The sequence below is a fragment of the Oncorhynchus kisutch genome, linkage group LG13, assembly GCF_002021735.2.
Source record: "Oncorhynchus kisutch isolate 150728-3 linkage group LG13, Okis_V2, whole genome shotgun sequence".
NCBI classification, from domain to species: domain Eukaryota; kingdom Metazoa; phylum Chordata; class Actinopteri; order Salmoniformes; family Salmonidae; genus Oncorhynchus; species Oncorhynchus kisutch.
Window position 1 is genome coordinate 39422611 of NC_034186.2, and position 288358 is coordinate 39710968.

A 288358-nucleotide genomic window follows, 5' to 3' on the forward strand; every position below is an offset into this window, starting at 1 on the left:
ATGACAGTTTACAATCCAGGGTTACTCCAAGCAGTTTAGTCACCTCAACTTGCTACATTTCCACATTATTCATTACAAGTTTAGTGAATGATGTGTCCCAAATACAATGCTTTATGTTTTTTAAATATATAGGACTTACTTATTCCGTGCCACCCATTCTCAAACTAACTGCAGCTCTTTGTTAAGTGTTGCTGTCGTTTCAGTCGCTGTAGTAGCTGACGTCTATAGTGTTGAGTCATCTGCATACATAAACACACTAACATTACTCAAAGCCAGTGGCATGTTGTTAGTAAAGATAAACAAATGTGAAGGGCCTAGACAGCTGCTCTGGGGGATTCCTGATTCTACCTGGATTATGTTGGAGAGGCTTCCATTAAGAACACACTCTGTTTTCTGTTAGACAGGTAACCCTTTATACACAATATAGCAGGGGGTGTAAAAGCCATAACCTATACATTTTTCCAGCAGCAGACTATGATCGATAATGTCAAAAGCCGCACTAAAGTCTAACAAAACAGACCCCACAATCTTTTTATTATCATTTTCTCTCTGTCATTTGTGTATGTGTGGGCTTGTTGAATGTCTTTCCCTATAAGCGTGCTGAAAGTCTGTTGTCAATTTGTTTACTGTAAAATAGCATTGTATCTGGTCATTTTTTCCAAAAGTTAGTTAAGGGTTGTTAATAGGTTGATTGTTCGGCTATTTGAGCCAGTAAGGGGGATTTTACTATTCTTAGGTAGTGGAAAGACGTTTGCTTCCCTCCAAGCCTGGGGCACACACTTTCTAGTCGGCTTTAATTGAAAATATGGAAACTATGAGTGGAAATATCGTCTCAGTAATTTTCCATTCAAGTTGTCAGACCCCAGTGGATTGTCATAATTTTTTCACCTCTTCCACACTCACTTTACGGAATACTACATTAAAATTAGTCAGATATACTTAGATGTGTAGTGTCAGTGTTTGTTGCTGGCATGTCATGCCTAAGTTTGCTAATCTTGCCAATGAAAAAATTATTGAAGTAGTTGGCAATATCAGTGGCTTTTGTGATGAATGAGCCATGTTATTCAATGAATGATGGAGCTGAGTTTGTCTTTTTTCCCAAAATGTCATTTAAGGTGCTCCAAAGCTTTTTACTATCATTCTTTATATCATTTATCTTTGTTTCATAGTACAGTTTCTACTTCTTTTTATTCAGTTAAGTCAAATGATTTCTCAATTTGCAGTATGTGTTCCAATCAGTTGTGCTGCCAAACTTATTTGCCATACCTTTTGCCTCATCCCACACAACCATAAAACTTTTAAATTCCTCAGAAATCCAAGGGGATTTAAGTTTGTACAGTCATTTCCTTAATGGGTTCATGCTTATTAGTAACTGGAATAAGCAATTTCGGGAAATGTACAGTAAGCACATTTGTGTCTGTATTGACTGGTTGTAGGCCATACATTGATATTGGGAATCTCAGGAAATTAGTTGAATGTAAGGGATGTGTTTTCAAATGCCAACAATAGGTGGCGTTAGGAGTCTTTTGGGGCCAGAGCAAGTACCCTTGCCAATTGCCATAGTTCACAAATGTTAATCATTCAAGTGGAGATAAAGTGGAAAATGCACAGATTTAGGATAAGGTCTTTGATAATCTAGTTATGTGACGTGAGGACAATGCATGTGGATTATATTTTGGGATTTACTGTAGGGATGGCTTGTCTCGCTCCTACCCCGTGATAGATTATAGTGTAACAAGATTATACAAACACAATGAGCAGACTGATTATACCAGGTGTGTCTTCCCTAACAGCTCCTGCATGGCGGTGTGTGGCTGACATGTCCAGGAAAAGTATTGTTTACGTGTGTGTACGTCATCTACATTAGTAACGATCTGGGATTATCGAGGGTGTTGTCCACGCACTATAATAATGGTTTTAAAGTAGCAGAACAGAAGTCACAATAATCTCACACTGAATCACAGGAGGTTGGTGGCACCTTGATTGGGGAGGACAGGCTCATCATAATAATAATTGGGTGGGTGCTTGTATTTGTCCTATTTCACACATGTACAAGTATGTATTATACACATGTGTGACTTGGAAATGTTATTTTTTTGCATATCCCAACTCCCCCTGAGAGACGCTTGGACAGTAGGGTCACAGTCAGGGTCTGCCATTATCAACGGAGCAATTAGGGTTAAGTGCCTTGTTCAAGGGCACATCGACAGATGTTTCACCTTGTCGGCTCGGGATTCGAAACTAGCGTCTTTTAGACTACCTGCCGCCCTCATAGTAATGGCTGGAATGGAATGGTATTGAACTCATCAAACACAGTTTTTATTTTGGGGGGTAGATTAGCTTTAATATTGCTGATAGATTGTGGCTTCCGTCAATGTAATTGTCTGCATAATTTCCAATCCCCCATAAATATTTTTGGTAAATATATATAATGTGTATATATACAGATGAAGTCGGAAGTTTACATACACTTAGGTTGGAGTCATTAACACAAATATTTCAACCACTCCACAAATGTCTTGTTAACAAACTATAGTTTTGGCAAGTCGGTTAGGACATCTACTTTGTGCATGACACAAGTAATTTTTCCAACAATTGTTTACAGACAGATTATTTCACTTATAATTCACTGTATCACAATTCCAGTGGGTCAGAAGTTTACATACACTAAGTTGACTGTGCCTTTAAACAGCTTGGAATATTCCAGAAAGTGATGTCATGGCTTTAGCTTCTGTTAGGCTAATTGACATCATTTGAGTCAATTGGAGGTGTACCTGTGGATGTATTTCAAGGCCTACCTTCAAACTCAGTGCCTCTTTGCTTGACATCATGGGAAAATCAAAAGAAATCAGCCAAGACCTCAGAAAAACAATTGTAGATGACCACAAGTCTGGTTCATCCTTGGGAGTAATTTCTAAACACCTGAAGGTACCACATTCATCTGTACAAACAATAGTACGCAAGTATAAACACCATGGGACCACACAGCCGTCATACCGCTCAGGAAGGAGACGCGTTCTGTCTCCTAGAGATGAACGTACTTAGGTGCGAAAAGTGCAAATCAATCCCAGAACAACAGCAAAGGACCTTGTGAAGATGCTGGAGGAAACGGGTACAAAGTATCTATATCCACAGTAAAACGAGTCCTATATCCACATAACCTGAAAGGCCGCTCAGCAAGGAAGAAGCCACTGCTCCAAAACCGCCATATAAAAATCCAGGCTACGGTTTGCAACTGCACATGGGGACAAAGATCATATCTTTTGGAGAAACGTCCTCTGGTCTGATGAAACAAAAATAGAACTGTTTGGCCATAATGACCATTGTTATGTTTGGAGGAAAACGGGGGAGGCTTGCAAGCCGAAGAACACCATTCCAACCGTGAAGCACGGGGGTGGCAGCATCATGTTGTGGAGGTGCTTTGCTGCAGGAGGGACTGGTGCACGTCACAAAATAGATGGCATCATGAGGATGGAAAATTATTTGGATATATTGAAGCAACATCTCAAGACATCAGTCAGGAAGTTAAAGCTTGGTCGCAAATGGGTTTTCCAAATGGACAATGACCCCAAGCATACTTCCAAAGTTGTGGCAAAATGGCTTAAGGACAACAAAGTCAAGGAATTGGAGTGGCTGTCACAAAGCCCTGACCTCAATCCTATAGAAAGTTTGTAGGCAGAACTGAAAAAGTGTGCGTGAGCAAGGAGGCCTACACACCTGACACAGTTACACCAGCTCTGTCAGGAGGAATGGGCCAAAATTCACCCAACTTATTGTGGGAAGCTTGTGGAAGGCTACCTGAAACATTTGACCGAATTTAAACAATTTATAGGCAATGCTACCGAATACTAATTGAGTGTATGTAAACTTCTGACCCACTGGGAATGTGATGAAAGAAATAAAAGCTGAAATAAATCATTCTCTCTAGTATTATTCTGACATTTCACATTCTTAAAATAAAGTGGTGATCCTAACTGACCTAAGACAGGGAATTTTTTGTAGGATTAAATGTCAGGAATTGTGAAACTGAGTTTAAATGTATTTGACTAAGGTGTATATAAACTTCCGACTTCAACTGTATGTGTGTGTGTGTGTGTGTGTGTGTCTGTATGTATGTGTATATATATATGTATATATATATATATATTTGTTTCCGTGTGTTTGATATCCTTCCATTCCAGCAATTATTATGAGCCGTCCTCCCCTCAGCAGCCTCCTGTGCACTGAATGCATAGCAGGCCCTCGGACACGCTATCCCAATGCGTTTTTTCTGGTGATTGAGCCTATGGAGGTTTACAACACGAGACACACACCATATTTCTCTACAAGTGTGAGGGGGGAGGACACCAAACACTGGCGCCAGCCTACAAATCCTCCACTCACACCCCCCTCTCTCACTGACCTCCAATTATGTCATGCGAAAAAGCTGTGTCCCATTGAAAGGCTCTCTTAATCAAACCCAATTAATTCCGCTCCTTTCCCTTACTATCCCCACTGAGGAACGCGTCCTCCCAATCAGCCTGTTAACTCCAGCCCGGCCCCTTTAGAGGCACCGGAATAGGGAACAAAATAATAGATTATGCAATTAATTAGTCGTTAGAGACTTTGTTGTTGCTACTTACAAACTTATTGTATTAATTGACAATTGAGTGAGTGATTCATGGAGTAAGCCATTTTTATTTTTTGCGCTCTACTAATCTTGCTGGTCAGCCACCTTCGGGTTTCCCATCTTTATTTCATTGCAGTAGCTCTGACCTTTTAAATAAATGTTTTGTTTTGTGTTTGCAGAGCATAAGAGATGGAGAAAACTAGGGTGAAGGGAGAGGGGATCCAAAACACACAAAACAACTTTGTTATACTGTACCTCTCTGTTAAAGGCCCAGTGTAGTCAAAAATCTGATGTTCCTGTGTTTACTATATATTTCCACACAATGAGGTTGAAATAATACTGTGAAATTGTGAAAATTATGATAATGTCCTTTTAGTGTAAGAGCTGTTTGAAAAGACCACCTGAAATTTCGACCTGTTTTGGTGGAATGGAGTTTTGGCCTTCGATGGTTACATCACCAGGTGTTAAATTAGTTAATAGACCAATAAGAAAGAGAGTTCCAAACCTCTCTGCCAATAGCAGCTAATTTTCAGTTTTCCCCTCCCCACTCGGACCCCTCCCAGACAGCCCTAGCAAAATTCTTGCTTGAGAAATTGACATTTGCTAAGAAGCATTTTATGATGTTGTTGACAATTTTAATAAAAATAAAATACTTAATTGTTACCCAAAAATGATTTGATATTGAGAAACAAATGGCTGCATTGGACCTTTAACATATGATTGGACCTTTAACATATTTAACAAATAATCTCTAGCCGTCCTTTCATTGTCTCTGCTTATTGGACTACGGTTCCATTTCTTTGCTTGTTCACTGACAAATGAAACCCCTTCCCTGATAAAGGGAGGTAAAAATTATAACACTGTGTACTCTAGCATGAGAAGACAGTGGGATGCTCAGCTTCAATCTTCTTAGCAGCTGGCTGAGACTAGGGTCAAGGATTAATCTCAGGTTAGTGTGTCTTCATAGATGTAGGACTCTAAGCATTCGTGACATCTTTTTTTATTCATTGTTCATTGCGAAGCATGTGGACAAGATTTTTTTTTTTAAAGAAATCCAGATGTTTGAGGATTCTTTATGTACTGATTCAATGTAGAATTCACCATCAATATTGCAGACTGGAGAAAACCGTATCCTGGGAAAAAGACAGAATAATTTTGACAGACATTTTTGGATTTCCGATGTCAATATATAAGATACTAGACATTGATGACTACACTAGACTATTATCAAGAATCCATTAACTCATAAATGTTTTGTCGCCGACAATAAGAATGAAAACAATGTTTTTATGGGTTGCTGGGGGTCAATTTGTGAAGCATTCCCAACACTGTGTGTGGACAACATAGCATGCTGACTATAAATCACAAACACACTGTGTTGGCCCTGATTCAGAATGAGAATGGAATTGGAGGAGATGGTTGGATTTCGCACAGCGAGCCCAACAAAAGCTTCTATGTTGATCTGCTGCTCTTTTCCCATGCTTTTCTTTGTGCCACTCACTCCAGCGCAACGCATGCCTACCCCGGCCCCGGCCAAGATGTCCAGCAGTCAGTGTCTGCTCAGGCCCGGCCTGGCCCAGGCACTAATCCCTGAGCTGTCAGAGGACCCTGCTCTGAACTCATCCTGGCCCGCAGGAAAAGGCTCTAATTGGGGGATTTTCTACATCATTAACCCTGATGAGCAGCCATCCCACCCTCACTACTCCCACCCTGCTCTCGCTCTCTCTCTTGCTCTCTCTCTCTCTCGCTTCCACACTAACATTTTGTCTCTGTGTCTCTCTCTCTCTCTATTGCTAACACTCCCTCTCTCTTGTCCCCCCCCCCCCCCCCCCCCCACCCACCCACCTACCCCCTCATGATTAGAATGTCCATGTCCTCCCATGGCAATCCACACAGAGTGCTGTTTGTTTGGCTCTGGGAGAACACTGTTTAGATTGGATCTCCAATAACAATATAGCAGCACGTGTGCTTTACTGATGAGAGAAAATATTTTCTGAAGGTTAAAGGGTGATTGCTTAATTGTTTGTCTGCCAAAACCTTTTCCCCAACACAGTTTAGTTTATAATCTGTCATTAAATTACCTCCACACAAAAAAACACCAGGTAGTTACAAACACACACAGATCCAAAAATAATATTCAGATTAAAATCATGTTTTTGTTTTTACATTCCCCACACTGTTGTGTTCACTGTTCACGTTTTGGCCCCAGATGGCCCCTGGTGAGAGGTCCTCCCGGGCTTCCATCTGTCCGGGAGTGTGGTTCACATGCTGGAGAGGCAAGCGCGGCAGGTACAGCCCACTGTGAACATGTGCTGCAGCGGCAGCGCCCAGGGGCAATTAGCGAGCAGCGGGCCCTGTGGCCGGGCCCCCCCCCTGGGAGCCTGATTGATTGGAGCCTCATCTTCCTAACGGGCTGGCACCATGCCACCAGCCAGGGACCAGGGGAGAGGAGAGGAGGGGCTGGGACGAAGAGAGGCTACTTCTCCACTGTGTCAGATCCTATCTCTATCCCTCACATACTACAGTAGGCCTAATAATATACTTCAGATACCGTCCTATAGCCATCCATTTATATTCAGAGATTTACAGTAGATAGATATTCACAGTCAGTGGATTTATAGAGTAGATAGGATAAAGGAGACAGAAGACAACAATTCTATCAAACTATATTTGTTTATTTTTTAAAGTAGATATTAAAGTTTTCTAGAACAAGGACATCAACATTTCAGACAAAATAAAAGTAAACAGTAACCGAACTAGAACATATAACGAATAGGATGTCTATATGGGGATATAAAAAGTGTCCTGTATATTTTCAGATATAAACCTAAAATAAACTTCCCAAGTTTCTAGTGCATTTTTTAAATATTTTTTTAATATCTAAACTTTGGCTTAATCTTGGTCCCAGTATCACATGAGGAACAAACATTTCTAAACATATTGTTTAATGTTCAAACTAACCCTGTTTCTATGTTGGGTGTGAGGTCCTGAAAATACCTGACTAGAGTTAACAGCTAAAGAGTATGCACTGATAACATAAAAACTAGACAACTGCAATTCAATTAGAAAAAAAAAGAACAGCCCACGTAATTAGCAAATCAGCAATGTTGAGTGTGAGAGGTGAGCATAGAATCCCCATAATACATCAGTAAAACAACTGAATATTACTTTGTGTATTGACCAATGGGGGCTTTTACTGTCTATGACAAAGAAACATATTTATATCTGCAGTAACACAGAACTAATACTTTGTAAACTCCAGTCAAACAGTAAGTTGGATGAACTGACAATTCTGTGGAAACTTTTTTTAAACCGTTCTACTCTGTTACTCTGAACTAATCATATGTCCGGCAGCAGAGACATTTTCAGTTTCCTTTCAAAACAAATGCTACAACATTTCCACTTTTGTGTCATGGAATTTCTTTCCTCCATATTGTGATAGTCTACACACTATCACTGAAATAATAGTAATTAAATGTTACGCCTTGCACATTGCAATAGGATGAATAATATTTACCTGGTAAAAGTATTGTCAAAATCAAAACGCTAAATTATTTTACATCAGAAATGTTTAATCCTATGTAGCCCTTGATATGACACGTTAACAACGTGGTTGAAGATTGTCTTTTTTACCATACATAAACCATATGAAATATGCATATAGTCATTATCAAAACATTATGCCACAATGGACCCGTACACCCCATGTAGTATCTCTTCGACATATGCCAGAATAGACTATTCATGCTCTTTTTTCATTCCCGGGGTCTCGCTACAGAGGCCTATTTAGTGCAGTCTGTGACCGTTTTCCCCCTCGGACTTTAGACAAAGAAGATGGCTTGGATCAATTGTGCCGAACAAAGAGGAAACTATGTAGGGTGACACATCAGACCGTTCTCCTTCTGCTGCTCTGCACGTACACACAGTGACGGAAGGCCAAGCTGCCAACACGTTTTCTTCTCCAACAGCCACTGAGGCAAAAAAAAAAAAAAGTTACTTCAGTGGCCTCTTTCGCTCTGTCCCCCTGTCCTATTCCCACCCTTCCGTGTGAGAGGGAGGTCTCCTGGCTTCCCTTCTCACTGTAGGAGGCTTATGCCATAGATCACTCTTTTCGACTGACCCAAACATGTTTAGAAGCTCTCCAATAAAATTACTAAAACAGTTATTGCTTCCTCAGAGAATCAAGATGTCACACACTGAGGGTGCCATCAAATTCAGAGATTGGCTTTTTATATGTAGCACTCCTCAAGAACAATTCTCAAGAAAGAAGAGCCTTACATTGTTTGGCCTACCAGATCGTGAAAGAAGGTGTTGATATCAGTGTGTGTGCAGTCTATGGTGTGTATATCGACATGTGTGTTTGCAGTCTGGAGTTAGCCTCAGGGCAACCATCAATCTTCCTCAAGTCAATGACGACTAGGAGTAAATCACTTTCATAGATGTTAATTAGGTGTTAAAAGGTGTTCATGTCTTCTCAAATTAAATAGCATGACAGATTGTTTTACACATCCCGAGCTGAAAGCTCCCTGAAAGCCTGAGCCAGGATATCTCAACCATGACCCCACAACCCACGGTGTGGACAGAGGCTCTCCACTATAAGTGCAGTCGAGACAGACAGAAATGTAGTGTTTCCCCTTCATCCGAGGTGGCGGTGGTATCCTTCTTCTCCAGGTGTTGAAATAACCTGACCATCATAACTGGATGAATGATTCTGTGTTTCAGGGTCATAGACATAGCGATTCATACTGCCGCAACCTTCAACTACTATTATGGGAGACATGGCATGGCCATTCACAAATACTGAGAGAATTACTGGTTAATTGACCTGTAAAATTCATGATAAATTAGACAATTGGATTAATTAGGAAAATACACAAACCTTAATTTGCGGAGTTAAATGTGACCGTGTGTGAGCACTCTACAGAATGTATTTTATGAAAGGATTTGGAGGGGACATGAGTTGGTATATACTTATTATTAGATTCATGGTTAACAGCAAAGAACAAAAACATTAAAACTACTCTTGCAAAAAATAAAAGACTATTGAATAACAAAATTAACAAATGGACAGGCTGAGTGATCTGCATTACAAACTTAAAATACCCAATACTCTTTGGGATTTTCTGTGTCAAGTAGCTCAGTGGCTGGACAAGTTGTGGTCTGAGCTATATAGACATTGCATTGTGCTTTGTCACAAGCAAGAATGGTTATAGATCTTTAGCTAATGGCACAATTAGGCCTGGCCCAAAACCTGACTAGAGTGTACAGTGTTTGCATTTTTATAGAATTACTGAGAAGGAAGTATTTGTTGCCTTTTATATGAAATCCAAACTATTAGATAAGGATAAAAATCAAAAAGTTGCCATCAAGGGCAATTAGTGTCCAGTGGAATCCTTGTTCCAGTTGCTTCATAAAAGTTCATAAAAACAAAAAAGTATTCTATCATAACCTTGTTAATTTGAGCAGTCTTTGCAGTCTTTGCAGTCCTTTTGGAAAATGGATGTTTGTGTAGTTACCTTTGCAAGGCCTTTCTTGACATTCTGTGTCATAGGATCCAGATTAAAAACCTTTCTGAATAGTGGCACACAAAATATGCATCAACTTCCAATCCTTCACATCACTAGTATGGAAATCAAAAACGAGACCAAGAATCATTCTAGTGCTGACAAAGGGTAGAAATGTCACTGGTGTTGGAAATCTTAGAAATATCATCAGTCGTAACTGAGCATTTGTTGGTGCCATCACTGCAATCCTGTTGTGTGAAAAATGCCATTATCATGGCCCAAAACCCCAATCATGACTGGAAACAGTTTCAATAGCCCTCCTCAGACCATCACATGGGCTGCCAGGTTTTGTCCATGGACTGGATGTGTTCCTTGGCTTTCATCCTCAGTGCGGCGATGCTGGAGCTCCTCTGGTCCACGTCCTCCATTGGGTATTTGTCGGTGAAAGGACCGGAACACTGGTATGGGGGTGGTGCCATGGACTGCATCCCCTGGCCCATGGGTGGGCTGTTGAGGAAGCTGTGGCTGGGGTAGCCACCCTGCAGGCCCTGTCCTGGGCCCATGAAACCCGGGATGCTGTGGACTGGGGTGGCGCTGGACAGAGGGGAGGTCAGCCAGGGGTCCAGGGGGAGGGTGTTGCTCATGGGCCCCATGTTGCTGTGCATGGGTGGCCGGTTGAAGGAGAGCATGGGCGAGTCATGCAGCTTCATGGTGCTGGCGTCCATCTTCTCCTGGCGTCTCCATTTGGCTCTGCGGTTCTGGAACCACACCTAGAGGAAGGCAGAGGGTTTGGATTTATAGTCCAGAGTATTTACAGCACAGATCGTTCCAATTGGTACCAAATGGGTTTAGAATAGTGCTTTATCAAGCTACCTATTTTGGTTTCTTAGTATCCTCATAAATAAAGAATCATTGAATTGAATTGTTCCGAGACCTTCAGTGTTGTCCGTGTTTTGACCTGCTCTAAGAATTAGCCCCCTTTGCACTGCTGTCTTGCACAATTGTTGGGATGTCCCTAGAGAACCTGGGACCTGAGCCATTGTCAGCAAGGTTTGGACAGTGACACTTGTCTTAATTTAAAGTTTGGTACCTACTGGAGTCTCAGAGCACCTATGGGCATAATCTGCTGATGTGAGGCATGTTCAGGCCCTACAGTAAAACGTCATCCCTCAGCAGGTAAAGTCCATAATATCAATGCTTTAGCTGCATCCGTCTCTATTCAGGTAAACCATCTAAATAAATAATCATCAACTAATTGAACAGTGGTATTCTTGAATGGTTAGTATTTTGGATTTCTACATTTTGTTGGATTGGAAAAATAAGCAATTTGCCAATTGTAATGCACTCCAATCAATTGCCCTGGGCGCTTCGTGAACAACAGCTATAGTTGTATTGACCAATCTTAATCATTTCGACCTTCATCCATACCTACTGTGTCCTTTTGCCGTGCTTTAAGACTTTGCCCTTAGATTCTGCTATAAGACCTTGCCCTTTTTTCTGCACTATGCCCTGCTAAGACAACCTTCTTATGTCTGCCCTCAGACAACCAGAGACCTGAGCTTGTGTGGGCAGGACACAGCTTGCTTTGTTACTTGTCTGTATTTATAGTGTAACGCCTGCTGTGAGTGACCTTGAAGCTCCTGAGGATCTAGAAATCGGCCCAACAGTAAAGATGTCCTATCGTCACTCACCATTATCATCTAAAGATTCAGAGAAGGTATTTCTGACCCACTGAGGTTTTTCATTAGAAAACACAAGCCCTTTAACCATTTAACTCACCTGCTGATGTAAAAAGGGCTTTATAAATACATTTGATTGATGATTGATATTCAGCTTCAATCAATTTACCTGGGGGCTGAATTCACATTGGATCAAGGTTGCACCTGATCAGAGATGTTAGTATTTGAGTCCACTCCTAGTCACAATGATTGGCAAGAAAGTCAGAGGAGTTGACCAGGGCAGAGCACAGTACCAGTAAAAGTGGTGGTGGACAAACCTACCTGAACTCTGACTTCAGGCAGGTTAACCTTCATAGCCAGCTCCTCACGGCTGTACACGTCGGGGTAGTGAGACTTCTCGAAGGCACGCTCCAGCTCGTGCAGCTGGTACGTGGTAAAGGTGGTGCGGTTGCGTCGGTGCTTCTTCTTGGGCTGCTCTTCCTCGCAGGGCTCCGGACTTTTCCCTCCATTGCTATCCACACTCTTCCTCAGATCACCAATTTCCCCGTCACACTTGTCCGAGTACAGTCCTGAATCTGTAGAGCCCATAGCGAGAGAGGGAAGAGATTCACATTAGATGAAACCATCAACAAAGTGACTTGGACTCATTTTGATTTAACCAAACAAGCTTCTTTGGCTTTCTTTGCAAAGGTAAGTCGTTCATTCTCAAGCTTTGCGTAGTTAAGTATCGTTAGCTTGTGAGACAAATGTTGGTTTCAGGCTCTCCTATCATCAATAGCCATATGCTATGTCTAATCAACATGTCTGTCTTTGCTAGACAGGGATTCTTCACAATTAAAAGGCCAATGTGAATGAAAAATCATTGAAATGGGAAAAGAGGAAAAAGACAGTGAAGAAAGGTCTAGCTGTTGAAGAGTTAGGGGTTGACAAAAGCTGAAAACATGGAATATTCAAATGAGCTCCACATCCCCTTAGTAACTTGTTTGTTCTGAAAACGTCCCAGGACACATTTGACACCTGCAACAATAGGCTACTGTAGGCCAAATAAAACTGAAGTTGTGCCTTACTCTACGCATGTAGAAAGACATGTAGATTGTCCTCCTGCCTTGTAACGAAGCATACATGAGCAGCATACATGAACAGCATACACGGCGCTGACTCGCTAAGGCTTTCACTGCAGGTTTCCACTAATCCTCAGAGGGAAACAGATGCAGCCTGTTAATTCCTCTGATAGCTTCCATGTATTCTTAACTGTAATCTACGTAGGACCTTCATTTGTATCAGTCCCATAATCAGGAAAATACTGTAAACATTACAAGGGGAAGCCATAAAACGCTGTCAACGTGGTTGTTGAACTGGAATTATCAAAAGGGTAATCAAATTATATTGGGCACAAAGATGACCATCAGATCAGTTGTCTACGCTTCTGCCATCATAGCAGTGATCTGTGCACCAGTCCTGTACGGTATAATTCATTGTTGGTAAACACATTATCTATCGGGACACTTTATTGGGACAGCCTTTATTGACACATTTGAAATAACATTACTCTCTTGTCAATTCTGTAATTTGTCCCTCACATAAAAGTAATAGGTTGTCAGTTTGGGTTGGTATTGTGGGTGATATTCATGACCAGTTCCCAATGACCACATAACTGTATAGCACATGGAGAGATAGGGGCGGCAGGGTAGCCTAGTGGTTAGAGCGTTGGACTAGTAACCGGAAGGTTGCAAGTTCAAATCCCCGAGCTGACAAGGTACAAATCTGTCGTTCTGCCCCTGAACAGGCAGTTAACCCACTGTCATTGAAAATAAGAAGGTGTTCTTAACTGACTTACCTAGTTAAATAAAGGTCCAATTAAATAGGGACTCTTTGGGTGTTTCACTTTACAGCAGTGGTATTCAAACTTTTTCTTCAGAATTTCATTTTTCCCCCAATAATTTCTCGAGACCTCACCCCAACCAAGCACAATCTTAAAAATCTGTACATTTCAATTTTTACATCAACAAATAACCTTCAATTCATTACATTTTCATATTTGTTTATGTTTTTTCTTCAAATAATTTTTCTGAAAAACCTTTGTACATCGTCCCATACAATAATCTGTACTCTTTGTTAAATTATAAATAAATAAAATATTATTTAAATTTTGGCGACCAGGTCGCGACCCCAACTATGGATACCATTACTTTACAGTGTTTAGCAAAAACTTGATGAAAGAAACCTTATTGCACAATCACCAAACTAAATATGGCTAGCCCAACCCAGTTCAAACCCATGACGAGTAGGAACTAACAAACCCAAACCTTGCTAAATGGATCTTTATATCAAACCAGTGCTTGATAGAATCAGGACAGAAAGCCAAGAAAAACCTTCAATTCCCAGACAGGGGCAGCTAGGAGGATTTTGGGGTCCATTGATCTATCTCTCATTAACAGCCTACGACAATGCCCATAGTGGCACAATGGAGGGGTCAGGCTGGGTTCAGTGACCAGCTCCCTGCCTGTCGGCCTGTCGGAACCGCCCGTCTAAAGACCTTGTCATGTTTACAGTCCAGCAGAAAACCTCAATGTGGAGGGGACAAAGTGATGCGATGTAGTACTAAATGCCCATTCAGACGGAACAGGGATGACTAACAAGTCAGTTATGTGTTAAGGACATGTAAATTAGTGCTGAATATTAAGTGGAAACAAACAACAATTTAGCCATTGCTGTTGCACTGGTTGAACAGTGCTTATGATCATATTTTATAATAACCAACACTGTCATAAGACACTTCCAATTACGTTGAAATTTCATGACCAATGCTGGTTTGTGCTACGTGTTTCACTAAACCTTTTGTTTTTATGACCCCATAGATAGTAACCAGAATGTAAAAACTACCATAGATTAAAAAACGTCACATTTTATGCAGAGTTGAAATGTTAATGAAATGAAACTGCACCACTGTAAAATCTCATCTGTGTCCAAGAGAAGATTAGGGGAATTCCACAAGGGGATGGGATTTGGGATGAAACCCCCTCACCTTCTTGTTTTGTGATTTATCTCTCAATCTCAGCATGATTTCACAGTATTTACAAGGTACAGACACATGTCATCTACTGCCCCCCCCCCCCCCCCCCCCTAGAGATACAATATAATGTTCTATTTCATTCTGTGAGCTGTTGAGAAACGACCCGGACTCTCTGCAAGGCTACAACCAATGCAGCCATTGAGGTCATCGTCGCCTCAACGCATTGATGCAATGGAAATAATCAAGTCTTAATGACTTAAGTAAAGCTGCTAATCATTACATCACATAAAGACAAAGGGAAGTGTGCAAGTTCAGGCATCATAGACAGGATCCTCCGACACACTTTGTGGTCCACTTAAATTAAATGTTGGTATGAAAATTAGAATTAAATGAAAAATACACATTATCATGTATTTGTTTGGTGTCTTCCCCTGCCATCTAGATTCCATGTGATTGTGTGTGTTTTAATGCCACACTTTAAGTCTGTAATGTGCCTTATTGTATGACTGTGACAATAAAATGTCCCCCTTGGTAATCAACACAATACATTTAATACAATCAATCTTCTGTCTCCTTGACCTCATCTAAGCTGCTTCCTACATGCAGTATGTTCCTATCAAATGCAGCAAAGCTTGAAGTGAGAGGCTTGATTGATAACTTATGAACACCAGCGAAGCGCTAGTCGACGTGTCTAAATGTGTTTTGGCCTCAAACATATACTGTACATGTAGAGAGTGGGCTGGCCATAAATGCCCCGGAATCAGAACAGTGATTTATAGTATGCCCAGTGGAGTGTTTATCTCACACCTAAGAGACTCACCATGGTAGGACTGCTGCTCCGAGAGGTGCCCGTAGGGGTGTGCTGGGTCCTGCTTCCCAGGGTCTCCCAGGCCATCCACGCCCACTTTGTGAAGCCCTGGGCCCCCAGATGGGCTGAGCAGGGGGTCCTGGTCTTTGCTGAAGCCCAGGATGACATCAATGCTGTGGACGCGGCCCCCCATCGCCGCCCCCCCTCCTTTCACCATCTCGTGGAAGTTACTGGGTGAGAGGCAGCTGTCGTCCACCATGCTCATGGTATCCAGTGATAAATGCATTTGAACGTTTGGACGCTCTCTCTATCCTTTAGCGGGGGAAAGTAGACTTGGCTCGGCTTTGTGAAGGAACAGGTCCAAGGATGAGTTTTAAAGAGATGTCCTCCACAAGTTCTGTGCACCTGCAAAACAAAGTCACAGTCATCACATGATCAGAAGCCAGTCTTGAGTCTTTGCCATTTAGTACTGCCACATCAAAATTCTCAAACACTCTCATATACTACTAGTACTACCTACCACCACTATAACATACCATCAATAATTGTATTAACATAATCTATTCAATATCAACACAATATCAGCAAACATTTTGGGGGGCTAAATCAATCAATCAATCAAATGTATTTCTAAAGCCCTTTTTACGTCAGCCGATGTCACAATGTGCTATACAGCAATAGTTAAATGGTTTTATGGTATATGTGTTGTCTATCAGAACATGGATCTGTCACTGAGGTTTATCTTTTAATGAGCCATGATATAATTATAAAGCGGATGATAAAAGACAGAGCCTCTTTATTCTATTGCATAAACTCATTACCAAAAGCACATTGAGTGCAATGAAATTGATAGGCGTGATTGACTTTAGTGTATTATACAGCATTAACATAAAATCTATCTGTATTTGTATTTATTATGGATCACCATTAGCTGCTCCTGGGGCCAGCAAAAATGAAGGCATAATACATTAGAATAAAAATGTTAAACGTTAAAATAGATTTTAAAACAGATTTCACAATCCATGAAATGTGCCCTCAAGCCACTACTCTACTACAATACACAATACAGATGTACGTGTGTGTAGAGTGTGTATGGTATGTGAGTTGGTATGTGTGTGTTTGCTGTTCCATAAGGTGTATTTGTATCCGTTTTGTTTTATCTGGTTTTACTGCTGGCGTGAGTTACTTGATGTGGAATAGAGTTCCTTGTAGTCATGGTCCTTATGTAGTACTGTGTGCCTCCCAAAGTCTGTTCTGGACTTGGGGACTGTGAAGAGACCTCTGTGGCATGTCTTGTGGGGTATGCATGGGTGTCCAAGCTGTGTGCTTGTAGTTTAAACAGACATCTTGGTGCATTCAACATGTCAATACCTCTCACAAAAACAATTAGTGATGATGTCAATCTCTCCTCCACCTTGAGCCTTGCGAGATTGACATGCATATTATTAATGTTAGCTCTACGTGTACATTTAAGGGCCAGCCGTGCTGCCCTGTTCTGGGCCAGTTGTAATTTTCCCAAGTCCCTCTTTGTTGGACCTGACCACATGACTGGTCAGTAGTCCAGGTGTGACAAAACTAGGGCCTGTAGGACCTGCCTTGTTGATATTGTTGTTAATCAAAGACAAGTTGATAAATTGCTTTCTGAAATATCTTATTTACATAGCTATATTTAACACGTTTATAATGACATAGACAGGCCCACAGCTTGAAGTTTAGGGCAAAAGTTAAATTTGACATTTAAAAAAAACTTTGGAGCAAAATCTTGGTTAACATGAATTTATAAAATATTAACCATGAAATTGTAATACATAGCTTTATACAGTAGAGGTAAGAAACCCTTTACTGAATAAATATACATAAACTTAAAAGGACCAAATGTGAAATTAACAAAAAATAATTATGCCCTACATATTATACATTTGCATAGTTGTGTTGTATTGTACTCTGTTGCATTGTATTCTATGATATTCAATATAATATAGTTGAATGATATTCAAGAGCACATGTTTAAGCACTAGGCATATCATTATTGTATTAAAATATACAAAGTACAATGCATAGTCCTTAAAATGCAGAATCTTTGTATTTTATATTTAACTGATACTGTAATTCTATACTTTGTGGAAAACAAAAATGGTTTCCAATACTAACAACATTCTCACTTTCAGTGTCCATCTCCTCAGATTTAAATGTCATATAGACACATTATGTTAGACTAATACAACGTTAACCTTTCTTTTATAGTTGCCTAAATGTCACAAACATTTGCGGTGGTAATAGTAATAGCGGTTTGAACCTACCTTTGAAGAAATGACGTGCTGAGCGCATGAAGTTGAACTGTCAATATTCCACCTGTTTCCTCCAACACTTCACTTCAACTACTGAGGTAGTTCACGCCCCTTGTCCGGCTGCTGCACACCAAAGCCGCGCAAATCTCAAGCTCTGTCTATTTTACCTTGCATCCTCTCTAGCCTTTCTTCAAAAACAATGTGCATAATACGCTGAAAAACTCAACAAAACGTGTGTGCACAAAACAAGCTTGACAACTAATGTGGTTTTGTTGCAGGCTATAGTCTTTTCAAAGTGCAGAGAGAGAGTAGCCTAGTGCTGGTGAATGGAAATAAAATGAGCGGATTAAAGAGGTTATTAATTGGAATCCTTCCCCTTTAAGAATGATTGACAGTTGTTTTCTAGTCAAGTAATTGCAGTAAATGTAGCTTACATTCACCCCACAGGAGGAGGCTGGGGCTAATGAAGCCATGACAAGACTTTCTTTCAGAAATCTATTGTTTTAAAGACAAAGGTCTGACTGAAAGTTTTTACTAATCCCCTCATTATTCCAGAGAAAGACTACATAAAAACTCTGTTAGGGACAAGTTATACATGGTGCATGAGAATGGAGAACAGCGCGAAGACCTGAACTCATGTTGACACGTTTTTAAAAACATTTTGAAAAGCTTTAAATTTGGAGTAAATATTAATTTAACGTATTATAGAAAAAAAAGTTTTAATATTAAACTTAAATCAGAAGTCGAAGTAAATATCCAGCTACAACGTATTTCAAATGCATTTATGCAACATGAAAAGTGACAGATAATATCATTAGCAATATGTATTTCTAATCAGTTTGTTTGTTTGCATTAGAAAAACAGAAAAGCAAATGACAGTCATCAGCATGGAGCTTTTACTTTCTTGAGGCAATTAGTATTGCAAGTAGTAAATCAAGCAATGACCCATCACTAATGAGGGGAGTTAAACATGGGGGGAAACTAATGCAATTAAATGCAATTAACACTTAGAATCAAAATACACAGCCAGGGGACACAGTGTTAAAAAATATGCCTAACTTGGAGAGAGGTTAAAAACAATGAAATTAAAATGTACCTCAATTAACAAATAGTCATGTAAAAAATAATGTTTTAAAAATAATACACTGGATGTATTACATTAATACACTGGATGTGGTCATACTGAACTTGTAAAACGTCCAATTATACACATCTATAGCACACCTATGTAATGAGGCATAAAGTAACATGTTTACAACCTGTAGCTACAAAATGTATGATGGCTAGCGGACATAATATGTCCAATAAAGAAAATAAACAATTAGTGACCAGATCAATTCAAGAGGAGTGATCTCAGACCTGTTTAACAGCTCATTAAGGATTTAAACCGAATAGTGTCAATTGGCTTGGACTAATTGTTGCAAGTGTTCATTACATGATCATACCATGGTCAATCCACATATACTAAATCACTATGACACATAGAAACAATTAATGGAATTTTGTCACATAACAATATTTGAATCACTTTTCTGTGGTTTATTTTTAATAAATCACAGTGATAATGCATAAGGAATCAAAATTAAGATTAGCATATGACTAAAAAGGTTACAAGATACATGAAACAAAAACAATTACATTATTTACTAACATAATTAATATTGGCCCATCTATATTTTTTTGTCACATAAACATGTTCCTGTGTCGATGGAGTATTTGGGAGGATGCTGTTGTTTTAAGAGAGTATTTGCACCAGTTGGCCACTCTGAAACCTTGCCTGGGCTTGGAGAGGTGAGTGCCACAGAGATCAACCCTGCCTTTAATGAGATTAAGGACTTTTCCAGAGATTTCCGCTGACCTGTACGGAAGTCCAGAGAGAACATGTGAATTAAAACATTTTTTAAAATTGTTTTATCGATATGCCAAAATATATCTTTTTTGTGGTCACAACATATCAAAGTTGTTTTGTCGAGATCACATGATAATTTTCTCATGATCTGTCACATCCTGACCTTAGTTCCTTTTTTACGTCTCTATTTTAGTTTGGTCAGGGCGTGAGTTGGGGTGGGCATTCTATCTTTTGTGTTCTATGTTTTCTATTTCTATGTGTTTGGCCTGGTATGGTTCCCAATCAGAGGCAGCTGGCATCGTTGTCTCTGATTGAGAACCACACTTAGGTAGCCTGTTCCCACCTGGTGTTTGTGGGTAGTTGTTTTCTGTGTCTGTGTTTTCACCATACAGAACTGTTTCGATTTTCGTTGTTTCACGTTTGTTATTTTGTGTTCAGTTGTAATAAATTTAACATGGACACGTACTACGCTGCATATTGGTCTGATCCTTCCTATTCCTGTTCCTCAGATGAAGAAGATCGTTACATGATCATAACATAACGAACATTTTTTGTAGAGAGCACAAGATAAACTCTATAAATAGGAGTGGACGTATTGATGATACATTGACAGTATGGCTGAGGCGGCAGAGTCCATGGTGGATCAGCACATCCATTTTTATTTTGATTGTGGATTAACCCAGGCAGAAATTGTTTTATGTATGTCAGTTATAGATGGCATCCAGTGTTGGCTCCAATGAAATCCAATTTAAAGACGTGAAAGTGTGGTTGCGCAGCTAATTTAATTTAATTGAATGTGGAATGTTCAGTGAAAGAAGAGTTAACATTGAGGTCTCTGGTTGTAGACTACCAATGAAAGTTTACCAGACTACCAATAATAGTTTAATTTAATCTCTTTAATAGTTTTAAGAGGAATGTTGGCTTGTCAATAGCAACAAAAACAGTCACAAACAACAATTAAAAAGTAGAAAAATTGTCACGTTCTGACCTTTATTTCCTTTGTTTTGTCTTTATTTAGTATGGTCAGGGCGTGAGTTGGGGTGGGCAGTCTATGTTTGTTTTTCTATGTTTGGTTTCTGTTTCAGCCTAGTATGGTTCTCAATCAGAGGCAGGTGTCATTAGTTGTCTCTGATTGAGAATCATACTTAGGCAGCCTGGGTTTCACTGTTGGTTTGTGGGTGTTTGTTTCCGTGTGTGTGTTTGTCGCCACACGGTACTGTTTCTGTAGATTTCATGTTATTGTTTTTGTTCGAGTGTTCATTTGTCTTTATTAAAAACATTATGGACACTTACCATGCTGCATCTTGGTCCGATCCTTACTCCTCTTCAGACGAAGAGGAGATCTGCCATTACAGAAACACTGACCACAAAAGGACCAAGCGGCGTGGTAACGGGCAGCAGCAGTGAACACAAGACTCCTGGACTTGGGAGGAGATTATTGACGGTAGAGGACCAGGGGAATATCGCCGTCCCAAGGCAGAGCTGGAGGCAGCGAAGGCAGAGAGGCGCTGGTATGAGGAGGCAGCACGGCAGCGTGGCTGGAAGCCCGAGAGGCGGCCCCAAACATTTCTTGGGGGGGGGGGGACATGGGAATTGTGGTGAAGCCAGGTAGGAGACATGCGCCAACTTCCCGTGCTTACCAGAAAGAAAGAGGGACCGGGCAGGCACCGTGTTATGCGGTGGAGCGCATAGTCTACCCAGTGCGTGTGCATAGCCCGGTGCGGTACATTCCAGCTCCTCGTATCAGCCGGGCTAGAGTGGGCATCGAGCCAGGTGCCATGAAGCCGGCTTTACGCATTTGGTCTCCAGTGCGTCTCCTCGGGCCGGCGTACATGGCACCAGGCTCACGCATGGTGTCCCCGGTTCGCCAGCACAGCCCAGTGCGGGCTATTCCACCTCGCAGCACTGGCCTGGCTACCGGGAGCATTCAACCAGGTAAGGTTGGGCAGGCTCGGTGCTCAAGAGCTCCAGTGCGCCTGCACGGTCCGGTCTATTCAGTGCCACCTCCACGCACCAGCCCTCCGGTGGCAGCCCCCCTTCACCAGGCTGTCTCTCCCTCTTCTGCCTACAGGTGCTCCCGCCTGTCCAGCGCTGCCAGAGCCTTCCTCCTGTCCTGAGCTGCTAGAGTCTCCCGTCTGTCCTGAGCTGCCAGAATCTCCCGTCTGTCCTGAGCCGTCAGCCAGCCAGGAGCTGCCAGAGCCGTCAGCCAGCCAGGACCTCCCAGAGCCATCAGCCAGCCAGGACCTCCCAGAGCCATCAGCCAGCCAGGACCTGCCAGAGTCGACAGCCAGCCAGGAGCTGCCAGAGCCGTCAGCCAGCCAGGACCTCCCAGAGCCGTCAGCCAGCCAGGACCTCCCCGAGCCGTCAGCCAGCCAGGACCTGCCTGAGTCGACAGCCAGCCAGGAGCTGCCAGAGCCGTCAGCCAGCCAGGAGCTGCCAGAGCCGTCAGCCAGACAGGAGCTGCCTGAGCCGTCAGCCAGCCAGGAGCTGCCGGAGCAGTCAGCCAGCCAGGAGCTGCCGGAGCCGTCAGCCAGCCAGGAGCTGCCGGAGCCGCCCTGCACTCCGGAGCCGCCGGAGTCTCCCGCCTGTCCGGTGCCGCCGGAGTCTCCCGCCTGTCCGGTGCCGCCGGAGTCTCCCGCCTGTCCGGTGCCGCCGGAGTCTCCCGCCTGTCCGGTGCCGCCGGAGTCACCCGCCTGTCCGGCGCCGCCGGAGTCTCCCGCCTGTCCGGCGCTGCCGGAGTCTCTCGCCTGTCCGGCGCTGCCAGAATCTCCCGTCCATTCGGGACCCATTTCTAGGATCCCCAGTCCGAGGTAGGCGGCGAGGGTCGCAGTGTTTAGGAGGCCACGGAGACGGACAATGAGATGGAGAAAAACTGTGGTGAAGTGGGGTCCACGTCCCGCGCCAGAGCCGCCACTGCGGACAGACGCCCACCCAGACCCTCCCCTATAGGTTCAGGTTTTGCGGCCAGAGTCCGCACCTTTGCGGGGAGGGGGGGGGGGGGGGTACTGTCACGTTCTGACCTTTATTTCCTTTGTTTTGTCTTTATTTAGTATGGTCAGGGCGTGAGTTGGGGTCGGCAGTCTATGTATGTTTTTCTATGCTTGGATTCTGTTTCGGCCTAGTATGGTTCTCAGTCAGTGGCAGGTGTCGTTAGTTGTCTCTGATTGAGAATCATACTTAGGTAGACTGGGTTTCACTGTTGGTTTGTGGGTGTTTGTTTCCGTGTGTGTGTGTTTGTCGCCACAAGGTATTGTTTCGGTTTTTGCAGATTTCACGTTATCGTTTATTGTTTTTGTTCGAGTGTTCATTTGTCTTTATTAAAAACATTATGGACACTTACCATGCTGCATCTTGGTCCGATCCTTACTCCTCTTCAGACGAAGAGGAGATCTGCCGTTACAAAAATTAAATAAAACTAGTAAAACAGGTGAAGTGAATCACATTTTGAGATTTCTAAATGCTCCAGCATTTCATGTAGGCTACAGTTTATATTTCATTTCAGCCACAAATGGTGGGAAAAATGTCGTGGGGCAGAAGGACAGCTCCGTCATTCATCCACTCCTCAGTTTGCCATTGTTTGCCTTTAATTGCTGGAGCTTTGATACGAAGGCCCCGGCCTGTACACTAGCACATGGCTACTTACAACATATGTGCTCTAATCAAAGGTCTTAGATCTTTGTAGAGTTTTACTGCTGCTGGTGCACTATGACACTGCTGTCAATCTATCATCAATATATCCACCCCTATTTTTAAAGTTTATCTTGTGATCTCGACAAAATAACTTTTATCGTAATCTCGACCTAATGAGGGAATCATTTTTGTATTTATATGCTCTCTCTGGACTTCTGTAAAGCTAACATCAACACCATTTTCCCAGAAACCCTAGACCCACTCCAATTTGCATACCGCCCAAACAGATCCACAGATGATGCAATCTCTATTGCACTCCACACTGCCCTTTCCCACCTGGACAAAAGGAACACCTATGTGAGAATGCTGTTCATTGACTACAGCTCAGCGTTCAACACCATAGTACCCTCAAAGCTCATCACCAAGCTAAGGAACCTGGGACTACACACCTCCCTCTGCAACTGGATCCTGGACTTCCTGACAGGCCGCCCCCAGTTGGTGAGGGTAGGTAGCAACACATCTGCCACGCTGATCCTCAACACTGGAGCTCCCCAGGGGTGCGTGCTCAGTCCCCTCCTGTACTCCCTGTTCACCGACGACTGCATGGCCAGGCACGACTCCAACACCATCATTAAGTTTGCTGACGACACAACAGTGGTAGGCCTGATCACCGTCAACGACGAGACAGCCTATAGGGAGGAGGTCAGAGACCTGGCCGAGTGGTGCCAGAATAACAACGTATCCCTCAACGTAACCAAGACTAAGGAGATGATTGTGGACTACAGGAAAAGGAGCACCGAGCACGTCCTCATTCTCATCGACGGGGCTGTAGTGGAGCAGGTTCAGAGCTTCAAATTTCATCAACAACAAACTAGATTGGTTGAAACACACCAAGACAGTCGTGAAGAGGGCACGACAAAGCCTATTTCCCCTCAGGAAATAAAAAAATTTGGCATGGGTCCTGAGATCCACAAAAGGTTCTACAGCTGCAACATCGAGAGCATCCTGACCGGTTGCATCACTGCCTGGTACAGCAATTGCTCGGCCTCCGACCGCAAGGCACTTCAGAGGGTAGTGCGTACGGCCCAGTACATCACTGAGGCAAAGCTGCCTGCCATCCAGGACCTCTACACCAGGCGGTGTCAGAGGAAGGCCCTAAAAATTGTCAAAGACCCCAGCCACCCCAGTCATAGACTGTTCTCTCTACTACTGCATGGCAAGCGGTACCGGAGTGCCAAGTCTAGGACAAAAAGGCTTCTCAACAGTTTTTACGCCCAAGCCATAAGACTCCTGAAGAGGTAACCAGATGGTTACCCGGACTATTTGCATTGTGTGCCCCCCCAACCCCTCTTTTACGCTGCTGCTACTCTCTGTTTATCTTATATGCATAGTCACTTTAACTATACATTCATGTACATACTACCTTGGGCTATCTGCATTGTGTCCCACCACCCTCCAACCCCTCTTTTTACGCTTCTGCTAATCTCTGTTCATCATATATGAATAGTCACTTTAAAGATACCTACATGTACATACTACCTCAATAAGCCTGACTTACAGGTGTCTGTATATAGCCTTGCTACTCTTTTTTCAAATATCTTTTTACTATTGTTTTATTTCTTTACTTACCTTCACACACACATACCTTTTTTTTCGCACCATTGGTTAGAGCCTGTAAGTAAGCGTTTCACTGCAAGGTTGTATTCAGCGCACCTGTTGTATTCGGTGCACATGAAACTTTGATTTGATTTGAAGTCTAAAGATAAGTTTAAGATGCTTTGTAGATTAGTTTTAGGTTGCCTAACTTTAAAGGAATAAAAAGCTGTTCAGAAACAATGCTCCTGGCCAAATCAGTTGTTCTCTGTCTGCCATAATGTGACTAAATCAAATCAAATTTTATTTGTCACATCTTCCGAATAAAACAAGTGTAGACCTTACTGTGAATTGCTTACTTACAAGCCCTTAACCAACAACGCAGTTCAAGAAATAGAGTTAAGAAAAGATTTACTAATAAACTAAAGTTTTTAAAAAGTAATTAATCACAAGATAACACCATACATTTACATAACAATAATGAGGCTATTATACAGGGGGTACCGGTACCGAGTCATTGTGCGGGAGTACAGGTTAATCGAGGTAGTTTTTAAAGTGACTATGCATAGATAATAAACAGCGAGTAGCAGCAGTTTTAAAACAAAGGGGGGGGGGGGGTTCAATGTAAATAGTCCAGGTGGCCATTTGGTTAGTTCAGCAGTCTTATGGCTTGTCGATTGAAGCTGTTAAGGAGCCTTTTGGCGCTCTGGTACCGCTTGCCGTGCAATAGCAGAGAGGACAGTCTATGACTTGGGTGACTGGAGAGTCTTTGACAATTCTTTGGGCCTTCCTCTGACACCGCCTAGTATATAGGTCCTGGTTGTCAGGAAGCTTACCCTCAGATTTTATTTTATTTATTTTTATTTCACCTTTATTTAACCAGGTAGGCTAGTTGAGAACAAGTTCTCATTTGCAACTGCGACCTGGCCAAGATAAAGCAAAGCAGTGTGACACAGACAACAACACAGAGTTACACATGGAGTAACCAATAAACAAGCCAATAACACAAACAAGTCAATGACACAGTGGAGAAAATAAATATACAGTGTGTGTACAGTGTGTGTCTATATACAGTGTGTGCAAAAGGCATGAGGAGGTAGGCAATAAATAGGCCATAGGAGCGAATAATTACAATTTAGCAGATTAACACTGAAGTGAAAAATGAGCAGATGATGATGTGCAAGTAAAGATACTGGTGTGCAAAAGAGCAGAAAAGTAAATAAAATAAAAAGAGTATGGGGATGAGGTAGGTAGATTGGGTGGGCTATTTACAGATGGACTATGTACAGCTGCAGTGATCGGTTAGCTGCTCAGATAGTTGATGTTTAAAGTTGGTGAGGGAAATAAAAGTCTCCAACTTCAGCGATTTTTGCAATTCGTTCCAGTCACTGGCAGCAGAGAACTGCCGAGCAGTTGACATACCAGGCGGTAATGCAACCGGTCAGGATGCCCTCAATGTTGCAGCTGTAGAGCTTTTTGAGGATCTGGGGACCCATGCCAAATCTTTTCAGTCTCCTGAGGGGGAAAGGTGCTGTCGTGCCCTCTTCACAACTGTCTTCATGTGTTTGGACCATGATAGTTTGCTGGTGATGTGGACACCAAGGAACTTGAAACTCTCGACCCGCTCCACTTCAGCCCCGTCGATGTTAATGGGGGCCTGTTTGGCCCTCCTTTTCCTGTAGTCCACGATCAGACCCTTTTGTCTTGATCACATTGAGAGAGAGTTTGTGGTCCTGGCACCACACTGCCAGGTCTCTGACCTCCTCCATATAGGCTGTCTCATTGTTGTCGGTGTGTTGTTGCCTACCCTTACCACCTGGGGGTGGCCCGTCAGGAAGTCCAGGATCCAGTTACAGAGGGAGGTGTTTAGTCCAAGGGGCCTTAGCTTAGTGATGAGCTTTGTGGGCACTCTGGTATTGAAAGCTGAGCTGAAGTCAATGAACAGCATTCTCACATAGGTGTTCCTTTTGTCCAGTGTAGAGTGCGATTGACATTGAGTCATCTGTGGATCTGTTGGGGCGGTATGCTTATTGGAGTAGGTCTAGGGTTTCTGGCATGATGGTGTTGATGTGTGCCATGACCAGCCTTTCAAGCACTTCATGGCTACCGACGTGAATGCTACGGGGAGGTAATCATTTAGGCAGGTTACCTTCGCTATCTTGGGCACAGTGGTCTGTTTGAAACATGTAGGCATTAGAGACTCGGCCAGGGAGAGATTGAAAATGTCAGTGAAGACTCTTGCAAGTTGGTCCGCGCATGCTTTGAGTACACGTCCTGGTAATCTGTCTGGCCCCGTGGCTTTGTGAATGTTGACCTGTTTAAAGGTCTTGCTCACATCGGCTATGGAGAGCGTGATCACACAGTTGTCCGGAACAGCTGGTGCTCTCATGCGTGCCTCAGTGTTTCTTGCCTCAAAGAGAGCATAAAAGGCATTTAGGTCATCTGGTAGGCTCGGATCACTGGGCAGCTCGTGGCTGGGTTTCCCTTTGTAGTCCGTAATAGTTTTCAAGCCCCGCCACATCCGACGAGCATCAGAGCCGGTGTAGTAGGATTTTATCTTTGCCTGGTTGATTGTTCGTCTGAGGGCATAGCGGGATTTCTTATAAGCGTCCAGATTAGTGTCCCGCTCTTTGAAAGCTGAGCTCTAGCCTTTAGCTCGGTGCGGATGTTGCCTGTAATCCATGGCTTCTGGTTGGGAAATGTACGTACGTTCACTGTGGGGACGACGTCATCAATACATTTATTGACAAAGCTGGTGACTCAGGTATACTCCTCAATGCCATTGGATGAATCACAGAACATATTCCAGACTGTGCTAGCAAAACAGTCCTGTAGCGTAGCATCCGAGTCATCTGACCACTTCTGTATTGAGCAAGTCACTGGTACTTCCTGCTTTCGTTTTTGCTTGTAAACAGGAATCAGGAGGATAGAATTATGGTCAGATTTGCCAAATGGAGGATGAGGGAGAGCTTTGTATGCGTGTCTGTGCGTGGAGTAAAGGTGGTCTAGAGTTCTTTTGCCTCTGGTTGCACATGTGACATGCTGGTAGAAATTAGGTAAAACGGATTTAAGTTTGCCTGTATTAAAGTCCCCGGCCACTAGGAGTGCTGCTTCTGGATGAGCATTTTCTTGTTTGCTTATGGCCTTATACAACTCGTTAAGTGGGGACTACATGATTTCAAATTCTCAATTTAATGCAGCGTCACAGTCCAACATGAAGTTGAAAGGTAATTTGGTTGGGTTGTTTTTAACCTGTAGCTATTTAATATTTGACCTTCTTAGGTGAGTAATTACAATACCAAGTGTGCCAAACCCCAGTACACAGTTAGTTCAAGTAATTAATTGGTTGAGTCAGAGTAATGGTAAGTCACGACATAGCTTAATGAAATTAGTACAATTGTCTTACCTTGTCATAATCTACAACTAAGGACCTAATACTCCATTGTTTATGTTGATGTTGTCATATTTGCTTCAAATGAGTACCACCAAGTGCTATTTTTGTTTATTTGGGCAGTCTTACTCCATAGAGAGGAAAGGTAGGAGAGTTTTTGTTAAAAGAGTAATGGCCGGGACTTGAACATGTGCTGGCAGCAGCAAGTTTTCTAGGGGCAGCGGCCAAGACTGCTAGACTGACCCAGGCTACACCAAGTGCTATTTTCATGTGAAAAATGCCAGAATGCAACTAACGCACCTCATACAGAGTGGCTTTAAAACGTAGACCAAAAATTGAATTTTAACATGATCTGTGAGCAATGTTCCCTCTAAACTGCGCGTGCAGAGAAGCACGATATTGAATGTCACTCAACTTTCTAGAGTTTCTCCCCTTAGTTAACACTATCGAATCAATGTAATACTAGCCACTTTCATTGCAATATACCGAAACAAAATGAACTAAGCAAGTCTTAGTATGCAAAACTATCTACGTAGGAGATTTTGTTGTAGGCAGAAGGCATTGGAGTAGGATTCTATTGCATTGTACCTTTTGCACCTAATACATAGCTTAGGCCAAAAAGTGAATTTTAAGATGATCCTTGAGTCGTGTTTGCTAAATTGCCATATATGAATACATTCAGAGTATGAAAAAAAATATCCCACTGAGCAATGTCCGACGTCCATGGAAGTTGAAAAGTAGTTGAAATGTGGTCCGTCCGCCTTGGCCTGGACTTCAATGTCCACAGATGCCGTTTTTTAATCCGGACCAGACTTGATTTATCCCAAACATAGACATCTAGAATTGGTTCAGATTTAGTTCTTTTTCAGACCGGCCATGATTTCAATGTCCACAGCTATCCAGACCGGACTTGATTTGGTCCAAACATAGACGTCTATGATCAGTTCAGATTTGATCTGTTCCCGGATCGGACCAAATATGAACCAATCATAGATGTCTATGTTTCACATGTTTGGACAGCACAGCATTGCACAGCACAGTACAGCACAGCAGTGTACAGGACAGTAAAGAAAAATAGTTGGGTATACAGTAGTTTAGTACAGTACACTACTAAGTAGAGTACAGTACAATGGAGCATAGTAGAGTATCGTTCAGTACAGTACAGCACAATAGAGTACCGAAGTATACTAAACTAAACTCTGTCATGTATTGCACTGCACTCTAGTGTGCTTTACTGTACTGTGCTGTACTGTACTATGCTGTCTAACATAATGAGACATGTGGTCTTATTTTGCTCAAAGAAATAATACCCAGTGTGCTTTGCAAGTGTTCATTTTTACATTTACATTTTGGTAATTTAGCAGACGGCCTTATCCAGAGTGATTTACAGGCAGTGCATTCAACTAAGGTAGATAAACAACCATATAATTATATTATTTTATATTAATACAATTGCTCAGAGAAAGAGATTTGTTTAACAAGTAATACTATTTTTTTCTCAATCCATAGAGACGTGAAGGATAAGCTCGTCGGATGTTGATCTCTTCTCGGCTGGATTCTTATAAATAAACTAGTCAAAAGTTTAGTATTTGGTCCCATATTCCTAGCATGCAACAGAGATGCTTGACATATTCAACAGTGCAATGGTGTGTTAGACGGAGACGTAACCAGGGGACCTTTTTAAAGCAACACCGACAATCTCTACTTAGAAGAGATGAGAAAACAGTTACAGCATTATTATGCAACACCAGTGCAACAACAACAACAATGTTCAGTGCCCCGTTGAATATTTGCCAACCCAGGGCACTTACATTAGATTTGTGTGTTTATATTGTATCTTTGACCTTGAAGGACAAGCTAATCTGAGGATGAGATGACTAGAGAAACCAACAAGCTTCACCATCGTCCTGTTAATCTGAGGAGATGTGGTAATCAGAGACTGGGAGCTCACTCTTAATGTCTTAATGACGTCGTCAAGAAATTACCTATTAAACAAAGCAGATTGAATAGACAGCTGTCCTACGTTGCCTATCCAAATAGCCACAGTAAAGCATGGTTCTTCTAGGAACAGGCTTAGTATTCTTCAGAGACTTCTGCAGAGCTACAGATGGTGAATAGACTAGATGTTGGAAAACTGAGAATCACGTTGGAGGTCAAAATTTCACCTTCAACATTGGCTTTGTTACCGTAGAAATCTGACCATCTGCTTCATAATGCACAATAACCATTTTGCTGGATGATAATTGTAGTGGGGTGTGTTTGCAGTCTGCAGGCATAGTCATGAGAATGTGTTGGCCTGCTCTCTTCAGCAAGACCCTCATTCTGCAGAACATGATCATGATGCAGATTTCTGAGGGTTTACAAAAACCTGAAAGGTTGCAGGTCTGATCATAACTTGAGTATGTTGGTGTTTGATACGCAGCATACCTTGTTGAAGACAGCTTGTCCGTCGAAATGTTGGCTATACAATTATTGCATCTGAGCTCCTAGAGTGTGAGGCTCTCCTTTTCTTTTTCAGGTGTTTGATATAACCAGCTAGGATCTGGAATGGCCCACCAGCCATATGTGTCACCTCTTTGCATCTGTGGTTACAGGTGAGAGCGGCCTTGCCCTGTGAAACGTGACGCTAATGGCTAATGGACTTAGTGAAATGATACCTTCATTCTAGGAAGGAATCATCCTGTCGGTGAGAAGCTTTTCAGGAAACTCCTTGCAGAGGATGCTCATTGGGACTGCTGAACGCCACAGGGAAAGGCTCCTCACGTGTGGACAGGTATGGACATGCTGCAGACTGCAGGTACCTTTTCCTGGCAACGTCCAGAGGGTTGAGGCCAAGAGGATGATATTGAAATCCCTGGATCACCCGATAAGCACTTTACCCATTACCAGTAAACAAACATGGTGACAACGCTATTAAGTGCCATCTTAATCATGTTAAAGATATTGCTGAACATATTTATATTCTTCATGATCATATCCATAATATGATATGATGGATAGATCACAGTTACAGATTTGACTTCTTTGGGGTTTGGGGGCTCAGTTATCTTATCAGGTTAATACATTTTTGGCCCGTCCTCGCTTGTTTCCTCATTATCCTAATTGAGTACAAATTGGTTAAGAAGGAGCAGCGCAGATATCAAGCTGCTTAGTTTTATCAGATGACAATGTAAGTCTGCTTCATCCTATTAGAGACAAAGCAGCTAACGCTTAAACGCGCTGTGTCAGCTTACTGAGGAGATGGATGGGGGATGGAGAGCTGGGTTGGCAGTAAAGGGGGTGAAGGGGGTGTGAGGCCAGGGGAGGTGCACGTGATACTCCCTCCCTCTCCTCAGTATTGAACCATTTTAGCATTTCCCCGAAAACCCTCTGTTTCTAAGACTGTTTGGCTTGGCTTGTCCCTGAGCCTCATTCCCATCCAACTGACAGAACTACCAAGAACTAGGAAAACTCCCGAATTAAAAGGTCAGCCTAAGAACAGTAGTCAACTCCTTACTGTAAAGGCAATGGGATTGGGGATGCTTGGGATCCAGAGCAATTAAAGGGCAATCTGCAGTTCAAACAACAACAAAGCGGACACCCCACCAGAGTTTTGGTAAATAGCTGAGGGATGGGTCTGGAAAAATGGAATCACTTTGAAATTCATAGGCAGAGGTATGGAAGCAAAGACTGTGAGATAAAACATCTGTGAGATAAAAAATTATAGTTTTAACTATGTTTTCAGGCTATACAGTGTTTGTTTACAATTTCATTGTTTACAAAAAAAGGAGTAAAACAAGCTTATATTTTGGGTTCTGATTGGGTATGACAATAGAGCTAAGCTCACAAGGTACACTTCTGTACATTACTAAAAGTATATGGACACCTGCTTGTCGAACATCTCATTCCAAAATCATGGGCATTAATATTGAATTGGTACCCCCTTTACTGCTATAACAGCCTCCAATCTTCTGGGGAGGCTTTCCACTAGATGTTGGAACTGATATTGGGTGATTAGGCCTGGCTCGCAGTCAGTGTTCCAATTCATCCCAAAGATGTTCAAGGTTGAGGTCAGGGCTACGTGCAAGCCGGTCAAGTTCTTCCACACCAATCTCGACAAACCATTTCTGTATTGACCTCGCTTTGTGCACGTGGGCATTGTCATGCTGAAACAGCAAAGGGCCTTCCCCAAACTGTTGCTATGCATTGGGGCAGGTAGCGTTCTCCTGACTTCTGCCAAACCCAGATTCATCTGTCAGACTGCCAGATGGTGAATTGTGATTCATCAATCCAGAGAATGTGTTTCCACTGCTCCAGAGTCCAATGGCGGCAAGCATTACAAATTCAAATAAAATGTTGTCACATACACGTTTAACAGATATTATTGCGGGTGTAGCGAAATGCCTGTGAAGAAGAATTGCTTAGGAGCTAGATGCAGAGCTGCCCTATCTGTCTTGCATTATTTATTCATTTGTTATCGTTTTTTTTCATTGCGCATGGTGAACTTAGGGTTGTGTGCAGCTGCTGGGCCATGGAAATAAATTTTATGAAGCTCCCGACAAACATTTATTGTGCTGACGTTGCTTCCAGAGACAGTTTGGAACTCGGTAGTGAGTGTTGCAACTGAGGACAGATGACTTTTACATGCTACACGCTTTAGCACTCGGTGTTGCCATTCTGTGAGTTTGTGTCGGCTACCACTTCCCGGCTGACCCGTTGTTGCTCCTAGACAATTCCCTTTCACAATAACAGCACTTACAGTTGACCGGGGCAGCTCTAGCAGGGCAGACATTTGACAAACTGACTTTTTGGAAAGGTGGCATCCTATGATGGTGCCACGTCGAAAGTCACTGAGCTCTTCAGTACGGACCATTCTTTTGTATACATATTCTGTTTACTGTTCTCAGATTTTTCATTAACAGATTTGCGATGTGTATGAAAATGAGATTTTTTGCAATATTTTTGTATATTTGTGGTTGTGTGTGGTTGTCACCCCTTACTATCTTAAGGCACTTACTGTAAGTTGCTCTGGATAAGTGCATCTGCTAAATGACTAAAATGTAAAATGTAAATGTTTACAAACAGATCGCATATTGAGTTATATATCGAATTTGTTAAAAAAATACACTGCTTAAAAAAATAAAGGGAACACTAAAGTAACACATCCCAGATCTGAATGAATGAAATATTCTTATTAAATACTTTTTTCTTTACATAGTTGAATGTGCTGACAACAAAATCACACAAAAATCAAATTTATCAACCCATGGAGGTCTGGATTTGGAGTCACTCAAAATTAAAGTGGAAAACCACACTACAGGCTGATCCAACTTTGATGTAATGTCCTTAAAACAAGTCAAACATGATGTCCCAGATGCAGTAATGACGAACAAGTGATCTAACTAACAATTCCCAAAAAAACTACTGTCTTATACACAGTGTAAGGGGATAAAGAATATGTACATAAGGATATATGAATGAGTGATGGTACAGAGCAGCATAGGCAAGATACGGTAGATGATATCGAGTACAGTATATACATATGAGATGAGTATGTAAACCAAGTGGCATAGTTAAAGTGGCTAGTGATACATGTATTACATAAGGATGCAGTCGATGATATAGAGTACAGTATCTACGTATGCATATGAGATGAATAATGTAGGGTAAGTAACATTATATAAGGTAGCATTGTTTAAAGTGGCTAGTGATATATTTACATCATTTCCCATCAATTCCCATGATTAAAGTGGCTGGAGTAGAGTCAGTGGCATTGACAGTGTGTTGGCAGTAGCCACTCAATGTTAGTGGTGGCTGTTTAACAGTCTGATGGCCTTGAGATAGAAGCTGTTTTTCAGTCTCTCGGTCCCAGCTTTGATGCACCTGTACTGACCTCGCCTTCTGGATGACAGCGGGGTGAACAGGCAGTGGCTCGGGTGGTTGATGTCCTTGATGATCTTTATGGCCTTCCTGTAGCATCGGGTGGTGTAGGTGTCCTGGAGGGCAGGTAGTTTGCCCCCGGTGATGCGTTGTGCAGACCTCACTACCCTCTGGAGAGCCTTACGGTTGAGGGCGGTGCAGTTGCCATACCAGGCGGTGATACAGCCCGCCAGGATGCTCTCGATTGTGCATCTGTAGAAGTTTGTGAGTGCTTTTGGTGACAAGCCGAATTTCTTCAGCCTCCTGAGGTTGAAGAGGCGCTGCTGCGCCTTCTTCACGATGCTGTCTGTGTGAGTGGACCAATTCAGTTTGTCTGTGATGTGTATGCCGAGGAACTTAAAACTTGCTACCCTCTCCACTACTGTTCCATCGATGTGGATGGGGGGGTGTTCCCTCTGCTGTTTCCTGAAGTCCACAATCATCTCCTTAGTTTTGTTGACGTTGAGTGTGAGGTTATTTTCCTGACACCACACTCCGAGGGCCCTCACCTCCTCCCTGTAGGCCGTCTCGTCGTTGTTGGTAATCAAGCCTACCACTGTTGTGTCGTCCGCAAACTTGATGATTGAGTTGGAGGCGTGCGTGGCCACGCAGTCGTGGGTGAACAGGGAGTACAGGAGAGGGCTCAGAACGCACCCTTGTGGGGCCCCAGTGTTGAGGATCAGCGGGGAGGAGATGTTGTTGCCTACCCTCACCACCTGGGGGCGGCCCGTCAGGAAGTCCAGTACCCAGTTGCACAGGGCGGGGTCGAGACCCAGGGTCTCGAGCTTGATGACGAGCTTGGAGGGTACTATGGTGTTGAATGCCGAGCTGTAGTCGATGAACAGCATTCTCACATAGGTATTCCTCTTGTCCAGATGGGTTAGGGCAGTGTGCAGTGTGGTTGAGATTGCATCGTCTGTGGACCTATTTGGGCGGTAAGCAAATTGGAGTGGGTCAAGGGTGTCAGGTGGGGTGGAGGTGATATGGTCCTTGACTAGTCTCTCAAAGCACTTCATGATGACGGATGTGAGTGCTACGGGGCGGTAGTCGTTTAGCTCAGTTACCTTAGCTTTCTTGGGAACAGGAACAATGGTGGCCCTCTTGAAGCATGTGGGAACAGCAGACTGGTATAGGGATTGGTTGAATATGTCCGTAAACACACCGGCCAGCTGGTCTGCGCATGCTCTGAGGGCGCGGCTGGGGATGCCGTCTGGGCCTGCAGCCTTGCGAGGGTTAACACGTTTCAATGTCTTACTCACTTCGGCTGCAGTGAAGGAGAGACCGCATGTTTTCGTTGCAGGCCGTGTCAGTGGCACTGTATTGTCCTCAAAGCGGGCAAAAAAGTTTTTTTTTTTTTTCCTTGCGGAGGGAATAGCTGCGCTGTTTGTATTCAGTCATGTTACCAGACACCTTGCCCTGATTAAAAGCAGTGGTTCGCGCCTTCAGTTCCACACGAATGCTGCCATCAATCCACGGTTTCTGGTTGGGGAATGTTTTAATCGTTGCTATGGGAACGACATCTTCAACGCACGTTCTAATGAACTCGCACACCGAATCAGCGTATTCGTCAATGTTGTTGGCTGACGCAATACGAAACATCTCCCAGTCCACGTGATGGAAGCAGTCTTGGAGTGTGGAGTCAGCTTGGTCGGACCAGCGTTGGACAGACCTCAGCGTGGGAGCTTCTTGTTTTAGTTTCTGTCTGTAGGCAGGGATCAACAAAATGGAGTCGTGGTCAGCTTTTCCGAAAGGGGGGCGGGGCAGGGCCTTATATGCGTCGCGGAAGTTAGAGTAACAATGATCCAGGGTCTTTCCACCCCTGGTTGCGCAATCGATATGCTGATAAAATTTAGGGAGTCTTGTTTTCAGATTAGCCTTGTTAAAATCCCCAGCTACAATGAATGCAGCCTCCGGATAAATCGTTTCCAGTTTGCAGAGAGTTAAATAAAGTTCGTTCAGAGCCATCGATGTGTCTGCTTGGGGGGGGATATATACGGCTGTGATTATAATCGAAGAGAATTCTCTTGGTAGATAATGCGGTCTACATTTGATTGTGAGGAATTCTAAATCAGGTGAACAGAAGGATTTGAGTTCCTGTATGTTTCTTTCATCACACCATGTCACATTGGCCATAAGGCATACGCCCCCGCCCCTCTTCTTACCAGAAAGATGTTCGTTTCTGTCCGCGCTATGCGTGGAGAAACCCGCTGGCTGCACCGCTTCGGATTGCGTCTCTCCAGTGAGCCACGTTTCCGTGAAACAGAGAACGTTACAGTCTCTGATGTCCCTCTGGAATGCTACCCTTGCTCGGATTTCATCAACCTTGTTGTCAAGAGACTGGACATTGGCAAGAAGAATGCTAGGGAGTGGTGCACGATGTGCCCGTCTCCGGAGTCTGACCAGAAGACCGCTTCGTTTCCCTCTTTTTCTGAGTCGTTTCTTTGGGTCGCTGCATGGGAACCATCCCGTGGCGCTGGTTGTAAGGCAGAACACAGGATCCGCATCGCGAAAAACATATTCTTGGTCGTACTGGTGGTGAGTTGACGCTGATCTTATATTCAGTAGTTCTTCTCGGCTGTATGTGATGAAACCTAAGATGACCTGGGGTACTAGTGTAAGAAATAACACGTAAAAAAACAAAAAACTGCATAGTTTCCTAGGAACGCGAAGCGAGGCGGCCATCTCTGTCGGCGCCGGAAGTAGACTGGCTGGAGGATGTTGCAGGCAGCAGAACGTTCTCCATGGCGTCTCCAGAATGTCACGTCTGTCACATGTGCTCAGTGTGAACCTGCTTTCATCTGTGAAGAGCACAGGGCGCCAGTGGCGAATTTGCCAATCTTGGTGTTCTCTGGCAAATGCCAAACGTCCTGCACGGTGTTGGGCTGTAAGCACAACCCCCACCTGTGGACGTCGGGCCCTCATACCACCCTCATGGAGTCTGTTTCTCACCGTTTGAGCAGACACATGCACATTTGTGGCCTGCTGGAAGTCATTTTGCAGGGCTCTGGCAGTGCTCCTCCTGCTCCTCCTTGCACAAAGGCGGAGGTAGCGGTCCTGCTGCTGGGTTGTTGCCCTCCTACGGACTCCTCCACATCTCCTGAAGTACTGGCCTGTCTCCTGGTAGCGCTTCCATGCTCTGGACACTACGCTGACAGACACAGCAAACCTTCTTGCCACAGCTCGCATTGATGTGCCATCCTGGATGAGCTGCACTACCTGAGCCACTGGTGTGGGTTGTAGACTCTGTCTCATGCTACCACTAGAGTGAAAGCACCGCCAGCATTCAAAAGTGACCAAAACATCAGCCAGGAAGCATACGAACTGAGAAGTGGTCTGTGGTCACCACCTGCAGAACCACTCCTTTATTGGGGGTGTCTTGCTAATTGCCTATAATTTCCACATTTCCACATTTCAAATTCCATTTGCACAACAGCATGTGAAATGTATTTTAAATCAGTGTTGCTTCCTAAGTGGACAGTTTGATTTCACAGAAGTGTGATTGACTTGGAGTTACATTGTGTTGTTTAAGTGTTCCCTTTATTTTTTTGAGCAGTGTATATTGCAGGCACACGTGTTGTTGTGGAAATTCTTACACATGGACACTCGAAGTCAATCTTAAATTATTCATTGATTATTGTCAGCGCGCCGGAGAGGTTCCAACCAACTCAGTGCACCATAGCACACATGTCAATCAGAAGCTCTGCCTGGGCAAACGCAGCAGTTGTCTTATATACGGCTATACACAGACAGGTTATATTTGCATGATTTGGCATAATTAATTAATCATTACCGTTTTGTTTCCTTCATGTGACCGACCAATACTGTTTCATAACATGTGACAGACCAACAACTCACGAGGCTTCTCCTCTCTAAGCTGAAACTGAGATATCTTTAGTTTGTTTCTCAAAACGCGGTCGTTTGTTCTCAAAACACGGTCGTTCGTTCTCAAAACATGGTCTGGGCGTACTGCCACTGATAGGTGTGATTTGTACAGTCAGCCAGTTTTGACTGTATAAAGCCTAGCAGTACTACTGAGTGAGGTGGATATATAACATTTTGCAAAAAAACATGATTATTTGTCTCTCTGAATTTAAACTATCAAATGATTTTAAACAAATACATGTCTGTCATTGAACAGCCCCATGCCATGATTAGACAGTGAAAAAACACACCAATCTCTTTCATAATTTCTTCAAACAATAAAAGCTAATTTACCAACATTTCTGAAAATGGATATATAGCGTTTTGGAATAAAATTCTTCAAATGTTTTTGGACAGGGACTGCAAGTCCCTTGACCATTGGTCAAATTGGTCAAATTCCCTCAACCATTTCCTGTACATCATACGGGTGGGTAAGAACATAAGAACATTTAGGGTCCTACCCTAGATACTAATAGTGGTTCCAAATCAGCGGTGCGGAATGCAGAGCTCTTTCACCATGTTGCAACACTAACTGATAGAATCCATTTCTATTAGCATTGCTGCATTTTCTGAAAATGCTAGTGAGGAGATTTTGGAGGTTGCTAAATAATCAGCAAACAAATAAAACAATTGTTTGTAGGAAATTACAACAGCCTAGGGAAGTTGAAAACTAGCTAAAACTTCAAAAAATGAATTCACTTTAACACTGACCTTTTTAAAAATATTTACAAATCCATTTCACTTCTTCCTATTGGTCAATAGTGTGTAAGGAAAATGGATTGCCAATGTTAATGATCTAATTTAAGCAACTGATTATTTCAGTTGGGGGGCTGTACTGCAGCGCCAGCTGTGCCACCAGAGACTCTGGGTTCGCGCCCAGTCTCTGTCGTAACCGGCCACGACCGGGAGGTCCGTGGGGCGTTGCACAATTGGCCTAGCGTCGTCCGGGTTAGGGAGGGTTTGGCCGGTAGGGAAATCCTTGTCTCATCGTGCACCAGCGATTCCTGTGGCGGGCCGGGCGCAGTGCGCGCCAGGTGCACGGTGTTTCCTCCGACACATTGGTGCAGCTGGCTTCCGGGTTGGATGGCGCTTTTTTAAGAAGCAGTGCGGCTTGGTTGGGTTGTGTATCAGAGGACGCATGACTTTCAATCTTCGTCTCTCCCGAGCCCGTACGGGAGTTGTAGCGATGAGACAAGATAGTAGCTACTAAAAACAATTGGATACCACGAAATTGGTGAGAAAAAGGGGTAAAATAATATATATATATATATATATATATATATATATATATGCTTAAATTATTTTACCCCTTTTTCTATATATATATATATATAAATGCAACATGCAACAATTTCAACGACTTTACCGAGTTACAGTTTATACAAGGACAACAGTCAATTGGATCTATAGATTTCATATGACTGGGCAGGGGCGCAGCAATGGGTGGGCCTAGGATGGGCATAGGGCCACCCACTTGGGAGCAAGGCCCACCCACTGGGGAGCCAGGCCCAGCCAATCAGAATGAGTTTTTCCCCACAGACAGAAATACTCCTCCGTTTCATCGGCTGTCCTGGTGGCTGGTCTCGGACAATCCCGCAGGGTGAAAAATCTGGATGTGGAGGTCTTGGACTGTAGTGGTTACACATGGTCTGTGGTAGAGAAATCAACATTCAATTCTCTGACAACAGCTCTGGTGGACATTCCTACAGTCAGCATGCCAATTGCACGCTCCCTCAAAACTTGAGACATCTGTGGGATTGTGTTGTGTGACAAAACTGCACATTTTAGAGTGGCCTTTTATTGCCCCCAGCACAAGGCGCACCTGTGTAATGATCATGCTGCTTAATCAGCTTCTTGATATGCCACACCTGTCAGATGGATTATCTTGGCAAATGAGAAATGCTCACTAACAGGGACGTAAACAAATGTGACCAACATTTTAGAGAAATAAGCTTTTTGTGGATATGGGACCAACACTTTACATGTTGCATTTCTATTTCTATTCAGTATATAGTATGGTTGCATAGCAGGAGTCGATAAATACAAGATAAACACGTAACGGTTGCTTGTTGTCTGACCCATTTAACCTTCGCTGACATAGGATACCTCATCCGCCCATCCGTAAATTAAATTAAACTGGTCTAATGAGCAAGCAGTAAATATCTAGGCGTAGAAACATCCCCATGTTACTCCACAGATGGTTGTTTGTCAGTGTACAGTACTGTATCTAATGAAATCACAAATCTTTGTTGTCTGGTGTACAATTCCGCCTCCTTATAGATGTCATGGGCAGTAAGCAATTTCTTGTGGGAGGCTCATTGAAAATATGCAAAATATAATATATGCCATTTAGCTGACACTTTTAACCAAATTAGTAATGCGTGCAAACATTTTCATATGGGTGGCCCCCGCAGGGATCATACCCACAATCCTGGAATTGCAACCGCCATGCTCTACCAACTGGGCCATGCCATATTGTTTATAATAATGTCTTAATCACAACAATATAGACTGAGTGTTGACCTTGAGGACAGGGAGGTAAACAGTGCTGTGAAACATCCAGAGGCTAAATGCTACGTCACTATTGGGCATTAAGTCACATATCCACTTAAAGTGTATACTGTAAGTCAAGCACCACCTATCTAAATCCGGCTTGTCCCTTCATCGAACCATCAAAAATGGAGCATTCCATATTCTTTAATACCTGCAACATGGTGTAATACTACCGTAGCAGCTATTAACTCCCACTGATGCAGGTCTTATCCGCAAAAGGGTCAGTGAGTGCAAGCTTTTCCCCGCCTCCAAGCAGTGTCACGTCTGATTACATTAATCAATATTCAGTAAATACTTTGATTAGTTTATTGAATTAGATGTGTTACTTCTTGGCCAGAACAAAAAGCATGCACCCACGCCGGCCCTTTGTGGATATGGCCAGCGACCCTTTCCCTTCACGCTGCTGGAGTCAGGATGCTCTCTAGCGCCATGCAGAGGAAAGAGCCTATGGCTGTTTCCACCGCGACTGGAGCCTAAATGTATGGGGATAACAATCCGTCTTTAGCACTTAATCTAATACTCTTTAACTTCAGTAAGCATGGGCTGCCCTGGAAAAGACTGACGTACTTTGGCATTTAATCTGCTGCTTAGGTGCTTCACTTTGTCACTCAGGTGCCTCTTCCTCCTCCGGCTCCCAGACTGTCTGACCCTCCTTAATAGCTTCTGACCCCTCTTGACCCACACCCCCTTAATCTCTCCTGACTCTTTGTTTCCAGGCTTTGACCCTATCTATCAAACACTGGCCATTACCCTCTACTCACAAATCACCCAAATCAACAAGTACAGTAAGTAGCTAGCTCTTCAAGTCATTATCTATTTACTCATTGATACTAGTCTCCAAGTGTAGAGTGCTGTGTTGAGGCATTTGCCACAGTAGTACTATTGTAGGATCATGATTATCATCATAGGCTATAAGTAAGTCACTGCTGACCACATGACCTGACCAGAGAGAACTCTGGGCCTTGACGAAAGTCTACATACCACTTATGGAACTATTACCTTAAAGCCTTAAAGGGAGTCACTTATGAGAGGCCAAAAACACCAGCACTAATTATGCCTGTAGCGTTAACAGAATTAAACCAGTTATAGGGTGCTCCAGAAGCAGGCCATGTCATATTCCATTTTATTTTATTTTAATTTAACCTTTATTTAAGCAGGAAGTCCCAATGAGACCAACGTTGATTTTGCAAGGGAGCCCTTCCTATTTCAAGGAAGAGTGACACCTCTTATCTTCATGTAGATTTGAAAGCTGTCCTGTAATTACATATGTCAGTCAAAAGCAGTGAAATAATGTAGATATTTGAAGGACCTTGCTCAACTTTTTTGTCCACTGTCATGACCCATATATTTACATCTGTTGTGACATATTGCATTATTTTATGGCTTGTTATGACATCTACATAAGAGTGTAAAAAACGGCATTTATTCAAATGTGTTTTTTTCCTGCCAAGAAGTTTCCTTTTGTTTGAAAGTTTGTTTCTTAAGTTTTTTGCTATTGTTGTTGTTTACAGACATGTTTTTTTCCCATCATGTTTTAAATAACTTCTAGAAAATACACTTTGTGACACTATCAAAGAAGCATTATGACCATCATAATCATATAAGCCAGATAGACCTATCAGGTACATGCCCTTATGTCAGTCATGACTCACAAAGAGTGCGTCTTGTCCTGCCGCTGAAATCTGTTCCTACATTCATCCCAGATTAAAAAACATGAGCTCTGGCACGCCCAGAAAAAAATAGTTTGTGTGGAGGTGCTGACGGCGAATAAACTATAAACTATCAAAATGAAGAAAGTCGCACCCTCCATATATGAACTCCCAGTAATTTATTGGGTATTTACCAACGTTTCGGCATCACTGTGCCTTCTTCAGGGTAATCGCAGTCATCAGAAAGAGAGCATTGGGGTAAGAGTATGTCTGACATAAATGTGTGCTCAATTACAATGATAATATAACATGGTCAATTTCAGAAAAGATTATATAACATTACATAACATACTGTTGACAAGTAGGCTCATGTAAATGTTATAACTAGCATTAAAATAATGCAATATATGTTACAACAGGTCTGAACGTGTCATGACACTGTTATGACCAGTTATGTCAGCAGTTATGACATTGACAGGGTTATGACCGTACCATAACGTATTATGGCGCTGGGTGTCAAGTAAAGTGTTAGTGTTCAACTCATGAGAGCTGCTGGGGATGATATTACAGTCTTTTAGACACTTCAGTACATACACGTTTGCCCATACAGGACTCAAATACACAGCCCTTGAGTTGCAGAACAGATTTATGAGGCCATTACTGGGCCGCCGCAGTTCAATAAAATCTGATCTAGGATCACTCATAGGACAAATCTGCATGTCTTAGAACGCTAGTTCACCAAGGCTCAATCTCAATGTCATGACAACAAATCATGACCAAGAAGTGCACTAGAGAATAGAGGGTCCGTTATGATGGTGCTGGTCTGATCAGTTCCTTCTGGACCGGCTTTATGGCCCGAGATTACAGGACCCACTGGGGGGATTAGGCATGCAGGCCCAGATCAGTAAACACACACATACACAACGATCAAAATCACGGCAAGAGCACTCCATCTTTCTTAATCTCTCAAGGCATAATATAGGTCATAGGACGTGAGTTTTGGTCTTTAATAATAACATTCTTTGTGCAGTCGGTTTTTAGTGAATAATTTCTTTCTATCTGTGGGATTTTGCATATCGTTCCAAGAGTTTTAGAAAATGTGTAATGTGACAGCCTATTTAAAATGACCCTAATGTAAGATATATAAAAAAATATAAACATGACCTGTTGGAAAACCATATAACTACAGCATGTACCTCAACTGAGCATATTCAACATTAGTAGAAAGAATACACTTGTTGATGACTTTCACCTAAGTTATGAAAATAAAAATGTAACTTCCGAAAAGATTATTCGCAGAGGGATAGGGTTCTACCAATAACCATTTTCATCTGAAGAACGCTTTTTGGAAAAAGGGGGTTCTTTGTAAGGGAAAGGGTTCAACCTAAGAACCATAGGTTGATTCTTTAGAAGGCAAGATGGGTTCTACATAGAACTCTTGAATCTGAATAAGCTTTTAAAAAATTTAAATAGCGCCTCAGAGTATAAGCATTTAAACTCTACATACATGTACAGGGCCTTTGGAAAGTATTTAGACCCCTTGACTTTTTTCCACATTTTGTGACGTTGCAGCGTTATTCTAAAATTGATTAAATATATATTTTTGCAATCTACACACAACACCCATCGGATGACAAAGCAACAGCAGGTCTTTAGAATTGTTTGCATATTTAAAAAAAATAAAAAAATATGTAAATACCTTATTTACATAAGTATTCAGACCCTTTGCTATGAGACTCGAAATTGAGCTCAGGTGCATCCCGTTTCCATTGATCATCCTTGACATGTTTCTACAACTTGGAGTCCACCTGTGGTCAATTCAATTGATTAGACATGATTTGGAAAGGCACACATCTGTCTATTTAAGGCCCCACAGTTGACAATGCCTGTCAGAGCAAAAACCAAGCAAGGAGGTCGAAGGAATCGTTCGTAGAGCTCCGATACAGGATTGTATCAAGGCACAGATCTGGGGAAGGGTACCAAAAAGTGTCTTTAGAATTGAAGGTCCCTAGAAACACAGTAGCCTCCATCATTCTTAAAAGGAAGCAGTTTGGAACCACCAAGACTCTTCTTAGAGCTGGCCGCCCGGCCAATCTGAGCAATCGGTGAAGAAGGGCCTTGGTCAGGGAGGTGACCAAGAACCCGATGGTCACTCTGACAGAGCTCTAGAGTTCCTCTGTGGAGATGGGAGAACCTTCCAGAAGGACAACCATCTCTGCAGCACTCCACCAATCAGGCTTTTGTGGTAGAGTGGCCAGACATAAGCCACTCCTCAGTAAAAGGCACGACAGCCCGTTTGGAGTTTGCCAAAAGGCACCTAAAGACTCTTAGACCATGAGAAACAAGACTCTCTGGTCTGATATAACCAAGACTGAACTCTCTGGCCTGAATGCCAAGCTTCACATCTGGAGGAAACCTGGCACTATCCCTATGGTGAAGCATGGAGGTGGCAGCATCATGCTGTGGGGATGTTTTTCAACGGCAGTGACTGGGAGACTAGTTAGGATCGAGGGAAAGATGAACGGAGCAAAGTATAGAGATCCTTGATGAAAACCTGCTCCAGAGCGCTCAGGACCTCGGAAGCTGAACCTTCGCACCAGTCTAACAGGACAACGACCTTAAGCACAAAACCAATACAACGCAAGAGTGGCTTTGGGACAAGTCTCTGAATGTCCTTGAGTGGCCCAGCCAGAGCCCGGACTTGAACCCGATCGAACATCTCTGGAGAGACCTGAAAATAGCTGTGCAGTGACGCGCCCCAGCCAACCTGACAGGACTTAAGAGGATCTACAGAGAAGGATATGAGAAACTCCCCCACACACAGGTGTGCCAAGCTTGTAGCGTCATACCCAAGAAGACTCAATGCTGTAATCGTTGCTAAAGGTGCTTCAACAAAGTACTGAGTAAAGGGTCTGAATACTTATGTAAATGTGATCTTTTTTTAAATGCTAGATTAGCAAACATTTCTTAAAACCTCTTTTTGCTTTGTCATTATGGGGTTAATCTACACATTATTGTGTGTAGATTAATGAGGGGGGAAACGATTTCATCCATATTAGAATAAATCTGTAATGTAAAATGTGAAAAAGTGAAGGGGAATCCTTCCCGAAGGCACTGTATATTTGGCAATATCTGTACACAGTAAATTGGCCTATGTTACCTAATGTTGATTTCTCTGTGTAACATTTCTGGAGTTGATTCAGGAGTTAAATTATGTCTGTAAAGAGGTAAATTAACACTCTGTGGTGTAAAACCCAAGTGTTTGTGTTAAGAACCAGAAGTGAGTGTAATTGTAGAATTGTTACTCTGTGAAGAGTAAAACTCTAAAAACCACGCCCATCATGAACATATTTCTCAGCATACTCTACAGCAGGTGGATTTTTAGAATTGTTTGTTTCAATCTCTTTGTTTTTGCATGTACATTGATTGACTGATCCTATGTTACACAAAGATAAATGACATACATGTTTCTAAACAAATTTAATCTTGTTCCAGTTTAGATGGTTTAGGTTGTCAATCTTCCATACCATGGCAATCATTCTGAATGCAGGTTGAAGGTGATTCAAAATTCCAATTGTCAGAAATCTGGCTATATTCCAATAGGAATTACACATCACTTTGTAGGCCAGCATAATGTGACATGCAGGCCTGATATGGCCTGTAAATCAGGAGTTTAACTAGGCCCTCAAACAAAGGACTTATGATATATGTAACGTATTGTCATATTTAGAGTTATATTTTAAAGGCTAATAAGGCTGGTGGAACTGCAGAGGGTTCTAGGAAGAATCATTCATAAGGTTCTAGGTAGGGGTTCTAGAAGGAACCCTACATAGAGGGTCCCGTACCTGACAAACATGACTAACGTCAATCAGAAATAAGTAAGTTAAAGGCTGGCCTTGATCCCTTGTTTCATAATTGAATTGCTGTTCCTCCCTACCACTTGCGTGCACAGGGCCGGCTCCAGGCATAAACGGTCGCTTATGGCCCCCAGCCACTAGGGCCCCGAGTTACAGTAGTAGAATACACAAGGAGCCCAGGGCCCCTGACCTCCAGGGGGCCCCCATTGATTAGATAATTGCTACATTTTCTCTCCGCCCCATGGCAAAATCTATGCATAGTCCCTTTACCCCTACCTACATGTACACATTACCTCAATTTACCTCGACTAACCTGTACCCCCTCACATTGACTCTGTACCGGTAACCCCTCTATTTAGCCTCATTATTGTTATTTTAAATTCACTTTTAAAATGTACATTTTTCTCTCCCCCATCAAAAGGGTAGCCACAAAGCCCCCAAAAGGCCATAGCCAGCCCTGGCTGGGTAAGCAGTATTATTGTGTAACTGTGTCCAGCCTGTAGCATGTGTCCTCAGAGTGTAGCTAACTGATGTAAACAATGGCACTGGGGCAGGAAGCCTTCACTATCAACTGGCTCTCATCCTCATTAACAATCACACATGCCAGTAACCAAAGGCCAGGTGAGCTTTGATTGGGTTCACCTGGTACTTTTATAAAAGAAAAACACCTGGAAATCCAGTAGCTGACTCTCAGTTCACTCGGTGTTAACAATTCAGTTTCAAAATCCTACTGAAGTTGGAAGGGTATATCTTTCTGACCTATCACTACTCCGGAGCATCACCTCACGGTTAGCCCTCAGATCAACTTCCTCCTTCCATTTTGAGTTAACTGCATCACAGACAACAACAAAAAAAACGCACAGGATAATTGGCTAATGAGAGCCTAAAAGGAACTTGTTCATATTCAAATATCACATTACCTTTCATGCACTGAAGGAGAGCTCGCCCCAGTATCTCACTCAATTTGATTCAACAGAGCATGAGGAGGGGCAAAAAAATATTTCAGAGCAGCTTAGAGTGTCAAAAGAGCAGTTTCCATTTGAACTGTAAGCCTGGATTATAGGAGTCTGATAACTGTGTCTGCTTAATTAGTAGCCAATAATTATACCAATGCCACCCTGGTTGTGGCCTGCTGCTTCTATAAGGCTCATAGTAGGCATCCAGGGTTTTTTCTCCATGTTGGCCCAACACTACTTATGGCCCAGTCCAACAGTTCCAGCACAGGCTTGGTCAACATGATCTTTATTTCCCAGTCAACTTTAGGTTAAGCTCAGCCTTGGCCACAATTATCAACAGAGCAGTCCAAGAAAGGCCTGGCCAACGTAACTAATAATGACCCGGTTGACGACAAGTCAAACACCAACACGGTCTCATTAGAATGTCTAAATAGTAGCATTTAAACACGCTTTCAAAATAGATTTTTTTTTAAATGCTCCCGTATCCACTCTGACCTCCACTCTAACGCCAGACTTCTCCGGTCTTATTGGAAGAGCCATAACCAAATACTGTAATATGTTATTATAGTGACATGTGACTTATGCCATGTTCATACGATACTTGCGTGACTAACAAAATCAATGGAGGCCCCCTGGGGGTCGGAGTCTCCCTGGAGGTTAGGGCCCCTGGGGACGTGCCCAGTAGATGAGGTTTAGATAGCCGGCTAGACTTAATTACCTAAGAAATCTTATAAACTGTTAGTGAACATGGACTAATTGAGTGACTGTCAGTGACTGACACAAGAGAAAAACTGCTGATGCGCTACCAATTTTTGAAATTGAACCCATTCTACAGTAAATTGAGACTTAGATGTTTTGTTTTTGGTGGGGGGGCCCCCTAATGGCCGCGGGGCCCTACGCACAGCGTGTTGTCTGTGTATAGGAAGACTACCATAGTTAAACGTCAACATTCTAAAATATTTCTAATGAGATGGCTAACAAAACAAAGGATTTTTTATCGTAAACAAACTCCTACTTAATGTTGTTCTACAGTAGTGAGTTTGCAATAACTTGAGTGCATGAGAATGGGATCCAGTTGAATTTAAGTGGTTTCCAGTCATTTTAAATCTACTGCATGGTACCGGTAGTGGCCAGTACACTGTAGGGCTTCTCATTAAATCACAGACAATTCCTTCTTAAATTCACACAATTCCGTCTTCAATACCCGTCATCTTGAACCAGAAATAAGTAAAATGCCACCTAAATCTTTAAATAAGTTTAAATTATTCCTATTTATTTTTTCAGCATTTCTTGGAACATTTCAAAGCATCCATGAGAAGTTTTAGGGAAACAAAGCAAATCAACACACAGGCCCTATGGTGATGTGATGGGAGCGGATCAGGACCCAATCTGGGGTCCATCCCATGGGTGAAAGACAAATACCAGGCTTACAAAGACTTAAAACTAATGACATCTTTAATTTGGGTTGTAACGTGACAACAATAATAAAATAAAAATCTCTCCCCTCTCTAATCTGGGTTGAGTTAAATCATAGCTGCTTGAAGACAGAGGAACCTTGGTTGTTTTAGAGGTAAGTCCCTTATCTACATTATTACATTATTTTTTAAATATATTTTTTTGTAAACCCCAGATGCAGCATGTTTCTCTTCTTTGCAAATGTCCATTGTCCAAAATCCAACAATTTCTGTTCAAACCGAGCACCCCTTTGCTTTTAGGAACTGGATTTAATAAAGAAATTCCCTTTACACAGATAGATCAACTAAGACCTGCTGAGTCACTGGTTTTATGGGAGTATAGGTCTACTACATTTATGGCAAATGAACTGAAAATAAAATAGGATATTCCGTCCCAATCCCCTGTAGCTCCTCAGAGCTTGTACACAGACAAACTGCTGTCGGCTTTGTAATTCCTTACTAATATCAGCAATAACATTCAAGATTTCACATATTAAGCCCCTGAGTCGCAGGGCATATTGCTGGACAATTACAGTCTGAAACAAGCAGATACGGATGATCTGGGATTTAATCCCGGATCAGCATTTTCCCTCTTTCCATCTCGCTCTCCCTCTATCCTTTTCGCTCTCTGTCTCTTATGAAAGAAAAATAATGGCCCCATATTGGTAACACAAATAATGTGTTACTCAGGAAAGAGAATTGGGGTGTGGAGACATGACGAGTTGACTTGCTACCTCTAATAACACAGACAGAAATAAGTGTAAGGACTCCTCATTACAGTAGATCATTCCCTAAAAATACTATAAAAATCGATAACATGTTATGTCTTAGTATAATATCCTGCATCCTTCATCACACAAACTCAACATACGTTTAAATGATTTTGCCATAAAAACGATATGCTTTTTCTTTAAGCAAATCAAGATGCATGATTTTACACTGTAGCCATTTACAGGATGTGCGCACGCACAAAGCACCGCCGCCACGCGGTTCTACCGCGAACGCAGCAGCAGCAGAAGCAAACTCCTTCATCCGCTACTCTTTTGTCCGTGTGATGCTAGAATACAGAGAGTTTCCCGGGAAAGCTGTGAAGCGAGCGGTAACCACTTGGGTCCACCTGTCCCGGGTTACTGTCCCTGCTCTAGGCAGCTCAAAACAAGAGCCCAGTAGTTATTTGAATAGGATTATTAAATTGACTTCAGCAGCCAGGGCTGTTGTTTGGTCAGCTCTCTCTCCAGCTTCTCCTGTAGTTTCTGGAAGGAGGGCCTCTTCCTGGGCTCAGCCTCCCAGCAGCACCTCATGAGGGCGTAGACACTGGGGGGACACTCCTCTGGAGCCTCCATACGGTAACCCTGCTCCACAAGCTCCTTCACCTCCTTCAGAGACTGAGGAGGGAGACATAAAGGAGAAAGATAGAAAAAGATGGGACATGTGATAATGTCATCCCCTCTTAAAGGGCCTGTTAACTTTTTAGTGGACACAAAATGAATATCAAACACACAACATTGTGTCTACATACTGTATCTGTATGCTACAACGCCTGCATTAAACAAGTACAGTATGAGCCACTCATTCTAATTATATGGTTAAACCACCACTAAGCATGCTTTAAGTCAGTCTAGTTGATCCCCCGCTGGCTGCCCATAGCATGTCCTCATGTTCCCCCTGACCTGCCAGGTAAACAGGGATAGGGCTGCACAAGAACAACGGATTGACAGTGAGACTGTGTGTCACAGGAGAGTGCAAGTTCCATAATCTCTTCCCCCCTACATGTACAAACACACATACGCACTCATGAACACACAAGCTCTCTCACCCTCCTCACCCCACCCCTTCATTCTTCTTTTTGGCTGGCTGCCAACAGGAGCTGTTGCCGTAGAAACGCGGCCTACAAGCACTAATCCTGGTTTATCCCTGCCATTATTACCTGCTTAGTGCCATTGCTTTGATTCTCTGCTTTACATACCTGTGTGGGGAGTAACTGAGACTCCCTACAAACAGATAAAGCATGAATAAAGAGGATTTTAAGTATGACGTAAATAAATAATGTACCCTTCCATTTCTCTAGAGTTAACAAACTCTGCCGTGATGACAGGGCAGTTATCGGTGCTGCTTCACCAAGACTAGGGTGTTTTTCTTCAAATTAACACATATGGTGTCAATGAAAATGTAGTGCTAAAGAAACAGAGGTCTGGGACAGACTACAGTATATGACCGCATCAGAAACCATGGGACAGAAATATGGTTTAAACTTATTCACAGGTGTCCCCTACTGGTAAAACATCATAACTACAGGACCAGAGCCAAGCTTATGAATCCCCTCATTTCCCCCGACACCCATTCAGGAGAGATAAAATGAGTCCGGTGCAAATCCTTGTCCTGTGACGCACTTACACGGCCTTTAACCTCCGATGGAGTTTCCTTCGTTTCAATACCGTAAGTCTATCAGTGGATAAAGCACTGCTGACGTACGTGGATAATGGGTCATAAAGGCATACATGTAAAAAAATATATTAAAAAATAAACGTTTCCCATTGGGACCAACCATAATAGGTGAAACGCTTTGGTGTCAGGATGTCTATGGTGCACCAGGTAGTAAAAACTACTGGGTTGGCACTTTGTCACTGATCAGCGGTAAGATAAGGACACTGGACACTGTCGCAGGTATCCAGAGGACACCGTGGCTCTCCTCCCACAGGCTAAGACCTCTGGGACACCTGCTGCAACACTGGTGTCAGAACAGAGAACCTTGCAGCTTCCATGAATGACAGAGAGCTATGGCATGCCATCGTTCCGCGCATTACACCACCTTAAGAAAGTGAGCAACTGGGGTGGACTGCCTTGATTGATTTTTCGAAGGGAAAAAAAAAAAAAACTGTACAAATTTTTGTGGCATTGTGCTTCCACAGTGACTCATAACTCCACTGATCATTATGAACGGTGATGTAAAGTCAGGACTCACCATCTTGGGGTAGGGTTGTCGACCATAAGAGAACGTCTCCCAGAGGAGAACACCGTAGCTCCATACGTCTGACCGCGTGGAGAATTTCTGTAAGACAACCACACATAACCACAAAGGAAAATCAATGGCAGGTAGCAAAAATCACAACACCGATGGCTGACTGACATGAGAAGTATTGTCTAATAACGACATAGGCTAAAACCCTGACACCGGCCAACAATCGTACACGATTCACATGAATTATACATTCTTTAAGTCTGTGAATACACATACGTCTGTACTGCAAGCGTGATAAACGTTCGAGAGGTAAGCACCATCATACCTCTTTCTTCAGGGCTTCAGGGGCTGTCCATTTGACTGGTAGTTTAGCATTGTCTGAGGCCTTGCAGTCCAACTTGGTCAATCCAAAGTCACTGACCTTGGCCACGCCCTCGTTGGAGACCAGGATGTTACGGGCCGCTAGGTCTCTGTGGACCAACCTCTTAGACTCCAGGTACTCCATACCCTCACATACATCTCTGAACACACAACAACACACACAGTCTTATATACTGAAATAGACACAGATGTAAAGTTGGTAATGCGGCAGGGAGAGTACCAAGAAGAGCCATTCAACTGTATATGGGATGGGATCAGCTATGAATGACTGCTATGAATGACTGTTATGAATGACTGCTAAAGGGCAGTGTGACTGTAGTAATGTACAGTGTATAGAGTTCTATTTAACTCTATGATATGGCCTCACAGTGCAAAGCGCAGTAGCTGGTCAGTGTTGATGACATAACGGCCCCTTGTCCGGAGGAAGTTCACCAGATTACCCTGCAACGCACAAATAAAGAGAGGGTTGGAAAAGAGTTGTGTAATCTAAATTAGTCCCTAAGTGTGTGCTTGCTACAATTGTTTTGCATCAACAAGCTTTTAAGGCCGGTCTCCTGGACTGAGATTAAGTCTACTCCTAGTATATTTGTTAGTCTTGATTGACGGTGATGACAGATTGACTGCACTGAAGTCACGGCAGCAGTACCTTGGCCATAAGCTCTGTGACGATGTGCAGTCCATTATGTAGGATCACCCCCAACAACCGCACCAGATTCTTATGCTGCAGTTTCCTAGTGGCGAGTCAGACCAAAAACAATCAATTAAGGAAGGAATGAAGGGTGAGGAAGCAAGGAAGTAAGCAAGAAAAGGAAGGGAAAAGGGGACGAAGGAAAAAAAGACAGATAGAAATTCCTAAATTTAATTAATTAAGTTAATCAAGAAAACATGTCTCGTTACTCTCGACTCACGTCATAACAGTGGTCTCTTCTAAGAATGCCTGTGCTGTTACATCACATTTAATGTTCTTTACTGCCACCTTCTGGCCCATGTAGTCTCCTTCATACACCGCTAGGGGACAAAAGGATGAGACTGTCAATTAAACCTGTAACATCTAGAATCAGGGTTCAATTCAACGTTAGAATGGTTACCGGCTCATTAAAAAAATTCACAATAAGACATTGCAATCTCACCTCCAAACTCCCCCTCCCCGATACTCCCTCCCAAGGTCAGCTCCCTGATATCCAGCAGCCATCCCGCTGTGACACAGACAGAGACACCAGTCTAAAACAAGTAGCTTTTCATTCTTTATAACTCTCACTTCAAAAGAAAAGACGTGAGACACACCCTCCCACCCACAAAATAGCCTGTGGCCCCCACCCAGAAAGGCATAGATCTCTGAGCCTTGAGGAGGCCAACTCTGACACATCATGAGACTGTAAAGCCCAAGCACTTACTTTTAGACAGCTCCAACTCAGCTGACTTTGTGCCCTCCTTCTCTTTGGGCTTTAGAAGTTTGGTAACAATAGCTCCCTTGTGCTTGGAGTAGAACTGCAAAGATAGCCATTAGTGACAGCTTATATTAAAAACAGAGACTGAACTATACTGTCATTGACACTTTTGGAGAGAATAATGCTGTGTTAGAGAGCTAAACTTCAACACCTGCTCCATATCAACTGTGGCTAGTGCACTCTGTGGCTAGTGCACTCTGTGGCTTTGCAGTGAAACTAAAGAAGATTTGTGTCCTGACGACTGTTATGACGTGCCGTTTGAGCTAGATTTACTAAATATATCTGTCGCAAACTCATGAGGGTTGTTCATTTTTCTTTTTACTAAGTTTGTTGCCAAAACTCATAACACAAGTGTGTGTATGGGCCACATACAGTATACTGAATGTATGTACAGTATTTAATGTAAATTTTTCACTCTAAAACTAAACCAATTTAGTACTATCAAAACGAAAAAACAGAATGATGGTATGGTGAACTGTACACAAACATATTTTATTTTTAAATCCAATAGTCCTGCCCACAGCTGTGTGTGTGTCAGGGAGCAGCCGGATTCTCCCTTTATTTCCTCATAAGAGTTAGTCAGCGATATGGGTCTGGACTAAAGACATCTGTGCTCCACAGATAAGGGAGTGGTGAGGCATATTTAGCCTTTACAGTCACTCACGTGTCCAAACACCATTGTGGCTGTGCTTTCCAATAGCTCGGAAACTCACAGGCTCAATATAAACATTAAAAAGGTCTGCTGAGACTTAACTCTTTCTTGTAAACCGCAAACGACACTTCCTTTCAAATGGGTCACAGTTAGCCTTGGTGTGGTTCAAGTCAAATTCAGTGTGATCATTTTTCCATAGAGAGGCTCCCTGTTGTGACAATGAACATTAGCTCATCAGTATAAAACCGTAGGCAAGATATTTGTTAGGAAACCCTCAAATCAAATGTTATTTGTCACGTGTCGTAAACTACAGGTGTAGACTAACAGTGAAATGCTTACGTAGTGGTATTTTCCAACAATTCAGAGTTAAAGATAAAGTGACAGAAGGAATAAATACAAAATGAAAAACTAAAACAATTCAAAATAACATAGCTATAAACAGCGAGTACCAGTACCAAATCACATTTTATTTGTCACGTGCCGAGTCGATGTGCAGGGGTACGAGGTAATTGAGGTAGCTATAGGGGTAAAGTGAGTAGACAACAGGATATAATAGAATGAGCTGTAGCAGCAGAGTATGTGGTATGAAAATGTGTGCATGGCGCGTCAGCATGCAGGTCGTAGCAAATACCACCAGCATGTGGGCGTATGTAGTGTGTGTGTGTGTATGCGACGTGGTGTAAGTGTAATATGTGTGAGTTGAGTCCAGTGTGTGTGCATATGCAGGTAGTCATGGTAGCCATTTGATTAGCCATTTAGCAGTCTTGTTTAGCATTTGTATGGCTTAGAGATCGAATCGTACTACACCGGCTCTGAGGCTCGCCGGATGTGGCAGGGCTTGCAAACCATTAAAGATTGCAAATGAAAGCACAGCCGAGAGCTGCCCAGTGACACGAGCCTACCAGACAAGCTAAACCACTTCTATGCTCGCTTCAAGGTAAATAACACTGAAACATGCATGAGTGCACCAGCTGTTCCAGAAGACTGTGTGATCACACTCTCGGCTGTGTACTGCGAGCATGAGCTGACCAACTGGCAAGTGTCTTCACTGACATTTTCATCTCTCCCTGTCTGAGTCTGTAATAACAACATGTTTTAAGTAGACCATCATAGTCCCTGCGCCCAAGAACACTAAGGTTACCTGCCAAAATTACTACTGACCCGTCATGGCTCACATCAACACTGTTATCCCAGAAACCCTAGACCCACTCCAATTTGCATACCGCTCTAACAGATCTACAGATGATGCAATCTCTATTGCACTCCACACTGCCCTTTCCCACCTGGACAAAAGGAACACCTATGTGAGAATGCTATTCATTGACTACAGCTCAGCATTCGACTCCATAGTGCCCTTAAAGCACATCAATAAGCTAATGACCCTGGGACTAAACACCTCCCTCTGCAACTGGATCCTGGACTTCATGACGGGCTGCACCCAGGTGGTAAGGGTAGATAACAACACATCCGCCATGCTGATCCTCAACACAGGTGCCCCTTAGGGGTGCGTTCTCAGTCCCATCCTGTACACCCTATTCTCTCATGACTGCACAGCCAGGTACGACTCCAACACAATCACTAGGTTTTCCGATGACACAACAGTTGTAGGCCTGATCACCGACAATGACAAGACAGCTTATAGGGAGGAGGTCAGAGTCCTGGCCGTGTGGTGCCAGGACAACAACCTCTCCCTCAACGTGATCAAAACAAAGGAGATGATTGTGGACTACAGGAAAAAGAGGACCGAACACTCTCCCATTCTCATCGACGGGGCTGTAGTGTTCCTTGGTGTCCACATCACCAACAAACTAACATGGTCCAAGCACACCAAGATAGTCGTGAAGAGGGCACGACAAAACCTATTCCCCCTCAGGAGACGGAAAAGATTTGGCATGGGTCCTCAGATCCTCAAAAGGTTCTACAGCTGCACCATCGGGAGCATCCTGACTGGTTGCATCACTGCCTGGTATGGCAACTGCTTGGCCTCCGACTGCAAGGCACTACAGAGGGTAGTGTGTACGGCCCAGTATATCACTGGGGCCAAGCTTCCTGCCATCCAGGACCTCTATACCAGGCATTGTCAGAGGAAGGCCCTAAAAATTGTCAAAGACTCCAGCCACCCTAGTCATAGACTGTTCTCTCTGCTACCGCACGGCAAGCGGTACCGGAGTGCCAAGTCTAGATCCAAGAGACTTCTAAACAACTTCTACCCCCAAGCAATAAGACTCCTGAACATCTAATCAAATGGCTACCCAGACTATTTGCATTGCCCCCCCCCCCCTATACCGTTGCTACTCTCTGTTGTTATAATTTATGCATAGTCACTTTAATAACTTTACCTACATGTACATATTACCTCGACTAACCCCCACACATTGACTCTGTATCGGTAACCCCCTGTATATAGTCTCGCTATTGTTATTTTACTGCTGCTCTTTAATTACTTGTTACTTTTATTTCTTATTCGTATTTTTTTTAAACTGCATTGTTGGTTAGGGGCTCGTAAGTAAGCATTTCACTGTAAGGTCTGTTGTATTCGTCGCATGTGACTAATACAATTTGATTTGATTTGAGTAGAAACTTTTCAGGGTCCTGTTGGTTCCAGACTTGGTGCACTGGTACCGCTTGCCATGCGGTAGCAGAAAGAATAGTCTATGGCTTGGGTGTCTGGAGTCTGACACGTTTTTGCCCTCTTCACAACTGTGTGGGTGTGTATGGACCATGTTAAGTCCTTAGTGATGTGGACACCAAAGAACTTGACGCTCTCGACCCACTCCACTACAGGACCTTTGATGTGGATAAGGGTGTGCTCACCCCTCCGTTTCCTGTAGTCCACGATAAGCTCCTTTGTCTTGCTGACATTGAGGGAGAGGTTGTTGACCTGGCACCAGACTGCCAGGTCTCTGACCTCCTCCCTATAGGCTGCCTCATCTTTGCCTGTGATCAGTACTACCAATGTCGTGTCGTCAGCAAACTTTATGATGGTGTTGGAGTCATGCTCGGCCCCACAGCTGTGGATGAACAGAGAGTACAGGAGGGGACTAAGCAAATACCCCTGAGGGGCCCCAGTGTTGACGGTTAATGCGGCAGATGTTGTTGCCTACCCTCACCGCCTGGGGACGGCCCGTCAAGAAGTCAAGGATCCAGTTGCAAAGGGAGTCCCAGGGTCCTGAGCTTGGTGATGAGCTTGGAGGGAGGTATGGTGTTGAATGCTGAGCTGTAGTCAATTAACAACATTCTTACATAGGCATTCCTTTTGCCCAAGCGTGTACGGTCAGTGTGCGTCATCTGTGGATCTTTTGGGGTGGTATGAAATTTGGAGTGGGTCCAGGGTGTCTGGGATGATGGTGTTCATGTGAGCCATGACCAGAATTTTAAAGCATTTCATAGCTATAGATGTGAGTGTTCCTGAGCACGGGGACTATGGTGGTCTGCTTGAAACATATAGGTATTACAGAGTGGATCAGGGAGAGGTTGAAAATGTCAGTGAAGACACGTGCCATCTGTCAGCGCATGCGCCGAGTACGATCCAGGAATTCTGTCTGGCCCGTGGCCTCATGAATGTTAAGCTGTTTATTAAAGGTTCTGCACTGCGTACACATATCCCAACATGTTCAGCTAATTTTCTATATAAAAACTCCTGACCCTACCAATAAGGTCTGTCTTACAAAATAGATGTTTTTATCTCAATGAGACTAAACTTGATAAATAAAAGTTTAAATAAATGAAACAGATCTATCTCCTCCTCACCTCGATCATGTCTAAGAGGTTGTAGAAGTACTGGGTGTTGTCGATGGTCAGTTTGCTGTCCTGGTAGATGACTCGGTAGTGGATGACCTGGCTGGAGTAGCTGACGCAGAGCACGTAATCACCATGGTGGCGGATGGACTCCCGCACCAGGAACAGGCCATCCTCCACAGGCAGCAGCTTGGACACCGCCTCAGGACCTGAGATCTTCCCATGGAACCAGCTGGCATGGACCAACAAAGTTATTGGTCGGGATTAGATAGATATTCTATAAAGGGCCAGGAGTTGTCGCATGGTCAGGAAAACCACTTGGCCCTAGCTCACAGCTAACCAAACTGGACCAAATCTTCCATCTCAATAGTACTATAGTTGTATGCTATAAAGTAGGTGTATTGTAGTATAGGTCTATATATAGAAGGCCAGACGCATAGCCTTAAATTGACCTACGGCATGAGACTGAGACTAGGGTCGACGCAAATGGCCTCTCGTTCTCGCACGTTGGTGGCAGCGACGAGTCCTTCCTCTCCTGTGGTGTTGTGTCTGGCCTTGTAATGCCGTTTCCCCTAGAAAACAGCATCAGAATAGCAATCAGTAGAATCGTGCAAATAGCTTAATTTCATCTCAACTGTATTTATAGAGCCCCCACCAGAGTAGACAGTGCACAAAGAGCAGGGGAAAGTTTGGATTATTACATTTGAAAAGTACATTGTGAGCAACGAGGGCCCCTGAGCCCCTTTTCTGACCCCAGAATAACAACATAAGTTGTTATGTACCGTCCCCATTTCCACAATAGTGAGGATGTCTCCTTTGCGGTAGGCCAGTTCACCAGCTTTAGGTTTGCTGTGGTCACTCTTGGCAACACGTGTGCCGGACGCCCAACTCTTCTATAAGGGAGAGATAGAGAAGGCGACTTTGACATTTACAGCATCAGTTGCTCAGAAACTCAAAATAAAATTCAAGTTCAGGCATGGTGGTACATTAACCAGTTATTTCTCAGGAGGGAATGAGACACTATTACCTACAAACTGATAAACAAGCCATGCAGTGTCATGACAGAACTAATGATTTTATCTCCCAGTAACTGACCCGGGACATACAATTGATACATACCGTTGCCATCCTCAAGAATAAGTTTGCGATAGATGTAAATTCATCAGTAATGAGAACACCTGTTCAAGGAGAGCAAATTTCTTATGAGAAACACCATCTGGAAAACTGGTAACACAATTCTAGCAATAATAGTAGGCTAAATAAACAATATGTTAGAGTAACAGTAGCCTACCACTGCTCCCTTCCCAGTCATTAAAATATATACATTCCTAAAAAAATAAACCCTATTTGAAGGAGCAGTTCAATATAAGAAAATAAATAGGCAACAGCATTAAAACAGACCACTCAAGGTGGGACATCATATGGCAGTCAGATACCTGTGGCTCAGCAATGAAGCAAACTATAATATGGTCCAAAGAGACGTGATGAGTGGTCATAAGATGCAGGCATTTAGTGAGCTGTCGCAATGGACGTGTGAACTAAGACTATTTATTTCCTGATAATGAGAACTCAAGTGAAGCTATAACATTGAGCTGAAACTGTTACTTACCTATGGGAACAAGCTAAATGTGTTCACAATGTAGATCAGCATTAGGATTCGATCTGTCATATTTCTCATTGCAGTTTCGATTTGTGGAATGAGTGCGGAAGCCAGTGACCAATTGCACCGGCGCGTCGCATTACAGGCTATATAGTAACAAAGAGAATCGAGGTAGAAATGGATGCGTAATTCTTCCTTCGTGCGGTTAAAAGTTCCAACGACAAGCACATAATGTTAAGATAATGGCCATAACGCCAACCCAGGGATGTCGCCAGTGGGGCTATGATATATAAACAGGTATATTACGAGTGTCTGATTGGGATGTTGTGACCTGTAACACCTGAGTAAAGGATTATGCTTGAACTTTACCAAACTCTCCGACGTGAGTTATTCACATTAAAACATGGTGTCAGCGAAAATAACCCAAAGTCAAGCGCCACGGAAAATAGGATAAGGTATGTGGACAATGTAATCGCTGTCGGATAAACACAAATAAGTGGAACAAATGAGCGAGTACGAAGAGCCTGCAATGTCTCTCAGTCAAATTCCGGTGGCTAGCGCCATGGACATGAACGGCGATTTGTACCAAAACGGGTTGCTTTTCCGTGATCAGTGGGAGAATTATTAAAATGCAACAGGTTTATATATATTTTTTAAAGACCCGCATGTGAGAGTGGCAACACTGCTCAGTGTTATTGGAAGAGAGTGCCATATGCTTCAGCGTCACCTAGATCGGGGGAAGAGGATATAAACAATTATAAGAAAATACTTTACGTTTTACAAAGACATTTTAGTAGTAATGTGATTAATGAAAGATTCATTTTTAACATGTGAACAAACTCAAGCAGAGACGTCTGGTCAATATATTGTGAGGTTGCGTCAATTGTCGGATTCTTGTGATTTCGGGTCAATGAGAGACGAAACGATCAGAGACAGACTTGTGATTGGCTGTAAAGATAACGGAGTAAATAAAGTATGCTGCGCGAACCACAACGCTGAATAAAAAGGCATAGATATATGCAGAGCAAACGAACAGACGCAGATCCAATTAAAAAATATGAACACTGTCCCTGAACAGGCAGCAGAATCAGTCACTTATGCCACTCAGAACAAATACAGAGACCATGTCGACAGAAAATGGAAACAGGATTCATCGGACAGTGGTCTAAGGAGAAAAATATTAAAGAAGTGTGCAGGTACTGTGGATCAACACACGCAAGAGCCAAATGCCCACCATATGGGTTTATATGCAAATTCTTTGGAGAAAAAAAAAACATTTAGCAAAAGTGTGCAGACAAAGTAAGCCTGCTAGAACAGGATACATGCTGTGATCAAAATTATGCTGAAGAAGCAGACATACTATACATGAGATGTTAATTCTGTTCAAAGTGGCAAAGATAAATGGTTTACAAACTTTAAAGCTTACCCCATTGATATGTGATAATTTGGATTATGATCCAAGTAGCACTATCAAATGCCAGCTAGACAGTGGCTCAACTGTCAATATACTCAGCGACAGAGACTTTATGCAAGTAATGCAGGATGGAGATACAAAGCCACAACCAAGCAAGGCTAAGGCAGTAGGGGAGTGAGCCAATCAGGATGGGGAAACATGTACTCATGTTCCAAGTGGTGAAAAACCTTGCAAAAGCCTCTCCTTTCAGCAGAAATATGTGAAAAACTTAAGTTGCTACAGTTCAACCACCAGCATGCCATTCATCATGTCAATACTAAAAACAAAAGGTCCCACCAGACTCGAACACCTCAGAGGCAATATTGAAACAGTTTGAGGACGTTTTTGAAGGGCTTCGCCTGGTGGTGGATGAGTCTGTTAGATCAGTTCAACAGCTTCCCCTCTGAATCCCCATTCCACGGAAGGAAAAGATACTAAAGGCTGTTGAGTCAATCGAGGAACAGGGTGTCATTACGAAGGTCACCAAACCTACTAAGTGGATAAGCAACATGGTTGTGGTGGAAAAGCCTGGCAAAATAAAAACATTGACACCCACGGAGCAAGGATATGGCCGACTTAAAAAGGAGTGCCTAGCCATGGTGTTCGCCTGTGACCGTTTTGATCAATACCTTCATGGTAGGAACTTCATCACGGTGCACACTGATCACAAGCTGCTTGAGGTTATCTTCAAAAAACCTCTTCTGTCTATGCCGAAGCGACTTCAAAAGGATGACGCTAAAGCTTCAGCGTTATCAACCACAGGTAGTATACAAGAAAGGAAGACACGGGATGCTAGCAAAGCTCATTCAGCAGAGGACAAGACTTCTCCAATGCTTCAGTCTTTTATCCTAAGAGGCTGGCCGGACACAAGAAAGAGTACGCCCATCCTGGTGACGGACTACTGGACATACAGAGATGAACTCACAATGCAGGAAGAGGTTGTCTACAAAAGCGACAGGGTGGTAGTGCCAGAAACTCTACGCCCAATGATTCTCTCTCGTATCCATTCAGGGCACTCAGGGGTCAAAGCCAGTCTCAGGAAAGCCAGAGAATCAGTATTCTGGACCAATATGACCCAAGAAATGAAACATCTTGTGGCTGTGTGCAGCATATGTAATGCTAATCTACCTAAGCAGCAAAAGGAAACGCTGCAGCCACATGACAACCAACACGTCTAAAGTGGGAATGGATCTGCTCACAGTAAAGAATGTTCCTTTTCTGATTTATAGTGAACTACTATTCAGATTTTTGGGAGGTGGAGAAAGTGATTTGACACAACAGTCGGTTGCATCATCGACTGTTGTAAGCAGCAGTTTAGCAGGTATGGCATACCTGACAGTGGTGTAGTTACAGATAATGTGTCCCAGTTCACGAGTCAAGACTTTGCTTTGTTTGCAAAAGCCTGGGGAATTCCATCATGTGACCTCTTCACCATACCACAGTCAGAGTAATGGTAGGTCAGAGTCAGCAGTGAAAATAGCAGACAAAGGCAATGCAGGCACAAGCCATTTTGGCGTGGAGAAATGCTCCCGCAGAGGGCTTCGGCAGCAGTCCTGTACAGCACCTAATGTCTAGATGCACCCACTCTTTGTTGCCAACAACTCCCAAGCTCCTCGCACCAAAGGTCTTTGGGGATGTTCAGGCACACAAAGTGCACGTCAGGACAAGTCAAAACATTACTATGACCAGCATGCAAAAAATCTGCCTGTAATAAAACAAGGCCAAACCGTCAGAATGCTCCTGTCACCTCACACCAGGGATGCCACTTGGGAGGACATACGCCCAGTTCAGGAGAGCATAGGACACAGGAGGGACAAATGGGAAGATCCTCTGGATGGTGTGGGCAGGACACATAATGAGGAGATGGGGAAGACCCCACCAGGGCAGTTATCTCTGCCGACCGTGCCTACACAATTTCAGGAGGCTGTGGGAGAGGACCTGAGGATCCCAGAGGTGCCCAATATGCTACCAGTGCGACGCACTAGGACAAGGGCTAATGTAAGACTGCCCCTGCGGTATGGGCACTGTGGACAACAATTTTTTATTTAAAAAAATTAAGTGTTTAATGTAAATAGGTATTTTCACTGTGGTATTAAATTGGTATGAAGTGTTCGAGCTAACTCAAAATTAAAAGAAAGATGTTAAGATAATGGTTATAATGCCAACCCAGAGATGGCACTAATGGGGCACCTATCTAGGATATATAAACAGGTGCATTATGAGTGTCTGATTAGGATGTTGTAACATGTTATACATGAATAAAAGATCATGCTTGAATTTGACCAAACTCAACGACGTGAGTTATTCACATTAAAACAAAGGTTGTGTGTTGTACAATAACCTCTCTAGGCTAGGGGGTGGTATTTTCACATCCGGATGAAAAGCGTGCCCAAAGTAAACTACCTGCTACTCAGGCCCAGAAGATAGGATATGCATATTATTATGCTAGGATATGCATATTATTAGTAGATTTGGACAACACTGAAGTTTCTAAAACTGTTTGAATGATGTCTGTGTGTATAACATAACTTATTTGACAGGCGAAACCCCAAGGACAAACCAACCAGGATTTTCTTTTTTTTTAGGTCACTCTCTTTTCAATGGGTTTTCTATGGGGATCTAGATTTCTAAAGCACTTGCTTGCAGTTCCTATCGCTTCTACTGGATGTCAGTCTTTAGAAATTGGTTGATGTTTTTCCTTTGAGAAATGAAGTAGGGCTGTTCAGAACGAGGGTCGAGTGAAGTGTACTGTTGTGTTTGGGGCACGTGACCTGAACTCGCTCCACTTTGTTTTTATCCGCTATTGGACGCAGTTTATCCGTCTTAAATTGTATCGATTATTTATGTAAAAAAATACCTAAAGTTCTATTAGGAAAGTTGTTTGAAATGTTTGGACAAAGATTACAGGTAACTTAGATATTTTGTAGTTATGTTGAGCGAGTTGGAACCGGTGTTTTTATGGATCAATCGCGCCAAATAAATGGACATTTTGGAGATAGATTAATTCCGTCGTTCTAACAAAACAACCATTTGTGATGTTTATGGGACATATTGGAGTGCCAACAAAAGATCTTCAAAGGTAAGGCATGAATTACATCGTTATTTCTGAGTTTTGTATCGCGCCTGGAGGGATAAAATATGATTGTCTGTGTTTGATGGGGTGTTATCCTCAAATAGTATGGTTTGTTTTTGCCGTAAAGCCTTTTTGAAATCTGACACAGCGGCTGGATTAACAAGCAGTTTCTTTAAACTTGTATCTTTCATCAATGTTTATGAGTATTTCTGTCATTTGATTTGGCTCTGCAATTTCACTGGATGTTATTTGAGACAATGCATTACTGAACATAACGCGCCAATTTAAACTGAGGTTTTTGGACAGAGGGACTTTATTGAACAAAACAAACATTTGTGTAACATGGAGTCCTGGGAGTGCCACCAGATGAAGATCAAAAGGTTAGCGATTAATTTAATGAGCCTTCTCCTTAATTTTAGTGAGCCTTCTCCTTGGCTGGAAAATGTCTATGGTTGTTGTGGCTAGGCGCTCTCCTAACATAATCGCATGGTGTGCTTTCGCCGTAAAGCCTTTCTGAAATCGGACACTGTGGTTGGATTAACAAGAAGTTTCTTTAAAATGGTGTATAATACATATGTTTGAGGAATTTTATGAGATTTCTCTTCGAATTTGGCACCCTGCAATTTCACTGGCTGTTGTCCCACAAATCCCAGAGAGGTTAAGCAAATACGCATCTTCAAACACTAGGCAGCGCTTCAATGATTATTCACCTCCTTGCCTGGAAACCCAACATTGAATTGCAACATTTGAATCAGGAAAGTTTCCCCTGTCTCTACAAGCCAGAATGTTTAATCAAATTATATTTTAACGTACTTTAGCGGTTGGTCCTTTTGACAGTAGAAATGGGAGACAATATATCCACAGGAAAGTATTACATCAACTTTTCAAAGTGCTGGTAGTGCATTCAGATTCCCATCACCTGAAACATGTGCACGAGTTCAGCAAGTATGCATGTATTTTTATTTTGTGCACATGCTTAAAAAAAATCTGAACACACTATCAGCGCTTTGAAAAGTTGATGTAATTATACGTGTGGATATATTGGGTTCACATTCCTACCGCCAATATGTCCAACCGCATGAGCAACTGGTAAAGTACGTTAAAATAAATGTATTCAACATTCTGGCTTAGAGGTTGAGAGAACTTTCCTGATTCAAACACTCATTTCTGCCATACGGAATTCAACTTCAGTGTTCCAGGCAAATCATTACCCACTTTAGCCCATCTCATCTGATTGCTGCACCCTTTATAGTCAATATACCAGAGGGGTGTGATAGGATACAATTTCTACTTTGTGGAAGCCCTGACCATTTTTTCAGTGGCAATATGAATGGAAAAACATTTTACAAGGTGTGGAATGCAAGTTCTGTCAACAACAAAAATATTCACATAATCAGAAAAGTAGACCATGGGTTAAGTCTTTAATATTCATCCTTGGTATAAGGCGCCACTACAAAGAAATTAAAATATTACATTAACGTTAACTCTCCTTTCAACAATACAAATTCAATTGCAACATCCTCCAAAGATAACAAAAGTTAAAACGGTGCTGCGCAGATGCTCTCTGTAAATAAAATCAATGAAAAGCACAATCTGCTTCTTACAAAACCTTAATGCACAAAGATACAGGATGTGAATAAGATCTTCAAAATGTTGCATGATCCAGTTAAAAAATGTTTCCCCCTTTAGAACCTTCAGTCCACAGATATGACATTTCCTAGACAAAACAATGCAGGCACAAGGAAGAAAGTCTAAAGACTATTATCCCTGGATTATTTCAGTAGATATCCATACTTTAGTTCTCGCTCAAGACATTTTCCCCCAGTAACACAAAAGACAGATTGTTAATAGGCAAGTTTACACGATAAATATATGGCTGCATATAATATCAGTCATTTTATAAGTGCTTCATTCCCTCAGCATGCTAGACCTAGACTGTGCAACATACTGTATGAGCTATCAGTCAACTCCTCTTAGACAAAACATTTTCTATTACCCAGTGATTCCCTTAAGTGTTTTGTGGCACAAACAACTTGTACATAGATGTTTTTTTCTTTCAGGTGTCCTGACAAATGTGTAGGCCTCTTTATAGACTATACGGAGTGCTTTTCAAAGAGCAATGTTTTCAAAGTGTTTTTCTTTACATTACAGCTTTCGAATTTGAAATGTGTCATTGCCTGCAATTTAGGCACAATGAACTGTACATTCTTAAAACATACTTTAATTGACCCATGTCTTTGTATTTAAAACCTCCTGAATAACAGGGCTTCACCCCGGACCCATCAGCAAAACCCATCCTCATCTACAGAACTCATCTCAATTCATGCACCTAGATGAGAAACTCCTGCAGTCTTCGGTATATAATAAAACACTTGAACTAGCCTGTGCAGTATAGGATTAAAGCTAGTCTTCAATAAGAAAAGCAGGGGAAAAGCTAAAAGAGCTTTGTTACAATGTAGGTATCCATGTAAGAGTACTTACAGTACATAGAAGACAATGGTAAGTAACAGTGGTTCGTACAGGTACTGAAAATGGGAGGGCTTCAGTAGCTGAGTGGGCAAATATTCTGGAAATGGAATGATTCAATCATTTAGCCTGGTTCCAGATCAGTTTGTGCTTTAGCAAACTCCTGACGATCATTGACTCCTCTGACAATCGTTTTCATGCCATAAATACATGAAGAGGACTTTGACTGAAGCACATGCAGATCTGGGATCAGGCTATCAGTCATTAGCTCCTTAATGTCAGTCAGTGACGTTAAAGTCAATTTCCAGCACGATTTGAAGTACATCTACAGTATGTTACAGTACAGAATGCATGGGAGAGAATTATAGTAAATAATCTTTACCTTTCCCCTCCCGTTCTCTCCTCCCTCTAGGGGAGGCAGAAATGTTACGACTAAGTCAGTTATATTCATATAGATTTTGAGAATAAAAATAAACGTAAAGGCTGTGACATTCTGCCAGTATAGACTACTAACCTGCTCTAGCCTGGGTGCCAGTCCGTTTCTGCATTACTCCCCTATCATTCTTATGCCAACATTAGAAGCAGAACCAGGCGGGCGCCCAGGCTAACACTGCTCTGGGAGAGATCAAGCATCCACCTCTTCTGCATCCTCCTTCTTGTCTTTCTTTCCCTCCCCCTCTCCTTCTCCCGTCTCGCTCCCATCCCGTCTGCGCTTGCGGTTCCGAGCGCTGGCCTTGGATGCCGGCAGGGAGTCCATCCCCAGAACCTTGTGGATCTGACGGAACGCCAGCAGTCGCAGAGCATGCTGGAACCAGAGAAATGCGAGGAGAAGTGGATCAGTGGACTTCAAACACATTCCGTTCTCACACATATCAATGGGTGAAAATCAAACACGAATGGAGTGTAACCAGAGCTAGCACTTACTTATAACTAAGGGGTTAAGTTAGGTGGATCTGTACCCATATAGTTTAGCAATGATTTCTTTACAGAAATCTGTATTCAACATCTTCTGTATGCCGCCCCGTTTCCCAGTCTAAGGTGGTAGACTTCCAAAAGTTACTGTTGATTATGCCCAATCACATGGTGAGAGTGTGGTAGTGACAGTACCTGCGCGCTGGCAGTAATGTCTTCCCGGGCTTGCTTGGTCATGCTCCCCAGAGCATCGGTTTGGGCTTTCTCACAGGGGTCCAGCAGCCCAGGACCGTCTGAGAGAAGGAACACAAATCACTCAAACTGCTATATATAGACTACTGCTACATTATTTATATTGTTCCACTCACTGCTTACATACCACCGCTCTGAACAACTTCTGCTTCAAGAATGTAAAGTAACATTGCTAGCTATGTATACCGCTGACAAAGCACGCTGTACAGTTCAAAATGCAAGTTTCCCCTGAATGACCTGTAATATGCATTAGAGAACAAAGAGGGTCCAGGTCAAAACAACTGCAGTAAATGTGGAGTGAGCGCACCCTGGCTAACTAATACTAACAAATAATACTGTCAAACTCCCTCACCTGGCAGTAGGATGCCCGTGGCGATACACTCCAGGACCCTACGCATAGCTTCCCCTGGGCTGAGGGGCCCTGTGGCACTGCTGATGGCCTTCTCTACCAGCAGCTCCATAGCCTGAACACAGGGAGTTCACACATACCACATAAGACACAATTAAGAACTAACGTCAATTAGCTTCGTAAAAATAAAAATTAAATTAAAAAAGAAGCTGAACACAGACAGAACATCCTCACCCAGGCTGGCATCTTGCCCCAGGTCGGCACTCGCTGGCACAGATCACGTAACAGTCGAATGATGATCACACAGGACTGAAGACCGTTGGCACGAGCCTGTAGATACCACACACACACACACACACCTGTTACAGTGCACTGTTTTACCTAGGCCCTGTTTATGGACCATGTTTATGAAGATTCTGGGACTCAGTACTTAGGCGTTAGTCCCAGATCTGTTTGTGCGGTCTTGACAACTCCATTGCTGTCTTAGTCACGATCTGGGACTCGGGATACTTAGGAGTGAACAGGTTTGCCATTGTACATGTTCTCTTTACCTGGAACCACTTGGCATGTCTCAGAGCAGCTAGGTACTCCAGGCACTTCCTTTGGTTCAGAACGTCAGGAGGGTCTTTCTCAGGCACCCCTACAGTAGGAGAGGAACACACTGGCTCATTGATTACTGCTCTCACTCGTATGACTGTGTCCATCAGACCCACCTACAGTACTGTTTCACCCAGTTTCTCATGAGTTATGGGTAATAAGAGAGATAATGAAAGTCGGGAGGAAATATTAAGTGATTGCATTGGATGTGTTGAGTAACAAAATATGACAAACAGGGTAATTCAACTACTTTACCACTAATCCCTTCCATGGTAAGAAAATGTGCCAATAATGCATTCGATTTGGGAACTCAAGGAATTTTGATGTGGGACTTGTTAATGCATCCATTGCCATATCATGCTATTTATCAATAGACATATTGAAGTGAATAGACATATGGAATGTCAAATGGTAACTCCTTAGTCATTTAGAGCTGTAATTTCACAAGATAAGCTACAGTAGCACAATGGGGCTTTCCATGTTCCATGTGGCAAGAGTCATAGATGTTAGCGCCTCTGTTACAGGGGGGAATGCATGTACATACTGTATGTTTTGCCAAGGTCTGCTGATACAGGCGGACAAACTGATCAACAAACCCAAACAACAACTTAAGCAATGGGAAATATAAATTTTGAAACCTTTTCCAAGTACGGGTCTTTACAGTGATAGAAAAAAGGGGAGATCAGCTCACATAGATGAGGGAGTGTTTTGCATCTCACAATGGTTCTACGAGTAGGCCGCAATGCGACAGGGGTTTAACTGTATAGCAGACTAATCAATTCAACAATCTCGTCCCAACTTCAATAGAGACCATTGTGTGGGGATAGAATGACACTCCAACACCTTGTCAATCAATACTTTGATGATGCCGTTTCAGTTAACAGGGATGAGAGAGGTTTCATGGCACCTCTTAAAACCCCATTAGCAACTATTGACTAATTATTGATAAGATGATAAATTGACATTAGCCTAGATGGAGATTATTAGTAACAAAATTACATTTCAATTGATATAAAAAGTGATACAATTATTCCTGCATGTCATGTTAATGGAAGCACACTCATCCCTGGGCATTATCTTTGTATAGTTCATCACTTCCATTGTTTTTCTTGGTTTCCCCTGAGCATGTGTCCATAGACACACACACACATACAAATGGCATAGAAAGGTCGGAGAGCCCTGCTTTAGATTTCCATATCGGACAAAGTAAAGTGGAAAACAGAGGGACTACTGGTACTGGAAATAATGGATAAATTAAAACAAGAGACAAATGAATGGGCGAGTCAATTCACTTCATACCTTCGAGGGCCGGGAGGGGAGAAACAAAAGTGTTATTCTACGATATCTACCACATTTGGATGAAAGTCTATGGGCTTGGTTAAAAGTCCCATATTTATTTATTTATTTTTTCTTTTGAGTTTGAGCTTTGGAAGACACAGTGCATTTATTGGACTGAAAGCTTGGCTTCTCTAACCTTTCTCAGCCGCTTTGTCTCCTGCCTTTTCCTCCTTCTCAGGGGCAGGGTCCTCCCTCATCAGCGGCGAAGTTAGAGAGATGGTGACCTGCATTTTTGGCTCCTTGCTCGAAAAAATCACGATGTTGGCTTCCTCAGGGTGAGCCTGTACCTCATACTGATCTTCAGAAAATGTCTGCCGGTTAAAAGGACACTTTGGATTACTCACTACAGAGGGGGTATCTTTTTGGACTGGGGGGGGGGGGGGGGGGGGGGGTGTCGTTTGATGGGGCACTGGATTAATCTTAACTATGTATTTGGCGCTAGATATTCAAATAATTTCTCAATAGCTGCATTTAACTTTAAAGAAATGCCCATTTATATAATCTTGTGGAAGTGGACAAATGCTTAAGAGACAGTAATTCTATTAACAGTTTTTTTCTTTGGGGAGGGGGGGGGCTTCATGTAACCTTAGGGGAGTACATGTTTAAATATAGCCCCAGTCTCTGTAGGGTACAGGTGTCATGACTCATAACCAGGCAGTGGTACTAAAGATCAGTCAAAAGCACTTCTGATGAAAAACACTATTATACCAGAACTTCAGAGGAAGGAAATGCGACACACACCACAGTCTAATATGCATATATTTTTTTTATAAGACCTGGGTTCAAATAGTATTTGGTTTCTTTCAAATACTTTGGACATTAACTGAACCTGCTGGAGTGCCAGATGTGAAAATCCAGCAATCATTTTTGTTGACGATTCCATTGCGCCAGACAAGCTCATAACGTAAATCAGGCTAAAGCATTTGAAAGAAAACAAATACCATTTGAACGCAAGTCTTTTTGGTATAGGTCCTTTCCTTGACTGTTTCTTCTTGAATAGTCTTGATGCCCATCTGTAGGCTAAATGTTGTGACCACTGGTAAGGCACAGACTGGTATTGTGTCCCATCAGCACTAATCTTGGCGTCTCAGGCACCACAGATGCAAATACACGTTTCACTGTTCAGAGGATTGCAGGTTTAGGAACTGAGCTCTGCAATACAGACAGAGGGGAAACCGCTCTCCTTGAATCATTAATGATAGTGTTACCTTACAGTAAATTCCTTTTCTAGTGTTGGTGCAGCCCTGATGACAACTTCATGACATGAAGTCAAGAGCTGTGGTTTGTCATTTGATTATGAAAATCAGACTTCCTCTTTTGACCAAATATAGCATCAAAGATGATCGGGAAAAGTCCCCAACTGTTCCTTATAACAGTTGACGTGTTATTTTCTGGTGTATAATCCAACAGCATGTAGAAAAACTACACCATCTCATACACAGTGGATCCCAAAAGATATGATTCCACTTAAGGGAAGATGAGAATTATCTTACCGTCAGTTCTTTGGGCAACTGCTCAGCGATGTCTTTCAGTAGAGAGAGGGTGGGCTTCTTGGCAGCCAGCAGGATGAGCTCCACGTTCCTGTCCCCGTGGAGCAGCAGGCCCTTGGCCAGAATTCCAACCCTCATCACCCCCTTCAGCATACGGGCCGCCTGAGTGTCAGGTCTACACACCAGGGATCAGAGGTCAAGCAGGGATGGGTAAACAAAAATACACATCAGGCTACATGCTAAGGTTGAGCGATGTCAGGAATGATACATTGTCCTGTCCAAACATCGTTGATATACATTTGTATCGTCTACGCGTTGCTCAAAGAGGAGTCAATTGGCAGGAAGAAAGCAATATGAAAGAAACATTGCTAGGCATAAACAGTGTTAGACCTAGTTATTTTTTATCTAGTCTAGGCTGCATGATTTTCAAATTGGTAGGGCTATGATTCATATTAGCCTACCTTTTAAAAACGAATTGCAAGGGGGGATTTTCTGACGGCGAAGTTGATTTTGCCCAAACTTTAGTCAAGTAAAGCAGAAAAGTACCAGGTTTGTTTAAACTTCCTATTTGATTGGTTCAACTTGCAATGGTTTGTTCTCCCTCTCATTATTACTATATTATGTTTTCATGTAGGATATTCACAAACAAAATTGAGATGGAACACCGCTAGACCTATAGATTCATTTGATGGTAGGCCATTATGCTTATGCCAACAACTCACAAGATTTTAAAAACAATAAGCCAGATAACGGAGTGCCCACTGCAAAAGGCCCATGATCATCAGACGGAGTGTGGGGGGGGGGGGGGGGGGCTATGGCAAATAGGAAATGGGCCTTTTGGCATGTTGTCCTGCAGTGTGCTCACAGACTCCGGAGGAGCAGACAAACTCAAATATAAAAAAATGTTTGTGTGACATCACGATGGCTGTCAAACATCGTCGATAGACGATGCACTCCTGAAAGGTCCCCCCCAACCCTACTACATGCCGATGGCCCACACCAGGAGGGAACAGCATTACAGAACATTCCAATAGAAAGGTGTGCACTAGTACAGACCCATACAGCTCTTACCCTTTCTCGCCAGCATCAGCCTCTGTATCAGTCTTAGGAGCAACAGCGGGGGGCTCTTTCTCCAGCAGGGAGTCAGACACCAGTTTGAGGGCTCGCTCAGAGTGGGACACAATCCTCTGCACCGCCTGCAGCTCCTCCTCCACAGGGTAGACGGTGGAGTGTTTGGCCATGATGTGGCGGTCGTCTGGGGAGTCCGGCCGACGCACGGGCTGCTAAGGGGAAAAGAGAAGAGCTGAATAGAACCTGTTTCTCTCTACAACGAAACACATCTGGAAACTAACTGAAAAGCTAAATACATCAATCCTGGTTGCACCAGTTTTCCCTCAAGTGATCAAGTTCACGTAGACCGAACATTGATTGAATCATTGATTCTCACCAGTAGGGGTGGCACTGGCATGCCAGGCCGGCTCATGAGTGGAGGGGGGGGCATCCTGCATCTCTGCTCCCCCCAGTATAGCTGATCCTCCTCCATCCTCCTCCAGTACATGTCCTCCTCATAGCGCCTGGCAGAGGAGACAAATACAGCACAGGATTATTAAATATTCAGACTGGGTAGATTTTTCTGCTGAGTTACCAGTCTGATGCTGATCAGGAGTTATAAGACATCTTTGAGACTGTTGAAAGGTATTTGGCCAGATTATGCAGGGGGATTCAAGAGTTTTCAGCACTTAAGATGTTGGGTTTCAGAACTATATGGGTAGTGGACTCAGCAGCAGGGTTCCCCTGCTCTGCCTTCCTCTGAAATCATCTCTAAGAAAGAATAACTATAGGGAGAAGTTGCCCCTAAGCACTGCTCAGACCTTAAAAGATTTTGGCAATTAAGCCCTTTTTCAGTTGAACTCATCGATAAAATAAAAAACTATCTCTGCGTGCAGTTTAAAAGGCAGTTAAAGGTAGTTTCGCAAGCCATTGCTAACGAGCATTAGCGCAATGACTAAGTCTAATGACTAAGTCTATAAGTATAGCTACAAGTATGTCAATGACTGGAAGTCTACAGGTACAGCTGTACATGCTAGTTAGCAACTCCCTTCAAACTGCATGCAGAGAGAAAAAAATGGTATCCATCTCACTTTGGGTAAGTAGAAAAAGGCTTAATTGCCAAAACCTCTCACTATCTGTTTAACCCCAAATGGATGACACAAGGATTTTTGGGGCGAGTAAGCTTGATCCTAGATCTATGCCTAAGCAAGGGCTCTGACCTCATCTCTGTGTGCCAGCTGCTGTCTGGCTCTGACATCATCCCTGTGTGCCAGCTGCGGTCTGGCTCTCACCTCATCTCTGTGTGCCAGCTGCTGTCTGGCTCTGACCTCATCTCCAAGTGCCAGCGCTGCTCATCATCCCTCTGTCTCTTCAGCACAGCCTTCTGTTTCTGTTTCCTAAGTTTGCCCTCCTGCAGTTTCCTGGCCCGGTTACTGGGCTTGATCTCCACCGGCAGCTCTGGGTTCACCTTCTTCTACAGGAGGGGAATGAAGGGATAGTAACAATGTCAAGAGCTGTCATTCATACAGTAGCAGTCAACAATTTGGACACCTACTCATTACAGGGTTTTTCTTTATTTTTACAATTTTCTAAATTATAGAATTATAGTGAAGACAAAAACAATTAAATAACACATATGGAATCATGTAGTGTTAAACAAATCAAAATATTTTTTGAATTGAGATTCTTCAAAGTAGCCACCCTTTGTCTTGATGACAGCTTTGCACACTCTTGGAATTCATTTCAATTAACAGTTAAGCCTTCTTAAAAGTTCATTTGTGAAATTTCTTTCCTTCTTAATGCACTTGAGCCAATAAGTTGCGTTGTGACAAGGTAGGGGGGTATACAGAAGATGGTCTTTTACCAAATAGGGCTAAGTCCATATTATGGCAAGAACAGCTCAAATAAGCAAAGAGAAATGACAGCCCATTATTACTTTAAGACATGGTCAGTCAATATGGAAAATGTCAAGAATTTTGAAAGTTTCTTCAAGTACAATCGCAAAAACCAAGCGCTATGATGAAACTGTCATGAGGACCGCCACAGGAATGGAAGACCCAGTTACCTCTGCTGCAGCGGACAAGTTCATTAGCGTTACCAGCCTCAAATTGCAGCCCAAATAAATGCTTCAAGTAACAGACATCTCAACATCAATTGCTCAGAGACTACGTAGATCAGGCCTTCATGGTCAAATTGCTGCAAAGAAACCACTAAAGGACACCAATAAGAAGAAGACTTGCTTGGGCCAAGAAACACAAGTAATGGACATCAGACCGGTGGAAATCTGTACTTTGGTCTGAAGTCCAAATTGGAGATTTCTGGTTCCATCCACCGTGTCTTTGTGAGACATGGTGTGGGTGAACGGATGATCTCCGCATGCGTTTCCCACCGTAAAGCATGGAGGTGGTGGTGTTATGTTGTGGGGGTACTTTGCTGGTGACACTGTCTGTGATTTACTTAGAATTCAAGGCACACTTAACCAGCATGGCTACCAAAGCATTCTGCAGCAATACGCCATCCCATCTGGTTTGCGCTGAGTGGGACTATCATTTGTTTTTCAACAGGCCACCAAACTGTGTTAGGGCTATTCGACCAAGAAGGAGAATGATGGAGTGCTGCATCAGATGACCTGGCCTCCACAATCCCCTGACCTCAACCAAATTGAGATGGTTTGGTATGAGTCAGACAGCAGAGTAAAGGAAAAGCAGCCAACATGCGCTCAGCATATGTGGGAACTCCTTTAAGACTGTTGGAAAAGCATTCCAGGTGAAGCTGGTTGAGAGAATGCCATGTGTGCAAAGCTGTCATCAAGCCAAAGGGTGGCTATTTGAAGAATCTCAAATATAAAACATTTGTTTAACCCTTTTTTGGTTACTACATGATTCCATGTGTTGTTTCATAGTTTTGATGTCTTCAGTATTATTCTACAATGTAAAAAATAAAGAAAAAAACCTTGAATGAGTAGGTGCCCAAACTTGACTGGTACTGTACATTCACACACAACACCTAGTGAGTAGTAGGCTCTCAAACTGAGAAGTATGCATATAGCCGTCATGCAAATCAATTATAATTTGATGTAAATTACATAAGTCAACTGATGACCAAATGACAAGGGGGCTACAGGACATTGCAAGCAATTTCTACATCCTGCCTAAACAAAGTCTGCCATCTAGTGGTGATAGTTTTGCTGTGACTTGACATACACTTGTACAACAGGTCAAAGTGTTCAATGCTTACGTTACAGTCAATTCATTTTGCCAGTACAATAAGTACATTGTAGTACGTAGCGGTTAGCTCTAGAAACACCTTGCACAAATGTTTCGCTATATGATGCACTTTCTGACCTTGTACTGCAGCCGGTGCCTGCGTCCCTTTAGGTGCATGTCTTTAGCGTTGGGGTCATTGAAACTGCATTCACAGAGTTTACAGTGGAAGCGAATCACCTTCCCATCATCATTACGCACCTTCCCATCATCAAAATGGAAACTTGCATTAGAACATACCATAACCTTTGCATATTTTACAAATTATTAGTGAATCAAGAAAAACAACTCCTACCTCCTCCACATAGTCATGTCCCACAGGCTGGACGTCCCCCTGCCCCCCCACTCCTTCCCCGTCCTCATCGTCACTCGTGGTCTCGCTCTTAGAAGCGGTTGCTAACTGCTTGTCCTCATCCACCTTGGCTGATGGAGGGGTGGCCAGCTTGTTGGCTGTCAAGAGGAAGGCCAAATATTAGTACGGTGCAACTTAGAAGTGTAGTTTGAGTCCAGAATTACTGCTTCAATTATCCATCATTGGTTCAATCTGTCAGCACAGATATCATAGTCACAACTACTAAACACAGATTTCTTGGGAAGATTTACCAAGAAGGGTTATTTTGGGTGTGATTTGCTTCTTCACAGGTGCTGTGGCCTTGACTGCGTTTACGACCACCGGTTTGGGTGGCGCTACAGGGGCAGTTGACGTGACGACAATAGGGGTCGTCTTCCCAGCGGTCGACGTTGAGATAATCGGAGCATTGTTCACTAAAATGGGTTCAGTTGACGGTATAGGTTTTCCTAGTTTGGTGTGGAGCTTCACCACCTATACCGGGTTAAGGGAGAGAAATAACACAAACCATTGTGAGCTGGGATATCACATAAATACCTTATTAAAAGTGGTACACTAACGAAACACCAACATTTACAACTATCACAGAGCTGATCTAGACAAATTAACTAGCTAAACAGTGCTTCAATTAGCTAGCTAAACAGGGCTTCAATTAGCTAGCTAGCTGCCTGATGTTTATCTTCCTGTCAGTGCAGCTGTGCTACCTTCTGGTGCTTGGCCCCTCGGATATGGGCAGCGTACGCGTCTACGCCAGTGCAGGCAACGTCACATAGTTCACAGCGCAGCTGGGTCTGAATCCCCCGGGGCCCGTTGCTCCCCACCGCGCTGCCAGATTTCAGAGCAGCCTCCTTCTTCTTGTGCTTCTGGCCCTCGAGGTGTTCCCGGTACGTCTGCAGAGAAATCCATTCAACAGTTAATTCAACATCCCTAGAAAAACAAACCTGCAAAAAACATTGAATGTCAACCCTGGGTTTCTACAGTATGTCTCATCTTAGGCACATTACATGTTTAACTGTTCTGCCTGCGGCTATGGAACCCTGACCTGTTCACCAGACGTGCTACCTTGTCCCGGACCTGCTGTTTTTCGACTCGCTCTCTCTACCGCACCTGCTGTCTCTAACTCTGAACTGACATGTACTCCTGAGGTGCTGACCTGTTGCACCCTCTACAACCACTGTGATTAATATTATTTGACCCTGCTGGTCATCTATGAACGTTTGAATATCTTGGTCATGTTCTGTTATAATCTCCACCCGGCACAGCCAGAAGAGGACTGGCCACCCCTCAGACCCTGGTTCCCTTTCAGGGTTTTTCCTAGGTTCCAGCCTTTCTAGGGAGTTTTTCCTACCCACCGTGCTTCTACATCTACATTGCTTGCTGTTTGGGGTTTTAGGCTGGGTTTCTGTATGGCACTTTGTGACATCGGCTGATGTAAAAAGGGATTTATAAATACATTTGATTGATGTTAAAATACTGTACATTCAGTTGACTCTGTAGTCGTTACATCCGTTGCCAACAAATGACCTGTCCCTCTCATAACGCATCACCCAGACAGTTCACCACTACCTGCGGGCCAGCACAGCTGATCTTGCAGATGTCACAGTAGTGCAGCTGGGGCTGCTTGGGTGGCCCTTTGGGCTTCTGCAGCCTGTTCTGGTGGAACATGGGCTTCTTGTAGGCGTTGACTGTGGGAGCGGTCACCATGTTGCTGCCCGCGTTGCTCCAGGAAGAGCTGGTGAGCTGCTTGTGAGGCAGCTGCATGGACGGCTGGGGCTGCTGGGGTGGCGGCTGGGGAGCAGGCAATTGTGCAGGTTGGTAGTAGGAGGGGGTGGAAGTGTAGCCACTCGAGTCATAAGTAGAGTAGCTGATGCCTAAGGTGAGAGATGGAGAGTTGAGACGGGGCAGAAGGGGGGGGGGGGGGGGGGGGGGTCACACAGTAAAAACACATGCTGTGACAAATATGCAAGCTGTGCTTGCTTGAATTTCACAAGGGTTGATCCTGGCGCTAAATGTGGAGCTCTGGGAGTGTGGGAAGAAGCTCTCTCTCTTACCCGAGTAGGAGGTGGCAGCTGTGGAGTTGAAGGAGGAGCAAGGGGTGTAAGACGAGATGGGAGTTGGAGGCTGCTGAACACTGGTGGACACTGGGTAGATGTTATAGCTGGTGGACACTGAGCTAGCGGGGGCCAGAGGCTTTAAAGCTGTGACCTGCCTCTGTGGTGGAGGGGGCTGGCTGTACACCGTGCTGACTGGACTGTAGCCACTCTTCACACCTACAGGGAAGAAAAATAAATCATCATCACAGTGTTGTTAAACAGGCTTGGCTCCAGTTACACAACATTCAATACACAGGCTTTTGCAGTATACCAGCAGCCAAGTTCTTTTGCACAATAGTATGTTCTCATGAATAGTGTATAAAAAGATGTATTGTCACATTCAGAGAGAACCTTTCAAATGAATCGGTGGCTCTTGCATTGCAGTGTTATGATTGTCTGTGTGGGATTACGCATGGGAATGAGGTTGGCAATGACTCACCTGTCTGGTAGTAAGCTTCTGTTGGTGTCCGCTGGGCTGGAGCTATACTTGTCTGGTAGTACTGCTTAGTCTCATAACTAGTGACTGCAGGTGGGCGTCCGTAACTGTAGTTATCCTGAAAGGTTGTTTTACAGAGTAAAACATGCATAGCAAAAAAAAAGTGTATGCAAAACAGATTGTGACTTGAACATTCTAAAACTCTCCCCAGGTACTTGCATTTATATACAATAGCAAATAAATAAAACACGACGACAGCACGCAACGGGATGCTAAAGAAAGGAAATGGAACTGACCGTTTCGGTGTATACCGGTAGCTGGTACGCCTGTGGGGTGGTGGTAGGTTGGGGCGTAGGGTCCGGCTGCCGATAGCCATAATCTGGGGGGGCAGGGTGGGTCTGGTAGGCCGCCAGGTAGGGGGCAGAGGCCACGGGCCTGGCTGCTTGTGCAGGGGCAGGGGCATAGGAGGCGGTCACTGCATGGGCCACGGCAGGAGCCGGCTGAACACTGTAGCTGGCTGTGGTGGGGTGGGCAAAGGCCGGTGGAGGCTGAACGCTGTGGTGACAGAGACAAGATGGAGAAGTTGGAGTGAAGAATGAGGCACATTGTAAACAGAAAATGCTCTGTCAAGCCCATCTCTAAATGGTAAGTGTGTAGTCTGAGTACTGTACAACTAGGCTATTTCCTGTAGTCAACATATTTTTCTCGTCAAACACTGTTGCCTACCGAACATGAACATTTCATAATGTGGATTTAAAAACTTGTAGAAGAGTTCGAAGCTAGCATCTTCAATCAAAAGATAACATTTACAAACAGCATCAACTGTGGCTGTCTAGAGACAGGCCATCTATTAAATAGGATCATGCTTGATGCATTTACCTACAGCACACGCTGCCCTGATTTGTTGAGCCCCCTATTTACTGAGACACCAGTTTAAGTTAAACAATTACTCAAGGATGAGTCCTGAAAGAACTCATCACCTACAATACAGAAAATACTGCGCAGACTACGACACTCTACATGAAATCAATTTCCTGCAGAATATGCAATGCCAAAAGGATGACCTTGCAAACAAAGCAACAGCCTTATCATTAGCATGGATTGTGATGCTAACAGACAGCATTCCCAACACAGGTGTTCTAAAAATCATCTGTCAGCATTTTGTCTGGAATAACCCAGCTTTGTTTCATGTAGGAAAAGGACAAATGTAATGGATTATGTGGAGAATAAGCACCCAAATTAAAGCTGCAAAAATGTTTAGGCTGTTCCTCACACTGTAGTGTACTGGTACACAACTACACACAAGGCAGACAATGCAAAGGAACTTGACCAAAGAAAGCAATGTTTCTATAAAAGTAGAGTGCAATGACATCGACAGTCAGGTAGCATATGTAATGATCCCGATTTATGCACAAAAATAATTATACATTATTACTGTAATCAACATCAGCCACTGCTGCACCACTAGTTCAGAGGCATCAACTGAGACTGAAAGCTGTCACTCAAATCAATAAGAGGCCTACAGCAGATGCAGAATGAGCTGGCAACTAGTACCTCTAGGCTGCCATGTAAACATCTAGGAATAGTGTTAATGTATGGTGGTGACGGTTAAAAACTAAGTATTCTGACTGTAAAATAGGTTGGCAACATATTTCTAGGTTGCAGTTTGAGTTTGAAGCAGCAAAGGATCCACCCTCTGGAATGCAAGGGTTACTGATCTGGTTGGCTGATAATACATTTGACATCTTAGTCATTTAGCAGACGTTCTTATCCAGAGCGACTTGCAGTTGTGAGTGCATTCATTTCATAAAATGTTTTTCTAATTACTGGTCCTTGTGGGAATCGAGCCCACAACCATGACATTGCAAGCGGCATGCTCTACCAACTGAGCCACATGGAACATTAAAGCCAAAACTAATATTATTCATTGTCACGGCTGCCAGGTTCACTTGACATGACTCTCTCTGGATATTATAATGACAGTACACAGACACTGATATTAGGCAACAATTATTTATTTAGCAAGTAAAGTTAGCAAGAAGCTAGCTAACAAACTTGTCATTTTTCAAGGGGCAGCTCCTCCCCAAAAAAGCTTGACCGGATGCTAGTTAAGCAGGACGAATTTTGGAATGTTTACATTTTAATCATTTAGCAGACGCTCTTATCCAGAGCGACTTACAGTTAGTGCATTCATCTTAAGATACTGTAGCTAGGTGGGACAAACACGTATCACAGTTATAGTAAGTACATTATTCAGAAAAGTCATGGCTACGAGGGAAATTAGTCAAGTGTGAGTGCTAGTTCAAGAGAGGCTGCAGCATTCTGGATAAGTTGGTGGCACAAGCAGGAAGCCCAGCCAACAGAGAGTTACAGTAGTTTGGACGGTAGAGGAGAAGTGCCTGGATTATAGCAATGATAGGAGAGACCATGCGATGATATGACAGAGCTGAGTAACTTGGTGTATAGCAAGAAGAGGAGAGGGCCTAGAACCGAGCCCTGGGGAACACCAGTACTGAGTGGTGCAGACACAGATCCTCTCCACGTCACCAGGTAGGAGCGGCCTGCCAGGTAAAACGCAATCCAAGAGTGTGCAGAGCCCTGAGAGGGTAGAGAGGATGATCTGATGGTTCATGGTGTGGCAGTGGACAGATCTAGGACAGGGGTACTGAAGTACTATTTGAGAAGGCCCGGTCACAAATTTCCTAGGTGGCAAAGGTCTGGATGGATAATGTAATTTATCAGCGTAGTAACCCCCACCTCCCAACCCATGCGACCCCAAACTGTTCACACCCCTCTTGTTGGCGGAGAGAAGAGAGAAGATTGTAGTTTTAAAGCAAATTTCCCACAATTCTACACATTGAGGCAGAGATTTTAAGGGCCGTTTTAAAGCTAATTTCATGCAATTCAACACATTCTTCCATGTCTTGTGCGTTTATATGCTAACAGGGGAGAGTGTGTCAGCTTTGGCAGTGCGGAAAGCCTCCTTGACACAGAGAAGTCTTGGTTGAGTGACCCGTCTTGAAGCCTCACTGGTTAAGGCCAAGAAGATCATTCTGAGAGATATAGCGACAGAGTTGGTCAGAGACTGGTGGAAAAGAGTTGCCTAGGGTTAGAGCAAGAAGCTTGAAATGTATAATGGTAGAAAGTGGCTTTAGCAGCAGATAGAGAGGAAGGGAAGGTAGAGAGGAGGGAGTGAAAGGATGATAGGTCCTCTGGAAGTTTAGTTTCCTTCATTTTCACTCTGCTGCCCGCAGTCCTGTTCTGTGAGCTCGCAATGAGTCGCTCAGCTACAGAGCAAGAGGGGAGGGCCAAGCCGGCCAGGAGGAAAGGGGACAGTGCGAGTCATAGGATGTAGAAAGGGAGGATAGTAGGGTCGAAGAGGCAACTGTGTGTTCTATCCCAGTCTGCTCCTCTACATGTAGGCTTTACAGACGCTCCTCAACCGTTGGCTGCAAAATATTCGCCCAAAATGTGACTGCTAGTTTGAAGCTGAGGAGGGAGAAGGATTTAGCAGAAGGGAGAGATGATAGGATGGAAGAGGAGAGAGTAGTGGGAGAGAGAAAGCGAAGATTGCGATGGCGTATGACCATCTCGGTAGGGGCTGCGTGGCTATGGTTGGAAGAGAGGGAGACAGAAAAGGAAACAGTGATCAGAGACCTGGATGGGGTTTAAAGTGAGATTAGCAGGTGAGCAGCCTCCTAGAAAAGATGAGGTCAAGTGTATTGCCTGACCTGTGAGTGGGAGGGGATTGGGAAAGGGTGAGGTCAAAAGCGGCAAGGAGGGGAAAGAGAAAGTTGGAAAGAAATGCATTGAAGGCAGACGTCGGGAGGTTGAAGTCGCCCATTACGAAGAGTGGTGAGCCATCTAGAAATTAGCTTATCAAGGTGTCAAGCTCATTAAGGAACACTCTAAGGGCACCTGTTGGGCAATAGATGACAATGTTAAGCTTGAGTGGACAAGTGACAGTATGAAATTCAAATGAGGAGATGGACAGGTGAGTGAGGGAGGAGAAAATAGAAAATCGGCACTTAGGAAAAATGATCAGCCCTGTGCCACCACCGCGGCAACCAGATGCTCTCGGAGTACGGGATAAAATGTAGTCAGATGTAGAGCAGCTGGAGTAGCAGTGTTCTCTGGGGTGACTCATGTTTCTGTCAGGGCCAAAAAGTCTAGGGACTGAAGGGCAGCATAGGCTGAGCAGGGTACACTAAATTAGAAGGGTTGCAGCCAACGGTTGGGGAGCGTCTGTAAAGCCTACATGTAGAGGAGCAGACTGGGATAGAACACACATACGGTTGCTAAAATGACATTTGAAAATAACTAGGTGAGATACTCAAGTGAGAGAGGTGTGGAGCCTTCCGCTCTTTCCTTCCTCAAATAACTCAGTGGAGCCATTTTTGTTTCGGACCACAACAATCACAAATTGCCCTGCCCCTTAATCAAGGTCGATGTGTCAACAATCTGCAAGTTATGAGCAGTCAACAGTTCACACACCAAGTGGCTACTGGGAAGAAGGGCAGCACTAGCAAAAAGACAGTACTAGACAACAAATTAAGACAAACAATTATACTTCTCACTCCTGGAGAGATCAGGAGTCCTCTAGTTATATAAATATGTTAGAACAAAACAACCCTCTACATTTATAACAATGAATCATGTCGGCTCTATTCATAGGATCTCTATCTGCAACTGAACCGCCTAAAAATTTAGCATATTCGCCCAAAATGTGACTGCCAGTTTGAAGCTGACCAGGGGCATATTCATTACGCCGATTTTGTTGCAAAACGTTTCTTAAACGGAACGACACGGGGGGGGGGGGGGGGGGGGGGAAGACTATCTGAATTTGTCCAATAATAGAAACTTCAGTTTTCGTTGCAAAACGCAACTGTTTGGACTAATGATAATAATATAATGATAATACACCTCTGGACCTCAATTTAACTAATTCGTATGTCCCTACCGCTAGGGAAAAAAGCTAACTAGCTAGCCATTTTACTACACAGATATCAAGCTAGGTACAGTACGCTAGTTAATCATCTTTGCTAAACGATTGAGAGTTTGAGGTTTCATTACATTCCGAGTGCGAAGCTCTCCCTAGCCAGGCAAGAATGGAACCTGCTTTGATGCCTAACAGTAACGTTAGCTAGCTAACTAATCTGGCTAGCATATCCATTGCACTCCCAAGGCCTCGAGATAGCAATATCGCACCGGCAATGAGGCGTTTGGAGGCATACTCGTCGCAACAAGACCGGGCGGCGACTCGGGATGAGTGCATGCTACCCATAGCCAGAAGCTATGTAATTACCTGTACTGCGGACCGGCACCATGAGTGAACCCATAATAATTGCTTGCAGCCATCTTGGCATCTACTGTAACCGGACCACCAGACGGGATCCGCTATCTGTCACGTGTCCGTCAGGTACCATTCGCGCGCACGCTTGGATATTTAACCACATAGACGTCACAGGGGCTATAAAACTGAAGCATCCGTCCAATGTTTTTTCACCGCCAAATGTGGTAGTGAGAGGAGGTCTAGTAGTGGGAGATGATGGAGCTAGGTGAAACTGGGCAGACATTCTGCAAATGTTATCATTGATGAAACATCGGATCAAAAAATATATATATGTTCCCAAAACTAGAATATGTTACGAACACAGTAAAGTTTTATAAACTTCACGCTTTGCCAAAGTCGCGTTGCTTAGAATGAATGCAAGGCTGACCGAGTTTGTGCACACGCGCACTAAAGAGTAGGCGTTCCCTACCGGAAATATGAAAATATATGCTACCACGAGCCAATACGATCTCGCTAGCTCGTGCTTGGCTTTGCCCACCTCCTTGCTTGTTCTGCCCACTATGCTTCATTTGCTCACACTGTAAACGAGAGAGATTAACTATCTTGGGTTAGTTATAGACATCTATTGATTTAACTCTAGAGGTGCTGACACAATTTATATTTCTTCGTTTGAAACGATAGCTACAAAGTATCAATTTCAGTTCAAATCCATATAAGCCTAGGTATAGCCTACTGAACATTTATATTCTGTTTAAAAACTTTTCAAGCTGTGCAGAGTCCATCCCGACGCACCCGTCCTAGTGGAAAATGAAGCTAGTGGCAAATGAAGCGTGTATTATTGGTCAGACAAGTGCCACATATAAGCCCTTCTGGTGTGTCCCACTGGCATTGCATGGCCGCCTGCCACCGCCACTGCTGTCTAGGGCAGATTGCTCGATAGAGGGGAAGTCCACTCCTGCAGCTGGGCAGGAAAAGGGGAGAAAGGAGGACAGGAATGGGTGGAGCATAAGCAGCGGGTGAGAAATTTGTGGATGAAAGGGGGATATGATTGGTGGAGAACTGAAGTGCGCAAGGGAGGCTGAATAAGTTAGTGTCTGTGTATGGGTAGGGGGTGGGTGGGGTGGTGATGTGTTGAGTGTGGAGAGAGAGAGAGCGAGAGAGAGAGAGAGAGAGAGATGCTGTTGCCAGGAAACAGTGGGCATAGAGGACCATTCACAGCAGTTCATGGAGTAAAAACACAAAGGGAGACTTGATATGTAGGTGGTGTTTTTAGTATAAACAGGCAGATATGAACAGGACGGTTATCCCAGCATGGACTGGATTAAACCAACATGAGAAGAGAGGAAAGTACAGTATAACTACTGAAGAGGAATTGGCGCTGATGTACACGCTATTATGGGATGGAGAGATGAGAGATTCTCATCATTTAGAGATTTAGATTTAGAGTCTAGACAGAAATACATGGACAGAGTAGACAACCAGAAACAGTCATCATGATAACAACACTGATTCCTTCAAATTAAAAGGGTAGGGTGGAGCTCTAAAGGAGCCTGTCACTTCAGTCTTCAGGGCCAGTCTCTTTCACACCCTCCTTCCCCAACAGAAGTGGAGGGAGACAGGGGGGGAACAAAGCTGCCCCCTGTATTCAGACACCTGCTGCTGCTGCCTGACACGGGACGACGAGGGGGGCAACTCACTAGACCCATGCATTGACCCTGGTCTGAAGGATTTCAATTCCTAGCTGTCCAATCTCTACATCAGTGAATAAGGAGGGAGGGACAGCAGTGATTCAAGGGATCTTTCACTGCCCATGTGAGTACGCCTTTGCATTCTTCCTCTACTCTTTATTAGACTCCTCATACAGTGTGTGTGTGTGTGTGTGTGTGTGTGTGTGTGTGTGTGTGTGTGTGTGTGTGTGTGTGTGTGTGTGTGTGTGTGTAGTAAATGTATAGTAGCTCATGAATATGTTAACTCTTATATAAGATACACATCTATAGGATTAGATGACAAAGAAAGACTGTCGATTTCCATTGTATTCAGCTTTTGCATTTTCCTTGCACATGCAGACTGCAGATGTGATTGAAGTCTTTTGTCGAGTTTTCCCACACTGCTATTATTCCTCGTCATGGCAGCATCCTGAATACCTTCCTGCCTACAGATATAGCCTCCATTGGTATGCCCTCCAGAAATGTAGTACTGTCATTGGATTGTCAATGTATTAACTTATTAAAGTGTTAGGATGCAAAACAATCCATAGTGTTTGGAAAATGAAAGATGCAGGCAATTGATTACTTTCATTACCTCTCATGCTGGTGGGTTTTTCTTCTTCCCTCCATATTCATAACATTCCAGCCCTCTCTTCATTTGACAAATTATAGTTTGGATACTGTATCACTTCACTAGGCACACACAGTTGGGTTTATGCGTTTATTGGGTGTATGGTATGCAAATTGTTCTGATCACACAATAAGGCTCACAGTTGCATGCTCAATCAAAGTGACATGGAATACAAGCAGCTTCTCTTGTGGGTTATGGCTGGGGTCTTATAGTATGCTGCTTTTCCCTTCGGGATACAGTACACTGCTCTACACCCTCTCGGAGTGGATATGATGTAGCTGTACAGTATACATTCTGTATAGAGGTTGACCTTACATAACACTTCTTACAATGCATCTAACAGTATTGCCGGGCAACAACCTGATGGAAACAATCATGTGAACATTTTGATGTGTGTAGGACATTTCCTTGCAAATCATGTTCTGATTGCCTTATTTATTTTGCTGTGTCTATGTTAGGTGAATTCTCAAAGATACTATTGCCACTTATCCACACCCACAGGCAGGTAATGTACTTTCGGAGCCCTCCCTGAGTGTATCTGTTTTTATAATTATTTCCACAGCTGACCTGCCTGTTGATTTTCCACATGAGTGAAGAGGTACAAAGAGAGGAGTAATTTAGTTCAATTAAACACAATCAGTCCCATGCAGTGAACCATACACTGTATATTTTATACTGAGGTTGTATCTGACTTTGAATAATATTAGTGTCTCTTTCTTATTCAATATAGCCGATGATGGTAACGAAAACTGAAACACATTTCCCTCAAAAACAGAATGTGAGTGATTACAATACGGTGCACTGACTAACATGATGTCAACCCAGCTTGAGGAATCTGGAGCCAGGATTATTAAGCTGTAGAACTGTCTCTTTAAACTTGTGTCAGACAGGATAAACCAGAACACATCAAAAAGGTGGCAACTGCGCTGAGGATTAGTAGCTGATGAGGGGGGATTAAGAGTTGATTTCTCCTGGCCTCTTGGATTCCACCTACGAAATTCCTTAATTGTGACTGACTTTGAGGGAAGGAGCAAGGGGACCTCAGTCACATGCTCCTCTCATGCTACACATGGGGATAAACGCCTCGTGACCTGGATTCAGTTTCTCAAATGAAATGATAAATACTAATGAATTAAATAAAATACTAATAACCGTACCATTGTTCCTCTTGTATAAATGCATTTTCTGTTTTATAACGGAGGAATTCTCTGTGTTACACAAGACATGGGCTTATTGCCATTTGATCTTCATACCTGAGGATGGGATTGATTTGGTTTGAACCCGCTTATAGCCGGAGGCTATGATTTGATTATGCCAATGATAATGGTGATAGGGATAAATTGGATCTACATATCATTTCCAATGCTCAAAGCGCTCCCTTGTAACAGGAAGGAACTCACCCCATCTGTGATTGATTATTGTTGGTTGGTTAATTATGTATGGTCTGTCTATGTCTGTGTGCCCTAGGCTCCTCCCCTCCCTTCCATGGGATGGGCACCACAGAGGCGACACTACGAATGGATAACATGGAATGTAAAGATGAGTGGCAGGATGAAGACTTCCCCAGGTGGGTGTCAGACGACTTTGATGATGCTTTACTTTACAGGGTCCTTTAGTCCTGCAGAGTCCAATACTGTGTTAAAAGTATTGTAATAACTCACCATAACATTATACTGACAGCCGTAATCCATCAGTAAGTACACTATACAGCCTACAGTGTAACAACAAAGGTTACACTATTTGTTACATTGTACTTGCAAGAATAAGCACACAGTGATACACTTTAGAATGATACTCTGTGTGTTTTTTTCCATCACAACTGGTAGATGACAATACCTCATGCCCGCAGTGATGTTTGTTGTTGGACTATAATCTGCTCCAGTATAATTTGCTTGAGGATTTCCTAGTGAGCTAACCCTGTGCAGCTGGTGTAATTATAGCCTGGAATACCTAGCAGATACCCCATCTACTGAAATCAACCTCTGACATTGATTGCAATAGCCACATGACAATAATATGTGCCGTAAACATTCACAAACACTGGATCTATACAGAATTTAAACAAAAATTATAATTGTCCTCCAAGCACTGAAGAATTACAAAGAGGACTGGATTTAAGCAGGACTTTCCTCTTTATTGTCATTGCGAGACGCAGAGAGATCAGATAATTGCTCAGTATGAAATTAAAGGAGTGTGAAGAAGAAAGGCAAAGAGAGCATTCTGACAGCAAGGAGCCTCCTCCTGTCTCTCTCCATCTGAGGGAGCGGAGACAGGGAGCAGGTGCAGCTCTCTCCTTAAATGGTAGTGGGTAACGTCATGTGACGCAGCAGCCAGTCAACAACACAGCATCACCAGGAAAATGGTGGCAGATCAGCATTAAGGAAAAGGAGGAAGATAAAATAAGTATATGTATCATTAGGCTCTGAATGATGATGTGCCTGAGGCTCCCTATGATCGACTGAGAAAAGGGCATGCATAATATTCTAGGATCCTGTGCTGTAAAATCAAATAGTTGCCTGGACCGTCTTTGAATCCATCCTAATTTTTGATAAGGTAAGCAGGAGCTCTTGATATCTTAGCCCTCATCATCATATAGGAGAAGAATATGGCCTGACTGCTTGACATTTTGGATTATCATACCCTCTGTTAGACATAATTCCTATTTCATTTCTTTCTCATGGTGTCATTATTGTAGGAAACTGGTTATTTGAACAATGGAAGCTTGCCAGTGGTTATAGCAGTGGGACGCCTCAGGGATGCTAAATCGGACACCATGCAGTGTAACGGATGCCCTTGTCATTTGTTATTGCCAGTCATGTTGATTTGGCAACACTGTTATAGACTGTCTGTCCTCCCTGGGATGTTAGGTTGAAAGGATGGTTTAGTATTACGCAGCAGTGGAGCACAGTGGAGCTGTATACTTTATATTTCCCCAGTGCCTCTTGGTATTTGGTTGCTGTTGACATTTCCCCCCTGTATTATACCTTTCATTCTCCACCTCCTCCATGTCCTCCTCCTGGTTTCACGTTACAGGAAGTGACAAGGGAAATTACACCACGTGTTAAGGGGTAACCTAACGGTGTGTCTGCCTCCCCTGTACAGTGAATAAGGTTTGTTGACATACCACCGCCTCTACCTCCCTCCCCACATCGCACACCGTGGCAGGTCTATAATCTAAAGAGCTCCCTGGGGAGATGCTAATTACCACCTAGCCTCCTCTCTCTGTGCTCCCTTTGTGGTGCTGAGACAGATCACTGACAACCCCAATGACATGATCGTTGGCATGTGTTAATTTTGCACCAGCTGCAATGATGTGGTGATGTACTAGTGTGCTTCCAGGACTATTTGGGGTTTGGTTTATTTGAGTCAGGCTGGCTGGCTTTAGTGTTTGCTCATGTCATGCTATTGTGTGTGGCTGTGGCCCTGACAGAATGATGGGCTCTCTGTGTTGATTTTCAGACCACTTCCTGAGGACGGTGACATGGAGTCTTCCTGTGGTCTCACCGATGACCGAGCCTGTAAGTGTAATTGAAATAACACCTCACCTGTCTGGCATAAGATAGATGTTTTTGGTTTGGTAAAGTTAACACATTTGATATAGTATAAGCCACTTTAGCTTAATATACAGTATTACTTTCTAACAATGAGCCTCATCTCACATGCTACTTCCTGGACCCTGCACCTGTGAATTCAACTTGATGTCATGTGTGTACACTATTAGTAGCTAATAAGTCTCACCTCCTCTGTCACAGCTCCCCCCAACTCTCTGAATGTTAATGCAGTTGGAGGAGGCGGAAGTGGAGGAGGGTCCACCCATCGTAAGCGGCGTACATTAGTGGCCCCGGACATGAACCTGTCCCTGGACCACAGCGAGGGTTCCCTGCTGTCTGACGACTTCTTGGATACGCCCGACGACCTGGACATCAATGTGGACGACATCGAGACCCCAGACGACAACGACTCCCTGGAGTTCATCACCAACGGCAACGAGCTGGAATGGGAAGGTAGGTAGAGCTCATGCGGCGTGGAATAATGGAAGCTCTGGTGCCAGCCTGGTAGCCTGGGTGCCAGTCTGTGTGCTTTAGACAACTTGTTGTTTGGCAAGATGTACGTAGCTAGCGCAGACAACTCTGGCACCCACTCTGGCTCGATATAATGAACAAAAATATAAATGCAACATGTAAAGTGTTGGTCACATGTTTCATGAGCTGAAATAAAAGATCCCAGGAATGTTCTATTCACACAAAAAGCTTATTTTTTCAAAAATGTTGTGCACAAATTTGTTTAAATCCCTGTTAGTGAGCATTTCTCCTTTGACAAGATAATCCATCCACCTGACAGGTGTGGCATACCAAGAAGCGGATTAAACAGCATGATCAATACACAGGTGCACCTTGTGCTGGTGACAATAAAAGGCCACTCTAAAATGTGCAGTTTTGTCACACAACACATTTCCACAGATGTCTCAAGTTTTGAGGGTGTGTAATTGGCATGCTGACTGCAGGAATGTTCACCAGAGCTGTTGCCAGATTTAATGTTAATTTCTCTACTATAAGCCGCCTCCAACGTTGTTTTAGAGAATTTGGCAGTACGTCCAACCGGCCTCACAACTGCAGACCACGAGTAACCACACCAGCCCAGGACCTCCACACCCGGCTTCTTTATCTACGGGATCATCTGAGACCAGCCACCCAGACAGTTGATGAAACTGTGGGTTTGCAAACTGTTAGAAACCGTCTCAGGTAAGCTCACCTGCGTGCTCGTCATCCTCACCAGGGTCTTGACCTAACTGCAGTTCGGCGTCGTAACCGACTTCAGTGGCCAAAAGCTCACTTTCGATGGCCACTGGCACATTGGAGAAGTGTGCTCTTCACGGATGAATCCCAGTTTCAATGGTACCAGGCAGATGGCAGACAGTGTATATGGCGTTGTGTGGGCGAGCGGTTTGCTGATGTAAACGTTGTGAACCGAGTGCCCCATGGTGGCGGTGGGGTTATGGTATGGGCAGGCATAAGCTACGGACAACAAACACAATTGCATTTTATCGATGGCAATTTGAATGCACAGAGATACCGTGACAAGATCCTGAGACCCATTGTCGTGCCATTCATCCGTCCGCCATCACCTCATGTTTCAGCATGATAATGCACGCCCCCATGTCGCAAGGACCTGTATGCAATTCCTGGAAGCTGACAATGTCCCAGTTCTTCCTTGGCCTGCATACTCACCAGAATTGCCACCCATTGAGCATGATTGGGATGCTCTGGGTGGAGATGTACAACAGCGGGTTCCAGTTCCCGTCAATATCCAGCAACTTCGCACAGCCATCGAACAGGAGTGGGACAACAATCCACAGTCTGATCAACTCTATGCGAAAGAGATGTCACACTGCATGAGGCAAATGGTTGTCACACCCGATACTGACACACCAGATACACGACCCTACTTAAAAAAAAAAAGTACAGTCTCTGTGACCAACAGATGGATATCTGTATTTCCAGTCATGTGAAATCCATAGATTAGGGCCTAATGAGTTTATTTCAATTGACTGATTTCCTTAAATGAGCTGTGACTAAGTAAAATCTTTGAAATTGTTTATGCGTTTATATTTTTGTTCAGTGTAAATAGCTGCGTAGTAAAAAGTCCATGCTATCAGACTACAGCTGAACAGAACAGCAGCTAAAATACTGAAGAGACAAAGGTGGATGACATAAAACACATCCATTATGTCTCACTAATAGAAATACCTTTGTTTTTAACCCACTTCACATTACAGCATAAACACCTTCAAACTTTTCACTATGTACATCCAGATGACACGCCAGTGGCCAACGCCAAAGCGGGGCCTGGTGACGGAGAAGAGGAGGATGGTGCTGATGGGACGGGGGGAAACGGGCGCCTGTGGAGGACGGTGATCATTGGGGAGCAGGAGCACCGCATCGACATGCAGGTCATCAGGCCGTACCTCCGCGTCATCACCCATGGGGGTCAGTATCCAACCAAAAGCATCCAGCCAGAGCCATAGATACACTGTATACATAGTTAAACTAATTCAAATTGAATTGTCATAGAACCTTTGGTGCCAACATGGTGCCCATTCAATCTCAAACTGAGTTTACGTCGGTATATGTCTGTATCGTGATGGTTCTGCATCCAGGTAATTGACACCAACGGGATGAACTTACAAGCCATGTCAACTGTCGCTCTTCTCTCCCTCTGCAGGTTACTATGGCGAGGGTCTGAATGCCATCATAGTGTTCTCAGCCTGCTACCTGCCCGACAGCAGCTGTGCAGATTACCACTACATCATGGAGAACCTCTTCCTGTGAGTAACTGGATTTACAAATCGCAGAGATACTGATTTATGGCAAGAGGCACAAATGCCCAACTACAACAGAGTGATATTTAAAACTAAGTCATCACGCCTGGTATACTATCATTGAAATCAGAGAGATCATGTCATACATCAGGCAATAATTTTGTAGTGAAGATTTATGCTGCCAGAAAATGGGAACTAATTTCATTAGTGCTTGCCACGGTAGCAATAAAATAAACCTCAATATTTTTCCCTTCCTCATTGCCATCTCAGGTATGTGGTCAGCAGTCTAGAAATGCTGGTTGCTGAGGATTATTTGATCATCTACATGAATGGAGCCACACCACGGGGCAAGATGCCGGGCATAGGATGGCTGAAGAAATGCTATCAGATGATTGATAGGAGGTAAGACTATTTATATCGTATACACCACTGCATGGATAATGCAATCATTCATACTGTCAGCATAGGATGGATGTGCATAACACAAATGTTGACTGACTCTCAGGAGAAACTAATGGGGAGTAATTGAGCTTGTCACTGCTACTGGCAGTCAATGGGAAGTGAGGATTGACTCATACTACGGTAGGCTGCTTGATAGAGTCTTCCAGCACTATGAGATGAATGTATGTATGTATTGCCTTATTTCAACTATTTATTTCTGTTGTCCCTGAAGGCTGAGGAAGAACCTGAAGTCTCTGGTCATCGCCCACCCCACCTGGTTCATCCGCACTGTGCTGGCCATATCTAGGCCTTTTATCAGGTGACCACAGAACAACAACATCATGTTAAAGGGGTACTCCAGGATCTAAAACATAACACATTTGTAACATATAGTATGAATTGGATTCGTAATATATGTGAATCGCTATTTAAAAAGTATATATTTTATTTTTATATTTGTAACATATCATACGAAATGGATGATGTAGTACACAATTTGATGACTTAGTACACACAAAACTGGGACCACTTTTGGCTCATTAGCAGCACTTTCGAAACTTGTCTGAAATGATACAAACGTTTTTTCATAATACAGTTGTGCTACATATCGCCACTGTGATGGATAACTAATAGTTGTCCACATAAAACCAATATAACTGGTTGTTGTTTTTATCCTGTTCTTATTTGCAGTGTGAAGTTTATGAATAAGATCCAGTATGTGCATAGTCTGGATGAGCTGGCAGAGATAGTCCCCATGGAACATGTGCAGGTCCCGGAGTGTGTGGTGCAGTAAGTATCATCAACCACTATGGGGGGTAACTAAGCTGAAGACTCCCACCATCATTCACTGACCTGCAGTGATTTGCAGACTAATAAATGATGTAAACTTGCAAGCTAATAATTTCCCCCTCCGTGAATAGACACGGATGCCTGGTAGAGACTTTGAGGCAGTAAATAAATCATAGAAGAACACATTTGAATATCAAAACGTTTTCAAATGGGAATTTATGTTCATTTGGTTTGTCAGCCAAAAAAATAGATGTAAGATTGTATCTGTATTTCACTCTTGGAAAAGGACTTGGATCAGAAAAGGGATCTTAATCTTTTCTTTTTACAGATTTGAGGAGGAGAGGATCAGAGCTCGGAAAGAAAGGTAAAACACATTTACATATTTATTTTTTTGATCGAATTAACCAGGCATACATGCCATGCTCATACTCAATCAGGGGTGATCCATGCTGTATCCTCAGTCAATTCATTCATCAAACTTTTATTCAAGTGTTGTTTCCCTCTGCCTGTACAGGATGGAGCAGGAACAGCAGGAACAGCCAAACCCACAAGCGTCTTCTTCAGCCAAGGCAGAAAGGTAGGGAGTAGACAGTTACACTATAACGGCCTGTGTGTGATAGCCGGATATCTTAAAGCTCTCCAGGACCAGGGTTGGAGATAACCTATATATACAAAAGTATGTGGACACCCCTTCAAATGAGTGGATTTGGCTACAGGTGTTGCTGACAGGTGTATAAAATCAAGCACACAGCCATGCAATCCCCGTAGACAAACATTGGCAGTAGAATGGCCTTACCGAAGAGCTCAGTGACTTTCAACGTGGCACTGTCATGGGACAACACCTTTCCAACATGTCAGTTCATCAAACTCCTGCCCTGCTAGAGCTGCCCCATTCAACTACGTGCTGTTATTGTGAATGGGAAACGTCTAGGAGCAACAACGGCTCAGCCGCGAAGTAGTAGGCCACACAAGCTCACAGAATGGGAACGGGGAGTGCTGAAGCGTGTAGCGTGTAAAAATCATCTGTCCTCGGTTGCAACACTCACTACCGAGTTCCGAACGGCCTCTGGAAGCAACGTCAGCACAGTAGCTGTTTGTCTTCATGAAATGGCTTTCCATGGCACACACTAGCCTAAGATCACCATGTGCAATGCCAAGCGTCTGCTGGAGTGGTGTGAAGCTCGCCGCCATTGGACTCTGGAGCAGTGGAAATTCTCTGGAGTGATGAATCACGTTTCACCATCTGGCAGTCCGACAGACGAAAGCTACCTTCACAGAGGCATAGTGCCAACTGTTAAGTTTGGAGGGGGAAGAATAATGGTCTGGGGTTGCTAGGGCCCTTAGTTCCAGTGAAGGGAAATCTTAACGCTACAGCATACAATGACATTCTAGACGATTCTGTGCTTCCAACTTTGTGGCAACAGTTTGGGGAAGGCCCTTTCCTGTTTAAGTATGACAATGCCCCCGTGCACAAAGCGAGATCCGTACAGAAATTGTTTGTCGAGATTGTGTGGAAGAACTTAATCTCCTAATCTCAACCCCATTGAACACCTTTGGGGTGAATTGGCACACCGTGAGCACACTGTGAGCCTGGTATAGATCAAGCAGCCTAATTGGCCTAATCGCCCAACGTCAGTGCCCGACCTCACTAATGCGCTTGTGGCTGAATGGAAGTCCCTGCAGCAATGTTCCAACATCTAGTGGAAAGCCTTCCCAGAAGAGTAGAGGCTGTTATAGCAGAAAAGGGAGGACCAACACCATATGAATGCCCATGATTTTGGAATAAGACTTTCGACAAGCAGGTGTCCACATACTTTTGGTAATGTAGTGTACCTGGTATAGATCAAGCAGCAGTCAACATGGCAATTGTCGAGCACTATTACCTCTCAACAGCAGTATAGCAGGAAACAAAGTCACAGAGACATTTATTTATTCATAATTGTGTCATTTGCAGGCCCAAGTCAATGATCACAGGGCAAGGAATCTGAAAGGGACCTGCTCCTCTTTATTCATCTCATACCATGGTAAGGAAGGACACAACACTACTGCTCTTCTCACACTGACTACAAGGTGACACTGCACTCATAAATACAATGTACATACGTTATCCACTGGCAGCCTGTGGCAGGAGTCATGCCCATAGAGATCCTATTAAATGAGTTCTAAGATATCATTCTGTGGTCAGGCCATTTAACCACTTAAAACAGATGTTTAAACCACCAGCACCATTTGAATGTCTACTGTTACGTAATGTCCACCTGCTCAGTCATTTAAGAATCAGACCCAGCCAGTCCTCAGTGCTATTGTACAGGAATGCCCGGTCAAGTGCAGCCAGCCAGGCCTAATGGGTGAGCGTGTCAGGAATGTGTGTGTGTTTACTGTGTCATCAAGGGACTTTCAGGGGTCAAGAGGTCAGGCATGTCGCAGCCTCACTCATGTTACAATAAGGTCAGCTGCATTAAATGAACTGCTCTGTGAACCTGGTCTGCTGTTTTGAAAAGTGTATTCTTGTGGAAGTTTTTATATCATTAACCTGCTTCTTAATGACAGTGTCTTGTATCATCTGTGCAGTTGTTGAAAGAAGTTTGGAGCATGAAAACTGTGTTTATAAGAAGAAACATGAAGTCCAACAAGTCTAAGAATACTTCCTAATCTATAAATATCAAGCTGAAGATTTTTCCATCATGATATTAAACTCCCCAACACACTCCTCAGCGGTTCTTAGGTTGCCAACTGATTCCATCAGGACATTCCAAGGAATTGTCTGTTCTGGGGACTGTACAACTCCATGTTACATCATTTTACGACCGCTGAAAGTAGTTACTTTTAAACGCCGCCCCCAGTCACCCCCAGTATCCATTTCAAATATAGATGACACTGCGATACTTTTGCCTAAGTCAAGATATAAGAAAAAAGAACATGAATATTGTAGAAAATGTTCCACCGGACATAAATGGTGTAAGGTGTCAGTGGCAGGCAGGTAACCAGACCTTTTACAGTTTTGTGTTGGAGGCTCTTGCAGGGACAATGGTAGACTAGACTTGAGTATGTATTAACTACTGTATACAGACAGTGTTGGATGGTGTGTCCTAGGAGCTGCACCGAGGGCTCTGCCAGGCCTAGTTACTGAGAGGAAGATATGCCTTAGAGAAGAAGAAGGGAGGAGGAACAGAGAGTCAGGCAATGCCCCTTAGTGCTCAGCATTGGTGTGCTGTGGCATTATTTCACCCATTAGCGCTATGCTAGCCCTTGAACATTTAGATGTAGACTGGAATGCTTTGCGAGACATCGGATGCCTTCACCTTTGCTTCATTTTGGCCTCATAATTTGTCTGAGTACAGGCTTTATTTTTGATCAACTGTTTTGCATTAATAATTTGGATGTCATCATGTTTCATATATCCAGATTGGTCCGGGGATCATTCAGTGCCCAACTAACCAACCCATGTATCTTACATTCTGATGTGCCTCAGGATTCTTGTCTGTACATTAGTATGGGGGCCCACTGAAAGTAAGAACAAGAAATGTGCTGGTTTGACTGTAATGTCAAGAGGACTGCATTTCATTTAAGTTTTTCAGTCATTGATGTTGTGACTTAATGGTATCATTTCTGTATCATGCTGTGTTGTGGGTGCAGTCAAAGCATGCCAACATGTTGTCAGCATGTAATGTACCTTCATATGTCCTATTGGATTATGGACCAGTCGCCTAATGGTCAATCTTCTATTGGATACTTACCTACCGGGTGGTAGAGGGGAGGAAGTGTAAAACGAGTTTTTATTTTTGTAAAAATTACATACATACATGTATTGTAAGTGTTGTTTTGCACTATAGAATTTGATTGTCATTAAATTATGAGCATAACATCTAGATGTGTATATTTGGGGACAGGTTGCCTTCCTAATATGTAACTCAAGATGGATTTTTGTGTGCTCTTCTAATTTTTGTACAAGTATACTGTAGTACAATCAATATCATGCAATTGTATTTGTTGGTAACCTGTCAACCCGTCTAGACAAGTTTGATAATCAAAAATGTCTCTTTCTGAAGTGCCATCCAAATTCAAACGATACCTTGATAAATATAAAACATAACAGAAGTCATTTTCTGTGGACAGGTTTATGGATGGCGATGGGCTAGACTAGAGGTGATTGATATTCAATGGACAAAGTAAGAAAATGGCTTCCAAACATTTGTATACACATAATTGTAGTGTTACGTTAGAACATTGGACAGATTAATTTGCCTTTGATTTCTGGTAGAGAAATACCCATCCCATCAAAAGGTAGGCTTAAACGTGGCACAGAATTGCAGGAGTTTTTCTGCAGTCTCCCAAAGCTGCTGGAGAGAGAGTGCCGTTCGTTTTCTAAGGGATGTCAGCTCTTCTGAGTGCCTCTCCTTCTTTTCACCAAATTCTACACAGAAAACTATGATATGGAATGTACAATTCTAAATTGACTACTGGGATTCCCCCCCCCCCCCCCCCCCCAAATTGCTAGTAAACTGATTTTGTTGACACAAGTGTGTTTTGTTTTGGTAAAAGGTTCTACATGGAAAGCAGGAAAGCAACCCCTGAGCATCCAGAAATGTCTTTCAATCATATTTTGTCTTTAAAAGCACAATATGTTATTACACTGGAAGATTTGGAAGAGATCAGTAGGCAATTTGTCAGCTGGAATACTGTATGTAGCTTATTTTTCAAAACGACAAAGCTTGAAATGGGGTTGGGATATGTAGCTATGTAGTTTGGATGTTCTTTAGATTGTGATGTACATTCTTCCATGTAAATACAAAGAAATAAACTGTTCCACCCGACAATCTCTCTCTGCGGCCTGTATTCTTCCATTTCTAAATTTACCCACTGCTGTAAATTAATCCAAGATATATCATTCAGTCATTCAGAAATTCATTTTTCAGACATTCCGAATGTACGGATAGATTCAAGCTTTGACTTGAATCACACCTGATTTGTTGAGAAAAGGAACAGTTACATCTGCCTTACCATAGAAGTAAGTGTGTCCAGGTGTTCACTGAGTTGACTTAAAGCAACGCCGGACGTCCCTAAAAGGTGCTTGTTGTGGTTCAAAGGAACCTATTAATACACAGTCATGATACACACGTCCATGTACACTCTGACGCTTATCACGAGCCCCCCGGCTCTGTTAGAACAACTCTGACAGTTACATCAGCTCAGCTGTATTAGTGACAGAGGCAGCGCTGGTCACTGGTCAGTCACACATAGGATCTAAATTGAGAATGGCCTTCAGGAAATGAGACAAGTTTACAGACCTGGTTTCAAATACTATTGAGGGTTTTTCAATTACTTTCAAAGACATTTTGAAGTAGGCTTGGGCGGTATCCAGATTGTCATACCTTCATACCGACCTTGTTCATACAGATTACTGCATTCTTGGGAAAGAGCAAGAAAGGCATTCCACTGTACATGTGCACTTGACAATAAACTTGTGACCTTCTGGGATATTCAGTAATACCGGCACTGAACACAAGAGGCAATGTTTTCAATCCGAAGGTTAGCAATGCTATCAAGTACATGTCAAATCCCATAGTGAATGCTACTTAAATGATAATGAACGCACGCTAACATGTTATACAGTCTTTAACCCTCTCTAAAAAACACCACCACATTCCACTATTTAACGCTATGTAATCCTACTCCAGAACAACGACCAAACTGTTCTGCAGTACATCCTTGCAATCCCAAGTACTTCTCTGCCACTGCCACCACAACCTCTATTTTCTGTGACGACCATGGCTACAAATGCTAAAAATCCCACCTTACTGAAGCAGATATTCTTCCCATCACTCTCTCTTGGTCTCTGCCTATCCACAGGAATCCTCTCACTATCCCTCACCCTGTACCCATCTTCCTCAACCACTCTCTTCACGCTTAGGCATACAACACTCTGTGTACTACTCTAACTCCACATGCCTTTCTCTCACCGGACACCTCCGATCTCCCGCCCCGTGATCACCCCCACAGCTAACACACACAACTTTCTCCACCACTACTACGCATTCCTTCGTCTCATGCCCATAAACTTGACAACTAAAACGCCATAGTATTTCCAGAAAACAAAAGCTCTCACGGGATAACTTACACTTCCTAACTTGACCTTGTCGGGCACTTAATGCCACCCCTGTTATCATTCCTTTCAACGGCGCCCTCCTCAGGAGAGAAGAGCACGTCACATTTCTTGTCCCTAATAGCGTGAGTCTGAGCACCCACTGCCTCTGGACTGAAAAAAGACAATAAATCATCACTAATGCACTCTGAATTACTCTCACCAACTCAACATTCCCCAACCCCTTCTCCACCTGACCCGAACGAACACCACATATGGATCAGCCTAAATGCAAGGATTCATTCTCTCCACAAACCTCACCCCCACTGGTCTAGAATCATCCTTTTCCTCCTCGGGACGAGGCACGAACTCAGTGGTCCTCACAGCAGGTACTACATCCATACTCTAGTCAGGTTCCATCTCTAGAGCACGTATTACTCTTTTTGCACTGCCAACCCTCCTCACCACGCTGCTTCCCTCTACACTCAGCTCCTTTACGGCAGTCATCACCTGCCACCTCAATGACTTTACACTCACTCTCGTCACATTCACTTTCCTTCCAAAAGGAAAGTGAATGCTCTTCCAAAAGTTCTGTGCAATCCTCCATTCCATATTCCATCAAAACATATGCCACTTTTCTGCTTTTTTCCTTATCCGCCATCTTCTCCTTCACCAGATCTTCCAGAAGGCTTCTGCAATCCCCCACTCCATATTTATTCATAATATGTTCCACTTTCTTCCTTTTTTCCTTATCCGTCATCTTCCGAGCACCATGTTGATAGTGAATGTTTTAGGCATCAGAAAGCCCCTGGATTTCCATCCCACGTTGTTCTTTGTTTTCTCTACAGGAAGGGATAGCAATCTCTCCCGTCTTTCAATGTTGTATGCTTGTAAACAAACAACATGCGACTGGGGACTACCGGTAAGCTTAATAATGTATAATAATGTGACATGTGAAATTTAGAACGGGGGATCTACTTTATCTCCTAATGTATTGGACAAGTTGATGGCTGGTATTTACTTAAAAGGTAAGTACTAATATTAAAATGTATAAAAAAACTTCTAAAGTTTCAATGATACTGAAAAACCATCCAGTGGCTATTTTCAAATACTCCTGTATACTGCCCAAGCCTATTTTACATTTACATTACAGTTGTTTAGCAGACGCACTTATCCAGAGTGACTTACAGGAGCAATTACGTACATACCCCAAACAGAAGCCATGGATTACAGGCAACATCCTCACTGAGCTAAAGGGTAGAGCTGCCGCTTTCAAGGAGCGGGACTAGCTAATTATGCTCTATGCTCGTTTTGAGGCAAGCAACACTGAGGCATGCATAAGAGCATCAGCTGTTCCGGACAACTGTGTGATCACGCTCTCCGTAGCCGATGTGAGTAAGACCAGGTCAACATTCACAAGGCCGCTGGGCCAGACGGATTACCAGGACGTGTACTCTGAGCATGCGCTGACCAACTGGTAAGTGTCTTCACTGACATTTTCAACCCTGACTGAGTCTGTAATACCAACATGTTTCAAGCAGACCACCATAGTCCTTGTGCTCAAGAACACTAAGGTAACCTGCCTAAATGACAACCGACCCATAGCACTCACATCTGTAGCCATGAAATGCTTTGAAAGGCTGGTCATGGCTCACATCAACACTGTTATCCCAGAAACCCTAGACCCACTCCAATTTGCGTACCGCCCCAACAGATGACACAATCTCTATTGCACTCCACACTGCCCTTTCCCACCTGGACAAAAGGAACACCTATGTGAGAATGTTGTTCATTGACTACAGCTCAGCGTTCAACACCATAGTGCCCTCAAAGCTCATCACTACGCTAAGGACCCTGGGACTAAACACCTCCCTCTGCAACTGAATCCTGGACTCCTGACGGCCGCCCCCCAGGTGGTAAGGGTAGATAACAACACATCCGCCACACTGATCCTCAACACGGGGGGCCCTCAGGGGTGCGTGCTCATTCCCCTCCTGTACTCCCTGTTCACTCATGGCTGCACGGCCAGGCATTGGCGACTCCATTACCCACAATATTAGACGCAAAAATAATCATCCAGCGATCATACACTGTTACCATGGGGCAGGGCTACCGACATAAAGGCTAATCTGAAGATGGTACTGGCTAGGCTAAATCTGTAGAGTGTAGAAAGTATAGGGAGATTGTTATCCACGTCACTCTCCATGCCGTCCCACAGGACGTGCTACATTGTCGTGCTGCTACTCCAGTTTCAACTGTTCTGCTTGCGGCTATGGAACATTGACCTTTTCACAGGACGTGCTACATTGTCGTGCTGCTGCTCCAGTTTCAACTGTTCTGCTTGCGGCTATGGAACATTGACCTTTTCACAGGACGTGCTACCTTGTCGTGCTGCTGCTCCAGTTTCAACTGTTCTGCTTGCGGCTATGGAACATTGACCTTTTCACAGGACGTGCTACCTTGTCGTGCTGCTACTCCAGTTTCAACTGTTCTGCTTGCGGCTATGGAACATTGACCTTTTCACAGGACGTGCTACATTGTCGTGCTGCTGCTCCAGTTACAACTGTTCTGTTTGCTGCTATGGAACATTGACCTTTTCACAGGACGTGCTACCTTGTCGTGCTGCTGCTCCAGTTTCAACTGTTCTGCTTGCGGCTATGGAACCCTGACCTTTTCACAGGTTGTGCTACCTTGTCACCGAACCTTATGTTTTCAACGCTCTCTCTGTCTCTATGCCACACCTGCTGTCTTGCTCGGCTATGAAAAGCCAACTGACAAATACAATCTATTTTTTGGCTTAGTTGTGGTCAATTTGCAGTGTATACATTATTATAATTACGTTTCAGCCCCCCGGCAATCCACTCGTAAAATCATCATCAAACTAGTTGCCTACCCCTGGTTTAAGCTTTCAAAACCTAACCAACTTTGAGAGGTTCAGACTGACCCAACTTAGATTGCTTGTATTCATATTTTTGATCTTATTAATACTTTTTCAACTATAACGATTTAAAATCTGCACAGATTAACATGGGTTTGAATGCTCCATAAACCTAAATGGGAAATACATCATGTTTCAGTCAGGTCAATCACATCAAGATTATGATCAGTGATTAGTTCATTGACTATGACTGCCTTGAAAGAGGTCTTTATTCCAGTGAGATTGCTAAGGCGAACACCACCATGTTTAGTTTTGCTCAACCTAGTTCGAGGTATAGACACTGTCTCAATGGGGATAGCTGAGGTGACTACACTGAGTGTGCTAGTGGCAGTCTCCACTAACTGGCAGGCTGGATAACATCCTGCTGCCTGGCCTGCACCCTATCTCATTTTAGAGCAAGAGGAGTTAGAGCCTGGTCTATGTTGATAGATAAGATGAGAGCACCCCACCAGCTACGATGGAGTCCGTCACTCCTTAGGAGGCCAGGCTTGATCCTGTTTGTGGGTGAGTCCCAGAAAGAGGGTCAATTATCTACAAATTCTATATTTTGGGAGGGGGGGGAAACCAGCGATTGAGTTGTGAGACTGCTGTAGAGCTCATCACTCCCCCTAACTCGGAGGGCCCAGAGGCAATTACTCGATGCTGACACATCTTTCTAGCTGATTGACACGCTTGGTGACCTCTGACTGTTTCACCCTAACATCGTTGGTGCCAACGTGGATAACAATCTCCATATACTCTCTACACTCGCCAATTTTAGCCTAGCCAGTGCCATCTTCAGATTAGCCTTTACGTCGGTAGCCCTTCCCCCTGGTAAACAGTGTATGATCGCTGGGTGATTCTTTTTAAGTCTAATATTGCGGGTAATGCAGTCGCCAATGACAATGGTTTTCAATTTGTCAGAACTAATGGTGGGAGGCTACAGCGGCTCAGACCCCGTAACGGGTGGGGGAGAGATCGGAGAAGGCTTGGCATCTGACTGACACGTTGCTTAGTGGGGAGAACCGGTTGAACGATTCTGTCGACTGAATGAGCGACAGCATTTTTTCCCAGAAGCCTTGAGAAAAGTCCCTGGCTGCGGAGACACTGTGCGGAGGGGATTTAGACTGCTATCTATACTTACTGGTGGCACAGACGTTGTTTCATCCTTTCCTAGACTTAATTTATCCTTGCCTAACGATTGCATCTGAAGCTGTGCTGCAACACGGCTATCCACACTATAAGGACATTTTAAACTCATTTTTGTACAATTCCTGACATTTAATCCTAGTAAAAACTCCCTGTCTTAGGTCAGTTAGGATCACCACTTTATTTTAAAGAATGTGTAAATGTGTAAAGAATGTGTAATGTGTAATAAAATATAATAAATCATTTTCCAATTATGTTTTTAACAGCTCCGTGTATTGTCAAATTGAAAAGAAATTGGGATTGCCGCTCCCCCCGCGGTACGCCTTAAAAGATAGCAGTTTTGAAACTGCAGTAAAAGTGCAGTAACTGCAGTCGACTGTGGTATTTTGGACACAGTAATAGCAGAATAACTGTTATACTGCACTCTAACTGCAGTTACACTGCAAAATTACTGTAGTAAAGAAAACAGTGTTATTTTGGAACCAGTATTTACAGCATACTGCGGTTATACTGCACTCTTACAGCAATATGTTTTCGTAACGGCAGCACTACATACCTGCTACCGACCACAACCACACAACTACTGACCACTTCTGACCACAACTACTGACAACAACTACGACTCTAGTCTGCACTAGCTATGGTCCAGCTCTGTTCCTGGGCGTAGCTAGATTCTAGCTAGCTCTGGTTCACACTAGCTCTGGTCTGGACTAGCTGTGGTCTTGCTCTGGTCTGCACTAACAAGCTCGGGGCCAGGGTGTAGCTAATAGCTAGCTAGCTTTGGTCCACACTAGCATTGGTCTAGTGCTGATCTGCACTAGCTCTGACCCATGGCATAGGTTAGCTTTGTGTACCCATAGCAGGAAGTAAAAAGCAGGAAGTGTACTCTTCAATCTGTGCTGTGATTTGTTTAGTTAAATTGTGGGATTTGTTGAGCTTTCCCCTCCTCTGCATAAAGCTCGCCCCCTCCCCTGACTAAAGCATCACAATGCCAGGCAACCTTTGCGAGTGTACCCATGAGTTTACCAGTAAAATTGCCAGGTTTGAAATCACTACCAAAACACTTTCAGAATGTTAAATAGTACTGAATGCAGGTAAAACTAAGTATATGTTGTTCTCTAGAGCGCATAAAAATAAGTCTGATGATTTAAGCATATGTATTTTAGACGGTATCCATATTGATCATATCAGTGCTTACAAATATCTGGGCAGCTGTATAGATGAAAAGCTGTCTTTTAAAAAGCATATTGATGAATTCGTTATGAAGTTGAGAATAAAAAGTGGATTATTCTATAGAAATAGGTCTTGCCTCTCGCTAAATAGTAGAAAGCAGATTATTCACTCGATGTTCCTATTGGTCCTAGACTATGGCAACATCATCTATATGAACGCAGCTAACGCTTCATTAAAAACGTTAGCTGCAGTTTATCATAACGCACTGCGCTTTATTACGGCCGACAAGTTTAGTCAGTGATGCCAATTTAGCAATTTTGTTGACGAGCCAAACCCAATGAATATAGTTGGTCACGAATGTTTGATCTTGAACAGAACTTACAACATCAATCAACATGTCTCAATCAAAATATGATTTGACATTTGTTCAGGTACAGACTCCCACTCTTTTCTGTACTTCTGGCTGTACAGAAAAGAGTGGGAGTCTGTACCTGAACAAATGTCAAATCATATTTTTTGCCGAGATGGCCAGTCAATTTGACGTTATTGAGTGTTCTACGTAATGACGCAATGACATCACAATGTCACTTAGCAACTTTTAGCAACAAATCAACCTAGTAACTTACTCTGAAAATTAGTTGGCAACACTGAGTTTAGTACTCCTCACTGCATTCTCTACCAGAAAGTTGGTTGGCTGTATTTGATGTCACGTAGGTAGGTTGATACGCTGCTTTGTTTTCATTTATAAAACCCTTTTACAAAAAGTCCCACTTTACCTAACATCATTACTAAACTTTAGATTTAGGAATTACCACACCTGGTCTCAGGGATGGCTAACTGGAAATTCCTTTGGTCTCTACTGAGTTAGGTAAATCCGCTTTTAGTTTTCTTGCACCCTATTTGTGGAACAATCTTCAAAATGTTCTTAAATGTGATGTTTTGGTGCCTCTGGGGCAATTCAGAAAGCTGATTGAGGACCTTATTACTGATGAATGTGTTTGTTTTATATGACCATGTTTTTCGTTTTGCTTGCATTTTGTATTTATATTTTGGTGTGTGAATCTTGCAGCCTGCCAACCAACATATACACAATACACACACATCTAAGTAAAGGAATGGAAGTAAGAATATATAAATATATGAACAAGCAATGTCAGAGCAGCATAGACTAAGATACAGTAGAATATTATAGAATACAGTATATAGATATGAGATGAGTAATGCAAGATATATAAACATTGTTAAAGTGATTAGTGTTCCATTTATTAAAGTGGCCAGTAATTTCAAGTCTATTTCTATAGGCAGCAGCCTCTGTGTGCTAGTGATGGCTATTTAACAGTCTGATGGCTTTGAGATAGAAGCTGTTTTTCAGTCTCTCGGTCCCAGCATTGATGCACCTGTGCTGACCTCACCTTCTGGCTGATAGCGGGGTGAACGGGCAGTGGCTCAGGTGGTTGTTGTCCTGATCTTTCTGGCCTTCTTGTGACATCGGGTGATGTAGGTGTCCTGGAGGGCAGGTAGTTTACCCCTGGTGATGTGTTGGGCAGACCGCACCACCCTCTGGAGAGCCCTGCGGTTGCGGGCGGTGCAGTTGCTGTACCATGAGGTGATACAGCCCGACAGGATGCTCTCAATTGTGCATCTGTAAAAGTTTGTGAGGGTTTAGGTGCCAAGCCAAATTTCTTCAGCCTCCTGAGGTTGAAGAGACACTGTTGCGCCTTCTTCACCACACTGTCTGTGTGAGTGGACCATTTAAGTTTGTCTGTGATGTGTACGCTGAGGAACTTGAACCTTTCCACCTTCGCCACTGCGGTCCCGTCGATGTGGATGGGGGGGTGCACCCTCTGCTGTTTCCTGAAGTCCCTGATCATCTCCTTTGTTTTATTGACGTTGAGTGAGAGGTTATTTTCTCGGCACTACTACTGTTGTGACGTCTGCAAACTTGATGATTGAGTTGGAGGCGTGCTTGCCCATGCAGTCATGGGTGAACAGGGATTACAGGAGGGGGCTGAGTACGCACCCTTGTGGGGCCCCAGTATTGAGGATCAGTGAAGTGGAGGTGTCTGGAAGTCTAGGACCTCGAGCTTACTATGGTACTCTGTTGTTGAATGCTGAGCTATAGTCAATGAACAGCATTCTTACATAGGTATTCCTCTTGTCCAGATTAGATTGGGCAGTGTGATGGCGATTGCATCGTCTGTGGATCTATTGGAGCAGTAAGCAAATTGAAGTGGGTCTAGGGTGACATGTAAGGTAGGGGTGATATGATCCTTGATTAGTCTCAAGGCACTTCATATGATGACAGAAGTGAGTGTTACTGGGGCGATAGTCATTTAGTTCAGTTATCTTTGGTTTCTTGGGTACAGGAACAATGGTGGCCATCTTGAAGCATGTGGGGACAGCAGACTGGGATAGGGAGAGATTGAATATGTCCGTAAACACACCAGCCAGCTGGTCTGCGCATGCTCTGAGGACGCGGCTAGGGATGCCGAATGGGACGGCAGCCTTGCGAGGGTTAACACGCTTAAATGTCTTACTTACTTCGGCCACGGAGACGGAGACGGAGAGCCCACAATTCTTGGTAGCTGGCCGCATTGGTGGACCTGTACATTCCTCAAAGCCGGTGAAGAAGGTAGGTGAACCATATCATAACATTACACATCATTCACCATGTGTCCCCATGTATACAGAGACAGTATAATTCCACTGCAGTTACATGTGCTGGTGCCTCTCAGGCAGTATAAATTATTGACTGAGGACCTCTATGTAGTTGAATGTGATTGCTTTTTTAAAGTATGTTTATTTTGTTATTGTGTGCTGAATTATATTGTTTTATACACATATGTGTATGTTACATTATTCCGTTTTTATTGTAATGTATACAGAGCTCTCTTGCAAAATAGATTCCTAATCTCAATGTGACTCCCTGTTTAGATAAGGGTTAAATAAAAATGAATATGCAAATCTTTGAGAAACCCCGAGGTTGATTGGTGTCGTTGGGTGTTCTGGGACAGTGATTGGTCACTGTAACAATGACACAAATCTGAGCTCACGTCTGCGTGACGCAAGTCACAGTTGTCTACAAATTGAGGGCTCGCGCCTCTTTATCAATGAAATAGTAAAGACAGCTGGGCTCTGCCACGACACTGGAGAAAAAACACAGAAACTTGAGCTACTCCCTACCTCGTATTAGTTGGATTGTATTTGTTATTGATTGTGAGTGTCACTTCAGCTGGGACTAGGAGCAGAAGTTTCAAAAACCGACTCAAAATGAAATACGTTATAGGAATTGGCGGGTAAGTTCAGTTTTTATTTGTCGTTTGAAAATCGGTTGTATTATATAATGTATTTTTTGATTAGTAAAACATGTTTAATCAATTATTTAGTTGATAAACGTAACACCGGTATAAAAATCTAAACACATGCCATGTTATTTAGCTGGCTAACGCTTTACGTTGGTTGGCAAGGGGGTAAGCTACGTTAGTTACCTATCAACGTTGAATTTCTCGTCTAACATTTCAAGTTATTTATGCAAAATAAGAAACGGTAAGGATCCAGGGATAAAAAAAGTATAAATTACTAGGGCAATTTATTAACGCCATGTGCTGTAGGTAGTTAACTGGGGACTTGGTTTTAGCAAATCGCCTGCCACGTTTGTATGTTTTCGTAGTCGGGCGGGAGATTTAAAATTCCAGCGCGGACTTTCACATTGAACACATTGGAGGGAGTCTCAATTTCTAAATTTGCAAACGTGAGCGCCATTCTCCTTACTGGGAACTTGTATTATACATGTTTTAAGCATGGATATTGCTTTTTGCCAGCTATGTTTTACTATAATGTAAAAATTTTACTTGGATGAATGTCAGGCTAGCTAACGCTAAATGTAGGACTGGCAACGTTCCGAGTTGTTTTCAAAGCTTCTGAATAAATTCAGAGATCCACTTAGCAAACTTACCTAGCTAACGTTAGTTATACAACGTTTGATTGCAGACGTATTCAGAGTAGCTAACATTTGTTGACCTTGCTATTTTAGGTAGCCAGCTATGTGCCCTGTCCCGCCACAATGGTTAGGTTGCTAGCTACTACTACAATGCATACAATGCTGCCTGCTATTTGAGTAACTTACTGTAATAATGCCTGCAAGGTATGCGGATGAGTGGTGTATAGACCGCTTAAACTTTGAATACACGGACGCCTTGCTAAATCGCATGACATGTTTATCTATTTTCAGTGTGACTAATGGTGGGAAAACCACTTTGACGAATAGGCTGATCAAGTCACTACCTAACTGTTGTGTGGTGCATCAAGATGACTTTTTCAAGGTAAACTTGGTCTGCTAAAACGTCTCTATACAGTGTTGTATTTGCATGACCTTGTTAAGGGAAAATATCCCAAACACTCACACATTAACCAATAGCCATGATGCATGCCCTCTACAGGCACCTGGCCTTCCCTTTAGTAGATATGTGTAGTATGCTGTAAATGAACCTAGTTGTCTTTTCACACACGCCTTGCTTATTGCCACCTTAAAAATAAAAAAAGTTAACTGAATTGACCTGTACAGGATCAGAACTTGTGCTGAGTAGCTCACTGCTCTTGTGCTTTGTTTCCTGTTTTATCGATGTCTCTGGTTATATATGGATTCTCAATGCTCTTGTGCATGTTATACCTGCATGCTTCAGCTAGGTGTGCACATCTTGCAATGGGATTTGTCCTTATTCAGATCAGCCTGCGCTTGCAGCAATGTTTTATTGGTGTTATTTCAGAAACCTGACCAGATAGAAGTCGGGGAGGACGGCTTTAGACAGTGGGATGGTAAGCCTGGACTTCACTGTAGGAGACTCATAACTGATCATTGTACTTATTGTAACAAAGCATCCCTAAAAATGTCATATTTGATAGTACATGGATAAATATTAATACTACCCTAGAGCACAATTCCCATTAAACCAGACTAAATAAATTTTTTCATCCGGGTGTGTCCCTTTGCTAAACTTCTTCCCCCCTGCCTTTCTCTGTTCTATGCAGTGATCACAGCATTGGACATGGATGCCATGGTGAACACGATTCGAGGCTGGAGTGAGAACCCAGTGAAGTTTGCACACTCCCACGGTGTCAACGTGTCCCCTTCCACAGAGGTTGCCGACCCAGATCAGCAGATCCACATTCTGATTGTAGAGGGCTTCCTTCTGTACAACTACAAGTGAGTTTGTCTGCACCACTGCTAACTGGAAATGTACTAGTTAATGGGGGGGATGAGAGTAATCAGCTGGTTTGTGTGACATGTATTCAAATAGCTTGTCCCCTATTCCTATGACAACTAATGCTTGCATGCTCTCTCAGCTGGATTTGAAGAATTATGACAACAAATATTTGGGCGGGTGTCTGTTCAAGTGACGCGTCTGGGCAGTGTTGTCAGCTAGCTAGATTAAGTAAGAGGATGTCAACTGAATGGATGTGGTCTCCAGGAGTGTGCTATCTGTATTATGGTGCTCTGAGAACCTCAATTGTACATTGGTGGAGAGTTGAGGAGAACTAAAAGTTGTTCTGTCATGTTCCTCCTTCCCCAGACCCCTGATGGACGTGTATAACAAGTCCTACTACATCTCCATTCCATACGAAGAGTGCAAAAGGAGGAGAAGGTTGGAATGGGGGGGGGATCAGATCACTAATGTTCATATGTAGTTATAGTATGTCATTGTTCTGGCCAGATAAATAAACCTGTAATCTTTATTTTTAGTTGAAAGTTGTGCTAAATTCATAATTTTGTTTCCCTTTTATTTATTTAGTACAAGACAATACACCGTCCCTGATCCCCCGGGTCTGTTTGAAGGCCATGTGTGGCCCATGTACTTGAAGCACAGGAATGAGATGGTTGAGAGCGGTTTAGACATCGGTATATACACACTTTGCCTCTTCCATTTGTCAGTGAACGTTATTGGTTTTTGTAGGCATTTTGGCGCTAGTAGCTATGACTTCCCTTTGACAAATGTCCTGATCAAGGTTTACACTTTGCTATAGCATATCTGGATGGCTTGAAATCAGAAGAAGGGATCTACAGCCAGGTGTATGAGGACATCCAGAATACACTGTTGAATCGTTTATAGGTAAGAGGTGACACTGGTGTCTGACTTCTGTCTTGTGTTGCTGATAATGATAAATTGAGCATGGTGAGAACTTTACCTTTCTGTTTGTACAGCAGGAACTCCATCTCCAAACCTGTATAGACCTGTAAATAGCATCAAGACTGAAGAGACATTTTTTTTAAATTGAAGCATTTTTTCTTATTGTGTAAATTATATTGAAGGAATGTTAACTTATGTTTGACAGAATCATTTCTGTTTTGTTTTCTTATCTAATCTGTTAGTCCATTGCTTGTGTTAATCAAACCACTGCCTAGTTTCCGAGGGAGAGGGACAAACACTGACCATCTGTCAATGAAAATATTTTTTGTATGGAGGTCAATGCGAATTGCCAAATTTCTACATGAGGCTTATTTGATCAAATAGATGTTTAATGTTTACGTTTGTTACAAATGAACTGATATAAGTGGATTCACATGGCATTTTGATAACTGAGGTACAAATAATAATTCTTTATTGGAGTTGTGCCTCTGCCCTCATGGTCTAGAAGGGTCTCACCTGAACTGGCTGCTTGCCTTCCATATTTGAGGAAATGTATTTCCTTTGTTAGAATAGAGCAGTCACTTGACTATATTATGAATATATTACATCTTTGTTAGTATGTACTTGGCTTTGTTTTGGCAAGTAAATTGTTTAAAATGTGTTCAGATTTCTCAATGTTACTCCTGTGTCCTGTCTTTATTTACAGTTCTCTACTTAATTGTGGTACATGGGGTATGAGTAAATAAAGTTTACATACACCTTAGCCAAATACATTTAAACTCAGTTTTTCACAATTCCTGACATTTAATCCAAGTAGGAGTTCACTGTCTTATGTCAGTTAGGATCACCACTTTATTTTAAGAATGTGACATGTCAGAATAATAGTAGTGAATTGTTTCAACTTTTATTTTCATCACATTCCCAGTGGGTCAGAAGTTTACATACACTTATTTGGTAGAATTGCTTTTAGATTGTTTAACCTGGGTCAAATGTTTCAGGTAGCTTCCCACAATAAGTTGTGGAAATTTTGGTCCATTCCTCGTGATAAAGTTGGTGTAACTGAGTCAGGGTTGTAGGCCTCCTTGCTTGCACACATTTTCCGTTCTGCCTACAAATTTTCTATAGGGATGAGGTCAGGGCTTTGATGGCCACTTCAATATCTTGACTGTGTTGTCCTTCAGCCATTTTGCCACAACTTTGGAAGTATGCGTGGGGTCATTGTCCATTAGGAAGACTCATTTGCGACCAAGCTTTAACTTCCTGATAACGGTGGTCATTATGGCCAAACAGCTGAATTTTTGTTTCATCGGACCAGAGGACATTTCTCCAAGAAGTATGATCTTTGTCCCCATGTACAGGTGCAAACCGGAGGCACTGAGTTTGAAGGTAGGCCTTGATACATCCACAGGTACACCTTCAATTGACTCAAATGGTGTCAATTAGCCTATCAGAAGCTTCTAAAGCCATGATATTTTCTGTAATTCCAAGCTGTTTAAAAGCACAGTCAATTTAGTGTAAACTTCTGACCCACTGGAATTGTGATACGGTGAAATTGATCTCTTAACAATTGTTGGGAAAATTACTTGTGTCGTGCACAAAGTAATGTCCTAACTGACTTGCCAAAACTATAGTTAACAAGAAGTTTGGAGTGGTTGAAAAACTAGTTTTTTATAACTCCAACCGAAGTGTATGTAAACTTCTGACTAGATTCCTGGCAGTCTGTACACTCACAAGGATCCCCTCGCTGTTCTAGGGTTGAAACGTAAAGGAGTGTTGATCTGTTTTCTTTTGGTAATATACTAGTTGTGTAATGTTTGGCATGGTTAGGCTATTGAAGCAACATCACATCACAGACATTGTTGTTTGGTTTTAATAATTATGTCACTGCCTGACCGATGGTGCTCCTCTCTGTGAGTGTTGTGCCTTGTGTCTAGTCTTTCTCTTATCTGTTAAGGCCCCTTTGGAACAAATAATTGTGTTCATTTAAGGACTGATCTTAATTTATAGCTACTGAACTTGTCAACGATTATAACAGTCATTGCCATAACACAGTGAAGTTTCTCAGCAACTACTGGCAGCTAACATAGTGACTTTCCAGAGGTCTACCTGCAATGCTAGCTGTGACCTGTGCCCCATTGACCTTAAATAAATAAAACCTGTTGACAGGGGAAGGGCTGTGAGGAACCTGTAGGAGACTGATATAGTAACCAGCCGTTGACACACATCCAGTTAACGCAGCCAGCTAACCTTGTAATGGTTGCCCTCTGGAAGACAGGCCCTCAAACACACATTGCTAAAAGGCTCTGAGTGCTTGTGGACATAGACAGGCGGAGTGTTTATATTTAGCAGGGATTCCTGCATTGTCAGGGGAGGACATATTGTACTTGTATAAAGATGGACACCCCCACCGAATCCACAGCATGACTGGCCTGTTGCCCATAGCTACCCTTCTGACTGACAGGCAGCTCCCTACCCTCAGCCTTGTCTCATAGACTAAACATAACATAGTAAATGTAAATCCGGGAAACTCAAATTGGTATGATATGTTACGTTTGGTATAGTTACATAAGACAAATGGTTACTTTAGGCAAAAATGAAATGGTCAGGGTGGGTAGGTGGGCGTGTAACACGAATGTCTAGCAACCCAAAGGTTGCGAGTCCAAATCTCATCACGGACAACTTCAGCATTTTAGCAACTTTTTAACTACTTACTACTTTATAGCTACTTTGAAACTACTGAGCATGTTAGCTAACCCTTCTCCTAGTCCTTTTAGCGAACATTAACCCTTTAAACTAACTCCTAAATTTAACCCTGAGCCTAGCTAACGTTAGCCACCTAGCCAGAGTTCGTAACATATAATACAAATTGTAATTCTTAACATATACATAAAGGGTATTGGACATCCACAAATTATTACAGTACATACCATGCCAAACGTGACATCATACTAAATGGAGTGTCCCAGATTTACGTACAGAAATATATGAAATGCTCTGAGACCAGGTTGCACCCAACCTTGCTTCTCTTCCAGCAAAAGTACACAATGCATCAAAGGGGGACAAAGCAGGGGAACGGTGAGACCTGCTCTCTCAATCATGGGCTCTTATGAAGCCACTCTACACCCTCTCAATCACGCATATAATGAGTGGAAACAGAATGACGCACAATAAACCTCGTGCCTTCCCACAGAAACCTACTGTCCCTATCCTCTGTCACCTTGCAACATATAATGGCTGGACAACTGTTGCATCTAAGTTGCATTGGCACAGAACTCAGCTGTATATTTACTCTATTAAATCCAATGTATATGTTATAATGGTATACCACAAAAGTGGTTGTGGAGACATTTTATGCACAGTATATGCAATAGCTTACATAATCTTTTGATCATACTATTCATAACATACAGGCATTCGTACTCTACTGTATACTGCCATCGGACAGGGATAATTAGATCTCTTCAGTTGCAGACTATTCTAAGACTCCTGCACTGTAACAGATCTGACGTGAAGGCTTCATGTAACATATCTGACCAGGACGTAACAAATCTGACCTGTTAGGTATCACATCTCTGAGGAAGGAAAAGTTCACGCTGTTTGACAGCAGCCAACACTTCCATAATGATTATGTCCAATCATCATAAACCATTAAGTGAGATACAGATCAGTTTCACGGCCTTATGTAACTATATAATTAATGTCTGGGTAATACTGTCAAAAAGTATTGCATGTTTGTTCTTCACTGCAGATGTTATGGTTATAAAATCAACCCTCATTTAGATGTCAACCTTGTCATCTTTCATGGTGCTCTTGAACTAAATTAAGTGTATACAGATATCATATTTATGTGTCCCATTATGGCTCTGTGATCACATGGATGGCGCATTGAGGCAATCTCCATTTTGAAGTAGTACATTTTTTACTACTTCATGTACGAGTTGGCAAACAAACTGAAAGGATGCATACTACCACCTAGTGTGTGCTCATGAATAGAATTAATTGGCAGATCCCTCCTGATGACCGGATGGAATCATGTGATTCTTCCTCAACCAATAGGAAGTCCCACCCAGTTGAACCCTTCAGTGACAATCAATGTCCATGCCCAAACAAGTTTTATCCATCTAGAGTCCTCTGTCTAACTATCTGACTGCTACCTTGTACAGAATAGCAGAGGGGTAAACTTGACGACAGGTCCTATGGCAGGCATTTTGTAGTCTTAACCGAGTCAAGTGCACTACGTTTTTTCCACTCAGTAAATTAACAGGCGACCTTCCCTAGAGTTCCACTGCCATCATGTGGCAAGGTTTTTGTGGTGGTAATCGAGTTACTAGATTAAAGAGAGTAATAGAGAAACAGAACTCAGAACTATGCACTACAGTATTTCAGAGAAGTAGTGTGAGTTAACACAAAAAAAGACCGCTGTGTGATTTTACCGTGTGGCATTTACCATTCAAATACACCATGTGAATGGATCTCACAGAGCCATGCAGCCGCAGCGCGCGCCACCTGCCTGTGTGCTTATTTTCATGATGCAAATAGCTCCTACTATGACACATTTTCTGCTCAAGTATTATGAATGTTTTTATATTTAATCCACGTATAAAACGTATTGCTTATGATGACGATTAGTCACTTGTGACAGAAGTTCCCAATTAATGCCGAAAGGTGTGTCATGATATTTGACTAAAAATGTATCAAATTTGGATGACCAATCAGGGACATACGTTTTTAAAACTAAGATCACTTTATTTGCTTTTAGATATCTTTCCTTTTCAGTACAAAATATCAACGTGCACTGAGAATTGGCTACCTACCAGCATTGCGCAAAGTGTAAATAGTTATATAGACTGAAGGTTAAGTTAAACATGGTATTTGTAAAAGAAGCCCTTGCTCCTGTCTGCGCATGCGTAGACAAACTAATTCTATGAAAGTGAGTGCTTACTTTTCTACCTTCCAAGTAGTTATACCTGACATTCACTGTGGAGATGTGGTGCGCAACTGCATGACGGAATCAAGTGTGTGTACAAAACATCACCCGTATCCCAACATCACTAAGATTACATTTTTACAGAAGTTAATGTCACAGAGTTTGGTATAGTTCAAATAAGTTTAACCATGTTATTTTCTACCGTTCTGCCTGCTTTATGTTCGGGTTCGTTAAAGCACTGGACAGCTCCATTTACGCACGCGAGACACAGAATCCAATGGGAGAACAACGGTCGGGTGTATAGATTACACAGCACGCGGTCTGAATGTCACGCACCGGCCCAGACGAGGAGACTATCTGCTGAGCTCTACCTGACCACCGAGAGGAATTTCAACAGTCATCACCCAACTTCTGCACCAAATAGATCCTCTAGAACAGGGCTCTCCAACCCTGTTCCTGGAGAGCTACCTTCCTGTAGGTTTTCGCTCCAACCCTAATCTAGCGCACTTGATTCTAATAATTAGCTGGTTGATAAACTGAATCAGGTTAGTTACAACTGGGGTTGAAAGGAAAACCTACGGGAGGGTATCTCTCCAGGAACAGGGTTGGATAACCCTGCTCTATATAACTAGAACATTGAATCTGGAGGAGAGCATTCGATCGAAACCCAACATATGCTGAACAGTGAGTCAGACGTCTTGGTTCTGGGCTCAGATATTGGTCGATACATCTTCGCCATTGGCCGCCAATCACGAGCGCAGCCAGAAACATCCCCAGGGACACGGAGCCGGTGGCGGGATACCCAGGAGCGTGTCTGCCTCCCCAAGGAGGCACCGGCTCTACTTCCAACGGTACCGGTCTCAGGGCTCTCCAGGAGTTCTCAGGCAGTGGGATCCCGAGGGGAGGACGAAACCCTGCTCGGGATGATGTCAGCCTGCCGGTTCGACGATAAATTTTTGCGTCGCCAGTTAAGAGCGAGGAGATTACGCATGTTCGCGGCACAAACCAGGCACGACACGAGAGACCAGAAGCAGTAAGCATCAACCCAGGTACCCACATCTTGGTACATGATTAATGCCGATGATGCAAACACTAGACAACGCGCCCAGTTATGGTCAGGTCACACTGTCAGGAGAAACTCCTGGTCTTAGTCATTAAGTAAAGTACATTATTTTGAGGTCAACATATCGACCAGGTGTCAGAGACTACAGGACTGAGGTTTCCCCAAAGGGTGAAGAACCAGGGGACAGCTGACTTCCTTCCAGTCAAACCCAGACACCAGTGTTAATGGAACAGCTGCCACCAGCATTACCACAGCATGGAGGCCTTCAGTAACTATGACCTGCTGGATGTCATCACAGACAGGAAGGTGGCAGAGGGACACAAGGCCAGCTTCTGTCAGGAGGACACCAGCTGTGACCCAAGAGTCCGCAGACGCTTGGCTTGCACTGCACACACACACAATCTCTGATAGTTTAGTCGATCGATCAGTCAACCAATCAATCAGTTGGTGTTTTTCATCACATCTGGTTTTTACATGTGTTTGGTGCTATGACACCTACAATGACAACGTTGACTGCGAGTGGATTGACATCACAGATGTGCCACCTGGAAACAATATAATTTTTTTCATTTTTCCAAAATCTATTGCCAAACTAGCAACATGTCATTGTCCTATCTTGCCTCATGATGTCATACCTGGCACAGGAGTCGGATTTCTCAAACAACATAGTCTATGAACATTTGAACATCTTGGCCATGTTCTGTTATAATCTCCATCCGCCACAGCCAGTAGAGGACTGGCCACCCCTCATAGCCTGGTTCCTCTCTAGGTTTCTTCCTAGGTTCTGGCCCTGTCTAGAGAGTTTTTCCTAGCCACTGTGCTTCTACACCTGCATTGCTTGCTGTTAGGGGTTTTAGGCTGGATTTCTGTACAGAACTTTGTGACATCAGCTGATGTAAGAAGGGCTTTATAAATAAATTTGATTTGATAGTGAGGTGTGACATCAGGTTCACAGGAACCTATGTCCACGCCAGGAACTGTAAGTCATAGAGACTTTCCGTATATCATTTATGTACACATTTTATTTCTGGTACTGTGAAATATGTGTTTGTGTCATTGATTCCACAGGAGTTGATCCTAAATTGCTTTGATGGAGGGGGACATTTTCTGCTACCATGCACTTGCCAATGATAATCAAGACAGACAAGTCTTGTTTACCATTTAAATGAGCAATACATACAGTTGAAGTCGGAAGTTTACATACACCTTAGCAAAATACGATTAAACTCACTTTATCACAATTCCTGACATCTAATCCTAGTAAAAATGCCCTGTCTTAGGTCAGTTAAGATCACCACTTTATTTTAAAGAATGTGAAATGTCAGAATAATAGTAGAGAGAATTATTTATTTCAGCTTTTATTTCTTTCATCCCATTCCCAGTGGGTCAGAAGTTTACATACACTCAATTAGTATTTGATAGCATTTCCTTTAAATTGTTTAACTTGGGTCAAACGTTTTGGGTAGCCTTCTGCAAGCTTCCCACAATAAGCTGGGTGAATTTCAGCACATCCCTCCTGATAGAGCTGGTGTAACTGAGTCAGGTCCTTGCTCACGCACGCTTTTTCAGTGCTGCCCACAATTTTCTATAGGATTGAGGTCAAGGCTTTGTGATGGCCACTCCAATTCCTTAAGCAATTTTGCCACAACTTGCTTGGGGGTCATTATCCATTTGGAAGACCCATTTGTGACCAAGCTTTAACTTTAACTCCTGACTGATTCAATATATCCACATAATTTTGTTCCCTCGTGATGCCATCTATTTTGTGAAGTGCACCAGTCCCTCCTGCAGCAAAGCACCCCCACAACATGATGCTGCCACCCCCGTGCTTCATAGTTAGAATGGTGTTCTTCAGCTTGCAATCCTCCCCCTTTTCCTCCAAACATAACGATGGTCATTATGGCCAAACAGTTCTATTTTTGTTTCATCAGACCAGTGGACATTTCTCCAAGAAGTACAATCTTTGTCCCCATGTGCATTTGCAAACCGTAGTCTGGCTTTTTTATGGTGGTTTTTGAGCAGTGGCTTCTTCCTTGCTGAGCGGCCTTTCAGGTAATATCGATATAGCACTTGTTTTACTGTGGATATAGATACTTTTGTACCTGTTTCCTCCAGCATTATTTACAAGGTCCGTTGCTGTTGTTCTGGGATTGATTTGCACTTTTCGCACCAAAGTACGTTCATCTCTAGGAGACAGAACGCGTCTCCCTCCTGAGCGGTATGACGGCTGCATGGTCCCATGGTGTTTATACTTGCATACTATTGTTTGTACAGATGAACATGGTACCTTCAGGCGTTTGGAAATAGTTCCCAAGGATGAACCAGACTTGGAGGCCTGACAATTTTTTATCTGAGGGGGATGTAGGCAGGGGGATGGAGCATTGAAAGTTAAGACCAGGTTTAGCCGTTGTTCTCTCTCTTAAGTCTGGCCTTCACAAGAGAAGGTGACTGTTGTTTTATTGGGTATCTTTCATTTATTTGGCTTGGGCTACGGCCAAACAGTAGCCTGTGTCAAGTAGAGGTCGACCGATTATGATTTTTTTTAAATGTGTGTGTATATATATATATATATATATGTATATTTTTGAATAATGACAATTGCAACATTACTGAATGAACAATGAACACTTTTATTTGAACTTAATATAATACATATTATGGGCTTTTGGGTGGGTGTTCTTAAGGTGATTCCACAGGTTGGTGGTATTTTTTTATTTAGCCGTTGCTGACCACATGCTTACATCTTTATCACAAATAAGACACCTTGCTTTCCCTGGTGCCAATTCCATGTAATAGTCCCACACTGGTGCTCTGCTTTTCTCTGCCATCTGTAAAACACACACACAGCTCTGAAGTGACAATGACACTGAAGAGTCTGCTTAGGAGACAAATACTCTCAACTGTTTGAATAAAAATAAGTTACCTGTGATGAATGTTGAAAACAAAACTGTCATTTCTATATGCAGGAAATCCTATTTTAATAATGGACATGGTAAGAATTGACTACCAAAGTGCTAGTCATAATTCCCATGACACCTTCTAGCAAAATCTGAAAAGCGGTTCCTTCATTAATTTATTCCATAGGATATTTTTTAGATTCACTTAAAATAAGGTCTGTGTTTCGTGTAGGCTTACACCACCTTGCCAATTTTATAACTGCGTAGATATCCATATGACAAGGTAACTCTGATCAATATTGGCTAAATATAAGCGAAGATCATTATTTTTGTAGAGTGGATTTATGAAAATATTTTGACAAACGTTACCTTATCCTAGTGAGATTTACACGGGTATCAAAACGCCGAGGCGGTTTAAGCCTGCACGAAACACAGTACTTATTTGAAGTAGATCAAGACATTCTCTATGGAAGGCATGAACGGTAAAATAACGAAGGAACCCCTTTCAAATTCATCCGCAAGTTATTACAGGAATTATAACGCGTCGACTATTTCTCTCTAAACCATATACCATACACCCCTCAGTCAGACTGCTCTATCAAATATCAAATGATAGACTTAAGTATAATAAACACACATAAATACGAGCCTTATAGGTTAAATCCGGAAACTATCACCTAAAAAAAAAAGGTTATTCCGTTCCGTATTTTACTTAACGGGTGGCATCCATGAGTCTAAATATTCCTGTTACATTGCACAACCTTCAATGTTATGTCATATTTACGTAAAATTCTGGCAAATTAGCTTGCAAAGAGCCAGGCGGCCCAAACTGTTGCATATACCCTGACTCTGCGTGCAATGAACGCAAGAGAAGTGACACAATTTCACCTGCTTAATATTGCCTGCTAACCTGGATTTCTTTGAGCTAAATATGCAGGTTTAAAAAAATATATACTTGTGTATTGATTTTAAGAAAGGCATTTATGTTTATGGTTAAGTACACATTGGAGCAACGACAGTCGTTGATTGATTGTTTTTTATAAGATAAGTTTAATGCTAGCTAGCAACTTACCCTGGCTTACTGCATTCGCGTAACAGGCAGGCTCCTCGTGAGGCATGTGGTTAGAGCGTTGGACGAGTTAACTGTAAGGTTGCAAGATTGAAACCCCGGAGCTGACAAGGTAAAAATCAGTCGTTCTGCCTCGTTCTTAAGCCGTCATTGAAAATAAGAATGTGTTCTTAACTGACTTGCCTAGTTAAATAAAGATTCAATAAAGGTGTAAAAAAAAATATATATATCTGCAAAATCGGCCCAAAAATACCGATTTCCGATTGTTATGAAAACTTGAAATCGGCCCTAATTAATCGGCCATTCCGATTAATCAGTCGACCTCTAGTGTCAAATTGGGTTAATAAACCGTAAATTCGTAAATTCCATCCTCTGTCTGGACAATTGTTCCTTTATGATCTAGCCAGGTCATTACAGTATCAGCAGCATAGTGTCTTGTTTCTTCTCTTTCCTGTTAGCCATGTGCGGAATGTCATTCACATTTTTACCTTGAAGCCTATTTGCAGCGCACAATAAAGTCATATTGCATTCAGTCTTTGTTGTTCATTCAGTTAGCTTGTACTCAATTGAACTGTTTTTATGAGATTATGTGTACCATATATCCTTATGTATTTACATTTGTCATTTATCAGACGCTCTTATCCATTGCGTCCATCCCCATTTTGTTACAGCCTTATTTAAAATGTATGAAAAAAAAAAAATCCTCATCAGTCCACACACACGCACTACCCCATAATGACAAAGCAAAAAGTTTGTGTGTGTGCAAATTGATAAAAAACAGAAATACCTTATTTACATAAGAATTGTAATTAATACTTAATAAAAGGTGTTTATTTTGCCGTCGCAGAAGGCAGGAATCATGGTCCCAGGAAGGCAATGGTCAAACACAGGTGAATCAAAACTAGGACTGAAAGCTGCTTCTCACAAACAAGCTAGGAAAAGGCTTAGTCGAGTCAAAATGAACAACACCTCACAAAGGCACAAACAGAATGAGCTGAACTAAAATAGGCAAGTCAGTTAAGAACAAATTCTTATTTACAATGTCGGCCTACACCGGCCAAACCCAGACGACGCTGGGACAAATGTGTGCCGCCCTATGGGAGTCCCAATCAAGACCGGTTGTGATACAGCCTGGATTCAAACCAGGGTGTCTGTAGTATCGCCTCAAGCACTGAGATGCAGTGCCTTAGACTGCTGCGCCACCCGGGAGCACAGGTGCATGCTGTTTCCATTGATCATCCTTGAGCTGTTACTACAACTTGATTGGAGTCCACCTGTGGTAAATTGATTGAACATGATTTGGAAAGGCACACACCTGTCTACATAAGGTCCCACAGTTGACAGTGCATGTCAGAGCAAAAACCACGTCATGAGGTTAAAGAAATTGTCCGTAGAGCTCCAAGACAGGATTGTGTCGAGGCACAGATCTGGGGGAGGGTACCAAAAAATGTCTACAACATTAAAGGTTCCCAAGAACACATTGGCCTCCATCATTCTTAAATGGAAGAAGTTTGGAACCACCAAGACTCTTCCTAGAGTTAGCTGCCGGGCCAAACTGAGCAATCGGGGGAGAAGGGCCTTGGATCAGTGAGGTGACCAAGAACCCGATGGTCACTCTGACAGAGCTCCAGAGTTCCTCTGTGGAGATGGGAGAACCTTCCAGAAGGACAACCATCTCTGCAGCACTCCACCAATCAGGCCTTTATGGTATAGTGACCAGACAGAAGAAACTCTTCAGTTAAAGGCACATGACATCCCGCTTGATGTTTACCAACAGGCACTTAAAAGACTCTCAGACCATGAGAAACACAATTCTCTGGTCTGATGAAACCAAGATTGAAATCCTTGGCCTGAATGCTTAGCCTGGAGGAAACCTGGCACCATCCCCATGGTGAAGCATGGTGGTGGCAGCATCATGCTGTGGTCATGTTTTTCTCCGGCAGGGACAGGGGGACTAGTCAGATTCTGCTCAGGACCTCAGACTGGAGCGAAGGTTGGCCTTCCAACAGGACAGCAAACCCTCAGCACACAGTCAAGACAACACAGGAGTGGCTTCGGGAAAAGTCTCAATGTCCTTGAGTGGCCCAGCCAGAGCACGGACTTGAACCCGATCAAACATCTCTGGAGAGACCTGAAATGAGCTGTGCAGCGAAGCTCCCCAGACAACCTGACTGAGCTTGAGAGAATCTGCAGAGAAAAATTGGAGAAACTCCCCAAATACAGGTGTGCCAAGCTTGTAGCGTTATACCCAATAAGACCTGAGACTGTAATCGCTGCCAAAGGTGCTTCAACAAAGTACAGAGTAAAGGGTCTGAATACTTAAGTAAATGTGATATCTGTTTTTTTAATTTTAATACATTTGTTTTTGCTTTGTCATAATGGGGTATTTTGTGTAGATTGATTTAGGGAAGAAAAACAATTGAATCGATTTTAGAATAAGGATGTAATGTAGCAAAAAAAGTAAAGGGGTCTGAATACTTTCCGAATGCACTGCACAGTTAGTGCATTCGTCTTAAGATGGTTAGGTGGGACAACCACATATCACAGTTATAGATAGTACATTTTTTCCGCAATAAAGTCGCTATCAGCAAAGTCAGAGCTAGTAAGGGGGAAGAAAGTTGACAAGTGTTAGTTAACGAAGATTATTTTTATGGATGACAGAATGTTTGGTATGTACTATATGATTTCCTTGCATTATGTTATAGCTTCACACTGCTAAAGCAGGAATAAGAACACAAACTACTTATGTCAAACAGTGTGTATGTATTTGATTTTGTTATTTTGTAATGGAAATAAGAAACTATGTTTTTGAGGAAGTTGTAGAGCAACTTTTGTTTTGTATTTTTTTTTGCAATAAAGTTTGCCTGAACATTTTTGAAAAAATATCAAATTAGACTGCAGCCTTATTCCCTTTCTATTAATGTAAATCCCCTTTCACAAAAAAAAGATTTTGCACTAACTCTTTCAGTTCTACTTTACAGTCCGTCTGTTTAAAATAAACAAAAATATATTTAAACCTTTTAAAAAATCTAACCAGGGTTTCCCAAACTCGGTCCTCGGGACCCCAAGGGGTGCATGTTTTGTTTTTTGCCCTAATACATAGCTGATTCAAATGATCAAAGTTTGATGATTAGTTGATTATTTGAATCAGCTTTGTAGTGCTAGGGCAAAAACCAAAACGTGCACCCTTTGGGGTCCCAAGGACCAAGTTTGGCAAACCCTGGTTACATTTTTTTAAATGTTTAAATATATTTTTGTTTATTTTTTAAATTTAAATTGAACCTTTATTTAAATAGGCAAATCAGTTAAGAACAAATTCTTATTTACAATGACGGCCTACCAGGGAACAGTGGGTTAACTGCCTTGTTCAGGGACAGAACAACAGATTTTTAGCTTGTCATGTTTAACTCAAGCTAAGCCAAATCCATTTGGCTAATTTCTTAAATGATTTAAGAAAACAAGGCATGCCTCAGAGAAATGTATAAAATGATCTAACTTAGCACATTGTGTTTCTTTTGAAAGAGAAATTTAAGCAATGAGCATGGAAGTTGCTGTTTTTTGTGTTTTGCTAGTTTCTCTCCCAGTATGTCATTAAAACTGTCTCCCCTGGTGTCAACTCTATGTTGGATGTCTAGGAATTCTTGAACTGTGTTTACATTCAGCCAAAGTGTTAACCAGAGCCTCAGTGGTGGAAAGTACATAAGTAAAAATACTTGAAAGTACAACTTAAGTAGTTTTTGGGGGTATCTGTACTTTACATTACTATTTATATTTTTGACTACTTTTACTTCACTACATTCCTAAAGAAAATAATGTGCTTTTTGCTCCATACATTTTCCCTAGCACCCACAAGTACTTGTTACATTTTCAATGCTCATCAGGACAGGAAAATGGTCATCCCTATCGCCTCTTATCTGGCAGACTCGCTAAACACAAATGTTTCATTTGCTATCCGTAAATAAATAAAACGAGAAAATTGCTTTGCTTAATATAAGGAATTCTAAATGATTTATACTTGTAGTTTTACTTTTGATTCTTAAGTATATTTTTGCAATTACACTTTTGATACATACAGTAAGTATATTTAAAACCATATACTTTTAGACTTTTATTCAAGTAGTATTTTATTGGGTGACTTTCACTTCTACTTGAGCAAGATTAAGGTATCTTCACTTTTACTCAAGTATGACAATTGGATACTTTTTCCACCATTGCAGAGCCTCTATCTCATGGTTCCCATTCCGAAATGGAAAGCGTTAACTAGTCCAGAAAACCCTTGAAATATTACTGACGGAAATTTGGGTGAAGTACTGTAACATGGTGGTGCCTGTTCTTAATTTTATAACAGGGAAATGCTGATCACGAGTTAAGTTGAAATGACTCCAAATTAAGTACATTGCCTAATTCTCTTGTAATCTTAAACATGCCATGGAAGTATAAGAGGCTCCTGTTTGATCAGCTGGATGGAGGTAATTCATTAAAGGCAAATGTAAAATTGGTCTATAGAATGACTCTGATGCTACTGCGTAAATTGCTCCAAGAAAATACCTACTCCATGAAAAAAAACCAACACCTACCCACGACAAGAGGAAATACCTCTGGAGTATTTATGATAACCTTCTGCCGACTGGTGAGGAGGTCATGGAGTACAACCATCTCCCCAAATCATCAGTCAAACATTGAAAAGCTTGTTATTTTCATCATTAACCTTATTTTGTTGCACACCATCTTTAGTTTGATGTAGCAGAAAGACTGACACAAATAGGTAGAAGTGTGAAGAAGAACCATTCTGGATGGAAAAACAAGGAAAATAACTGTACACTGTTCTTGCCATAATATGGACTTGGTCTTTTATCAAATAGGGCTATGTTCTGCATACCACCCCTCCCTTGTCACAACACCACTGGTTGGCTCAAACACATTGAGAAGGAAATACATTTCACAAATGAACTTTTAACAGAGCACACCTGTTAATTTAAATGCATTCCAGGTGATTTCCTCATGATGCTGGTCGAGAGAATGCCAAGAGTGTGCAAAGTTGTCATTAAGGCAAAGGGTGGCTATTTTGAAGAATCTCAATTATAAAACATATTTTGATTTGTTTAACACTTTTTTTGGTTACTACATGATCTCATATCTGTTATTTCATAGTTTTGAAGTCTTCACTATTCTTCTACAATGTAGAAAATAGGGAAAAAAATAATGAAAAACCCTGGAATGAGTAGATGTGTCCTACACATCGACTCGGTACTGATACTCCGTGTATATAGCCAGGTTTTCATCACTCATTGTGTATTTATTATTACATGTTATTACTTTTCTATTATTTCTCTATTTTCTCCCTCTCTGCATTGTTGGGAAGGGCTCGTAAGTAAGCATTTCACTGTTAATCTATACCTGTCGTTTACCAAGCATGTGACGAATAACATTTGATTTTATTTCCATGTGATGACACTCACACAAAAATTATTGGTGCTTTCAAGACAACTGGGAACTCGAGGTTCGACTTTCCAAATGGGAACTTGGAAAACTCTGACTTCAGTGCGTTAATGACATCTGGGAACTTATGGAAAAAACTAGCTCAGACTGGAAAATATCGTTTTGACCGGTCATCCAAATAGGAATTCGTTATTCTAGAGCTCCGACTTTCCGACCCAGATGTCATTTACGCACTGAAGTCGGAGATGTCCGAGTTCACAGTTATTTGTGCGCAGTTTATCTGGCAACCATCAATTTATATTTACACTACACAACTAATAGGGGCGCTGTGTTGAAGCTACCATGCCTCCATTTTAGCACTCCCCACCGCTGTAATCTTTTTTTAGAAGCTATAGAAATGCATTTATTAATGTCTACATCATTTTTTACCACATGTATTATATTACAGACACCTTAATGCATACTTTTACATTATATTATATGAGCTAAACATAACATTTAAAAATATATAGAAACATTTTCGTTAAAGTATCATTTTTAGAGATGACTAATGTTACTATCCCCAGTAAAAAAAAAAACTTAAATACTTGTAGTTGAAATGTAAATACTGTACAATTCCATTCATTCCTATGGAGGATTGCGTGATGCAGCGGTCTAAGGCACTGCATATCAGTGGGAGAAGCGTCACTACAGACCCTGGTTTGATTCCAGGCTGTATCACAACCGGCCATGATTGGCCCAGCGTCGTCATGGTTAGGTCGTCATTGTAAATATGAACTTGTTCTTAACTGACTTGCCGAGTTAAAAAAAGGTTAAATAAAAAATAAAATACCGGGGAGTGCCAATATGTCCGACCGGTGTCTTCAAATCCTCTCAAAAGCCAATAGATAGCCTCTGTAATCCGGGGTTTATATACATCACTTCCTGCAAACCATTCAATACCAGTAGACCAAAATGGCCATCATCAATAACTTGCATTTTCTTGCTTTATTGTTTGTAACATTAACAGTTGCATTGGCTAGTGCCGATGACCGAACGAAAACGGTGGAATTCAACGTAAAACCCGGCGGAGAGGTGCATACGTTCTCCGAGAAAATGGTAAACGATATTAGCTAGTTAACGTTAGTTATGCTATCTTGGTAGAGAGCTGTGATGCATGAAAGCTCGCAACAACATTCAGCTAGGAAACAGTACTGCTAGTCAGCTAGTGAAGTCGTGTATGCTGCCTTGTGTGCTCAGCACAATTTTGTCGTCAATGAGCTGTTTATCTTACTGTTTATTAGATCATGAGTGTGGCACATATGAATACGAATTGACTGCTTAGCCAAATAGGGTTAGCCAGCATGCTAACTTGCTGGATAATTCCCTTCAAGCTATCTTGTTGAATATTCACATAGCTATGCTTGCTAATTAAAATAACAACCAGGCATATGATGGCACCACTCACAGTTGTCAATTAGAATTAATATCTAAAAACAACCAAGATTTTGAAAAGACTTTGGTCGTCGCATGATGATGAGGAAACGACCTCTGATATGCTGACACGTCTCAACTAGAGTGCCACAAGGAGGCCATTCATTGGTCTAGAATTGAGCTATATTTCCTCCATGCTAATTTTACAGAGTGAATAGCTGTGTTCGAATACTCCTACTAACCGTACTATTTGTGACGTAGATTGCTTATTGGTCATAGTATGGATTTATTTTTATTTACAACAAATCAGTACACAAAAGGTACGTTTTTAAAATAATTTATTCCACCTTTATTGAACTAGGCAAGTCAGTTTATTTAATCTCTCTCATATATATATATATATAATCCAGTTTATTTTGTAACTCAATCAGTTCCATCTTCTCCTCCCCAAGACGCTGGCCAGGGACCTCTGAGATGGTCACCTTTTTCACCTCAGCTCTTCTGGTCTTAGCAAGATGACTACCAGATGTAACATTTTTATTTATTTATATATATAATTTTTTTTACCCCTTTTTCTCCCCAATTTCATGGTATTCAATTGGTAGTTAGTCTTACCTCATTGCTGCAACTCCCGTACGGACTCGGGAGAGGCGAAAGTTTGTCCTGCGAAACACAACCAACCAAGCCGCATTGCTTCTTGACACAATGCCCACTTAACCCGGAAGCCAGCCACACCAATGTGTCGGAGGAAACGGCGTACACCTGGCGACCGTGTCAGTGTGCACTGAGCCAGGCCCGCCACAGGAGTCGCTTGTGTGTGATGGGACAAGGACATCCCTGCCGGCCAAACCCTCCCCTAACCTGGATGACGCTGGGCCAATTGTGCGCCGCCCCATAGGTTTCCCGGTCGCGGCCGGCTGTGACAGAGCCTGGACTCAAACCCAGAATCGCAGTGCCTTAGACCACTGCCCCACTTGGGAGGCTGACTACCAGATTTTCTAAGATCTTTGGCCACCTCAACTTGAAAGAGCTAGCAATGTATTTTTCTCCACAAGCCATTTCCCAAAAGTATGAGAACAGACCTTTAACCTCACTTAACTATATCATTATTTAATAAGGAGCTATTTAGCTTCCAGTAGGATGCTCTACCAAGTGTTAGCGTTAGTGTCAGGGGTTTTGTCATCAATGTAAATGGCCCTATGGTCTGTGAGGGGACTAGTACAAGTATTTTTAGTAACACACTATCAATACATTTCAATATAAGCCTAAATTCTATCCTGGACTGTCTGGAACCTGTTTTGTTACTCCAAGTCAATGATCTATCGGCCTGAAACCGCTCACCATATATCAGTAAGATCAAACCTTTCCATAAAAAGTATTAAACCAAATTCTGATAGATGGCCCCCAGGTAGGCCAATCAATCAGTTGAATTATCTATAGTATTGTTAAAGTCCCCTCCTATCAATAATAACGAATTGGGACATTTAGATAACCAATGAAGTATGTTTCTCTACAGATTCAAGCAACTCATCATTCTCATGTTTGGCGTTGTACCCGTAGAAGTTTACAGTAATGAGCGTAATGTCATTGTAACTGATCACAAGACAAATAGTGATCAATGGGGTCACAGTCCGAGTGTCGAATATCACTACCACCAAAGGTATTTTTCATTGTAATGACTCCAGCAGAGTGTTCAGAGGCATGTGAAAGTCAAATACTGTTGCCCCAATGTGACTTCTAGAAATTGAGTGTCTTTTTAAATTATGGATATAGTTAGTATGTCTGAAGTTCCCGGATGTCGTACTACATTCGGCAAAATCCGAAGTATACAAGCAGTGGACCCTTTCTATGCTTTTCTAAGCTTTTGGACACTTTCCGTGGCTTCACAATCTTTTCAGATTTGAAGAAAGTGGCAGAAAATATGCAGCCAAAGTCTGACAAAAGCAGATACAAATGAATTGCTTTAACTAATTATGGTAAATGTCAAGGCAATGTAATAAAGTAATGCCTTTTCAAATAAGTTATGTTGTCTGACAATTTGTTAGCTTTGCTAGCCTTACGAACCGCATATCATTACAGCAATTGCTTGTATGTACCGGTATGTTAACTAGCTACCGTCCTAACACTAGTTGGCTACTAATACATCGGACTTGCCAGTATATTAACTAACTAACTAACTATCATAAGCTTATTGACTTGATTGTACATGTAATTCTTAGCTTAGCTAAGTGGTGTAGTCGTTGTGCGTTCTCAATGGACATTGTTAATGCAGTAGTAAGATGTCTAACAAGCAAGCAAGTTGCATAGCAACAGCATCCACTCCCGGTAGACAGGTGAAGTGCTAGTACACTCAACTGAAAGGATATCGTTTGTTTACAAATTAACTAATAGCATGTAGTATATACTCATTATGTATACAGTATGTTAGTATGGGTATTCGAACACAGCTAATGTTTTATGTTCAATCACAATTATAAACTGGGTGGTTCGAGCCCTGAATGCTGATTGGCTGAAAGCCTTGGTACTGTGTATATACAAATCATTTGTACTGTTTGAATTACGTTGGTAACCTGTTTTTATAATAGCAATAAGGCACCTCAGAGGTTTGGGGTATATGGTCATATACCACACCTCCTCATGACTTATTACTTCATTTTAACCTGGGTAGTTTGGCTCCTGGATGTTGATTGGTTGAAAGCCGTGGTAAATGATGCCAAGTTCAAAACAACTGGGAACTAGGAAATACTAGGGGGGGAAAAGAAGAAAAAACGAGGAAACTTCTGACTTCAGTGCGTTAGACATCTGGGAGCTTGGGAAAAAACGAGCTCCGACTGGGAAATAGTTTTGAACCGTCATCCAACTTGGAATTCCAAGTCGGAAACTGGCATCTTTCTAGAGCTCCGACTTTCTGACGACTGACATCATGATATGACCTAGTTTTTTTTCTCAAGTTCCCAGTTGTCTTAAAAGCACCATGAGACAATATACCAGGAGTATGATGCAAAATAACTTGTTTATTCTAATTACGTTGGTAACCTCTTTATAATAGTAATAGCGCTCCTCAGTGGTTTGTGGTATAAAGCCAATATATCACAGCTAAGGGCTGTATCCAGGCACTCCGTGTTGCGTTGTGCCCAAGAACAGCCCTTAGCCGAGTTGTATTGGCCATATACCACACCGCCTCGGACCTTATTGCTTAAATATACAATGGTAGCCAATGCATTTGAAAATCAAGTGCCACTATTTTATTACAAATTGCAGATCTTTGAAATAATAATGAGCGAATCAGCTACAGTAGCTGTAATTTGACTCCCAAACACATTTGTCTTGTCTATTAATTATGTTCATTCCTGGCTCTGTTCAATCACCAAGAAAATGTAATTAATTTCTACAATTCCTACTACTTTTACAGAGAGAATATGAATGTTCATTCACTTATGCATCACAAGGGGGAACCAATGAGGTAAGTTGTATCCTAATCAAAGTCTAGGTTATTTCAACCTAGTCTAGCGTTGAAACAGGCTACCTGCTGTAAATGGATGAATAGCTTTCTAGTGTGAAGTGTAAAACTCAATTCTCAAGTAGATCAACAGAAAGTACATTTCAACCTTTGTCATACTCCTCGCATATCTAATCAAAATCTTGATATTCTAATAACATGTATTCATGTTGTTTTAACAGCAATGGCTGATGAGTGTGGGCCTAAGCGATGATGACGGTCTGTTCTCCTGCTCAGTGTGGAGGTAAGCTGTAAATCAGTCTGAGCTTACACTCTGAACAACGGACGTTAGGATGCAGAGATCCATGTACACTGAATGACTTACTCATTCAAGTGCCGCATGGTGGTTATTACCCGAGATGTCCCAGATCAATCAGTTCCAGTTTGTCATCTTGGCTTTGCCTAATAAATAACTAATAGCGGAATCAGACCTCTGTAGTGATTTAATCAGTCTTCATTTTGATTTCTTCCTTTTTGTTGACAGACCCCAGGGGAAGTCCTACTTGTTTTTCACTCAGTTCAAGGCAGAGCTGAAAGGAGCCAAGATTGAATATGCCAGCGCATATGTAAGTATCCAACATGCAGATAGGATAGCAAATTAGATTACCCATCTGTATCTCTACATAATAATGCATTGGAGCAGAAACATTGCGAACATGTTTTGTTGTATAAAGAAGATAACATATGTCCAATTGTGCTCAATGCGTACGCCAAATAAGCCAACACAAAGGGTTTGACTCATGAGACTGCTTTGAAATAGATCTTAATCACCGAAGCTTAATTAAAATATCAAGTTTGGGAGTTTCCTTTTTACTGTATCTATGTATGTAATTGTACATTATTTTAGCCAGCTTATTATTATTTTGGATGTGCAAAAAAAAACTCCATGTAGGCTATATTCCCATAATGCAGTGGTGGAACAAGTACCCAATTGTCATACTTGACTGAAAGTAAGATTACCTTTAATAAAAAATAAAAAAAACTCAAGTGGAAGTCACCCAATAAAATACTAGAGTAAAAGTCTAGAAGTATTTTGGTTTTTAAATACACTTAAGTATCAACATTTGAAAGTATACATATTTAAAATTCCTTTTATTAAGCAAAGCAGATGGCACCATGTTCTTGTTATTTTAATTTATGGATAGCCAGGGGCACACTCCAACACTCAGACATATTTAATTAAACGAAGCATGTTAGTTTAGGGATGACCAGTGTGCGAATTGGACCATTTTCCTGTCCGGTTAAGCATAAAAAAACAGTAACAAGTACTTTTGGGTGTAAGGGGAAATGTATGGAGTAAAAAGTACATCATTTTCTTTAGGAAGGTAGAAGTAAAACATTATAAATGCCCTGAAACTACTTAAGGAGTACTTTAATAAACTGTATCAATCCACAATGGACTAGAAAGATAATTTTCCATGCCCCCAGCTGATTTGGAGTTGGTTGAAAGCACGAAGACACCAATAACAGAATTTGCGACAACGGCAAGTTGCCCATAAATTTCCTTCAAGTCATTGCGCTAACGCTATTTGGCATTGGCTCACAACACTAGTAACTTCCAGCATACTGGACACAGTGACATAAAGATGGTATCCACGACTTCATCTGACTGGGGAAGTACTGTATTTACAGGGCCTCATTGTTTAAAGGGATACTTCGGTATTTTGGCAATCAAAACCCAGCCCTTTCATTGAACTCATAATTCCTCCAGGGAAAATAGCTACATTTTATAGCCCTGTCGTTAAGGTTTACATTGCATTTGGTTTGTTAAAAAGGAGCCCTTAGTGTAGGCCTATTAAATCAGTCATAGTTATCCGTAATCATGGTAGCATCCACATTAATGTAGAAGTGTTCAGAAACATATTCTTATTTACCATTCATTTATATTGGGCACAAAAGTATCTGAAACGCAACCAAAACAAACTGCAAATGCATCCGTTTGTAGAGTCACAAGCCTGATGTAGTCATTGCGTGCTAGGAATATGGGACCAAGTATTACATTTGACTAAATGTAATACACTAAGCGAATTAGTCCAAATAATTGATACCTTCAAATAAGGGGGAGGGAGGGAGGGAACTAGATGGCCTACAAAGTGCTTTCATTTCTAAATGGTAAAACATGAAAATACCCTAAAATAAAAGGTGACGTTATGCACTGTCGCGTCAACCCTTTCTCAAATCCAAAATGCTGGAGTGTAGAGTCAAATTAAAAGATTGAAAAATGTCATATTCAGTATGTTTAGTAATTGCTCGCTTTTCTAAAGTCTACCAGTCTACCAATATTGCCAGCAGGCATCCCAGCTAAAATAGACAAGCTAGCTACTCTAACTTGATTGATTGCCTGAAATGGCTTCTTGGTAGCTAGTTACGAGGTTGGGAATATCTGGGCAAAGCCTACTTTATACAATTCATAGGTGGCTAGTAGTATTACAGAGAAACAACATGTAACAAAAGTTTATTTGATTTTATTTAAACAGAACAAATCTGAGGGGGAATGTGCCCCTGTCCCCCATTAAGGGCTCTGTAGGGGGGTGAATTTGAGAGAACTATATATATATTGCAGTCAGAGAATACATTGTTAGCATGTAGCATTCAGATCTAACAATGTGTTCTTCTCCAAAGTGAATGCTGCAGTGTTCAGAGTTCAGGCAACGGTCTCATTAGTCGTATCACATGTATGTTGCACACAGAGTTCTAAGGCAGTGATTCCCAAACCCTGTTTGTGCTGCGGCCCACCCACCGTCAACTTCTGATATCTCCCTCTGATTTACTAAGTAAACTAGACCAATGATTGTAGTCACGACCCAGTTTCTCGCCACAACTCCACACGAATCAATGGCAACCCACCAGTGGTTCCCAAAACTCCATTCCGGGAAACACTGTTCTGAGGAATCTGACAGGGGGAGGAGGCTTTGTACATCGCAGCACACACACCGCCCGACCACAGGGCTCTCGTTGAACAGCCTCCCTCGCAAGGACAAAGCCCCAGAAAGGCGCTGTCATCAGAACAGCACTGTTCATCCTCTCCTCCTGCCGTCACTGTCCTCTGGGAAAAGACAGAAAGAAAATGACTCACTAAACGTTGCGATGAAAATAACCAGCGCTCCTGAGAAGCAGATTAACTCCTCAACCTAGTCTCTCCACTGTAACTCTCCTTGCCTCTGCCATGATGACTCTTTTTTTTCCTTATTCACCCTCCCATTCCCTTGTTTGTTATTTATTTTCTCGTCAATCCCCTGCTCTCATCTCTCCCCGTCATCCTCTCCACAGTCCCAGACTGCAGCGGGAGGACAGAGGGATGTGACTTTGAGGGAAGATGAATTCACTGTGGGAGATTCTACAGGTGAGATGACTAGTCTGCTTACTGCTGATCTACTACACTCCATCTGTCTATCGCAGCAGCTCAAAACTGCTCAAAAATTGAAGATTTCATCTACAATTTCTTACAACAATCTACTGAATGTTTTTTATTGGACGTTGTACTTGTGTTTTGATGATGCCGTAACTCATTTCCTCTCCTGTCGCCCTTTCAGTGACCCACAAAGACGGAAAGTTCCGCGCTGAACTCTCCAAACTGACCATTATTGCCCGGACACGACACGATGAGCTCTAATTGGCTGGAAATCTGAATGACTATTGTCCAATCGTGAGATCCAGGCGAGCTCTCAAGGCAGGCAATGTGCTCTACTGTCCATGACAGTGGCAAATGGATGGCATTTAAACAAAAGGACAGCCTATCAGCTTGGTGGTCTACAACTTTACTGTTCAATAAATCTATATATATTTTTGGGGGAGTTTCTTTTAGGAATATGGCTTTACTGTTTGAGAATATATGTGGGGATGTCTGATCTTGGCAGGTTTAGAAAGATGTAGTTTCAGCATAAGACTTATATCCTCTAAGCCAGGGAAATGTGAGTAGTCTATGGTCTTCATCGTGCACACGTAAACACAATTATGGTTTTTCCAATCAGCTGCTTCTCTCTGGAAGTAAAATGGTTAACCCAGACAGAGTAGAGCAGGGAACCCAGATTCTGTGTTTTTGATCTGCATGGAGCACCTGATTCAACCAACCAATCGTCATTCAATTCGGTTGATGACGTTTTACTCCTACCAACAGTCTTAATGAAGCTAGGTTGAGCTTTAGAACAGACACTAATTTGGCCCACCAGGATTAGAGATGTACTGTCTTGCCTTCATTTATGGGACAGTTAGCTAGCAGCACGTACCATATCCATCCAGGTTTATCCCTCTGTCCAGAGGATGACCTTTGTTGATAGTGGAGTCCCCCCTCCTCGCCAGCGAGAGTCCCTGGGGTCCCAACAGGAAATGCCACAAGGCGCTGACAGGCATCGAGAGACAAACAGAAAGTTACATTTTTTTAAATAGTCTTTTCTACTCTGTGTTCTGATTCACAATGTGCAACGTATGCTCCAATAAAAGTCATGTCTGGGAATGTGAAATGTTTGTTCTCCTGTTTTGTTTTGACAGAGCTGTGCTTGATCAGAAAGTCCCTGCTGTGTGACGGTTGTCAGCTTGGATTACTTTCAGAAAAGTTGAGTGCTGATCTCATGCTCTTGTTTTCCAGTTCAGCAGGCTCCGTTGCATTATGTCCAGTGTAACTAGAATGTTCCACATAAGAATGGAGCTATTACGTAAAGTAATTCAAAATGCTTAACGTTTTTGGACATTACAAATGTATGCGCATGCACATCAGTCTTGGCAATACATGGTTTTCCCTCCACTACAATGGCTCCTTTATTTGCCAATGGTTCTGTTGGTTGAGTTGCATTCCATCTCAAACCAAACTATAAACACGTCATTACTATTGTCCATCTGTTACTAATCAAACTGTTTACTTTCCCGTGTCTATTTAAGCATCAAAAAACATAGCCAGAGCCAACATTGTTTAAAATTGCATTGGCATGTATTCCTAAGATCCCTGATTAGAACGATGTTTCCAGTCCAAAAGCATCTGCGGAAGTACATGTCATGTCCACAAGAGGGCATCAAATTGAAACATTGATCTACAACATTCAATGACGTTACAACTGGGATACATTTAGATTGCTTCTGAACTACAGACACGATGATACGACCCAATGAGTGAGTCATGATGTCTCTCACGTAAATGATCTCAGACAGTTTGGCCTGCATTTCCCTGTATCTCCTGACTGACATTTACAGGGAACAGATGGCGCTTGTGGGGTGGGGGTGGTGGGGGGTCAGGGTCAGGCTAGAGGCAGTAGAAATTGCATCACCACCGGCCCTTTGAAGGGTAGGACTAATGATCAGCTGCCCCCTTGTCTCTGTCCCCGTCTCCCCCTGACACACATCCAAGCACAGGGTAACCAAGTCAGCCAAGAGACATGTGACGCCAAAGAGACCTCACTTCCTATTTGGCCCTGTCAATATCCTGCAATGTGAGCATCTGCATCGGGCCCTAGTCGTTGCAAGTGCAGTGGAGCCAGCTGTTTCCGTCTCTTACCCTCCTATTAAGATGAGATCCGAGCCAAGAAAGGGGGACACAGTGTCAGCACAAACGCAGCATGGCTTTGCTGACATATACTCACCCCGAGATGCCTCCAGTCGCCTTGGGATTTTGGTCTCTGCTCAATATGGCGAGCCTTAAATCACCCTCTACTCCTGCAACTCTGGCTGTGGCTCCATCCATCTGACGGCCTCCCTCACACCGTTGTCGAGAGCAGTCTTCTTTTCACAGTGTATGGGGGAGCCTTCCTGGGATCCTTTCCTTTACTCACCCGATCAAAGTGTCCATTGTGCGGGTAAGGAGGAGGCTTGCGGCCCCTGGTCCCTGGAACTCTCCCTGGGCCGTGAGGGGCCATCTGGCCCTGGGTCAGCCCCAGTGATTTAGCAGATGTTGGCCTCAGCCCCTCCACCCTGGTCTCAGGGTCTCTGGGTGGTCTGACAGGGAGAGGCTCCACAATGGGTGGCCCCGCTTGGTTCGCTATGGTGACAGAAAGACCAAGGGCAGATGGGTGAGGGGGACTACTTTTTTGGGGGGAAAGCCCAAGGTTGTGAAAGAGAGTAGGGTTAAGGGGGTAATGTAGACTGCTCTTTTTGGGGGAAGAAGCAGGGTTGTGTGGGTAATGCTGACTCTTGACTGAGGGAGCAGCGGTGTTGGGGTGAGGTGGGTTGGTACTGAGGGGGGGAAGAGCAGGGGTGGGAGGGCGAACAGGGCTACTCCTATGAGGACTGGGAGCAGGTTGGTGGGGGAGGCAGACCAGGCTGGAGGCAGGGTTGTGAGGCTGGAGTGAGTTAGTCCTGATGGGGGAAGACAGAGCTGCCTCCCCTTGCCTGGCCTCCTCACCCCTGAGCCTCTGGTGGCTGCTGCCCTTGGCCACTCCACTGGAGCTGCTGTCGCCGGGCAGGCTGGGGCTGGCCTTTTCACTCAGGTCAATGGACGAGGTCAGCAGCTCAATCTGCTCCACCACCTGTGAGAGGGATTAGGCTACATGGTCAGAGATGAGGCTGGAGAGACGGGGAGAAAATGAGACTGGAGAAAACGTTTGATCTGTGTGCTCGTGTTGTTACTAGACTAATTGTTTTTTCTCACTTAACTATTCAAGTTCTCTGGCGTCTTCCTTCAGGTCCCTGACCTGACCTGAGAAGAGATTTTCCCTGGCCACATTGCAACAGCGTCGCTGGATGTTTCTCTACACATTTATTCAACTTTCTAACGTTTGCAATACCCTCGCTCTCGGGCTGCGCTGATGCTGGGCTTTCAGATGCAGCCAGATCCTGTGAGGGGACGATTTACGTGTCACTTTTACAGGATGAGGGTCAAGGTTCAGGCGTTTGAATAAATGGATTAAAAGCATGGTTCCAGCTGCTCCCCTGTCAACATCTGGTGGTGGAAGGACTGGAGAGGAGACGGTGCCACTGCTGAGCATCACTTTCAACCATTGCATACATTAGGTAAATGGAGCATAGCGAACGCCACTTCCTACCTTTAAAAATTCAGTGAAATCTTCACTTCTGTGCTGTTTCATAGAAAGACTGTCACACTGTGGTGGATAGACACTTTGCAAGCAGTGATTCTGAGTGCCAGTATTACAGTGTATATCAATGTAGGCGCCTCTTTTTAATGATTGTAAACGTAACAAAGTAGGGACTGGGATTATGCTCTTTCTGGGACGTGCAAAAATAGCCCACGGTACAACTGCTCTTCGCAGTCCCTTCAGGACCTGAAATAGCATGATAATCTGTTTATACGAATATCAAAGGAACATCAAAAGATCCTAGCTATGATATTTGTAGGCTATATGACAATACCAGGATCTCGCTCTCCCTCAGAAACAATTTAAATCCTTCTATCAAAGACAGACCATAGCTGTAACTTATAGGCAAACAGAAATGTCTTTACCTCCTTCATCTCCTGATGGATGTCCTTCAGGCCTCCTAGAACCTCCTCCAAGTTCTCCACCACTCTCCGGATCTGATCCCGGACAACCTTCTGGTGCTTCTTTGACCCAGTCAGGCCTGACCCACTCCTGGAGCCCTGGTCACCTCTGGGGGGCCTGGTTCGGATGTCTTCTAAGGCGGGACATGGCTTACTGAGACTCTGCTGGGGTCTGAGAGTGGGACCTCCAATATCTCTCTGAGGAACCTCTGTGGAGAAGATGACATGCAGAGAGCTGGGTCCATTGTAACCCTCCACAGGTCTTGTCAAGTCTTGCTGGTGTAGTTTGGTCTCTGGTCCGCTTACTGGTCTAGTCAAGTCTCTCTGACTGTTTCGGACATTCTTTTTGTTGGATCTCAAGGTGGAACTGAAACTCTGGTGTCTTGGTAAGCCCTGTGTGGCTGTAGCTGAATCCACCCAGCTGGATGTATGAAGGTCTCTCTGACAAGTCTGTCTGGAATAGCCCCAAAGCTGGTCCTCCAAACAAACAGGCACTTTACAGCCGTCTTGACCTTTGAACTGTGTTGGCTGAGCGAGGGCGGGGGCCTTCACGTACTTCCTGACTGAAGGGTGTAGTAAAGACTGGCGGGCATTCCCAACAAAGGAGCGTTCTGTGTAGTAGTCCCTGACAGACGCCCTGTGTCTCAGGCCTGGTGCTGGAGACTGGCCATGGCTCCACCTGGAAGGGCTGCCCTCTTGGCTTCTCAAATCTGGCTGCACACGATGCTCCCACAAGCCGAAGCGCAGCCTCCTAGCCTCCAGGCACAGTTCATTCAAATGGGGACCCGTCCTTTCCTTCCCATGTATGTTGTTCATCACCTCTTGTGATGTAAAGCCTACCTTCTTGACTCTGTTGGGATAGGTAAGGTTGGCGTCAGCCCGCCCGCACTGCCCATGGAGTCCCATTTCACTGTGGTGGGCCCTGAGTCCATTGTGAAGCCAGAGGTTGAGATGAGGGTTGCTGTGTTGAAAGCCTCTGTGCTCCCCAGGCACTCTGGTGTCTGAGAACATGATAGAAGCAGTCCAGCAAGCAGTCACAGAGGAAGACTCCTTAAAGAATGAGCTTTTCCTCCAGCTTCCCGCCCTTGCCATTCACATGGAATGTTTTTCTCATTGACTTCTCTCTCTCCCCCCCAAAAATGTATTCCGCTTATTTCTTCTTAGACCCCCACCCACTTGCTCTCTTTTTCTGTTCAAGCCTGTGTCTGCCTCTCACTCGCTTTCCCTCCCTGCATCTCTGGCTCAGTTGCTGTGGCACGCTTCCTGTCTCTCTCTCTCTCTCACTCATTCATTCCCCCCCCCCCCCTGCACTGCGCTGGCTCTCTTTCTTCCTCCCACTCTCTCTCACTGCTGTACCTCCCTCTCCACCTCTCTCTTTCTCCCTCTGTCACTCTCTCTCTTGCCCCTTTATATCCCGCTTGCGGAGGGAGACTAGTGGAACTTCAATCAAGATTCCTGTTTTTTAATCCCTGGTAGACGCTGTGTCTCCACGTGAGCCTCCCCACTCCAGCTCTCATCTGATTACTCCGGTTCTGGCTCAGCAGTCCATAGCAACACTGCACCCACAGCATACAGCAGTTAGTTACACAAGCATAAAAAACCCTGACCAGGTACATGCTGTAACACACCTCCCCCAGCCTGTCAGCTAAAGGACCGCCACCAATGGAGCCGAGGCACCTCTTGTTGTTTCATCCTATTTTCTGCTTCTCTGACTTCTATTTGTTCCAATTATGCAGTGGCAGCTGCTATTTGCAGCTCATCTTGGCTTGCCAACTGTCTGGTTTAGTTGGCATGTGTCTGACGAGCCCAGAGATGCCTCCCAGGTGTCTGTTTACTCACTGTGCAACTCCTTCCTTGGATGCACCCTAAATGAGACAATGACAGCCCCGGAGAACCCTGACAGTGGCTGTCCCTCGGTGGAGAACAGTTTCAGCATTTGCCACAACAAACTACTCGCATGGAATCCCCTTTAATGGCAATAGGAAAATGAATGGCGAAATACTGCAGAAAGACCATGACATAGTCTAATAAATACATGTACTCAGTGATGGGGGTCATTCCAGGGTAAGAAGATTCCTTCTCAAAACATGAGCGCCTGTCCTTGTTGTTATCCACACAGCAGTGGTCCACTAACTCTGGAAGTAATAGAGGAGGCTGTATTAATCCCTCTAAAGCTCTGCTTGAACAAATGACTGTTTCCTTTGTTTCAGTGAACACCTCTGGTGCACAATCACTCCATTCCCCATTGTTCACAAGGTCACTCATGTGAACGTAAACAGATACCAAAAAAACACACACACCTGGATTGTAGTGCTCTCATGTGCTGGGCTTTAGTCATCGTGTAGCTACCTCTGATTAAACCTCGGATTTCAACCAATCACCCTCCCACTGTGTGTGGACCATAAATAACATCCAGGCTGCTAAATGCACAATGGTAGCTCATTTTAAAGTCAATGTGGAATAATAAGTAGGTGTCGCGGTTGCTCGTCTCACAGCAGTTGGCGTACAGTGGAGCCCAGTTAGAGACCTTCACTCCATCCACTGCATTATGGTAATGTGTGTTCTTATAGTGCCACCACAACTTTACAGGACTACACAGTAACAGAGCCACAGTAACAGAGCCACCACAACTTTACAGGACTACACAGTAACAGAGCCACCACAACTTTACAGGACTACACAGTAACAGAGCCACCACAACTTTACAGGACTACACAGTAACAGAGCCACCACAACTTTACAGGACTACACAGTAACAGAGCCACAGTAACAGAGCCACCACAACTTTACAGGACTACACAGTAACAGAGCCACAGTAGACGACCTACAGTGCATTTGGAAAGTATTCAGAGCCCTTTTCTTTTTCCAGATTTATTTGTTACAGCCTTATTCTAAAATATCTTAAATTAATAAAAATCCTCATCTACACACAATACCCCTTAATTAATGACAACGTGAAAACAGGTTTAGACATTTTTGCAAATGTATAAAAAAAAAAAAAAAATTGATACCTTATTCAGACCGTTTGCTATGAGACTCAATTGAGCTCAGATGCATCCTGTTTCCATTGATCATCCTTGTTTCTACAACTTGATTGGAGTCCACCTGTGGTAAATTCAATTGATTAGACATTATTTGGAAAGATTGTCCATAGAGCTGTGAGACAGGATTGTGTCAAGGCACAGATCTGGGGAAGAGTACCAAAACATTTCTGCCTCAATGAAGTTCTCCAAGAACACAGTGGCCTCCATCATTCTTAAATGGAAGAAGTTTGGAACCACCAAGACTCTTCCTAGAGCTGGCCGCCCAGCCAAAATGAGCAATCAGGGAAGGGCCGAGGTCAGGGAGGTGACCAAGAACCTTATGATCACTCTGACAGAGCCCCAGAGTTCCTCTGTGTAGATGGGAGAACCTTCCAGAAGGACAACCATCTCTGCAGCAATCCACTAATCGGGCCTTTATGGTAGTGGCCAGACAGAGGCCACTCCTCAGTAAAAGGCACATGCCAACCTGCTTGGAGTTTGCCAAAAGGCCTCCAGTATTTATGCTGCAGTAGTTTATGTGTCGGGGGGCTGGGGTCAGTTTGTTATATCTGGAGTACTTCTCCTGTCCTATTCGGTGTCCTGTGTGAATCTAAGTGTGCGTTCTCTAATTCTCTCCTTCTCTCTTTCTTTCTCTCTCTCGGAGGACCTGAGCCCTAGGACCATGCCCCAGGACTACCTGACATGATGACTCCTTGCTGTCCCCAGTCCACCTGGCCATGCTGCTGCTCCAGTTTCAACTTCCACCTGACTGTGCTGCTGCTCTAGTTTCAACTGTTCTGCCTTATTATTATTCGACCATGCTGGTCATTTATGAACATTTGAACATCTTGGCCATGTTCTGTTATAATCTCCACCCGGCACAGCCAGAAGAGGACTGGCCACCCCACATAGCCTGGTTCCTCTCTAGGTTTCTTCCTAGGTATTGGCCTTTCTAGGGAGTTTTTCCTAGCCACCGTGCTTCTACACCTGCATTGCTTGCTGTTTGGGGTTTTAGGCTGGGTTTCTGTACAGCACTTTGAGATATCAGCTGATGTACGAATGGCTATATAAATAAATTTGATTTGATTTGATTTGATTTAAAGGACTCTCAGACCATGAGAAACAAGATTATCTGGTTTGATGAAACCAAGATTGAACTCTTTGGCCTGAATGCCAAGCCTCACATCTGAAGGAAACCTGGCACCATGAAGCATGGTAGTGGCAGCATCATGCTGTGGGGATGTTTTTCAATGGTGGGCACTGGGAGACTAGTCCGGATTGAGGGAAAGATAAACGGTGCAGAGTACAGAAAGATCATTGATGAAAATGTCTCTGAATGTCATTCAGTGGCCCAGCCAGAGCCCGGACTTGACCCCGATTGAACATCTTTGGAGAGACATGAACATTTCTGTGCAGCGATGCTCCCCATCCAACCTGACACAGAGCTTGAGAGGATATGCAGGGAAGGGGAGAAACTCCCCAAATACAGTTGTGCCAAGCTTGTAGCGTGATACCCCAAAATAATCAAGGCTGTAATCACTGCCAAAAGTGCTTCAACAAAGTACAGAGTAAAGGGTCTGAATACTTATGTAAATGTGATATTTCAGGTTTATTTTTAATAAATGAGAAAAAAAAATGACCCGTTTTTGCTTTGTCATTATGGGGTATTGGGTGTAGATTGACAATTTAATACATTTTAGAATAAGGCTGTAACTTAACAAAAATGTGGAGAGGTCTGAATACTTTTCCGAAGGCACTGTATATCCTGGTGGAGCTTCTGTCTCTGTATACAAGGCAGGGTTATGTAAGAGTGTGGTTGAGATATTTCTCTAGACAGACCCCACATGTTTTGTCAAAGTGATGAAAAAAGGGTTCCAGTCCGTATCTTTATATAAGCACTTGGACAGCAGAAATGATTCAAGTGCAACACAGTATAGCAACTTTAGTTGTTGCCGTCTTAGAGAATGACTCATTACATTCAGAAAAAAATGCTGTATTTTTCTAAGTGACTGAATTCCCTCAGTTCTGTCATTCCGGAGTCCAGCAGGAGGTCTTACCACTGTGTAAAATAACATGTTTTGTCGGTTCCGGTTTATTTTTAACATCATTTTTCTTTGGATATCTCCCTGCTTACATCTTTGAAACAACCCGCCAGTCAGGTGCACTCAGAGGATGCACTAGAGCAGGTGAAAAAAGAAGACTGAGGGTTTGAAAGACTGACTTCCAAGTCCCAAGTAACTGTCATAGCTCAACTTGTCAGAGGGGATAGCCTCTTTAAGCATAAAGGATGAGGCAAAGAGTACACAAAATAAAAGCAAATATAGCCATTTTCTAACCCTGGATCTACAGTTGAAGTCGGAAGTTTACATACACCTGGGTTGGAGTCATTAAAATGTGTTTTTCAACCACTCCACAAATTTCTTGTTAACAAACTATTGTTTTGGCAAGTCGGTTAGGACATCTACTTTGTGTATGACACAAGTAATGTTTCCAACAATTGTTTAGACAAATTATTTCACTGTATCACAATTCCAGTGGGTCAGAAACTTTGAAAACACTAAGTTGACGGTGCCTTTAAACAGCTTGGAAAATTCCAGAAAATAATGTCATAGCTTTAGAAGCTTCTGATAGGCTAATTTACATAATTTGAGTCAATTGGAGGTGTACCTGTGGATGTATTTCAAGACCCATCTTCAACCTCAGTGTCTCTTTGCTTGACATCATGGGAAAATCAAAATAAATTAGCCAAGACCTAAAAAAATTGTAGACCTCCACAAGTCTGGTTCATCCTTGGGAGCAATTTCCAAACGCCTGAAGGTACCACGTTCATCTGTACAAACAATAGTATGCAAGTATAAACACCATGGGACACCAGCAGTCCTATCGCTCAGGAAGGAGAAGTGTTCTGTCTCCTAGAGATGAACGTACTTTGGTTCGAAAAGTGCAAATCAATCCCAGAACAACAGCAAAGGACCTTCTGAAGATGCTGGAGGAAACAGGTACAAAAGTATCTATATCCACAGTAAAACGAGTCCTATATCGACATAACCTGAAAGGCCGCACAGCAAGGAAGAAGCCACTGTTCCAAAACCCCCATAAAAAAGCCAGACTACGGTTTGCAACTGCACATGGGGACAAAGATCGTATTTCTTGGAGAAATGTCCACTGGGCTGATGAAACAAAAATAGAACTGTTTGGCCATAATGACCATCGTTGTGTTTGGAGGAAAAAGGGGGAGGCTTGCAAGCCGAAGAACACCATTTCAACCTTGAAGCACGGGGGTGGCAGCATCATGTTGTGGGGGTGCTTTGCTGCAGGAGGGACAGGTGCACTTCACAAAATAGATGGCATCATGAGGGAGAAAAATTGTGGATATATTGAAACAACATCTCAAGACATCAGTCAGGAAGTTAAAGCTTGGTCTCAAATGGGTCTTAGAAAATGGACAATGACCCCAAGCATACTTCCAAAGTTGTGGCAAAATGGCTTACAAACAACAAAGTCAAGGTATTGGAGTGGCCATCAAAGCCCTGACCTCAATCCTATAGAAAATTGTGGGCAGAACGGAAAAAGCGTGTGTGAGCAAGGAGGCCTAACACAGTTACACCAGCTCTGTCGAAATTCACTCAACTTATTGTGGGAAGCCTGTGGAAGGCTGAAACTTTTGACAGTTGACCCAAGTTAAACAATTTAAAGGCAATGCTACCAAATACTAATTGAGTGTATGTAAACTTCTTACCCACTGGGAATGTGATGGAAGAAATAAAAGCTGAAATAAATCACTCTACTATTATTCTGAATTTTCGCATTCTTAAAATAAAGTGGTGATCTAACTGACCTAAGACAGGGAATTTTTTACTAGGATTAAATGTCAGGAATTGTGAAAAACTGAGTTTAAATGTATTTGGCTAAGGTGCATGTAAATTTCCAACTTCAACTATACATAGAAAAGAAACTCAAGCATGTATGAAACTCAATAACAATTCAGCATGTGAACTGGAATGTAGTGCCGTGTACCTCATACATCAAGTAAAAGCGCTCTGAGGATTTTCTGAGATTTGCTTGTATATAAAACAATACTGCAGGTGCATTACCCTATCAGGACATTAATGATTGGAGCTACACAGTGGATGGCATGGGACTCATGCCATTCAACCGTTTTAGAGGTCTGAAAATATCCCAACAATTATTTTGCAGTGATCTATCCCTTTAAAACTCACCTCTATGGATGCAGTTAAATTAGGATGCCAAGCTGTGATGTGTCTGGTACAGGGTTGGGGTAGATACTCATTCCATACAGTATAGTTAACACATGGCCTAAGTGAATGTGAGTGGACTGACTAATGAGGTCTTCACAGGCCTGCACGGTTCAGCTGCCTCCCTTCTTAAGATGACTTCTCCTTTGTAGTTGGTTCATTGTGTACAAATTATAATCATGCCTTAATGGAAGGAAGCTTCATACCAAAATGTATTGAAGTTCACATTAATATCCACTTTGATGACCAAGTCCAGGACTGGCAGGTCCAAAGTTCAAAGCAAGTCACACTGGGGAGAAAAACAAAATAAATGATTGGACAATTACCAGTACCATTTCAAGTCTTTACAATAATTCCGTTACAAGTAGGAACCAAATACATGTCAAAAATCCCTTGAGTGGCTAATCTAGCCTGACACAGTCTTACGTAAATGATCAAAACCAATAGCTACGAATTACTTCACACAGCTGGCATTGGAGCTAGATGATAGAAGCTCTTCCCATTCACAAGCTGATAGAAAATATATTTCCTGAATCCTGACCAAGGTAGAATTACTGTAGCCATATCACTGCTAAGGGGAAAGCTTCATTTCCGCTCCATTGGCCTCCAGCTTTACCTTTGACCTGGGTACGTCCGTTAGGAAACTAATTTAGAGGGGAAAAAGGACCCAAAACAAAAATTGTTTGTCAGATAGGAAGGCCTGTGTTTAGTTTGGGAACATGGCTAACAATGTCCTGACCGGGCCAGACGCACACAGATTATGTTCTGATCTAGCTTCTGAAACTGCATTACAATGGAAAATGAGTGGTGCTTTATCAAGAAAAGACAAACAATTTATTTAAAAATAGGAGTAATCATGTATATTCGTCATGTCTAGTATCGAGAAGGAACACTAAAACAAACACATGTACAACAACATATAACAAATAATACAGAAAACATTTCACTTTCCATTGGTAGAAATACAACATTACTTCAAATAATGTATCTTTTGTGAGCTAATGTAAAATGTCTGAAGCAGATATTGGTCCGTATTTAATCCTCCAACATTGGGTCCAACGCTAGTAAGTGTGTCATGAGCACAAGCGCTGAGACTTAAACCTGAGAACTGTTGTGATTGGAAAGAACGGCATCGTTGACATTTCAGAACTAAGCCATCTCAACTATTCTGGGACTTCAATTTTCTAGTCCTGCGAGCGTTCACTTAATACAACTCCCCAGATGTAGGAGGATGAAGTCAAATGGGGACCACATCTTCAAATAAAATGGGAGGGAATAACAAAAACAAATTTTTTGAAAACAATCTTCATCAAGTGCATACTGATTACCCTAATGTTCCTTTGGAAAGGTCCTTATCGCGATTGCCGAGATTGCTTATCTCTCCCTTTCCTCTCTTTGGCAGAATTGCTACAGTACAGACCAGAGAGGTTTCTGTGACAGAGAAGAGAGCGAGAGAGACAGCAGATCCTGGAGAACACAGCACTCATTACAACTCTCTGCTGCAGCTCCTCACAGGTATACACTGTCACTGAGAATACTAAATGAGGCCACAGCGCAGTCTCCTAGACAGGCTCAGCCATACAAAAAAACACAGATTGGCCTAGAAAAGAAAATAACATCCATTATGTGCAGGGTAGTACTATATAACAAACTAAACAACAATCTAAATGGTTCATTAAAAAACAACTTCACTCCCAAATAGGACGTGCACCAAGCAAAGATGTGATCTCAATCCCATTAAATGGAGGCTGGGGTGTTGGAATGGATTAGCTGTAGGTAGGCTATTATTGGCCTGGAGTGGGGGAATAATTAATAGAATAATGGAAGGTACAATCCGGTATTGTTTTAGTCTCTGCTCTAATCCATAATACTATGTTACGTGACGAAACAGCCTGGGCCTCACCAACAAAGGCAACCTACTTCCCTTTCCCATATCCTCCAGTCATTAACATGACTGTATATGGAGTCGGTCTCGGCTGCACAGAAATCAAAGTGTTTGCTGGGTAGGGGTTTCGGTTCAGCTCAGATGAAGTTAAAGAGCTGACGAGTCAGCAGCTCGTGACAATTAGGTTGCACAGCACAATCAACTTCCTCCATGTTTATAGCCCCCATGACCCAAATTATACGCTCTTTGGTGTGATTGTAATAAAAACAGGTAATTAGGACCAAAGCAGGCAAAAGGTATTTTGATCCAAACAAAGTGTAGACTTACTTAGGATATGGAGTGTAAATGTGATGCTGAAACTGGATTATTGGTCTGTTACGTGAATTATTGCAAAACAATTAGTGCCGTTTTAACCTCAAGTGGCACTCCTGTCTAACAACAGAGTCCCTTATGGTTGTCCTGAAGTAGGTTAACATCTACCATTGTCCTCTTCACTCTAAAAGCATTTCAGCCCATTCAATTGACTACTCGTACATATGATCTTCAGGCTGTGGTCGGGAGTTCTTCCAGGGGACAGACAGCCATTGGAGAAAAAAAAGACAATTGCAAGGCATTGGTGAAGTCCTATGACTGGAAATGATTGACAAAAGCTTGTAATATACATTCACTGAAGAGGTCCATGTTGTTCCTTTAAATAAAGAGGCGTAGAAGAAACTTTGGACTAACTAGCCTGGAACATCCTTCAGTGTTGTACAGTAATGTCGGAGGGGCAAAATGTCAAATGTCCACTATGCATAATATTTGTCTATGAAATAAAATAAAAAAAGCCAAGGCGGCAACCATGTGGTGAATGTCACACCACCAGGTAAGGCCTCAAAGGTCAAAGGGAAGGGGTCAAAAGGTCCTGTGGGGGGGGGGGGGGGGGGGGTTAAAGGTTGCCCTCGTCCAGCATCTTATTGACACCATCGCAAATCCTCTGCAGGTGGTTGCGGTACACCTCAGAGGGGCCGTAGAGAGCTGCCAGGAAGTCACAGTCTGCGAATTGGTTGAACACGTGGTTGACCCGCGAGTGGCTCTTGGCTGTTAGGTGGCGGTTGATGGCCTGGTGCAGCAGCTCACGGCACTCATTCAGGATGGCGCTCATCACACGCCGGTCGAATGTGAACTCGATTTGGTGGAAGCTGACAGCTGTCATGGCCAGTGTGTGGACCTTCTTCCTGGAAAGAAGACGGTGGCCATTGTTGTTATGCATGATGGCTTAGGTACAGTAGATGGCAAAGGACATCCCATTTCTCAGAAGGCCACAGTTTTTTTTCTCTCAGCCCAACACTATTGTTTTCATTAGGGCTGGAATAAAAACCTGTGCAAATTACAGCCCTCAACAACCAGGGTTGGCAACCCTAATCAAAGACTATTATACTTCTATTAAAAGATGCACTCCAGGATCTTAAGCATAACAAATGTGTAACATAGTACACAACTGGATGACTTAGTACACAATTTGATGACGTAGTACACAAAACAAAAACAGGGACCCCTTTCGCCTCATGAGCACCACTTTCAAAATCACTGGCTGAAATTATGCAACAGTTTGAGAGTTTATCTACAGACATAATTACTAAATACATCAATCATAAATCAACCTGAAGCCCTCGACCAGCACCAGTTCCTCCCCGCTGAATTGGTTGTTGCGGTAGAGGACACCCAGCTTCACCACCATCTTGATGAGGTTCTTGATGATCTTCTGGGCCTCCTTGCGGTTGCGTGTGTACTCCTTGGTGACTCGGTAGAGCTCGTCCAGCACCTCGCTGCTGGTGTCATCAATGAACAGGTTGGCCACGCTCTTGGTTGCCATCTTGCTCATCAGCTTCTTCTGGGCCTGAAGGGCCAGGCTCTTAGTACTGAAGGAGTCCATGATGACGTCTGGAGAGAGAGTGAGAGAGAGGTCATACAGATGGACACTCACTAGGTTACCCAGGTTTATTCGGCCAAAGCAATGTCGCAAAAATGTCTTTGCGACATGTGTAATGGAGAAATTTTCCAAAGATCGACATTTTTATCTGTTAGACTGTGGTGGATTTTTCTTGTCAAACATTCTTTATTGCGAAAATAATGATGGAAACTGTCATATATAATAATTGGCGAATAATTTTGAAGGTACGCGGGGGCACATGGTGTCATCACGTAACTAGAAAAGCTCCACTCCCACATTTCATTCTAAATGCCTAAATCTGTTTTTTCCACTATAACAATTATGTTTTTTTTGCAGGAACAAGAATGGTCCCGACTTTCAAGAATGCCTGAATTGATTCGCCTTACTTTTATGGTTGGCTGGCAAGCTTCACCATCCAATTATTTCAGCTCTACAGGAGTGCAAGTATGACCATGTCACGGACCGCGGCGATTCGTTGGCACATGATAATTATTTGAATATGGCAAATATTATTCCATTATTGCATTCTATCCATGCTGGCTTTCGCGGGATACCTGAGACATGAAACAGATAGGTGGGATGGCATACACACTGTCTACAATTTATTATTGCGCAATTTGCCTAAATTGGTAATGAAACACTTCAACCACTTACATTTTTATTCTACACTGTAGATTTTTAGAGAAAAGGTGTATTTTTTTTCTTTCGGTGTGACATCATGTCCAGCTGTTTTTTAATCAACACAAGATAGTTCAAAGGAAACGTACCGTAGCAGGCAATTGTCACATCTATTTTCAATGCCAACTTTTTAAATGTCTACAAAAAACAAAAATCACTGGGCAAGTTAATGGAGACATACTGAAACCCGAGGGTGGATTTTCTTCACTTTGAATGACATACGTAGAGGAAATAACAGATGTTTATCTGGGATGCATTCATGACAAGATATGGGAAACATCTTTGCCTTTTGCATTTTTGGCGCCAGCAGATGATCCAAAATCATTTTTAAAAAAGAAGAGGAAACAAAGGAAACAGACAGACAATGAACAACTGTTTTATGCAAATGTTCACATCTGATTATTTCCTTTTCTCATCTGGATGAAGAGGCATTGAAGAGTCTTGCTATGGGTGTGCACTACTAGCAACCATTCCGATAACTATGATGTCATGGGACATGAACAACCAGTCCCTACAAAAGCTAGGCTAATCACAGAGATACCAGTGACATGATACAATAATGACATAATCAGATAAATTATTTGACCGTATTAGTGATTTAAATACTTGGATGGCTCACTACTTCCTCCAGCTAACTCAAGACACGACAGTGGTACTTATTGTTGGAGCCAAAGCACATAGAGAGAATTTGGCCGCACATTTGAATTCTTTGGCAATAAAGATAAAACACAGGTTTAAAAAAAACCTAGTTGTCATTTTAGATTCTGAACTCAATTTCGATTCACACATTAGGAATGTGACCAAAATAGCTTTTACCACCTGAGGAACATTGATACGGTGTGGCCGTTTCCCTCTCAGGCTGGTACACAGAGGAACACATATCCATGCTTTTATTACATGCAGGCTTGACTACTGTAATGCTCAACTGTCTGATCTACCCAAGAAAGCTAATGGTCAACTGAAAAACATACAGAATGCTGCAGCGCAGGTACTGACCAAGACCTGATGGAGAGCACACATTACACCGGTTTTAAAAGCTCTGCACTGGCTGAATTTTAAGATTCTTCGATTCGTTTTTAAATCAATCCACGATTGTGCACCCCAATACATGTCAGACATGCTTTTAAGTTATGTACCCAGTAGGTCCCTCAGGCACTGGCCTTTTAACTATCCCAAAGCCTAGGACCAAGAGACATGGAGAGGCAGCCTTTAATTATTATGCCCTCAGCCTCTGGAATAGCCTGCCAGAGAATCTGGGGGGGGCCGAAACTTTGGACATATTTAAAAGAGATGCTATAACAACGTTTTAGCTTTGCTTTTCCTCAGGGTGCTTTTTTATTCTCCGTTTTTATTGTTATTCTTTTGTTTTTTATCCTTGTATGTTTGTTGTGTAGTAAAACATTTATTATAAAAAAATATATATTCTGTGAAGTGCATTGTGTTGCATCCAGGTCTGAAATGTGCAATATACATACAGCTTGATTTGAAGTTCTGCAAAGCAGCCAATGATAGGGCTGTCTCTAACTACTGGCTGAATACACATTTAGAGCACAAAATAGTTTTTTTGTGTGAGGATTGCAAAGGGAACAACTGAATGCATTCAACCGAAATGTATCTTCTGCATTTAACCAAACCCCTCTGAATCAGAGAGGTGCAGTGGGCTGCCTTAATCAACGTCATCGGCACCTGAGGAGTAGTTGCTGTTGTGGGCAGAACAGCATGTTTTTTTTTTTACCTTGCCACCTCAGGGATTCGAACCAGCAACCTTTCAGTTACCGGCCCAACGCTCTTAACCGCTAGGCTACATGCTATAATGTATGCGTATTTGTGAAGAGACTAGCTCCGAGCTCTGTGTGTGTGTGTGTGTGTGTGTGTGTGTGTGTGTGTGTGTGTGTGTGTGTGTGTGTGTGTGTGTTACCTGCCAAATGACAATGACTCAGAGGAACATTGTGGCAGCTCATAAACAATGGGTCAGGAGGCCACAGGCTATCAAATCTTCTGCATTTCCTCGGCCAGATGAGCCCGGGCCCCAGACATTACAGCAGCAGCGGCGCAACAACAGGAACAACGGGTTCAGGTTCAGCCTGCCTCAGCCCCTAATGAAGTAGGATGAGGTTAACCCTGGGTTGGCGCCCCCGCTTGGGTTGTGCCGTGGTGGAGATCTTTGTGGGCTATACTCGGCCTTGTCTCAGGATGGTAAGTTTGTGGTTGAAGATATCCCTCTAGTGGTGTGGGGGCTGTGCTTTGGCAAAGTGGGTGGGGTTATATCCTGCCTGTTTGGCCCTGTCCGGGGGTATCATCGGCTCCTGACCCCTCCCGTCTCAGCCTCCAGTATTTATGCTGCAGTAGTTTGTGTGTCAGGGGGCTAGGGTCAGTCAGTTATATCTGGAGTATTTCTCCTGTCTTATCCGGTGTCCTGTGTGAATTTAAGTATGCTCTCTCTAATTCTCTCTTTCTTTCTCTCTCTGAGGACATGAGCCCTAGGACCATGCCACAGGACTACCTGGCATGATGACTCCTGGCCGTGCTGCTTCTCCAGTTTCAACTGCTCTGCCTGCGGCTATGGAACCCTGACCTGTTCACTGGACGTGTGACCTGTCCCAGACCTGCTGTTTTCAACTCTCTAGAGACAGCAGGAGCGGTAGAGATACTCTTAATGATTAGCTATGAAAAGCCAACTGACATTTACTCCTGAGGTGCTGACTTGTTGCACCCTAGACAACTACTGTGATTATTATTATTTGACTATGCTGCTCATTTATGAACTTTTGAACATCTTGGCCATGTTCTGTTATAATCTCCACCCGGCACAGCCAGAAGAGGACTGGCCACCCCTCATAGCCTGGTTCCTCTCTAGGTTTCTTCCTAGGTTTAGGCCTTTCTAGGGAGTTTTTCCTAGCCACCGTGCTTCTACACCTGTATTGCTTGCTGTTTGGGGTTTTAGGCTAAGTTTCTGTACAGCACTTTGTGACATCAGCTGGTGTAAGAAGGGCTATATAAATATTTGATTTGAGATACAGCTCTAAAGTCAGGGTCTCATTTTATGGTTATAAGTTATGGAAGGTAAGCAGAGCCTAGATCTGTGCCTCTCTCTAGCATGCCACACGTCAGTGTTTATGCCCGTTAAAGAGAAACATTACATGCTACATTAGTATCACCTCTAATATAGGTCAGTATCCTAGCAATCTTACCTCCCTCCAAGAGGAAAACAACATCGAACATGTATTAAAATCCTAAAATGTGATCGGATACTAATCCGAGTGCTCATATTCATGAACAGCAATATTTGCAATGTGTTATTTAAGCAATAAGGCCTGAGGGGGTGTGGTATTTGGCCAATATAGCAAAGCTAAGGGCTGTTATTATGCACGACGCAACGCAGAGTGCCTGGACACAACCCTTAGCTGTAGTATATTGGCCAGATACCACAAACCCTGAGGTACCTTATTGCTACTATAAACTGGTTACCAACGTAATTAGAGCAGTAAAAATAAATGTTTTGGCATACCCCTGGTATACGGTCTGATATACCACGGCTGTCAGCGAATCAGCATTCAGGGCTCAAACCACCCAGTTTATAATACTGTATTGCAGCTGACTGACTGCAAAATTAAATGTGCCTGCTATGTGACTTCTCCATCTTTTCAAGAATAACATTCGGTCTCCTTTGAGAGTGTCAGCGGGAGGCTTTTTCTTCCAAGGGAGTACCCATGTTACAAAACTGACAAGCTCTCCCTGCAACACTTGTCAGAGAGAGGGACACTCTGCTCCACTATCAGTGGATGTAAAAACCGCCACTTTGCCTACCACATTCAATCACAATGTGTCAATGAGAATCTGAACAGGGATGCTTTGAGGTTAGTGACTGTACATCTCAAGACACACAAAGAAAATCTAGAAGTTCACGTCTCTCTGCTGGAATGATGAAAAAACATTCAGTTTTATAAAAAAAGACACCTTTCAGAGCCTGGAGAGTGATTTTCAGGTGGCTCATTAAATGTCTCTCCCATCAGAGAGAGATGAACGGTCATGTAGTCAGTGGCTGATGACTAATACCTTAATGAAGTAGGTATAAAAAAAATATGTATTAAAAAAATACATAATTAAAAGCCTGTATTTGTCTTCCACCGCAGTCATTCCAAACACTTAACTTCAGATGTGATGGATACTCAGGAGCATCTGAAGTTCTACTCAAAGCAAAAAGAATGACCACAAATTCTTCCCAGAGCTGGCAATCAGAAATGCAGGGAGATCCTCTCTCTCTCTTGATGTCTCGCTTTTTCATGAGATGGAAGGCTTCATGAAAGGATCCTCTTGGGACAAGTGTTTAGAATGATGAAACGATTTTCTATCAAGTATTCCTGTCTTGGAACTGTGCAGTGTGAGTTATGGCCAAATATAAGCTGTTGTGTGAACCGGGCCCAGACAGAGAAAGCTTCGCCAAGCTTGACTCCCATCTCAGCACTATTTATACAGGCAATGCTTTAATGGATTCAAAACAGAACAAGATATGACAGCGACAACATTACTGTGTGTTCAGGCAAAATATACACCACCAACAACAGCGCAATTAATACTGCTTTGTGGGAGCTGGGTAGGCACTCTGGAATGAGAGACCAAATGATGCTGACTAATCAATTTTGATTTACAGTTTATCCAGAGAGTGCTTAAACCAGTTTAAAAAACAACAACCAAGACCTTAGTCAAAGCAGAACAGGCAGGCAAACATGTAGGCTAAAAAGGCACACAACTCATAGAAATGAAACACTACCCCGGGCCTCTTTGGCAGCCAGGGATCCCGGCCAGGCAGCGTGCCCAGAAACACTCACCCTTCTGCAGGTGAAAAGTGTTCTCCACAGGCTCCATGCTGAGAGTGGTGAGAGGCTCAGAGAGGGTCTGTGGCGATTGGAGGGCCAAGCATGTGGCCCAAGCTCTGAACGTCTGTCTACTTACTGGTCAACCAGTCTAAAGTAGCGGTGCGTGGGGGGGGAAAAATAAATCACCGGGGAAGACATATTACAACCTGTGTGATAATTGTGTTGTTTGCTCTATAACCTGTTAGTTCATATTCCTTGACACTGTGATATATAGGCCTAAAGCAGAGACAATAAGACACAGTGGCAGAATAAATTCAACCACACCTTTGTTTTTAATCACAAAACCAAATATCAACCCCTGTCCAGTGAAGTCCACAAAGCATATTGCATGTACAGTAACAGACAGTTACATGACCCACAGCAAGGTCAAGCAAGATAATGTTTCCGAACACTAAACAACTATTGATTTAGAACCACAGAGTTACCGCAAGTCGCAAAGAAAACAGTACCTGCCTCCACTATTCCAGCACCATTTCAACAAAATCTCTGCTTAGTCTACTACAATGACAACTAAAAGATACCAAAAACGATTTAGTCCAATCAACGTAAGCTAAATATGTGGCTGTCCATGGTTCTGATTTCTGTGTGTGTGTGTGTGTGTGTGTGTGTGTGCGTGCACATTCATGCAAGAAGAAAAACATGTTTACTCACCCTACTTGTAGAGAAACACCAATGTCATCCTCTCTTTCATGTTGAGGAAACAGTCTATCACTGTCATACAGTACACACTTTTATATATTGTTATTCTAGGCTACAAGGCTAAGATGCTTGCTCGCTAGACTAACTTCCATTCATAGGCAACATTAACTAGTTAACATTAGCCTTCTACATCTAGCTACTGTACATATCGAACTTCCCTCCTTTCAGGCTAGGAGCACAACAATGTATGAATTAATAGTTGGATCAGAATATCCATTATAGTCATTGGCCAGCACAGAGAATTAAGTAAAACCACAAGTCCAAATCACTATCTCCATCCATGCTTATTGAGGAAAAGGTCCATTTTAGCTGGCTTCCCTTGACACTTTTTTTGGGTGCACCAAGACCACTCACAGTTGAGCTTGTGCAGTTTAGCTCAACGCTGCTTGGCTCATTTCTATGCTCGCTGGCTTCCTTTGCCTTCAATGGTACGGGCGGCAACAAAGTCATACTCATTTGGATCAGACAGCATCAGATATATGGCCTACACGAAGACAGAGGGGGCGCTATTTCGCTCGCTCGGATGCTTTCTCCTGTGATATACATTCAGCCTCTTGCGAATTGAAAGAAAACAATAAAACACAATGACAAAAAAATAAATAATAATAATAATAATGTCTACTTCTTGGGGGGAAGCCTGGCATCCATGAATACACCTCACTGCCTGTCAGTCAGGCTAGTATGATTGTCAGATGAGAGAGTCCCAGTGATTGGATACACCCCGAGCTCCCTGTCCTGCCCACTCAGCCTCAGGCTCCACCCCCCTCCTAAACCCCAGGACAAATTATACTAATCCCCACCCATTCTCAAGGCTGCTACCCCCAACTCAAAACTAGATTGGCTGGCAGAAAACCTGTGTAGAAGTTTCCATGAAACTATTTTTTTTAAATCCAGGTGGAATAACTCAGCAGGTCTGGAAATATTGTATCTACATTACTTCAAACAAGGGTTTATATTATTCTGGAGTGAATAATATGTTTTAGCCTACATACATAACATGAATTCAAAATAAGGGAAATGGGGGAGGGGGAAATCCCCATAGTCTTTTTCAGTACTGTAACGTGTCTCAGGAACTTAGATTTACAGAAATGTATGATATTCCCCTTATCTACAATAAGAGACAATGCACAAGAGCGATTCCACGCCGGCATGGCCCAAATTGGGTTGGGCTCTCTCTGATTGAATTTATGTGAGAATTGACAGAACAGTGGGAGGAAGAGGATGCTTAACATTTGTATTACAAAATCATGGAAGTGGCCATTTTAGACCTTTTTTTAGACCTACAGTGAGTGGGGTCTAAAAAGTGTAGCAAAAATTAATATGTTAAATAATTAAAATACTAAGCCATATTCTATGCTCAAAAAATTGGGGAATTGTTTTATTATTTTAAACTAATACAATTGCTCAGAGAAAGCAATGTTTAACAAGTAAGATGTTTTTCTTCCTCAAAAAGATACACCCTTGCTTTCAATACCTCACCATGCGAGGATAGTGGCACTGAGCCTTTAAAAAAAAAAAAGATTGGCAAACCATAATTTTCAGACTCAAATGAATTTGCATTAATTTCTTCAACAAATATTATAAATATTTAAAAAGTACCCTTTGTGATTGAGCTTATTTTTAGACATTTTATGGACAATGTACTCTTCAAACATCAAATTTCCAGGTTGGACTCTCTGCTACTTTCGATGAAATTATCTATTTTTGTACATACAAATTGACATTATTGGTGATTACACAAATCAAAGCCCTCCAAATAACCAGCAAATGGAGTTAACTTTGAAGCCATTTTCCCCATTTACTGTGTTGGTGGTGCTCATAAAATGTATCAAAAATCGTAAAAGTAGCAGAGAGCACTCACTGGAAATTGTATATATGGTGCGTTTGGAAAATATTCAGACCCCTTCACCTTTCGTTACAGCCTTATTCTAAAATGTATTAAATTGTATTTTTTTCCCCTCATCAATCTACACACAATACCCCATAATGACAAAGAAAAAACAGGTTTAGAATTTTTTGCAAATGTATTCTAAATAAAGTACTGAAATATCACATTTACATAAGTATTCAGACCCTCAGTACTTTGTTGAAGCACCTTTGGCAGCGATTGCAGTCTCAAGTTTTCTTGGGTATGACGCTACAAGCTTGGCACACCTATATATGGGGAGTTTCTCCCATTCTTCTTTGCAGATCCTCTTAAGCTCTGTCAGGTTAGATAGGGAGCGCACAGTTATTTCCAGGTCTCTCCAGAGATGTTCGATCTGGTTCAAGTCCGGGCTCTGGCTGGGCCACTCTGGCTGGGACATTCAGACTTCTCCCGAAGCCACTCCTGCATTGTCTTGGCTGTGTGCTTAGGGTCGTTGTCCTGTTGGAAGGTGAACCTTCGCCCCAGTCTGAGCGCTCTGGAGCAGGTTTTCATCAAGGATCTCTCTGTATTTTGCTCCGTTCGTTTTTCCCTCAATCCTGACTAGTCTCCCAGTCCCTGCCACTGAAGAACATCCCCACAGTAGGATGCTGACACCACCATGCTTCAACGTAGGGATGGTATTGGCCAGAAGATAAGCGGTGCCTAGTTTCCTCCAGACGTGACGCTTGGCATTCAGGCCAAAGAGTTCAATCTTGCTTTCATCACACCAGAGAATCTTGTTTCTCATGGTCTGTGAATCTTTAGGTGCCTTTTGGCAAACTCCAAGGGGGCTGTCATGTGCCTTTTACTGAGGAGTGACTTCCATTTAGCCACTCTACCAAAGGCCTGATTGGTGGAGTGCTGCAGAGATGGGAGAACTTTCCAGAAGGACAACCATCTCCACAGAGGAACTCTGGAGCTCTGTCAGAGTGACCATCGGGTTCTTGGTCACCTCCCTGACCAAGGCCACTGTGATTGATCAAGGCCACTGTGTTCTTGGGGACCTTCAATGCTGCAGACATTTTTTGTTACCCTTCCCCAGATCTGTGCCTCGACACAATCCTGTCTCAGAGCTATGGACAAATCCTTTAACTTCATGGCTTGGTTTTTGCTCTGACATACACTGTCAGCCTTTCCAAATCGTGTCCAATCAATTTAATTAATTTACCACAGGCAGACTCCAATCAAGTTTTAGAAACATCTCAAGGATGATCAATGGAAACAGGATGCATCTGAGCTCAATTTCGAGTCTCACAGCAAAGGGTCTTAATACTTATGTAAATAAGGTATATGTAAAAAAAAAAAGAAAACACTTAACACATTTGCAAAAATGCCGAAAAACCTGTTTTCGCATTGTCATTATGGGTATTGTGTGTAGATTGATGAGGGGCAAAAATGATTGAATCCACTTTAGAATGAGGCTGCAACTTAACAAAATGTGGAAAAAGTGAAGGTCTCTGAATACTTTGAATGCACTGTATTTATAGAGTATATTGTTTAAAAAAAGTTTTTAAATTAACTAAATCAAAAGGGGTACTTTTGACATATTAACAAATTAATCTACTAAATTGTATTTCAGAATTTAGCGACACTAAGGGGGTTTTCACATATGAAATTCAGTACCCTGGTGGGGTTTCCTGGAGCATTATTAGCAAAACACACATTATACATGACGTTAGCTAGCTAGCTAGCTTGTTTGTTTACAACGGAGAAAAATGTGTGTGCAGTATGTACCTCGGTGTGTTTCAAATTTTAATGCCACATGCACAAGTACAGTGAAATAGCTTTGCGAGTGTGCGCGTGTGCCGTCGCTCTCTCATCCTCCCACACTGTGACAGGGGTTGTGCACGGTGCCTAATAGGGAGACGGTGCCTTCACTCACAAACCATCCTTTTTTTATTGTCTTCTCAGATCTAAAAGAGCCTGCTGCTGTTTAATAATGAATGTGGCTTCATAAAATGTATCACAGATTAATAATTGATACATCCAATTTAAAAAATAGACCAGGGTAAGAAGTTTGCCGTGATGCCACAGGTGAACCAGGAACAGGGCTGAGGGGCCAAACTCAAACAACATCAGGGACAAATGGTGGACAATAATATATGAAGAATGTGAATGAATAAGGTGGGCAACCAGGAAATGAAATGTGCAGGTGTGATGCAGCAGTGATATTCATGTCATTGACAAATCCATAAAGGTTGAAAGTAAATACAAGCCAAAACCTGGGTAAGACAATAGCCTCATAGATAAAGGTAGATGACTTATAGACGAACAACTCGCCTGTCGCGCTCACACACCCACAAAGTCATGTGAACATTAAGACATTCCCACTCTTAATATGTTAGAATCTGTAGGACCAAGGGACATTATTGTATATTCTGATTTTTTTTTAAATATATAGATATTTGAATAGTGTGTTCTATTGTAACATTGTAATGATGTTGATTGTTTTTTGCTCAGGGACTACAGATGAAAATTAGCTCTCTAGCTAAATCTGGTGCAATGGCATGTTTTAATTACATTTTTATATAACCAGGCAAGTCAGTTAAAAACAAATTCTCATTTACAATGACGGCCTACCACGGCCAAACCCGGACGACGCTGGGACAATTGTGCGCAGCTCTTTGCACCCTGACAAATCAACATAAATAAAAAATTGAGAAACAATGTCCCAAATCTATGTAATTTGTCTCTAGTATGTCATATATGGTCTACTTTCTAGGTAGGATAAGGGAGGATTCACTGCCCTTCCAAGGGGATGTGGACCTACTGTTTTAAGTTTCCTAGGTAACAGCTGAAGCTGCCTGGCCAACTGAACTTTGCAGTCTTGTAATCAGGTGAAACATCTCTGTGCTGCTCTTGTCAATGAGTTCCATCGCCACAGGAATAATCATACATTTCCAGCAGCGCTTGAGTGGCAGAAATCATGACAAACAGGTTCAACATCAATTCATGTTAAGGAAATTAAGCTGAGGACATGACCAAAGTAGACCTCAGTTCTCAGTTAGCTGAGCAACCAAACTTTAGCAATAACTGACCTACTTGGTTGTCAGCCATAGCCAGCAAGGGTAGCAACGTACATACAGTACATACACAGTGGGGTAGCAACAATAAATCATTTCTGGTTAAAGCTGCAAAAGGCAACTCATTCCAGGCCGCAATTCATGCAAACGTTCATATTCTCCTTTTACTAGTGAGATGAACATAGTTAGTGCTGTATGATAAATTGTACTACCTGCCAGAAGATACACAGAGAGGGCATTCATACACATATTTCAAAGAGAATGAATGGCTTGCGCAGGAAAGAATATTTGGAGCATGTCAATTCAGCATAGTTTACCTCACAACTATGGGAGTTGAATTGTGTTTATATAGGCTTACTATGTGATAGGGGAGTTTGAAAATTCAATAAAGAAATATGACAAACACTAAGCTACACCATTCATCACGACTGTTAAAATATATATTTAAAAAAAGTTAATTCCATATTGTAAAATTGTCTTTCAAAACTCATACTGTATATTAATATTAATCAAACAAAGGAAATAAAAATCGAATTCTAAATCTATATATTCTACAATATCGGAAATAAAAATAATATTCTAAATCTATATATTCTACAATATCGTATATTAATGATTGAAAATCTAATGATATTACACCCCTATTCAGGTTGTGGGCTAGCTGGGCACCCCTTCCTTGACCCAATTCTTCCACCTCCCCCACCCCTCCATTGTATAGTTTCAAAGGACTAGATAGCAAACAATACTGCGTGTTTCTCAAAGACTTAAATCTTTATCATTCAGTAAAATACCATTAATTTACCTTTCCTTCAAATCAAACCGGATGCGGGGCGTGAGTCAAAACACCGCGGAGCACACTGCTACAATTTGACAATTTAATCTAGGATTAATCTCGAGTCTTCATCATGGCAATCCATAGCAAATCCATGTACAGCTCCATGAATCGGACCTTCGTCTTTCCTCGAGAAAAAGGCTCTTCTCAGTCGATTTAATGTAAATGTATGTTGTATTAGGTGCTATTGTGTAAATAATTGAGTGTTTTCTTCTCTCCCTGTTGTAACCCGACTCCTACTCACAAAAAGTTTCAAACTTGAAGGACTTCGAAAGTTCAAGATTGATGGTATTATGGACCAATAGAAGAGCCTAGTAAGATTGACCAAACCAGTCATACTGTGGGAAAAGCCATTTATAGAGTCAACATTCCGTATCCCCCTCCCCATTCGGTTTCCAGTAATTATCCTCATCTTTCTCCGAAATCCAAGGTTGAGAATTTCCCAAATAAAATGGCATTAAGGGAACAATGAGCAGGAACTATGGGGAGTTGGTTAATGTGATAAACAAAAAGTTCAGTGGACTACACAATTATTTAATCATAACTCATGAAGATGAATATTTGACATCATTAAAGGAAAATATTGCCTCAGTAGCTGAGTTGGGTAACTTTATTAATCACAAACGGATTTATGTAGAACACACAGAGAGAGAGAGAGAGAGAGAGAGAGAGAGAGAGAGAGATTGTTAAACCAGACATTTGGTGTTTAACAGCAGATGTTATCTGGAAAGGACAGCACAGTTTTCCCCCTGGTCTATGAAGTGATGGGTTTAGCAGGAATTCCAGAGGTTGTTGTTCATTGTGAATAACATGTTTTAAACAATCAACAAGCCCTTTTTTTCTGTTATGGACCTAATAAAAAGGAATATAAATATCTCATAAACATTCAAACCATATTAAATAGGGCTATTTCAAACAGATATTGTAGGTTACATGCATAATCTTAATCTTATTTATAGAATATCGCCACATTCATATAGTTAGTTCATAGGCTACTCTGCAATCCAGTCATCCATAATATGATTGATTTTTATGCTTATTGTCATCCTTATCACAGCATTCCTGCATCCGCGTGGTGCATTGGGTTGTGTTAATTCGATGGCAAGCTTGTTCAGGAGCGCCATTTAGTGGAGTGTTTGGATATTGCCACTTTCTAACCAATGACAAACTGCAGCAAACATTGATACACTGTAGGTCATCTTTGAGCCACACTATGTTGTAACTTTAATGTGTTTGAGTTAATGTTTAAGTTTATTCTTTGAGCTATATCTAAAGATATTTCTTTAGATTTCTTTGCATATGTAATTGTATTGGGTTGTGTTGAATTACGCTTTTTGACTGCAAGTCCCAGAATGCCTTGCGAGAGGCATGAGTGATAACGCGCCAATTATGTGCAGGTGCTGGTAATTGTGGTTGACTTTCCGACAGCATCTTACCTGCATTGCTCTGTACCAAAACAATTGTTGTTAAATGTAACGTAAACAAGTATTCTTACTAAAAGAAGCTTTCGTATCAAAACCGACGTCTCGAGTCATTACTAAGAAGTTAGTTAATCTAAAACACTATAACCATTGAGATACACACTCTATTTAATTGTCATGTATCCTACATAGAAACACCCATAGAAAGGTGACCGAATAATGATTCAACTTGATTACATACATGTCCTCTGTGATTTCTTGGCAAAAGACGAAAAAAATGTTTTAGTGTATACAGAAACCAATAGACACACATGAGCATGAGATATGTAATTTTAAGATACGTAATTTACATAAATAAACTAATGTCATCAAATTTGGTAAAAAGACAACATTTCAACTGCATTTCCCATGCGCCTCAGCAATGCCGTGTTCAAGACCCCTTGGAACTTGGACATTTCCGACTTGGAAACTCATTGTGGAAAAATGAGGTTCCCACTTGGAAAGTATCAGAATCAACCAATGTATATATGAATGGACAAATCCATAGATCACGTGACACCATTCATTCCAATGTAAAGGCTCTTGCCACAGATTTCCTACTCGGGAACTCTGCAGGCCTCTTTCTAGAGCTCTAACTTTCCGACCTGAAGATCACTGATGTCATAATTTGAACTCGTATTTTCAGAGTTCCCAGTTGTCTTCAACGTACCATAAATCACGCATTGAAGCCAAATAAAGTTGGTCAAGTGACGTTGCAGGCTAGCTCAGTGATGTCCCTCTCATTGAGTAATACCGTTTTCAAAACAATTGGGACATCAAAAAAATACAAGGTCAAATCATTACATCAGTGATCTTCAGGTCGGAAATTCGGAGCTCTATAAAGAGGCCAGAGTTCCCTAGTTGGAATTCTGAGTTGGATGACCGTTCAAATCAATTTTCCCATTTTTTCCATTGATTCCAGTTGTTTTGAACGCAGTATTACTCAAGTTGAAGGCCAGCCGGGTTGGTGCAGGCTTCCATTAGCAACTAAACTGTCCTTCAAATCAAATTTTAAAAGTAACAAAAAAGTAACAAATAATTAAAGAGCAGCAATAAATAACAATAGCGAGAGTACTGTATACACAGGGGGTACCACTAAAGAGTCAATGTGCAGGGGCACCGGTGTCAACGTAAATGAGGTAATATGTACATGTAGGTAGAGTTATTAAAGTGACTATGCATAGATAATAACAGAGAGTAGCAACAGCGTAGAGGGGTGGGGGGTGCAAATAGTCTGGGTAGCCATTTGATTAGATGTTCAGGAGTCTTATGGCTTGGGGGTAGAAGCTGTTTAAAAGCCTCTTGGACCGAGACTTGGCGCTTGCTGTGCGGTAGCAGAGAGAACAGTCTATGACTAGGGTGGTATAGAGGTCCTGGATGGCAGGAAGCTTGGCCCCTGTGATGTACTGTGCCATACGCACTACCCTCTGTAGTGCTTTGCGGTCGGAGGCCGAGCAGTTGCCATACCAGGCAGTGATGCAACCCGTCAGCATGCTCTCGATGGTGCAGCTGTAAAACCTTTTGAGGATCTGAGGACCCATGCCAAATCTTTTCAGTCTCCTGAGAGGGAATAGGTTTTGTCGTGCCCTCTTCATGACTGTCGTGGTGTGCTTGGACCCTGTTAGTTTGTTGGTGATGTGGATGCCAAGGACTTGAAGCTCTCAACCTGCTCCACTACAGCCCCGTCAATGAGAATGGGGACGTTCTCGGTCCTCCATTTCCTGTAGGCCACAATCATCTCCTTTGTCTTGATCATCTTAAGGGAGAGGTTGTTGTCCTTGCATCACACGGTCAGGTCTCTAACATCCTCCCTATAGGCTGTCTCATTGTTGTCGGTGATCAGGCCTACCACTATTGTGTCATCGGCAAACTTAATGATGGTGTTGGAGTCGTGCCTGGCCATGCAGTCATGAGTGAACAGGGAGTACTGAGCACGCACCCCTGAGGTTGGCACTGAGCACGCACCCCTGAGAGGTCCACATATTGAGGATCAGCGTGGCGGTTGTTACCTACCTTTACCACCTGGGGGCGGCCCGTCAGGAAGTCCAGGATCCAGTTGTTAAGGGAGGTGTTTAGTCCCAGCGTCCTTAGCTTATTGATGAGCTTTGAGGGCACTATGGTGTTGAATGCTGAGCTGTAGTCAATGATTAGAATTCTCACATAGGTGTTCCTTTTGTCCAGGTGGGAAAGGGCAGTGTGGAGTGCAATAGAGATTGCATCATCTGTGGATCTGTTGGGGCATTATGCAAATAGGAGTGGGTCTAGGGTTTCTGGGATAATGGTGTTGATGTGAGCCATGACCAGCCTTTCAAAGCACTTCAAAGCACAGGGTTGGTAGTCGTTTAGGCAGGTTACCTTAGTGATCTTAGGCACAGGGACTACGGTGGTCTGCTTGAAACATGTTGGTATTACATACTCAGACAGGGAGAGGTTGAAAATGAAAGTGAAGACACTTGCCAGTTGGTCAGTGCATGCTTGGAGTACACGTCCTGGTAATCCTTCTGGCCCTGCAGCCTTGTGAATGTTGACCTGTTTAAAGGTCTTACTCACATCGACTGAGGAGAGCTTGATCATACAGTTGTCCGGAACAGCTTATGCTCTCATGCATGTTTCAGTGTTTCTTGCCTTGAAGCGAGCAAGTTATTTAGCTCGTCTGGTAGGCTCATGTCACTGGGCAGCTCTCGGCTGTGCTTCCCTTTGTAGTCTGTAATAGTTTACCCTTCCACATCAGATGAGTGCCGGAGCCGGTGTAGTACGATTGGATCTTAGTCCTGTATTGACTCTTTGCCTGTTTGATGGTTCGTCAAACGGCATAGCGGGATTTCTAATCAAATCAAATCAAATGTATTTATATAGCCCTTCGTACATCAGCTGATATCTCAAAGTGCTGTACAGAAACCCAGCCTAAAACCCCAAACAGCAAGCAATGCAGGTGTAGAAGCACGGTGGCTAGGAAAAACTCCCTAGAAAGGCCAATACCTAGGAAGAAACCTAGAGAGGAACCAGGCTATGTGGGGTGGCCAGTCCTCTTCTGGCTGTGCCGGGTGGAGATTATAACAGAACATGGTCAAGATGTTCAATGTTCATAAATGACCAGCATGGTCGAATAATAATAAGGCAGAACAGTTGAAACTAGAGCAGCAGCACAGTCAGGTGGAAGTTGAAACTGGAGCAGCAGCATGGCCAGGTAGACTGGGGACAGCAAGGAGTCATCATGTCAGGTAGTCCTGGGGCATGGTCCTAGGGCTCAGGTCAGTTGAAACTGGAACAGCAGCATGGCCAGGTGGACTGGGGACAGCAAGGAGTCATCATGTCAGGTAGTCCTGGGGCATGGTCCTAGGGCTCAGGTCCTCCGAGAGAGAGAAAGAAAGAGAGAAGGAGAGAATTAGAGAACGCACACTTAGATTCACACAGGACACCGAATAGGACAGGAGAAGTACTCCAGATATAACAAACTGACCCCAGCCCCCCGACACATAAACTACTGCAGCATAAATACTGGAGGCTGAGACAGGAGGGGTCAGGAGACACTGTGGCCCCATCCGAGGACACCCCCGGACAGGGCCAAACAGGAAGGATATAACCCCACCCACTTTGCCAAAGCACAGCCCCCACACCACTAGAGGGATATCTCTAGTGGTGTGGGGTTATATCCTTCCTGTAATAAGCTTCCGGGTTAGATTCCTGCTCCTTGAAAGCGGCAGCTCTACCCTTTAGCTCAGTGCGAATGTTGCCTGTATTCCATGGCTTCTGTTTGGGGTATGTACATAGTCACTATGGGGACGACGTCATTGATGCACTTATTGATGAAGCAACTGACTGATGGGGTGTACTCCTCAATGCCATTGGAAGAATCCTGGAACATTTTCCAGTCTGTGCTAGCAAAACAGTCCTGTAGTTTAGCATCTGCTTCATCTGACCACTTTTTTATTGACCGAATGGTGCTTCCTGCTTTAATTTTTGCTTGTAAGCAGGAATCAGGAAGATAGAGTTATGGTCAGATTTGCCAAGTGGAGGGTGAGCTTTGTACTCGTCTCTGTGTGTCGAGTAAAGGTGGTCTATAGTTTTTCTCCTCTGTTTTCACATTTAACATGCTGATAGAAATGAGGTAAAACTGATTACGTTTCTCTGCAGCAGTAAAGGACATGCATCTGGTGGGTTAGAAGCAATTATTTGTACGATGATTTAAGTTCTCCCCTGGAATTTGTTTTAAAATTTTACCTTTATTTCACTAGGCAAGTCAGTTAAGAACAAATTCTTATTTTCAATGACGGCCTAGGAACAGTGGGTTAACTGCCTGTTCAGGGGCAGAACGACAGATTTGTACCTTGTCAGCTTGGGGATTTGAACTTGCAACCTTCCAGTTACTGGGCCAACGCTCTAACCACTAGGCTACCCTGCCAAATAGGAAGCTCTATGCAAAAATAGTATGCACATTTTAACTCACGGGTCTGAGTTTCCGAGCAGTGTTGCCAACTTAACGACTTTGTCGCTATATTTAGCGAGCATTCAGACCCCTCGAGACACATTTTCAAAAAAGCAACTTGCGACCAATCTAGCGACTTTTTCTGGTTTTATTGGAGACTTTTGGAGACTCTGACATGAAAGCACGTATCATTCTTATTCTTCTCAACGAGCAGTGGGTGCCGCCGTGGGCCCCACCCCAGTCCCAATGTACTCACAGGCGGCCCAGTCCTCGCGCAGCAATCCCTCCCAGCTGCAGTCAGAGCAGGAGATGTTCACCCCTCCTCGTCCAGACTGCAAATGAATCGTGCATGCGGGAAGCCGCCGCTGGCTGATCCCGCCCTGACTTACATGAAAAAACAATTAACCTGAATTAGGGCCAGACTAGTTACCATAATTTTCTCACATTGCCATTGACAGTTTTTTCTATTGTCTCTTTTTGGTCCATTCAGATTGTTAATGGAGATTGTATACAAAAAAATGTAAAAAATGTAATGTTTAAAAATGTTCATGTTTTACTGTGACTTGTTGTAGGCTCCTAAGTGGACCATAAGCTTAAAAACCAAACCAAATTAAGAAAAAAAAAAAAATAATGTATATATATATATATATATATATATATAAAATTAAAAATGAACTAACTCCGCCAGAGTGTCTCTTTTGGGTCACTTTGACCGGTCCCAGCCTGGATAAAGGAGGAGAGTTGGAATTGTGACATAAAAAAAAACAAGAATCGACAGAATAAAGTTCATTTGTAGTTCTAAACATATTTAGGGTATTTTTTACTCACCTTTTGTCTCTCCCACGATGTTATTCCTCTCTCCTACAGCGTACATCACATTCAGATGCATATGGAAAATTATGCAAATTAGGCGATGATTTTAGGACAGCCAATAGCTACTTTCCTTACTGAGGAGTTGGCAACACTGTTTCCGAGTTGTCTTGAATGTGTTCAATACGTTGTGTGATGACGCGTCGGTGCTACGTGTCTAGGAAGTAATCCGGTCAACATGGCGACGCAACAAGGAGATGTTGATGAACTCTTCGATGTGAAAAATGCTTATTACATTGGCAGTTATCAACAATGTATCAATGAAGCTCAGAAGGTTAAGGTGATAAATCTGCTGATAAACCGTTTGTGCAACATGGCTAATAGCTAGTCTTTCTGTAGTCTCGATGTAATACGTTTGAACTAGCTAGCTAATCAGCTAACGTTAGTACTAGCTGCTAACGTTAACATCTCTGTTATAAAAGCAATTCAGTGAATGAATAGATGATGTTAAATCAAAAACATCACCTACTTGCTATTTTCCTCTTTACAGCCAACAACACCTGAGAAGGAGGTTGAGAGAGACATGTTTCTGTACAGAGCCTATATTGCCCAGGTAAACTTCATAATTGCACAGATGGCGATATATTTATTAGAACGTCAAATTACGTGAGTGTAACCTTAGTGTCACTTTGCAATAAATTACTATATTGTTTTTATTGTCTAATCTTGAACTATAACTTTATCATCGGAAGATGCCTCCATTTTAAGTGCCATTAAGACACTGCTTGTCAGTATTGTATCAGTTGTCATCTGTATAATTTCAGAGGAAGTATGCTGTGGTGATGGATGACATTAAGGCCAGCTCCTCACCAGAACTCCAGGCTGTCAAGATGTTTGCTGAGTATCGCGCCAACGAGGGCAAAAGGTTTTATTCCATGAAACAGTCAATATAACAACCCACCTGTGTAATTAAAGTGAAAGGCTTTTTGTCGGCTCCTTTGGTGGTGTAGAAATATTGCTATTTTTTTTTGCTTGTGCAGGGATGCCATTGTGGCTGAACTTGACAAGAAAATGAGCAAGAATGTAGATGTGGCCAACACAACCTTCCTGCTCATGGCTGCGTCCATTTACTACCATGAGATGAACTCGGATGCTGCCTTGAGGACCCTGCATCAGGGAGAAAGTCTGGAGTGGTAAGGACGATCACAGGATACTATTTACGTTTGTAGCCCCTGTTATTATGTGTTATGCGATATGTGAATGTCCCTCTTTTTTTTCAGCATGGCAATGACCATTCAGGTGCTGCTGAGTTTAGACCGTGTTGATTTGGCAAGGTATGTCCACTTGACACACACCATCTGATTAAGTAACTTTTTAAGTAAATTTAGTTATTAAAGGATTCAGCAAATTGAGCATATGATTCAGTGTTGGTCATATATCGTGTTTACTTATTTTGACACGAAGGAAAGAGCTGAAGAAGATGCAGGAGCAGGACGAGGATGCCACACTGACCCAACTGTCCACGGCCTGGGTCAACATCGCTGTTGTGAGTGTCAGCCCATAGCGAAGATCCCTACATGCTATAATACAACATTGGAGCGAGCGGGCCTCATTGCCCCTCACCTGAATGAAATGGGCTTTTGACAGAGCACCACTCTCAATGGAAAATTGGTCATCAATTTAGGACTGAAGTCCACTCAATTTCTGTCTTCTGATCAACAGAAGAAAAAAAGGACTTGACTTTCCCTTTTTTTTCAGGGAGGAGAGAAGCTGCAGGATGCTTACTACATCTTCCAGGAGATGTCGGATAAGTACTCCCCCACTTTGCTTCTGCTGAATGGCCAGGCTGCCTGCCATATGGCCCAGAACAAGTGGGAGGAGGCAGAGGGGGTTCTCCAGGAGGCACTAGACAAGGTCATTACTTACCTCACATGCATTCTTATCTTAATCAACTGTAGACATATTTCAGAGATTAATTTGTAGATGTGTAGAGGGGTGTTTAAATATAGATGAACACTATTTGATAGCATAACATTATAGGGTGTTACAGTGAAGACATTTTAATAGTACAATTTGAATGAGTTAAACCAATTAGTGGTGTCTGTCTTATCCAACCATATCAATACAAGTTCAGTGTCTTCAAGCAAAATACTTGCAATTTTAGCAATTGACCGGTAGGTGATAGAAATACACTAGTAATGCAGTTGTATTCATATTTCAGAAAATGTGCTGGAACATGTATGAATGAAGCGGGATAACGAGCGAGGTTATACAGTGCACCGAGACATTTCTGTGAGGAAAAAGAGGGTGTTTTCCAACCTCTTATAGAGTCTGTTTTTCCCCTAACAGGACAGCAGCCACCCTGAGACTTTGATCAACCTGATTGTGCTGACCCAGCACTTAGGCAAAGCTCCCGAGGTGAGTCTTTGCATCAGTTTTGCCACAAATACTGAGAAATGTTTGTCGGACATTATCAAAGCTTTGGAATGACAAATGAGGGTTTATTCAATTTGTAGATATCTTGCACATTAGTGTCCTTCTCCTTGAATAGCAATAAACTTCAAAGACAAAGTTCTAGGGATAAAGTCGCCCCCCCCTCAAAAAGAAATCTGCTCGTGCCAGATTGAGGTGACAGTGAGTAAATAATCAATAGAATCTTGACTATCTACAGAATGGTTTCTTCAATGGGGGTCAAAGTAATCACTGATTACCCATCAAGGTTATTTAGCTCGCCTGAGGTGTATATAGATAAGACCTTGTTCTAATGATTTATGATCAATGTTTTTATAGGCATGAATTTCCTTAGCATCAATCTGTTTTGTATTTGTTTGCAGGTAACCAACAGGTATCTCTCTCAACTGAAAGATGCCCATAGAGCTCACCCCTTCCTTAAAGACTACCTGACCAAGGTACGTTGATTACATTTTCCTTTACACAGTTCTACTTCCTTGTTACAGCTGTTGGTCAACCTTAGCTTTCTTGGAAGTAAATTAAATTATCTGATTGGTGAGCACTGCAGCATATCTAGTCTAAGCATTTAAAACTAGTTTTGACTTTAATTTCATAGACTTCACTACACAATTCTCCATTAAAAAAGTGTATATCAACATTGTAAAGTCAGGTTGTATCATTCGTTAGACCAGTATATTTCTGTCCACAACAGTGTTAAACATTTTCTACCGTGTGTTAAATGCTTCTCTTTTTTTACCTCAGGAGAATGAATTTGACAGACTGACGATGCAGTATGCTCCCACTGCAACTGCTTGAGACAATGGAGACATCTGTTTGGACCCCAAAACATTATTAATACTGGACACACAACTGATTTCTCCATATCTTTTTGTCTATCAATATGGGAAACGCTAAACTGTATAGATTAAAATTGACATGCACGTTTAGAAATTTGAATAATAAAAAGATTGAATAATAATATTACCGTACACATATTTTCTTTATACTCACACGTACAGGTATTTGTAGTACATTGAAATGTCCCTTCTGATAATGTCTCTTGATGTTTGTAACATCTGCATTTCTCTCATTGAGAAATACTTCCTGTCACTCTGTTTCCTTTTAGCATTCCTCTAAAATGTACAATAAATGTTTTATGAGCCGGTTTACACCCAGTGTGAGTTTTTTTTGGGTGTCTGTACTTTACTATTTATTTTTTTGACAACATTTACTTCACTACATTCCTGAAGAAAATGATGTACTTTCTACTTCATGTATTTTCCCTGACTCCCAAAAGTACTTGTTACATTTTGAATGCTTAGCAGGACAGGAAAATGGTCTAATCCACACACTTATCAAGTGAACATTCCTGGCCATCCCTGCGGACTCACTAAACACAAAAATAAGGAAATGGTGCCGTCTGATAAGGAATTTGAAATGATTTATACTTTCGATTCTTAAGTATATTTTAACCCAAATACTTTTAGACTTTAACTCAAGTAGGATTTTACTGGGTGACTTTTACTTGAGTAATTTTCTATTAAGGTATCTTTACTTTTACCACTGGTGTCAGTGTGAAAATAACCAATAACGCCGATAAAAGACCAGATATCCTCACAATGTTCGCCTGTCAGTGTGAAACCAGTGGTGGAGGGTACACAGTTTATCAATATTTTTTTATTTATCATTCTATTGAAATTCATGGATTATGGTCCGATGAGACCACGCTAGAAGTAGACAATGTTTCCTCCTTTGTGTTTGAAACTAAACATTTTGTAAATGAGTGGTGCCATTAAATTCATGATAACCCTGCAAGGTTGCAGTGCTTGGTTCTTGACAGACTCAAACCGGTGTGTCTGGCACCCTACTACCATACCCCGTTCAAAAGCACTTAATTAAATATTTTGTCCATTCACCCTCAGAATAGCACACATACACAATCCATGTCTCAATGTTTAAAAATCCTTATTTAACCTGTCTCCTCCCCTTCATCTACACTGATTGAAGTGGATTGGACATGGAGTAAATGCATTTCATAGTATTTGAATGTGTTTTCTGGAACATTCGACATCTTGTTGATGTGCATCGTTCTGCTGTTACATGTTGCGCTGTCGCTTTAAATTATCTCAGTTTAAAAAAAATCCCAGTACTTGAAAGTAGTGGGCCATAATTACGTCAGCCCCTCTGCTTTTTTCTTCATTCAATTAGTTAGAATGGTTTTAGGTGCGGGTGCTGAACATTATAGTCTTGTAAAAACGTTTACTAGCAGTACTTTTAATATTGTAACCAGAGATGTTTCAAGTGCCGTGTGGAATCATGTTCTACATTGATTCCCATTAAAACAGCACGCATTTTTCTGTCACTTGTCAATACGCAGCATCACAGACACAGCATCACAGACTCCGCAGGACACGACTAGCAGCGGAACGACAGAGGAAGGCGAACATTGTGAGGATATCTGGTCTTTTATCGGCGTTATTGGTTATTTTCTTAGTATTAGAAATGTTTCAGGACCACTGGTTTGGTATCTGGTAGGAATAGGTTATTGTAGCTGATGAAATGACGAAGATATGTTATATAAGGCGAATAACGGAGATCAGACAGAATTTAACGTTGGCCTCACAAGAATCGCATGTGATACCTCGACTGTACCGCTCTCTAGTATGGCACATCTTTAGTTTAGGTAGCTATCCAGATAGCTAATAATACTTACTGGATTTGTTTTTCTTGGCACACGGACGTGATTTTACAGTTACATCTAATCTCTGATAGATTCAACTAACGTTAGTTTGGTAGCCGTTTTAAATGCTGGTCTACCCGGTATTGTGTACATTTAATTTAGCGCGCTAGTCGGCTAACAAGCTAACGTTAGCTACAAAATAAGAATTGCCAAAATTCTGGCCAATGTTTACTAGGTCATAGAATACAGTAGCTTGTAATTCTAATAATTATAGCTAGGTAATTAACGTTGGCTATTAAATAAATCCAGCCGGTTTACCCATGGTTTTTGTAGGTTTATAATCCAATCAGACATAAATGATCTTCATGTGAAATGAACCCACGTCCTAATTTAGAAAAGAAAGAATTAACATTAGGCCACTTGAGACTAGGTTAAGCTGCTTAAAGCTTTTTTTCTAGTTTTTAGTTTAGCTATATAACTAGCTAGATACAGTAGTTTGGACGCGTCGGGATCTTGCCTGGCTACCTCCTGTACAGAGAAAACACGCCGATCATAACTGTCTGTGTCAGTTTTCTAAATCGCCGTTTTCCGTGCCGACACAATGGACAGTCACACGGATGATGACAGTATGAGAGTCGGGGAGGTGGAACCCATGCCTGGCTATACGGGTCTCCTAACGAGAGCGTCTACTGTGATGCTCAGTGCCTTGAGAGACTGCAGCGCGTGCGGTCTAGAGCTCTCTAAAAGGACGCTCCTGGATAACGCTTATATTACATGGACCGAAATCGGCCTTTTCTTCATGTGCGCCGTTATGTGGACGCAGATACGACGGGGACTAACAGAATGTCTGTTCAAGGTAGATACACCCCCCATACCCAGCTTTCCCCTCAATCTTGCATACTATACATTCACATACACTTTTCTCCACGAAATACATCAATTCCCTCTTTACTTCAAGAACCATGAGCCTTATTTTCGTTCCCTAATTACAGGAGCCTTCCATCAGAGTTCAGCCTTCATTGGGTGTTTATAAAGGCGTTCATGTCACATGTTTCATATACCTTGCAGTAGAACTGAAATAAGATAACCGTTGTATTTCAATTATGGTGAATTACATTTGACTTTTCAAGCCCACCACAGGTTATTATTTAACACTGGTCTGTTTATCTCTGGTATAAAATCATAAATTATTCTCCTTGCTGAATTCAACAATTGTTGTCTACTGTACTGGGGCTTGTCCTCCTGACAAGTTAATCTTGATGCCCATCAAATTGAATCATATGATGAATACCTTCATTCTGAGGAAGGCCTACACGCTACACTCCGATACCTTTAGTGTTTCAGTGTGTGTCAACTTGTAGTTCCCAACCAGGGGTTCTAGGAACACAGGGGGTCCTTGAGAACACTAATGAGACCATAGGCTTAATGGTAAAATGCACATGAGAGGGTACTTTAGGCATACTCCGGGCAGAGCAAAATTCACTGTTGTAGCCAAAATCAAGATCAGATACCAGGAAACTGTTTCAATAAGACTACGGAAACCCTTCACCTCAGCTAATGACTCTGCAATAAAATATTAACTCCCGGGTTACAAAGACCAGAGCAGAGATGTGGCAAGCAAGCTTTGCTGAGGAGATTAAGGACACATACATGTGAACCACAGACAGCACCTTTTTTCTAAGAGTGTAGGCTATCTAGAACCTCAAAGGGTTCTTCGGCTGTCCCCATAGGATTTTTATTTTACCTTTATTTAACCAGGCAAGTCAGTTAAGAACAAATTATTATTTTCAATGACGGCCTAGGAACAGTGGGTTAACTGCCTGTTCAGGGGCAGAACGACAGATTTGTACCTTGTCAGCTCTGGGGTTTGAACTTGCAACCTTCCGTTTACTAGTCCAACGCTCTTACCACTAGGCTACCCACCCTTTGAAGAACACTTTTTGATCCAGGTAGAAACTTTTTGGGTTCTATGTAAAACCCTTTCCACAGAGGGTTCTATCTGGAACCCAAAAGGGTGCTCTTATGGGGACAGCCGAAGAACCCTTTTGGAACTCTTTTTTTCTAAGGGTGTATAGCCTCCCTAATCATTGGTGATTGGCTTAAGGCCGTAGACTGATGAGGAAATCAATGCATGTGAGATCTACTACTACAGTAGCATTGTCTCTCAAGCTACTGTCACACTCACACAAGCGGGTTAAGACAGTGGTTTCCTGGTGCGTGCTCAAACTATCATCAAAAAAGCAATATTCAGCAATTCTAGGTTGTTTTGTCATTTATTTTCGAGTAGCCTAGTAGCTAGCGTCTCTTTTTTATTTTTTCCCCACACACATTCAGTCAGTTATCCATCAATGAATGTGTTACACACCATTAGCATATCTTTGCCTGTCAATGAATGAATACATTCATAATCCTCCCAGCTTTTGGCTCCATGACAGTAGTAGGGGACTCAAGGCTCTGCTGAGAGATGCACAGACTCTGACTCTCCCGCTAGGGGCATCATTTCAGCTAAACCAAGAGTATGGGAAGGGGTTTTGTATTCAGACCCTTTGACTTTTTCCACATTTTGTTATGTTACAGCCTTATTCTAAAATTGATTAAATAAATGTTTTTCCTCATCAATCTACACACAATATCCCATAATGGCAGAGCGAAAACAGGTTTTTAGAAAAATTATTACTTAAAAAAAACAGATACCATATTTCCATAAATATTCAGACCCTTTGCTATGAGACTCGAAATTGAGCACAGGTGCATCCTGTTTCCAGTTTGGAAACATCAAGACTGTTCCTAGAACTGGCCGCCCTGCAAACTGAGCAATCGGGGGAGAAAGGCCTTGGTCAGGGAGGTGACCGAGAACCCGATGGTCACTCTGACAGAGTTCCTTTATGGAGATGGGAGAACCTTCCAGAAGGACAACCATCTCTGCAGCACTCCACCAATCAGGCCTTTATGGTAGAGTGGCCAGATGTAAGCCACTCCTCAGTAAAATACATGTGACAGGCTGATTGGAGTTGACCAAAAGGCACCTAAAGGACTCTCACACCATGAGAAACAAGATTCTCTGGTTTGATGAAACCAAGATTGAACTTTTTGGTCTGGAGGAAACCTGGCATCATCCCTATAGTGAAGCATGGTGGTGGCAGCATCATGCTGTGGGGGTGTTTTTCAGGTGCAATGACTTGGAGACTAGTCAGGATCGAGGGAAAGATGAACGGAGCAAAGTACAGAGAGATCCTTGATGAAAACCTGCTCAGGACCTCAGAATGGGGTGAAGGTTCACCTTCCAACAGGACAACAGCCCTAAGCACACAGCCAAGACAACGCAGGAGTGGCTTCGGGACAAGTCTCTGAATGTCCTTGAGTGGCACAACCAGAGCCCGGCCTTGAACCCGATCGAAACATCTCTGGAGAGACCTGAAAATAGTTGTGCATTGATAGTCCCCATCCAACCTGACAGCGCTTGAGAGGATCTGCAGAGAAGAATCGGAGAAATTCCCCAAATACAGGTGTGCCAGGCTTGAAGCGTCATACCCAAGAAGACTCGAGGCTGTACAACAAAGTACTGAGTAAAGAGTCTGAATAGTTATGTAAATGTGATACTTCAGTTGTATTTTTTTTTATACACTTGCAAACATTTCTAAAAACCTGTTTTTGCTTTGTCATTATGGATTATTGTGTGTAGATTGATGAGGGGAAAATATTATTTAATCAATTTTAGCATAAGGCTGTAACATAACAAAATGTGGAAAAAGTCAAGGGATCTGAATACTTTCCAGATGCACTGTATATCGATTATCACGTTGAAATCAATAGCTCGGTAGGGGGAGATGAGGTTGCGTGTCCTGTTAAAACTAACACCGCTCAATAACCACACAGAATATAGGAATAATTTTTACATCACTGGTTAGAGGACAGTTTGTAGAAGACATCTAGCTACATTTTGAAGTGATGCATTTTGATTCAAGTGGGTCGCCAACGTGGTAAGTGTAGCGCAACACTTTTTGGTTAATCACTTCCATCGGTATCATGCTGAAATCAATAGAACAGGGGGCAAATGTTTTGGAGTGTAGCGCGTTTTAAACTAACACTATTCAAAGGCTACACGGAAACTTGAAATAACCTACACATCGTTGGTTGAATGAGGACTAGTAAGAAGGCTTATATCTATATTTTGAATGTTGAATGTTGATTTCGGAAGGCTGCCATCACGGGAAAGGGAACAGACCACTATTTCTGTTAGTTAACGTAAATCCAGGGATGGGCAACTTTAATGTAAAACATTGTGAGCAGAACATTTTAGTGGCCCCCCTCTTGCCAGCAGAGATTTTGTAGTTTTTGTTTCAGAGTTGATTTCGTGCAATTCTATACATTTTATCTTGGGGTGTAGGGAAAATGCAGTTTAAAGCAGGTTTCCTGCAATTCTACACATTTTGCCATGGGGCGGAGAGGAAAATGAACTGTTTTACACTTAATTTCCTGCAATTCTACACATTTTGCCATGGGGCGGAGAGGAAAATGAACTGTTTTACACTTAATTTCCTGCAATTCTACACATTTTGCCACGGGATGGAGAGAAATTTTTGCTGATTTTGATATGATATCTGAGTGAGACTGACTATCAAAATCATTGGGGATCCCTCATCCAGTAATTTGACCATGATAACTTTAGATAGTTTAGCGGCCAGTCAATTTAGCAATCTAAAATATGTTAGCTGTCATGGGCTAATTGAGTGACTATCAGTGACTGACATAACAAAATAAAAACTGCTGATGCACAACCACATTTTGAATTCACCTTGTGTATTCTACTATTCTAACTCGCAACAGTAAGTTGAGACCCCGACTGAGTAAAAAGAAAATAGGGGTGGCCACCAGTTGCCCATCCCTGACTTAAATTAATCATGATGAGGCATAGGATATCAACAGTGTAAACAGTTGGCTGCTTTTTAAGTGATTGTTTGTCAAATCCATGTCTTGGTGTGTGGCCAGTGACTTTTATAGAGAGACCGCATCAAATTTGTTGAAAAGTCCTGCGCATCCCAGCGTGTGACAAAATCAACAGTAACAAAACAAAGATCTATTTTAAGCAATCAGTCTTATGTCATCACGATGACTATAAACCTTTATAATCATATCACCAATCTGAGGTAAAAAGGATGTGTAATTCCACTCAATTCTTTGAGGTGAAAATGTAAGTTTGTGTAAGGTAGTAACAGAAACGGTCCAATTTCCAGGGAAATTTGTGGAATATACACTACTTTAATATGGCAAAATAATTCTACGTCAATTTAAAGTGATAGTATATGTTGCCCACTCAAACAATTTCACACTCATTTAACCATTTACAGAGTAAAAAAATGCTCTCAAACACAATTTAACCGGGTACTCTAGACTAGCCTCTCCATAGTGTCTATGCAGCAGCCTGATCGTTTGACGTTCCTACTAATATGACTTGGATTGGCCTTTGGTTGCTGGACAGTAAAATAACGTTGATTTGTAAACCAATAGAACATGTAATAAATGCTGGTTCCAATGATATGAAATTAATAGAATTTGTTTTATTTTTCACTAAGCTAGGCTACTTTGAAACAAGGTAAGACATGCTTCATAAAATGACATAAAACGTCCAGGTTTTAAACAATTATGTTTATGGTTAAATAGTTCCTAAATGCTGGCTGCCTCCGCTGAGATTCAAGGTGGGTGATGTGCTGTGCGCAACAGGCACCTTCCTTCACTCTCAGGTCACGTGACCATTTGATCTGCACGAACTGTGCCTCAAGTATGTCGGCAGAATAAAGCATTTCGTCGTTAATGTTAATTAAACTTCATTATAATTTGTCAAACATGACTATATTAAAGTTTAGGCTATATTAAAGTTTGGCAAAGTTTTGTTGGCGACTCCCTCATGTCCGCATCGAGTTGGACATGAGGATGTATGCATATCACCTACACTTTGACTTGTAGGCTTTTTTATTTACAGTGCCTTGACTAGAGTGGCCAGAAAAATGCCCTTGCTTAAAGAAAAAAAATAAGCAAACGCGTTTGGTGTTCGCCAAAAGGCATGTGGGAGCCTCCCCAAACATATGTAAGATGGTACTCTGGTCAGATGAGACTAAAATTGAGCTTTTTGGTCATCAAGGAAAACGCTATGTCTGGCACAAACCCAACACCTCTCATCACCTCGAGAACACCATCCCCACAGTGAAGCATGGTGGTGGCAGCATCATGCCGTGGGGACGTTTTTCATCGGCAGGGACTGGGAAACTGGGCAGAATTGAAGGAATGATGGATGGCGCTAAATACAGGGAAATTCTTGAGGGAAACCTGTTTCAGTCTTCCAGAGATTTGAGACTGGGACAGGTTCACCTTCCAGCAGGACAATGACCCTAAGCATACTGCTTTAGCAACACTCAAGTGGTTTAAGGGTAAACATTTAAATGCCTTGGAATGGCCTAGTCAAAGCCTAGACCTCCATCCAAATTGAAAATCTGTGGTATGATTTAAAGGTTTGCTGTACACCAGCAGAACCCATCCAACTTGAAGGAGCTGGAGGAGTTTTGCCTTGAAGAATGAGACATATCCCAAGAGACTTGCAGTTGTAATTGCTGCAAAAGGTGGCTCTACAAAGTATTGACTTTGCGGGGGGTGAATAGTTATGCACACAAGTTGTATATTTTTTTGTCTTATTTCTTGTTTGTTTCACAATAAAAAATATTTTGTATCTTCAAAGTGGTAGGCATGTTGTGTAAATCAAATGATACAAACCCCCCAAAAATTCCAGGCTCGAAGGAAACAGAATAGGAAAAATGCCAAGGGAGGTGAATACATTCGCCAGCCACTGTATGTACATGAAAAATATACTTGAATATATTTCAAATTGTAACGGCTGTCTTGGGAAGAAGGTGAGGAGGACCAAGGTGCAGCGTGGTAAGTGTTCATGATGATTATAATTAAAGAAAGCACTGAACACTGAATCAAAACAATAAACAATGACGTGAATTTACAAAACCGAAACAGTACCGTGTGGCCCAAACACTCACACGGAAACAAACACCCACAAACCAAAAGTGAAACCCAGGCTACCTAAGTATGATTCTCAATCAGAGACAACTAACGACACCTGTCTCTGATTGAGAACCATACTAGGCCGAATACAAAAACCAACATAGAAAAACAAACAGACTGCAAAGAATAAAACAAATAATAAAATAACAGAACTATGGTCAGAACGTGACACAAATCTTGGCCTTTGATACAATTCTGATCGGTGTAATTTTTTGATATTGTGATTTTAGTGTGAAATCTATATTCTTCTTGTCCGACAATTTTTTTTTGTAACTTGCCCCGGACAAGAGGACAAGCGTTAATGTTGAGCCCTGATGTCAAGTCAAACAGCAGTTGCCTAGCCAAAGCCATCTACTACAGCCAACTTTACCACTGCACTGTTTTGAGAAAAAGCCAAGTTGTTCCCTGCAGCTGCGTCGATGTGCTCTCCAAAAAAACAGCCAGCCATACAAACAGCCTTCGGTCTCGCTTCCAAGTGTCTGCATGGTCCTAAACGTTAGCCCGCGAATCCCGCTAAACTGCATTTGCCTTTAATCGGAATTTGAATGATTTTGGTGTTGAGCGAGGTTATGATGACTGCCATACCCTGCCGTGGCGCCCCTGTCTCTCGCACTGCTGGGGTTGACTGGGAGGTGCTCCAATGTCCGTTCCAACAGATGTGGCCACAGCTCATTATTAATTTGGACATTTGGCTGGGTTAGGAGTAAAGCTAAATGCTATATCATAGCATGTTGGCTCAGATGTGGTCAGGGAATGGGCGGCTTTTTCCTTTTAGTCACAACTACTATGGACAGACCCTGGATGAGAAATGGCCGGGCCTTTCACAATTAATTACACTAGTACAATCTGATGCAACACTATCGGGGTATTTATCGAACTACGTGTTTGGTGTGTGTTGCGTAAGAAGCACCCAAACAGTGATTGAGAAATGCCAAGGGATGTAAATCATGTTAACGAAAATTAGCATCCAGTGACGCATTGAGGCTAAACTATCTAGCTTTCATCTGAGGAATGTGTACTCCAATATAGCCCAATAACTTCAGCCTCTCGTAGAATTAAGGGACGCCATAAATAAAACACAAGGCTTTTTGAAATCTCCTGGGTGCTCCTGTTCTACTACTCCCTTAAATATTTGAAGCTATCAGGGGACTATTCCCACAACCTCTGTCTCTGTGGCAGCATGGGTATATAAAGAAGCGTCTGAGATGGAGGGGGAGTAGAGAGAGACAGGACCTACAGTGAACCCACTGACTGACTGACGGACTGACTGACTGACTGACTGCCCCTCATGCAGCAACAATAGTCTCTCTAATACAACAAACCCCCGACCGACCACACTGTAAAAACTCTGGGCACTAGTTACCTATAGACTAGGACTAGGACTTTTTTCTTTCTTCCTGTGCACATGGTCAGGAAAAACTCCTGACCCTGAGAGTATGATATTGTGTCTGACATTGTGGTCATGTGGTACATGTCTTCACGTAAGATGGCCTCTCTGACTTTACTGTGAAAAACGCCTTTTTTAAGGACTTTCTATTTGGAGGATATAGACGCACACTGTTGAGCTCTGATTGGCAGATGGCTCAGAGCCGTCAGTCACCTTCAGGCTTTGTAGTTACTGTTGTTATTACACTGTCTTAACTCGGTCACTGCACTGCACCGAGGGCAGAGGTGTCGGCTTAGAAGACTTGGGCTCAGACAATAAACTGTAGGGCCCTAAAGGCTCTCTGTATCAGTGTTTGCCTTGTGTATAACATTGGGATGCTGTTTATGATTAACTAACACTTACACTTGGTGGTACTATTATTTTATTGCCATACACCTGCCTATATGACAAGGAGGTCAGTGTATGATTGTGTGCGGGTGTGTGCGTGTCTGCCTTGACTGTCTGTATATTTACTAGTGAGTGTGGGTGTGAAAGTGCACGATGCCTGACTTCCACTTCCTGCTGCTATAGTGCTGCAACTGGGGCCTGGGCTCGGCTAAACTGGCGCAGCACACCCAGCTCTTATTAACGGGGCCAATTTCGGCAGTGATACATGGCCTGCCTGCTTCTCCACAGCCACAGCCTCTCAGGATCCAGGCAAACGTGCCAAGCCTAACTGAAACGCACTCAGCAGCAGTTTATAACCCCTCTTATGAATTCCTGTCTCCCGCTCGCAGCAAATACATGTACTTGACAGTGTTAGCCCAATGCTGATAAGCCCTAAAACCAGGCTATGTTTCAAAACCACTTGATGTAGAAGGCGCCCTCAACCACAGGTCTTGGATCAGATCCTAATGTAAACCATTTGGGGATGGGAAAATAATATAATCTGACCCTGTATCAGTGGTTAGGGGCAACTACCTACTGACTCTGTCAACATCTCTCCTGACTAACTAACTTCCTGGTTATTCTAATTTCTAAAACCGTCTGACATAATCCATGACAAGTCACACATACAGGCTTAACGACTATTGTTATCAAACTGTAATAGTGTAGTAAAACTATTTGTCTTGATTAAAAGTCCCAGCAGCCCTCAATTAAAGAGATGATCCTTATATCCTCTCATATAAATATTGATTAAGTGTAGCCGGTCTCTATATAACTGGCTTTAACAAAATAGCGTATGAAGAAGCAGACAGGAACTCATTTATTATGATTAACTAAACAACTCCTATAAATAACTTGTGTTTACCGGCTGTCTTTCCCCTGGCAAGCTAGAATGCACAGCCTTGCACAACAAAACATGTCCCTCTGTAGAGAGACAGCACATTGTGGCTGTCAAACTTGGCAGAGCTCTGTAACCCCAACAACAAGGCTACTCTATGACAGTACGATTGAGAGGGCAAAGGAAATCGGAGCTCATTGTCTCCTCAGCACAACATAGCGCTGGAGAGTCTGAGAGAGTTGTGGTGGGACCATTCATTAGTAGTAGGATATAATAGATATCCAGCCTGTTGACAAGGAGTTTCCCACTTTCCATGCTTTTTAAAGGTAGTACCGTAGTTTAATACTTTTCAGTGGTTTTTGAACAGGATTTAGGCCTACATGGAAGTTTCTCGTTAGGCAGTTGAAGGGCTAGTGTACATCCGCACATTTATAATTGTAGGAAAATAGCAAATTCTTCTGTAATTGCATACATTTATTTTGTCCCTACGATACCCAGGTTAAATTATCAAAGCAAACTGGGAACCAATTATATTAGTTTGGGGACAGGTCGAAAATCATTAAACATTTATGGCAATTTAGCTAGTTAGTTTGCACTTGCTAATTTGTCCTATTTAGCTAGCTTGCTGTTGCTAGCAAATTGGTCCTGGGATATAAACATTGAGTTGTTATTTTACCTGAAATGCACAAGGTCCTCTACTCCGCCAATTAATCCACACATAAAACGGTCATTCGAATCGTTTCTAGTCATCTCTCTTCCTTACATGCTTTTTCTTCTCTTGACTTTATATTGCGATTTTCAACTTTCATAAATGAGGTGCATTACCGCCACTGACCTCGTTCGTCTTTCAGTACCTGCTTCTATAAACCAATGAGGAGATGGGAGAGGCAGGACTTGCAGCGTGATCTGCGTCAGAAATAGAAAGGACTTCTATTTTAGCCCTTGGCAACACAGATGCTCGTTGGCGCACGTGAGCAGTGTGGTTGCAATAATTGAATAACATAGATTTCTACATTTATTTTGCAATGCTCACACACGCGACGCGAGCGTGTGGTCAGCCTCTGCCAGAGCCTGTTGGTTAGCATAGCAACAGGATAGTTAGCCCCACATGAGCTACACATCTGGGAGAGCGTAACCAAAGATAGACCACAGCTTGTTGTTTCCAATGGGAACAAATGAGTCATAGTGGGCAGAGAAAGCAAGGAGCTAGTGAGATCCTATTAGCTTGTTGTAGCATACATCTGCATATTTCCGTTAGGGAACGCCTACTATGTGAAGTGCGCGCTTGCAATAACTCACCTAATTCACCTTTGCACTCCTAAACAATGCAATTTTGTATAACTTTGGCAAAGGTAAAGTCTACAAAACGTAGTCCACTCTGTTCATAACAGATTCTAGTTTTGGAAACAGAAAACTGTATTGAGATCAAATGTTTCATCAATGAGAAAATGTGCAGAATGTCAGCCAAAATCCATCTGCTTCTATCTTCTCCCACTGCCGGCTACTTGGCTTCCTCTCACTACCATCATTTGCTAGTGAGTGGAAACACCAAGCGCATGCTTCACATTTATACATCCGGTGAAATATGTCTCATTGTTCTGTGGTGTAACAGTGACTGTTTTACAACGAGGTGTTACTCTGGGCAGCTGAGCTGACCCTACCAGGTTTGTTTGAGCTGAACCCACTGTCATTCGACCTCGTCCTCCCCCCACCTCCTTCTCATCGCTAAGCCTCCTCCATCTTGTCAAAGATTTACCCAGTGGATGCGAGCCTATATAGTTCTTGACTCATCCCTGTAGTGTCATACGGTCTAAGCGTCGTTAATAAAATGAACACTAATCAGCTAGCCTCTCCTTTAGTTCATACTATATGACCCCCTGGCTCAGCCCGGCAGGCAGTGACGTGGTTATTACAGTGACCTCATAAACCGCAGGCTCCTGGCTTTATGCACCCTCTTAGTGTTGCTAATTTCATGCCTGTTGCATTATGGATGATGCCCATATGCTCACACATACACATGCAGGGAGAACGGAACAGCTTGTGTGAATAATAGTTCATTTTTGTCTTGCTGCAAATGGCAGGAAATGACAAACCACTCTCTCTCACTCTCTCTCACCAACCCCCATTAACAGTTAACAAACGGTTAAATTTGTTTCAAACAGTAAAATTACATGACCAACAGAAAATACATGGAAGGAAATGTTTTCACTAAGACTTAAAACACATGCGACAATAGCGAGCCTATCTTCCCATATTACTGAACATGCAACTACTGTAATGAAGCAATGAATGTAATACATCATTTTTAAACATTTGCCAAATTGCAGATTGTGGGAAAGCACTGTTCTTAAAGACACACCTGATGCAAGCCGTTTCATGTGACAGAGTTTAACATCTCCATTAGAAACTTGTGTTCGTAAATGCAATCTGGAGTACCAGGTGTAGACCTTACAGTGAAATGCTTACTTACGAACCCCGAACCAACAATGCAGTTTAAAAAATACGGATAAGAATAAGAAATAAAAGTAACAAGTAATTAAAAAGCAGCAGTAAAAAACAATAGCAAGACTATATACAGGGGGGTACCGCTACAGAGTCAATGTGCGGGGGCACGGGTTCGTTGAGGTAATATGTGCATGTAGGTAGAGTTAAAGTGACTATGCATAGATGATAACAACAGAGAGTAGCAACGGTGTAAAAGCGGGGAGTGGGGAATCCAGAGAATAGAATTATGGTCAGATTTGCCAAATGGAGGGCGAGCTTTCGGGGCTCTACCCTAACTTTTTTCCCAAGGAGTACATGTGCTCCTAAATGAACAAATGTAGGAGCACAGTGAACAATGTTCAAGTAACACAGAGTTTATTAACATAGATATTTATACTCTGTGTGTGAGCGTGTACTAAGGGACAAACATCTGTGCAACAGCATATACCACCAAAATCACACATTGACCCATGCCTACTAGATGCAAAGGATATCAGTTGTCCAGCTGCTTTTGTATGTTGGCCGTCTGGCACGCTTAGAGGTCAGCCAGCGGTCAACGGCAGGAGTGGGATCCAACTCCTCGACAGAAGACCCCTCCAGGCTGCTCCTCATCAGGTCTATCGCTGGTGGAGACCCCAAGGCAGCTTCTTGTCGAATTCTTAATCCGGTTCTGCGCATAGAAGCCTCGCTCACACTGGGCGGCTGAAATGGGCAGCACCAGCTCCAGTATGTTCTAGGGAAAAGATGATAACTTTACATTTCATCTTACCACTAACTTATCAAAACCAACTATAGAAGGATACCATACATAGCCACTCAGGACTGTTAGTCTACTTTGTAATCGTGCCTGTAGGGGTCCTTTGTTAACATGGTCTCCCACAGGCCACTGTAGGATGTGTCCTTGAAATTGTGGCTGACCAGGATTTTCAGCCCCTGCCCATCATCCTGGATTGCAGCCATGTTGCACCCCGATTTGCAGGATTGGACAGAGCCTCATGCCTCCTGCCTTTGCCCTAAGCTTTAGTGCTTCCAGTCTGGTCACTGTCTTCCTCTGACTTGGCTTGGGGGAGGATCAGGTCATTCCTTTTCAGGGTGAGGCTAAGTGAGGATAGCTCCTCAAACATGTCTGAGGGAAAAGGGCAGAATGCACAAGAGTGCATTCTCCATTTCCCACTGTATCTGTTAAGTAGTGAATAAATAAACTGTCACCTGTCAATTACTTGATTCTGAAAGTTCATTTGAGTCTTGAACCTAATTTTTAAAACTAGTGTGGTATTACATTTCTTGTGTAAAATGGACCTTCTTTGACCTCCATTGAACTTCCGCTGTTCTTGATGCTACGGCCAGGTGCTGCAGAACAACGGAGCACTGGGCTTTGTCAGTGGCAAGGTCCTTGTCTTGTCCATGCCGCAGTAATACTTTGAGGGCTCTGTGGATATGGGGGACCCAGCGAGTTCCCTTGACACTAGACGGTGTGCAAATATCCACACCGAGCTCTTGCCCGAAAACATAGAGCTCTCGTTTGGATTTTCCGCTGAAGTGGTTCGTCTTCCATATCAGATTCAGAAGATTGTACACGACAGACACCTTTGGCTCTTTCTTCTGAATGGTCAGTATTGCCAGCTCTAGCCTGTGAAAGTCAGAACAGAATCTTCCAAACAATTCACACCCCCCCCCCCCCATAGAATGATTTATTTCAGCTTTTATTTCTTTCATCACATTCCCAGTGGGCCAGAAGTTTACGTACACTCAATTAGTATTTGGTAGCATTGCCTTTAAATTGTTTAACTTGGGTCAAACGTTTCGGGTAGCCTTCCACAAGCTTCCCACAATAAGTTGGGTGAATTTTGGCCCATTCCTCCTGACAGAGCTGATGTAAATCAGTCAAATTTGTAGGCCTCCTTGCTCGCACACACCTTTACAGTTCTGCCCACAAATCTTCTATGAGATTGAGGTCAAGGCTTTGTGATGGCCACTCCAATACCTTGACTTTGTTGTCCTTAAGCCATTTTGCTACAACTTTGGAAGTATGTTTGGGGTCATTGTCCATTTGGAAGACCCGGGGGACCCGGTATCTTCACTAACGTTGTTCTCTCAGGGCCCCTCAGGGGTGACACTGTGTGTCATCAGCAAACTTAATGATGGTGTTGGAGTTGTGCCTGGCCGTGCAGTCATGAGTGAACATGACTGCACGGAGGGGACTGAGCATGCACCCCTGAGGGGCCCCCATGTTGAGGATCAGTGTGGCGGATGTGTTGTTATCTACCCTTACCACCTGGGGCCAGCCCGGCAGGAAGTCTAGGATCCAGTTGCAGAGGGAGCTCTTTAGTCCCAGGATCCTTAGCTTTGTAATGAGTTTGAGGGCACTATGGTGTTGAACACTGAGCTGTAGTCAATGAATAGCATTCTCACATTGGTGTTCCTTTTGTCCAGGTGGGAAAGGTTAGTGTGGAATGCAATAGAGATTGCATCATCTGTGGATCTGTTGGTGTGGTATGCAAATTGGAGTGGGTCTAGGGTTTCTGGGATAATGGTATTGATGTGAGTCATGACCAGCCTTTCAAAGCATTTCATGCCTACAGACATGAGTGCTACTGGTCAGTAGTCATTTAGGCCGGTTACCTTAGTGTCCTTGGGCACAGGGATTATGGTGGTCTGCTTGAAATATGTTGGTATTACAGACTCAGACAGGGAGAGGTTGAAAGTGAATTGAAGACACTTGCCAGTTGGTCAGCGCATGCTCAGAGTACACGTCCCATCTGGCCCAGCGGCCTTGTGAATGTTGACCTGTTTAAAGGTCTTACGCACATCGGCTGCGGGAGAGCGTGATCACACAGTCATCCAGTACAGTTGATGCTCTAATGCATGTTTCAGTGTTTCTTGCCTCGAAGCAAGCATATTAGTTATTTAGCTCGTCTGGTAGGCTCGTGTCACTGGGCAGCTCTCGGCTGTGCTTCTGTAATAGTTTGCAAGTCCTGCCACATCCGACGAGCGTCGGAGCCGGTGTAGTACGATTGGATCTTAGTCCTGTATTGACACTTTGCCTGTTTGATGGTTCGTCGGATGGCATAGCGGGATTTATTATAAGCTTCCTGCTCCTTGAAAGCAGCAGCTTTACCCTTTTTAGCTCAGTGCGAATGTTGCCTGTAATCCATGGCTTCTGGTTGGGGTATGTACATACAGTCACTGTGGGGACGACATCCTCAATGCACTTATTGATCAAGCCAGTAACTGATGTGGTGTAGTCCTCAATGCAATTGGAAGAATCCCGGAATATATTCCAGTCTGTGCTAGCAAAACAGTCCTGTAGATTAGGATCTGCTTCATCTGACCACTTTTTTATAGACTGAGTCAATGGTGCTTCCTGCTTTAATTCTAGCTTCTAAGCAGGAATCAGAAGGATAGAGATATGGTCAGATTTGCCAAATGGAGGGCGAGGGAGAGCTTTGTACACTTCTCTGTGTGTGGAGTAGAGGTGGTCTAGATTTTTTTTTTTTACCTCTGGTTGTACATTTAACATGTTGATAGAAATTTGGTAAAACTGTTTAAGTTTCCTTGCATTAAAGTCACGGCCACTAGGAACACTGCCTCTGGATGAACATTTTACAGTTTATGGCGGAATACAGCTCATTCAGTGCGGATTTAGTTCCAACCTCGCTCAGTGGTGGTATATAGACAGCTACGAAAAAACAGTAAACTCTCTGGGTAAATAGTGAGTTCTGTGTTTCAGTATGATATGTTGGATGAAGGAATAAAGACAGACACCAATGTCAAGTTCAATAGCCTTGTTCAAGCATTGTACAAATCCCTACACGCAAAGTCCGACTTGTCGATTACCTATCAACTAGACTCCGTAACAGTCTGCAGCTTATCATAAGATACTCCACCTCAGGCGAGCAAAACTTTGAGACTTCCGTAGATATCGTGCACCAACTGTTTACATAAATGCATAGGCCCCCGCCCTGTGTTTTACCAGAGGCTGCTGTTCTGTCTTGCCGATAGAGTGTACAACCCACCAGCTCTATGTTCTTAGGGTCGTCGTTCATCCACGACTCAGTGAAGCATAAAATATTACAGTTTTCAATGTCCCGTTGGTAGGATATCAGTGCTTTCAGCTCATCCCATTTATTTTCTAGTGTTTGAACGTTAGCTAGCAGAATGGAGAGCAAGGGCAAGGGCAGATTAGCCACTCGTCGCCTGGTCCTCACAAAGAACCCTGATCTTTTGCCTCGAAATCTAAGTTTTCTCCTCCAGCGACTCACTGGGATCGAGGCCTGGTCGGGTGTCAACAGTGTATCCCTCGCATCCGACTCATTGAAGAAAAACTCTTCGTCCAGTTTGAGGTGAGCAATCCCAGTTCTGATGTTTAAAAGCTCCTATCGGTCATAGGAGAAGGTAGCAGCAACATTATGTACAAATCAAGTTACGAACCAGGCGAAAAAACAAACAAAATTGTGAAAAAACTAACAAAATAGCATGATTGGTTGAGGGCCATCATCCCAATTCCAGACACAAATGACAGAACACCTCACTCAACCTAGCAGAGCTTCTTAGGCTGTTTTCATGTTATCCAGAGCGTAACTGTTACATTGGCAACAATTTAATTACGCTTTTTTGCCGACGTTTGCTGATACCGGCCATATTCAACGGGTGTTGAGCGTTCATAAATTCATTAGTTATTCTGCGCTCTGGCACACTCCCGACGTAAATATGCAACTAGAATGGGTTGTTAGTATGACTAGGATTGTGCCTTTGGCTTCTAGACAATGAAAGAAAGTTCATATGAAAACCAGTAGAACAGGAGAGAAGTGCTGTGAAACTTTTTGGGTGGCAAGCCTAGCAGCTATTAAGTGCTTCATGCTGTTTCTCTCTCTCCCAGTGCTGCTCCCTACAGTCTGTGTTGCCTAGCAACAAATCTACACTCTATTTTGGTCGTGGCTCGCTCTATAATCTCACTGTACATGACTATTTTCGGCAAGCCTAAAAAATAAGTGCTGCTCATCGATAACTGCCGTCCAGTTTGTCTTCTTATAATGACTGTAAGATAATAGCCTTACTACTTGCAAAAATAATTAAAGATGTCCTGGATGCAATCATTGATGAAACACAGTCTTGCTTTATGAGGAACAGACATATTTCTAACCATGTCAGACTAGTTAGTATTAGACATTCTTGACTACTCAGACCTAATATCCGAGGATAGCTTCATATTATTTATAGATTTTTATAAAGCATTTGACACAGTAGAGCATCAGTTCCTCTTCCACTCCCTTGAGAGACTTGGCTTTGGGGATTTTTTCTGTAAGGATATTAAGACTCTAAAAAAATGGTAACAGCTCTATCAAATTGAAATATGGCACCTCACCTAGATTTGAGTTAAAAAGAGGAATTAGGCAAGGTTGTACTATCTCTCCGTACCTGTTTTTATTAATCACCCAACTTCTTACAAATTCTTTAAATAATAGTCCTGTTCAAGCTATTTCCAAATCTGGTAAAGAAATTATTATAAGCCAGCTGGCTGACGATACTACACTTTTTCTGAAAGATGCTAACCAAATTCCCATATCGATCAATGTGATACAGTCTTTTTCCAAAGTATCTGGTCTATCTTAACATTAATAAATGTGAACTCATGGCTGTTAAAGATTGTGTGACACCTTCATATTATGATATTCCAGTAAAAGAAGAACTTACATATTCAGGCATAACCATTACAAAGGATCAGAAGTCTAGAGGCTTACTAAATTTGAACCCTCTTATTAAAAAAACCCAGAAGAAGCTAAATCAATGGCTACAGAGGGACTTATCTTTAAAGGAACAGTCCTAATAACCAGGGCTGGAGGTATCTCTAGACTAACATATGGTGCTCTATCTTTTATATCTTGACAGTAAAATAAGGAGATAGACCAGATGCTTTCCAACTTTCTGTGGAGAAACCGTACCCATTACATTAGGAAAACTGTTGTAATGGGAATGGTGGGCTGAATTTTCTGGACTTTACTACCTTAAATAATACTTTTAAGATCAATTGGATAAAACAATTCCTAAGAAGACCCACTTCTATGTGGAATTTTATTCCTCATCATGTCTTCTTTACTTTTGGTGGCCTTAACTTCATGTTGGTTTGCAATTATAATATTGACAAAGTTCCAGTGAAACGTTCTGCTTGTCATGGTCCTTAATTTATAAGCATAATTTTTCTCCACACAGATATTATATATGGAATAATCGGGATATATTGTATAAAAATACTTGTTTTTAGAATATTGGTTCTGAAATAATATCCTATTGGTGAACCAACTGGTAAATGCAGAGGGTCTTTTACTCAGTTATAAGGAATTCTTATCACTTTACAAGGTCCCTGTAACACCTAAAGATTTTGCAATTGTTTTAGATGCCATTCCCTCAGGTGTTGCTTTATTATTCAGTAACGTGTCAAGACCTGACCCTCAGAGCCTACCTTCTGTTGACCCTGTTGACTCATCAGTAGGAAATATTTGTTTTTTTTTGGTCCGTTCAACAACAGAGCGATACGAACCTTGTTTCAGCAGGATGTTGTACCTTATGTCATGCCTTATTGGAATGGATTTATTGATAATATCTGTTGGAAAAAAGTTTGGATGTTGCCACACACATCTACTTGTTAACAAAATTAAGGAAGTTTCCTTTAAAATTATTCATAAATATCATCCCGCCGACCACTATATGAAGAAGTTTAAGGAAAACATCAACTGAAATTGCTCCTTTTGTAATGACCACCCAGAAACAGTGTTGCATCTTTTTTGGCATTGTATTCATGTAAGGAATCTGTGGCAAGACATCAGTAGATTTATAATTGAACACATTTATGAAGATCTTACACTATTGTGGAGAGATGTACTGCTTGGATTCTTTACCTATGATAGAAATATTTTTATGTAATTAATTATTATTCTTTTGGCCAAATTTCATATTCACAAATGTACATTTACAATTAAAAAAACACATTTTCCTACCTTACAAAAATTAATTGAACTGTATTTTAAGACAATTAAATACTCTACTAACAAAAAAGCTGTTAGCATTATAAGTGTATGTCCCTTAAGGTCCTTGTGTAATGTGATTTTGTACCCCCTAGCCCAATTGTCCATTTTATATAATTTATATATACTTGTGTCCACACATGTACTTCCTGTGTTGATTTGTTGTTAATAAAAAATAAAAATAAATAAAAGACTATTTTCGGCAAAATATGAATTCCGGTCAACCAAGACACAGTTCCTATTTTATGACTGATGAGATTTGTTAAATTCTGACACCAATTTAATCCCACAAAATTATCCAAATTTACCTATAGACTGATAAGCATGACAGTGAAATGTATTTTCTGCAGAAAATAGTTAACCGTTAACATCCCTACTCTCTCTCTGTCACTCCATGGTTATCTTTTGAACTGGGCTCATGACATGAGCGCTTCCTGCCAGTGGCGGTACAGCCCTCATCTATTACTGTGACTGAGCCAGTGGGAAAGACAAGATACTTTTTTTTACCTGAAAAGAACTACATCAGCAGAGGACATCAACAGCTATCAGAAAATGCTTGTATTTTTGTATTTTTGTTTTGTAGGGCAGCCCTTTAATGCTAGGTCGTATGACCACAGATCACAAGCTGGCTGTAAACAATTGCCAATATTGTTAACATAAAACATGATCATAAATAAAGCTGTTATGTTACTGTATAGATGAGCACTGTCCATCCCCTGGATAAATCTTTGACAAGATGGAGAAGAATGACTCAGAGCTGGGGGTTCAGGGCGGTCAGTTGACAATACAAAGTTCTATCCTCCACAAACAAGTAAAAATGTAGGCCTAGTAGTTGGCCCTACTACTGGGCCCTCAATACGCAGACTCATTTCAGTGTGAGAAACTAAAGTTAGGCTACCTCTTGAATGCCCTTCAATTGAAAATGTATGGAAGGAAACATTTCCCATGAAACAAGGACATTACAAAATGACAGTGATGAATTGAAATGATCCAAAGATGAAGTCTCAGCGGTATCAGTGACACTGAGTGGACCGACTTCTCTCCAGAGGAGCAAATGATTAGTAGCCAGGACAAACGTATATTCACGATTTCATCATTATCATAAAAATCTGTAAATTATAGCACGTTTTGGGGCTTATTCAATAGTTTTTTACTGATAAGGTAGAATTCCAAAGAAAAATAATGTTAAAAGGTCAATTTTATATTCCTTAAAAATAAATACAAAATAATTGTCATGGCAATTTGATTTATGGCCAAGTGTCAAAACACCCATTTTAAATGTCCAAATTCATAATCAATATGCCAAAATAAGTTGTGATATTTTGAAGACCAGTACATAAAATTTACTACGTACACACACATAGTCACTCTTGTGTTCAGATTAACTTTTATTTTGCTAAATTAGTACCCTCTAAAGTGTACATGCACCAATATTTACCAAGCGGTCACTCAAGACTGGAATTGATTAGCTTGTTCTATGGAAATCAGAAGTGCACGCAAATGAATCACTCACATCGATATTGTATTGAAATGAATGAAACTGGGACAATAACCTCAGCGACATGTACCATTTGTGCTCTTCTAACAGACAAACCTCAATGGACTTGGGTATACTACATATATCTGTCGATAGATGTCTACCTGTCGTAGCTCTTTATCAATTTACAGAGCCAACATTTCCATGTGGGGCCCATATGGGTTAATGAAGGGCTGTTCCACAGGCCCCATGAGGGAAACTTTGTGGTGCACCGGTCTAAGGAAATGCATCTCAGTGCAAGAGGCATCATTACAGTACCTGGTTCAAATCCAGGCTGTATCACATCTGGCTGTGATTGGGAGTCCCGTAGGGTGGTGCACAATTAGCCCAGCGTTGTCTGGATTTGGCCGGAGTAGGCCATTATTGTAAATAAGAATTTGTTCTGAACAAAATACTACAATAAATACTTTTCGGGAAATCTGTGTTGAGTAACTTTTTCTCCATCACCTCAACACGCTGGATAGTATTCATAATGAAATCAGCCCCCTTGGGTAGTGCTGCTGTCGCTGTGTTACCACTGTCAGGTCCTGACTCTTCTTCATCCATGTCTGAGTCCATCTGCAGATCAAACGTCTCCTGTCTTTTTAAGTTTGATCCAGGCCTTTTCATAGGTAGCTTTGAAAATTAAATATTTTTTAAGTATTTAGGCTACTGATCTAGTGCAACATTTAAGTCTTTATCATCTAAATGGCCATCTTAGCTGGAACCTAGATAGGTTCACCTTTTGGGCCAGACATGGACAAACCCAAGTGGGCTACAAAATCAGGTATGGCTGTGTTTACACAGGCAGCCCAATTTTGAGTCAAGTTTCTAATTTTAGTTTTGTTTAATTTTTTTTAACGAAACTACCACTATCAAAATTTTTTTTTAATCAATTCCACCCCAAAAATTTAAAAGTCCTTAAATAGGTTCTACTCAAAAAAGAGTTAAAGAATAAATTCCCAAAATACTGTATTACTGCATGTGAATTGCAAATCATTTCTCAAGTGAATCCTGATCAATTCGTCCATATTCTACAACCAAAATGGCAGCATTTAACACAGTCCCTCTCCTCACCCCAACCAGGGACCCTCTGCACACATCAACCAGTCACTCACGAAGCATCGTTACCCATCGCTCCACAAAAGCCACGGCCCTTGCAGAGCAAGGGGAACAACTACTTCTAGGTCTCAAGAGCGAGTGACGTCACCGATCGAAACGATATTAGCGCGCACCACCGCTAACTAGCTAGCCATTTCACATTGGCCACACTCACCCCCCTTTTGACCTCTTCCTTTTCCGCAGCAACCAGTGATCCGGGTCAACAGCATCAATGTAACAGTATAGCTTCCGTCCCTCTCCTCACCCCAACCTGGGCTCGAACCAGGGACCCTCTGCACACATCAACCACAGTCACTCACGAAGCATCGTTACCCATTGCGCCACAAAAGCAACAGCCCTTGCAGAGCAAGGGGAACAACTACTTCTAGGTCTCAGAGCGAGTGATGTCACCGATCGAAACGATATTAGCGCGCACCACCGCTAACTAGCTAGCCATTTCACATCGGCCACACAAACAAGGCTTGAAACTTGGACCGAGTAGGCCAACAACCGATAAATACAGCGAGGGCCGTATAATTAGCTATTGATTAATTTATCCTCAAAGAACGACAAAATCAACTTCCAAACACAAGTGTTTCCTTTACTACTAACGCAAGCTTGTTCAACAAGCAAACCATTTTGCTAACGTTAGCTCCAATGCAAAACAAGCTAGCTATCTCACCAACATTAGCTAGATAGCTCAACAAGGCTGGCTATATTTTGTGCGTGACTTACACGGCTAGCTAGCTAGCTAACTCGACAACATATGTCCTATCGCTCAACAGCAAGTCAAGGTCTAGTTTGTTCATTAAGCGGCTAGATAACAAGGAAAATCTTTGGGTAAATGTGACACCTCTGTGGAAGGTGAGACTGAAAAATGTCAGTAGGATTCTTCTGAGATGTCCTCAGCAATTGTTTTCTGTGCTAGGCTTCATTTGGAACATTTTGGGATTGGCTGTTCTCATTACCAAAATTGGTAAAGGGCCCAATTGAGACCCATGTTATAGCCCTCATGCCCAACTGTGCAAAAAATACCACACATTTGTGAATCGAACTACATACACATATTTTACAAATGTAAATCCACCCTTAATCTCACACCTAAAGGCAATTAGGTCAATGCCTCCTCTGAGAACAGGTAATATCCTCTCTCAGGTTGAGAGCTGTTGTTGCCTACTCAGCACAACACACCCACACACACACCACAGAGAGCGAGAGGAAGAGAGAGATACTCAGCATATCTCCCACAAGTGTATTCTGTTTGTCTGTTTTCTCGTTTATGGTTTGTTTTGTATCATGTGTATGTATGCTGTGATTATGGTGTGTATTGTCTCTTGTGTGCATGGAGTGTGCGTGTATAATGTTTCTCGGGAATGTACAGGCTATGTAGGTTAAGTGTACCTATTAAGCTCACCAAAATCTAAGTTTACACATTTCTAACCTAAATGATACTCTAACCTATACTCTAACCTTTCAAATGGTCAAATAAATATCATCAAGAAATAATGATTTTATTCAAAAACATGGGTGTCACAATTATCGGCAGCCCTGTATTTAGTACTTTGTGCACCCTCCCTTTGGGAAGATAACAGATAACAGGAGTCGTCTCCTATAATGATGAGGTGGGAGAACACAGCAAGGGATTTGAAACCATTCCTCCATACAGAACTGTCGTTTTTGTGTGTTTTTAATCTATTTAAATTCCGACAAAAAACACACTTATGTTCATTGATATCAACAATGTGTTTCAATGCAAACCGGGCTTAATTGGAGCATGCGGGGCTTAATTGGAACAGCAGCGATTTATGGTGAAAAGACAGAATAGCAACGTCTACTCATATAATATTTAGAAACAAATGGTTTGGGGTATAAATATGCAAAATGGACTGCAATATTATGCGAAGTTAGTATTGATCATATTGAACAATATTTATTCATTGTTATTTACATTCTGTATAGAGGTGGTGTGTTTTGTGCTGCTGTACTCTTTAAGCCCACCTGAGTAAAATGTTGAATTTACAAAAATGGCATCTACAGTTGAAGTCAGAAGTTTACATACACTTAGGTTGGAGTCATTAAAACTGGTTTTTCAACCACTCCACAAATTTCTTGTTCACAAACTATAGTTTTGGCAAGTTGGTTAGGACATCTACTTTGTGCATGACACAAGTACTTTTTCCAATAATTGTTTACAGACAGATAATTTCACTTATAATTCACTGTATCACAATTCCAGTGTGTCAGAAGTTTACATATACTACGTTTACTGTGCCTTTAAACAGCTTGGAAAATTCCAGAAAATGATGTCATGGCTTTAGAAGCTTCTGATAGGCTAATTTACATCATTTGAGTCAATTGGAGGTGTACCTGTGGATGTATTTCAAGACCTACCTTCAAACTCAGTGCCTCTTTACTTGACAGTATAAACAAGTATAAACATCATGGGACCACGCAGCCGTCATACCGCTCAGGAAGGAGACGCGTTCTGTCTCCTAGAGATGAACGTACTTTGGTCCGAAAAGTGCAAATCAATCCCAGAACAACAGCAAAGGACCTTGTGAAGATGCTGGAGGAAACGGGTTCAAAAGTATCTATACCCACAAGTAAAGAAGTCTTATATCGACATAACCTGAAAGGCCGCACAGCCAGGAAGAAGGCACTGCTCCAAAACCACCATAAAAAAAGCCACGGTTTGCAACTGCACATGGGGACAAAGATTGTACTTTTTGGAGAAATATCCTCTGGTCTGATTAAATAAAAAATATAACTGTTTGTCCATAATGACCATAGTTATGTTTGGAGGAAAAAGGGGGAGGCTTGCAAGCCTAAGAACACCATCCCAACCGTGAAGCACGGGGGTGGTAGCATCATGTTGTGGAGGTGCTTTGCTGCAGGAGGGACTGGTGCACTTCACAAAATAGATAGAACAACAAAGTCAAGGAATTGGAGTGGCCGTCACAAAACCCTGACCTTAATCCTATAGAATATTTGTGGGCAGAACTGAAAAAGGGTGTGTGAGCAAGGAGGCCTACAAACCTGACTCAGTTACACCAGCTCTGTCAGGAGGAATGGGCCAAAATTCACCCAACTTATTGTGGAAGGCTACTCGAAACGTTTGACCCAAGTTAAACAATTTAAAGGCAATGCTACCAAATACTAATTGAGTGTATGTCAACTTCTGGCCCACTGGGAATGTGATGAAAGAAATAAAAGCTGAAATAAATAATTCTCTCTACTATTATTCTGACATTTCACATTCTTAAAATAAAGTAGTGATCCTAACTTACCTAAGACCGGGAATTTTTACTTTGATTAAATGTCAGGAATTGTGAAAAACTGAGTTTAAAAGTATTTGGCTAAGGTGTATGTAAACTTCCAACTTCAACTGTATGTATAACAATGCAAGGTTCATTTAACAATAAAATAAGACTAAATGCATTTCAAATTGTAAGCATGTTAATGCCTGAAATCTATAATCTTGTTGTAGATCACCAAGTTATGATGCTACTGTGTGACTGTGACACCCAGGCACGACTGCTAGCATGAAAAACTCATATTTTCCATTGGTAAGAAATAGTAATTAATGCCACAAAGTAAGCTATCATGTGCATATATCAGCACATTAACCTCTTAATTTTACAGAAAGTATAATTACTTATCTGAGAAGGTACTAAAAATTAAATGTTTTTTTTATAGATTTGAAATTGGCCACTAGTGGGAACTTACACAGAACTGTCAATAACAATAATAGAATCAAACTGTTATGGATAGAACAACCAGATTAATTAGTTGAATGCAAAGATGGAAGTGTGTTTAATGGGTATGTGGGCTTAATAGTTACGCTTACCTTTTTGTGTTTAAGTGTGTCCTTTGTAATGGAATACACTACATGACCAAAACTGCTCTTCAAACATCTCATTCCAAAATTATGGGCATTAATATGGTGTTGGTCCACCTCCACTCTTCTGGGAAGCCTTTCTACTAGATGTTGGAACATTGCTGCGGGGATTTGCGTTCACATACTTTTCTATATATAGTGTATGTGGGGCGGCAGGGTAGCCTAGTGGTTAGGACGTTGGACTAGTAACCGGAAGGTTGCAAGTTCAAACCCCTGAGCTGACAAGGTACAAATCTGTCGTTCTGCCCCTGAACCCACTGTTCCTAGGCCGTCATTGAAAATAAGAATTTGTTCTTAACTGACTTGCCTAGTTAAATAAAGGTTAAAAAAAATGTGCACCAGCTATGCTGTGTGTTAATAGCACCAGACTCGCTCTGGTCTGTGTGGCATGGGTTGATGATAAGGCCTGATTGTGTGGCAGTCACACTAGCCTCGGAGCAGACAGGTTCACCTTGGAGTAGACGACTGGTGGGTTTGAGGAGGGTGGGTGAATGCACTCTTTCAATAAATGTTATGGGGATGGAGGGATATGGAGGTCTGAGGCACGCAGGGGATATCCTGCTGTCTGCGGCATACATGACTCACTAAACACATGCTGCGCAGACCTATCAGGGGCGAGGATATAGGTCACGTGACGCAGTGTGTCGCTCTGGCAGCGTGATCACATAGGACCTCTCTCGGTCTTCCTCTTTCGTTCTTGCTCGCTCTGTCTCTCTCTTTCCAGCTCGTCACTGTCCCTGCAAATCTGGGACATCGGATAAAGAGGGAATGGAGAAAGATAGAAAGAGAACTAGTCCCTCCTTGCTGCACTAAGCACACTGGCACGATGGAGGACCAAGGCCTGTTCCTGGGCCTGCTGCTAACTAGTGACAAGTGATTGAGATGTATCAGCAAATGGACCCCTTTCACTTGTTTATCTCTGGTTACACTGGAGCCGGAGGTGTGCTCGGCATGGGCCGGCTGGCCGCCTAGAGAGGCACAGCTCCTCTGTCATGGGGAAAGATAAGGAGCGGGGGTTTGGTTTCTCATCTGGCACGACGGCCAACGGATCATCTTTGAGCCCAGCGGCTAGGGTTCCTCTGGTCCTGTGGAAGGTCTGGTTTATCAGGAGGAAGGGGGGAGAGAGGGGTTACTGTTAAGCTACGGCGTGGCTCTCTGGGAGTGGGCCCCTTCTCTGTCGAAGAGGTTATCAGTTCACAGACAAGACCGACACACACAAACACACATCACTTCAGGAAGTATCTCGCTGACTTCCTGTATTTTCTGTTGGTTTAACAAGCCATAAATAGACATGGGGTGATTTGCACAAGAAGACACGTTTCTGCTAAATAATGTGTTTGCACCCACCATGTGATTCACGGCTGCAAAACAGCCCCATTGACTTTATCAATGTGTCCACATAATGCATAACACCAATACATACATAACATTCCATTGAGTGTGATCTGAAAGCGGAGTGTCCCCACTCACACATTTGAACAATGGCCAAGTGTCCTGTGATTGTGTGTTGCAGCCGTTTGCACAACGGTGTTGTCTCCAGCCCAAAGATACTGCCAAGATGCCAGAGAGCGCGTGGAAGCTGGTCTTCTACACCATGTCCTGGTCCTACAGCACCTACCTGCTCTTCTTCACCAACTACACCTTCTTCCACGACCCGCCCTCCGCATTCTATGGTAAGACGTAGTACATGAAACCAGGCTAATAAAAAAGAAAGCTGTGCACTTGATGTATTGGTAGAAGGTCTGCACTCTTCCAAGTTACTTCCCTTCTTCCACTCCAGTTAATTAACGATAGCAAACTCAAGAACTAATGCTTAAGGAACTGTAACCAAAGCATTGCAACCTTCAAAGCATTGTCCTATAGAACCCTCCAGATGCTTCTTTTACAAGTATTCAAATAGAAGCCACATTTGTGTTTTATATTTGCATTTTGTGTCTGAACTGACCATATGGCGTGTCTCTACTCTCTAACCATTGCCCTGAACAATCCGCCTTCATTCTTTTATCTATAATTTATGGCACTCCTTCCTTCCGATTCCATCAGACTTTCGGGTGTCAGTCGGTGCTTGGGTTCGTTTCTATCTCCCTTTCCTCGATTGAGGCGATCCGTTGTTCTTTTAAAGGCCCTCCACTTTTCTAATAGCTGTCACGCACATTGAGAGTAGTCATTCAACCTGCTCAGGCTAATGTGGCTCTGCTTTTAGTTCTCCGAGAGAGCGAGACTTTAGCTCTTGTAGAAAGAGAGAGAGGGGAAGGGGGAGAGAGAGAGGCTCCTATTCCTGGAGCACTCTAATATCTCTTGCCACCATGTTTTCAATGTTTAATGATGGAACTTCCGATCAATAAACATTACGGCCTGTAACCTCATCTCATGGAGTCAAAAGATGCCCCAATCTTTCAGAGAAAAAGTTTCCGTTTACAATACCCTTAAGGCCTTCAGGGAGCGATGATGTTGATGATGGCCCCTGGTCCTCACATGAAAACCTGACACCCTTGCAGCTCCCACCTCACGTGGGAAGTCACCTAGTATAACTCTGGAAGTCACCTAGTCACCAAACAGAACAGCTTCCCCCTTCAGAACCAAAAACAAACACTTCTTGTAAACTTCTACTAGTTAGATTGTATATACAGCACCAGTCAAAAGTTTGGACTCACGTTCTCATTCAAGGGTTTTTCTTTATTTTTACTACTTTCTACATTGTAGAATAATAGTGAAGACATCAAAACAATGAAATGACACATATGGAATCATGTAGTAACCAAAAAAAGTGTTAAACAAATCAAAATATATTTTATATTTGTGATTCTTCAAAGTAGCCACCCTTTGCCTTTTTGTACAGTCCTGGCATTCTCTCAACCAGCTTCACCTGGATTGATTTTCCAACTGTCTTGAAGGAGTTCCCACATATGCTGAGCACTTGTTGGCTGCTTTTCCTTCACTCTACGGTCCAACTCATCCCAAACTACAGTGGGGCAAAAACGTATTTAGTCAGCCACCAATTGTGCAAGTTCTCCCACTTCCTGGTGTCCTTTGACAGCTCTTTGGTCTTGGCCATAGTGGAGTTTGGAGTGTGACTGTTTGAGGTTGTGGACAGGTGTCTTTTATACTGATAACAAGTTCAAACAGGTGCCATTAATACAGCAGAATGCTGTGGTAGCCATGCTGGTTAAGTGTGCCTTGAATTCTAAATAAATCACAATGTCAGCAGCAAAGCACCATCACACCTCCTCCTCCATGCTTCACGGTGGGAACCACACATGCGGAGATCATCCGTTCACCTACTCTGCGCAGTTGGAACCATCAGACCAAAGTACAGACTTCCATCGGTCTAATGTCCATTGCTTGTGTTTCTTGGCCCAAACAAGTATTTTGTTCTTATTAGTGTCCTTTAGTAGTGGTTTCTTTTCAGCAATTCAACCATGAAGGCCTGATTTACAGTCTCTTACAGTTGAGATGTGTCTGTTACTTGAACTCTGTGAAGCATTTATTTGGGCTACAATCTGAGGCTGGTAACTCTAATGAACTTATCCTCTGCAGCAGAGGTAACTCTGGGTCTTCCTTTCCTGTGGTGGTCCTCATGAGAGCCAGTTTCATCATAGCGCTTGATGGTTTTTGCGACCGCACTTGAAGGAACTTTCAAAGTTCTTGACATTATCCGGATTGACTGACCTTCATGTCTTAAGGTAATGATGGACTGTCATTTCTCTTTACTTATTTGAGCTGTTCTTGCCATAATATGGACTTGGTATTTTACCAAATAGGGCTATCATCTGTATACCACCCCTACCTTGTCAAAGAAAATGAAGCTGGTTGAGAGTATGCAAAGCTGTCATCAAGGCAAAGAAAGGGTAGCTAGTTTGAAGAATCGCAAATCTCAAATATATTTTGATTTGTTTAACACTTTTTTGGTTACTACATGGTTACTACATGATTCCATATGTGTTATTTCATAGTTTTGATGTCTTCACTATTATTCTACAATGTAGGAAATGGTAAAAAATTAAGAAGAATCCTTGAATGAGTAGTAGGTGTGTCCAAACTTTTGATTCAATGATTGTGTGTGTGTGTGTGTGTGTGTGTGTGTGTGTGTGTGTGTGTGTGTGTGTGTGTGTGTGTGTGTGTGTGTGTGTGTGTGTGTGTGTCGATGGGTGGGTGGGTGCATATGTATGTGTACATGTTTGCCAGTGTGCTAATTGTGTTTGTCTGTGCCAGCATGCATGTTTGTGTGTGTGCATATGTGTGTGAGCGAGCATGTTTTTGTCTGTGCCAGTGTGCATATTCATGTCAGAGTGTGTGTGTCAACATGCACATGTTGGTGCTTATACATTATGTGTGTGTTGGTTCCTATGTAGTTCCTCCAGGCCTCTCCTCTAACCCTCAGTGTCTCTCGCTCTCTATGTCTTCTCCCCCTTCCAGACTGGAAGAGTGGCATGACGGTACCCACGGACATCGCCATCGCCTACCTGATCCAGGGCAGTTTCTACGGACACTCCATCTACGCCACGGTCTACATGGATGACTGGAGGAAGGATTCTACCGTCATGGTGGTGCACCACGTTGTCACTCTGGCCCTCATCACCTTCTCCTACGCTTTCAGGTAGCTAACCACACCCTGCCTGGTGGCCCCAAGTTTGGGAAACGCTGCCGTCATGTCATGCTGTGTAATCTTACTGCCTGTCATATAAAATGTATTGAATACTGGCTAAATTTCCACGTAGCAATAGTTGTAAATGATAGATGTAGGTCAAGGTTTATTTTTATGTTATGTCAATTTGTGGAATCGGAACAGTGATTTGTCATAGTGTAAAAAGGCTCTAGGTTATTTGCTGTTCCGTGTTATTTGATGACCGTTAGACTGTTCCTCTGTTTCAGACTGTATTTGTTTTAAAGTCAGTCGGTGTCATTGACTAAGTCTCACCCCCTGGCTGTCACATTGTATCGTCTAGCTATCCGTACAGTTGTGTTCCTGGCTAATATTGTTTGTGTACCGATGTTGTGCTCCCCACTGCTCTCTCTTTTCAGATTCCACAACATTGGGTTACTGGTGCTGTTCCTCCACGACATCAATGACATCCAGCTGGAGTTCACCAAGCTCAACGTCTACTTCAAGACCCGGGGAGGGGACTACTACCTCATCCACGACATCTTGTCCAACATGGGCTCTGTCAGCTTCAGCATCACCTGGTGAGGAGAGAGAAGACACACTCAGACAAGCACACACGCATGCATGAAAAAATACTACAGTTTACCATAGAATACAACAGTACTTAGTATAGAATTCTATAGTAAACTGTAGTATACTGTAGAATAGTATACTACGCACGGTAGTATCCCTGGATCATGTGTATTACTTGTAGTATACTGTAGTAAATTCTACAGAATTATCTGGGGGGAAAAAACACTACAGTAATTTCCTCAAAAAACACTACAGTCTGCAAAAGCACAACCCTTTTTTAACTATAGTAAATAATACAGTATTTCATTTTCATATACCCTGCCCATTCCCCTCCCCCATATTGCAATTTGTGCCACAGTATATACAGTACTACAGATTTATTTTACTACAGTATTAATACTATAAAGTTCACTTTAAATTGTACTGTATACTACAGTAAATACTACAGTAAATACAGTCTGCAAAAACACTACAGTGAATACTTTCGTATTTACGGTGCATTCGGGAGGTATTCAGACCCCCTTGACTTTTTCGAAATTTTGTTACATTACAGCCGTATTCTAAAATGGATTAAATTAATGTTTTTCCTCATCAATCTACACACAATACATACCACATAATGACAATGTGAACACAGGTTTGTAGAAATGTTTGCAAATTTATAAAAATGTTAAACAGAAATACCTTATTTACATAAGTATTTAGACCCTTTGCTATGAGACTCGAAATTGAGTTCAAGTGCATCCTATTTCCATTGATCATCCTTAATATGTTTCTACAACTTGACTGGAGTCAATTCAATTGATTGGACATGATTTGGAAATGCACGCAGTATATAAGGTCCCACAGTTGACGGTGCATGTCAGAGCAAAAACCAAGCCATGAGTTCGAAGGATTGTCCGTAGAAAGCTGTAAGACAGGATTGTGTCGAGGCACAGATCTGGGGAAGAGTACCAAAACATTTCTGCCTCGTTGAAGTTCCCCTAGAACACAGTGGCCTCCATCATTCTTAAATGGAAGAAGTTTGGAACCACCAAAACTCTTCCTAGAGCTGGCCGGCCTGGCAAACCAGAGCAATCGGGGGAGAAGGGCCTTTGTCATGGAGGTGATCAAGAACCCGATAGAGCTCCAGAGTTCCTCTGTGGAGATAGGAGAACCTTCCAGAAGGACAACCATCTCTGCAGCACTCCACCAATCAGGCCTTTATGGTAGAGTGGCCAGACAGAAGCCACTCCTCAGTAAAAGGCACGACAGCCCATTTGGAGTTTGCCAAAAGGCACCTAAAGACTCTTGGACCATGATAAACAAGATTTTATTGTCTAATGAAACCAAGATTGAACTCTTTGGCCTGAATGCCAAGCGTCATGTCTTGTGAAAACCTGGCACCATCCCTACAGTGAAGCGTGGTGGCAGGATCATACAGTGAAGCGTGGTGGCAGGATCATACAGTGAAGCGTGGTGGCAGGATCATACAGTGAAGTGTGGTGGCAGGATCATACAGTGAAGCGTGGTGGCAGGATCATACAGTGAAGCGTGGTGGCAGGATCATACAGTGAAGCGTGGTGGCAGGATCATACAGTGAAGCGTGGTGGTAGGATCATACAGTGAAGCGTGGTGGCAGGATCATACAGTGAAGCGTGGTGGCAGGATCATACAGTGAAGCATGGTGGCAGGATCATACTGTGGGGATGTTTTTCAGCGGCAGGGACTGGGAGACTAATCATGGTCTAACTGGTAGAAGTTTGTTTCTCTTTGCTTTTTTGAGCTGTTCGTGCCATAATATGCTGAATATTCATGATTACAGTTAGACTGTAATAACAGCACCAGTCAAAAGTTTGGACACACCTACTTACTTATTCAAGGGTTTTTCTTTATTTGTACTATTTTCTACATTGTAGAATAATAGTGAAGACATCAAAACTATGAAATCAATATGGAATTATGTACAGTAGTATCCAAAAAAGTGTTAAACAAATCAAAATATATTTGTGATTTAATTTGATCGAGGGAAAGATGAACGGAGCAAAGTACAGAGAAAATCCTTGATGAAAACCTTCTCCAGAGCGCTCAGACTGGGGAAAAGGTTCACCTTCCAACAGGACAATGACCCTAAGCACACAGCCAAGACAACGCAGGAGTGGCTTCGGGACAAGTCTCTGAATGTCCTTGAGTGGGCCAGCCAGAGCCCGGACTTGAACCCGATCTAACATCTCTGGAGAGACCTGAAAATAGCTGTGCAGTGACGCTCCCCATCCAACCTGACAGAGCTTGAGAGGATCCGCAGAGAAGAATGGGAGAAACTCCCCAAATACAGGTGTGCCAAGTTTGTAGCGTCATACCCAAGAAGACTCAAGGCTGTAATCGCTGCCAAAGGTGCTTCAACAAAGGGTCTGAATACTTATGTAAATGTGGTCTGAATACTTATGTAAATGTGGTCTGAATACTTATGTAAATGTGATATTTCAGTATTTTTTTTTTTTTTTTACATTTAAAAAAAAATCTTAGCCTGTTTTTGCTTTGTCATTATGGGGTATTGTGTGTAGATTGATAACGGGGGGGAAAAACAATTTAATCAATTTTAGAATAAGGCTGTCACTAAATGTGGAAAAGGTCTAGGGGTCTGAATACTTTCCGAATGCACTGTATACCATAGTAAACTATATTATTTTTTTATGTGGGACACACACACACACACACACACACACACACACACACACACACACACACACACACACACACACACACACACACACACACACACACACACACACACACACACACACACACACACACACCTGTCCTGAGAGGTCACAAGGGTGTTTGAAGCCCTGGACAATGCTCGTCTTTGTCCCCTAAAGCATCAGAGTAATACGGCTCCTCTGTGCCCCCCCTCTGTGCAGGTTTTGGTTCCGTCTCTACTGGTTCCCTCTGAAGGTTCTGTATGCCACCTGTGTGTCCAGCCTCCAGTCCGTCCCAAACATACCCTTCTATTTCTTCTTCAACAGCCTCCTCTTGACACTCCTCTGCATGAATATCTACTGGTTTTTGGCAAGTATTGGACCTCCGTCTGCAGCAGGTCACAGGTCACACACTGTACTGAAGCTCATTTATCAGATGCTTGGTTAAACAAGCCTAATCTAATTCAGAGAGGGTGTTCACTCACAGATCTACAGTGAGGGAAAAAAGTATTTGATCCCCTGCTGATTTTTCACGTTTGCCCACTGACAAAGAAATGATCAGTCTATAATTTTATTGGTAGGTTAATTTGAACAGTGAGAGACAGAATAACAACAACAAAATCCAGAAAAACGCATGTCAAAAAATGTTATAATTGATTTTTATTTTCATGAGGGAAATAAGTATTTGACCCCTCTCAATCAGAAAGATTTCTGGCTCCCAGGTGTCTTTTATACAGGTAACGAGCTGAGATTAGGAGCACACTCTTAAAGGGAGTGCTCCTAATCTCAGTTTGTTACCTGTATAAAAGACACCTGTCCACAGAAGCAATCAATCAATCAGATTCCAAACTTTCCACCATGGCCAAGACCAAAGAGCTCTCCAAGGATGTCAGGGACAAGATTGTAGACCTACACAAGGCTGGAATGGACTACAAGACCATTGCCAAGCAGCTTGGTGAGAAGGTGACAACAGTTGGTGCGATTATTCGCAAATGGAAGAAACACAAAAGATCTGTCAATCTCCCTCGGCCTGGGGCTCCATGCAAGATCTCACCTTGTGGAGTTGCAATGATCATGAGAACGGTGAGGAATCAGCCCAGAACTACACGGGAGGATCTTGTCAATGACCTCAAGGCAGCTGGGACCATAGTCACCAAGAAAACAATTGGTAAAACACTACGTCGTGAAGGACTGAAATCCTGCAGCGCCCGCAAGGTCCCCCTGCTCAAGAAAGCACATATACATGCCCGTCTGAAGTTTGCCAATGAACATCTGAATGATTCAGAGGACAACTGATTGAAAGTGTTGTGGTCAGATGAGACCAAAATGGAGCTCTTTGGCATCAACTCAACTCGCCGTGTTTGGAGGAGGAGGAATGCTGCCTATGACCCCAATAACACCATCCCCACCGTCAAACATGGAGGTGGAAACATTATGCTTTGGGGGTGTTTTTCTGCTAAGGGGACAGGACAACTTCACCGCATCAAAGGGACGATGGACGGGGCCATGTACCGTCAAATCTTGGGTGAGAACCTCCTTCCCTCAGCCAGGGCATTGAAAATGGGTCGTGTATGGGTATACCAGCATGACAATGACCCAAAACACACGGCCAAGGCAACAAAGGAGTGGCTCAAGAAGAAGCACATTAAGGTCCTGGAGTGGCCTAGCCAGTCTCAAGACCTTAATCCCATAGAAAATCTGTGGAGGGAACTGAAGGTTAGAGTTGCCAAACGTCAGTCTCAAAACCTTAATGCAAAGAGGAGTGGGACAAAATCCCTCCTGAGATGTGTGCAAACCTGGTGGCCAACTTCAAGAAATGTCTGACCTCTGTGATTGCCACAAGGGTTTTGCCACCAAGTACTAAGTCATGTTTTGCAGAGGGGTCAAATACTTATTTCCCTCATTAAAATGCATATCAATTTCTAACATTTTTGACATGCGTTTTTCTGGATTTTTTTGTTGATATTCTGTCTCTCACTGTTCAAATAAACCTACCATTAAAATTATAGACGGATCATTTCTTTGTCAGTGGGCAAACTTACAAAATCAGCAGGGGATCAAATACTTTTTTCACTCACTGTATGTTGCCATGAGGTGAATGGCATGACAGTTCTATGACCATTGCCTGTTCTTCTTTGTTCCTATTAGACTCTGTCAGGGGTTGATACACGCATTAGAACAAAACTGTACTATGTGACATCCGACCTCTCTCCCTTCTTTAACCCCTGACCCCCCCCCCTTCTCTCTGCCCACAGTTCATAGTGGCGTTTGTAGCGAAGGTCCTGACGGGGCAGATGAAGGATGTGAAAGACCTGAGGGAGTACGAGGGTGAGGAGGGAGCTCAGAGGGCTGCAGCCCTGCTCGCGGCCCAGCAGCGGCTGCAGAGTGAAGATGCAGGACATCTCAACAACTCTGCTGAAGGGTGAGGAAACACAAAGTTACACACACTACTTTACCATGTTGCATTCAACCGGTGTATATGAATCACCAGATTGTGTGTATTATAGTATACATTACCATGAATGTTTTACTGTACTGAAGTAATGTCCCAGTCATACACTATACAGAAACTTCATCTCCAAAGGAGATGATCATTTCAAAAGCATCCAGAGAGGTCAGGCAAACATTAAGAGAGAATGGCCCCTTGGCCTCAGATGACTCAGTAAATGAAATGACAATTCATTGAACCCCATGTGTGTCCATAGCCGTTCCAAACCACAGTGCCTAATCCCTACTGATTTACCAAAGCAAACCACACCAAGCCAAAAATCCTCTGCTGAGCCAGCCCTCACAACAACTGCTTATCGAGTGTAGACAACCATTCATCACACTGTAAACCTCATGCCTAAAACAAACCCTTTCCAAGCAACCCCTACGCCCTTCAGTGCATGCAGATCTGAAATAGCCAGTTACAGTATGTGTGATCAATATGGCAGACTACAGTCGGGGAAAAAAGTGCCTGCTTTTGTAATGAACGAGCCCCATGCAAAGATGAACATTGCTGTTCTGGTACATCCTTGGGTGTAGCGGTCCTCTTTCTTCTTCTAGGGATTCTACTCAACATTCTTATTGCCATCCACCACACCGATGTTAAATCTTATATCACACCATGCTCCAGTGAGCTCTCCCCTTGAGGAAGTGCCTCTGCTATGACGTGACACACGTGGATCTGTTCCCAGTCCTCTTGTAACCCCAGTAACCTGTGCTCTGTCAGACCGCCCAGTATGACGTCAGAGCTGCAGCGAGTAGCCTTGTCTTTTGTAACACACAGATAGACAGGATCAAAGCGCTGTACTTATTGAGGTGTGATTACGCGGTTACAGCCTGACCCTCCCCTTATCTGGCGCCCTTGAACACCGGTGATATCCTTTTGGTTTTACCATGCGTATAAATAGCGGATCACCTTTCCGCTGGCTGACAGTTGGTCCTTTTTTTTTTTCTTCTCTCCTCTCCTTTCTTCTCACAGGAAACACGTGCAGAACGGGATCACCAAGGAGAAGCATCTGTAAAGGCCTCTCTAGTTCCACCTTCTGGCACGACCTAGATTGTTTCAGACTTAGCTCTAAGTGACTCTCAGGGTCTCGCGAAAAGGATGAAAAAACTATTGATCATTTTTATTTCCGTTTTTTTTTTCTCCCATCGTGTTCTATAGTTTATTTTATTTTATTATATCGCTGTGAATGTTATTTAAGGTGACATTTGTCTTATATTAACATTACGTTTGAAGAAAAAAAAAGTGAGTTTCGGGAATGTTCTCTCGTGTAGCCTACCAGGACGTTTAGAATTAGTGTCATCCCTAACGAACACTCACCAGACAAGTCTAAGCTAGTGATGTTTAGGTATCTAGTCTAGACCTATACAAACTAGATAACGTGCACATGTTAGAGGACTAAAGCGCTCACACAGTATCCATGTCAGAGGTCATCTCTAGTATAGAGAGACCTGTCTTTTTAAAGAGCATTCCTCTTAGAAGCGTAGTGGCTAATTTAGTTTTTACCTCCTCTTATCCCAGGAGTGAAGGCTAAAATACTAAAGGGAAGTATTACATCTTGTCACTACCGCAGGTGTGAGAGAGTGCATGTAATTGGCTGGCTTTGTTTTACCAACGTGTATTGATTTTCATATCATTGCACAGGTCGATACTGAACACAGCCTGACCTGCATTATTTGAAGAGCCACGTCAGTGTAGTATTGATGTCTTGCAAATGTGAATTACTCGTGTTCAGATTTTTAAAGGAAACATAAACCTTTCAATTTTTTTTTTTTTTTGCCGTCGATAAATACGCATAAGAAATATTGCTTGCATTCCTGTATCGAAAATGTATTGTCACATTTTCTGTTTTTATAGCATCTGTTGTTGCACTGAAATGAAGGCATACAAGCTAATAGCTGGTTAATGACAGCTGATATACACTACCAGTCAAAAATTTGGACACACTTACACATCCCAGGTTTTTTATTTATTTTTTATTTCTACATTATAAAATCATAGTGAACACATCAAAACTATGAAATAACAGATGGAATCATGTAGTAACCAAATAAGTGTTAAAAATATTTTATATTTGAGATTCTTTAAAGTAGCCACCCTTTGCCTTGATGACAGTTTTGCACACTATTGGCATTCTCTCAACCAGCTTCATGAGGTAGTCACCTGAAATGCATTTCAATTAACAGGTGTGCCTTGTTAAAAGTACATTTGTGGAATTTCTTTCCTCCTTAATGCATTTGAGCCATTCAGTGCCATGGTAGGGTTGGTATACAGAAGATAGCCCTATTTGGTAAAAGACAAAGTCCATATTATGGCAAGAACAGCTCAAATAAGCAAAGAGAAACAACAGTCCAACATTACTGACATGGTCAGTCAATCTGGAAAATTTCAAGAACTTTGAAAGTTTCTTCAAATGCAGTCTTTAATAACCATTAAGCGCTATGATGAAACTGGCTATCATGAGGACTGCCACAGGAAAGGAAGACCCAGAGTTACCTCTGCTGCAGAGGATAAGTTCATTAGAGTTACCAGCGTCAGAAATTGCAGCTCAAATGAATGCTTCACTAAGTTCAAGTAACAGACACATCTCAACATCAACTGTTCAGAGGAGACCGCGTGAATCAGGCTTTCATGGTCTAATTGCTGCAAAGAAACCACTACTAAAGGACACCAATAAGAAGAGACTTGACTGGGCCAAGAAACACGAGCAATGGACATTAGCCTGTGCTTTGGTCTGATGCGTCTAAATTTTTGATTTTTGGTTCAAACCGCTGTGTCTTTGTAAGATGCAGAATATGTGAACGGATGATCTCTGCATGTGTGGTTCTCACCATGAAGAATGGAGGAGGAGGTGTGATGGCATGGGGTGCTTTGCTGGTGACCCGGTCAGTGATTTATTTAGAATTCAAGGCACACTTAACCACCTCATTCTGCAGCGATACGCCATCCCATCTGGTTTGTGCTTAGTGGGATTATATATATTTTTTCAACAGGACAGTGACCCAACAGACCTCCAGGCTGTGTAAGGGCCATTTGAGCAAGGAGAGTGATGGAGTGCTGCATCAGATGACCTGGCCTTCTCAATCACTTGACCTCAACCCAATTGAGATGGTTTGGGATGAATTAGGCTGCAGACTGAAGGAAAAGCAGCCAACAAGTGCTGAGCATATGTGGGAACTCCTTCAAGACTGTTGGAAAAGCATTCCAGGTGAAGCTGGTTGAGAGAATGCCAAGTGTGCAAAGCTGTCATCAAAGCAAAGGGTGGCTACTTTGAAGAATCTCAAATGTTTTGGTTACTACATGATTCTATGTATTATTTCATAGTTTTGATGTATTCTCTATTATTCTACAATGTAGAAAATAGTAAAAATAAAATAAAACATTTGAATGAGTAGCTGTGTCCAAACTTTTGACTGGTACTGTAGCTGAAATCGATTGATTGGGTTGAGCATCAACCTTATGATTTCGTGGAAAGAAATGGATTTGACTCATCTTAATAACCAATATGTTGGTAGTTCACAGAAAGCAAAGGGCCCTTGTGTAAAAGAAGATCAAAATCAAATATTTAAAAAACATATATGCACATATGATATTCAGGAATGCATGACACTACAATGGTTTTTGGAATGTGCTATGAAGTCATTTTTTAATAACACAAATGAAGAAAGAACTACATAATCGTATCCTTTATCAATGTGCAGAACTCATCTTTAAAAAAGTGAAGTCATTCAAGCAGACACCACCACACAGTCCAAAAGGTTTGGTTATCCTCTTTGCATTTGAATGTGCTCCTGGTTGTGTGTGCCTGTGTGCTGCGAATCTCCAGGTTTTTCTTTGCTGTGACTTAGAGGGGGTGCTGTCCTTTATGATCAAATTCAAGCTCTTTCGTTATGATGAACAGCATGCTTGTGCTGGAACAGTCCACAGATGTGGGCAGGTAGAAGTGTTCATAGTTGTGGTCTTTCAGTCCCCAGCTACCACTAGTGCCAGTGCCCAGCATAACCTAGCTTTTGATTTTACATTCAAACATTGTCATTATTATTCTAGTTTTTTTTTTTTAATTGCTGCTGTTTCTGAGAACACTGTTTTGTAATCCAGTCGTGTCCCTTTTCCTGTGTATGCATCTGTTAATTGTTAGATACACATGATGAGGTGCCCTGATTTCTCCCGTGGTACTGTCCACGAAGACGTGTGCACTTTTCCTCCACCTCGGCCCAGCTCTCTCCCGGTCTGTCCTCTCCACCAGACATAAAACACCAACAACCTGATTGGCTTTGTGAGGTGAAACTACTCACAGCAAATTCACACAAAAAAAAGTTAAGAGTAGCAGTCAGTCATTTTAAGTTTAATTTCGAGGCAGATTTCGCTGTTCTTTTTGACCAGCATTGAATACAAAAAGTCCATCCACGGTTCAGGATGAAAATGTGAAAACATTTTGTGGAAGAAGTATTGTTCTATGCATTTCCTTTTGATAGTTTAATGCTTTAAGAATGTGCCAAAAATATTGATCTTTATCACCGAGAAGTGTTCTGATGAGAGGCCTGGTTGAGACCCGAGTGGCTGGAGGAGAAAGAGGGAGGTTGTAGTGAATATGAAGGGCTTACACCACACAGGGGTTTCTTACAAATTGCACTTGTCATTTGTTTTGTTTATTAGGGGGGGAAAAAATTCAGGGAGAATTATCATTTGTAAGAAATCTGGGCACTTAAAAGTTTCAATCTGACCACTTTCTAAATACAACCACTTGGGAATGACAGGCACTTACTCTTTTGTAATACATTTTTTAAATAATTACATTCAACCAGTGTTATTGTATCATGTTTTCCCTTAAGATAAAACATGTGAATTAAAAAAAAGAAACCTGCGTCTGACTTATTTCAACAAATTAATTTATTCTTTGTCATTTTTCATTGCAAGAATCAAGTTTACGTGGACCAGGTAAAACAGTCGAGACAAAGGTAAAATGTAGGTGTTGGACAAAAAGAGTCTTGAGAGTTCAAGTCGGTGCAGTTTAGCATAGTGTGCTTCAATAAATAAAAATGTAAATATATATACCAGTTTTTTACCTTGTGTTGATAGGTGAATCTTACCAGTCCATTTGCTCTCACTGACTGCGAGAGCGTTATGGGATTCCTACATGTGATACTGCATGCCAACCACAGCACACAAGCGTTGTCTCCTCTGCCCTCAAGATCAACGACCGTAAGGGATATAGACGAAGACGAGGGACAACACATTGACATTACCAGACTCCGTCCAAAAGGTCCAATTTGATCTACCAACGTCATGTCTTAAGACTTTAATTGATGAGAGCAAGGGGGGATTTCAACGTGCTGTGTCTGCACATCGATGTAGAGCTCACCGTGTTGCAATAGACATGTCCAGATAATCTCCCAACACGATTCTGTCTCAGTCTGTGACCTTACTGCAACACTGCATACATCTGATTAACATATTTGTGGGAGGGGAGGGTCTAATGTTTTCACATTTTAAAAAGGGCATTTGTAATCAAAACTAAGTAAGTCGCATACTGTAGTAACACTAGTAAACTAGTCTACAAAGGGGTGAAACCGAGAAAAAAAAAGAAAAAAAAATCCATTCTATAACCGTACTTACTCTAGTGATGGCAATGGGTAGTATGGGGGACAATTTATCATTCTAAATGCATGTTCTTATTCATACATACACTGCCTTCAGAAAGTATTCACACCCACCCCTCAACCTTTTCCACATTGTTGTGTTACAGCCTGAATAAAACATTTATTAAATTGAGATTGTGTGTCACTGGCCTACACACAATACCCCATAATGTCAAAGTGGAATTATGTTTTTAGATATTTTTTACAAATTAATTACAAAAGAAAACCTGTAATGTCTTGAGTCAGTAAGTATTCAACCCCTTTGTTATAGCAAGGCTAAATAAGTTCAGGAGTAAAAATGTGCTTATTAACAAGTCACATAAGTTGCATGGATTCACTCTGTGTGCAATAATAGTGGTTAACATGTAAGGTCCCTCAGTCGAGAAGTGAATTTCAACCACAAAGGCCAGGGAGGCTTGCCAAGGCCTCGCAAAGGGCACCTAGGAAAAAAAAAAAAAAAAGAGCAGACATTGCCTTTGAGCATAGTGAAATTATTACACTTTGGATGGTGTATCAATACACCCAGTCACTACAAAGATAAAAGCGTCCTTTCTAACTCAGTTACCGGAGGAAGCAAACGGCTCAGGGATTTCACAACAGTTAAGAGTTTAATGGCTGTGATAGGAGAAAACTGAGCATGGATGATCAACATTGTAGTTACACCACAATACTAATCTAAATGACAGAATGAATAGAAGGAAGCTTGTACACAAAAATACTCCAATACTGCAAAAAAAATGTGAGAAAGAAATTAACTAAGCGCTTTGTTTGGGGAAAATCCAACACATCACTGAGTACCACTCTCATATTTTCAAGCATGGTGGTGGCTGCATCATGTTATGGGTATGCTTGTCATCCGCAAGGACTAGGGAGTTTTTTAGGATAAAAATAAACAGACTAAAGCTAGGCACAGACTAAATCCTAGAGGAAAACCTGGTTCAGTCTGCTTTCCAACAGACACTGGGAGTTTCAAGGCCAAATATAGACTGGAGTTGCTTATCAAGACGACATTGAATGTTCCTGAGTTGCCTAGTTACAGTTTTGACTTAGTCGTCTTGAAAATCTATGGCAAGACTTGAAAATCGCTGTCTAGTAATGATCAACAATCATCTTGACAGAGCTTGAAGAATTGTATAAAGAGTAATGTGCAAATATTGTACAATCCAGGTGTGTAAAACTGACAGCTGTATTCACTGTCTAAGGTGATTCTAACATCTGACTCAGGGTTGTGCAAAAAAATTACTACAAAATCTTAAAACATTTTTTCACTTTGTCATTATGGAGTATTGTGTGTAGATGGGTGAGGAAAAAAAACAATTTAATCCATTTTGAATTCAGGCTGTAACAACAAAATGTGGAATAAGTCAAGGTGTATGAATACTTTCTGAAAGCATTATTTAATTAGTTAATTGGGATTAAAGAAAAAAAATTATCCTATAGAAAAATAAATCTAGTCAGGGTGACCAAATATATCAACCATCCATCCAAACAATATTACCAAGTCTCACTGCTACTCCTGCACACTCATGCTACTCCATAGCTGCCCAAGAAGACGACCCATTGTAGTTTGGCAAAATTCACACTATAGGGCACTGAGGAGTGAGCTGTGGGTATAGAAATGTTCAATCTTACATCAACCCCTAGTACCTATTCCTTATGGAGAGGACTGGATAGGTATAAGCAAACTGGTGAAAATGTCACCTAGCCTATCTGAGCACAAGGTAACACTATTACCATATTTCTGACACCTATCAAATTCTCTCAGATCATAGGGGAAAATAGGGTTTAGGGACTAGGAGTTGATGTGGGATTGGGCGTACGAGGAAATGTTTGACATCTGATTTCACGGGGACAGGAAGACCAGAGTGCATTCTGACTTGACAGCCATTGAAGGAACTGACTAGATGGCTAAGCTTGGCAGAGAGAAATGATTCAACACGTTTCATTTCCAAAGAGGAACAAAGGACATAGATTGGGTGGTAAAAAAAGAAAAAAAAGATGAGCTGCATGGTCCGCCCCCGTTTTGTTACTGGCTAGAGCTCGTTGTCGGTGTGAGTGAGGAGTCTGAATGAGGAAGAGGAGTGTCTTAATGCTGCTTGGTCTTGGGCGTTGTGATTCTGCGCACCACACTGTAGAGAACCACAAAGTGCTGAAGAGAGAGAAAAATGTGAGGAAGTCATTACCCAGCTAGCACATAATGTTCTGAGAACCATATATTTAAAGAGCTTGTGAGAGCGTAGTTGTCCTATGGTTATTTTGCATACAACCTTTCCACAACCTTCTGGGAATGGTGCAGGATACCCAGCTAGCACATAACGTTAACCACAGAACCATGTTTCTTAGGTGGGAATTTCAATACTTCAGCATAACGTTTGATACAGGTTTCCTCATGGTTCTACTTAAAGTAATGCTCTGAAATTGTTCAGAGAACATTAAAAAAACAACGTTCTTCTGTGGGAATTTCAGTACTTACTATTAAACAATGTTGAAAGAACGTTCTAAGAATGTTAAGACCATACATTTCATTCTCAGTGTCAACAAAACTCTATCCTCTATTTTGTAAAGTGTGGTCAGGTGTGTTGGCCATGCCTCGACAAATTGGCCACACCTGATCTTAACCCGTGCTGTTTTACTTTGAAGTGGGTTTGTTTAAATACACAAAAAAGAACAGCTAGCTCCATATTGGTTGCGCAGTGCTCTAATTCCATGGACAGAGAAAAGAAGATCATAGGTTCGAATCTCCCTGACGCCATGACACAAAATGAAATGTGTTTGCATGATTAATGCCTAAGCAAATATATTTCCATATGTCTTATCTGTGCTTGGAGTTCAAAAGTTATACCAAAATAAGCAGTGTTATTAAAAGTCTTATTGAAACTATTTCTCAGAAAGTTATTTAATTACCTATAATTTCCATTTTCAGGGAACCATAGTAAAACATTCTCAAAACCTCCCTGCAACCTAAAAAGTAACGTGCCCAGAACAGCCAAATGTTACCGGTCAGGAAACGTAGTGCTTTGTTCCTAGAACCAATGGAAACGTATATGTTTCCATAACTTCCATGGAACCAAATGTGCTAGCGGAGTATTGTTAACCCCTTAAATAACCAGGTAAGCAGAACTCAGAAGAAAGCATTCATCTGATTTACAGCACTGACCGGGGTAGGAGTTGCAGGGTTAGGCTAGGTCAACAGACTAATGACCATACACCAAAATAACATTAGTAGCCATCAGAATGCGGATGTTGTATCGATACATACCTGGATGGACAGATATATCACTCCGAGGTAAGCTGCGATGCAGAATGCCAGAAGCAGGTCAAAGATGGCTGGTTTCACCCTGTTAGGAAAGTGGAAAAATAAAATGACAAGTGTAAAAGGGAAAGAAAAAAGATACAAAAGCAAGCTGAAGAGGTTTGAAATTATAATCAATAGGCTTTTGCTCTATTGCACTACAGCTCAGCAGCCATAACATCTACCTGTAAGCATTCATGGTCTGTTTGAGCTGATCGTAGAAGACAAACTCTGGGTCTCTGGGGGGGGGGGGGGAGAAAAAAGATTGCATTTGTAACATCATCCATTTCTAAACCATACAGGTCATTTGTTCAATGAACAACAGTAAATAGAAATAGTGTTAAAATCACATTCGTCCCAGACTATTTGATCCTTACAATTGATCTTGTACAATAAAAGGAGTGATTCTGTCACAGTTTTTGACCACCATGAGGACTCTTAGTAGTTCTGTGATTCCTCCAAGGTAAACACGGCAGAACCACTAGCTGTGGCCAGTCTAGAGGACCATTGACACCCTGTATTAGCCGTAACGCAGAGGTCAGTGACTGGTCACCTCTTGTCAGCCTTGACGTAGTGCCTGCGGACGTCCTTCAGGTACCGTCCCAGGTGGTACTCCAGGGTGCTGACCACGCTGCTGTCCTTGTCCACCAGCTGGGCAGCCCGTGGCTGGGCTGTCAGCCAGTCCACCACCGACGACAGCTGCTCCTCCTGCATCTGCTGGCCGTGCAGGCAACACACACAGACACACACTCATAATCAGTGGCGTATAGTACACACCTTGACACGCACTTGTCTTGACACACACACATCGTGACGCCGACTAACTGTCCATGCTATAACAGCTACACACTAACACTAGCCTAAGAGGACCACTGGTTGCCCACTGCTCAGGCCAAGCCTCAGGTCAAAGTCCTGGTGTGTATAACAGCCTTTCAAAAAGGCTTGATTAAGGTCATGTCAGACAGAGCCTCACAGTGAGGGGACAGTAGGGTCAAGCCACGTCCAATCACTCACCATTTGTTCAGTGAAAATCTGTAGGTCACCTGGGGCACCCTGGACACATGAGAGAGAGAGCGAGAGCGGTCAAACCTGATGTGCAGGACAAAGAGCAACCCACACTGAACAAAAATAAAAACGCAACATGTAAAGTGTTGGTCACATGTTTAATGAGCTGAAATAAATGATCCCAGAAATGTTCCATACGCACAAAAAGCATACTTCCCTCAAATTTCAAGCACAAATTGGTTTACATCCCTGTTACTGAGCATTTCTCCCTCGCCAAGATAATCCACCTGACAGGTGTGGCATATCAAGAAGCTGATTAAACAGCATGATCATTACACAGGTGCACATTGTGCTGGGGACAATAAAAGGCCACTTTAAAATGTTCAGTTTTGTCACACAACACAATGTCAGAGAAGTCTCAATTTGAGGAAGTGTGCAAATGGCATGCTGACTGCAGGAATGTCCACCAGAGCTGTTGCTAGAGAATTTAAGGTTCATTTCTCAACCCTAACATGCCTCTAACGTTTTAGAGAATTTGGCAGTACGTCCAACTGGCCTCACAATTGCAGACCCCTTGTAACCACACCAGCCCAGGACCTCCACATCCAGCTCAGTCACCTGCAGGATCATCTGAGGGGGGGGGGGGGGGGGGGATGCTGAGGAGTATTTGTCTGTAATAAAGCCCTTTTGTAAGGAAAAACAAATTCTGATTGGCTGGGCCTGGGTCACCAGTGGGTGGGCCTTTATTTAACTAGGCAAGTCAGTTAAGAACCCATTCTTATTTACAATGACGGCCTACCCAGGCCAAACCCAGACGACGCTGGGCCAATTGTGCACTTCCCTATTGGTCTCCTAATCACGGCCGGTTGTGATACAGCCCGGAATCGAACCAGGGTCTGTAGTGATGCCTCTAGCAATGAGATGCAGTGCCTTAGACCTTAGCCCTCGACTCCCATGGCTGGACCCCTGCCCAGCCATTTGAAATCCATAGATTAGGGCCTAATGAATTTGATTTCATCTGACTGAGTTCCTTATATGACCTGTGACCAAGTAAAATCTTTGAAATTGTGGCATGTTTTTTTCAGTATAAATATCGAAAGCAACATGAAAAACGTCCATCGACTTTCATGACGTGGCTTTCAATATTGAAAACGTGTATGGTGACGCCGACATGTTCTACATATCTTTACCTTCTCCGTGAGGTTGTAGATGACTCTGGCCAGCGACTCTGCAATCAGCTTTGTGTTCCTGCTGAGCTTTCTCAGATCCACATGAGGTCTGTAACAGTAAATCACAGTTCAATTATCCAGCAATCAAGAGCAACTCAACTCTGCAACACACCGATGGAGAATGTGAGGGGAGCACAGACAGTCCACTACACTGGGCGGGGAGGTGGGGTGGAGGGGTGGTGGCAATGAGAAGGTTGGGAGGACAGACGGTTCACTACAGCGGGACGAAGGGGCACAATCCCAAATCAACCCGGTAGCCCAGTGTTTCTCAACCTTTTATTTTATTCCAGGGGCCAGCAAGCCATGTTCCCATCTCCTTGAGGGACTGCTAACAATACAACTAAACACAGTATTAGTAACAGTTCATACTCCGGCAAGCAACATCACTTCATCAGATTTTAAGCAACATGGTATTAACTCCACCTTGCTGTGAGGCAGATCTACAAAAAAAGTCCCACATCTACTCTGATCTAAGTACCAAAGGCAGCAATGTGTGTAGGCTTTCGTTCAAGCCTAGCACTTACACACCTGATTCAATAGATCCTAATGAGCAGTTGATTCTTTGAATGAGGTGTGAAAGGTGAGCTGGGTTTAGGCAGGGGTTGGGGGTTGTGGATGGGGGGGTTTGGATGCTCGGTCTCTTGGTCGGACTGCAGTAATAAACCCACCCAGCAGGGGGCTCTCCCGCTCCATGTTCAGAAGACACTGACCGCACGTCCATGATGCTGGAGCGCTGCACCTCGCGGTGGCTGTTGAGGTGGGACAGCGTGAAGGCCGGCAGCCGGCGGATCCCGAAGCGCTCATGTTCCCACGCCAGTGTGTCGTCCGCCAGGTTTATCTTCTTGTGCACCATTGAGAACTTGACCTCTGGGTACTGGTTGGACGCCACCTAGGGGACAGGGTTTAGAGGGACAAAAAACGTACAGTATGGAACTTTGAGTGTACATGTAATGTGCCACGAGTGATCAATATATATATATCATTATAAACTGGGCGGAATGCTGATTGGCTGACAGCCGTGGTATATCAGACAGTATAACACGGGTATGACAAAACACTTCTTTTTACTGCTCTAATTGTGTTGGTATGCAATTTATAATAGCAATAAGGCACCTCGGGGGGGGGGGGGGGGGGGGGGGGTTGTGATATATGGTCAATATACCACAGCTAAGGGCTGTATCCAGGCATTCCTTGTTGCATCGTGTGTAAGAACATCCCTTAGCTGTGGTATATATTTTTTTAATGTAGTTTACCTTTATTTAACTAGGCAAGTCAGTTAAGAACAAATTCTTATTTTCAATGACGGCCTAGGAACAGTGGGTTAACTGCCTGTTCAGCTCAGGGATTTGAACCTTTCAGTTACTAGTCCAATGCTCTAACCACTAGGCTACCCTGCCACCCATATACTATATTGGCCATATACCACACCCCCTCCTGTGAATAACATTAATATATATGTTATTCACAGATGTATAATTAAGCAATAAGGCAGGAGGGGGTGTGGTAAAGGTTGCATGACCTCCATATATACAAACAATTCTACAAAAACAGTTATTATCTATGAAATGTATGTGGTTGGTGTGATGGTCCTTACAGTCTCCAGCTCTTTGAGCAGGGCATACTGGGCGGTTCCCTCTTTAGGGGGTTTGGACACGTGAAGGTGCAGACTGTCCCCGTTCCCCAGGGTGTCCAGACACAACACAAATGCCACATTGTCCTGCAACAGACTAGAGTCTGCAGAGAGGGTGGACAGGATAGAGATAAAAGGGAGAAAGGAAAAGAGAGCCTGTTTACACTGCCATATCTAACCAAATATACATTTCCATGATTCATGCATGACCTCCATTTAATAACACTTGTGGCTGGGTTCATGTTTCATTCCATTTCATTCCCAGTGTGTATTGTACAGATGTCCTTCTGTGTTCCACTGTAGCAGTCAAAATAGCCATCCTGTAACCGAGTCTACAGCCTCATGTCAGCTTAGTGTACCTGTATGGTCCAGGTTGTCCTCCAGCCAGCGCTTGGTGCCTTGGTAGTTGAACTTCCCTCCTCCAGAGACAAAGAAAAGCAGGTTGTATCTAAGAAGACAGCAGGTGTGTTAGAAACGACAGGAGAGGACATTCTTATCAATGTGGATATTCACACCCCTCGACTTATTCCACATTTTGTTGTGTTACAGCCTGATTTCAAAAAAGGATTAAATATGTTTTTTTTCCCACCCATCTACACACAACACCCCATAATGACAGTGAAATTTTAGCAAATGTATTGAAAGAAAACACAGAAATACCTCATTTACATACAGTACCAGTCAAAAGTTGACACACCTACTCATTCCAGGGTTTTTCTTTATTTTTTACATTGTAGAATAATAGTGAAGACATCAACACATATGGGATCATGTAGTAACCAAAAAAGTGTTAAACAAATCAAAATATATGTTATATTTCAGATTCTTCAAAGTAGCCACCCTTTGCCTTGATGACAGCTTTGCACACTCTTGGCATTCTCTCAATCAGCATAATTTTTTAATTGAAACTTTATTTAACTAGGCAAGTCATTTAAGAACAAATTCTTATTTACAATGACGGCCTACCCCGAACGACGCTGGGCAAATTGTGCCCCGCCCTATGGTACTCTTAATCACAGCCGGATGTGATTCAGCCTGGATTCGAATCAGGGACTGTAGTGATGCCTCTTGCACCGAGATGCACTTGGGAGCAGCGGTCTACCTGGAATGCAATTCAATTAACAGGTGTGCCTTGTTAAAAGTTCATTTGTGGAATTTCTTTCCTTCTTAATAACGCATTTGAGCCAATCAGTTGTGTTGTGACAAGGTAGGCATGGTATACAGAAGATAGCTCTATTTGGTAAAAGACAAAGTCCATATTATGGCAAGAACAGCTCAAATAAGCAATGAGAAAAGACATTCCATCATTACTTTAAGACATGAAGGTCAGTCAATATGGAAAATGTCAAGAACTTTGAAAGTTTCTTCAACTGCGGTCGCAAAAACCATCAAGCGCTATGATGAAACTGGCTCTCATGAGGACCACCACAGGAATGGAAGACCCAGAGTCACCTCTGCTGCAGAGGAGAAGTTCATTACAGACACATCTCAACATCAACTGTTCAGAGGAGACTGCGTAAATCAGGCCTTCATGGTCGAATTGTTGCAAAGAAACCACCACTAAAGGACACCAATAAGAAGAAGAGACTTGCTTGGGCCAAGAAACACAAGTAATGGACATTAGACTGTGCTTTGGTCTGATGAGTCCAAATTTGAGATTTTTGGTTCCAACCACCATGTGTCTGTGAGAAACAGGTTAGGTGAACGGATGATCTCCACATGTGTGGTTCTCACCGTGAAGCATGGAGGGGGAGGTGTGATGGTGTTGGGGTGCTTTGCTGGTGACACTGATTTATCTAGAATTCAAGGCACACTTCAACAGCATGGCTACCACAGCATTCTGCAGTGATACGTCATCCCATCTGGTTTGTGCTTAGTGGGACTATCATTTGCTTTTCAACAGGACAATGACCCAACACATCTCCAGGCTGTGTAAGGGCTATTTGAGAAAGAAGGAGAGTGATGGAGTGCTGCATCAGATGACCTGGCCTCCACAATCACCCAACCTCAACCCAATTGAGATGGTTTGGGATGAATTGGACCGAGTGAAGGAAAAGCAGCCAACAAGTGCTCAGCATATGTGGGAACTGCTTCAAGACCGTTGGAAAAAGAATAAAGAAAAACCCTGGAATGAGTAGGAGTGTCAACTTTTCACTGGTACTGTAAGTATTCACACAGAGTCACAGCGATTACAGCTGAGAGTCTTTCTGGGTAAGTCTCTAAGAGCTTTACACACCTGGATGGTGCAACATTTGCCCATTATTCTTTTTAAAGTTCTTCAAGGTCTGTCAAACGGGTTGTTGTAGACAACCATTTTCAGGTCTTGCCATAGATTTTAAATTAGATTTAAGTCAAAACTGAAACATGGCCACTCAGGAACATTCACTATCTTCCTGGTAAGCAACTTCACTGTAGATTTGGCCTTGTGTTTTACGTTATTGTCCTGCTGAAAGGTGAATTCACCAGATTTTCCTCTAGGATTTTGCCTGCGCTTAGCTTCATTCGGTTAATTTTTAATCCTGAAAAACTCCCCAGTCCTTAACGATTAAATACATACCCATAACATGATGCTGCTGCCACTATGCTTGAACATATGGAGAGTGGCACTCATTAATGTGTTGTATTCCATTTTCCCAAACAAAACACATTGTAGTTTGGAAAAAAAGTGAATTGCTGTGCCACATTTTCTGCTGTATTACTTTAGGGCCTTGTCGCAAACAGGATGCATGTTTTGGAATATTTTTATTCTGTACAGGCTTCATTCTTCTCCCTCTGTCAATTAGGTTAGTATTGTGGAGTAACTACAATGTTGTTGATCCATCCTCAGTTGTTTATCTCCTATCACAGCCATTAAACTCTAACTGTTTTAAAGTCACCATTGGCCTCATGGTGAAATCCCTGAGCGATTTCGTTCCTCTCCGGCAACTGAGTTAGGAAGGATGCCTGCATCTTTGTAGTGACTGGGTGTACACCATCCAAAGTGTCATTAATAACTCCAACAAGCTCAAAGAGATATTCAATGTCAGCATTTTTTTTTAACCCAACTACCAATAGCTTCCCTTCTTTGCGAGGCATTGGAAAACCTCCCTGGTCTTTATGATTGAATCTCTGGTTGAAATTCAATGCTCGACTGAGAGACCGTATATATAATTCTATGCAGAAATGAAGTAGTCATTCAAAAATCAACTTAAACACTATTATTACACACAGAGTGAGTCCATGCAATATATTATGTGACTTGTTAAGCAAATGTTTACTCCTGAACTTATTTAGGCTTGACATAACAAAGGTGTTGAATACTTACTGACTCAAGGCATTTCAGCTTTTCATTTGTAATTAACTTGTAGAAATGTAGAAAAACAATTCCTCTTTGACATTATGGGGTATTGTGTTTCGGCCAGTGACAATCAAATCTGAACTTCATCCATTTTAAATTAAGGCTGTAACAACAACATTTGTAAAAAGTCAAGGGGTATGAATACCTTCTTAAGGCACTGTACATGTTGGGAAAGCGAATGTCAAAACATACTGTATAATATCATAGGGGAAAGTCTACACTCAGTTAAAATGTGTCTCAATACAGAGGTCACGTAAATCTGCAATTTCTCTGCAACACATAACTGTACTTTTGCGTCCTGAACGACTGCACCTTTCTCCCCTGCTCTCTCTATGTAGGAGGGGCTTCGTGCAGTCTTGTTCCTTTTTACTAGTGACATGCAAACAGACCATATGCAAAGTTACCAGTGGTTACTGGTTAGCATTTTCATTCGGTCAGCATGGAGAATACGCCAACACAAGAGCTCACCTAACACCATGGAGAACAGCCAGTGTGCCATTACGCCAACACATTTACACTAACGTGGTCCCTCATCTCAAACAGCAGTTTTTTTAAGGACTTAGCACTCACACTCCAGAGTACACTTCGTCTAGGAATAGACAGATATCTTCTAAGAACCACATCCTTTCTACTCCATTACTAAAACTAATCGACTCTTAAAAGCGAAGTACACAGGAAGAGCTGTTGTTTTCTGACCACTGTCAAGAGGCATATTATTTTAGTTTTGAGTTTTACATGTGGAGTACGATTTTCCTAAAGGGTGTGGAATGCTTAGACACAAGGAAAGAAATGTGTGGATAGCATTGTAATAAGCCTGATTTCTCTGAGGAGCTGTGGACCTGTGTTGCTCACCCAGCGTGTGTCCTCTTGTAGGTGTAGAGTCTGGAGAAGAGCCTGGCTAACTCCAGCAGCATAGACACCCCACTGCCGTTAGAGTCTGCTCCATAGGACAGCCACTGGACAGGACAACAACAAAGTCAACACATTTAATTAGCATCTTCTGGTGGAGGAGAATTCTGCAACATAAATAAATATAACTATCATATAGTAAAAAATATTATAAATATAGCATATCATAGAATATATTGAGGTGTATTAAAGGAGAGCTGGGTGTACCGGAGCGACACCAAAGGAGTCATAGTGAGCCACCAGGACAATGGTGGGCAGGTCCTCTCCCCCAGTTCCAGCCAGTCGCCCCTAGGAGAGGTATACACAAGTATATTGTAGATCAGTTCTATAACATCTCGAAACAATAATATACTACTATGTTAATGTTCTGTGTTATGTCATGTTTCATGTGGACTCCAGGAAGAGTAGCTGCTGCTTTAGCAACAGTTAATGTGGATCCTCATAAAATACTACATTTACTTTCATATAAGATGACAGCAAAGTATGTAGCCAAGGGTATGAGACTTAAGACATCAATAAAGACAGGCATGGAATGCTACCACAAGGACTTAAACCCATTATGTGAAACAATGCCATATGAATTAGGTAGAAAGGAACACAAGGCCTCAGGAAATCTACTGGAGTCCCCTAATCTCCTACTACAGGGCTAAATCCATTATTCCCCTGGGTTTGACACCTACCTTAGTTCAACACACACACAGTCTAGAATATCATATAGACCCAAGAATGACACAAGGTTAAGAAAACTAACACGTTATTTGCTTCTAAATCACTTAACACCTTAAGTGTGAGCAGTGTGTTAATGTGAGTACTGCTTCACTGGTAGCCTAATATCATTCAAATATGTCACCCATTAACAGAACCGTGGATGTCTGGACTAGATAAAGCATTAAACAGATAAAGGATAGTGGTTTAACCATAATGATTCTCACCTCTAGACTGGTGATGGCCCAGTCACTCACTGCCTTGCTCTGAGCCCCACTCGTCACCATCTGAAAGCCATTTGCTGTGGCTGTGTGGATCAGCACTGTGAAGACATGGGGGAAAAGGGGTCATTAAATACCATGAAAGAATTTCACTGGAAAGAATTTCCTCTGACAGCGTTTCGACCGACAGTTTTCAACACAACATTTGTAAATGTCCTGCACCTTCAGCTGCAGAGGAGGAGCCCTGGGAGGAGGAGGAGGTGAGGGTCTGTGTGTAGATGGAGAGCAGCTCATCATCCTCCAGAGCAAAGTAAACCGGAACAATGGTCTCTGTGGCCAGCATCTCTGGCTCCAGCTCCATGAACTGCTACAACGTAGAAGAATAAGGAATGCCGGGTTATCATTCACAAGACAACAACACTACCAGGGAAGCAGTGTGAATGTGAAACAGCATAACATTTGGACACTTTGGCCTACTTCACTCCAGCAAGTCTGTTTTTTCAAGTTTTGCTTTGAGTTACAACTGATAAGGAGGGAGTGTTGTGACTGACAGTTTTCCTTGAGTGTAAGAGAAACGAACTTTACAAGAACACCAAAGGAGCTCTAGCTTTAAAAGCAACTCAGGACCTTGCCTCTTGATTTGACTAGTTTGATGAACAGCCATAAAACCCACTCATAAGGCATTATAATGCATTATTACCTGTACTATGTCCTGCGGCATGGTGGACATATTCTTGGGGAGAATGATGACCACAGCCCCAGCGGACTGGCGCAGGGCTTTCTGGTATCTCTCATAGGAGAAGTCCACAAGCCGCATGATGACACAGCGGCGGCTTAGCACTTCCGCCTCCACTGTGCGCGCTTCTGTGTTCAATATGGCATTCCTGGTCCCTGGGAATCACAAGTGGGATCCGATCAGTTGGGGAGGGATGTGTGGAAACACCATTGATGCTATGCTGTAGGCTATTAGGCAGGGCAAACTCGTTTTTGTGATTTCTGGTATTTCATCAAAACATATCAATCACAGCACTTTTTTTTTTTTTTTTCATCATTCAGAAGTTTACCTCTGACTAAGTACAACACCATTGGAAATGAATGTTGAAAGTTACATTTATATTCCTAAAACTTAAGTTGAAAATTATGCCGCCACTGTTTCCTGTTCACAAGAGATTTTGATAAAGAGCCCAATGTCAAAACACAGTTTTGACGTGTCCAAATCAACAACAAGAAACAGTTTGTCATAGTGAAAATTCAAAACATAAAATGTACCATCTACACACACATATGCAACAATAGTAATCATATTACTTGGAATATTTTTTAAAGCAGCTTGTTCACTGCACCCGCACCAAAAACCCTGTTGCTTTGACAAGTGGTAATAAATCACTCATATTGATTAGGCGGGAAATCAGGTTGTACACGCTGTTGATACTACCACAACTCAAATACCACATGGAAACTGGAGATATTTTTTGCATCACTGTTCTATAACTAAGCTTTGTTGTACAATTAAAAAAGGTCAAATACACTGCATTTCAAACAGTCAGCAAAAATCTAATGAATTCAGGGCGTGTGAAATTATACATAGGCTAAATATAAGCCTTCCACAACCATAAAACCCACTAAAAATTTAATCAAAATAGTTTAAGCAGTTTTTTCGCAATAATCACTGATCTGGCTTTCACGTCTATGAAAATGCCTTTTGTTGCAAATTTAAGATGAACCAATCATAATGGACATTCACTTATTGTAGCAGGCATTATAGAAAATGAACACAGAAATCCTGGTTGAGAATGAAACGACTGAACAGCACAGCAAGTAAGTGAAAGAAATAGGTTTTGATTATGTTTTACTGCTAAATGGGGACATACGTAAATGCCAACTAAATATAGTTTTGGTCAGTGTGGTGTGTGTAACCTTTATTTAACAATACAAGTCAGTTAAGAACAAATTCTTATTTACAATGACGGCCCCGACAATGCTGGGCAAATTGTTCGCCACCCTATGGTCCTCCCAATCACGGCTGGATGTGTTACAGCTTGGATTCGAACCAGGGACTGTATTGATGCCTCTTGCACTGAGATCCAGTGCCTTAGACCCTGCGTCCATGTGTGTGTGTTAAATAGTTAACTGTACTAGAATGCTTAAAAAGGCCCCTAAAATGTTAAATATCGGTATCGGGGTTTTTTTTTAAATCAAGGAAAATATTGGATATCAGTATCAGCCAAAAATGTCATATTGGTGCATCACTAGAAATAATTTTGTAATAAGTTGGGTGATTAATAAAAACAGACACAGTAAGACAGGATAACCTTGCCTAATTCCGCTCTTTAACTCAAAATCGAGGTGCCATGTTTCAGTTTTATAGAGATATTTCCATTTGTATAGTCTTAATATCCTTACAGAAAAAATCCCCAAAGCCAAGTCTCTCAAGGGAGTGGAAGAGGAACTGATGCTCTACTGTGTCAAATGCTTTATAAAAATATTTAAAAAATATGAAGCTATCCTCATTTATTAGGTCTGAGTAGTCAAATCTATCTAATACTAGTCTGATATTGTTAGAAATATGTCTGTTCATCATAAGGCAAGACTGTTTCATCAATGACTGCATCCAGGACTTCTTTAATTATTTTTGCAAAATAGTAAGGCTAATATCTTAGTCATTATTAAGAAGACAAACTGGATGCCAGTTATCAATGAGCAGCGCTTCTTTTTTAGGCTTAGGTATCAGTGTTATTAATCCCTGACTCATTGAAGGAGGGAGAACATTTTACAGAGTATTAAAAACAAAGACTTCAAGTAGGAAGGGAGCTACCTGTTCAGAAAATAACTTAAAGGCTAGCATCCCAGAGTCGCCTCTTCACTTTTGAAGTTGAGACTGGTGTTTTGCAGGTACTATTTAATGAAGCTGCCAGTTGAGGACTTGTGAGGCATCTGTTTCTCAAACTAAACACAAATGTACTTGTCCTCTTGTTCAGTTGTGCACCGGGGCCTCCCACTCTTTCTATTCTGGTTAGAATACATTTGTGTTGTTCTGTGAAGGGAGTAGTACATATTATTACACATTAGTAGTACACAGCATTGTACGAGATCTTCAGTTTCTTGGCAACTTCCCGCAATGGAATAGCCTTCTTTTCTCAGAACAAGAATAGACTGACGAGTTTCAGAAGAAAGGTCTTTGTTTCTGGCCATTTTGAGACTGTAATCGAACCCACAAATGCTGATGCTCCAGATACTCAACTAGTCTAAAGAATGCCAGTTTATTGCTTCTTTAAATCAGAAGAACAGTTTTTAGCTGTACTAACATAATTTCAAAAGGGTTTTCTAATGATCAATTAGCCTTTTAAAATGATTAGCTAACACAACGTGCCATTGGAACACAGGAGTGATGGTTGCTGATAATTATGTTATTTCTTTCAAAAACAAGGACATTTTTAAGTGACCCAACACTTTTGAACGGTAGTATATATATATAAATCCAGTTTATTTCAAACTATTTATACTGTGCCTTGCGAAAGTATTCATTCCCCCTTGGCATTTTCCTTATTTTGTTGCCTTACAACCTGGAATTAAAATAGATTTTTGGGGGGTTTGTATCATTTGATTTACACAACATGCCTAACACTTTGAAGATGCAAAATATGTTTTATTGTAAAACAAACAATAAGACAGAAAAAAAAGAACTTGAGCATGCATAACTATTCACCCACCCAAAGTCAATACTTTGTAGAGCCACCTTTTGCAGCAATTACAACTGTAAGTCTCTTGGGATGTCTCTATAAGCTTGGCACATCTAGCCACAGGGATGTTTGCCCATTCTTCAAGGCAAAACTTCTCCAGCTCCTTCAAGTTGGATGGGTTCCGCTGGTGTACAGCAATCTTTAAGTCATCCCACAGATTCTCAATTGGAATGAGGTCTGGGCTTTGACTAGGCCATTCCAAGACATTTAAATGTTTCCCCTTAAACCACTTGATTGTTGCTAAAGCAGTATGCTTAGGGTCATTGTCCTGCTGGAAGGTGAACCTGTCCCAGTCTCAAATCTCTGGAAGACTGAAACAGGTTTCCCTCAAGAATTTCCCTGTATTTAGCACCATCCATCATTCCTTCAATTCTGGCCAGTTTCCCAGTCCCTGCCGATGAAAAACATCCCCACAGCATGATGCTGCCACCACCATGCTTCACTGTGGGGATGGTGTTCTCGAGGTGTTGGGTTTCAGCCAGACATAGCATTTTCCTTGATGGCCAAAAAGCTCAATTTTAGTCTCATCTGACCAGAGTACCTTCTGCCATATTTGGGGAGTCTCCCACCTGCCATTTGGTGAACAACAAACGTGTTTGCTTATTTTTTCTTCAAGCAATGTTTTTTTTCTTCTGGCCACTTCGATAAAGCCCAGCTCTGTGGAGTGTACGGCTTAAAGTGGTCCTATGGACAGATACTCCAATCTTCACGGTGGAGCTTGGCAGCTCCTTCAGGGTTATATTTGGTCTCTTTGTTGCCTCTCTGATTAATGCCCTCCTTGCCTGGTTCGTGAGTTTTGGTGGGCGTCCTTCTCTTGGCAGGTTTCCTTTTTTAAATAATGGATTTAATTGAGCTCTGTGGGATGTTCAACGTTTCAGATCTTTTTTTATAACCCAACCCTGATCTGTACTTCTCCAAACTTTGTCCCTGACCAGTTTGGAGAGCTCCTTGGTCTTCAAGGTGCCGCTTGCTTAGTGGTGTTGCAGACCCTGGGGACTTGTCAGGACAGGTGTATATATACACTGAGATAATGTGACACTTAGATTGCATACAGGTGGACTTGATTTAATTAATTGTGTAACTTCTGAATGTAATTGGTTGCAATAGATCTTATGTAGGGGCTTCATAGCAAAGGGGGTGAAAACATATGCATGCACCACTTTCCATTTTTTTGAATTTTGAAGTTATTTTTTTCATTTCAGTTCACCAATTTGGACTATTTTGTGTATGTCCATCACATGAAATAAAAATATAAATGTATTTAAATTACACGTTGTAATGCAACAAAATAGGAAAAATGGCAAGGGGGTGAATACTTTTGCAAGGCACTGTATTATCCAGTTTATTTTGTAATTCAATTAGTTCCATCTTCTCCTCCCCCGAGAAGTCAGCTGGGGACCTCTGAGAAAGGGAAGTTACCTTAATGATCACCTCTTCTGGTCTTAGCAAGATGACTACCATATTTTATGGAGGTCTTTGGCCACTTCAAATTTAAAGAGCTCCCAGTTCTTGCAATAAGATTTACAAACCCTTTCCCAAAAGTGTGAGAGAAGACCTTTAACCTCAAACTTAACTATATCATTATTTAATAAGGAGCTATTTAGCTACCAGTAGGATGCTCTACCAAATATTTTGACATCAATGCAAATGACCCTATGGTCTATGAAGGGAGTAGTACAAATATTTGTAGTACTACAGTAATGAGCGTAATGTAGCCTAGTGGTTAGAGCGTTGGACTAGTAATCAGAAGGTTGCAAGTTCAAATCCCCGAGCTGACAAGGTACAAATCTGTCCTTCTGCCCCTGAACAGGCAGTTAACCCACTGTTCCTAGGCCGTCATTGAAAATAAGAATTTGTTCTTAACTGACTTGCCTAGTTACATAAAGGTAAAATAAAAACGTCATTGTAACTGATCACAGGACAAATAAAGTGACCAAAGGGGTTCGAGTGTAGAATATTACTACCAAAGGTATTTGTCCTTGTAATGACCCCAGTGGTGTGTTCAGAGCCATGGGAAAGCCAAATATCGTTGCCCCACTTCCAGAAAGTTTGAGAGGTAGTATATCTGCTATCCAACGCATCAACAGATGACACGTCCATTTTCAGTTAAAACCTTGCACATGAATTATACTACAATGATGGCATATCCTAAAATAAGACTTTTATTTCCCCATTTTACCCATATTTTAATTGACAATAGACAATCTGGAGAAATCCAGAAAAAACAAGTGTCACAAGCATATGAAGATGGCTTGCTAGGAAGGTGATGTTCCTCCAGCTACGCCCACATGCAGGAACCTATGGGATGCCCCGAATTGCGGGCCCCAATAACACATTGACACACTGGTTAGCTAGCGCGCTAACGTTAGCTAGCTAGGACTGTGCAATAACAGAGAGCGTTTACTTAGCGAAAGAGTTATGCCTTATATCGTGGTAGCTAACTACAGGACGGCATTTCCATTCAATAATTGCACAAAATACAATTTTTAAATGCTTACCGTACGGTTGTCCCTGCAGGTCATACTGCTGCATGCGGTACACGGTGAATTCATGTGCCGCTTCGGCTGGAAGGGGTGAGACGAGAATCAGTACCGCGGGGATAAACACAATGAAAGTCAGGGGGAAAGAGGACTTAAACATGTTATCGAACACCTCACTAGCCTCCTCAAACATTTTGATATTGGTATTATGGTCTAAACAACAGTAAATTGATAATCTAGGCAGTTGCCGGGTCGAATCTAGTCGCTAGCCTAGCTGTCATTCACTAACACAGTCGCCACAAGTGGATTTTAATATGGCAAAAAGCTTGGCCACCTAACTAAACACGCACGAGCTTGCTTTTTGAATGGAATGGACATATTATTGTTACGTCTTCCATATCTGTAATGAACGTTCTTTATCATAAAACATTCATATCATAATTTGTCCCATTCATTGATTTATTTAATGAGAATATTAATCACTGGGAATTTGCGAAATCTGCTGATAAAGGGTCCTACAGGAGCCATCAAAGACAGCTTCGTGAATTTTAGGCGAGGCTGTGCAGTTGATGAGTTTAACAGCAGGGGTCAGTGAAGACCAGAGATGGTCATATATTGACGGTATACTGCCAATAAACCCTGGATTACATAATGCTATGTACTGGCCATCATAAACTGGGTGGTTTGAATCCTGAATACTGATTGGCTGACAGCCATGGCATATCAGACCCTATAAAACATGTGTTTTTCCTGCTCTAATTACGTTGGTAACCAGTTTAGAGTAGCAATAAGGCACCTCAGGGGTTTGTGGTATATAGCCAATATACCACGGCTAAGGGCTGTGTCCAGAACAGCCCTTAGCCGTGGCATATTGGCCATATAACACACCCCCTCGGGTCTTATTACTTATTTGAGAGGCTTTGGCCATACTGTACAGTCTTTGCTTTGGCCAAATATTATGGATATACTGACAAGATACATCTCTCCGCCATAACAAAGCGGAATAAATCTCTCCGTTCACAAAGTGGCACTATAGCTCCCGCCTATCCTTTCTTTGGATTGGTGGATACATCACATTTTTGTAATCCTTTTTAAAATATTCGATGAGGTTGTTAACGTCAACCGCCTGTATTCAATGGAGAGAGACGCTACTAGCTTCATGTCATGAACATGCATAGCCAACTCCGATTTAAAGTGTTTTTCTCAAAGTTGCCTAGATGTCACTGAAGTAAAAAACATTTTAAAGTACTACTTAAATAGTTTTTGGGGGTATCTACTTTTACTTTTACTTCACTACATTAGTAAAGAAAATGATGTAATTTTTACACCATACAGTACTCGTTACATTTTGAATGCTTAGCAGGACAGAAAATTGTCAAATTCGCAGAGAACATCCCTGGTCATTCCTACTGCCTGTGATCTGGCAGACTCACTAAACAAATGCTTTGTTTTTAAATTATGTCTGAGTGTTGGAGTGTGACCCTAAAAAACAAGAAAATTGTGCCATCTGGTTTGCTTAATATAAGGAATCTTTTATTATTCATACTTTTGATACTTAAGTATGTTTTAGCAATTACATTTACTTTTGATACTTAAGTATATTTAAAACCAAATACTTTTAAACCTTTACTCAAGTAGTATTTTACTGGGTGACTTTCACTTTTACTTGAGTCATTTTCGATTAAGGTATCTTTTCTTTACCTCAAGTATGAGAATTGAGTACTTCTTCCACCACTGAGTACACCCAAAACAACGAAACTTCTATCTGATCAAATAAACCTCTTTATCTTGGCCAGGTCGCAATTGTAAATGAGAACTTGTTCTCAACTTGCCTACCTGGTTTAAATAAAGGTGAAATAAATAAATAAATAGCAAATAATGGTGCGTTAAAAACAACTGGGAACTTAATAATGTCAATGATTTTCAGGTCGTCAGTGATTTTCAGGTCGTCAGTGATTTTCAGGTCGGAAAGTTGGAGCTCTAGAAAGAGACCCGAGTTGGATTTTTTTTATTTTTTAGTTTCCAGTTGTTCTGAACGCTGCATTAAGCCATACGAATTTTTGTTGACCAAATTCTACAGTTTCTCATAGACTACCGCAGAGTCATAATACCCACAAAACCTAGCGGTCAAACTGGGAAATGTTTCCAATCGTTTTTTCAACATAATTTTTTTCTGATAGGGGATTTTAGAAACACAGGGCTGTATCTCATGCAGGCTTACGTGAAGTTTTGATACCAATGTACATTTCTCTAGGACAAGGTGACTTTTATCAATATATTCACCCCCAAAAATGAAGCGCTAATTAGCTGCTAATGTGGCTATCATAAAGAACTACAAATGCCATTATGATCTGGATTAACTATCTAATGTTAGCTAGGTAGTAATTAATAAATTGGCAGCGTTTCTTTAAATGGACAATTCTGTGAACTGTCTTGTGTACGTTTTAAATTCACACAATAGCTGTTAGCGAAGGTGTCAGCTAGAAATGACATGCAGGAGCTTGCAGGGATTTGTAGTTTTGCATGATGTCTACTTTGACGTAATTAGCATGTTCAAATCTGAGAGTAAATAGAGCCGAATATATTGATAAAAGTCACCTTGTCCGAGAGAGATTCACATGGTTCTCAAAACGTCACACAAGGGTAAGCCTACACCAAACGCAGTCCTTATTTTAAGTGTTTCTAAAATCCTCTATTAGAAAAATGAATGTTGGAAAAACCATTTTATGGGTATTATGGTTGTATGGGTATTATGACACCTCGTGGGGCTTTATTGATCGCCATATAAAAACTCCCTGCTTGGTGGGCGAAACAACAAAAAAACGCCACCTGCTCAAGGGAGACAGATTTTCCGCCGTGTTGGGCCGCTCTCCTCATCTTCCTCTGCTTTGGCTTGGAAGCCACCGGTCGGCCATATTGGCACTCCTCAGTAGGAGCAGAGCTCTGGTTCTGGTTCGTTCAACCATTCTTGTGGGGAAAATGAATGGGGAAAGAATAGGCTTTTGGGATTAATGCTGAAAATAAAGTCTGAGGTGAACACAGGCTTTTGCTTCAAAATTCATAAAAATGATGCTAGCTGATGAAGATGATCTCATAGAACAAAATGTATACAATCTCCTAAACCTGGATTTTTACCACAGACCTTATTTTCAGAGTTTATCCATAAACCCTGCAAGAACTATATTCATTTTCCATAGAGCTCGCCAGCTTGTAGTCCTAAAAAATTTAAAATAGTTATTTCTGGTGTTTTCAGCCATTCCTATGGAGAAGATTAAGGGGGAAAGAATATGGTTTTGGGATATAAACACAGAAAATAACATCTTAGGTTAACACAGGCTTAGGAGATCTTATATATTTTGTTATATGAGATAATATCAGTCAGTTAACATGACCTTTATGAATTATGAAGCCTTTATGTGCTTTTTTTGATTACATAATTGCTTCCAACTGATTTGTTCATCAAAAGCAAAATGCTAGCCAGAAAAGGGGTAGTTATAGTTATTTGAAAACGTATTAATTGGTTGCACGTTGCATCACAATATTGTTTTGAAGTTTAGTTTTAGGACTGATGCCCAACTGAGCATTCTACTCAATGCATCCTCATTGGGGGCTGATTAAGATTTGGTCTGAAGTTTATTACTGTGGTGTGAAAACACAACGACATTTCTAAAGAAGGCACATAATTAGTAGGAAAACCTTTTGTCATCATTTCGATGTCGGCGGATTGACTTTAGATGCAGTATAACGTTAGCTAGCTAAGATTGAGGGGAGACATCAAGATTTTAGCTAGCTAATGTTAACATTGCTAGCTATCTTGAACAAACTTTGACAAAATGGTGATGGCAAAGTTGTTTCCTACTAAATATGTGCCTACTTTTGCAATGTCATCATATTCCCAAGCCCCTATAGTGTAATTTAGACGACACAGTCATGAGCCCCATTTCTACTTTTGACCATCAAAATGGCTGCAGCGTCTTTAGAACGTTGATAACAATGGCAGCGACGCGACCGAGTGATGGAGGTGCAACTCATAAATGGGTCCATTTTAATTTCTACATACTTTCTAGATACCTTTAGACGTTAAAGTGTGGCCTGGAGTGTTTTTTACCCCAAATAATAATTTCGCACAAATCTTCGCACGGGCTAGTTAAATGGGCTCGCAGTCCGGAACCGACTCGATATGTTGCCCACCCCTGTTGTAGACCGATGTCAAACAGTCATTGTCTTAAACCCAAATAGAATTATGGGATAGGATGGTCAACCTCTGCTTCTACTAGTGACAGAGATTGGTTTCTGACAGGTGAAGTATGCCGAGAAAGATGATACTTTTAAGGATATTTTTAACAGGCGGTAGTACTATTATTGTTTGATTAGCCCTTGACTTGTATTCCTGACCCATGCATTATAGTAATAATAATTATAGGCGGTCCATAGGGAGGAGGTCAGAGACGTGGCAGTCTGGTGCCAGGATAACAACCTCTCCCTCAACGTCAGCAAGACAAAGGAGCTGATTGTGGATGACCGGAAACGGCGGGGCAGATTCACTCCATCCACATCTATGGGGCTGTAGTGGACTGGGTCGAGAGCTTCAAGTTCCTTGGTGTCCAAATCACTAAGAAATGAACATGGTCCACACACACCCACACAGTTGTGAAGAGGGTACAACAGTGCCTCTTCCCCCTCCCCCTCGGGGCCCGAGCTCCCTGCTATTCAGGATGATGTTAGAGGAAGGCCAAAAAAAATGTCAAAGATTCCAGCCACCTAAGACATAGACTTTTCTCACCGCTACTGCACAGCAAGTGGTACCAGTGTGACAAGTCTGGAACCAACAGGACCCTGAACAGCCTCTATCCCCAAGCCATAAAACTGCTAAACAAGACTGCTAAATAGCTAACCAAATGGCTACCAAGACTACCTGCATTGACCCTTTTTTGCATGAACTCTCTTGCACTCTATGCACACACTGGACTCTACCAGTGGTGTAAAGTACTTAAGTAAAAATACTTTTAAGTACTACTTAAGTCGTTTTTGGGGGTATCTGTACTTTACTTTACTATTTATATTTTTGACTACTTTTACTTTTACTCCACTACATTCCTAAAGAAAATAATGTACTCCTTACATTTTCCCTGACACACAAAAGTACTCGTTATATTTAGAATGATCAAGCAGGACAGATTTATGGCACCTATCACACTTTGTCATCCCTACTGCCTCTGATCTGGTTGACTCACAAAACACAACTACTGTGATTGTAAATTATGTCTTGAGTGTTAATCAAAAATAATAATCAAGTTTGCTTAATATAAGGAATTTGATGTATAGCATTTACATTTACTTTGTACTTTTACTCAAGTATGGCTAGTGAGATATTTTTCTACCACTGTACTTAAGTACATTTAAAACCAGATACTGTACTTTTAGACTTTTACTCAAGTAGTATTTTACTAGGTAACTTTTACTTCATTCATTTCCTGTTAAGGTATCTTTACATTTACTCAAGTATGATAATTTTGTACTTTTTCCACCACTGGACTCTACACATACTTACACTGGCTCCCCAACACACACATACACACACTACATACGGCCACACACACACACACACACATACTCACCACATACTCTGTTGCTACAGTCTATTATCTATCCTGTTGCCTAGTCACTTTACTCCTACTTGATGTCCATGTCTACCTAAATTACCTCGTACCCCTGCACATCGACTCGGTACTGGTACTCCCTGCACGGTATAAAGCCATGTCTGTCTGTCTGTCTGTCTGTCTGTCTGGCTCTCTCGCTCTCTGGCTCTCTCACTCTCTGGCGAGCTGCTCTGCTAAGTGGGAGATTAATGGCAAGATGATGTCCTGCCATCTCACTTAATGGACCTTGGTAGTCATTATTTCCGTTGTGTGTGTAATTCTGCCCAGGCTTATGAGAGGGGAAGAAGCAAACAAAGCATTAAAACCAATTAGATGTGGGCAGAGCCATGTGTTTAGAGAGTTGGACCAATGCAGTTTCTGCATTATGATGCATTTACATGACACTACAACATTATATGGCAGCCATGTTAGTTCCCCATTAACATTACATGAGGAATATTTATTTATATACAGTATGTATGTAAAACAATTGCAACCTGCACTTGTATGCCAATTATACTTTTGTGTATGCTATTTCCCCACGATTGACAAGGCTCTATCTGAATGCAGGCTCTATCTGAATGCAGGTAAAACTAGGTATGTGTTCTATAGAGCTCATAAAAATAAGTCTGATTTAACCATATGTACTTTGGATGGTGTCCATATTGATTGTGTCCCTGCTTACAAATATCTGGGCATATGGATAGATGAAAAACTGTCTATTAAAAAGCATATTGATGAGTTAGTTAAAGAAGCTGAAAGTAAAACGTGGCTTCTTCTATAGAAACAGGTCCTGCCTCTCGCTAAATAGTAGAAAGCAGATTATTCAGTCGACGTTCCTATTGGTCCTGGACTATGGAGACATCATCTATATGAACGCAGCTGCCACTTCATTAAAGCCATTAGATACAGTTTATCATAACACACTGAGCTTTATTACAGGTGACAATTTTAGTACTCATCCCTCCATTCACTACCATAAAGTTGTTTGGCACTATTTGATGTCACATAGGTTGATACATTGCTATGTTTTCATTTATAAAGCCATTTTACATAAAGTCCCACTGTACCTAACATCATTACTAAACTTTAGACATTAGTTACCACACCATGTCTCGGGGATGGCAAACTCTGCAAATTCCTTCGGTCACTACTGAGTTAGGTAAATCAGCTTTTAGTTAAAACAGCCGGCTGTGACTGGGAGACCCATGAGGCAGGGCACAACAGGCCCACCGTCGTCCGGGTTAGGGGAGGGTTTGGCCGGCTAGGATTTCCTTGTTCCATCGTGCTCTAGCGACTCCTTGTGGCGGGCCGGGCGCCTGCCCGGCGCCTGCGCATTTTTCATATAATGAAAAATGGGTAAAAGTCAAAAAAGAAATAAGAAAGCTGATTGAAGACCTTATTACTGATGAATGTGTTTGTTTATCATGACAGTGTTTTTCTGTCTGCTTGCATTTTGTATTTATATTCTGATGTGTGTATTTTCTGTAATTTATGTATTTCACGGCTCATCTGTAAAAGAAACCTTGGTCTCAGTATGACTCCCTGATAAAATAAAGGTTAAATAAAAATTCAAAAACTTGGCCTAACTCTCTAAGTACAGTGCCTTGCGAAAGTATTCGGCCCCCTTGAACTTTGCGACCTTTTGCCACATTTCAGGCTTCAAACATAAAGATATAAAACTGTATTTTTTTGTGAAGAATCAACAACAAGTGGGACACAATTATGAAGTGGAACGACATTTATTGGATATTTCAAACTTTTTTAACAAATCAAAAACTGAAAAATTGGGCGTGCAAAATTATTCAGCCCCTTTACTTTCAGTGCAGCAAACTCTCTCCAGAAGTTCAGTGAGGATCTCTGAATGATCCAATGTTGACCTAAATGACTAATGATGATAAATACAATCCACCTGTGTGTAATCAAGTCTCCGTATAAATGCACCTGCACTGTGATAGTCTCAGAGGTCCGTTAAAAGCGCAGAGAGCATCATGAAGAACAAGGAACACACCAGGCAGGTCCGAGATACTGTTGTGAAGAAGTTTAAAGCCGGATTTGGATACAAAAAGATTTCCCAAGCTTTAAACATCCCAAGGAGCACTGTGCAAGCGATAATATTGAAATGGAAGGAGTATCAGACCACTGCAAATCTACCAAGACCTGGCCGTCCCTCTAAACTTTCAGCTCATACAAGGAGAAGACTGATCAGAGATGCAGCCAAGAGGCCCATGATCACTCTGGATGAACTGCAGAGATCTACAGCTGAGGTGGGAGACTCTGTCCATAGGACAACAATCAGTCGTATATTGCACAAATCTGGCCTTTATGGAAGAGTGGCAAGAAGAAAGCCATTTCTTAAAGATATCCATAAAAAGTGTTGTTTAAAGTTTGCCACAAGCCACCTGGGAGACACACCAAACATGTGGAAGAAGGTGCTCTGGTCAGATGAAACCAAAATTGAACTTTTTGGCAACAATGCAAAACGTTATGTTTGGCGTAAAAGCAACACAGCTCATCACCCTGAACACACCATCCCCACTGTCAAACATGGTGGTGGCAGCATCATGGTTTGGGCCTGCTTTTCTTCAGCAGGGACAGGGAAGATGGTTAAAATTGATGGGAAGATGGATGGAGCCAAATACAGGACCATTCTGGAAGAAAACCTGATGGAGTCTGCAAAAGACCTGAGACTGGGACGGAGATTTGTCTTCCAACAAGACAATGATCCAAAACATAAAGCAAAATCTACAATGGAATGGTTAAAAAATAAACATATCCAGGTGTTAGAATGGCCAAGTCAAAGTCCAGACCTGAATCCAATCGAGAATCTGTGGAAAGAACTGAAAACTGCTGTTCACAAATGCTCTCCATCCAACCTCACTGAGCTCGAGCTGTTTTGCAAGGAGGAATGGGAAAAAATGTCAGTCTCTCGATGTGCAAAACTGATAGAGACATACCCCAAGCGACTTACAGCTGTAATCGCAGCAAAAGGTGGCGCTACAAAGTATTAACTTAAGGGGGCTGAATAATTTTGCACGCCCAATCTTTCAGTTTTTGATTTGTTAAAAAAGTTAGAAATATCCAATAAATGTCGTTCCACTTCATGATTGTGTCCCACTTGTTGTTGATTCTTCACAAAAAAATACAATTTTATATCTTTATGTTTGAAGCCTGAAATGTGGCAAAAGGTCGCAAAGTTCAAGGGGGCCGAATACTTTCGCAAGGCACTGTATATGGCTCTGGGTATGGGGCGGGCATATATTTTCTTCATATCTATTCTGTCAATTATCATTTGGAGATCAGCTTAATAAGAGGGCCTGTTTCGGAAAAGGGATTTTGCAGAGAGCAAGTAATGGCTAAAAGACTCATAACAAGAATAGACATGAAACAACTAACATATTGTTAAGTATTTTATTGTATGGCAAACACATGTTCGTATTCTCTTCTTAAATCTTAAATCTGCATGCCATTTTGGTGGGATCATCAGGCCAAGTTATCCAATAAAAGCAGATGTGGTCAAATTGTTAATAGATTTTCCAGTTGACAATAAGGGCACTCTACTGTACATTATGGACCCGGTGTCTGACCAACGTGAACATCAGTGTATGTGCTGTAAACACATGCAGTGGGTGATGTTCTGTTCCCTGTGACCCCGAATCCCTTCAATGGTCCCTGGGGATGTCCTGATCTGCTCCAGCCTTCGCCCCATTGAGACCAAGACGAGAAAAACACTTTTTCTGGGACTAAACAAAAGATGCGGTCAGTGTGTGAGTAAGTACCATGATAGATTAGCGAGAGATTAGCTAGCCAGCAGTAAATAAGCAATTTCTGAGCATTGTGTATCCAAGTCCTCCTACTCTCAGGAGATGCTCTCTCTTTTTCACCAGTGGCAGGTTGAGCTGCACACTGGAGCATTTAGGAAACACAAAGCGTTGTTTGAATCATAGAATACCAATGAGATATAGTAATATGGGGATTCTTCTTCCCAAGCTTATTTGGTCGGCATCTCTCTCACTAGAACCTGGATTTCCCAGATTCTCAAGGGTAGTGGTGTACCGTATTTCCCATACACACCCTGTATGTCCATTCTGATCTGGACCTATCAGGACTGAAGCATACCTGTTTGTCTGATCCTTAAATACTCCTAGAGAGAGAATCACATGACTTCTACTACCTGTTCATGAAAACGGAGCACCATCTTGTATAAAACAGACAGGAAGGAGGAAAAACAAGTATGTGTGATGGATGAGCTGTAGGAGTGAAGGAGAGGTACTGGGTTGGGCCCTCTGGTGAGGAGAGGCAGCTGTCTGAAAGGTCAGTGCAGTGAGACAGACAGTACAGTGGGCCTGCGCCCACCCTAGCTCTGCTGAGCCACAGAGATAATGGATGGGGAGGCCTCGTGGAGCCAGCCGTTCCATTAAGTTGCGTTAATGGCGTCAGGGGAGACTCGCGTGGCTCATCCCTTCATATCCATTTTCAGAGCTGCTCAGTCATAGAGCCAGTGTGCTCGGTGAGCTGAACCCCCCTCTCCATCTCATTCTCTCCATCTCATTCTCTCTCTCTCTGCCATCCACAGCATCAGTTCTTAGCATCAGAGCAAGGAATTGGTTTATCTTTCATTTGTTGTGCTGCCTCAGCTTTAAGAAACGGTTTTAGTACTGTCACACTATCTGTTGTTTAACTTGAGAACAGGTTGGTCTTTTCTGTATTACAAGGGAGTTTTATATTTTCACACATTTGCAATGAGTTGTAACACAATCTAATTCATCTACGGCCCATGTGTATGTAGCATGTCGAAGATAGTTTCCACAGTGGACAGTCATCGTTGAAAGCTGTTGAAAGATCTTTCAAAAGGCCTTTAAGAAGGCCTGGGTGTGTAAGTTGGCTTCTGGGCTTTCACTGATTTCCTTCTAAGCTGATTTGAGGAACCACAAATTAGAGTAAATCTAAGAGGATACTACTGAGTTCACCAAATTTTTTTGAAATAGCATGTTCCTAATGTGTACTGGGAACTGCGGTTGTGAAACAGAGAGTTGCACCAGCTAGCCATGTCTTCATATGGACTGAATGAGAGGAACATAGTTCATGAATGGAGCACATTGGCTTCGGGACCAGGCAGGTTGGCAATCTGCTCAGCATCATGACGGGAAAGGATGTTGTTTAATGCTTCCCTCCAACCCCCAGTAACAACTTCCACTCTCTGACGACCTGGAGTGTGTCTCCGACACCTCTCCGCTCCCCCCAGATATCACTCAATTAAAGAGACTCAGAGGCATGACCAGTCTTTCACAGACCCATAACTTGGACTCCTACATTGACTGATGTTCTCCTGTGTTTAATATGGCTTTTTTGTGGATGACTGACTTGTAAAGGTTAGCAAGTGTGTGCAGTCAGGTTCTCCTCGACATTTTTGACATTCAAGTTTGTCTCAGTCAGGTATTAGCAAGGCTTTCAATGCTGTTAAATGAATACATCCTTGTAAGTTCAATTTGTTGTTTGTTTCAGAGTCACACCCCAAAGAAAATGTTTATTTGTAGATACACGTGGTCACATTTATAGTACAAATAAAACATGCATTAACTTTCCTTGATCCCCTAATATCATGTTTACACCTAGTTTGAATCAAGGTTGCATCAAACATTCCCCTCCGCCCCCCCGAAAAGCCCTGATTTATCCCAGACTGAGGCCTTGCATTCCAAGCCTATGCCTCTTGTCCTGTTTTCATTCGCCTGGCCTGCGGATCACAAAGGAGCCCTGTGCCAGGGCCGCCCCTGACCTTCTCCTCTCAGACACGCTCTGAGAGAAGGAAGCAGCCTCTGACAGCCTAATAAATACAATAACAAATTGTGGCAGGTCAAAAGTATGTGGCGTGGGCCGAGCTGTTAATGTAATGAACTCATTTATGGAAATACAAGGCAATTAAACTCCCACGTGTGCCTTCTGGGCCAGACGGGTGGCGGACTGGCTGTGGACGATGGTGGGGGAGAATAGGGCCATTTAGTGGCCCAAAGGAGTAGGAATTATGCTCTGTGTGATTGAGCTTTAAGAGCCACTGAGCACTCCGATTGGCACGTGATTTCAGTCTTGATGTTTGTCCCCCATGAGACACTGTAGACGTGGAAGCCAATTTCATTTCCTCTAAATCTCCAGAATGTTTTGATATTTTTGCCGAGGATGTTTTAGTTGCTCAACTTTACATCTAACTAAAGTGTTGGTGTAGTATTTCTCAAGTAAACAAATGTGTGAAGTATTGTCTTATGTCAACAAAGTCGGAGCTGGAAGGCAGGTATGTCTCACTGTCTATGCTATTGGATAGAGAGCAATCATTGCAGCTGCTCACCCCATGTTAGTTGGCAACTGGACACCGTCAAATAAAAACACAACCTTCATTTATCCGTTGTGATGCACAAATGTTCCAAACTCTGTTTTAGACGAGACTGAATTTATGACCAAAATGGTCTTTTTTAATCCATTTTGACATTAAAATAACTGTTTCTGATTCATATCGATGCCACATAGGCAGTTTCCAAAGGGATGTGTTGCTTTTTAAAGCCAGTTGCTCTTTAAACATCAATTAGTCGTGAATGTTGTCCTGGGGTGACATCAGGGTTGGTGGCCGTCGTCACTCACTCACTCTTGTGTTTGTTTTGGTTGTTTACTTGTTAAATTGTGCTGACTGCTAATAGCTGGTTAGTCAAAGGGTACAAGATGGATGTAGCACTTTGTCTCTATTCCTTATAAACGTAACCTCAGGAGGCTGAAGAAATTTGTCTTGTCACCTAAAACCCTCACAAAGGTTTTTTTTGCAGATGCACAATTGAGAGCATCCTGTCGGGCTGCATAACCGCCAGGTACGGCAACTGCATTGCCCTCAACCGCAAGGCTCTCCAGAGGGTGGTGCGGTCTGCACAGCGCATCACCGGGGGCAAACTACCTGCGCTCCAGGACACCTACAGCACCCGATGTCACAGGAAGGCCAAAAATATCATCAAGGACAACCACCCGAGCCACTGCCTGTTCATCTCGCTACCATCCAGAAGGTGAGGTCAGTACAAGTGCATCAAAGCTGGGACCGAGAGACTGAAAAACAGCTTCTATCTATAGGCCATTAGACTGTAAAACAGCCATCACTAACAAAAAGAGGGTGCTGCCTACATACAGACTCAAAATCATTGGCCACTTTAATAAATTGATCTTTTTTTTTGTCATTTTAATAATGCCACTTAATAATGTTTACATATTTACACATTACTCATCTCATATGTACAGTCGTGGCCAAAAGTTTTGAGAATGACACAAATATTAATTTTCACAAAGTTTTCTGATTCAGTGTCTTTAGATATTTTTGTCAGATGTTACTATGGAATACTGAAGTATAATTACAAGCATTTCATAAGTGTCAAAGGCTTTTATTGACAATTACATGAAGTTGATGCAAAGAGTCAATATTTGCAGTGTTGACCTTTCTTTTTCAAGACCTCTGCACTCCGCCCTGGCATGCTGTCAATTAACTTCTGGGCCACATCCTGACTGATGGCAGCCCATTCCTGCATAATCAATGCCTGGAGTTCATCAGAATTTGTGGGAATTTGTTTGTCCACCCGCCTCTTGAGGATTGACCACACGTTCTCAATGGGATTAAGGTCTGGGGTGTTTCCTGGCCATGAACCCAAAATATCGATGTTTTGTTCCCCGAGCCACTTAGTTATCACTTTTGCATTATGGCAAGGTGCTCCATCATGCTGGAAAAGGCATTGTTCATCACCAAACTGTTCCTGGATGGAGGTGTTGGTACCATTCTTTATTCATGGCTGTGTTCTTAGGCAAAATTGTGAGTGAGCCCACTCCCTTGGCTGAGAAGCAACCCCACACATTAATGGTCTCAGGATGCTTTACTGTTGGCATGACACAGGACTGATGGTAGCGCTCACCTTGTCTTCTCCGGACAAGCGTTTTTCCGGATGCCCCAAACACCAAGCCATCCTCAAAGTCTTCAGCTGACTGTGCGTGCAGATGCACTCACACCTGCCTGCTGCCATTCCTGAGCAAGCTCTGTACTGGTGGTGCCCGAGCCCGCAGCTGAATCAACTTTAGGAGATGGTCCTGGTGCTTGCTGGACTTTCTTGGGTGCCCTGAAGCCTTCTTCACAATAATTGAACCGCTCTTCTTGAAGTTCTTGATGATCCAGATAAATGGTTGATTTAGGTGCAATCTTACTGGCAGCAATATCCTTGCCTGTGAAGCCCTTTTTGTGCAAAGCAATGATGACGACACGTGTTTCCTAGGTAACCATGGCCGACAGAGGAAGAACAATGATTCCAAGCATCACCCTCCTTTTGAAGCTTCCAGTCTGTTATTCGAACTCAATCAGCATGACAGTGATCTCCAGCCTTGTCCTCGTCAACACTCACACCTGTGTTAACGAGAGAATCACTGACATGATGTCAGCTGGTCCTTTTGTGGCAGGGCTGAAATGCAGTGGAAATGTTTTTTGGGGATTCGGTTCATTTGCATGGCAAAGAGGGACTTTGCAATGAATTGCAATTCATCTGATCACTCTTCATAACATTCTGGAGTATATGCAAATTGCCATCATACAAACTGAGGCAGCAGACTTTATGAAAATTAATATTTGTGTCATTCTCAAAACTTTTGGCCACGACTGTGTATAATGTATTTTATACCGTCTTGCCTATGCCGCTCTGTCATATTGTACATATTCTTATTCCATTCCTTTACTTATATTTTTGTGCATTAGGTAGTTGTTGTAGAATTGTTAGATTATTTGTTAGATATTGCCGCACTGTCTGAACTAGAAGCACAAGCATTTCGCTACACTCACATTATAACATCTACTGTGTATGTGACCAATTCAATTGGATTTGATTTGTGGGGATGTACAGGATTTTGTTCTGAGTTCAAATGTAGGCCTACATGGTGTTACATGGTGTTGTTAGTGCGAATATAGTTTCATTATTTCAATTTCAGTAAATAATGCTTTCCAATTGTTATTCAGGATAACTTAGCTACCAAATATGGACCTACAGTAGTGTTAGAGAGTAGGCTGTCAATGTAGCTTGGTCCATATAACCATTGGTATTACCATACACATATGGCTGTATCACATCCGGACGTGATTGGGAGTCCCATAGGGAGGAGCACAATTGGCCCAGCATCGTCTGGGTTTGGCCGGGGTAGGCCGTCATTGTAAATAAGCATTTGTTCTAAACTGACTTGCCTGGATAAAAAACATAACCTTACAATATGATGTATTCCAGGCAGGTTACCACCTGCAGTATTGCCCCATAGTGTATCCAAACCTAACTGGAGGCAAAATCAAACATGTGACACTGAGCTGCTCCAATCAGGGAGGCCTAATCCATGGCTTTAGCCACATCTGTTTGGTAATTGGTTGGGCTACTGGATGGATGAACCATAGCTGGGGGAGTCTGTGGAGCCTTTGGAGTGTTCCGTTGTGCAAATAACGCACTCCTGTTCTCAGAGTCAAGAGAAGCAATGTATTCTGGCAGCCTCCTGGGCCACATTGCCTGTGTTATTCTCTCCCCCTGTGTGTATTTTCCTCACAGATTCATTGTTTGTTGTGAATAAGAATAACAGTCATGGGCCAGATGCAGGAGGGAGACGCCATTGAAATTCTAGAGAACTTTCGGGGAGTAATCAGGAGCAGAGGGGATGGTTTCCTCCCAGTTCACTTTATGCTCACGTAGAGATTTGTGTGGAATGGGACTTATTTTCACATGACCTCACCATATCTCCATGGTGACCTACAGCTTATCCGTATAGCTGCTTATATCAGCACGGGTGTTAACCAGATCTTGTTAGTCAAATAGAAAACAGCGGCCGTTTGAGCACACTTTGATAACCACCGTTGACCACCTCAACTGGTTTAGATATTGAGAGAGCTCTTGCGTTGGACCAGTAAATCTCAGAGCTTTGAAGCTCCAGTAGCCTACCAGGAAGTGTCTCACAGTGCTGATGACATGCAGTCCGTAGCCCAGACTCAAGTCTGCTAGTGTAGCTGGGCAGTCAGGAAGTTAAGAAATCATGTTGCCATGAGTGAGGAAAGTGGTATTAACTTCACCTGGTATAACTAGAGCATTTACATTGGGAGGTATTGTGTATATCGGGCATATCACTGACCCACTGGGGCACAGACGTCAATTCTCAGTCTATTCCATGTTGGTTCAATGTAATTTCATTGAAAGGAACGATGTTGATTACTGCACTGTCGGAGCTAGAAGCACAAGCATTTCGTTGCACCCGCAATAGCATCAGCTAATCACGTGTATGTGACCAATAAAATGTGATTTGATTTGATTTGATTCAACCAGTGTGTGTCCAGTGGGGAGTAAATAAGGACTCAATAACCGAGTAACATTTTGGATCTCATTGACCAACATTTCGATATGTAGCAATGATTGAATTCATTAGGTATATTGTGTTGAGGTTAAATTAGGTTGTATATTCATCATGAACAAGCTAATTTACTTCTGTACCATAAATGTAATGTCTTTTGTTTAGAAAACAAGACTCCACAATGTTTCTGTGAAATCATTAGGCTAAATGTAAGTCTGATATTTTGTAACCCTGCCTATTTTTGGGATTGCGGGCATTTTTTAGAAGATTCTGCATTGACCATCATCATCCATCCTCTTTGTTCAACAGTTCACTCAACATTTTCCCATTACCTCCTTGATAACAGGCCAATGGTCGTGATGATATCCTTGTTTAACAGCAGTACAGAAGTACATCTGCACTCTGTGGCATGAGCATGACCCGCTTCATTTGTGTGGGTGAGTGTGTGTGTTTGCGAGTGTGTGCGTGTGCGTGTCTGCGCTGTGCTGTGCTGCCCAGCTCTACCACAGCCTGCAGATGGTGTTAGATGAGCTGGAGGGGATGATGAATGAAGTGGCTGGTGTCAGGCCCTCATCTGGGATGCAGCCTTGGGGATCAACACCATCTATGCTAAACATCATGGTTCACTTCCACTGAAGAAGCACTCTCAGAACAAATCACTGACAATATGGACGTTGATCCTGGCAGATCAATATGTTTAGGACACCTGTCAAGACAAATAGTGTCCCCCTGGCAAAAAAAGTGTCCGGGCACAATTTGGCATGTTCTAGGGAGGGCCTTGGCAACAGACGCTAACAGCTTCTCGAATCCCGTTGTGATGGCAGGGAGACACTATTTAGCATTACGGACCTGCAAAAGTTAGTGTGCATATGTAATTTGACAGGTTATCCTCTCAGGGCAAAGTGCATCCAGTCAGGGTGGCCTTGGTCTGGGCTGGGCGTTAGAGGTCAGAGGTACTGAAGGATAAAGACCTTTGGGGTGGGCGTGGTGATTTGAGATGTGATATACTGTAGGTACTGAGGTGGGCCAGCGGGGGCCAGAAGGGCCATATTGGGGAGGGTGAGTTGTGGTGAAGAGCGAAAGGTACTGGGTGTTGGAGGCTGATGAACTTTGCCGAGGCCAAGGTGGAGGTGCTCTAGTCCAATGGAATTTCTGTGCCACCTGTCTGCACGATCGCCGCCTGGCCTTTGATGTGCTGTGGCGGGGTGGCAGCCAGATGTGAAGGCCCAGCTGTGGTTTTGACCTGGAGAGTTCACGTAGTCCCTCTGAATCTCCCTCTGAGCCTCTCCACAGGACAGATGGCCATACGTACCGCGTGGTACGTGTTCATGATTTTTATTTGAGCTGAACACTGAAATAACAAAAATAACAAAGAGAACAAACGAAACCGAAACAGTTCTGTCTGGTGCAGACACAAAAACACAAAACATAGAATGCCCACCCCAACTCACGCCCTGACCAAACCAATATAGAGACATAAAAGGGATCTCTAAAGGTCAGGGCGTGACAATGTGGGAAGGATTAACTCAGGTCACTCAACGACAGCCCACCTATTGTGTACTGTAGTATGTGTATTTCCACAGGTTTACCCCACAACATGTAAGAACTGTACATAGTTGCAGCCTATATTGATTTTGAAAGAACACATACACTTGACGTATTTATTTATTTCCGTGGCTCTGTCAGTCGTGACTGGGGTGAACATGACCTTATTACAAAGCCCTCAAAGAGAAAGCTCTCGAAAGAACACACAGAGCTCTGAGCTCATCAGGCAATATGCACCACGCTCTCCCTCTTTAACAGCTTTACCGTCAAATTCTCAAAGCTTTAGGAAACATATGTGTCTATTTTTATTGGAAGAAGCAATTGAGCAGGCCTCTGCGTGTGTTGGCGTTGATCAGGCAGGGTTCCTGCCCACGGATAATTCCAACCAACACCTCAGGACAGATGAGGAAAAGGGGTTTTCTAGAGGTCATTATATTAGAAAGTTGCGCCTATTTTGTTGTATTTTCAGATGTCAACCTCAATATTGGCACTGAAGGTTTTTTTTTGAGATAACAGCCCTGAACACATGCGAATATCAGGATAGAGGACAGGCATCCCTCGACATTGTGATCTGCCCTTCCTCTGTGCCCTCTCTTGTTGCCCTATGAAGAGGCAGGCTCTTGTCCGGAAGCCGAGCGTAGGCAGGAGAGAACTGTGTCTCTGCCACATGCCGTGTAACCTCTCCCAGTGGGTTGAGAGTGGTGCCCATCTGCGTAGGCTGTGTGTGTAAGTGTGGCTGTGTGCGTGTGCCTCTGTGTGCCCTTTGTAGGCATCCCTTCCCGGCACAGGCTGCACCATGCATGGCATCCCCATTTGGCACTGCCCCCAGCCCACCCTGACAAAGCCAGCCCTGCCCTGCCTGCCCCTACTCCCCTGGCCTGGCAACGGCCCCTGGAAAGTTAAAATGCTCCAGCTCAGGATAAATAAACAAACCTAGCAAGGAGAAAAAAAGGAAAACCCAGGGCCCCTCTGTTCATTAATGGACTACCACCATTTAAAAGCCGGCTTGTGTGCACGGTCTAGAGGAAAACAACGACAAAATGATTTAGAGATAAAGAGGGACAATACGGCTCTGTGTTCCAGATAGTCACATTGAGATGCTCTTCTGTTTGAAATGAGCTTAAACGGATCAATGCCTCAGTGTCTTCTGCTTCAAGGACAACATCACCCCACAATGCATCAGAAAACTAAACTTAGGAAGTGGTGGTTCTTAGAAAGAACGGGTCCTTACATTGTTTATTTGTGTAGCTTGATGATTTATTACACTGAGAAGTCATTTCTCCGTATAATTACTTTGACATGGCTTTTCTCCCACCCACCGCTTTTGTGAAGCATTATGTAACTTCAAGGAGTTCAGTCTTTCATGAGCAGAACCTGTGTCTTGACATTTGCACAGTTTGAGGTTCGAAATCTCTTTAATCTACAAGATGCCCTTGTTATTTTGCCTTTTCATCTCCATTTCTTTTAGCATGCTTAGCTGTCTTCAGTTCAGTTGTCTTCTGTGTTTAAGGAGATCAGGAAGTTTTTGAAGTTAGTTGAATTACAGAGTTAGGGTATTACTGGTATATAGACCTATTATAAACCCAATGACCTGACAGGTTGGGTTCAGGCTATTCTGATGTAGTGTTCATCGTACACATGCTGCCACAGCTCTGGTGCACTAGTGTACGAGAGGTCAGACAATGACACAGTGCACACAGACTCACATGCAAACACACACACACACACACACACACACACACACACACACACACACACACACACACACACACACACAGTCAATGTGTTACTCTGTAGTAGAAGGATACTGCTCCTGGACTCTTTAGAAGCACCTCGGAAAAACAGAGACAGTGCCCCTTTAAGGGATAAGTCATGACAGAAAGAAAACAGAGACAGTGCCCCTTTAATGGATAAGTCATGACAGAAAGAAAACAGAGACAGTTCCCCTTTGAGGGATAAATCATGACAGAAAGAAAACCGAGACAGTGCCCCTTTAAGGGATAAGTCATGACAGAAAGAAAACCGAGACAGTGCCCCTTTAAGGGATAAATCATGACCGAAAGAAAACCGAGACAGTGCCCCTTTAAGGGATAAGTCATGACAGAAAGAAAACCGAGACAGTGCCCCTTTAAGGGATAAATCATGACAGAAAGAAAAGCACAAAAGAAGGAGTGAGAGGAGGTGTGTGTACGTGTACAAGTCAGACTGAAACACAAAAGAGAGAGAGAGAGACAGAGAGACAGAGAGAGAGAGAGAGAGAGAGAGAGAGAGAATGCATTAGGCACTTAGAGCCATTCCTCTCTGGCTAAAGGCTAATGCAATTGCCACAATAAGAGTCTCAACGGAGCCTGGAAAAAAACTGAGAGGGGGATGAAAGAAGAGAAGGAGGGAGGGAGGGAAAGGGAGGGAAGAAAGGAGAGCAGCACTGCTTCCAGACTCTCACATGGATAGTGGATCTCTTGGGACGAACAGTTAAACGTTTTTTTCTCACTATCCTTTTCTATATCTTTCTCTCTCTCTCTTTTACTCTCGCTTTCTCTTACTTTCTTTTACTCTCTCTCTCTCTCTCTCTCTCTCGTTACTCTTCTGTAAGTGGACGAACTGTTGCTGTGCATCTCCAGAGTGATTCATCAGGTTAAAAGAAACTACGGTAGCAGCCAGTCACTAGCCAGCGGGTTGTGTTAACTAGCTCCAAGTCTGACCTCTCCTCTCCACTGCTCACTTCTTCTCTATGGGAAACCGAACAGACCAGGACAAGACAACCCTTCCCTCCCTCATCTCCTCTCCCCCTTTTATGTCCCCAAAAGAGACCTCGGCACAGGACAAAGTTGCTGCTGCTGCTGGATCTGAAATGGAACATTCCTTAGAGCAGCCTTCCGAGAAAGAACTCCTCCACTGACTGCTCCACTCCTCCATATCCTCAGCTGAACTCGGCTCTCACGCAGCACTACTGGATCTGTGGGCATGGTGAGTGGCAGCACTGTGCTCTCTCTCTCTCTCTCTCTCTCTCTCTCTCTCTCTCTCTCTCTCTCTCTCTCTCTCTCTCTCTCTCTCTCTCTCTCTCTCTCTCTCTCTCTCTCTCTCTCTCTCTCCCTCTTTGTAGGCTAAGGCAACTCCCTTGTCAGTCACTTAGATCAGACAACCAGCAACAGCATCAGACCTGTCTAAAGTGAACCAAGCAGACTGAGCATCAGAGTAAGTTCACAATGTCTACTGTACATTTCTACAGCCAGGCTCTCTTTCCATTGACTGTGATGCTATCAGGAAGACCTAAGAAAACATACCATTTGCTGTTCAATGACTGCTTGAATCTGTTAATATGAAAAACAAGTTGTAACATTTATAGATGATTGGTATTTGTCTGCATATCTGTCATAATGGGCTTGAGGAGATTTGCATGTTGATAGGTTACTGTTGGCCTGTTCACATATTTCAGAACTGAAATTTTCCCACAGTCTAAGAAAATAATCCATGTCAGATTTCTATTTGAGACTGTGTTTAGACCTAGCTGTGTACGAAGGATCAATCCTCTATCCGGTTTAACTGAGTGAATTTGTGATCTTTTGAGCACTACTGTGTGCTAAGGCTCTTCAAATACATAGTCTAGTTGATGTTTGGACAAGGAATAGTTTGATTCGATAAACTCAAACTCTTCTATTTTGATACAAATAGTCCAACTATTTGAAAAGGTTCCATTGTTTCTGATTTACTGACCTAGTAGTTCCAAACAGACAAGAGATTCACCAGGTCTGATATTTGTATTTCTTTAGGTGCGTTTTCAGATACACGTCTATTTCCTGCTGGAGTCTTTGGGCGTTGCCTGCAAGATGGAGAATAGTGAACAGATGTTTATTTTTTGCACTGATGTTGATGTCTTTGTCAATAATAGGGACAATTGAGTGTGTGTGTGTGTGTGTGTGTGTGTGCGCGCGCACGCACATCTGTGTAAATGTGTGTGCACATTTGTGTGGGTATGTGTGCTCGTGTGTGTCTTTTGTTGGCTCGGTGTGTGTGTGTTCCTTCAATCAGGTCTGGAACACTTAAATACACAGGATGAGTTGTCACCACACAGTGAAACAGGTAATGGCTGTCTGAACCCTGGCAATTACCAAACACATCCAAGCCATGCACCCAATGAAGGAGTCTTTGATCGGCCAGACTGACGCATAGTATTTACTTTTACGACCCACCAAGTAGTAAACAGCTTCCCTTGTTGGCACTGGAGTGCGAGTTTAAACACGTGCTCACACGCATAGGCACACGCATTTACAAACAAATGTAAAGACACGGACAGTACACACACTCACAGACACCTACTGTACAGTACACAGAACCCAGTGGTGTCACGCACCCAATCATTTTCAGAGGCCACTGTTTGGTGACCAAATTCAACATCTTCTAAAACAATCTAGATTTTTATATTACAGTCATCAAATGACAAATTCAATGGGCATGACACTTCTGAGTAGACACAAACACAGCACCCTTTCAACACCCACCAATTCAATTAGCCGGATCAAAAGTGTGTGAAGTTGTTGCAGTAACATTGGTCCGGTCAATATGTTGTTTACCAGGTATTGAATAATCAGGTAATGAAAACTATGCTGTGCTTCACATTACAGTAACAGCAGCAACAGCAGCCTACAATTGGAGGCATCTGTCATGGAAAAACAGGCCTCAGTGTGGAGAGAAGAGATAGCATTGGAATGGGGAGGGAGGGAGTCTCCCAGTCACCGGGGTCACCATCCGTGCACTGTGCACGGCAACTCTTCCTGTCTTCGTACATGCGTTGTTTTTTAAAGCTCTGTCTGGCCATGACTGATGTTGTGTTATCGATGGCATGGCTTCAGGTGAACCAGCTGATGGTTTTGTCTGGTTCAGTGTAGTTTGTGACTTTCTGACTGACATATATGCAGGCCATTGATGTGTTCAGTCTGTTTCCTTAGATAACCACAGGCTCATGTGTTTGTTTGAGTTCACTCCCACTTTCTCTTGATCTCCTCTCTTTCTCTCTCTCTCTCTTTCTCTCGCTCTCTCCTCTCTTTCTCTCTCCTCTTTTTCTCTCCTCTTTCTCTCGCTCTCCTCTCTCTCTCTCTCTCTCTCTCTCTCTCGCTCTCTCTCTCCCACTCAGCATATCTAATAGGAACAGTAACAGCTCTTAGCTAATAGCCAGGCCGTCAGATGATGTGACAGCATAAGCTTCCAAGCAGCTTTTGATGCAGATTTGTATTTTTGACGTATCCATTAAGATCGATCATGATCCTTAAGTGCGTCAAAGCAAATAAACATTTTTCTTGCCTCAATTTCCATCTCGAGGGGACTGCATACTTTTGGATGTAAAGCGGACTTCAAACCACTTAAGATAATTATTAGATAGACTAATACCAAATTCACTCATGAACTTTCAACAAAATCTGCTATTCAGTACAACAAGTTCAAAAATAAATTCAGTAGGTTAGATTGACGTACGCCTACTGGTAACACAAGTGCAAAGTGAATTATAGCTAATCGAACACCAGAAGCTTCTCTTTGGTCCCCAGTGCCTTCATATGTCAGTTCTGAGAGGTTGCTAATTCTAGTGGAGTGACTCAATGGGGTGAATAATGAAATCCAGACCTAATGAACAGCTAAAATGACTTTTTAATGCCGTGATGCTTCTCTCTGACTGCTGGAACAAGGATAGGATCTGACCTTTTGGGTTCAACATGGATCTCCTCTCATCTCCCAAACCACAGCTACTCCGTCATGGTTAACTCAACAGTCACCACTAAATCCTATATACAGTGCCTTGCGAAAGTATTCGGCCCCCTTGAACTTTGCGACCTTTTGCCACATTTCAGGCTTCAAACATAAAGATATAAAACTGTATTTTTTTGTGAAGAATCAACAACAAGTGGGACACAATCATGAAGTGGAACGACATTTATTGGATATTTCAAACTTTTTTAACAAATCAAAAACTGAAAAATTGGGCGTGCAAAATTATTCAGCACCTTTACTTTCAGTGCAGCAAACTCTCTCCAGAAGTTCAGTGAGGATCTCTGAATGATCCAATGTTGACCTAAATGACTAATGATGATAAATACAATCCACCTGTGTGTAATCAAGTCTCCGTATAAATGCACCTGCACTGTGATAGTCTCAGAGGTCCGTTAAAAGCGCAGAGAGCATCATGAAGAACAAGGAACACACCAGGCAGGTCCGAGATACTGTTGTGAAGAAGTTTAAAGCCGGATTTGGATACAAAAAGATTTCCCAAGCTTTAAACATCCCAAGGAGCACTGTGCAAGCGATAATATTGAAATGGAAGGAGTATCAGACCACTGCAAATCTACCAAGACCTGGCCGTCCCTCTAAACTTTCAGCTCATACAAGGAGAAGACTGATCAGAGATGCAGCCAAGAGGCCCATGATCACTCTGGATGAACTGCAGAGATCTACAGCTGAGGTGGGAGACTCTGTCCATAGGACAACAATCAGTCGTATATTGCACAAATCTGGCCTTTATGAAAGAGTGGCAAGAAGAAAGCCATTTCTTAAAGATATCCATAAAAAGTGTTGTTTAAAGTTTGCCACAAGCCACCTGGGAGTCACACCAAACATGTGGAAGAAGGTGCTCTGGTCAGATGAAACCAAAATTGAACTTTTTGGCAACAATGCAAAACGTTATGTTTGGCGTAAAAGCAACACAGCTCATCACCCTGAACACACCATCCCCACTGTCAAACATGGTGGTGGCAGCATCATGGTTTGGGCCTGCTTTTCTTCAGCAGGGACAGGGAAGATGGTTAAAATTGATGGGAAGATGGATGGAGCCAAATACAGGACCATTCTGGAAGAAAACCTGATGGAGTCTGCAAAAGACCTGAGACTGGGACGGAGATTTGTCTTCCAACAAGACAATGATCCAAAACATAAAGCAAAATCTACAATGGAATGGTTAAAAAAATAAACATATCCAGGTGTTAGAATGGCCAAGTCAAAGTCCAGACCTGAATCCAATCGAGAATCTGTGGAAAGAACTGAAAACTGCTGTTCACAAATGCTCTCCATCCAACCTCACTGAGCTCGAGCTGTTTTGCAAGGAGGAATGGGAAAAAAATGTCAGTCTCTCGATGTGCAAAACTGATAGAGACATACCCCAAGCGACTTACAGCTGTAATCGCAGCAAAAGGTGGCGCTACAAAGTATTAACTTAAGGGGGCTGAATAATTTTGCACGCCCAATTTTTCAGTTTTTGATTTGTTAAAAAAGTTTGAAATATCCAATAAATGTCGTTCCACTTCATGATTGTGTCCCACTTGTTGTTGATTCTTCACAAAAAAATACAGTTTTATATCTTTATGTTTGAAGCCTGAAATGTGGCAAAAGGTCGCAAAGTTCAAGGGGGCCGAATACTTTCGCAAGGCACTGTACTTTAACACTAGGACAGCCAGTAGAAAAGGTCAAAGGGATGGAAGTCCTGCAATGAGATCAATGTCTTACAATTCAGACTTTTAGGCCTCTGCTTTGTTTCACACAAATCACCTACGGAATAGAATAGAGTAGAACAGAATAGCATGAAGTAGACTAATGTGGCATATATAAGTGGTTTATAAGCAAGAGGGACTGATTCCTTACTCTCTAGCTGGCTCACTCTCTCCTGTGCTAGTTCTGTTTTGTGAGAGCAGCGTTTCGTAGTGGCAAATCATTTCGGCGCCCGTGTGCGAGATGCTGGATGACGTTAACAGTGTGTTCTTGTGGTCAGATTCTAAACTTACACCTGCAGTCAGAACCATCAGATATATGCCATGTCTCCTGTGTAAACAGAGGTTGGGCATTGAGAGATATTTGGCCAGTTTGGTGTTCTTCCATCATGCCTGGGAAACATCGTAGCCTGGCGCATAATAAGCAGAAAAAGCAATCCATCACATTTTTGAATGAGCTCATTTTGCTTCGCTCGGACAGAAAACACAATGCATCCCAACCCATAAACAAACATATCTGAGCGTAGTGGTTGTCTACTATGGATATATGTGGAAATGAGGGTAAGAACATAGAAATTGAAATCTGAAAATGAGTGTATTACATATTTGTGTATAGAATGTCTGGTTCTCCAAATTCTGTTCTATTCTATTGCAAGTTGCCCATTCCAAATACAGTGTCAGTGCATTTCCTGTGCTGCGTGGTGTTGGGTAGGCCTAATCCTTTGCTTGCTTACTAGAGTTGAACTGATATGCCTCAGAGTCCTATCACCGTGCCTCTGTCTTGGCAGACATGCCGAGAAAATGTCACCGTCAACAGTCGCTCTGTAGACATTGATCTGGGAAAAATGAGATCAGCAAAGAAATTTTCCGATAGCACATCTATCAAACATATACACTGACGCACAAGTGAAAAAGAGGGCAAGACAACTCCCCTTCTCTCTCCCTCTCTCTATCTCGCTCTTCCATCTCTCTCTTTCTCTCCCTCTCCCTCTCTCTCTCTCACTCTCTCTGTCTCTCTCTCTCTCTCTCTCTCTCTCTCTCTGTCTGTCTACAGGCAGTGAAGCACAACTTGCCGTTTCACATCTCTAAACTAGACAAACATAGTTATTCATCATTCCAGAGACGGAAAGGAGGGGCCAGGTGTTAACATCGGGCTAGACAGACAGGTGTTAACATCGGGCTAGACAGACAGGTGTTAACATCGGGCTAGACAGACAGGTGTTAACATCGGGCTAGACAGACAGGTGTTAACATCGGGCTAGACAGACAAGTGTTAACATCGTGCTAGACAGACAGGTGTTAACATCGGGCTAGACAGACAGGTGTTAACATCGGGCTAGACAGACAAGTGTTAACATCGTGCTAGACAGACAAGTGTTAACATCGGGCTAGACAGACAGGTGTTAACATCGGGCTAGACAGACAGGTGTTAACATCGGGCTAGACAGACAGGTGTTAACATCGGGCTAGACAGACAGGACATACATATTTCCCTCGCCTGAGAAAAGTCTGCATCACAGTTTTTATAATAAGGCCCGAGGAGGTGTGGTATATGGCCAATATACCACGGCTAAGACCTGTGCTTTGGCTCGACGCAATGCAGAGTGCCTGGACATAGCCCTTAGCCGTAGTATATTGGCCAATCTGCTATACATACCGTGCGGGATTGTAGCAATATCCTGCTCAATGCCAAGTAGGATACACGGTACCCTGGCTGCTACAGAATGACAATGTATGGGTGCAAGACCAAAGACAGGACAGGGTGTTGCCTTTACAGACTTGCAAGGGTAGGCCATTCCCTTGAGAGTTAACGTAAAAATATACCGTATGTAATGCTTATTGACAAAGCTAAAAACTCAGGGATAATAAATGTAATCTGGGCAAGGTCAGTGATATGCATAATTATGTGTGTTGCACATTAAATCAATTATTTATAGCTGACTGAAATGTAAGTGCACTACACAATACAATGACTGAACAAAACCTTAGGAACACCTGGTCTTTCCATCACATACACTGACCAGGGGAATCCAGGTGAAAGCTAGGATCCCTTATTAATGTCACTTGTTAAATCCACTTCAATCAGTGTAGATGAAGGGGAGGAGACAGGTTAAAGAAGGATTTTTAAGCCTTGAGACAATTGAGACATGGATTGTGTATGTGTGCCATTCAGAGGGTGAATGGACAAGACAAAGGATTTAAGTGCCTTTGAACAGGGTATGGTAGTGGGTGCCAGGCGCACCGGTTTGTGTCAAGAACTGCAACGTTGCTGGGTTTTTCCACACTCAACAGTTTCCCGTGTGTAGCAAGAATGGTCCACTACCCAAAAGACATCCAGCCAACTTGACACAACTGTGGGAAACACTGGAGTCAACATGGGCCAGCATCCGACACCTTGTAGAGTCCATGCCCCGATGAATTGAGGATCTTCTGAGGGCAAAAGGGGGGGGGGGGGCTCTATGATCCGCTCTATGATCCCCCTTTAAAGCCACCCTGTATTTGAGCCCCCGCTAGTCACCTCCTCAGACTGTGTAGTGCATACCAGGCCTCCTCACAACTCAACAATCCTGTCATTATGTCGTCACCACGAGGGTGACCCTGGGAACAGCAATAATGATACTACTTACATGACATTCCTCATACAGCAGGGAAAGGAAGTTGTTAAAAAGAGTTGAGTTTGTTTACGGTTTTCTTTTCCCGCCAAGTTACGCCCACGAACTTGAATGTTCTAAGACACTACAGAACTTGAAGCTTATTGGACGTTCTGCTAATCTTTGTTCTATGACCAAGGTTGAAATCAGGTGCTACTGTATCTAGAACCTAAAAGGGTTATTCGGGTGTCCCCATAGGATAAACCTTTGAAGAACCATTTTTGGTTCCAGGTAGAACCCCTTTGGGTTCCATTTAGAACCATTTCTACAGAGGGTTCTACCTGGAACCAAAAATAGGTTCTCCTATGGCACATGTCAAACTCATTCCATGGAGGGCCGAGTGTCTGCGGATTCACACTTCTTCTGTGGACTTAATTGATGATTTAAGGTCACTGATTAGTGAGGAACACTCCTCACCTGGTTGTCTAGGTCTTATTTGAAAGGAAAAAACAAAAACTAGCAGACATTAGGCCCTCCATGGAATGAGTTTGACACCCCTGTCCTATGGGGACAGCTGAATTCTGTTCTACCTATGTGAAGTGTTTTGGGACAACTTGTCTTTACATAATATATGTCTTATGTCTACTGTATGTTTCATGTCCTGTTTTTCTCTAGTTCTGGTGTTATTGGGAGTATTGATGTCCAGTAGCAATAGAGAGTGCTCCAGCCATTCCAAACAAGAACAATGTTTTCCCTCTGAGTCACTCCAAACAATGAGCCTTGACTGAACAGCTGTGTCTGCATATTCCAACCAGCCTCCACATCTGCTGCTTTGCCTGCTTCTCTCTGACGCAAACAGCATGCAACCAAAGTCTGCACAGCCATTCCTCATGTTCACTTACTTAATCAAAACCGCCTTTCGTTATGGCGATCAGACTATTGTCTTCCATATCAGTCTCATCTCTATTGCATGGTGAACAGTAGGTCATCTTTTCCCCCGGTCAGTGCTGAGGTGGTGACGGCTTCTCTCCCCTCTCTTTCTCCCTTCAGGGTTGGTCTGACTTGGGAGCAGCCAGAGGACAGCCAGAGGACACTCCAGATGTCTGGGGAGACATCTGGAGGCCCCGCCGCTGCGGGCCAGGGATGGGCACCCGGTTACGCTCGCTACCAGTCTGGCTGTGGTGGGGAGGGTTCCTGGCACAGTGATTTGGTGCACAAATATAAACGAAAATCACATTGCCAGGGATTTCCACCCTTACACAGGCAGCTCTCCAGGTGACCCAGGTGGCATCGGTATGTTCTGCCCGTCAGGGTACGTCGTTTCTGTTTCCCGATCTTGGCCCTCTATGGTCTATGGAAACAAGATCATGTAAAATAATACTCAACTCCAGATAAAAGCTGTTTTCAGCTCTCACACAGGGATTTACAGATTACTTCCTGGTATTAGCTCCTTACAAACGGGAACTGTGGGAAACTGAGCCTACTTTGGCAGCCTTTGCTTATAGACATAAGGAGTGGATAGATCCAAAGTGCAAAGAGTGTTTTACCTTCTATAGAAGTCTACAAAGTACTTCCAGCCTTAGAGGAATCAATCAACGTTCCTCCAGACTGCCAGTGAAAGTCTATTTTCCTCATGTGCATCCTGTAGGGAGCAGCCACTTGCTAAAGGCACAGAGCTTAGCTAATTGGTGAGCATTGATCCCTCTTATGTGTTGTTCACAGTGGCTAAGTTCAGTGCCTGCGGTGAAATAGTTGATGCAGCAGGATGTGCTCCAAACGATGGCGATGAACGAGTACTGGCTGAGTTCTGAGATGTGAAGACGAAGGAAGAAGGTGGGAAGAGAGGGAGAGATAATGATGGAGGAGTGAGGTGTTGCGTGGGCATGGAGACAGAGGCAACAGCGGGATACAGCACGATCCCCGTAAGGAGCAGAGGAAAGAAGGCTGCTGGGGGAATGTCAGGCCAGCCCTGGCATGCCCAGTTCCACACTCCATCTCAGTCAGTCAGTCAGTCAGAGCACAGCACCTGGCTTTGGCACTCGGCACTGGCACTGATTTATGTGGCAGAGGATGGGGCACAGCTCACCTCACGTCCTCCCCAGAGGTGAGCTGGTGTGTGGGCTAGGCTGCCCTCTTGTCACACTCTGAGCTGGTGTGTGGGCTAGGCTGCCCTCTTGTCACACTCTGAGCTGGTGTGTGGGCTAGGCTACCCTCTTGTCACACTCTGACCTGATGTGTGGGCTAGGCTGCCCTCTTGTCACACTCTGAGCTGGTGTGTGGGCTAGGCTGCCCTCTTGTCACACTCTGAGCTGGTGTGTGGGCTAGGCTGCCCTCTTGTCACACTCTGAGCTGTGGGGGCTTGGTACTTGGTATAGAACCATACCAAGCTATCATGCAACTCTGAGGCCACATTACGAGTGTGTGGAATTCACTTTAAGAGTTGACATACATGCAAAACATCTTGTGGGACAGTGGTCAACCCATTTACGTGAGGCACATTTGTTTTTGTAGTTATCTCTGTCCCCTTGTCCATTGGTCAGTTGGTTAATTGTGGATCATTATTATAGAGTTCTTATGGCCTATTGTAATGTTGTTTTGTCAAGAGGTTTAGACCTCTTGTGGTAACTGCTTAGTAAGGCCTTAAATTGAAAGTTTCTCAGGGTTACCCATCAAATTGGCTACAGTATGTTCTGTGGTTTCCATTCAGTCTCAATGTAGAGTGGTAGAGTGTTTCTAAAGGGATGGACGTGGAGGGTTATAATACTCTATGGTTGGGGCTGTGCCCTCCTGTGCCTACTGAACTGGTATCAGTTTGAACTCTGAGTACTGGCTCAGTTCAGCAGGAACAGGAGTGGAGCCCACTGTGTGCCATTACGCCCTCCAATCAGCATGCAGAAAGACATCCAGTACCCCATTAGCCCTGCCCACCATACCCCCAAGGGCTTGTGCCATTGGCCTTGATGAAACCCAACATTCCTGTCAGCATTAAACCCTGAGACATCAGACAGAGGCATTGCAGCCTGTGAGAGTTGAATGTCCCTGCTTCAAGTATGAATGTTTCATAACCAGATTTATCATTAGGAACTGGCAGGCAGCATGGAGAAGGTACATTGAATTTGCTGCATACTGATGCAGTTATTCTCCTCGGACTTCATGTTTATTTCAGTATGGCTTTTTCCCCTTGACAATGCCGCAGCCAAGCACACACGCACTCTCTAGCTCTCTGAGCCGTCAGAGGGCAAACGGAGAAACTGAAGTTCATTGTGCGGTAATCCAAGTGAAATGTCTGCTATGTCCATGTAATTGACGTTACCTAGAGAGCCTCATTTTCAGCTGATTGGGAATGTCTGCTATTTTACTTTATGCTCCCCTGCGACAGAGATAATGTGGCACGTTATAAATCAGGACTTTGGAAACATTCTTTATCTCAAGATTTTTCACTCGTAGGAGAAAAGAGGTTCATTAACCACACGATAAATCTCATGCTCATCCAATGGGCCGTGGATTGTAGACGGCATTTGCCGCCTCTTGACATTTTTGCAATGACTTTTAACCTTGAAGAGATTACCTGAATGAAACCTAGTTTTGTAATATGACAAGACTGGTGGATTCTTGTCCTCCGGGCATTGGTCCAAATTCATATCTTTTTTTTGTATCTATTAGGGGTAAAACAGGGGATTAACATCAAGCTACTACTTAAAATGTCGCATTTGTGGTTCCTTAACTCTGAGGCATGCTGCTCTTCCTTTGTTGTCACAGGTGTCTCTTTCATGCTGTTCTGTGAGTCACCACTTTTGCTGTAAATCTCATGTAATCCTACCACAAAATCCATGAATAAAAAAGTATTACTTCATACAATGTCTGCTCTAGAATTTCTTCATTCTGAAGGTTCCCAAGGTTTTCTCTTGCTTCTATGTGGGTGTAGCGACAGATGATGATCAACACCAGCCTTTTATCATCATAATGTCATTGCTTAGGTTTTTACTTGGTACATGAAAGTGTCTTAAATGACACCAAAATGATTTCTCATTGCAGGTCACAGGTTCAAATCCCCACCAAGATTACACTTGATCCACCCAGTGGGCTGCCTACAACCCACACTAGAACCATAATATGACAATACACACTCTCCAGCCCTCTTCCGAGTGGCGCAGCGGTCTAAGGCACTGCATCTCAATGCAAGAGGCATCGCTATAATACCTGGTTCAAATCCAGGCTGTATCACATCCAGCTGTAATTGGGAGTCCCATAGGGCGGAGCACAATTGGCCCAGTGTTGTCTGGTTTTGGCTGGAGTAGGTTGTCATTGTAAATAATAATTTGTTCATAACTGACTTGCCTAGTTAAATAAAGGTTAAATAAAAACATATATCTATGCACAATCCTAAATGGGTTACCCAGACCAAAGACTCGGCTCTCCCCAGTACTCCTATTTTAGTTTCCATAGCAATGTCAAAGTCATTTTATCGGCCTCCTCAAAGGCTGACCAGATTTCATGATGTGGCTGCTTTATTTGGCTTGATTCTCTTTTGTTGCCCCCTCCACTATTTAATCAGGGTCCTTGTGGTCCTAGCCGTGGCAGCGTGCAGGCTGGGTAATTGGCTTAGGCTGAGCAGTACCAGCTGTGCTACAAAGCCAAGCCCCAGTCCACTCTGCCTCATAGCTTGTAAATGACAAGCTTGGAGAAAAACCACGGAATCGGGGGTACTGCCTGTCGGTCCTCCCAGCCACAGGTCACGACCTTGCCAAAACCCAACTCTCAGTGAAGAAAAGGACATCTCTTTGAAAAAGTATGCGGTGTGAAGTCATGCAAAAATTACACCGAATTTCCTATGAGTATTCTTTATGAAGTTCATATGTGCAGGACTTGAGGGGGAGCAGCTATTGGAAGGGAATAAGGATTTCTTCACATGTCATACCCGTGTCCTCGTATATCACCTAATATGTCATCATGCATCATCTGGTGTGTCAATTGAGCTTTACCTCAAGAATGCTTTTTTTCTTTCAGAGAAAATATGTCTTCATTTAAAATGTACGCAGTGTCATCACCCTTGAAACATCTTTCCCAACACAATTAGTTAAGTGGCAACAGTGCTCAGCCAAAAGAATAAGGAGAGGATAAAAGTCCAAACTTGCCCAGATTTGCTCACAAGGTTAAGGACAAAGTAATTATTGCTGGACTAAGTCCAGGTTTAAGGAACATTAACTTATTTTGAGTAATAATCTTTTTTTACTCAATGAATGAGTGAACTCTCAGTACCCTGCTCTCAGTACCCTGCTCTAGTTTCTCACAATTAGGGCCCGTAGCTTTTCCTCGACAGACAACGTGGACAAGAGAATTCCTGGTCCTACATAACCTCTGTCTTGTCCTCCCCTCTACATCTTCTGATCTGGGAGCCAGACTGGAGCTATAGGGAGATCTGAGGCTGATAAAGGAGAGGGAAACAGCTGAGGAGTACATCTCCTCCGTGCTCTCATGCTCCCTTTTCCTCTCCAGATGGTTTTTCCTACACCGTGTCAGTGCTGACCTCAGCTTCTTAGAGGCCAGCTCGTGTGTGTGTGTGTGTGTGTGTGTGTGTGTGTGTGTGTGTGCCCTCACTACAGTTACAGTACATATTTCCAAACTTATATCAAAACTAAATCAAAGCTGACAGGACTTACAACACAAGAACAACTGAATATACTGAACCAAAAGTACTCCAATTCCTCAAGGCAAGAGCCCATTGCCAGGTGTGACAGACAAATTCAATGGCAGCAATGGTATGCAAATAATGCACTGTATGGACAAGCTGTGATTACGCAGCTACGCCCTTCCCTTGCTTTGTTCTCTGTGCTGGCAGGAGCATGGTGTCAATGATCTGAAAAGGAAAAGGCAAGTGTTGTGATTGATTGAATGAGATTGTATCAACAACACTCACTAATTAGATAGCATTCAGTAATGGCTTAATGCGTAAGCCTAGTATGACCGCTGAATGCGAAATTCCTGACATATGTTCTCTGAACCACTTGGAGGTGTCTGGAGGCACTTCCAATATTGTCAGATCGGCAGTTTATGAAATCATCCATCTGAACACTGAAAAAGAACAGATAGCCAGTGACCTCCATGACACCGTCATCCATTACCTCAGACTCCAAACACCTCAAAGCTTATTTTCTCATTGCTTCTGTTCTGTTCCTTCACCACAGTCAAATCCCCTTTACCCACTTAAAATCTGCATCAGAACCATGGAGAATGATGCAAATGCTCACACGCTCCAGACCACATCCACCTCCGGTCCTGTTGTCCTCATTTTATCGTGTAGAGAACACATAATTTTATAACTCACTCAGGTAGCTAGCATTCAAGGCGGGTTCATGAACTGCAAGTGGAAAAGGAGAGGGGGAGGAGAGGAAAGGAAAGGAAAGGGAAGAGAAGCCAGAAGGAGTGTAGTACTGGAGCGGTTTCAGGGCCCATCGTCATGTCAGACAGTACATCACTGGCTGTCTGCTGAACACCTGGAGGCAAAGTGCTGGGTAATTAAAGAGGGCACGGCTGCGTCTGCACGCAACCACCATTAACCCATCGCACCTCAATTGGAGCAGAGAAGGGCCAGTTGTGGGAGAGAGAGAGCTGCTGTGAGTGGATTAGCCCTTGACATGTCAAATATGATACAACAAACGGCTGTATCATATTAGCCCTGGACTAATAAAGCCTGGAATTTTCCCCCTATTACTATAAAGTGCAGGAATTTGTATGAAGAAGTAGAGCGACACTTGAAATCAGTTGTTTGCTTCACCAATATAACAACAACTGTAAAGCCACAGAAGGCCACAACCCAGGTAGCAAACGTGGTTCTTTGGAAGTTGTCGGAACGTATGTTTTTGGTTTCACATTGGTTGTGGGAACGAAGCTATAAGTTTCCTGTAAAACAGAACAGAAGTGAACATTTAGCCTGTTCCGGAAACGTACATTTTTTGGTTGCATAGAGGTTCTAAAAAATGTTTACTCTGGTTCCTTGAAAGTTTTCTTGGGAGATTGAATTAACATTCTGAGACTGTTATTTGGAGGTTTTGGAGGTTTTTGAATAACTTCTTTAACTTGCAATTAATGTTTGAATAACACTTTGAATAACACTGCTAGCTATTTTAAATTCTATTTTTAATGACTCCAAGCACATATAGGACACATGGAAATGAATTTCCTTGGTCATTAATTATACGAACACATGTATTATTTATTGTGACCTGGCATCAGTGAGACTCGAACATACAGTGCCTTCAGCAGGTATTCACACCACTTGAGTTGTTCACCTTTTGATGCGTTACAGCCTGAATTTAAAATGGATTCAATATGATTATTTTTCTCACCCATCTACACACAATACTCCATAATGTTCTGAGTCACACACATTTTTATAACATTCCCAGAATGTAGTAAAAATATGACATTAAATAGAAACACATGGGAACTTGTGTGGAATCTTCTGTGGGAAGAACACAGAAGAACAGTGTGACTTAATCTTCTCGGAACAATTTGAGAACATGACTTTAATCAGAGACATGAGGAGACATTATGCTGAGGTACTGAAATTCCAACAGAAGAATGTTATTTCTTAACACGTTATTTCTTAACATTCTCGGAACAATTTGAGAACATTACTCTTACATCTGCTCCTGCCACGCCCTCTACTGCTCATCCTGTGTCTCCTTGACCTGCCGCCGCTCCTCCAGTGCTCTCTCCCTCTCCATCTCCCTCTCTCTCTCTCTGTGTGTGTGATTGTGTGGGTGGAGACAGGTGTGCTGGAGTCCCCCGCAGGTGCAACCTGTTCCATAATCAAGACCTCTGCAAATACTCAGTCCTGCCACTTCGTAATCTCTGCTCAGTCAGTCTACGTTTCTAGCCGTTTGTCACTATTAAATATTGAAATAAATCAATGAGGCCCTAATCTATGGATTTTACAGGACTGGGCCGGGGTGCAGCCATGGGTGGGCTTTGGAAGGCATAGGCATAGGCACTTGGCAGCCAACCCACTAGGGAGCAGACTCTTATTGTTCCCAGCACAAGGTACACCTGTGTAATGATCATGCTGTTGAATCAACTTCTTGACATGCCCTATCTTGGCATAGGAGAAATGCTCAATATAAAGAGATGTAAACAAATTTGTGCACACAATTTGAGAGAAATAAGCTTTTTGTGCATATGGAACATTTCTGCGATTTTATATTTTAGCTCATGAGACATGGGACCAACACTTTACATGTTGTGTTTATATTTTTGTTCAGTGTAGATTGATGTAACAACCTGTTGGTCAGGTTAAGTCCATGTATTTAAGTTGAAGTTTTACCCTAATTTCAATGTTTACAATACTGGTTGAAATTAGATGAAAACAGTACTTGTTGATGACTTTCCCATGTCACAATACGTTGACATATTAAGCTGAAACAATGTTGATTCAACCAGTGTGTGCCCAGTGTCCTTCCTCACCGCTGTATGACTGATCAAAATGTGCTGGGCCAATTGTGCGCCGCCCTATGGGACTCCCAATCACAGCCGGTTGTGATACAGCCTGGATTTGCACCAGGGTGTCTGCAGTGACGCCTCAAGCACTGAGATGCAGTGCCTCAGGCCGCTTCGCCACTCGGGAGCTATGTTAATATGTTCTCACCTAGTGACAAAACAAACTGCACGCACCAGAGCTCAGACAACTCAGTACATGGCTTAGGGGTAACTTCCAGTTATCTTCCCTATCTTTACATGATGTCAAAGTCTTAATGAATGAATTAAATACCTTTAGGGGTTCCGTTTCAACTCTCACCATTGCACCTCACTCACAGATCTGGGGTCACAAAACGAAGAGGTTTTCTGGACATACTGGAAATTCCGGCATGCAAAAAAAAACTATGGCTCGGAGCCAGAAAATGATCTTAAAAAGAATACATTCTTTGCAAACATAGTTACTCTTGTCACTTCATATCTCACATGGAAGGAATCTGTACATTTTCTAATCCTAATGTCTGGACATTTTGGCGACGTGTTGATATCCATTTCTATTCATGACCCATGAGTTAACCTCATCAGATGTTAAGTAGCTCAGAGATCACTGTTTTTCTGAATTCTATGTTTCTGTGACTATGCAAGCAGCACTGATGAAACTTGCCGTTGGAGGTGAAGCAACATCTTCACGCAAGCCCATGGTAACATGTCTCCACCTTGAGGTAGATGTTGCTAATTGCTTATGGGAGTCAATGGTTCATTTCCATTTACCCAGTAGTGATCCAGTAATACAACTGGACTGAGCGTTTCCGTTGCTGTGCCATCCCAGCCAAGGTTTACCTGCTTAACAGTTAATTGTCTACATCTGCTGTTTATTGAGTTTTAATATTCAAATGTAGGTTGTAATTCAGCATGTTGCTGCCACTCGTACAATGTTCTGTTGAAAAACAGTTTTAAAAAACTCTCTCTTTCCACAAGACATATATTTTGTTAAAATATTTATTTATACATTGTCAATGTACAAAATAACAGAACTATAATCCTCTTTCAGAATAACAGCAATAGTAAAGCGTTCAACAAATGTATACTCTTAAAAACAATATTGAACAAAATAAATGTTTAACCAATTGAAAAAATGTATTCAACTACCATTCTGTACAATGTTTGCTGAGTGTACAAAGCATTAGGGACACCTTCCAAATATTGAGTTGCTTAAAAAATCCTTCTTTAACCCGTCTCCTCCCCTTCATCTACACCGATTGAAGTGGATTTAACAAGTGACATCAAAAAGGGATCATAGCTTTCACTTGGATTCACCTGGTCAGTTTTTGTCATGGAAAGAGCAGGTGTCCTTAATGTTTTGTCCACTCAGTGTATGTATAAATAATATTGCATTTTCTAAATATATCTACATATTTTTGTGTTTGTTTTTAATTCAGTTCTATTTAAGTGGTGCAATAAGAAAGCACCCCTTTCAATGAAAACCATCTTCACAGTAAAAGAGTATCAGTTTCAAGGCTGAAACAGTGAAACAAAAGCAGCTTCCATAGTGCATCTTTTATGATAAATCTTGAACGAGTTTGAACTCCTTTTTTAATCAAATAAAATAAAAATTGGAATGCATAAAATGAAACAGATTGGTGTTGCTACAGTAACAGAGAACCACAAAGATGCTCTTTCGTCAGTGTACCAGGTCCTGGGCTGATGACAATGAAGACAATTAACAAAACCAACAGCAGAGAAAACCGTTGTATGTAGACCTGGTTGTATCAAAACCACATTTGGGTGGAGCTAGATAATGGAGGAAGTGCATTCTCTGTGGTAACACAGACACACACACACACACACACACACACACACACACACACACACACACACACACACACACACACACACACACACACACACACACACACACACACACACACACACACACACACACACACACACACACACACACACACCAGCGGCAGTTAGTGCCCTTTCAGATTTGGGAGGACAATCTTTTTCTTTTGAGCTTGTCCTTATTTCTATTTCAGCATATTGGATGACTGTCATTTCATATTCCATTCATCCACCTCAATGTAACATCGATAGGTTTAGACTACTACATGATACTAGAATTTGCCCTATACCTACCTTGACCCACTGGGCACAAACCGGTTGAATCAACATTGTCTCAGTGTAATTAGACAATGTATATGTTATGTGGAAAATACATTGGATTTGAAAAAAGTCATAAACTTTTGTTTTGAGGGTGAAATTTCAACCACAGGATTATGTCATCATAGTAACCACTTTTCAACATAGACAACCCTTCTTTAAAATACAGTAAATTGAATTTGTACCTTTTGAAACAATGTCAGATCTTCAACGGAATGTCCAATATCAGGAAAAAAACATGTGTCTGGGCAGCACCTCCTATTGGAGAATTGATCTACAACTATTCATTTGGTCTCCAATACAGGGTTTTAACCAAACCCAGCTTAGTTTTTATATCACCTACTACCAATGTGCTATTGTGAGTGATTATTCAGAGACCTCTCAATAACTAAATATATTCACTGTTGCTATCAAAGTAGTTCCAAAGGGTAGGTTTAACAGAGCAAAGGAAATGTAACCATACATTATAAGTCCTATATCATCAATTATACTTTTTAGGTCTATATAGCATTGCAAATTCATCAACAGCTATTAAGACTAAATCAAATGAGACTGGTAAGACTAAATCAAACTTGATTTAAATTGCATTTAAATTTGATTAGATTTAGTCATATTCTTTAACTTCGATTTTTGATCTTCTGCTTGGATAGTTCCATCTGTGCCATTGACTTAGTCTGGCTTTAATTGCAGTATGCTACAAATTAATAATTGATATTTGTATTTTTTATATTTTTACTTTTATGAAACTCCCTGAGTAGGAAGCTCCCCCCCCCTTCCTCCTCTGAGGAGCCTCCACTGACTCTCTCTCTCTCTATGTCTCTCAAACACACACGCAGCTACGCCTGCCCCAGGCAGCCCGTTGTGGTCTAACCGCTTGACACAGACAGGCAGGTGGTGGTGGAGCTCAGGCGGCGGCTCTTCTTGGGGGCATTGGGTGCAGGCGGGGGGCTGACAGTGAGACTCCTGATCTTATTGAAACTGTTCCTCAGGCTGCTGTGCCTGATGCTCCCGGTGCTGCTGGTCTCCTTGGACACAAAGGTGTCAGGGTGACAGAGGCCTGCCCTGAGGCAGCAGCAGCACAACAAGCCGGCAATGGCCTTCCTCAGCTCTGTGCTGCCCAGGGTGTAGATGACCGGGTTCAGGGCCGAGTTTATCACGGCCAGGGCGATGACCCAGTCGGCGCTGAAGAGCGGTGCGCACTGCCGCGACACACAGAAGAAGTCCACCAGCAGCAGGATGAACAGAGGCCCCCAGCATATGATGAACACACCCACGATGGAGATGACTGTCTTTAGCAGCCCCAGGGAGCGCTTGCGGCTGCGCTGGGAGCCCACCTTGGAGCTGCTGCGCACGTGGCTGTAGATGGCGCCATAGAGCACGCCGATAGCCAGCAGGATGAGGGAGAAGATGAGAAGGGAGAAGAGGATGTAGCTCTTGGAGTAGAGCGGCAGCAGGGTAGAGCAGCTCTCCAGGCTGCACACGCAGTTCCAGCCCAGCAGGGGGAGGAAGCCGATGGCGAAGGCCACGATCCAGCACAGTGCCACCAGGCCATAGATACGATACGTCTTCCTGGCCGACTTCTGGTGCAGCGGCTTCATCATGGTGGTGTAGCGCTCCACAGCTATCAGCAGCAGGCTGAAGATGGAGGCGGCGAGGGCCACGAACAGTACCCCCTCTCTGAACAGCCACAGAGCCGGGCTCAGTCTGAACGTCTGGCTGCCCGACATCCAGATGTTGACCACGTAGGCCGCCCCGGCCAGCAGGTCGCTCAGGGTGATGTTGGCGATGCACACGTAGACCCAGCGGCGGCTGTGGAGGATCCGGGAGAGCACGGCCACTAGGACCAGCAGGTTCTCCAGGATGATGAGGACGCTGATGAAGAGGGAGAGGACCGCTGCCGAGCTCAGGCCACCCTGGCGGGGCACGCGATGCTGCAGGCGCCCTGTGTGGTTGTAGTGCTCCAGGATCACATCAGTGTTAATAGCGCTGCTGTTGGTGGTGTTGCTGGCCCAGAGGTACAGATGAGAGCAGGAGGTTGAGGAGCTCAGGGAGGACAGGGCATCCATGGCTGGTTTGTGAAGGGCTTGGCAAGTCAGAAAATGGCTGGTTCAGGTTGGACAAGGCAGGACTTGGGTGAGTGTAGAACTCCTGATGTGGGCTCAGACTCAGGCTAAAACAGTCTCTCCACTGGAGCTCTGCTGTCTCACAACCCACCTAGCAAACACAGGAAGATGTTTGATATGAAAAGATGTCTGATATGCGATAATAAGTTCTAAGCTGTTTGTAGGGCATAAACTGCAGGTAATGAAAATAATGTGTTTTTTGGTCAAATTGCATTGTTTATAAATGTATTGTGAAAAGCTGAAAGAAATCCCCCAAAATCCCACAAATACAACAAATGTTTAGACAGTGAGATGACATTTTGTCAGTTGACTGGCATGGATTCTCATCATAAAACTGCATGCCTCCACTAGCAGGCATTAGGGCCATTTAAACCTTGTGGTGCTGTTTAAACCACCATGTGGTTAGTTGAGAGGAGCAGCCAGCTGCGGCCAGGAAGGGGGTTTAAATCTGCATGTGAAGCCAACATATTTCAAAGTTTGAAAACAACTATTTCCAAATCTCTGTTAGTAGTAATGACTGAGAAACAACATCCTACTCTCCCAAAATTAACCCTAAGTATGAACTGTTTTCCACTGTGGAGTGAAATAAAAAGTACCATATTACATTTATAACTTTTGTTCATTTTTTGATTTATTAAACAATTTCCCTTTACATTTCTAGATGTTCTTTTATGCATAATTAGTGTTGTAATTTGTTGCATGGGAGCAAAAGGATGTACATGACAGCAAATACCTTGCATATTTACGGCTACAGTTAAATTAAATGTGACAATACACCTGGCTCTCCATCCCAATCATTATCTAATTGTATCATTTCATATGAATAGGCTAACACATAAAGACAAATATTGTATCCTTTTGATTTTAACACAATAAATACACTTGAAGAACAAATGTCACTTACTGGTGCAGCGATGCCGTTGCTAGTGATGCGGTGTGTGGACAGCCACCCCCTATGTGGGCTGGTAGTGCAGATGTGTTCCACTCTAAAGAAGCGATGAGGAAGGAAGCCCTACACTCAGAAGGTTACTCACATGACACCACACCCAAAGCGACCAACACACACACACGAGAAGCAAGAGGTTATTGACACTGATGGGGTGTTTCGTCACTGGCCAAAAGAAAACACACCAATTGTGAAATGCTTCAGAACGTGAATATTCATAGATGGATGCCACCCAATCAACGCGTTAATTGCTAAATAGATATAGGCTAATCCACACTTGCATAAGGTCACCACAATGTTGTTTTTTAAATATATACATTATATATATTTCCCCCCCTGTAATTTTCCACATGTCAAGGTCAGACTTAATCTCACTGATGTAAACACTTTTCCCATCCACTACTTGCACCGCTGCAATACTTGAATCCTATTGCTCAAGTTGCCCCATGATGATTACGGGAAGAGACTTTCATAATGTTTTCATGGTACATGTGTGTCGAAGTGGTTGGACCGTGATGTTTTCTAGGATGTGTCACAAGAGACTTTTTCTACTAGGAGGGCATCAGGCCAGTGTTTACAGTTGAAGTCAGAAGTTTACATACACTTATGTTGGAGTCATTAAAACTCGTTTTTCAACCGCTCCACAAAATTCTTGTCAACAAACTATAGTTTTGGCAAGTCACTTTGTGCATGACACAAGTCATTTTTCCAAACAATTGTTTACAGACAGATTATTTGACTTACAACTCACTGTATCACAATTCCAGTGGGTCAGAAGTTTACATAACCTAAGTTGACTGTGCCTTTAACCAGCTTGGATAATTCCAGAAAATGTCATGGCTTTAGAAGCTTCTGATAGGCTAATTGACATAATTTGAGTCAATTGGAGGTGTACCTGTGGATGTATTGTATTTCAAGGCCTACCTTCAAACTCAGTGCCTCTTTGCTTGACATCATGTGAAAATCAAAAGAAATCAGCCAAGATCTCAGAAAAAAAATTGGAGACCTCCACAAGTCTGTTTCATCCTTGGGAGCAATTTCTAAACGCCTGAAGGTACCACGTTTATCTGTACAAACAATAGTACGCAAGTATAAATACCACTGGACCACGCAGCTGTCATACCGCTCAGGAAGGAGACAATTTCTGTCTCCTAGAGATGAATGTACTTTGGTGCAAAAAGTGCAAATATATCCCAGAACAACAGCAAAGGACCTTGTGAAGATGCTGGAGGAATCAGGCACAAAAGTATCTATATCCACAGTAAAACAAGTCCTATATCGACATAACTTGAAAGGGCGCTCAGCAAGGAAGAAGCCACTGCTCCAAAACCGCCATAAAAAAAGCCAGACTACGGTTCTCAACTGCCCATGGGGACAAAGATTGTACTTTTTTGAGAAATATCCTCTGGTCTGATGAAACAAAAATAGAACTGTTTGGCCATAATAACCATCGTTATGTTTGGAGGAAAAATTGGGAGGCTTGCAAGCCTAAGAACACCATCCCAACCGTGAAGCACGGGGGTGGCAGCATCATGTTGTGGGGGTGCTTTGCTGCAGGAGGGACTGGTGCACTTCACAAAATAGATGGCATCATGAGGTAGGAAAATTATGTGGATATATTGAAGCAAATTCTCAAGACATCCGTCAGGAAGTTAAAGCTTGGTCGCAAATGGGTCTTCCAAATGGACAATGACCCCAAGCATATGCTTGGCTAAAGGACAACAAAGTAAAATCAAATCAAATGTATTTATATAGCCCTTCGTACATCAGCTAATATCTCAAAGTGCTGTACAGAAACCCAGCCTAAAACCCCAAACATCAAGAAATGCAGGTGTAGAAGCACGGTGGCTAGGAAAAACTCCCTAGAAAGGCCAAAACCTAGGAAGAAACCTAGAGAGGAACCAGGCTATGTGGGGTGGCCAGTCCTCTTCTGGCTGTGCCGGGTGGAGATTATAACAGAACATGGCCAAGATGTTCAAATGTTCATAAATGACCAGCATGGTCAAATAATAATAATTACAGGCAGAACAATTGAAACTGGAGCAGCAGCACGGCCAGGTGGACTGGGGACAGAAAGGAGTCATCATGTCAGGTAGTCCTGAGGCATGGCCCTAGGGCTCAGGTCCTCAGAGAGAGAGAAAGAAAGAGAGAAAGAGAGAATTAGAGAAAGCATACTTAAATTCACACAGGGCACCGGATAGGACAGGAGAAGTACTCCAGATATAACAAACTGACCCTAGCCCCCCGACACATAAACTACTGCAGCATAAATACTGGAGGCTGAGACAGGAGGGGTCAGGAGACACTGTGGCCCCATCCGAGGACACCCCCGGACAGGGCCAAACAGGAAGGATATAACTCCACCCACTTTGCCAAAGCACAGCCCCCACACCACTAGAGGGATATCTTCAACCACCAACTTACCATCCTGAGACAAGGCCGAGTGTTGCCCACAAAGATCTCTGCCATGGCACAACCCAAGGGGGTGCGCCAACCCAGACAGGAAGAAGATCACATCAGTGACTCAACTCCCTTCCTAGGGACTAGTAAGCCAGTGACTCAGCCCCTGTAATAGGGTTAGAGGCAGAGAATCCCAGTGGAAAGAGGGGAACCGGCCAGGCAGAGACAGCAAGGGCGGTTCGTTGCTCCAGAGCCTTTCCGTTCACCTTCACACTCTTGGGCCAGACTACACTCAATCATATGACCCACTGAAGAGATGAGTTTTCAGTAAAGACTTAAAGGTTGAGACAGAGGTTGCGTCTCTCACATGGGTAGGCAGACCATTCCATAAAAATGGAGCTCTATAGGAGAAAGCCCTGCCTCCAGCTGTTTGCTTAGAAATTCTAGGGACAATTAGGAGGCCTGCGTCTTGTGACCGTAGCGTACGTGTAGGTATGTACGGCAGGACCAAATCAGAGAGATAGGTAGGAGCAAGCCCATGTAATGTTTTCTAGGTTAGCAGTAAAACCTTGAAATCAGCCCTTGCATTGACATGAAGCCAGTGTAGGGTGGCTAGCACTGGAGTAATATGATCAAATTTTTGGGTTCTAGTCAGGATTCTAGCAGCCGTATTTAGCACTAACTGAAGTTTATTTAGTGCTTTATCCGGGTAGCCGGAAAGTAGAGCATTGCAGTAGTCTAACCTAGAAGTGACAAAAGCATGGATTCATTTTTCTGCATCATTTTTGGACAGAAAGTTTCTGATTTATGCAAAGTTACGTAGATGGAAAAAAGCTGTCCTTGAAACAGTCTTGATATGTTCTTCAAAAGAGAGATCAGGGTCTAGAGTAACGCCGAGGTCCTTAACAGTTTTATTTGAGACGACTGTACAACCATTAAGATTAATTGTCAGATTCAAAAGAAGATCTCTTTGTTTCTTGGGACCTAGAACAAGCATCTCTGTTTTGTCCGAGTTTAAAAGTAGAAAGTTTGCAGCCATCCACTTCCTTATGTCTGAAACACATGCTTCTAGCGAGGGCAATTTTGGGGCTTCACCATGTTTCATTGAAATGTACAGCTGTGTGTCATCCGCATAGCAGTGAAAGTTAACATTATGTTTTCGAATGACATCCCCAAGAGGTAAAATATATAGTGAAAACAATAGTGGTCCTAAAACGGAACCATGAGGAACACCGAAATGTACAGTTGATTTGTCAGAGGACAAACCATTCACAGAGACAAACTGATATCTTTCCGACAGATAAGATCTAAACCAGGCCAGAACTTGTCCATGTAGACCAATTTGGGTTTCCAATCTCTCCAAAAGAATGTGGTGATCGATGGTATCAAAAGCAACACTAAGGTCTAGGAGCACGAGGACAGATGCAGAGCCTCGGTCTGATGCCATTAAAAGGTCATTTACCACCTTCACAAGTGCAGTCTCAGTGCTATGATGGGGTCTAAAACCAGACTGAAGCATTTCGTCTGGTTACATTGTTTGTCTTCAGGAAGGCAGTGAGTTGCTGCAACAGCCTTTTCTAAAATATTTGAGATGAATGGAAGATTAGATATAGGCCGATAGTTTTTTATATTTTCTGGGTCAAGGTTTGGCTTTTTCAAGAGAGGCTTTATTACTGCCACTTTTAGTGAGTTTGGTACACATCCGGTGGATAGAGAGCCGTTTATTATGTTCAACATAGGAGGGCCAAGCACAGGAAGCAGCTCTTTCAGTAGTTTAGTTGGAATAGGGTCCAGTATGCAGCTTGAAGGTTTAGAGGCCATGATTATTTTCATCATTGTGTCAAGAGATATAGTACTAAAACACTTGAGCGTCTCTTTTGATCCTAGGTCCTGGCAGAGTTGTGCAGACTCAGGACAACTGAGCTTTGAAGGAATACGCAGATATAAAGAGGAGTCCGTAATTTGCTTTCTAATAATCATGATCTTTTCCTCAAAGAAGTTCATGAATTTATCACTGCTGAAGTGAAAGCCATCCTCTCTTGGGGAATGCTGCTTTTTAGTTAGCTTTTTAGTTAGACAGTATCAAAAAGGAATTTCGGATTGTTCTTATTTTCCTCAATTAAGTTGGAAAAATAGGATGATGGGGCAGCAGTAAGCGCTCTTCGATACTGCACGGTACTGTCTTTCCAAGCAAGTCGGAAGACTTCCAGTTTGGTGTTGCGCCATTTCCGTTCCAATTTTCTGGAAGCTTGCTTCAGAGCTCGGGTATTTTCTGTGTACCAAGGGAGCTAGTTTCTTATGAGAAATGTTTTTAGTTTTTTAGGGGTGCAACTGCATCTAGGGTATTGCGCAAGGTTAAATTGAGTTCCTCAGTTAGGTGATTAACTGATTTTTGTCCTCTGGCGTCCTTGGGTAGACAGAGGGAATCTGGAAGGACATCAAGGAATCTTTGTGTTGTCTGTGAATTTATAGCACGACTTTTGATGTTCCTTGCCTGGGGTCTGAGCAGATTATTTGTTGCAATTGCAAACGTAATAAAATGGTGGTCCGATAGTCCAGGATTATGAGGAAAAACATTAAGATCCACAACATTTATTCTATGGGACAAAACTAGTTCCAGAGTATGACTGTGACAGTGAGTGGGTCCAGAGACGTTGGACAAAACCCACTGAGTCGATGATGGCTCCGAAAGCCTTTTGGAGTGGGTCTGTGGACTTTTCCATGTGAATATTAAAGTCACCAAAGATTAGAATATTATCTGCTATGACTACAATGTCCGATAGGAATTCAGGGAACTCAATGAGGAACGCTGTATATGGCCCAGGAGACCTGTAAACAGTAGCTATAAAAAGTGATTGAGTAGGCTGCATAGATTTCATGACTAGAAGCTCAAAAGACGAAACGTCATTTTTTTTTTGTAAATTGAAATTTGCTATCGTAAATGTTAGCAACACCTCTGCCTTTGCGGGATGCACGGGGGATATGGTCACTAGTGTAGCCAGGAGGTGAGGCCTCATTTAACACAGTAAATTCATCAGGCTTAAGCCATGTTTCAGTCAGGTCAATCACATCAAGATTATGATCAGTGATTAGTTCATTGACTATAATTGCCTTTGAAGTAAGGGATCTAACATTAAGTAGCCCTATTTTGAGATGTGAGGTATCATGATCTCTTTCAATAATGACAGGAATGGAGGAGGTCTTTATCCTAGTGAGATTGCTAAGGCGAACACCGCCATGTTTAGTTCTGCCCAACCTAGGTCGAGGCACAGACACGGTCTCAATGGGGATAGCTGAGCTGACTACACTGACTGTGCTAGTGGCAGACTCCACTATGCTGGCAGGCTGGTTAACAGCCTGCTGCCTGGCCTGCACCCTATTTCATTGTGGAGCTAGAGGAGTTAGAGCCCTGTCTATGTTGGTAGATACGATGAGAGCACCCCTCCAGCTAGGATGGAGTCCGTCACTCCTCAGCAGGTAAGGCTTGGTCCTGTTTGTGGGTGAGTCCCAGAAAGAAGGCCAATTATCTACAAATTCTATCTTTTGGGAGGGGCAGAAAACAGTTTTCAACCAGCGATTGAGTTGTGAGACTCTGCTGTAGAGCTCATCCCTCCCCCTAACTGGGAGGGGGCCAGAGACAATTACTCGATGCCGACACATCTTTCTAGCTGATTTACCCGCTGAAGCTATGGTGATCTCTGACTGTTTCATCCTAACATCGTTGGTGCCGACGTGGATAACAATATCTCTATACTCTCTACACTCGCCAGTTTTAGCTTTAGCCAGCACCATCTTCAGATTAGTCTTAACGTCGGTAGCCCTGCCCCCTGGTAAACAGTGTATGATCGCTCGATGATTCGTTTTAAGTCTAATACTGCGGGTAATGGAGTCGCCAATGACTAGAGTTTTCAATTTGTCAGAGCTAATGGTGGGAAGCTTCGTTGTCTCAGACCCCGTAACGGGAGGAGTAGAAACAAGAGAAGGCTCGGCCTCTGACTCCGACTCGCTGCAAAGTTTCTGTCGGCTGAATGAGCGACACCGGTTGAGCATTCCTACAGCATTTCCCTCCAGAAACCGTGAGAAAGTTGGACGGCTGTGGGAACCGTGCAAGGGGATTTATACTAACGTTACTATCTGTACTTACTGGTGGCACAGACGCTGTTTCATCCTTTCCTACACTGAAATTACCCTTGCCTAACGATTGCGTCTGAAGCTGGGCTTGTAGCATAGCTATCCTCGCCGTAAGGCGATCGTTTCCTGCATATTATGAGTACAGCGACTGCAATTAGAAGGCATCATGTTAATGTTACTACTTAGCTTCGGATGTTGGAGGTCCTGACGAACAATGTCCAGATAAAGCGTCCGGAGTGAAAAAGTTGAATGAAAATAAAAAGTTGGGGGAAAAACCAAAAATATAAACCGTAATTAAAAAGTAAAAACCGTAAAGTTGTCAGGTGGCAAAGTAAGGTTGTCAACAAAACGCACAGCAACACGTAAACAAGTCAGGCTACCTTTACACTGGCACATGTACTGATCCTTATCCCAGCATCCATCACCTTCTCATTAGGTAAAAAAATACATTGTCAAGGTATTGGAGTATTGGAGTGGTCATCAAAACGCCCTGACTTAAATCCTATAGAAAATCTGTGGGCAGAACTGAAAAAGCTTGTGCGAGCAAGGAGGCCTTCCAACCTAACTCAGTTACACCAGCTCTGTCAGGAGGAATGGGCCAAAATTCACCCAACTTATTGTGGGAAGCTTGTGGAAGGTTACCCGAAATGTTTGACCCAAGTTTAAATTGTTTAAGGCAATGCTACCAAATACACTCAATTAGTATGTCACGACTTCCGCCGAAGTTGGTCCCTCTCCTTGTTCGGTGGTGTTCGGCGGTCGACGTCACCAACCTTCTAGCCATCGCTGATCCATTTTTCATTTTCCATTGGTTTTGTCTTGTCTTCCATCACACCTGGTTTCAATCCCATCAATTACATGTTGTGTACCCTCTGTTTCCCCTTATGTCTTTGTCAGTGATTGTTTGTTGTATATTTTGTGCGAGTCATGTTCTGGTGTGTGACGGGTTTTGTACCCTTTTATACCACACCCATGGAGCTGGGAGGGGCAGTGCGCAGGGAGACCGGAGGGGGTTCCCGCTCGTGCACCATCTGTGGCCGCAGAGGTCACACTGCCAGTCGGTGCCGGGTTGGTTCCTCTAAGAAGCGAGGCAGCAGGCAGGGTGCTCTGGCGTCACCCCAGGTGAGCCAGCACCATTCTCACCCAGAGCCCTCTGTTGCACAACTGTTTGTCTTTGTCACTTTTCCTGAGTTTTCCCCGCATTCCCAGCATAATGCGCTCGTCGATTCAGGCACGGCTGGGAATTTCATTAATAGAGCGTTAGCCCATAGTTTAGGGATCCCCATTGTTCCCATGGATGTGCCTTTCCCCGTTCACACCTTAGATAGTCGACCATTAGGGTCAGGGTTGATTAGGGAGGTCACTGCTCCTTTGGGCATGGTGACGCAGGGGGGAGAGAATTAGTATTTTCCTTATTGACTCTCCTGTGTTTCTCGTGGTGCCGGGCCTACCCTGTTTAGCTTGTCATGCCCCCACTGTTTCTTGGCCACAGAGGGCTCTCACAGGGTGGTCGCGAGAGTGCTCAGGTAGGTGTTTAGGGATTTCTGTTGGTGCTACTACGGTGGAGAGTCCAGACCAGGTCTCCACCGTTCGCATTCCCCCTGAATATGCTGATTTGGCTCTCGCCTTCTCCAAAAAGAAGGCGACTCAATGACCACCTCATCGACGGGGCAATTGTGCGATAGATCTCCTGGTAGACGCTGCACTTCCCAGGAGTCATGTGTATCCCCTCTCACAGGCGGAGACAGAGGCTATGGAAACATATGTCGCCGAATCCCTGCGTCAGGGGTAGATTCGGTCCTCCACTTCACCAGCCTCCTCAAGTTTATTTTTTGTGAAGAAGAAGGAGGGAGGTCTGTGCCCGTGTATTGACTATCGGGGTCTGAATCAGATCACTGTGAGGTATAGTTACCCACTAGATCTCAGGAGCACTTACACCCTGGTGCGTATTCGAGAGGGAGACAAGTGGAAGACGGCTTTTAGTACCACCTCGGGGCACTATGAGTACCTCGTCATGCTGTAAGGGTTGATGAATGCGCTATCAGTCTTCCAAACCTTTGTAGATGAGATTTTCAGGGACCTACACAGGCAGGGTGTGGTGGTATATATTGATGACATTTTGATATACTCTCGCGCCGAGCATGTGTCCCTGGTGCGCAGGGTGCTTGGTCGCCTGTTGGAGCATGACCTGTACGTCAAGGCTGAGAAGTGCTTGTTCTTGCAATAGTCTGTCTCCTTCCTAGGGTATCGCATTTCCACCTCGGGTGGAGATGGAGAGTGACCGCATTTAAGCCGTGTGGAATTATCCGGACAGGGCTTTTAGTTAACTGAGGTCTCTGTTTACCTCGGCTCCCATGTTGGCCCATCCGGATCCCTCTTTGGCGTTCATAGTGGAGGTGGACGCGTCCGAGGCTGGGATCGGAGCTGTGCTCTCTCAGCGCTCGGGTACGCCACCGAAGCTCCGCCCCTGTGCCTTCTTCTCGAAGAAGCTCAGCCCGGCGGAGCGAAACTATGATGTGGGGGACCGGGAGCTATTGGCTGTCGTCAAGGCCTTGAAGGCATGCAGACATTGGCTTGAGGGGGCTAGACACTCTTTTCTCATCTGGACTGACCACCGCAATCTGGAGTACATCTGGACTGCGAGGAGACTGAACCCTCGCCAGGCAAGGTGGGCCATGTTTTTCACCCGTTTTGTGTTTACCCTTTCTTACAGACCAGGCTCCCAGAAGGCAGATGCATTGTATGACACAGAGGTGCGGCCCATGGATCCCACTCCCATACTCTCCGCCTCTTGCCTGGTGCCGCCGGTAGTGTGGGAGCTGGACGAGGACATTGAGAGGGCGTCAGGTGCAGAGCCCGCTCCCCTCCAGTGTCCAGCTGGGCGTCTGTACGTTCCGTCTGCTGTCCGCGACCGGCTAATCTATTGGATCCACACGTTACCCTCCTCTGGTCATCCTGGGATCGGTCGGACGGTACGCTGTCTTAGTGGGAAGTACTGGTGGCCCACTTTGGCAAAGGATGTGAGGGTTTATGTTTCCTCCTGCTTGGTGTGCACCCGGTGTAAGGCTCCTAGGCACCTGCCCAGAGGTAAGTTACAACCCTTTCCCGTTCCACAACGGCCTTGGTCGCATCTGTCGATAGATTTCCTGACCAATCTTCCTCCTTCACAGGGTAACACCACGATACTGGTTGTTGTGGATTATTCTCCTGTCGTCTCCTTCTGAGGATATAGATATATATAGATATAGATATAGATATATATATATAGTGTCTGATCGGGGTCCCCAGTTCACGTCGAGGGTCTGGAGGGCGTTCATGGAACGTCTGAGGGTCTCGGTCAGCCTTACCTCAGGTTTTCACCCCGAGAGTAACGGGCAGGTGGAGAGAGTTAACCAGGATGTGGGTAGGTTTCTGAGGTCTTATTGCCAGGACCGGCCAGGGGAGTGGGCAACGTTCGTGCCCTGGGCAGAGATGGCCCAGAACTCGCTCCGCCACTCCTCCACTGGCCACTCTCCCTTCCAGTGTGTATTGGGGTATCAGCCGGTTCTGGCGCCTTGGCATCAGAGTCAGACCGAGGCTCCTGCGGTGGACTTAAAGTCAGTTGGTGCAGACCGTCACCACAGTGAGGCCCCAGTGTTTGCACCGGGGGACCGGGTCTGGCTCTCGACCCGAAACCTGCCCCACCGCCTGCCCTGTTGGAAGCTGGGTCCGCGGTTTGTGGGGCCATTTAAAGTCCTGAGGAGAGTGAAAGAGGTTTGTTACAGGTTACAGCTTCCCCCCGATTACCGCATTAACATCTCGTTCCATGTGTCTCTCCTCAGGCCGGTGGTGGCTGGCCCGTTCCAGGAGTCTGAGGAGCGGGAGGTTCCTCCGCCCCCTCTGGACATCGAGGGGGCCCCGGCGTACTCCGTTCGTTCCATACTGGATTCGAGACGTCGGGCAAGGGGCCTTCAGTACCTTGTGGACTGGGAGGGATGTGGTCTGGAGGAGAGATGCTGGGTTCCGGTGGAGGACGTGTTGGATCCTTCTACGCTGAGAGAGTTCCATCTTCTCCATCCGGATCGCCCTGCGCCTCGCCCTCCGGGTCGTCCCCAAGGTCGGTATCGCACTACTGAGGTCTCGCATCAGGGGGTACTGTCACGACTTCAGCCTAAGTTGCTACCTCTCCTTGTTCGAGCGGTGTTCGGCGGTCGACGTCACCGACCTTCTAGCCATCGCTGATCCATTTTTCATTTTCCATTGGTTTTGTCTGGTCTTCCATCACACCTGGTTTCAATCTCATCAATTACATGTTGTGTATTTAACCCTCTGTTTCCCCTTATATCTTTGTCGGTGATTGTTTGTTGTATATTTTGTGCAAGTCATGTTCTGGTGTGCGATGGGTTTTGTACCCTTTTATAAAATGTTTGTATATATTGGTTTTCTACGTTTTTTTTTTGCATTTATTCAACTGCTCTGTTTATACCAAGTTCACTCTCCTGCGTCAGACTTCCCTGCCACCAGCACGCACTGTCACGCCCTGACCGTAGTTATCTTTGTTTTCTTTATTATTTTGGTTAGGTCAGGGTGTGACGAGGGTGGTTTTTGTATGTCTAGGGGTTTATATGTCTATGGTTGCCTAGATTGGTTCTCAATCAGAGGGAGCTGTTTATCGTTGTCTCTGATTGGGGACCATATTTAGGTATCCATATTCCTTGGGTATTTTGTGTGTTCTTATTCTATGTTTAGTTGCCTGTCTGCCCTAGCCATATTAGCTTCACAGTTCGTTTTGTTGTTTTGTTCAGTGATCGTTAATATATGGATAAAGTAAGAATGTACGCTTACCAAGCTGCGCCTTGGTCTCCTCCATATAACGACCGTGACACGCACCCATTACAGTGTATGTAAACTTCTGACCCACTGGGAATGTGATGAAAGAAATAAAAGCTGAAATAAATAATTCTCTCTGCTATTATTCGGACATTTCACATTCTTAAAATAAAGTGGTGATCCTAACTGACCTAAGACCGGGAATTTTTACTAGGATTAAATGTCAGGAATTGTGAAACTGAGTTTAAATGCCTTTGGCTAAGGTGTATGTAAACTTGACTTCAACTGTATTTTTGGATTCCCATAAGCCGACTCCAATGGCAACATCTAGTCTTACTAGTCTGACACATAACGAAAAAGACAACACAGACAAAATAATTGACATTAATTACATTAATATGCAGTGTGTGTGTGTGTATCAGTTACACTTGCGCTAATTAAGATTGGACTTCCATGCACTCATGGCTCTGTATAATAGTGTACGTTTCCTTTTTGTTCTGAACCTGGGGACTGTGAAAAGACCCTGGTGGCATGTCTGGTGGGGTAAGTGTGTTCTGAACCTGGGGACTGTGAAAAGACCCTGGTGGCATGTCTGGTGGGGTAAGTGTGTTCTGAACCTGGGGACTGTGATAAGACCCTGGTTGCATGTCTGGTGGGGTAAGTGTGTGTGTCAGTGCTGTGTTTATGTTGACTATTAAAAACATGAGCTGGCACACACCCAGAGAAAATTATTTTATGTAGAGGTGCTGACGAATGGCGAATAAGCTATAAAAAATTAAGTCACACACTCTATATATAAACTCCCAGTAATTTATTGGGTAAATTACCAATGTTTCGGCATCACTGTGCCTTCCGGGTCTGAATGTTGACTATGCAAACAATTTGGAATTTCCAACACATTGTTTATTATAAAAACAAGAAGTGATGCAGTCAGTCTTTCCTCAACTCTTAGCCAAGAGAGACTGGCATGCATAGTACTGATATTAGCCCTCTGATTAGAATGAAGAGCAAAACGTGCCGTTCTGTTCTGGGCCGGCTGCAGCTTAACTAGGTCCTTCTTTGCAACACTTGACCATATGACTGGACAATAATCAATTTAAGATAAAACTAGAGCCGGCATGACTAGAGCCTGCAAGACCTCTCAGCAAAAAAAGAATAATGACATGAAGAAAACAGGAACCTTCTGATCAGATGTGTAAAGGGACCCTCCCTTTGGTTTCTCTACTACAGAGGTACAGCTATGGTTTCACACATCACTTCACCCAGCCGTGCCAGACCATACTCCTGCCATAAAGACCTACTTGGTCTACCCAGTGGGCCCCAACCACTTACCATAAGGGGCTAAAGACATCACACACTCAGTAGTCAAAAATATCATTACTGATTTAAAAAAAAGAAACACCATCCCATTTGCTGGGATTTAGTCCCCCCATTTGAAGGTGTCGTAAGTATTTTGTAAGTATTTTGTGTATTAAAGTAGTCAAAAGTTTAGTGTTTTGGTCCCATATTCCTAGCACTCTCCAAACTTGTTGGATGCATTTCCTGTTTCTTTTGGTTGTGTTTCAGATTATTTTGTGCCCAATAG

At 42.7% G+C, this 288358-nt stretch overlaps 12 protein-coding genes and 1 long non-coding RNA gene across 36 annotated transcripts; 6 read left to right on the forward strand and 7 right to left on the reverse strand.

Annotated features, from left to right (window-relative positions):
- Nucleotides 1-7263: 7263 nt before the first annotated feature.
- On the reverse strand, nucleotides 7264-18211 carry LOC109902426 (retinal homeobox protein Rx1-like). Its single transcript, XM_020498766.2, has 4 exons — nucleotides 17914-18211; nucleotides 15626-16018; nucleotides 12114-12367; nucleotides 7264-10883 (listed from the first exon to the last, which is right to left on the reverse strand). Exons 2-4 carry the CDS (start codon nucleotides 15897-15899, stop codon nucleotides 10443-10445), a joined length of 969 nt encoding a protein of 322 aa, XP_020354355.1. The 5' UTR covers nucleotides 15900-16018; nucleotides 17914-18211; the 3' UTR covers nucleotides 7264-10442.
- A 30239-nt stretch (nucleotides 18212-48450) lies between these two features.
- On the reverse strand, nucleotides 48451-63164 carry matk (megakaryocyte-associated tyrosine kinase). Of its 6 annotated transcripts, none has more exons than XM_031786213.1 (13): nucleotides 59440-63164; nucleotides 58950-59008; nucleotides 58613-58723; nucleotides 58287-58402; nucleotides 57843-58062; nucleotides 53387-53480; nucleotides 53123-53188; nucleotides 52901-53000; nucleotides 52639-52723; nucleotides 52360-52433; nucleotides 51937-52132; nucleotides 51615-51701; nucleotides 48451-50037 (listed from the first exon to the last, which is right to left on the reverse strand). In XM_031786213.1, the coding sequence occupies exons 2-13, from the start codon at nucleotides 58956-58958 to the stop codon at nucleotides 49840-49842; spliced, it is 1356 nt and encodes a 451-aa protein (XP_031642073.1). In that variant the 5' UTR covers nucleotides 58959-59008; nucleotides 59440-63164; the 3' UTR covers nucleotides 48451-49839. The 6 variants fall into 6 exon arrangements, with proteins under 6 accessions (XP_031642073.1, XP_020354351.1, XP_020354352.1 ...); XM_020498762.2 differs by having other exon boundaries at nucleotides 58532-58723; XM_020498763.2 differs by having other exon boundaries at nucleotides 58532-58723; nucleotides 60857-61682.
- Nucleotides 63165-65349: 2185 nt separating this feature from the next.
- Nucleotides 65350-84017, reverse strand: LOC109902420 (zinc finger RNA-binding protein). 2 transcript variants are annotated; one of them, XM_020498750.2, is made up of 19 exons: nucleotides 83857-84017; nucleotides 78848-79106; nucleotides 78555-78669; nucleotides 78074-78292; nucleotides 77589-77893; nucleotides 76727-76912; nucleotides 76277-76496; nucleotides 75969-76123; nucleotides 75755-75874; nucleotides 73703-73884; nucleotides 72808-72934; nucleotides 72432-72640; nucleotides 71364-71535; nucleotides 70007-70181; nucleotides 68487-68575; nucleotides 68170-68265; nucleotides 67939-68050; nucleotides 67530-67627; nucleotides 65350-67227 (listed from the first exon to the last, which is right to left on the reverse strand). In XM_020498750.2, the coding sequence occupies exons 1-19, from the start codon at nucleotides 83907-83909 to the stop codon at nucleotides 67048-67050; spliced, it is 3072 nt and encodes a 1023-aa protein (XP_020354339.1). In that variant the 5' UTR covers nucleotides 83910-84017; the 3' UTR covers nucleotides 65350-67047. The 2 variants fall into 2 exon arrangements, with proteins under 2 accessions (XP_020354339.1, XP_020354338.1); XM_020498749.2 differs by having other exon boundaries at nucleotides 72432-72643; nucleotides 83857-83977.
- A 997-nt stretch (nucleotides 84018-85014) lies between these two features.
- On the forward strand, nucleotides 85015-98547 carry LOC109901535 (ATCAY kinesin light chain interacting caytaxin). Of its 2 annotated transcripts, XM_020497529.2 has the most exons (13): nucleotides 85015-85656; nucleotides 87649-87748; nucleotides 89641-89699; nucleotides 89934-90185; nucleotides 91995-92168; nucleotides 92404-92506; nucleotides 92771-92902; nucleotides 93174-93260; nucleotides 93632-93730; nucleotides 94059-94094; nucleotides 94245-94307; nucleotides 95685-95754; nucleotides 96302-98547. In XM_020497529.2, exons 2-12 carry the CDS (start codon nucleotides 87672-87674, stop codon nucleotides 95716-95718), a joined length of 1116 nt encoding a protein of 371 aa, XP_020353118.1. In that variant the 5' UTR covers nucleotides 85015-85656; nucleotides 87649-87671; the 3' UTR covers nucleotides 95719-95754; nucleotides 96302-98547. The 2 variants fall into 2 exon arrangements, with proteins under 2 accessions (XP_020353118.1, XP_020353119.1); XM_020497530.2 differs by lacking the exons at nucleotides 85015-85656; nucleotides 87649-87748 and adding an exon at nucleotides 88443-88734.
- Nucleotides 98548-107665: 9118 nt separating this feature from the next.
- Nucleotides 107666-111856, forward strand: LOC109902419 (nicotinamide riboside kinase 2). Of its 10 annotated transcripts, none has more exons than XM_031786221.1 (8): nucleotides 107666-107683; nucleotides 109283-109373; nucleotides 109818-109866; nucleotides 110080-110254; nucleotides 110622-110693; nucleotides 110841-110947; nucleotides 111073-111158; nucleotides 111251-111856. In XM_031786221.1, exons 4-7 carry the CDS (start codon nucleotides 110097-110099, stop codon nucleotides 111156-111158), a joined length of 423 nt encoding a protein of 140 aa, XP_031642081.1. In that variant the 5' UTR covers nucleotides 107666-107683; nucleotides 109283-109373; nucleotides 109818-109866; nucleotides 110080-110096; the 3' UTR covers nucleotides 111251-111856. The 10 variants fall into 10 exon arrangements, with proteins under 10 accessions (XP_031642081.1, XP_020354334.1, XP_020354335.1 ...); XM_020498745.2 differs by lacking the exon at nucleotides 107666-107683 and adding an exon at nucleotides 108031-108347; XM_020498746.2 differs by lacking the exon at nucleotides 107666-107683 and adding an exon at nucleotides 108128-108347 and having other exon boundaries at nucleotides 111254-111856.
- Nucleotides 111857-127468: 15612 nt separating this feature from the next.
- Nucleotides 127469-135943, forward strand: LOC109902418 (myeloid-derived growth factor). The gene is made up of 6 exons (XM_020498744.2): nucleotides 127469-127669; nucleotides 131397-131447; nucleotides 131666-131727; nucleotides 131968-132049; nucleotides 134754-134826; nucleotides 135017-135943. Exons 1-6 carry the CDS (start codon nucleotides 127526-127528, stop codon nucleotides 135094-135096), a joined length of 492 nt encoding a protein of 163 aa, XP_020354333.1. The 5' UTR covers nucleotides 127469-127525; the 3' UTR covers nucleotides 135097-135943.
- Nucleotides 135944-136031: 88 nt separating this feature from the next.
- LOC109902417 (uncharacterized) lies at nucleotides 136032-140197 on the reverse strand. Its single transcript, XM_020498743.2, has 2 exons — nucleotides 138868-140197; nucleotides 136032-137935 (listed from the first exon to the last, which is right to left on the reverse strand). Exons 1-2 carry the CDS (start codon nucleotides 139993-139995, stop codon nucleotides 137168-137170), a joined length of 1896 nt encoding a protein of 631 aa, XP_020354332.1. The 5' UTR covers nucleotides 139996-140197; the 3' UTR covers nucleotides 136032-137167.
- A 7600-nt stretch (nucleotides 140198-147797) lies between these two features.
- Nucleotides 147798-162342, reverse strand: LOC109902415 (tumor necrosis factor alpha-induced protein 8-like protein 1). 2 transcript variants are annotated; one of them, XM_020498742.2, is made up of 3 exons: nucleotides 162260-162342; nucleotides 149711-149990; nucleotides 147798-149284 (listed from the first exon to the last, which is right to left on the reverse strand). In XM_020498742.2, the coding sequence occupies exons 2-3, from the start codon at nucleotides 149980-149982 to the stop codon at nucleotides 148996-148998; spliced, it is 561 nt and encodes a 186-aa protein (XP_020354331.1). In that variant the 5' UTR covers nucleotides 149983-149990; nucleotides 162260-162342; the 3' UTR covers nucleotides 147798-148995. The 2 variants fall into 2 exon arrangements, with proteins under 2 accessions (XP_020354331.1, XP_020354330.1); XM_020498741.2 differs by having other exon boundaries at nucleotides 161986-162342.
- Nucleotides 162343-168847: 6505 nt separating this feature from the next.
- LOC109902414 (COPI coat complex subunit epsilon) lies at nucleotides 168848-172331 on the forward strand. The gene is made up of 10 exons (XM_020498740.2): nucleotides 168848-169051; nucleotides 169262-169324; nucleotides 169536-169636; nucleotides 169752-169904; nucleotides 169992-170045; nucleotides 170176-170257; nucleotides 170470-170625; nucleotides 171061-171129; nucleotides 171546-171620; nucleotides 171925-172331. Exons 1-10 carry the CDS (start codon nucleotides 168950-168952, stop codon nucleotides 171976-171978), a joined length of 909 nt encoding a protein of 302 aa, XP_020354329.1. The 5' UTR covers nucleotides 168848-168949; the 3' UTR covers nucleotides 171979-172331.
- Nucleotides 172332-173365: 1034 nt separating this feature from the next.
- Nucleotides 173366-216095, forward strand: LOC109902413 (ceramide synthase 1). Its single transcript, XM_020498738.2, has 7 exons — nucleotides 173366-174698; nucleotides 201093-201252; nucleotides 203996-204176; nucleotides 204602-204763; nucleotides 207656-207803; nucleotides 209689-209855; nucleotides 210900-216095. The coding sequence occupies exons 1-7, from the start codon at nucleotides 174444-174446 to the stop codon at nucleotides 210940-210942; spliced, it is 1116 nt and encodes a 371-aa protein (XP_020354327.2). The 5' UTR covers nucleotides 173366-174443; the 3' UTR covers nucleotides 210943-216095.
- Nucleotides 213369-234447, reverse strand: LOC109902412 (nicalin-1-like). 7 transcript variants are annotated; one of them, XM_031786226.1, is made up of 15 exons: nucleotides 234130-234447; nucleotides 228592-228782; nucleotides 228114-228255; nucleotides 227898-227992; nucleotides 227173-227253; nucleotides 226909-227012; nucleotides 223079-223167; nucleotides 222684-222823; nucleotides 221758-221978; nucleotides 221051-221138; nucleotides 219870-219908; nucleotides 219409-219569; nucleotides 219041-219094; nucleotides 218823-218901; nucleotides 213369-217712 (listed from the first exon to the last, which is right to left on the reverse strand). In XM_031786226.1, exons 1-15 carry the CDS (start codon nucleotides 234302-234304, stop codon nucleotides 217650-217652), a joined length of 1722 nt encoding a protein of 573 aa, XP_031642086.1. In that variant the 5' UTR covers nucleotides 234305-234447; the 3' UTR covers nucleotides 213369-217649. The 7 variants fall into 7 exon arrangements, with proteins under 7 accessions (XP_031642086.1, XP_031642089.1, XP_031642085.1 ...); XM_031786229.1 differs by having other exon boundaries at nucleotides 221800-221978; nucleotides 234130-234438; XM_031786225.1 differs by having other exon boundaries at nucleotides 219409-219572; nucleotides 234130-234438.
- A 19448-nt stretch (nucleotides 234448-253895) lies between these two features.
- LOC116353076 (uncharacterized) lies at nucleotides 253896-265584 on the forward strand. Its single transcript, XR_004202397.1, has 2 exons — nucleotides 253896-254639; nucleotides 262780-265584. It is a non-coding gene; the product is annotated as an uncharacterized LOC116353076 (long non-coding RNA).
- A 5600-nt stretch (nucleotides 265585-271184) lies between these two features.
- LOC109902411 (sphingosine 1-phosphate receptor 4-like) lies at nucleotides 271185-275535 on the reverse strand. Its single transcript, XM_020498737.2, has 2 exons — nucleotides 275392-275535; nucleotides 271185-274578 (listed from the first exon to the last, which is right to left on the reverse strand). Exon 2 carries the CDS (start codon nucleotides 274428-274430, stop codon nucleotides 273231-273233), a length of 1200 nt encoding a protein of 399 aa, XP_020354326.1. The 5' UTR covers nucleotides 274431-274578; nucleotides 275392-275535; the 3' UTR covers nucleotides 271185-273230.
- Between the last annotated feature and the right edge of the window lie 12823 nt (nucleotides 275536-288358).

Excerpts from the sequence above, each read along its gene's own strand:
- LOC109902426 (XM_020498766.2), bottom strand. The coding sequence starts at position 15,899 with ATGCATTTATCACTGGATACCATGAGCATGGTGGACGACAGCTGCCTC. Across the intron at positions 12,368-15,625 it reads GGAGCAGCAGTCCTACCATG|ATTCAGGACTGTACTCGGAC; the intron begins GTGAGTCTCTTA and ends TGGGCTCTACAG. Across the intron at positions 10,884-12,113 it reads TGCCTGAAGTCAGAGTTCAG|GTGTGGTTCCAGAACCGCAG; the intron begins GTAGGTTTGTCC and ends GCCTTCCTCTAG.
- matk (XM_020498762.2), bottom strand. Across the intron at positions 53,481-57,842 it reads ACCTCTTAGACATGATCGAG|TTCTACTCCAAGCACAAGGG; the intron begins GTGAGGAGGAGA and ends CTATCTTTGCAG. Across the intron at positions 52,133-52,359 it reads CAGCTACTGCGCTTTGCACT|AGATGTATGTGAGGGTATGG; the intron begins GTGAGGCCATAT and ends TTGTGTGTTCAG.
- LOC109902420 (XM_020498749.2), bottom strand. The coding sequence starts at position 83,909 with ATGGCTGCAAGCAATTATTATGGGTTCACTCATGGTGCCGGTCCGCAG. Across the intron at positions 76,497-76,726 it reads GAGGGGCCAAGCACCAGAAG|GTGGTGAAGCTCCACACCAA; the intron begins GTAGCACAGCTG and ends AACCCGGTATAG. Across the intron at positions 76,124-76,276 it reads ACCCAAAATAACCCTTCTTG|CCAACAAGCTGGCCACCCCT; the intron begins GTAAATCTTCCC and ends TCCTCTTGACAG.
- LOC109901535 (XM_020497529.2), top strand. The coding sequence starts at position 87,672 with ATGGGCACCACAGAGGCGACACTACGAATGGATAACATGGAATGTAAA. Across the intron at positions 92,169-92,403 it reads CCGCGTCATCACCCATGGGG|GTTACTATGGCGAGGGTCTG; the intron begins GTCAGTATCCAA and ends CTCCCTCTGCAG. Across the intron at positions 93,731-94,058 it reads GTCCCGGAGTGTGTGGTGCA|ATTTGAGGAGGAGAGGATCA; the intron begins GTAAGTATCATC and ends TTCTTTTTACAG.
- LOC109902419 (XM_031786217.1), top strand. The coding sequence starts at position 109,689 with ATGGATTCTCAATGCTCTTGTGCATGTTATACCTGCATGCTTCAGCTA. Across the intron at positions 110,255-110,621 it reads TTCCTTCTGTACAACTACAA|ACCCCTGATGGACGTGTATA; the intron begins GTGAGTTTGTCT and ends CTCCTTCCCCAG. Across the intron at positions 110,694-110,840 it reads GAGTGCAAAAGGAGGAGAAG|TACAAGACAATACACCGTCC; the intron begins GTTGGAATGGGG and ends TTATTTATTTAG.
- LOC109902418 (XM_020498744.2), top strand. The coding sequence starts at position 127,526 with ATGGCCATCATCAATAACTTGCATTTTCTTGCTTTATTGTTTGTAACA. Across the intron at positions 127,670-131,396 it reads ATACGTTCTCCGAGAAAATG|AGAGAATATGAATGTTCATT; the intron begins GTAAACGATATT and ends CTACTTTTACAG. Across the intron at positions 131,728-131,967 it reads TTCTCCTGCTCAGTGTGGAG|ACCCCAGGGGAAGTCCTACT; the intron begins GTAAGCTGTAAA and ends TTTTGTTGACAG.
- LOC109902417 (XM_020498743.2), bottom strand. The coding sequence starts at position 139,995 with ATGGCAAGGGCGGGAAGCTGGAGGAAAAGCTCATTCTTTAAGGAGTCT. Across the intron at positions 137,936-138,867 it reads TCCATCAGGAGATGAAGGAG|GTGGTGGAGCAGATTGAGCT; the intron begins GTAAAGACATTT and ends TCCCTCTCACAG.
- LOC109902415 (XM_020498742.2), bottom strand. The coding sequence starts at position 149,982 with ATGGACTCCTTCAGTACTAAGAGCCTGGCCCTTCAGGCCCAGAAGAAG. Across the intron at positions 149,285-149,710 it reads GTGCTGGTCGAGGGCTTCAG|GAAGAAGGTCCACACACTGG; the intron begins GTTGATTTATGA and ends TCTTCTTTCCAG.
- LOC109902414 (XM_020498740.2), top strand. The coding sequence starts at position 168,950 with ATGGCGACGCAACAAGGAGATGTTGATGAACTCTTCGATGTGAAAAAT. Across the intron at positions 169,052-169,261 it reads ATGAAGCTCAGAAGGTTAAG|CCAACAACACCTGAGAAGGA; the intron begins GTGATAAATCTG and ends TCCTCTTTACAG. Across the intron at positions 171,130-171,545 it reads ACTTAGGCAAAGCTCCCGAG|GTAACCAACAGGTATCTCTC; the intron begins GTGAGTCTTTGC and ends ATTTGTTTGCAG.
- LOC109902413 (XM_020498738.2), top strand. The coding sequence starts at position 174,444 with ATGGACAGTCACACGGATGATGACAGTATGAGAGTCGGGGAGGTGGAA. Across the intron at positions 204,764-207,655 it reads GTCAGCTTCAGCATCACCTG|GTTTTGGTTCCGTCTCTACT; the intron begins GTGAGGAGAGAG and ends CCCTCTGTGCAG. Across the intron at positions 209,856-210,899 it reads CTCAACAACTCTGCTGAAGG|GAAACACGTGCAGAACGGGA; the intron begins GTGAGGAAACAC and ends TTCTTCTCACAG.
- LOC109902412 (XM_031786223.1), bottom strand. The coding sequence starts at position 234,304 with ATGTTTGAGGAGGCTAGTGAGGTGTTCGATAACATGTTTAAGTCCTCT. Across the intron at positions 228,783-234,129 it reads CCTGCAGGGACAACCGTACG|GGACCAGGAATGCCATATTG; the intron begins GTAAGCATTTAA and ends TGTGATTCCCAG. Across the intron at positions 227,254-227,897 it reads GGGCCATCACCAGTCTAGAG|GGGCGACTGGCTGGAACTGG; the intron begins GTGAGAATCATT and ends TACCTCTCCTAG.
- LOC109902411 (XM_020498737.2), bottom strand. The coding sequence starts at position 274,430 with ATGGATGCCCTGTCCTCCCTGAGCTCCTCAACCTCCTGCTCTCATCTG.